This window comes from Toxorhynchites rutilus, chromosome 2 (assembly GCF_029784135.1).
Source record: "Toxorhynchites rutilus septentrionalis strain SRP chromosome 2, ASM2978413v1, whole genome shotgun sequence".
In the NCBI taxonomy this organism is placed as follows: Eukaryota; Metazoa; Arthropoda; class Insecta; order Diptera; family Culicidae; genus Toxorhynchites; species Toxorhynchites rutilus.
The window spans coordinates 91,566,164-91,809,956 of NC_073745.1; the positions used below are offsets into that span (position 1 = coordinate 91,566,164).

At 39.2% G+C, this 243,793-nt stretch overlaps 9 protein-coding genes, 2 long non-coding RNA genes, 1 other non-coding gene and 1 pseudogene across 16 annotated transcripts; 9 read left to right on the plus strand and 4 right to left on the minus strand.

The window, feature by feature from the left end:
- Positions 1-49,434: 49,434 nt before the first annotated feature.
- LOC129768574 (angio-associated migratory cell protein) lies at positions 49,435-51,064 on the minus strand. The gene is made up of 3 exons (XM_055770310.1): positions 50,807-51,064; positions 49,843-50,743; positions 49,435-49,780 (listed from the first exon to the last, which is right to left on the minus strand). The coding sequence occupies exons 1-3, from the start codon at positions 50,919-50,921 to the stop codon at positions 49,579-49,581; spliced, it is 1,218 nt and encodes a 405-aa protein (XP_055626285.1). The 5' UTR covers positions 50,922-51,064; the 3' UTR covers positions 49,435-49,578.
- Positions 51,065-61,006: 9,942 nt separating this feature from the next.
- LOC129769686 (Y+L amino acid transporter 2) lies at positions 61,007-84,621 on the plus strand. Of its 3 annotated transcripts, none has more exons than XM_055772099.1 (8): positions 61,007-61,225; positions 67,068-67,704; positions 82,565-82,783; positions 82,863-83,133; positions 83,192-83,312; positions 83,371-83,574; positions 83,643-83,792; positions 83,854-84,621. In XM_055772099.1, exons 2-8 carry the CDS (start codon positions 67,398-67,400, stop codon positions 84,088-84,090), a joined length of 1,509 nt encoding a protein of 502 aa, XP_055628074.1. In that variant the 5' UTR covers positions 61,007-61,225; positions 67,068-67,397; the 3' UTR covers positions 84,091-84,621. The 3 variants fall into 3 exon arrangements, with proteins under 3 accessions (XP_055628074.1, XP_055628075.1, XP_055628073.1); XM_055772100.1 differs by lacking the exon at positions 61,007-61,225 and adding an exon at positions 61,304-61,521; XM_055772098.1 differs by lacking the exon at positions 61,007-61,225 and adding an exon at positions 66,711-66,981.
- Positions 84,622-92,097: 7,476 nt separating this feature from the next.
- Trnam-cau (transfer RNA methionine (anticodon CAU)) lies at positions 92,098-92,169 on the minus strand. Its single transcript has one exon. It is a non-coding gene; the product is annotated as a tRNA-Met (tRNA).
- A 1,275-nt stretch (positions 92,170-93,444) lies between these two features.
- On the plus strand, positions 93,445-125,359 carry LOC129770116 (zinc transporter ZIP10). Its single transcript, XM_055772752.1, has 6 exons — positions 93,445-94,163; positions 117,807-118,323; positions 123,825-124,148; positions 124,205-124,359; positions 124,418-125,015; positions 125,080-125,359. Exons 1-6 carry the CDS (start codon positions 93,990-93,992, stop codon positions 125,343-125,345), a joined length of 2,034 nt encoding a protein of 677 aa, XP_055628727.1. The 5' UTR covers positions 93,445-93,989; the 3' UTR covers positions 125,346-125,359.
- A 6,199-nt stretch (positions 125,360-131,558) lies between these two features.
- On the plus strand, positions 131,559-132,556 carry LOC129769081 (cytosolic Fe-S cluster assembly factor NUBP2 homolog). The gene is made up of 2 exons (XM_055771097.1): positions 131,559-131,802; positions 131,869-132,556. The coding sequence occupies exons 1-2, from the start codon at positions 131,692-131,694 to the stop codon at positions 132,529-132,531; spliced, it is 774 nt and encodes a 257-aa protein (XP_055627072.1). The 5' UTR covers positions 131,559-131,691; the 3' UTR covers positions 132,532-132,556.
- Positions 132,557-134,445: 1,889 nt separating this feature from the next.
- LOC129769482 (probable ATP-dependent RNA helicase DHX35) lies at positions 134,446-172,239 on the minus strand. Of its 2 annotated transcripts, none has more exons than XM_055771780.1 (6): positions 172,094-172,239; positions 171,350-172,023; positions 170,135-170,352; positions 135,898-136,378; positions 135,536-135,838; positions 134,446-135,478 (listed from the first exon to the last, which is right to left on the minus strand). In XM_055771780.1, exons 2-6 carry the CDS (start codon positions 171,384-171,386, stop codon positions 134,457-134,459), a joined length of 2,061 nt encoding a protein of 686 aa, XP_055627755.1. In that variant the 5' UTR covers positions 171,387-172,023; positions 172,094-172,239; the 3' UTR covers positions 134,446-134,456. The 2 variants fall into 2 exon arrangements, with proteins under 2 accessions (XP_055627755.1, XP_055627756.1); XM_055771781.1 differs by having other exon boundaries at positions 171,350-171,655; positions 172,094-172,220.
- On the minus strand, positions 141,658-170,276 carry LOC129769483 (ceramide phosphoethanolamine synthase). The gene is made up of 2 exons (XM_055771782.1): positions 170,135-170,276; positions 141,658-143,684 (listed from the first exon to the last, which is right to left on the minus strand). Exon 2 carries the CDS (start codon positions 143,524-143,526, stop codon positions 142,381-142,383), a length of 1,146 nt encoding a protein of 381 aa, XP_055627757.1. The 5' UTR covers positions 143,527-143,684; positions 170,135-170,276; the 3' UTR covers positions 141,658-142,380.
- A 1,287-nt stretch (positions 172,240-173,526) lies between the features above and the next one.
- Positions 173,527-175,163, plus strand: LOC129770086 (uncharacterized). The gene is made up of 3 exons (XR_008742031.1): positions 173,527-173,933; positions 174,000-174,112; positions 174,183-175,163. It is a non-coding gene; the product is annotated as an uncharacterized LOC129770086 (long non-coding RNA).
- Positions 175,164-175,832: 669 nt separating this feature from the next.
- Positions 175,833-176,787, plus strand: LOC129771699 (uncharacterized). The gene is made up of 3 exons (XR_008742456.1): positions 175,833-176,015; positions 176,083-176,180; positions 176,253-176,787. It is a non-coding gene; the product is annotated as an uncharacterized LOC129771699 (long non-coding RNA).
- Positions 176,788-179,709: 2,922 nt separating this feature from the next.
- On the plus strand, positions 179,710-180,049 carry LOC129769769 (cytochrome c oxidase assembly factor 4 homolog, mitochondrial). Its single transcript, XM_055772238.1, has 2 exons — positions 179,710-179,864; positions 179,918-180,049. The coding sequence occupies exons 1-2, from the start codon at positions 179,790-179,792 to the stop codon at positions 180,023-180,025; spliced, it is 183 nt and encodes a 60-aa protein (XP_055628213.1). The 5' UTR covers positions 179,710-179,789; the 3' UTR covers positions 180,026-180,049.
- LOC129769768 (peptidyl-tRNA hydrolase 2, mitochondrial) lies at positions 180,042-180,473 on the plus strand. Its single transcript, XM_055772237.1, has one exon. It carries the CDS (start codon positions 180,042-180,044, stop codon positions 180,432-180,434), a length of 393 nt encoding a protein of 130 aa, XP_055628212.1. The 3' UTR covers positions 180,435-180,473.
- An 11,544-nt stretch (positions 180,474-192,017) lies between these two features.
- Positions 192,018-243,127, plus strand: LOC129767457 (long-chain fatty acid transport protein 4). 2 transcript variants are annotated; one of them, XM_055768384.1, is made up of 11 exons: positions 192,018-192,352; positions 207,117-207,399; positions 227,407-227,795; positions 228,165-228,266; positions 228,801-228,951; positions 229,300-229,501; positions 229,576-229,768; positions 229,884-229,962; positions 242,107-242,376; positions 242,445-242,535; positions 242,591-243,127. In XM_055768384.1, the coding sequence occupies exons 2-11, from the start codon at positions 207,203-207,205 to the stop codon at positions 242,897-242,899; spliced, it is 1,983 nt and encodes a 660-aa protein (XP_055624359.1). In that variant the 5' UTR covers positions 192,018-192,352; positions 207,117-207,202; the 3' UTR covers positions 242,900-243,127. The 2 variants fall into 2 exon arrangements, with proteins under 2 accessions (XP_055624359.1, XP_055624358.1); XM_055768383.1 differs by having other exon boundaries at positions 192,018-192,322.
- On the plus strand, positions 211,823-211,891 carry LOC129772414 (U4 spliceosomal RNA; annotated as a pseudogene).
- Positions 243,128-243,793: the final 666 nt, after the last annotated feature.

A 243,793-nucleotide genomic window follows, 5' to 3' on the forward strand; every position in this document is an offset into this window, starting at 1 on the left:
TTTTCACGTTTTAAAAAAAAACTCATCCACTTCGTTACGAGGCGGCTAGTTTTATGTATTTCTGGCTCGTAAAATAATCACTGATGAGTGAGGCTTGCGAGGCAATATTTGTTTCTCTCCAAGAACTGTGCTGCAACACGGCATCACTGTGTGTGATACGAAAATACTCAAGCGCTCTCCTTCAGACGGTATTAAAACCGACGTGTTGTATCACTTCATCGAGTTCCTCTTTGGGTTTGAATTTGCGAACAGAATCGAACTGTCATTTGATACTCGTGGAAAGGAGAAAGACTGTGCAATAGAATATGAATGTACTCTTCTTGTACGCTCTGGTTTGTCATCGGGCAGGGATTAAATTGCGATAATTCCTCTCTCCATAGTAACCGCTCACATGTGGGAGTTTTTGTTTTTTGCGTATACATTTCGAGCGACTGACTGTTCCTTATTGATGATATAGGTAGGTTAGAACACAAATGATCGAAACAAATGTATGGGTAAATGGAAATGCTTCTCATTTTCAGAGACTAGGGAACTCTAATGTAAAGCATATCCAATTTTACACAATTACTTCAATTGTAATATGCAAATCATCAAAACCCGTTCGCAACAAAAAAAAAAGTTATTAACGTTTATTAACCCTTTCGCGACGGGTGTGGTGTATATACGGCAGTTATTTTCACAGATGCTGTTGTCGCTTATCCACAGCCGTCATTTATTAGTCTAGATACGGCAGTCACCTAACTAACAGCGGCGTTAGCAGAGTTTATTGTTAAGGCGCGTCCACATTATGCCGAATGATGCCGATCGGCCTGTACCAGGCGGCATATTCGGTTCGTTATGTAATGTGAACGCCCCCATCGGGTGCACGAAGCTGAAGTCCCATCGGATGCACGAAGCCGTCACGAACACACGAAGCACTATGTCGTCAACGCTAATTTGCTTCGTTTTGCTTTGGTTCGACTTTCTCGAACCGGGCCCACTTGTTTCGGTTTGGGTTCAGTTTGATTCGAGTCGGTTTTCGGCACGTCGGCAAGCCCGGGCGGTACGTCCACATTTAATCGGCTTTACCGGGCGGCCAAGGCCGATTGGCGTAATATGGACGCGTCTATAGAGATGGCACAATATGAGCAATCGCACCGCCACAAAATGAAAAACCCTCAAACGTCAAAAACGATCCAAACTGTCGACATATAAGAAGGTAATGATTCCAAATAGCAACGATAAATACAACAAGACGGGCCAAAACACGATTCTGGAAGCTGTACACGACGATGCAGACGAAGTTCGATTGTGTGGTAATGGAGGACGAAAACTACATCAAGACAAACTTCAAACAGTTTCCTAAGCAAGAGCTTTATGCGGCGACCAGTCATTTTCAAGCATAGAAAACTGTCGAAGATCGCTAATAAATATCTGGTTTGGCAGGCTATCCTTATCTGTAACTTGAACAGTGATATTTTCATTGCGATTGAGACTATCAACCTGGAAAAAATACATTAACCAGTGTCTAGAAAAAACGGCTGCCACCTCGTCTGAAGAAAAACGGTTGTACCGTGTTGTCTTGGTATCCTCCCATTAAGGAACAATGGTCATAAAGTGGCCCTCTCAACACTCCAGAGTTCCGCACAATCGGGCAATATAGGGTCATCATCAGCGAAACCAGGAGATGTGGCTGTACAGATTCGTATGGCAAAAGTAAAATAGATTGGATCTTATTCACAATAGTGTTTCGCTAACAAACCCGGCCCATAGCTGTAGTTCTCCAACTCCGGTTCGCACCGGTTCTTGCCAATTGATGCTCCACTTGGTGCAACCATCCCGCTCGCTGAGCTCCTCATCTTCTTGTTTTCGCCGGTTTCGATGCGAACATCATCTCTGTGGGGATGCCCATCGAACCCATCGCAGTCATCCAGCCTTAGCGGCTTTCTGGATGTTGGGTTCGCCGTAGAGTTGCATCAGTTCTTGATTCAAACTCCTTCTCCATACTTCGTTTCCCTGTACACCGCCGTATCTTGTTCGTTGCATTCGGCCTTCGAAAACACCAAGTGCTTGCGAGTCCTCTTCAAGGAACGTCCATCCTTCGTGCCCATAGAGAACAACCGCTCGAAACGGCGGCTCTTGTTATCGGTTGTTATCAACGAGCCCAGATAGACAAATTTCTCGAATACCTCGAGCCCATCGCCGAATACCACAACCGAGAAGAATTCTGTTACGATCAGCCCCTCCTGCTGGCATGTGATTAGTCTTAAACGCACTGATCCCAATTCCAATCAGCCCTGCTTTGTGTTTTTAGTCAGCTACGTTATGAGCGAAGAAGAGAAGCTGACTAAACAAGATGAAAAGCTCGCTCTCTGTATAACACCTTCCAGTGTCACGTTGAAGAGCAGAAGGAAGAATCAATCGCCTCACAGGGACAGTTTTAAACGATACCGACATATCGCCTGAGATCCGCACACTGCATCGCACAACGTTCATCGTTGGCTGAATCAGTCCTATCAACTTTCGAGGAAAGCTGTGTTCGTCCACGGTTCTTCATAGATGCGTCGTCGGTTGAATGTATCATATACGGCCTTGAAGTCGACAAAGATGTTTTGCGTAGGGACTAGGATATTCGGGGTCATTTTGGGAGATCTATCACAGTGTGAAAATATTGTCTGACGTCCAGCAACCGGGCATGAATTCCATCTAATAACTTCCTGCAAATTGGATTACTATCGGCGATAGAGGATCTAAGATCGAATTTATAGGCACCATTGAGGATCGTGATCGCACGGTAGTATCACAATTCAACTTCTCAGCTGTTCTGTGTCCCAGATGCTGACCATTAACCGTTGCATACACTTTATAAGTTTCGTTGGGCCTCCATTGAAGAGCTACGCTGCAAGGCCATCCTCACCAACTGCTTTGTGGTTCTTTAGCTGATTAACTTGACCCATCGTAGGAGATGGTACATCGTCTTTATTCACTGCTTCGATGTAGTCCTCTGTACCGTATGCATAATAATTTTTGCACCATTGAGCAATGCATAAATTTAAAAAATTATTTGAAATTTCGGTTTCGATTTTTCTTATTTGTTCAAATGTTTCTGAGAGGTCGAGTGGTTAGCATCACATTCAAGGTGTGTTGGCATAAATAATCTCAACTATGTATTAATAATGACGCAATTAATACCTACGTTAAGAAGGCGAAAGTTCCACTGGGAATGTTAGTACCATTCAAGAAGAAGAAGAAAAAGAAAAATATGTAGGTGTTTCTGAGAGTCATAAGCTATGTTAATCATCGACCGAGTTTACACTTGCTATAATTAGTCCAATTAGTCGGTCTAAGACCCTTTTCACGATTACCGGGACACTCCCACAGCCATTGAAATGTCTTTTTGCGACATTTGCGCGTGGTACAAATCACGAATACGCTGCAGCTTCGTCATGGTGCAACTGTCAAACTAAACAAATCGGCTTATTTTACTTGCAGACTATTATGGTATGAATTATAGCTTACGTTCATGCAAAGAAAACCAAAGTATTGTATGGGCAGGTGAATGAAAACCTTTTTGGAACGGTGGTTACCATTATCAAGTATACGGTATTCCGGAACCCTAAAAAATGTCGTTGATGCAGCTTACATACTTATTATAGAGCTCCTAATGAACGGGTTTTGGAGTACGATTGCCAAACTCAATAACAACTCGCAGAGCAGTTAAGTGTTGACCTTTTCCTAATGTTTGAAAGCTTTGAAAATGTCCTGAAGCGCAAATACGCGTCAAATGAGCATCGAGAGGTAAATATACGTCATTTCAAAGATACACTTTTCTAGTTTTGGAATCTGTTTTTGTTTTTTAGGCTTGGCGAAAAATAGAACAAAAATATAACGTTTTTGAAAGCAAACGAAAGCTGAATGTTTTGAGCTGAATGGATTCGTTACGAGTTTAGGCTTAGTGCACAGAAGCTTCGGAAAAAACATAAAGTAACGATTTTTCATTTTTCTTCCTCATTTTTGTATCTAACATATACGCACTTAGACGGCGCCAGTAGTTGTATGGTTAGCGTAACAGCCTCACAATCCGATCGGCCTGGGTTCAATCCCAGCTGGCGTCGTTGGGATTTTCTGAGGCGAAAAATCTCTGGTTACGTCTTCCTTCGGAGCGGAAGTAAAAGAAGTTGGCCCGGCTCATGAGTTGTTGAGTCTGATAGGTAGGAACAGGTGGAGTCGCCTCCCTGATGTCGGTGATTGGCAATAAAAGTGGCGGAAATAGGCCGACGAAAAATAAGCGAAGATAAAAAAAAAATATACGCACTTCAAAGCAAAAATAAGTAATAATAAGATTCTGAAACTAGAAACTTGTATTTTCAAAACGATGTGCATTTCATCTCCAGGTACTCATTTGACACGCAATTACAGGCTTTCTTGAATCACTTAAAATTACGATGTTGCAAGGTGTTCCTCTAATTTTCATGTCGAATGTATATAAAAGCAGTTTGGGAAAATCTTCTTTGTTTTATTGTTTACGGAGACTTTATATCGTTCGGTTCATTTGTCTCCGTTGGGAACTGATTCTATCCATCACTATCATTCCATCATCACATTTTTTATAACCATTCTTGTGTCACTCTGACTCTTGCAAAAATAATTTGACCACATGTTTCATTTTCCGTTGAAGTTGGAATCATCCACCAACAGCAAACAGATAACCCATATTTATTTCCCGTGAATTAAGATCGAGATCAGAGAACTTGAGCTGGGTCATGTTTTGGGTCATTCCCACCACCATCCAGCACAGCCATTATCATATCACAGCCAGCAAAACAAGGTTTTCGGCCATCAAGCGACCTTTCGGAAACGAAAGTTCTCCCCCTTTCTGCAGGACCACTGAGATAATGGAAAAAAAAAGAAGTTGGGACGCAAATGACGAAAATGGAGAGAATAACGTCAAAACGAGAAATAACTGTTCTTTTCGCGTCTCCCCCTTTACGCGGCTTCGACTGCTGAGTGATTGGAGCGGATCCAGTTGGGCACATCTCATGTTTTGCGTGCCTTTTGTAATCTCGGTTGATTTGTACGCGCGCACTTGATGGTTTCTCCGCTTCGTCAGGCCGATATTGTGTTTATGAAATTTGATCACAGTACAAATAAATACAGTTTTTCCTCTGTGAGTGGAAACCAATTAAAGTGTTCGCATAAAATTCACTTATGTATGGTCATCACACATGTTTTATGCTTGCTTATTGACCAAGCGTGGCTGCTTGTGTTGGTCAAACAGACCAAAGCTGGCGAAGAATGGATGAAAACTTCTCGCTCAAATATGGGTCAGTTGATCAATCGAATGGAAGGAATGGAGTATAAACATGCATTCGCTTCGGTCTGCTCACTGGTCAAGTTGGAGCTGGAGCGCAAAATAAGGGATACACATCGAATGATATGCTCTGGCGGTGACTATGCAAGAAAGTGAGTTAGTGGGTATTACACTGAGCACCGCCTGGGCGCGCAACATGGGTGGGGTATTGGACGGGGTATGAAGTTACGTGGAACAGACAGACCAACCGATCGACGGACAGGGCAAAGAATGCTGCCAAGGGTCTGCGGTGTAGGTATGTGCTCGAGGGAAATGGTGCCAACCCGCTCCGCTTACGAACAGATCGATTGACTGCTACATAGGTTCGTCGCTTGATGAGTTGTGGTGCGTTTTTCGAGGAGTGCTAATTTGCCAACGTGCGCCTTCGCGCTGGCCATCAACTGGGATTTGATTGGGGTCTTTTTCGTTGTGATCATCCATTCGCTCCGTTCATTTCCTATTGTGGCGGCTCGAGTTGAACAACAACAGCTCACGTCCAGGAATGGTGGGATTCGAGAACTGATGAGGTATTGAGAATGCTCATAGCGAGTAACAACTTATCAGAGGTCATCACAGGAAACATTCCCGACGCAGTTAGCGAGTATTTCATAATTGGCCGGTATGTTGGTATGTTTCGTTTTTTTTTTCTGGGTCAATGGGGTAGTAGTAGAGAAGCGAAGATGAAACACATGAGATTCGTTGACTGTGAATTGATGCATCGTTGTTTGCCATGCTTACCAAGTAATTTATATTTTTTTTATTGCCACCGTCTTCGATTACTCGCACAGACTGAGCTATTTACTTACAATCTATGTTTAATTAATTATCCTATTTCTAAAAACGTTTTTGCTTAAATTGAAATCAAATTCATTACATACACAATTAAACAGGCGAAGACATGAATCAAATGGATTTTTGTAGCCGTAGTCTGTTCTATGATATGGAACAGCTAGTGGTGATGAATTCCGAAAACGACGGGGAGGAATGTTCAAATGAACCTGTGCAAGAAGTTCAGGGCAGTCAATGGAGCCTTGCAGTATGTCGAAGATAAATATCCTTTGCAATGTAACGTGCCTGGTTGATAATGTTTCCAATCCTATCAGCTTGCATCGGTCGGAATAAGGAGGAAGATTAGATGGGTCATTCCACGGGAGCCATCTCAGGGCAAAACGTAAAAAAAATTTCTGCACCCGTTCTATCGTCAAAGGGGACCAAATAGGAACAGCGTATTCCAGAATGCCGCGGACCAATGAGCAGTATAACATCTTTAGGGCACGAGTGTCTGTGAACTCATATGCGTGACGGTGGATGACGGCGGATACGGGGTTATTGGTGCGACAAAAAGAAATTATATTACATTTTTTGTCATTGACCCTCATTCCGTTGTCGCAACACCATTCCAGCATCCTATCCAATTCCTCTTGTAAAACCAAACAATCCAAGTGAGACGAGCCGTTTACATCCTCATCCAACTGCCAGCGTAAATTAGGGAGGTTAAAGTCACCTACAGATACGATAATATCTTCAGTAAAAGCACGGTTCGCAACATCCTGCACTGCGTTTGCATGTGCACAATAAAAATCAGTACACGAGTTAGGTGGAAGGTAGATAGCAATAATGTAAAGGCATCTGTGTTGCAAACGTACGCAAACATCCACTTGCTCCAGATGGTCGCAGTTTGACAGTGTAACTACCTCGCAATTGAGATGATCCTTAACAGCGATAAGTACACCTCCTCCACGAGAGTGTTGACTTGATAACACACTACGGTCACAACGATAAAATTTATAATCCGATGAGATTTCAGCACTGTCGATATCTGCCCGAAGCCAAGTTTCTGTGAACACAATCACATCGTAGTCGCAGCTGGAAAGCAGCAAACGTAGCTGCACAATCTTGGTACGTATTTCTCTTACATTCTGATAATACACAGAAAAGATGCGGCAGGGCAAACATACTTTCGGTTCGAATACGGGTATAGTCGCACTGGGTACATCAGAGTCTCCTGTCGTCGATCGGCTGGAAGCAATGTGCGTTACCGGTAGGGAGACGTTCAAGTTAAATGTATATTTGCCTGGGGTAGGGACTTGGAAGACCCCTTCACCAACATCGTGCACAGGACCGGGATGACTGTTGAACGCTGACTGGAGTGACTCGACTGTGACGAGAGGACTCGGGACTTCCATTAGATTTGCAGGCTTGCATCCCGCAAAATCATAAAATTTCGGTGTTGATTAAGAAATTCCTCTGACGTAGAAGCACTGAAAGCGACTGGTATTGATTGATGTCATGACGCGTACAGCTTCCTCTGTGACGTCTGGTCTAATTCTAGACAAATATAGACAGAATTTTTTATCTTCGTCGCTTTTGAAAATTGGAACTGAAAGCACATTATCCTGGGTAGGTTTGCTTCCAATTTGACATGTTTCGGGTCGTGCTGTGGATTCCAACATGCGGGGACGTTTTGCACCTCTTTGCTGATTAATAAATTGGGAATTTTGATGAACAAGATAGGGGTAGTTTTCGGATTGGTGTCTCCGTCATGAAAAGTCTTCATGTCTAATTTTTCTCAAAACTTCGTCGATATATGGTCGTTGTTCAGTCAAACCAGACTAAGTAACAAAATAAAAAAAAGTTAATAGTAGCAAACAATCAAGAATTTCTTGACCTAAATTCCACTTTTATCTGATCACACATACGTTGCAAACAACCAGGTTTGTGGCATAAATTTATTTTGAGTGATCAGCAAAAACTGATAATAGTATGCAGTCAGAGTGAAGCAATTGCATACGGACAAAGCGACTAGAAGGAAGCCACGTTTTTCTGAAAATTGAAGAACTTTGAAATGAAATGCTGGATTTTTCCGTATCATAGGATTCTTTCCTTTATTTTTCAATGAACACGGAAAAGTAACTCGTATTGAAAAACAATGTATATGCTGTTCAAACAATTCATGGTTATTGAAAAGTTGATTGAAGAGTTGCCAGAGAGTAAAAAATTGTAATCACTTAACTTTTCATAATCGATTTCAAATCCAACCATTTATTGAGTACAAGTATTTTTTTCAAAATCATGCCAATCTGTTTCAAAATCAAAAATTGTACTTGAAAATACATACTACAGGTCGGACTCGATTATATACAGACTCGATTCTATGTGATTTGATTATATACAATTTTGGACTCGATTATATAGTTTGAAAAAAAATATTTTTTTTATATTTCAAATATGATTTATTTCAAGAAGAAATGTAACCTTTCAACGTTAAGGTGGAATTTAAGTGGCTATTACATGTACAGTGGGGTAAAAATCGTGATTTTTGAAGATTTTGCTTGAATTTCCCCTAGGAATTGTTAATATCGATATTGCAGCCAAATTAAGAAAGATAGAAGTTGGGTGTCATAGAACAAATTGTACATCAGTTAATGATCTCCAATTTAATTGATAGAAACAATCTAGTTCAATATAGTTTTTATGATAAAATTAATAACAACACATTAAAAATTATTAACTTTTAAATTTTTCACTTCCAAAATGTTATTAAAATCCACTAATTTAGGTGTTCCACTACTATATACGTGCTAAATTTTCTCAACTTTCAAATGAAAGCAACAGGATTGTTCTTCTGTGCTTTTTAATGCAGAGCCAGTTTGAGGCAACAGAGTCCGAAACAACAAAAAAAGTTCAATAAATCTGTCATTGTTGAAATTCGAACATATGCGTAGGAGGTTTTTTTCATCAAATATGATCCTTCTGAGAGAATCTGGATAACATTATTTTTTTCATATGAGAAAGGTATTTTCTGACTTTAAAAAAAACGATTAAACAAATTTTTTTTTTGGCTCGATTATATACATGATTCGATTATATGCAGTGAAAACAAATCAGAAACTGTATATAATCGAGTCTGCCCTGTAATCGATTTGTTGGGAAAACCCGATTAGCCTGACCACCCGGTCAACCATTTAGTTATCGATAAGAAAACTTCCGAAGGGCAGTTGGCAATTGCCACATTCACACATCCAACGACACAGCGACAAATAGAAAAGTAAACAAACACAAAACAATAGAAGGATCGATAGGAAATACAAACGTACGAACTAAATAGAGAATTTACGTCAATTTAAACTGAAACATCATTTATTTTAACATATTAAATTGACTGTAAGTACACACAACATTGAATTACACATATATATATGGAAAATAACATGTAAAAATTGAAGCAGATAAAATTAGTAAAAGTTGCACAACAGTCCGAAACAGAAAGCGAAATACATAAAGAAGACTATAAATGTAAGTTAACAAACGATAAAACATAACGTTATAACTATAATCAAATAAAATTTCTAGATTAAAGCATTATCCAACATAACAACGAGATTGCTAAGTAGAGTTCCGAAACGCTAATGGTCACGATTGGGTTACAATACGATTATTTTTGGTAAGTGAAATACTTATGCATAAAACAAAAGTTTTGTTACTTAGTCCGGTCTGACTGAACATCGACCATATAATAAGTATTCATTTTCAAGAAAAAAACAGTTCATTTTTTCAAAGTGGATCTATGATTTCGTCAAGTAAAGTACGCGGAGCACTTGCGAAAGATACAGTAAGTTACATCTAATCCAACATCTAGCTAATTGGATAGACCTGTAATACGACACCAATAGTTGGACATTTTCGCCTCTAATTTGACATTTTTGTAAACATCGAGTTTGGGAAATTATGGCCCCAGATTGAAAGTCGACACCAGACATCGACACTGTACCACTGTGTTCGAGAACGTCCAACTACGTGTCACAATCGTCTCCAATGCGACACTGAGTGGTGCCTCGGTACGTCGAATTAGATGTTACTTACTGTATTTGTAGTGAATCTGCTAATTCATATGTCGTGCACTCAGGATCAAGAATTGAATCTTGATTTGATTATCATCAGTGGCGGAACGAATTTTCCAGAAGACCCAAAAGAAGCGTTTTCCAGAAAATATTACATTTCAACGAAGATGATCTTCGCTGTTAGGAACACTCCTCCAGACATACGGTCCGTGCACCCATGAAAGAATTTGGTGTTCGAGTTTCATCTTCACAAAACCTTGGGAGTTCTCAGCAAAAATAGAAACGAAGCGGTTTTACATCAAAAGCGGAAGCTGAGACCTGCACCGGAGAAAAAAATGTCGTGCATTTTTAATACCATAACATTCTAACATGGTTCGATGGCGTGTTCATCCTGCCGGGATGGATAATTCTCCAAAACCAATGAAAACAAATCGATCGATCTCATCAACAATATGAAAAAATATGGATGTTTGACCGGGAAGCACCATTAGACAGCTCAACCCTTTTTTTTATGAATACGGATATATTTCTGGGAAACGCAGAATAGATTTAATAACGGGTGTTCAATAAAAAAATAAGAATGATTTCAATACCTTTCTGCAAAAAAAGCAAAGAGCGTACATTTTTTTCACGCCGAGAGTATTGCTCTCCGAACTCCCTAGAAACGGGTTGCTCGTTTTTTTTCGCTCCGGAATTGCATCCGGAAGATAGATGTCAGTGCCGTCCAGCGTTCTTGTGAGAGAATCTCCACCAAGTTGCGCCGTACGGCTGAAGAACAACCGTTATGTTTTTAATAAAAAATACTGAATTGCTTGAAATTTTTCCATACCATTCCACTGAAGAAATGTTCATGTTTCATTGAACACCGGTTATATTGTTGAATACATATGTGTTTTAAAACCAATTACGTGTGCGAGACGAAGTTCGACTAGTTTGCTGATTTATTATAAATAAAAAGTGAACTTAATGCAAACAAATATTGCCTTCGTTGCGGCCAATCGTCAGTTTCTGTTTTGTCATTTTCCAGATAGATAGACATGCTTTTTTTTTAATTTCAGAATGCACAAAGCAAGCACAGCACAGAGTTTGCCCTGACGCACAGGGTCAAAACTGAATACTTACTAGGCTCCGCGAGTACAACGAAAAATAATTTGCAGTTTCAATTATTTCGAGTCTCGTTTCAGCCAGCGAGCAGTTCACTACTGAGCTAACAGTCAGAAGTTCGAAGGTTCTTCTACAAAACCACGCAAACTATCTCTCAAGTTATCGGGCACAAAAATTTTCTACAAAAGAATTATTTTTAAAATTTTGATACATTGTAAAATAATATCCGCAGTGATAAACAAGCAAAATAATAAAATAAAATAAATCAAATAATTTCGTAGTCCTACGTCAACATTTCCAACTGACAGATTATAAGAGGAAACATAATACGCCACTGTTTCGCTCACGATATTTATTTCCCAATTTGTAATGTTGTGTCTGTATTCATAATATCTGATATCTAAAGACTGCATAACAAAACTTATACGTACAACAAGTCCGTTTGTCTCCAAACTTTCTTGAAATGAAGTACTACTGAAAATTGAACACGAAAAAATTTTGATACTTGATTCTGTGTGCTGACATGTATTCATTTTTCAAAATCTCACTGAATTACTTTGTGTATACAATAACCATTTCGACGCGAGATTTTTTTTTTGTTTCCTCTGTTCAGTTGAACCGGACAGCGGGGTCAGTACTACATGGGCTGAAAAATCCTGGGATTTTTGAACAGATGACACCACTAAAAAATGAACAATTTTCATTTCGAGAGGTTCTTCTGTCACTAACATATATGTGAAGTTTCCTGACATTTCGTTTATTTGTTCACAAACTACAGTGTCACTACCTGAACATTCGCATAGAAAACTAGCTGACTCTGCAAACTTCGTCCCGCCCAATATTTGTTTTTTTGTTATCAATACCTTCAAACATTCACGTTTTCTTACTATGAGCAAGTTCATGGGTCCAATCGCACCCTAAAACCACCACATGCAAAATTTGGTTCCATTTGCTTGATTAATTCCCGAGTAATGCAGAAATTTGAGTTTCATTTGTATGGCAGCCCCCTCTTAGAGAGGGGGATGGAGAGTCTAACCACCATAGAAATATTTATTGCACCCTAAAACCTTCACAGGCCAAATTTGGTTTCATTTGCTTCATTAATTCTCGAGTAATGCAGAAGTTCGAGTTTCATTTGTATGGCAGCCCCAGAGAGGGGGCAGGAGTGTCTTACCACCTTAGAAACATTTATTGCACCCTAAAACGTCCACACGCGAAATATGCGTTCGTTTGCTTGATTATTAATTCTCGAGTAAGGCAGTTTGTATTTCATTTGTATGGCAGCCCCCCCTAAGAGAAAGGGGAAGAGAATCTATCCACCGTAAAAACATTTATTGCACCCAAAAACTTTCATCCGAATTTGGTTTCATTTGCTTAATTAATTCTCGAGTAATGCAGAAATTTGTGTTCCATTTGTATGGCCCCCCTTAGAGAGGGGAGTGGAGTGTCTATCCACCATAGAAACATTTATTGCACTCTAAAACCTCCATATGCCAAATTTCGTTTCATTTGCTTGATTAATTCTCGCGTAATGTAAAAATTGTGTTTAATTTGTATGGCTGCCACCCCCCCCCCCCCCTTTGAGAGGGGGGAGGGGTCTCAAAATGTCACGAAAACTTTCCCCGGCCCCAAAAACCCTTACATACCAATTTTCATGTTGTTCGGTTCAGTAGTTTCCGAGTCCATAAGAATCAGACAGACAGACAGACAGAAATCTATATATATATATATATATATATATATATATATATATATATATATATATATATATATATATGGAAAAGGAGGATTATCGTATTTTGATTAACCCTTTCCCGTACAACATCGAGTCACACTCGGTCACACATAGGGCGCTAGAACGCTCAGCAGAGTAGTGCAATCAATTGATGTGTGGCGTATTAAATAATACGGGAAGGGGTTAAACATTGTTTTTTGATGGGACAAACTCCCGCAGTGGTTGGCGAAATGTTATTCCACTTCCGCTCCTTCGAGAACAACAGTTCATCGGTGGTTTAGTGAATTTAAAATACGTCGTACAAGCACCGCAGATGCATCTCTGGAGGGCCAAAAGAGGCTACGAATCTAGAAATCTTAGAACAAGTGCATCAACTCGTTTAGAAGGATCGTAACGTGAAGTTACGCGAGTTAGCTGAGGCAAAAGAACGAGTGGGATACATTTTGCACGACATTTTGGGCATGATAAAGCTATCCGTGCGATGGGTGCCGCGTTTGCCGACCAAAAACAGCGGCGCGTTGATGAATCAACAGCCGGCTTGGCGTTGTTCGTATTCGAGTGAATTTCTTTCGACGTTTTGTGACAATGGATGAAACGTGAATCCATTACCACACTTCTGAGTCCAATAGGCAGTTTGCAGAGTGGCACTGAGGCTTTTTGACAATTTTCACTTTTCTTCATAAAACGATGTTTTTATGCCTTATCTTCCGGAAAAAACACAAAAAAAGTTATAGTTTGTTCACAGTTCACAGTTTGTTCACAACATCAAGCTAAATTGTCCCATGTTGGTATCCTAGGCATAACTGTACCACCATGTATTTTTTGTAGATCCATAAGAAATAAATCGGTTCAAGTACAAGCATTTTATGTCACCCTTTCAGCAGGGCTAATGCACTCATTTCAGGTTTGGAAGAACGAACTTATTCTCAAACAAAAAAAAAGTTTAACAGAACACGTGTACACCTTGTTAGCGAATGCTTATAACAATGAGATCATAAAACGATGTTTTATGCATAATATTTCGGAAAAACACAAAAAACTTATTGTTTGTTCCCAGTATTTCAAAAAACAATATCAAGTTCAATTGTCTCGTATTGATATTCTAGGCATAACTGTTCCCCAATAAATTTTTAGGCTCGTAACCATGATTGAATGATTCAAATAAGGGAATCTGTTCACATTTCATTAAACAATCGTTTTCTGTTTATGAAAAACCCAGTGTATTGCTAAACTAGAATGCTTAAAGCTTCTGGTAGACAAATGTGTTAGGAAACTTTGATTGTGTTTTTCTCAGTTGCTGATTTTTTAACATTGGACAACTATGCGTAGAACGGCAGCACACTAAGTATAAATTTTTGGCCGACTCTTGAACTGACTCAATACATCTTAGTCACATACAGCAATTCCAAATGAAATCGACAAATGACAAAACATGGTTCGGATGAAAGTTTGTATTCCGTTTGGGTTGGAGGAAATATGAGTTTTCCACAGAATTTGGAAATTTTTTGACTCAAGTGTAACTTTTGAAAAGGGCGTATCGATTTTTGTAAGAGAAATCTTTGATGATTCATATCTCGAAAACCATGAGTCCTACCGAAATAGTGTCTTAGAAATATTTATAGAGTGTTTATGTCCAAACTTGGGAAAAATTAGCGCTTTTTTTTTATTTACAAAAAAACGTTAATTTGCAATATCTAAAATACATATATTTTATTATACATAATTTTTTTCAAATAAAATAGAAGTCATGTAGAAAATTTAAAAAATTAGTCCAAGATAATAAAACTATTTTTGACGAACTTTATGGAACATCGAATTTTTATGAAAAATTTGGAATTTTTGTATGTTAAAAATCAGTTTTAGGTACAAATTATGAATCCTGATGTGATTTAAAACAAAAAAAGCTCTTTATCAATCTCCTTCTTAATGCAGCCATTCTCGAGATATTCATAAAACTATTTCTAAATTATTGTCTTTTTATAGTAAACTAGCTGACTCGGCAAACTTCGTCCCGCCCAAAATTTGTTTGTTGCTATCAATACCTTCAAACATTCACGTTTTCTTACTATGAGCAAATTCATGGGTCCAATCGCAGAACTGTTCATTGATTGATCTTCTATTCGACCCCGTTGAATTTATCTTTTACTATAAAATTCCTAGTATGTAACATGTTTCTCCGTTACATGGAATAAATGTTTTATTCAGAAAATATGATAGAATAAAGACAGCCCTAAATCGGACAATTCCAAAACCTTCACATGTAAAATTTGGTTTCATTTGCTTGATTAATTCTCGAGTAATGCAGAAATTTGTGTTCCATTTGAATGGCAGCCCCCCCTTAGAGAGGGTAGTGGAGAGTCTAACAACCATAGAAACATTTATTGCACCATAGAACCTCAATATGCCTAAATTGGTTTCATTTGCTTAATTAATTTCCGAGTAATGTAGAAATTTGTGTTTAATTTGTATGGCAGCCCCCACTTAGAGAGGGGGTGGGAAGTCAAACCACCATAGAAACATTTATTGCGCCCTAAAACCTCAATATGCCTCATTTGGTTTCATTTGCTTGTTTAATTCTCGAGTAATGCAGAAATTTGTGTTTCATTTGTATGCTCCGCTAATTCCGCTCGGAAATACACTAAGTTGTAATTGCAATTAGGAATGTTTCCCTAACACAGATTTCAAAACCATGGAACCTGGGGAAATCGGCATTGCAAAATAGATGCAAGCTGCAGGTACTTTTGCACTCGCTTGCGTTTCTGCAAATCGGAATGTTTCCCTATCACAGATTTCAAAACCATGGAGCCTGGGGAAATCGGCAATGCCAAAAGGATGCAAGTTATGGGTACTTTTGTACTCGCTTGCATTTTGCAAACCGGAATGTGTTTTTCCAATACAGATTCCGAAACCAAGAAGTTGAGAGAATCGGCACTGCAGATACATGCAAGTCGGCAGTACTTTTATACCCCCATGCATTTTACACTCCGGAATTTATTTTGCTAACACGGTCTACAAAAGCGGGTGCAAATGCAACGCTTTGGCTCGGTTATTTAAGACTGCATTGGAGGATACCCCTTCATGTCGCTAGCTCACTGAATTTCTACGCATTCCGTTCGATGATTAGGCAAAATGTTGATAACTATTGGCTCCGATAACTACTACCATAATGCATGAATTGACCTAAATTGGGATTTGTTTGCAAATTAATTCGTAGATTGTTTCATTCATGCCCTAGTTTAATCAATAATTTTATCAATACACACAAAAGCTAGCTCTGCGCAGCGGCGATATCGTACCCAATGAGGAACTATCGAGGTGAGATTATTGCTAATTGAAGAAATACAATTGATTACTAGGCCATCGGCAGTCCTACGTGAACCTTACGGTTATATCATAGGTATATCCCATCCATAGTATTTTGTTTTGGATTACATCAGAATTCATAATTTGTGACTAAGAATGATTGTTAACATACAAAAAATCGAAGTTTCGAACATTCATAATAATACGATGATCCTCAAAGTTCATCAAAAATAGTTTTACCATCTTGGACTCAGTTTTTACATTTTCTACATGACTTCTATTTTATATGAAAAAAATTAAAATATGTATTTTAGATATTGCAAATTAAAGGTTTATTTTCTCAGTGTATATTTTTTACGTTTTAACATCAGTACTCTATAAACTTTGAAATTTTGAATGACCATGCCATAGACAAAGCCACATCATCCTTGAACAATGTACTGCTTTACGCGATCGAACAGTTTGTTCCCAAAAAGGTAAATAGTAAACCACCCCACCCACCGTGGCTGAATCACAATCTAAAACGCCTGAGAACAATAAAAAATTCAAACCTACGGAAATTTGCTAAATATCGCTGTGACCTGTTGAGAAACCGGTATTCAGTTGCGAACAAAAATTATAAGAATTTGAACAAAATCCTGTGTAACGCCTATAAAAATCTCATTCAATCAACCCTGCGTGTCAATCCAAGAGGTTTCTGGAGATATATTGACAGTCAGAGAAAAGAGATTGGTTTGCCTACAATAATGATGCGCGTCAACGATGTTGCTGATACCAAAGAAGGTATCTGTGGGCTGTTTCGGAAGCAGTTTAGCGGTGTTTTTGTTAACGAAAAACTCAATAGCCATAAAATTTCTTCAACTATTGGCAATGTTCCCAGCCTGTCGTCTGTTGGTAATTATCCGTTAATAAATGCCGTTATTGTACACGATGCCTGCAAAAAATTAAGGATTTCTTCAAATGCTGGACCTGACGGTATCTCGTCTATTATTTTGAAGATGTGCTCAAGCAACCTCTCGACACCGTTGAGCATCTTGTTCCGCCGACCCATCCTCTGTGGTACTATTCCAAATGAGTGGAAGAAGTCATTCGTGTTCCCGATATTAATGAAGGGTTGCAGGAAGGACGTCAGGAATTACAGAGGAATTGCCTGCCTATGCGCTATCTCTAAACTATTTGAGATAATAATTTTGGATTACATTTCCCATGCTTGCAACAGCTACATTACCGATGAACAACATGGATTCATGTCTAAGAGATCAACAACCACAAATCTCGTTCTGTATACTCCGTACATCGCCCGCTCCCTAGAATCTCGAAATCAAATTGTTGCGGTGTACACATATTTCTCTGCAGCGTTTGATTTAATCAACCACCACATTGCAATAGCTAAGCTCCATCGTCTTGGATTTAACGGTCCCTTTTTTAAGTGGCTTCATTCATACCTCACTGATCGCGAAATGTCAGTGAAATTAGGTGACACGTCTTTTCGCGTAACATCAGGTGTTCCTCAAGGCAGTCACCTGGGTCCATACGTATTTCTGTTGTACCTTAACGATGTAAATTTTAGCCTCAAGTGTCTGAAACCTTTATATGCGGATGTCTTTAAATTGTTCCTCCCAGTGAACTGCATCGCTGAAGCTGAGTTTTTACAACAGCACCTAGACATATTAGCCGAATGGTGTGTAACCAACAGGATGTTTTAAACTCATCAAAATGTTCAGTCATTTCATTCAAACGCAAGCGTTCGTCAATGAGCTTCGAATATAAGCTACATGGTGTTTTACTTGACCGTGTCAACACCATTAAATACCTCGGGATTATGGTGGATTGTAAATTAACCTTTCGAGACCATATATCCTACATCGTATCTAAAGCGTCTAAAATTCTTGGTTTTGTCTTCCGCGTCACAAAGGATTTCAAGGACGTACACTGCATCAAGGCTCTCTATTGCTCATTGGTACGCTCGATCCTTGAATGTGCATGCGTGGTTTGGCCACCGTATTACCAGAATAATGTTCAGCGAATTGAGTCGGTACAGCGGAAATTCGTTCGTTTCGCCTTGCGCAATTGGCCGTTGGAATTATCCAATAAACCTCCCTAGATACGAGGATCGCTGCAAATTGGTTGGACTGGACTCATTAGCTTCACGCAGAAACGTTGCCAAGGTTCTATTTACCTCCGACTTGATTATGTCGAACATCAATCGTCCTAAGCTACTTCGGTTGATTAATTTCAACATAAATCACCGTAATTTACGATCTCAGAACTATTTATACATCCCATCAACCCGAACAAATTACGGGTAGAATAAACCTATAACTAACATGTGCCGCGTATTTAACCGTTGTAGTGTCTGTTTCGATTTCCATCTGTCTCGTTCGTCCCTCAAAAAAATGTATTCTATACCTGTTAATTGACTTGATTAGTTACAGTAGTAAAGGGTTTTCCAACTTTAAATTCCGAAAGTAAATTGAAATAAAACACACTTAGAATTCGAATTTCGATGAAACTTTTATTTCAAATTAAAGTTTGGTTTATGATGCCATTATGTGTGAAATACAACATCATTCAAATGTCCACCTATTTAGGGCTTCCTCGCACACCTTGATCCGGAACAGGTAATTTTCGATGACTTTTCGGCACATATGGGGCGGTATCTCGGTCATAACTTCACGAATGTTGTCTTTCAAATGTTCAAGAGTTTGCGGAGAGTTGGCATAAACACGGTCTTTCGCATAACCCCACAAAAAAACGTCTAGCGGGTTCAAATCGCATGATCTGGACGGTCAATTGGCATCACCAAAACGTATCCCTCAAATTTCGTTCGCAATATGGCCATGTTCGGTCGTGTTGTGTGGCACGTGGCGCCGTCCTGCTGAAACCACATGTCATCCGTATCCATATCTTCAATTTGTGGCAAAAAAATATCGGTTAACACGCGGCCATAACGCTCACCATTCACAGTTACCGTCTCGCCGTCCTCATTTTCAAATTTTCAAAGAAATATGGCCCAATGACTCCACCAGACCATAATGCGCACCAAACAGTAACTTTTGGCGGATGCAATGGCCTCTCAACAATCATGCGTGGATTTTCTGAGCCCCATATACGGAAATTTTGGGTGTTCACTTAGCCACCGAGCTCGAAATGTGCCTCATCGCTGAAGAAAATTTGATGCGAAAATTCTGCATTTTGCTGCTGTTGTTCGTTCACGCAATCGACGTATGCCCGACGCATTCCATGGTCACCACGCTTTAATTTTTGTACTAGTTGGACTTTATATGGATGTAGGTGCAAGTCCAAATGCAAAATTGGCCACAATGATGTGTTTGACAAGCCCAATTGCTGAGCACGCCGTGGAATCGAAACATTCGGGTCATCCTCCACACTGGCAGCAACAGCAGCAATATTTTCGGCCGAACGCACATTACGATGATGCACAGGTTTCACAATATCCGCTACGGATCCAGTTTGTTCGAATTTACGCACTACATTAGCGATTGTGTGCTCTGTAGGCCGTCCATGACGACCAAAATCCGTCCGTAATGCTCGAAAAACATTTGCCGGTTTTTCATTATTTTTATAGTATAATTTAACAAAATTAACACGTTGTGTGATGCTAAAACAATCCATATTGTAAAATGGCAGACATTCAACTAACGATATGACGCTTCGGTTGACAGCTATGTCAAACAGTTGTCAGCGCAGGGCTGTATACTTTCGGAAGCCCGAAATGGAAAACCCTGTATATATTTATATAGTTGTTGTTTGTAATGGTAGTATTTCAAGTAGTAGCAGTAGTTATGAAGCATTAGGGCATCTATGTATAGCCTGTTGTCTTTGTGAATAAAGAATAAGAAGATAAATCTTTCTAAGACACTATTTCGGTACGACTCATAGTTTTTGAGATATAAATTATCAAAGATTTCTCTTACTAAAATCGATACGCCCTATTCAAAAGTTACACTTAAGTCAAAACATTCCCAAATGTTGTGGAAAACTCATATTTCTTCCAACCCAAACGGAATACAAACTCTCGTTCGAATAAAAAATAAATAAAAAAATAAGTTATTAAAATTTGCATGTTTAATACGATTTCATTTGGAATTGCACCATAGAATACGAAGGAATGTGCGATTGCGAGCTGTTTACCGATTAATGTTTGTCAGGCACATGATATTTGATGAAAACACAATATAAAAAATGTAAAATTCTCATCCTCATTTCACTATAACAACACAATCATGAGCACCACCATTTTTCTATTCAATCATTCCTACTATTGATGTATTTTTTTCTACCTCTGGCTACCTGAGAAATGCGCTTTAGATGTTATGTGTCGACTCAATAATACAACATATTGGGTTAGTGAAAAAGAAATGTCGTATATTGTCAATATATGGCAAAACTTAAATATATCTTATGTTGTACTTATCGCATCGGATCGTACTATACGGCTATTTAAAGACGACAATCTGTGCTACAAGTGTCGTTTTGACAGTGTTGTGATTGTCTTTTGACGTAGGACTACGTCTAACCGGAAGATATAGGGGGTGAAATGAAAATCTAGGCACTGAACAAGTAGGTAAAAATGCAAGATTTGGAACGCTTATAACTCGAGCATTTCTCAATAGATCGCAAAGGTTTTTGCATCAATTGATAGGAAATATATCTACGCATCTATCATAACGAACAACATTTCATTTTTCTTGAGATAAATAATTGAATAATTGTGAAATATCAAGCATTGTCCAAATGCACTATGTGCCCATTTTTGATTGGTGCATTTTGTGCTCCTCATATCGTACCGACCAAAACGGGCAACCAGAGCAGCAGCGAAATACAATGAACCCGATTGGAAAGGAAAAAGAAAAAATATGAACGAAACATTGGTCGCAGTCTCACACATGCGTAATTCTCGAGCCAGCCAGTCAGCTTAAAAATCCCCGCTCCGCTGCCGTAACGATCATTCTCATCCAAATCATACACCACATCGTTTCGCATCACAACATATCAACAAACCAACACAAGCAGCCATGTCTGGACATGACAAAGGAGGAAAAGTGAAGGGAAAGGCAAAATCCCTATGCCGAGCGCGTTAGTACCAGTGCTCCAGTCCACCTAGTCGGCGTTATATAGTTTCGGCCGCCGAAGTGATCGAGTTGGCTGGCAAAGCTGTTCGCGACGATAAGAAAATCCGCATTCAGAACAGACCACATTCGGTTCGGTGGACATCTAGACAAGAATAGGCAGTTTCAGCGAGTGACGAGCAGAAGATAAAAGTTTGTTCTTCATACAAACTGCTTTGATGGCAAATCCAGAACAAGGCAGCATCGATGGCGTTCGAAATGGTTTTTTTTTCAAAACCACGAGAACAAAGTTTTCTAAATTGGAACCATTCCATAAAACACGGCGCTTATCAGGGCCATTAAACCTTTCAAAAAAGAGTTTACGAAATACAGTTCAAGGCATTCTAAAATATTATCCAAAATAATAATAAAACACAAATTGATTTTTCATAATTTGTTTGCCAGGATATGAAGAGTATGAGAATTTTGCAGTTGTGCTGAGCTTATTGATGGTTGGGGACTTTCTCAATTATTCAATTTTCACCAATTCTTAAATTGCTTCCAGATTGAAAGTACAGTAATTTTAGTTCGATAATTAGCTAATTGGATTTTTGTAAACTCTATGGGGGTCCAAATTATGACCCAACATGTCCCAAGCTGGATGGGAAGAAATTTTCCAACTGTGAAAGCTGTACCACTGTCATCGCAAATGTTCAATTACAGGTTAAAATCATCTCCAATGCGACACTGAGTGGTGCTTCGGCAAGTCGCATTAAATGTAATTTACAGTACAACATGTCCCAAGCTGGATGAGAAGAAATTTTCCAACTGTGGCGAGTGGCAAACGCACTCGCTAAACAGGAAGGTTTAACCGAACAAGATGGAGATATCGAGTGATAACAAAACAATAAACTCTTTAGATTAAAGATGATTTTGTGGTCCTGAAAAGGACCCTTTTTAGCGTTTGCTTCCTTCTCCTTCTTCTTGTCGGTTTCCGAGATATTCTTCTGCGCCGTGCCGAACTTTTTGGCGGCTTTTCCACTATTCCACTAGTCTTCGGTGCCTTCGTGTTTGTTAGAAACACCTGCATGTGAATCCAACGAGCGAACAAATCGTAATGAATATATTTTTCTTCTTTCTTTCTTTGTTTTTAAGAGGCTTTAAACTTTCAGTTCATTCGCCTCTAGCCCAGTGAAGAGCCACAATAAAACCAGCCCAGAGGACTGGCGAAAGGGAAACCAACAAAATCACTCATCAGACCTGTCCGCTCGACTCTCGGTTAAAGAAGAAGGTAGGAAGGGATCCTATGCTTCATAAGATATTTAATAGATGCTGTAAAGAAAAGTAAAATTTACTGATCCGAGGACCAAAGCACTAACGAAGCACAAGTGACCCAGCGATAGGCGTGTTCCAAAGCCAAAAAACAAAAAGGCCCTTCTCAGGAGGATAGGAAGGAAAGGAGTGGAAAGGATTTGGGTGGGATTAGTGGAGTGGGAGGGGGTGGGAGTGGTATGGGAAGGAAAGAGGGGAGGAGTAGGTGTGGGGTGGGGTGAAATGAAATGAAATACAGTTTGAATAGATAATAAAATATAGTGGTTTTGAATTTAATGGTATATAGTATAGCTGAAAAATGGAGAGGTTTATTTAATGAATTTATCCTCCTTGGTGAGTGTGGCTGTAGGAATAGGAAGTTGATTAAAGTATAATGTAATGGATAGAAGATAGATGTGGGTATGAAAGTATATATTATATTATTTGTTATTTATTATTATTGAATGCGTGTATATACATGTATGAGTACCTTCCTTCCGACCCGTACATACATGTGTATACACACATAAACACGCATACATGACTGTGAAGTGGCGAACTTTAATAAGCAATTTCCAAGGTATTTAGTATTTCGGTTTAGATTTTACCAAAGAAGTCGGTTTCTTTCAGAAACGCAATTAAATTGGTTTCTTGGGTCTCGTCTCTACTGAGGATATCTCGGAGACTCTGACCTATGTTGTGTCGGATTCGAGCATCTTTGGTATGTTGACATTCAAGTAAAAGATGGCTAATGGAAACCGGAGCTTCGTTGCAAGCACATTGGGGTTTTTCGGCTCTGCAGAACAAGTGTGAGTGGGTGAAGTTAGTGTGCCCAATTCGAAGACGGGTAAGGACTTGCCTTTCCCTACTATTGAGACGGTCCTCCCAAGGGAGAGTGGAATTTTTGATTTTATGAAGATGAGTGGGACGGCTGTTTATCCAACCTATGTCCCAACTTTCACGGACTTGCTGTTTTACCCAGCGGACAATGTCAGATGGAGGACAGGGCATGTCTGGGGGTTCTATTTTGCTGCCCTTGCCGGCCAGTATGTCGGCGGCTGTGTTTCCGCGGATTCCTGAGTGACCAGGAACCCAGCAGAAGGAGATGTTTTTATTTGAAGCAGCCTCTTCTGTTTGCTTAATCCATGGGTGTTTGCTGTTTCCACTTAGAAGATCGTGGAGACAGCTAGCTGAGTCTGAGAATATTGTGGTAGGAAGAAACTCATGGGTGCATTCTTGGGTAGCTATTAAAAGGGCGAAAGCTTCCGCACTGAAGATGGAGCATTGCGGTGGAAGAGAAAAGCTACCAGTGTATCTACTCTCAAAGATTCCACATCCAACTCCATCGGCACTGACTGAACCATCTGTGTATACCTGGTGATTAATTTGAAAATTGGATGCAACGAGGTTATTGAAGCAGGCTTTGACTTTTGGAGGAGGGTCTCCCGCCCGAACTGCCTTGAGAGTATAATTTGCGTAGGGCCTTACGTCGACCTTTGATCGCTGCCTTCAGCTCAGGCGACCACCATGGGACACATTTCCTGCCAGGGATGCCACTGGTTCTGGGGATGTGCACCATTGCAACTTCTAGGACAACTTTGGAGAATTCCTCGGCTGTCCAATCTCGTTTAGCGGAGAGGCGGTTTTCAATGTCAAACTGATAGCCAGCCCAGTCAGCGTATTCAAATTTCCATCTTGGCCTTGTTGAAAACTCTGGAGAAGTTTGGCCGAAGGAGGTGAAGATTGGAAAATGATCGCTTCCGCAAAGTATCATCGTGGATGTTCCAAGAAAGCTTTGAAGAGAGTTTGCCTGATACTATAGTGAGATCGATGGCTGACGTAATACCAGAATAATGGATTCTGGTGTGTTGGCCGTTCAAGGTTAATGTTCGGCGGTTTGACGTTCCAATTTCTTCCCGTCGCAGATGAACGTTCACATATATCGGGAAGATCTTTGTTCGTGAGATTTTTGAACCATGTTTCAGCTCTATGTATTAATGGGACATTGTGGTCGCTTTCGGGGAGTGACAAGTGACGGATGGCTTTATTAGTGATGGCTTTTGTTACCAGGTGGGTGAAGGGAAGTTGCCCACTTTCTGCCATTACAGCAAGAGTAGGACTGGAGGGAAAAGCGCCAATTGCGAGCCTTATTGCTTTATTGTAAATTGGTTGAATGGTGTTTAACACATTGTCCCCTCCACGGCTGAAGGTGCCTATTCCGTAAAGGATTTGTGGGACCAACCAAACATTTACAACATTTAGCAGCGTCTTTCTATGGCCAGAGGCTAGGTTGCCTGCGATAGCCTTGATGATGTTCAGTTTCTTTCTGGTGGCTATTTTGGTCTTTTGGGAATGTGATAGGAAGTTGAGTTTCTTGTCGAAAGTAACCCCTAGTATTTTCAATGTCCTCATTGTAGGGATCGATATATTTTTTTGCCATCGCTCCCTTTTAACGCTCATTCGTTCGTCTCGTTGGACTGTCCCCTTTGGCTGAGTCTGCTGATTTGTCTCTATCCTGTGAGCGTGTACCGCTAAAGTACAAAACGCGCGGATCCGCTGAAAAATATATCATTCTCTTTCAAACCGTAAATCAGTGTGGTTGTATGGCATCGTTTCACATCACATCGCATCAACGGATTGGTGCCGGAGCACCAGCATATCTAATAGCGGTTATAGAATTTCGGCCGCCGGAGTGCTCGAGTTGGCTTGCAAAGCTGCTCACGACAATAAGAAAACCCGCCTACAGAACAGAGCACATTCGGTTCGGTGGCAACAATCAGTTTCAGCGAGGGGCAAACGCAATCTCAAAACGGCAGCAGGTAGAAGAAGGAAAATGTTTGTTTATACAGACTGCTTTGGTGGCAAAACCAGCCACCGTAAAACACGGCGCCTTTCATGGCCATTAAGCCATTCAAAGAAAAGTTATTAAAAGGTATTCACAATACCAATGCATTCTAAAGTGACATAATATGACATATAATATGAACTGAATTATTTTGTTTATGCTTGTTTTTGAACTTATTGGTGGTTGAGGTCTTTTAAATTGATCATTCAGTTTTCACAAACCCATACATGGTCTCCGAATTAAAAGTGGCTCCAAATTACAACACATTGTATGTAGGATGGCATTAACGAATTTTCTCGGTAGCAAGAACTGCTTTCTTTAGTTGATAACTGATGTTGAAAATTGACTGACGTTACATCTGCATTGTATAGAAACATAACTAAGGAGCAATATGATGAGCTATGCATTTCCTGCTACTCTGTTCTTATTTTAAAGGATTTTAATTCGAAGGTAATCCGTCCCTGTATTCACATTGATTTTTCAGAACGTTTATAGCTCGTCTATTCCTCGACAGATTGTAGAGTTCGTCTCCAAAACCTCAGTTCTTTTCATTTTTATTTATTTTGTTTGCGGAGACTACAAATATTACAATTCATTCGTCTCCGAAACCACAGTTTAAGGTACGGTAATGTGCTCAATGAACTGACGACCACCTATGCATTCCTTATCACAGCCATCATTTTGATTGTACGATATGTGCATACGCCGAAAAATGCCCGGCGTTGAACATTTAATGAGTACAAAGCCTTCGGAAAAAAAATCAAGAATCAAATATAAGACAGTGAGAAAAAAATGAGAAATTTTTTACAAAAAAAACGCAAAAACACAACCAAAATGTTCATTTCAGAACTCCCAACATGTTCATAAAGAGTAAACAGTAAGCTAATCCATATTTCAGGTAGAGAGGTAGGTATTCACGTAGGAGAAGACAATAAAACAACATATTTAAAATATATATTTAGAATAAGCTGTCCCCGTTGTATAGTCCTACGTCACTCCGGTTATGTCCCCGACATTACCCACCCGTCTTTTTTCAGTCTCAAGTTATAGCGCGTCAAAGATGGAGTCCACCAAGCAAGAAATTCGTCATATTTTACGTTTTTACTACCTGCGAGGTAAAACTGCAACGAAGGCGGCCGAAAAAAATTCGTAGGCCAATGGTAGGCCAATCGTCGTGGAAACCGATAAGATCGTTGAAATCATCCAAGTAGACCGGCATGTGAACACTCGCTTGATTGGCCAGGAACTGGGTATAGACCATAAAACCGTTTGGAACCATTTGCAGAAGATTGGATTCCAAAAAAGCTGGATGTATGGGTGCCGCACGAGTTGACGCAAAAACAAATTTTAGACCGAATCAACACCTGCGATGCACTGCTGAAACGGAACGAACTCGACCCATTTTTGAAGAAGATGGTGACTGGTGATGAAAAGTGGATCACGTACGACTATGGTCGACTCAACTATGGCCAGACCCTCAACTCGTTTCTCTACTGTGAGCAGCTTGACCGTTTGAAGCAGGCGATTGATCAGAAGCGGTCAGAAATGATCAATAGGAATGGTGTTGTTTTCCACCAGGACAACGCTCGGCCTCACACATCTGCGGGAGCTCGGATGGGATGTCCTATTGAACCCACCGTATAGTCCGTACCTGGCTCCAAGTGATTATCATCTCTTCCGGTCCATGCAAAACGCTCTTGGTGATACTAAGTTGGCCTCAAAAGAGGCTTGCGAAAACTGGCTGTCTGAGTTTTTTTTTGCAAATAAGGAGGGGGAGGGAGGGTTTATAAGGGGGGATAATGAAGTTGCCTTCTAAATGGCAACACGTTCGCAAACAAAACGGCGCATATTTGACTTAAGTTGGATAATTTTAAGTATGTTAAATAAAGCGTCAAATTTCGATGAGAAATACGACATTTCTTTTTCCCCTACCCAATATTTATGGTCTACCAAGATTTACAATGCACTGAACTTCTCCTTTTTCGTTTCCAACAAAAAAGTTGTTAAGCCCAACACAAAAAAAGACGGGTGGGTAATGTCAGGGACATAACCGGAGTGACGTAGGACTATACAAAGGGGACAACTTTTGTTAAATATATATTTTAAATATATTGTTTTATTTTCTTCTCCTACGTGAATACCTACCTATCTACCTGAAAAATGGATTAGTTTACTGTTTACTCTTTATGAATATGTTGAGGGTTGAAAAGAACCTTTGGTGTTGTGTTTTTGTTATCACTCGATATTCCCATCTTGTTCGGTTAAACCTTCCTGTTTAGCTATTACGTTTGCCACTCGCCACAGCTTTCACAGTTGGAAAATTTCTTCCTATCCAGCTTGTGACATATTGTTCAGTAAATTACATTTAATGCGACGTGCCGGAGAAGCAGTTTGCCACTCACTGAAACTAATTATTGCCTTGATGAGCGCCGAACCGAAGCTGCTCTGTTCTTGATGCGGGTTTTCTGATTGTCGTGAGCAGCTTTGCAAGCCAACTCGAGCACTCCGACGGCCGAAACTCTATAATCGCTGTTAGGTATACTGGTGCTCCGGCACCAATCCGTTCGGCCTAGCTACCCTTGCGGAGCAATCAGTGAATGCGACCAACAGGGAACTGGAGACCTGCACGGTTCGAGTGAGACTTTGCCTTTCCCTTAACTTGTCCTCCTTTGTTACGTCCACGATGCCGATGCCGTACAACCACACGGGTTTACGGTTTGAAAGAAAATAAGATATTGTTTTGGGGTCCGCGTGTTTTATACTCTAGCGGTACACACTCACAGGATAGAGACAAATCGGCAGACTCAGCCAGAGGGGCGAGTCCAACGAGCCGAACGAATGAGCGTTAAAAGAGAGCGATGGCAAAAAAAATACATTCATTACGATTTGTTCGCTCGTTGGATTCACATGCAGGCTAAAAAGGGTTCTTTTCAGGATCACAAAATTATCTTCAATCTAAAGAGTTTATTGTTTTGTTGTCACTCGATATCCCCATCTTGTTCGGCTAAACCTTTCTGTTTAGCGATTGCATTTGCCACTCGCCTCATCTTTCACAGTTGGAAAATTTCTTCCCATCCAGCTTGTGACATATTTTACCGTAAATTACATTCAATGCAACGTACCGAAGCGCCACTCAGTGTCGCATTGGAGGCGATTTGAACCTGTAATTGAACATTTGCGATGACAGTGGTACAGTGTCGACTTTCAATGTGCGGTCATAATTTGGATCTCTATGTTTACAAAAATGTCCAACTAAATAAGTCGCATTACATGTCCGTCCAATTAGCTAAATGTCGAACTAATTGTAAATTACTGTACTTTCAATCTGGAAACAATTTAAGAGTTGGTGAAAATTGAATAATCTTGAAAGTCCCCAACTATCAATAAGCTCAGAACAACTGCTAAATTCACAAACAAATGGCAAACAAATTATGAAAACATCAATTTGTGTTTTATTATTATTTTGGATAATGTTTTAGAACGCATTGAACTTTATTTCCTAAACTCTTTTTTGGAAGGTTTAATGGCCCTGAAAAGCGCCTTGTTTTATGGAATGGTTCCAATTTAGAAAACTTAGTACTCGTGGTTTTGAAAAAAAAACCATTTCGAACGCCCTCGATGCCGCCTTGTTCTGGATTTGCCACCAAAGCAGATTGTAAAAAGAACAAACTTTTTTCTTCTGCTACCTGCTGCCGTTTTGCGATTGCGTTTGCCACTCGCCACTCGCTGCAACTGCCTGTTGTTGTCTTGATGTGTTCTGTTCTGAATGCGGTTTTTCTTATCGTCGTGAGCAGCTTTACCAGCCAACTCGATCACTTCGGCGGCCGAAACTATATAACGCCGGCTAGGTGGACTGGTGCACTGGTACTAACGCGCTCGGCCTAGCTACCCTTGCGGGGAACTCCATATCAACACGGTTCGAGCGGGATTTTGCCTTTCCCTTCACTTTTCCTCCTTTACCATGTCCAGACATGGGTGCTTGGGTTGGTTTGTTGATGTGTTGTGATGCGAACCGATGTGGTGTACGGTTTGAATGAGAATGATCGTTACGGCAGCGGAGCGGGGATTTTTAAGCTGACTGGCTGCCTCGAGAATTACGCATGTGTGAGACTGCGACCAATGTTTCGTTCATTTTTTTCTTTTTCCTTTCCAATCGTGCTTCATTCTATTTCGCTGCTGCTCTGGTTGCCCGTTTTGGTAGGTACGATTTGAGGAGCACAAAATGGACCAATCAAAAATGGGTACATAGTGCATTTGGACAATGCTTGATATTTCACAATTATTCAATTATTTATCTCAAGAAAAATGAAATGTTATTCGTTATGATAGATGCGTAGATATATTTCCTATCAATTGATGCAAAAACCTTTGCGATCTATTGAGAAATGCTCGAGTTATAAGCGTTCCAAATCTTGCATTTTTTCCTACTTGTTCAGTGCCTAGATTTCCATTTCACCCCCTATATCTTCCGGTTAGACGTAGTCCTACGTCAAAAAAACAATTTCCAATGGCAGTCAACGACCGGAACTACGACGACGCCGCCATCCCTATCAAGCTAAAATTGAGGTCAATTCCGTGAAGCTGGTTGAAAGTGAATTTCAAGATTTTATTTTTATTTTCGCCATCAGCCATCGCCTAATTCCGAAACATTTGAGCCATTGTTGTCACGGTATCTTAACCATAAACCGCTAAAAGCACTTCGTAGCCATCATCATCATCAATATAAACTCATACCGAACCGAGGTCGATGAATCAAGTATCCCGCCGACAAAACGGACGGTTCGTTTCATTTGAATGATTTTGCCTCACACCTTCACAGCCGCTAATCAATAGCGCCTGAGTGAGCCAAGCGCTGATCCTAATCTTTCAATTAGGAAATATTTTCGCCGTTCAGCAGTCATCACGTACTTGACAGCGGGGAAACTTAGCTCGTGACGCCGATCGAAAGACCACACATAAACGCTGACCCAAGTGCCAAAGTCACTACCATCTGACCGGTTCAACGTGCGTCATAAAATCTCCACACGACTCGCAGAAGTCAGCACGCGTTTCTGTCCCAACTTGGCAGAAAGAAAGGAGGCCAAAACTCTTGACAAACGAATTACTTTTGCAATTATGGCCGCACTCGTATGAACCTGTTTCGCGGAGGAAGGCTCATGAAAAGATCGACAGGAACAAAACAAGAACTTGTAGCCCGCTGATCATTTTGATGATCAGTGTTAATGATGATGACCATCATCATCAGGATGATTATGATGATGGTGGACAATCGCATAACCGCGAGAACAGAAAATTAAGGCACGAAACGTTGTCTGCACACGGGAATGCGGCGTTCATGATTGAATTAAATTTTGTCATATCATTTTACGAAATTTCATCTCTTTCACAAGTTAAGCCGCTTGGGCACGTGTTGGCGCATTCGAAGAATGTTGCGTACCTAAACATGATCGAGTGAGCGACTTTCATGAAGGCGGCTGTCAGTGTTTTTCTATCGATCTTTTTTAAAGCGAATAATTAACTGGCGTTCGAAAATAGATAGTAATATTAACTATGTCTTGAAAATAGTTGATTTTTTTGTATTTGTATCCCTTGTTAAATTTGAAACTCATAGATTTACATGATTACATGATCACTGTGAAACATCTCGAGTCTGTTAAAATACTGCTCGTCATGTTCAGTTGTGGTGTTTATGAAAGCGCAAACTTTTTCTTCGTAGCCCTGCGTTGTATCCTGGACTTTCTAATGGCCAGTGAAAATTGTAGGAGGTTATGTCTAGGACACGACAGAACCGTAGAGTTTCGAATCATTTCATTATATCCGATTGTTTTTCACTTCGGATATTATTTTAGAATACACAAGCTGGGGATCTACTGAGCTGAACACTAAAACCTCTTAATAGTAACCATTTCAATCTACATTTTGCAACGCATAGAAACAACGATGTATGCGTGTGATTCATAAATACACAAGCGCTCTCCACGGCATGAAAAACAATGTTTTATATAATATCGTTAAGTTCCACCTTGGATTTGCATTTGCGAACAAAATCGCACTACTATTTCATTCACAATACGACGCACTAACGACCCTACAACGTGATGTTGAGCTCTCACTGACAAGAGCAAGGACTCTCAGCCTTGAGAAAGACAATTCTGGACGCTCTGGCCATCACGTTTTTTCCAGAGACTCCAGATTATAAATATTCGAGTCCATAGTTGTGCCTATGAACTGAGTTTTTCGTACGCAACTGTAAATCCTTTGCCGTATCAGAAGTTTTGTAGCAAATTCAATGATACGTTCAAAAACGAACTGGTAAGTTGCTAGGGACTTAAAATAGTAATACACAACGCAGCGTCTCCATTGAAAGTGTATAGCCAAGCTGTTTTCTTAAAGTATAACAATAAATTTTCATAAAATTGTAATTGATGAATCGAGGAGTCATTTTTTTCTAATCACCGTACGCTCGAATTCGGAGTTATTTTTTATGATAATGATGCATCAAGATCAGAATTTATGAGGGCAAGCAGGTCCAAGGAAAAGAACGTTGCCATCCTACCGAAGCTCATCGTAGACGGCTACGGACTTGAGGTGGACGTTGAGTTCGCAACTATTGAGTATAAACAAGCTTTTCGCGATTTCACAACACTCACGATTTATCAGTCATCCATAATCATCATTATTCAAATTCATGTTTTGCTCGGTATAAGGTAAGATCGGAAGGTAAATATTGCACACAGTGGTGTATTTTCGATCGGTGGAGGTACCTCGACGCCGTCTGGTGGAGAGTGCTTCTGTATTTTTGCACCAAATAATTTCTCCATCTGTACTGGGGTGTAAGTTTAAAATTTTGAAAGCAAGAGCGTTACGTTTGGAGTGCAAGGATTTGAGCGTTAATACATCTTTACAATCAGAACGAAATGGATGGTATGACAAACACATTCAAACGATGAAAGGTGTATGAGTGAGGTTTGGTATTTATTCATATAAAATCTTTTATCCATACTTTCCATAGCACGAAAATCTATAAATAATGCTAAAATCACAAAATTTTATAAATATGCTTTAAAGTTCATCGAACTCACGATTGTTCAGCGATTGGTACATGTCGGCGAATGACCGTGAAAGCACTATAAATATTGTGCTCGCCCTGGCCCTGGTTAATATTTTGCTACGTCCGTTCACGTCCAATATTTATCGCCTCAGAATGCAATCTCAGAATATGCATAGTGTACGTATAGTGCAAAACATGTACTAATGGGCAAAGCAGAAGATAAATATTAAATACGACGTACCGCGTCGATTTTAATATCGTTAAATGGAAATTGTTTGTATATGATTGAATCACACGTACGAATTATTGACCTTCGGCGTTTTCAGACAGATAACGATGTTTGGGGAACAAATATGTAATCAGTTCGGACCGCACTGTGTCTAGCATGAGAAGAGGATTCACGACGCATACTGAGTGCGCTACGTCCATTGAAAAGAAGGACACAAGTCTCGTGTATTGTTCTCGCGAGAACAAAAATGAATCACCCATCTTCAACTGATTCTACAAAATCACGGAAACTCATTGGATCCTTTTATGGCTGTTAAACTTTAGACTCAAGTGTAAACTAAGGAGCGTGTCCGGATTTATTGGTGTAATGATGATTTTTTTATTTATTTTTTTCATAATAGGGACTCTCAGACTTTCTCAGTTCATTCACCTCTAGCCCTAATAAAGATCATTTGTAAAACTAAACAAATAAAAACACTATTTGGAAAGCCTCGATGCCTGCCATCTGGTCGCTAGTAGTATGACCAATAAATCGTGAATGTCTTGTTGGTGACTTTTTCGGAACGATCAATTAATTTCGTGAATTTGAGCATTGTTCCTGGGTTTAAAGTGGCAAGTATTTGCAATGCCGATCCCTAGGTGCCTTGATTTTGAGTCTGTGTTGGGGAAAGTCGATGTTTTAACACCCATATATTCCTGTTCGACGTAGTCCTACGTCAAACTTTTTCTCGCAGCGCCTTCACCCCACCATACACCCCATTCGGTACGAAATTCCTTGTGCAGCTCTGAGTGTTTTTTGGAACGTTGTACGAGTATTTGGGAATTATGTTACATTTACTCGAAAGCCAGTTACCCGAACGACAGCTACCCGAGATACATTCACCCAATGCGACAGATACCCGAATGAAACATCTACTCGGATGAACATTTATCCGAATGTACTATTTACAGCTATATTTCATTAGAAAGTATTTTATACCTAATTCTGATAAGAGTTATTTAAATTATCTCATTTATACACCAACTGGTATCCAAAAATTCGTATATTGCATGGGTAGAGCATAAATGAAATAAAACGGCGTTGCGTACTATGTTTTTCAAAGTTATGAAAAAGATATATACAGGGTTTTCCAACTTTAAATCCCGAAAGTAAATTGAAATAAACACACTTAGAATTCGAATTTCGATGGAACTTTTATTTCAAATTAAAGTTTGGTTTATGCCATTATGTGTGAAATACAACATCATTCAAATGTCCATCTAGGGCTTCCTCGCACACCTTGATCCGATACAGGTAATTTTCGATGACTTTTCGGCACATATGGGGCTGTATCTCGGTCATAACTTCACGAATGTTGTCTTTCAAATGTTCAAGAGTTTGCGGAGAGTTGGCATAGATACGGTCTTTCGCATAACCCCACAAAAAAAGACGAGCGGGTAATGTCGGGGACATAACCGGAGTGACGTAGGACTATACAAAGGGGACAGCTTTTGCTAAATATATATTTTAAATATATTGTTTTATTTTCTTCTCCTACGTGAATACCTACCTATCTAACTGAAAAATGGATTAGTTTACTGTTTACTCTTTATGAACATGTTGAAGGTTCTGAAAAGAACCTTTGATGTTGTGTTTTTGCGTTTTTTACAAACATTCTCAATTTTTTCTCACTATCTTATAGTTGCTTCTTGATATTTTTCTGAAGGATTTGTACTTATTCAATGTTCAACGCCGGGCATCTTTTGGCGTATGCACATATCGTACAATCAAAATGATGGCTTTGATAGGGAATGCATAGTGGTCCTCAGCTCATTCACTATCATATATTTCACTATTGAGCACATTACCGTACCTTAAACTGTGGTTTCGGAAACGAATGAATTGTAAGATTTGTAGTCTCCGCAAACAATGTAAATAAAAATGAAATGGAGACGAACTTTACGATCTGTCGAGAAATAGATGAGCTATAAGCGTTCTGAAAAACCAACAGTGAATACAGGGACGGATGACCTTCGGATTAAAGTCCTTTGAAATAAGAACAGAGCAGCAGGAAATACATCACTCATCATGTTGCTCCTTAGTTATGTTTCTATACAATGCAGATGTAACCTCAGTCAATTTTCAACATCAGTTATAAACAAAAGAAAGCAGTTCTTGCTACCGAGAAAATCGTGAATGCCATCCTGCATACAAGGGGCTGTCCACATACCACGTGGACAACTTTAGGGGGGGTAGGGGGTAAGAAAATGTCCACTCTTGTCCACGGAGAGGGGGTTAGGGGGTATAGATTGAGTCCACGTGGACAGGAAGAATTTTCTCTCCGTATTTATCAATAAACGGATTGAGAAGCCTGAGAGTGCTGCCCAATCAAACGTTCATACAGTGACTCAAATCCGTAATCGTACCCCACCATGCAGATTTATTTTCCCTTCTTTTGAAAATCGCAAACAAGCTTTCGGAACATTCTATTTAGATAAAATCATAGTGTCATATGGGAATTAAAAGGTTTGCTATCTGTTTTCAGAATAATAGTTTTTATTTTTCTAAAAATGGCGAATGTGTGTGCTAATGCATGAAAATTGACTCAAACTCATAATCGTACGCTGGTTGAAATCTCAACTCGATTTCGAAGGCGTTGGCCAATTTCCTAATTCCATCATTAGTATGCTATCCCTTATTCATTGCAACTATCTTGAGCTGTTTTTAGCCTTATCTACGAGTTTTCTGGTGTATTCGGAAGGAATATTTATAATTTTTTTCATTAAGTGGTTTTAAAAACAATAATTTCCAGAAATTTAATGGTTTCTGAATTTCCTACACAGATAACTTCTTTAGTTTTTTACTGGGATTGATTTCGGAAGATTGTGAAGGAATATCAATAACTTTTGAGCAATTGTAATGTAACCATGTGCGAACTTCATATGTCTTGAGCTCTGGGCCATTGTCTTGGCAAAACTTGAATCCTCGATTCCATCACATTTTTGTTGACAATTTGATTCATATTTTCCTTCAGGATGTTCACGTAAACATTCTAATCCAATACACCATTGATGATAATCAAATTGCTCATACATACACCCTCATACCATCCCTCCACCACTACCATGTTTAAATGTTGCTTTCAGATTTATTCACGTTTAATTCATCGTTGGCCTCCTTCATACGAAACGAAAACCATCGGAGCCAAAAATATCAAATTAGGACCCATATATGGAAATAACATATTACCAGTAAGACATTGATGTGTTCCATGCTGTTTGGAATAATCAAATTGGAGTTACTGATTTTTTTTGCTGAGAAACGGTTTGTCCCTCTGTGCTCGGGCATTCAAGCTGCCCTTCCTAGGTACATTACAAACTTTTTGTTTGCTCAATTTGGTTTTTATCGATGGTGTAATGGATCAAAATGTTTACTTAACCATCCTGAAGGAAAATATGAAGCCAAGTGTCAACAAAATGTGATGGAATAGTGGATTCAAGTTATGCCAAGAGCTCAAGACATATAAAGTTCGTACATGGTTACATTACAATTGCTCAAAAGTTATTGATATTCCTCCACAATCTTCCGACATCAATCTCAGTGAAAAACTGAGGAAGTTATCTGTGTAGAAAATTTTGAAACCATTAAATTTCTAAAAGTAACGTTTTTAAAAACCGCTCGATGTAAAATTGATGAATATTCCTTCCAATTCACAAAAAAACTCGTAGATTCAGCTAAAGACAGCTAAAAATAGTTGCAATGAACAAGGAATACCACACTAATGATGGAATTCGGAAATTGGCCAACCCTTTCGAAATCGATTTGAGATTTCAACCAGCGTACGATTATGAGTTTGAGTCAATTTTCATACATTAGCACAGACATTCGCCATTTTTAGAGAAATAAAAACCATTATTATGAACACAGATAGCAAACCTTTTAACTCCCATATGACACTATGTTTTTATCTAAACAGAATGTTCCGAAAGTTTGTTTTCGATTTTCAAAAGAAGGGAAAAGAGATCTGCATGGTGGGGTACGATTACGGATTTAAGTCACTGTATATTTTCTCTCATATCATGGATCTTCTTCAGTGAAATCTGTATTATTAAAATATCTCGCGTAAATTGTGAATGACCAACTATTTCCTATGATTGAACTTTTATAGTTACGGGGTATGCATAGCCCTTATAGCCAAAACTATAAAAATTAAACGATTCCATAATAGTGAGATTCCATGATATGCGTAAATGATTTTTATCAAATATAATTTTCTATACGTTTTGTTATTTCTCGAGAACAATATATGATAATAACGTCTGTATAGTTTTTCATACAGAATTGCGTGTAAAATCATTTTTCCAAAGTATTTTCATTAATTTCTAGGAATAAATATTTACATTTGCAGGAGATTGTCTATGCATCACTAGTCGTCAACTTAAAACAATTGAGCCAGTGTTCTGATAAATTATAGAATATTTCAGGAGGTGATAGAGGATCATATTTAATGAAAAAATCCTACGCATGTAGTCAATTCTCAACTAGGACATTGTTGAATTTTTGTGAAGTCTATTTTTATTTCTTGAACTTGCTCTAATTTAGAAAGTACGCTCCTTGGAATAATTATACTGTTCATTTGAAAGATAAGAAAATTTTGCATAGAATGCAATTGTAAAACTTTCAAATTAATAGAACCCAGGATCAACTTTTAAATGTAAGGAACCAACTTCAAATTTTGTGTATTTAATTAATTTTCCAAAAATGCATGATAAACTGGATTGTTTCTATCAGCCAAATTGAAGCTCTCCAACCACTCTACAGTTCCTTCCTTGACACCACACTATAATCCTTCTTGTTATCTTCCACTAATTTTAATGTGTTCACAACATAATTTTATGCAAATTTTTCTCAAATGAAAGCATCGTGCGCACTTTTTGAATTTTCAGTTCAATCATTTTAAGGCAAAAAACCGGTCTCAAGGAAAAGTTCAATAATTCTTTCGTAGTTAAGATTTGATCATCAGCGTGGAAGATTTTTTATGATCCCCTATCTCTTCAAATTTTTCGGATCAGCTACCTAATAACCTATATATAATAATATTATTTTAAACAGATATAATAGTTTTCGATATTTTATTCAATTTATGAGGAAGTTTTCTCAATAGTTTGAACATTTATAAATAAAATAATAGAAGGTTAATGAATTTCTCAAAAAAAATGTTTCAATCGGGCAACAGGCTTCAGGGCCATTTTTGGAAAAAATGAACAAAATTTCAATAAAATGGGGAGGATCGGGGCAGCGGAGGATTAATTTGGCGTTGAATTGCTCTCCGGTAAACTGTGACGTTTTAATAAGGATTTAAGTGGAGGAAAACTAAAGAGCAATACTAATAACTTATCGTGCAAGATTAGTAAAAAATTATTGAGTCGTGAGTTTTCTGATGTTTTTTTCCACGAGCATTTTGGAAGCTATCTAGACACTCAATGCAGGATGGTCAATAAGCAGTTGAAAAAAAAAAATTACAGGAGGTTGTGTCCAAGATACGACCGCATTGTTGACGTAGAACTACGCTGTTATTTTATATAAGTCGCTTGTTTATATCTTCGGATATCATTCTATAACGCTTTGGCGCACAATCTTAACGTCTTCGCCATAACGTCAGTTTAATGCATTGATGCATCCTCAAAGGCACCAACGAAGCCCTTATGATGACGGAAAACAAACAATGTTAACTGCTTGAAAGAAGACTGAATTATGCCACACAGCTTGTACCCTGCTGTAACACCCTTCGATGCGAATTCGCTGATGAGTTTGTCAAGAGCGACCGCCTTCACCACCAGCGGGAAGAGCTTGATTTGGTTGCTGCCTGGGTAACGGCGTTTACATGTTCGACCGACGCGTCGAAATTGCCTACTTCGCTGTTGTTCGATGCGGTGTCACACTCGCGAAGGCTCGTTCAGTGCGAGCGCTTTTCACTGCACCAACATAGCGTGCATCATTAGATGACGCTTACCTCGAAATTTTATTGCCCCTGGCAATACGTTCGTTTTTTGCGCTCGAGCCTGCCTTCCTCTTCTTTTTGTGTCCAATTTATGACGCGGAAAGAAAAACACACGATACGAATAACGCCAAAAACGAACTGAAAAAACCACACGATCCAAGTTGGATTACTACTGGTGGGGTCCAATCTTAGATTGAAGCGCAGCGAAAGTAAAGTGAACTGTATTGCTCAACAGTCCGATGCCGAATGAAAGTTAGCCTCAGCTAGATCCACTGTTTATACTCTAAGCAAAAATTCCCCTTCATTCTTCTACTTTTTCTTTGTTCACGAAGACTTGAAATCCTACGACTTCCCCTCCGTTGGTCGTCGATAAGTTGCTCGTTACTGACTGCTCTGTTCGGGAAAGCACACAAATGTACAGAACAAATGTATGGGAAAATGAAAACGCTAAAAGTTTTCATGATTTTTAACCATTTACAAACCAGGGAATTCTAATGTATAGCATATTAAACAAATCTTACGGAATTTCCGATTCGTTTAGTATGCAAATCGCCAAAATCCTTTCGCGGCAAAATTAGTTATTCACGTTAACTTTATTTCATAAAAACGTGACCTGTTTTCTGATTTGGCACCCTTAATGAAAGACGTAGTTCTACGTCAAAAAATATATATAGATATTGAAAATATTTTTAATAAGGTATTAGTACCCTTTGAAATCATTGCGGAAAAGGTTTCTATTGCGCTGATGACTAAAAGTGAATTGATTGTGTGAATGAACCGACATTTCCTGTGGCGAAATGTCGAAAATGTTTTGAGTGATCTTTGAAACGCTGTAACTCTGTTATAAAATAATGCATTCGTCAAATTTTAAATCTATTTAATTTTATTCGATTGGCTTTGCTCAAGTTCAATCCTTGGAATTTTGTAATTTATTTTCGGATGCGGATTGTTCAACTGGATATTGTGCGTTTCCGTGTTGACAAACCAGATAGCAGATAGCCTTTAAGATAATAGAAAAACAAAGTATTATAAGTATTTTAATTAGAGGCGAATGAACTGCAAAGTTTAAAGTCTTTTAAAAACAAAGAACAAAGAACATACAAGTATTTCAAAATTAAACTCATATGGAATATTTGCTTTGTTTTACTACTCATTTTTCTGTCATAAAACACTAATGAGCCACGGCAAACGTGGCAGGGTTCAGCAAGTAAAATTTGAAACAAAATAAACTTAAATGGAATTAAAATTTAATTCATGCGCAATTCAGTTATTTCCCGAATTATTCTAATAAAATCAACAAAAATGTCCACGTGGACAACAGGGGAAGGGATATTAAAATGTCCACGCTTGTCCACGGAGGGGGAGGGGGGAGTTTAAAATCGTGCTTTTTCTGTCCACGTGGTATGTGGACAGCCCCCAATGTGTTGTAATTCACTTTCAATTCGGGAACCATGTATGGGTTTGTGAAAACTGAATGATCAACTTAAAAGACCCCAACCACCAATAAGTTCAAAAACAAGCATAAACAAAATAAATCAGTTCATATTATATATCATATTATGTCACTTTAGAATGCATTGGTATTGTGAATAACTTTTAATAACTCTTCTTTAAAAGGTTTAATGGCCCTGAAAAGCGCCGTGTTTTACGTTGGCTGGTTTTGCCACCAAAGCAGTCTGTATAAACAAACTTTTTCCTTTTTCTACCTGCTGCCGTTTTGCGATTGCGTTTGCCACTCGCTGAAACTAGTTGTTGCCACCGAACCAAATGTGCTCTATTCTGTAGGCGGGTTTTCTTATTGTCGTGAGCAGCATTGCAAGCCAACTCGAGCACTCCGCCGGCCGAAATTCTATAACCGCTATTAGGTATACTGGTGCTCCGGAACCAATCCGTTGATGCGATGTAATGTGAAACGATGCCATACAACCACACTGATTTACGGTTTGAAAGAGAATGATATATTTTTCAGCGGATCCGCGCGTTTTGTACTTTAGCGGTACACGCTCACAGAATAGAGACAAATCGGCAGACTCAGCCAAAGGGGCGAGTCCAACGAGACGAACGAATGAGCGTTAAAAGGCAGCGATGGCAAAAAAATACATCTTTAGAGGCGAATGAACTGCAAAGTTTAAAGCCTCTTAAAAACAAAGAAAGAAGAAGAAAAATACATCATACTGATTTTAACCTCCGACCGAGACGGTCGATTTTTCTTTCAGTAGCTCGTAGTTTTGGCGTTTCTGGACAGCGGACTGGGACGTTCCCCCTGGCGATTGTGGAAGGAGATTTGTTGCGATAGTTTAGAGGTGACAACAGAAGGAGAGCGGGAAAAGGCAATAGCTCGCTTCGACCGTGGAGAGCGGGCGCTCACCGGCTTATTAAATAAAATTCAAAAAGAAAAACACGCATACAAACAGTGAAGTGACTGAAGCAATTATTACATTAAGTGTGATTTGCAATTTTTCCGCACCTATTGGTGGCTTTTCAAAGTGCTTTATTAGAACAAAGTGTAATTTTCTGGGAAAATACCCCTTAGTGAAAATCCCCCAATAAGGAATTTTAGTGGTTTTATATCCGTACCTGCTGACTATAACCTAGGTATAGTCAAGCAGAAGCATGGCTTCAAGTAGCTCTGGGCCTCCGGGAGGCCGGGCTACAAATTTCTATGAGGGCAGGCCCACCGAAACCACCGCTCCACTATGGGCGGACCCCTCGAACGGTAATCTCCAGATACTGCTTCTGAGAGCTACAGGAGACAAGGTGCTTCCAACAAACCCATTCACAGTCAGCAATACCATCAAGGCAGTTGTAAAAAAATTCAACAGCGCCAAACCACAGCGAGATGATAAAAAGAAACTCCAGTACATCTTGACAACCAGGGATGAGGATACAGTCGGTAAGTTACTTTCGATTACCAAACTTATTGATAATACCCCTGTAGAAGTGATCTTCCACCCAACTTTAAACCAACGCAAATGCGTTGTGACTTGCCGCGAAGTTATCGACCTTCCTGAATCCGAACTGGTGAAAGAACTCACCGCTCAAGGTGTGATCGGCGTCAAACGCATCACCAGAAAGGACAACAACATTGTTGTGCCAACGGCCACTTTAATATTGACCATTCGCAGAACTGTCGTTCCCAATTTCATTTACTTTGGGTTCATTCGAGCCGGGACTAGAAATTTTTATCCCAATCCCATGCAATGCTACAAGTGCTACAAATTTGGGCATACGAACAAGCGATGCAAACGCGAAAATCCGCTTTGCAGAAACTGCGGCCAAGAACATCCGGAACAACAAACAGACGCAAACAAAGTATGCGATGCTTCAGCTTTTTGTGTCAACTGCCAAGGGAACCACTCCTCTTCTAGTAGGAATTGTCCCGTATGGCAAACCGAAAATAAAATCACCAGAATAAGAATCGACAATGGAATCTCATACAAAGAGGCAAAGGAACAGCTGCAACTTCAAAACAATGCTCCAACATTCGCAAGTGTTCTGCAAGACAGACTATCCAACTTGCAAAAGCCAGCACCCAGCTGCAACTGCAAATGTAACTGCGCCTCGGCCGCTTCGGCCACTTCTAGCCGCGAAAGCACCCCCCCAATTGACACTACATTCGATACAACCATGACAGATTCAACAACTGGTAGTTCATCAACTGAATCCGAAAGCGAATCAGTCATTTCTATGGATACGTCTGATGTTCCAAACAAAAACAAAAACAAAAGAAAAATAACTAAAGAATCATCCTCAGAGTCAGATCAAAAATCTGAAGATGAGACCCAAACAAACAAGGACAAGAAAAGAACTAAGAATGAACAAAGACAGACACCAACAACAAATAACAATACAACCCCAACAGAAAACAACAACAACAACAACACACATCAAACAAAAAACAACAATAACAACAACAGCAACGCACATTCAACAAAAAACAACACAAACACAACAAACACTCCAAAGACTTCTACACCCAACAAAAACAACACCAATACCTCAAAGAAAGCTTCTCTTTCCAAGGGTAAAGGACCATCGAACTAATTCTCTTTGAATAGTTCAAACATACACACAATTAAGACTTAGGAATTAGAGTTAAAAACACCAACACATTCACTCCAACACAGAAATTCGGGATACAATGGAACATCAGAAGTATCCGACAAAATATTCTAGAATTGAAAATGCTTGTTTCGAACTCTAATCCCACAGTCATAGCCCTTCAAGAAACTATGACACCAAACAACTTCAATAAACACTTCATCTCAAAATATATCACATATTTCAAAGAGGGTCCCAACCCCTCAAAAAACGGAGTTGCAATCGCAATCAAAGATGGCACTCCACATGATCTTCTTCCCATTACCACTGATCTTCAGGCAGTGGTAGTGCGCATTAAACACCCCTTTCCAATCACCGTCGTTAGCATCTACATCACTAATGATTCCGATCCGAACACTCTACGCGGACAACTGGACCATCTGTTCGCCCAACTTACCGCCACAATCATGCTTATGGGTGATTTCAACGCCCACTCATACGCCTGGGGAGGTGCATACCTCGATCGAAAAGGATCCATCATTGAGGATTTCATATCCGACCATTCTCTTCTCCTTCTTAACAACGGCCAACACATCAGAATCCATTATTCTGGTATTACGTCAGCCATCGATCTCACTATAGTATCAGGCAAACTCTCTTCAAAGCTTTCTTGGAACATCCACGATGATACTTGCGGAAGCGATCATTTTCCAATCTTCACCTCCTTCGGCCAAACTTCTCCAGAGTTTTCAACAAGGCCAAGATGGAAATTTGAATACGCTGACTGGGCTGGCTATCAGTTTGACATTGAAAACCGCCTCTCCGCTAAACGAGATTGGACAGCCGAGGAATTCTCCAAAGTTGTCCTAGAAGTTGCAATGGTGCACATCCCCAGAACCAGTGGCATCCCTGGCAGGAAATGTGTCCCATGGTGGTCGCCTGAGCTGAAGGCAGCGATCAAAGGTCGACGTAAGGCCCTACGCAAATTAAGAAAGGCCCACCCGGACAGCCCACTGAGACCCACTCTGCTTACAGAGTTCCAAAGGGCTCGCAAAGAAGCTAAGACTGCTATCAACACAGCCAAGCACAACAGTTGGGTTAAATTCGTCAGCGAAATTAATCCCAATGCGTCAACAAAGGAGTTATGGAGTAAGATTGGCAGGCTTCATGGAAAGAAAAGAAGCAAAGAATATAATCTTCTAATTAACGGTCAATACACCAATGACCGGAAAATCATCGCCGAGGCGTTTGGAGATTTCTTTGCTTCCGCCTCCTCCAATCAAAACTACGACCAAACCTTTCTAACCCACAGAACGGAATGCGAAAGAATTCCCATCGATTTTCATACCGATGTAGAATTTGACTTCAACAAAAACCTCTCCCTCAAAGAGCTCGATTGGGTACTGAACAAAGTCAAACAAGGATCCACAGGACCTGATGACATCAGCTACCCTATGCTTAAGAATCTACCCCATCTCGGGAAAAAAGCACTTCTGAAGCTCCTCAACAAAGTCTGGGACAGTGGAACCCTCCCCAGTTGCTGGAAAGAGGGTTTAATGATCTGTATCCCGAAACCAGACATGAACAATCATCTTCTTGACAATTTCCGCCCCATCACTCTCTTCTTGGGAAAGTCATGGAAAAAATGATCAATCGACGCTTAACGACTTTTCTAGAGTCAAATAAGCTGATTGATCCCAGACAATTCGCATTCCGTGCGGGAAAAGGTACAGAAGATTGCTTTGTAGCAATCGAAAAAATCCTAGACGACTCAACTGAAAAACTACAGCACATTGATATTGTTTCCCTGGATTTATCCAAGGCCTTCGATCGGGCATGGAGGTACCCAGTGCTGAAAAGCCTTTTCGACTGGGGGATTCGTGGGAGATTAGGTCTCTTCATTAAATGTTTTCTAGAAAACCGGTCTTTCAAAACCGTTATTAACAACCACCAATCTTCTCTAAAAATCCCAGAAAACGGCTTCCCACAAGGCTCAGCACTTTCACCAACCCTCTTCAACATTGCCATGCAATCTCTATTCGAGATTATCCCGGACCATATAAAGATCATAGTCTATGCAGATGACATCACTCTTATCTCTACGAGCTGCTTCGGCTTAATTCAGAGAAAGAGGCTTCAAAAAACCTTAGACTCCATCCAAAACTGGGCTCTAAAAACAGGTTTCAAACTTTCCCCGGAGAAATCCAAACACATACATATCGGAAAAGCTCTCAGAAGGAGAACCTATCTTCAGCTCAACAAAATCCCGATCCCTACAATGAGGACATTGAAAATACTAGGGGTTACTTTCGACAAGAAACTCAACTTCCTATCACATTCCCAAAAGACCAAAATAGCCACCAGAAAGAAACTGAACATCATCAAGGCTATCGCAGGCAACCTAGCCTCTGGCCATAGAAAGACGCTGCTAAATGTTGTAAATGTTTGGTTGGTCCCACAAATCCTTTACGGAATAGGCACCTTCAGCCGTGGAGGGGACAATGTGTTAAACACCATTCAACCAATTTACAATAAAGCAATAAGGCTCGCAATTGGCGCTTTTCCCTCCAGTCCTACTCTTGCTGTAATGGCAGAAAGTGGGCAACTTCCCTTCACCCACCTGGTAACAAAAGCCATCACTAATAAAGCCATCCGTCACTTGTCACTCCCCGAAAGCGACCACAATGTCCCATTAATACATAGAGCTGAAACATGGTTCAAAAATCTCACGAACAAAGATCTTCCCGATATATGTGAACGTTCATCTGCGACGGGAAGAAATTGGAACGTCAAACCGCCGAACATTAACCTTGAACGGCCAACACACCAGAATCCATTATTCTGGTATTACGTCAGCCATCGATCTCACTATAGTATCAGGCAAACTCTCTTCAAAGCTTTCTTGGAACATCCACGATGATACTTTGCGGAAGCGATCATTTTCCAATCTTCACCTCCTTCGGCCAAACTTCTCCAGAGTTTTCAACAAGGCCAAGATGGAAATTTGAATACGCTGACTGGGCTGGCTATCAGTTTGACATTGAAAACCGCCTCTCCGCTAAACGAGATTGGACAGCCGAGGAATTCTCCAAAGTTGTCCTAGAAGTTGCAATGGTGCACATCCCCAGAACCAGTGGCATCCCTGGCAGGAAATGTGTCCCATGGTGGTCGCCTGAGCTGAAGGCAGCGATCAAAGGTCGACGTAAGGCCCTACGCAAATTATACTCTCAAGGCAGTTCGGGCGGGAGACCCTTCTCCAAAAGTCAAAGCCTGCTTCAATAACCTCGTTGCATCCAATTTTCAAATTAATCACCAGGTATACACAGATGGTTCAGTCAGTGCCGATGGAGTTGGATGTGGAATCTTTGAGAGTAGATACACTGGTAGCTTTTCTCTTCCACCGCAATGCTCCATCTTCAGTGCGGAAGCTTTCGCCCTTTTAATAGCTACCCAAGAATGCACCCATGAGTTTCTTCCTACCACAATATTCTCAGACTCAGCTAGCTGTCTCCACGATCTTCTAAGTGGAAACAGCAAACACCCATGGATTAAGCAAACAGAAGAGGCTGCTTCAAATAAAAACATCTCCTTCTGCTGGGTTCCTGGTCACTCAGGAATCCGCGGAAACACAGCCGCCGACATACTGGCCGGCAAGGGCAGCAAAATAGAACCCCCAGACATGCCCTGTCCTCCATCTGACATTGTCCGCTGGGTAAAACAGCAAGTCCGTGAAAGTTGGGACATAGGTTGGATAAACAGCCGTCCCACTCATCTTCATAAAATCAAAAATTCCACTCTCCCTTGGGAGGACCGTCTCAATAGTAGGGAAAGGCAAGTCCTTACCCGTCTTCGAATTGGGCACACTAACTTCACCCACTCACACTTGTTATGCAGAGCCGAAAAACCCCAATGTGCTTGCAACGAAGCTCCGGTTTCCGTTAGCCATCTTTTACTTGAATGTCAACATACCGAAGATGCTCGAGTCCGACACAACATAGGTCAGAGTCTCCGAGATATCTTCAGTAGAGACGAGACCCAAGAAACCAATTTAATTGCGTTTCTGAAAGAAACCGACTTCTTTGGTAAAATCTAAACCGAAATACTAAATACCTTGGAAATTGCTTATTAAAGTTCGCCACTTCACAGTCATGTATGCGTGTTTATGTGTGTATACACATGTATGTACGGGTCGGAAGGAAGGTATTCATACATGTATATACACGCATTCAATAATAATAAATAACAAATAATATAATATATACTTTCATACCCACATCTATCTTCTATCCATTACATTATACTTTAATCAACTTCCTATTCCTACAGCCACACTCACCAAGGAGGATAAATTCATTAAATAAACCTCTCCATTTTTCAGCTCTACTATATACCATTAAATTCAAAACCACTATATTTTATTATCTATTCAAACTGTATTTCATTTCATTTCACCCCACCCCACACCCACTCCTCCCCTCTTTCCTTCCCATACCACTCCCACCCCCTTCCACTCCACTAATCCCACCCAAATCCTTTCCACTCCTTTCTTTCCTATCCTCCTGAGAAGGGCCTTTTTGTTTTTTGGCTTTGGAGCACGCCTTTCGCTGGGTCACTTGTGCTTCGTTACTGCTTTGGTCCTCGGATCAGTAAATTTTTACTTTTCTTTACAGCATATATTAAATATCTTATGAAGCATAGGATCCCTTCCTACCTTCTTCTTTAACCGAGAGTCGAGCGGACAGATCTGATGAGTGGTTTTTTTTTTGGTTTCCCTTTCGGCAGTCCCCTCTGGACTGGTTTTATTGTGGCTCTTCACTGGGCTAGAGGCGAATGAACTGCAAAGTTTAAAGCCTCTTAAAAACAAAGAAAGAAGAAGAAAAATACATTCATTGCGACTTGTTCGCTCGTTGGATTCACATGCAAGCTAAAAAGGGTCCTTTTCAGGATCACAAAATTATCTTTAATCTAAAGAGTTTATTGTTTTGTTATCTCTCGAAATCCCCATCTTGTTCAGCTAAACCTTTCTGTTTAGCGATTGCGTTTGCCACTCGCCACAGCTTTCACAGTTGGAAAATTTTTTCCCATCCAGCTTGTGACATATTGTACAGTAAATTACATTTAACGCGACATGCCGAAGCACCGCTCAGTGTCGCATTGGAGGTGATTTTAACCTGTAATTGAACATTTGCGATGACAGTGGTACAGTGTCGACTTTCAATGTGGGGTCATAATTTGGACCCCGAACTCTATGTTTACAAAAATGTACAACTAAATATGTCGCATTACAGGTCCGTCCAATTAGCAAAATGTCGAGCTAAATGTAAATTACTGTACTTTCAATCTAGAAACAATTTAAGAATTGGTGAAAATTTAATAATCAGGAAAGTCCACAACCATCAATAAGCTCAGCACAACTGCCAAATTCTCATACTCATCATATCCTGGCAAACAAATTATATTATTAAAAATCAATGTGTTGTGTTTTATTATTATTTTGGATATTGTTTTAGAAAGCATTGAACTGTATTTCGTAAACTCTTTTTTGAAAGGTTTAATGGCCCTGATAAGCGCCGTGTTTTATGGAATGGTTCCAATTTAGAAAACTTAGTACTCGTGGTTTTGAAAAAAAAAAAAACCATTTCGAAAGCCCTCGACGCCACCTTGTTCTGGATTTGCCACCAAAGCAGTTTGTATAAAGAACAAACGTTTTTCTTCTGCTACCTGCTGCCGTTTTGCGATTGCGTTTGCCACTCGCTGCAACTGCCTGTTGTCTTTATGTCCACCGAACCGAATGTGTTCTGTTCCGAATGCGAGTTTTCTTATCGTCGCGAGCAGCTTTGCCAGCTAACTCGATCACTTCGGCGGCCGAAACTATATAACGCCGGCTAGGTGGACTGGCGCACTGGTACTAACGCGCTCGGCCTAGCTACCCTTGCGGAGCAATTGGCGGATACACATACGGGGAACTGGAGACCAACACGATTCGAGCGGGATTTTGCCTTTCCTTTCACTTTTCCTCCTTTGCCATGTCCAACCATGGCTGCTTGTGTTGGTTTGTTGATCTGATGTGATGCGAAACGATGTGGTGTACGGTTTCGATGAGAATGATCGTTACGGCAGCGGAGCGGGGATTTTTAAGCTGACTGGCTGCCTCGAGAATTACGCATGTGTGAGACTGCGACCAATGTTTCGATCATATTTTTTCTTTTTCTTTTACAATCGTGCTTCATCCTATTTCGCTGCTGCTCTGGTTGCCCGTTTTGGTCGGTACGATTTGAGGAGCACAAAATGGACCAATCAAAAATGGGCACATAGTGCATTTGGACAATGCTTGATATTTCACAATTATTCAATTATTTATCTCAAGAAAAATGAAATGTTATTCGTTATGATAGATGCGTAGATATATTTCCTATCAATTGATGCAAAAACCTTTGCGATCTATTGAGAAATGCTCGAGTTATAAGCGTTCCAAATCTTGCATTTTTCCTACTTGTTCAGTGCCTAGATTTTCATTTCACCCCCTATATCTTCCGGTTAGACGTAGTCCTACGTCAAAACAACGTATAACAGTAAAAAAAAAGTTTATTCCCTTATTCATGATTTAAAAAAATGCGTTTATTTCCTTATTGTTAAGAAACATACAACGTAAATTTTCAAATGAATGAGGTTTGTAAATAATGTACATATATTTACGCGTTTAACAATCGGCGTTTACGCTTTCGCCTGTTTTCAAACTAAGATAATTGGAAAATTTTAGCTGTGCCATCCTCTGACGAGGAAAGCAGAATATTTTTTTTGCTGTCATAGAAAAGATCATGAATATCATTCCGATGCCCAAGTAGATCGCATTTCAAGGCACCACTTCGAACGTCCCAAACTTTAATCACACCTCCAAGCGTGCCGGCTATCAAAGTGCAGTCTTTACCCCACAGCATTCTGAAATGTGAACACAAATTAAAACAAAACTCTCGAATAATCGTAACAAGATGAGTTCATACTTTGTAATCCCTGTTCGGTGGTTGTCTTCGCACTCGACGCGGGCCACTTGTCTGGCAATGTCCCAAATGGTTACCTTCCCGCTTAGCGTACCGGTCGCTGCTACTTTCACCTCAAACTGTGGACAGTCAATTAAGACGGATTCGATGGGGCCTTTATCAGACGACAGCTGTCCAACTGGTCCAGAAGGGCCAATTATTAGAACACTACCCCCTTCACTGCCAGTGATTATCAGTTGACTTTCTCTATCAATCGACATACAAGTAATATTGGAATTGTGACCAGTGGCTTCATTCGGGGCCACTTCCAGTGTAGCAGCGTTACTTTTGATATCCCAAATTTTGAAGGCACCATTTCCATAACCAGCCGCTATCCTTTTCCCATCATGTGATAGCCTTGCCACTTCACATTTCTCTCCAAAACCCTGCAACACTTTGCAATCACCCGATGGAATTCGCCACACGTATATCTCGCCGGTATCTCCCCCCGCCAGCATCACATGCGCTCCAAAGTGCCACCTCATCCAGCACATATCACCCATTGTGAAATCCCACACCTTCTTGTACTCCTGGGTGGTTTTAAATATTTGAATCATTCCCGCCATATCTCCGGTGGCTACATAAACACCATCATAACTAAACTCGCATGCAATCACCGAATCTGTGTGTCCCGTGACCTCAAATATCGTTTCGCCGGTTTCGGTATTCCACACGTACGCCTTATCATCTTCTCCGCCGGTGATCGCAATATTTTCCGTGGGATGTAATGCGACACAAAATACTGGCCCGGTGTGCTTGCTGAATGTAAGCTTTGCATCGTCTCGCTCGGGGATATACACATCTTCCGGTTCGTCCTCGTCATCCGCGATACCAGCCTCTTCTTCCCCCATGTCAGCTTCCTCTTCTGTAAAAATTTGATATATTTATCCAGTATCGTGTGAAAAAACATCACATGTAGCATCCATACCTGCCATCCACTGGTCCAGCACTTCATCGGCATCTCCAACGTAAATCAGTTCGTCGTCATCGCCATCATCGTCATTCAGAGAATACGGTGATCTCGGTGGAGTATTTTCCCGCATAACTAGGCTTTTTCCTGTTATATACAGCTAATAATTCACTAAAAGGAAATCAATCCTTCCTTCAGATCTAAAACTCAATCGAGCACCAGAGGTGCCAACATGTGCTGTTGACAGCTGATACGCAATGTTTTGGTTTACATTTGCCATGCTCGAGTCACTGGTATGTTATAAGTAAGGTAGAAATATTCATGGATTTTGATAGTATTCGTAAGCATCATTAAGCAATACACTCCATTTAACTCCTTAGCGAATTATTTCAAAAGTCACGCATTAAGTGATTTCACTACTCTGCTGAGCACTCTAGCGCGCTATGTTATTCAAGTACACCACGAGTGAGACTCCATGTTGTGCGCAAAGGGGTTAAACACCACGATTTATTGAAATGAAGAATCTATGTCGTCATAAGCTTAATTCTAAAAAAAATCATCCACCTTCTTGTTTACTTGCACGGCATGTATGAGAAGTATGAGAAGCGAGCGAAGCGAGTGATGAAAATGCGAGATGGAAAATGAAAGGTGGGAAGATTTTTTCAATCTGTGACGTCACAGATTTTGTTTATGTATGTTACTTTTCTTATAATAGTTCACTACATAGGAAAAGTGTTGTTACTAAAAGTAAAAATAAGCAAATGAAATGAACGAACTAGTTTTTCGTTCCTAAATCAATGCTAGCCTTCAAAATCATAAGGGCCCGACATTTCAACAGAAACTGAAATTTCAGTATCTTTGAAGTGTTCTAAATTTAATTTCAATTCAATTTTACTTCTCGTTACGTCGACCAAAAACGTAAACGAACAAAGTCAGAGTCACACAATCTTTTGTTCCTTTGACGGATAAACATTTGACAGTGCATGGGAAAAAAGGTTGCAAATTCTTTTCATGTAAAATGAACTTGAAAAATAAATTCAATTGACTTCGTATGACTTAGATTGAGACGAAAAGTTTTCCGCTTGAGTCTTAGTTTTAGACGACTGAAGTTTTTAGCACCCTAATTGTGAAAAAAATAATTACAATTGCTGACAAAAGTCAAACTTCCATGAAGTTGCTCTAGAATCCAAACATAGCAGACATTAGAATACTATTTCTGAAATCAAAGAAAAAAATAAACATTTTAGTTCGTGATATGTTCTGTTTTTTACATACTGCGAAAAATATGATTTGGAAATCTGTAATAAGCTTCTGTATATCCTCTTTCAACGTTATTCGTTGACACTTTCAATTTTGTACCATTTGAGTAACTGACTGGTATGCCTGGTATGTGAACCTCCTATCTTCCTGGCTACTAACACAATCAAAGTTCAACACAACCAAAACCCGTGAATCTTCCCACCTTCTATTGTTCATCTCGATGAAAATGGGGGGTTCCACCACAGTTGAGAGCAATATGATGAAACGATAGGTGTTTCGTTCTTGACACTTTCAGGACAAGACGTGAGACGAGTAGCGAGACGTAGCTTCAGAATTATTTACTTTTTGTTTGGTTGTGTGGTTATGGTTTCATATCAACTCGCTGAGGAAAATAACTGAAGGAAAAAATAAGCAAATATATATTCGTGAAAAATAGTGCACTCTCTCGATCTAATTTATATCTCAAATATCAGCAGTATTGCCACGGTGTTTACAAAACAAAAAACACAAAATTCAAGGCTCAGGATTTCCCTTGATTAGAACATTCAACGCAACTGATTACTTCCCTGTAATATATGGCAAATTAGTAACACAAAAGACAACACATGGAACGGAATCAGGATTCAATGCACCATGGTCCAGGAGATGCATTTAAGTGGAAATTAGCATTTAAAGCTCGACAGTTATTCTCTAGACAAAAACTGTCTTAGACAAAGTTGTTACTCATGATAGAGCGCTCGTTTTAATGTTATCAAAAATAGGGTGACCATAATTGTCGATGAAATAAAAAATCTAACTTTCTTATCTTTACAGATAGAGGTAAATATAGTTCGACAATGTTGTACCTCCAATTATTTAAGACATCTTTGTAGAACAAAGTTTTTTTCTATCTCTTGAAACAACCGATATAGCGCCTTATTTATAAGTTACGTTAGGGTCACCATGAAAAAAAACTGTTTTTTTGCTCAAACTTTTATATTTCAAATTTTACATGCAAACTGTCTTCGAAAGACTTTTTGAGCTCACTAATACAACCTTGCCAATATCTCAACTTTACTCAAAGTTATTGATATTTCATCCCAAAAAACAGGCTCTTTTCATTTGTTTGTCATTCTTCCTGGGGCAAACGTAAACAAAGTTTATTGGCGGCATTTGAAAGAGCATATTTCACTCTACATGCATTGTGATTTTCAAAACTATGTTATTTTTTGTGTTCGAGTAAATTAAAATTGAAATCATGAGTTTTTGGGTAAAAAACCATCAATAAATTTGAGTAGGATTAAGATATAGACAAGTTCTGCACCGCAAAATGTTGGTATCGATAAGCTCTAAAAGTCGTACGAAGACAGTTTTGATGTAGAATTTGAAATATAAAAGTTGAAGCAAAAAAAACACGTTTTTCATGGTCACCCTAATGCTTTTAGAAAAAAGCGCTAAATCGATTATTTTAAATGATAGAAAAAGCTTTACTCTAAAAAGTTGTTTAAAATAACTGAGGCTATAACATTGTTGAACTATGTATCTATAAAGATAAGAAAGTTAGATTTTTCATTTCATCGACAATTTTGGTCACCTTATTTTTGATAACATAAAAATGAGCGCTCGAAACTTTTTAGAGTAAAGCGAAAAAGCTTTACTCTAAAAAGTTGTTTGAAATAACTGAGGCTATAACATTGTTGAACTATGTAACTATGTATCTATAAAGATAAGAAAGTTAGATTTTTCATTTCATCGACAATTTTGGTCACCTTATTTTTGATAACATAAAAATGAGCGCTCTATCACATGTAACAACTTTGTATAAGACAGTTTTTGTCTAAACAATAAATATCTCCCACAAAGTTGTTTTTAGCGCCTTCTATCTGAGTTGCATTAGGGTTTTTTTACTCTAACTTTTATATTTAAAATTCTACATCAAAATGGTCTTCGTACGACTTTTAGAGCTTATCAATACCAACATTTTGTGATGCAGAACATGTCAATATCTTAATCCTGCTCAAAGTTATTGATGGGTTTTCATCCAAAAACTCATGATTTCAATTTTAATTGAGTCAAACACAAAAAATAACATAGTTTTGAAAATCACATATTATATAGAGTGAAATCTGTTCTTTCGAATTCCGTCATCAATTTTTTTTTATGTTTGCCCCAGAAAGAATGAAAAACAAATGAAAAGAGCGTGTTTTTTAGGAAGAAATATCAATAACTTTGAGTAAAGTTGAGATATTGACAAGTTCTGCATCGAAAAATGTTTGTATTAGTAAGCTCTAAAAGTCTTTCGAAGACAGTTTGCGTTTAAAATTTGAAATATAAAAGTTTGAGCAAAAAAACAGTTTTTTTTTCATGGTGACCCTAACGTACCTTAGAAAAAATGCGCTATATCGGTTGTTTCAAGAGATAGAGAGAAACTTTGTTCTACAAAGATGAAATTGAAGAAATCATTGGAACTACAATACTGTCGAACTATATTTACCTCTATCTATAAAAATAAGAAAGTAAGATTTTTTATTTCATCGACAATTTTGGTCACCCTATTTTTGACAACATAAAAACGAGCGCTCTATCATGAGTAACAACTTTGTCTAATGGGCACCTTACACGATCAAACTGATTGACAATAAGTGTTTTCAATATCGTGACAGCTAGGCTTTCGACATCCGATCTAACCTCAATCAATATTTTGCCACCTTACACGGTCAATATCGCCCTCAACCCGAGACAACGAAAATATCCGCGATGGCTAGTGGCGACATTCGAGTTTGGGATTCAAACTATTCTCCATCAGATTAGAAGGCTAAAAGGCAATTTTCAATTGGTAAAATTTGAATGAAAATATCTACTTGGTATTATTTAATTAGTTGAAGCGCGTAGTCCTAACTCTAACTTAACCTATTTTCTATGAATTTTCAGATATTCCTACTAAAATTTATTATTATTATATAACGTCAGTTTCAGATACAATTTTTGTATGAGATTTTCTCACCACTTGCAGAAAAAAAGTGATTTGCATTCACATAGAATACTAATTTGATTTGGAAAAGTTAATTTTCATTCATAATTTACACTTTAATACTCGTTTTTCCTTCTCAAAAACACATCATAATACTCGCTTCACAAATACAGACTGATCCTTTCAGTTTCAGTGATGCCAGATTATTTTAGATTGCGAAAATATATGTAAATTATATTATCGGCAAGCAATTGTTTTTATTCGATAAATAGGACTATGACAACCACGCAGGACCGTTCCAGAAAAATGAATGTTGTTTAAAGTCGATCGGGTTGACGTCACGGGGGAGAGAATCAGAATCAGTTTGATTGGAAATTCAGGACCATGGTTTCAGTGACAGAATTCAGTAGCTTCTAGAATCATGGCCACTCGAAGAGCTCCGAAGGGTTTCCAACCAGCCTGCTGCTGGAAACATGGTAAACAGTTCATGGCGGATGTGGATATCAGATTCAACAGTGTCGGTATCAGGATGAGCTGGTGTAGAAGAAACGGCTGATGCAGATATATCTGCCGATACATTTTTACGACGTCGGCAACGGAAACAATTCGGTGGATTTGAAACGACCGTAAATCTTTTTGAATGACGGATTCAACGAGTTGTAGGTCGTTGACGATGAATCCAGGCGACGTCTCGCACAACACGTCGAACCCGACTCAAAATCATAGGATCACACTCGAATCTTGCTCCTGGTTTCAGTCGACAGTGGTGAGGTGACAAACACGCGGAGCATCGCCTTTCCGAAAACAGATCATTCGAACAATTTCCTCGTCGAATACTGCCCTATACCATAGGAAATCTTGGTGCCAGTGTGCAGAACATGGGATACTTCTCCGTCGACAATCATGTCAAGTTCGGTTGGAACGTAGAAATGTGAATCGACTAGCGGAATATTAACAAACTTCCATGAGAAAATATTGATCGGCATAGTTTGCAGGCAGACTGTGTATTTCTTTAAAAAGAGAAAATCGAGAGTGCAACTGTATGGAAGCAACTTGGTTTTAATCGTTGCAGTCAAATTGCGCTATATCAGCTCTGATGTTCCATCGATTCCAACCACGGCGACTTTCGTACGACGGATGTTGAATAAACTTTCCAAAATCCTTGTAATGAAGCAACACATTGATCCCGAATCTAACAGTGCACTAGCGACATTTTTTTGTCATCGATTGTAAAATAAAAATTTCCTTTTCTCATCGAGCCTTTACCTCAGTTACTGCAGTGCAGCTGCTCACACCGTATGAACACATCAAGCCAGTTAGTGTCATGTGTAATCCGGCGTGCGAGCTACTTCAAAGCCTTGAATTTACTCGCATTCGCATCCCTCAAAACGTCAAAAACTGAATTTAGCGTTCGAATCAGGGATGGCAAATGTAAAGAAATGTCTCTATTTTCAAGATATTTTCATATTTTCAAATACGAAGATATTTATAGACTTGAAAATTATTAGAAAAACTAACAAAACCCTCATAGTTTCTAAACTAAATCGTTGTTATTTTGTTTTGCACGCTGGCGGGACACGCTTACTTTTTGAGATAGTTTTCTCGAGAATCTCCAATATAGAATCATTATTAGGCACAATTTTCATTCAAAATTCACTCACAACTTGCAAAAAAAAGTATTGTTCTAAGAAACAGAATACATATTCGATTTGAAAAAGTTCATTTCCATTCATTTTTTAATTTTTGACGCGTATTTATTCCACCTGCTAATCTACTATCATTTTCATTTCACAAATTGGTACACGAAGCGGCTGGCAAGGTGAAATAAATAAAATTTAAAAAATCTTCTAGACTGCCATTTATAGCATCACATACTTCCGCAATTATCTTAGCTATGGATGCTTTCGAGATTCTAAAAAATATCGACAACAATCTGAACGATATTCCAGAAGAAAGGCACATCAATGTCGTTTTTTAATTTCACTCTTGCAGATATAGTATCCCCATGAGTGTATCTTGGCATTGTATTTTTGGACCAATGAAATCCAGCAGTGTTCCCACTTAGGTGCGATTCACATAGAACGTTACGGAAAAGAACGTCCACGTTTCGTCAACGTCTCGACCAATTCACACATGCAGTCTATACTTGCAGCAGCACCGTCACGTCAAGTGTCAAACGAATAATTTATTTAATGTAATTCATGGTGTCACCACCTACAACAGTTTTAAATTGCAATGCCCTCTTTCGAAGCAACATGCCTAGAACCAGTACCAAATAAATAAAAATGCAATGAAAATCATTGAATTCTATTATTTAAATGGTTCAACCCCGTAGTCCCGACCCTTATTCAACAGTAATTATATATAGACTATTTTTCTCAGCTAGTCGCGAATGATTTTGACTCCGAAATTTGGAACTAAGAGATATGTTGGCATAAAGAATACAACCAAAATCAAAACAAAAGCGGAGACACAAAGCCCAGACAAAACCCAAACGAACCATCCGTCTCCGTGAAATATTCTTTTCTACAAATCCTGCCGGTCGTATTCGATATTGTATTTGTTGCTCCTTTTCCTTGCATCCAATTCCTGGCCCAAATACTTTTGCCCTTTTGCTTTTTCGGATAGTACCTTCAGTTCGAAAAAATTCAGCACAAAGTATTTTTGTACACGGTCAGCGTGTATTTTGCGGTAAAATTGTGTAATGACAAATGCAACGGAAAACCTGAGACGAAAACTGTCAATAGAGAAGTCGATTTCGGATCAATCATCTGTCAAATTAGAACCTGATTGCTGTTTCTGACTATTTGATGGACATCATCTGGCATCCCTAGTAAGCCAATGCTGTAGTATCTAGTTTCTCGTCAGCAGCTCACACTGTGTGAACGGACAAGGCTATCCAAACGATTGTCAAGCGAGTTCACCGGCTACTAGCAACGTATAAATGGGCCTTTATTCGCGGTGACGGCATTGAGCTTCGTATTACGAATTCGGGGAGTGAGCATGACAATATGGGTTTGCAGAAAGAATGAGCCCACTCTTAAAATAAAAATTATGAATGAAAATTAAAATAAAAATAAAAATAAAATAAAAATTATGAATGAAATGCAATCAAATTAGTACTCTATGTAAATTAAAATCTCTTTTACGTGCAAGTGGTGAAAAAATGTCGTACAAAAATTGTGTCTAAAGATAATTTTATATTATAATGGTAAGTTCTGGTGAGAATATCTGAAAATTGATAGAAAATAGTTTAATTTAGGATCAGGACAACGTACCTCAAGTAATTAAATAACGCATAAAAAATTATAGGAGGTTGTGTTCAAGACACGACCGCATTGTTGACGTAGAATTACGCTGTAGTTTAATTCAAGTCGCTTGTTTATAACTGCGGATATTATTTTATAATGCTACGAACATTTTGAAATAACCATTCTACCAGTTTGGTGGCCCTGAAATGTTTTATTTATTGTAGAATCATTTAACGATAATTGTTTGATGATTCATTCTTGTGCTCGCAGAACAATACATGCTCGAGATAAGCGCAGCTGTCATCCTTAGAGGAGAAAGTTTTGCTACCGACAAGCGAAACCAAATACCATACAAAATTCCAGAACGACATTCACTTTCTTAGTGACTAAATAAGCGAAATAAACTTTATCTGCATGCCAACCCAAATAAATTAATGACGTATTATAACTTATTGAATAACTAGGAATCCCCCAAATAATTTTTTGATGCACAACCTTAACACCTGGTTCACTATAGCGTCAGTTCAATGCATTGATGCAATGTCAAAGGCACCAACGAAGCCTTTATGATGACAGAAAACAAACAATGTTAATTGCTTGGCAAAATGCTGAATATTTGCCTCAGCAGAGATTCATCACTATTACTGTAGCGTAAATCATTCCCTCTCGCTGTCTCCCCTTCTTGTTTATATCTATCATTACAAATGGGGTTTCAGCGTAGCGAAGATGCACTATTTTTGGCTTGAAGCAACTAAATATAGCACACTTATCTCTGTTTTGCACTCTTCTCAACAGAAGCCCTTTCTGTAAATATTGCCAGTCTAGATTAGCTTAGCTGTCATCCTTTGTGGAGAGAGTTTTATCGCCGTCATGCGAAACCGAATCAGTGACAAAATTCCAGAACATCTATTTTCTTGGTGAGCTGACGAGGCTTGATGATTCTCCACACAATTGTGTAGCTTAAAACATTAATGCAATGGCGTCATTCTGATGCAACGATTACAATGCCAGAAACATCAGCGAGTGAGTAATTTGGTCGCGTCCGCAGTTTAGTCCGAAACGAAGACATGTGATGGCGCAAAACAAGGAATAACATGCAATATTCATTGTTTCGTATCTAGAACGATACTGAAAGTTTGCCTTTCCTTCCTTTCCTTGTTGAATTGAAGAGACTTTAAACTTCTTCAATTCAATCTTCTCTAGCCTTCAAAAAGGCCCTTGTAAAACTCTGCTCTTTCCCCATATTACTCCTCCACCCCCATTGCCTTGAGAAAACCATTCCGGTGTTTTCCAGTCGGTGTCCTCACGAAGAATGAACGTTTGCCCCAGCGAGATCCACTGTTTATACTCTAGGCAAATATTCCCCTTCGTTCTTCTTCTTTTCCAAAGTTCACGGAGACTTTAAATCTTACGATTTCCCCTTCGTTGCTCGTGGATAGGTTGATCGTTACTGACAGCTCTGTTCGGAAAAGCACACAAATGGACAAAAATGTATGAGATAATGGAAATGCTTCCAATTTTTATGAATTTAAACCATATACAGACTATGGGATTGTAATGTAAAGCATATCAAACAAATCTTAGGGAATTTACGATTCGTTAGGTATGTAAATCGCCAGAATTCATTCGCGGCAAAAATAGTTATTAACGTTAACTTTATTTCATAAAAACGTGACCTGTTTTCTGATTTGGCACACTTAATGAAAGACGTAGTTCTACGTCAAAAATTCAAACAAATTTTAGAAATTTAGAAAAGACTAATCTGATAGAGAATAATTTACCTCGTAGGAACTAATATCGTATCCAGTTCAGTAGGGAAAATAATGAATCGGATGGTTTTTCAATGCAAATTACTGGCAGAAAATTCGACTGGACGAAAAAGGAGACGTAATCCTGATCAATGGGACCGAAATGCCCAAAAGCATAACATAATGAATGGTGTAAGACACAGAAAAAGAAGTGGACGTTTAATATCTGATAAAACATTTTGAAATTCGTTATAAAAAAATTGTTCAAAGACTGAATTTTAATTAATAATTGGCTTTCACTTGCAAATCGATTAACTCCCCTAATCACGAAAAAATTGTAGTAATAATAACAAATACTCCAATTTTATTCCATCTTATACTTTCTATATGTCGTCAAATCAAATATGCGTTCGTAACAATACATTCTACATCGTATTTTCGAATTTGTAATTTGAAAAGAATTTTAAGAAACAACCTATAATATTTTATGACTTTTCTCGGCTTCTTGTTTGATGGAGTTCATCGATTTGGCAATTGAAACATTCAATTAACAATACAGAACATGTTTAGTTAGCGCATCATAAACAAACTGATTCATGTAATCACTTCTCTCGCACTTTAAAAAGTTCTCTTGCTCTCACCTCTGATTGAAACGTAAACAATCTTCTCATAATTTTGTGGCGGCAAAAGATTTGCTTTTGTATGAGAAGAGCACACATGCTTTCTATGCTACGATCGAATCATAAACGCTACATAATTTCTCATCCGGAGGGTGATGTGTGTGTGGGTTACTCCAAATACAATTCCTTCCACGATTTTGTTGTATAGGTGTCGCATCGAGCGTTCATTGACGGCAAAAGCAGCATGTTTCCCATTCCATCGCACTGTGTGAGTCGATCGGCGTGTAGATAATGCGAAACAACAGCTGAGTGAGAGAGCGCAAAAGCGAAAGAGAAGAGATTGTGGAAATAAGCATATCGTGCCGTTGTAGAGTGCTGGGTCCGTATCGCAATCGACCAGCGGAAGGAACGTCCGCCAATCAGTATACGTGTGCATTTTCACCGGCGAAGTTCGGTAGTAAAAATTTTCGTTTTCGAAGAATCGTATCGTACTTATGCGGTTCATGTGTAATTTTATTTTTGCCTTTTTGTGAGTGGAGAAAAACTAGCTGTGCAGTTAATTCACTACATATGAATGATATAACGATTATCCGAGAACACTGTAAATGGTGAGTGCAGTGCTCATTTGAAAGTGAAGGTTCTAATCGATTTTAGGACGAAACATGATGATTTGCCATGAGCCTGTTTCATCATCCGAAATACTCGAAGCATAATCAGTTGGCAAAACTAATTGCACGTGTAGTGGGGTTACATCGTGGGCAGCTTCTAAAACACGTGGAGTAAAAATACAGCAAAAATGTGAATTAAGCAGTTTAACGCGAAATTATATAAAGTATCAATTTTCGCCGATCACAAATTCAACATAAAAAAATCAATTCCTCGTGGAATTAATTGGGTACACGAAGTAAGCAAGACTGATTTCATCACCATGTTCACAACATCATACCGTTATTATTTGATAAAACATCGCTCATACTTTGTACGGTGCGCACAAAACAGCACATGTCAACCTATGTAAAAATAAATCCACGGTCTGTGTATAGCTCACGGAATATGCAATCACAAACGCGCACTCTGGTTGAGTCTGAGTGCTTCATATTAGAATGTTACCCCTTTTCCAGTACGAAAGCAGCCGTCGTACGAAACCATACCTAGTGACAATTATGCTCTTTTCTTTTCGGTGCTTTTTAAAACTTGTTTGAATGTGTAGTGCATCGAGCAAAACAAGAAAATATCTACCAATTCCACGATTATGCAAAACCTTGAAATCAGGCCGTGACACTTGGTTGTAGGAGCTAAAAATGGTTGAATGAGAGGGGGAGTTTTGGAAGTGAAAGTATTCTCGCTGTCGGTTTAGGTTTATTTGAATGGAGCGATGTTTTGTGGAACTCATTATTTGCTAGCACAACAGAGCATTTGTCATACAGAGCATATGATAAGATTTCACGATACAACTAGCTATTTGTAGTTTATTCCATTTTTCAATATTTGTACACAGCTGTGAATTTCAACCAAACTAGTGCGACCGAAATAAAAGAAGAAATTATGAATCAATCGACCGTAGTTTTTTTTTGTTTGCAATAAATTGGATGTTCTTTCAAATACAGGATATTAGTCATATAAATAGACACATTTTCCTTAAAATGGATATCATGCAAGCTTGAATCGCGATGAAACCAAGTTCAAAATATTACCAAATGAAGGCACTAGTAACCGCTAGTTGAGTAACGTTTTGTTCCCACGCTTCGTTTTTTTTTTGTTTTTGGAGATATGATGATGTTGAATTAAAGAGGCTTTAAACTTTTCAGTTCATTCGCCTCTAAAGGTTTTTGGAGAACAACTCACAGTAGTTTCTATTTGTTTTCGGTGCACTAAATTTCCTAGATGATCTTCGCTGTCTTAACGTAATATTACTGTTGATATTTGTATTAGAACTCAGTTGAGGTTTCTGGACTAAATAACACTCCTTCTATATATCCTGAGTGGTGTATCACAGAAGATCTGGGCATAAGTTCCTCAAAAACAACAATTATTCCTTCCACCAAAAAAAGAACACAACATCCGCAGTCTTTACATATTGGGGAAAAAGAAACAAAATGCAGCGCTTCAGCGAAATATATAGGTGTAATCCTAGATGCTAAACTATACTGGAATGCTCACTTAGATTCAATAATCAGTAAGGCAAATACAGCCCTATGGATATGTTCTTAAATGATAGGCAGAACATGGAATCTTTAACCTGGTATGGTTATGTGTGTCTACACTGCCTAGGATATCCTATACCTCATTAGTATTGTGGCAAACGATTAAGAAGACTGTAGCTACCAAAGAGAGCGGTCCCAGTATTCGTAATGGTTGAACCATGTTCTGTGCTGATGGGTCGAAATCAGTATCAGAAAAGGTGCCGGAGTGTATGGTTCCAGAACAAAAATCTCTGTAGCTATGGGAAACTGGCCTCCAGTTTTTCAGGCAGAAATAGCCATCTTTTTTTGACAAAATGGTGGCCGTTTGAAAAACAAAATGCGTTTTAAAACGTTTTTTCTTACGTTTCCCGATTTTTTTTTAAATAGTAAAATTCAAAAAACATAATTTTTTAGAGGTTCATGCGATAGAGAGATGCATACAGATTGTATTCATATACCTGCTCTCAGAATTCGACATGAATCGGTTCGGAAGAACATGAGATGTCGTGTACGTTTGAAACTAGTTTCGAGAAAAACGCGTTTGATGTTTATTGTTATGGCCGAACCAGGTTAGATACCGCATCACTAAAATGGTTCTAATTCGATAAATAATGGGATTCTCGATCAGTCCTTTCTAGGGTATATTCTTGAATGCCTAAACTACAGAAATATGAAGGAAAAAAAATATTTTTTATCAAATTATTAGACTAGAGTATTGCTTTAAGTAATTTTTGCAATACAGATTCACTACAGATGTCTAACACAACCGTTCATTGGTGCCTGGTGAAGAATGGTTTCGTAAAACGCTGCAGTGGATGGGTTAGGCTGATGTCACATTAGGCGGATTCGCCGCCGCGGATATCGCGACGGTTTTTTTCTTGATTTGAAATCGCTTCCAAAACCGCCCCACTCTGTGTGACATAGCTCATTCACGATACACTGTAGATTCTCCACTGCGGCTTTAATCCGCCTAATGTGACATCAGCCTTACATTGAACGCATCTCCATTTGCGAATCACTACATCAACGCATCTAAAACACGTGTCATATTTTGCTCCGAAGAAATCATACACTGTGTCTTATTGGACTGAAAAAAAAAAATCTGTATTACGAGCTCCTACTCTCCCAGATGGAATCCCCTATCTTACGGGCCCTGCATCTCAATTGCTAGTTGGCTTAAGAAACTGTTGAAGTGCCCAAATCTCAGCTTTCAGTGGAGTTCGAGAGCTGTCCAAGGGCCTACATGGTATCTGAACACTAGGTTGCCAATGAAAGTTACCCCATAAAAATTGTTCACTACCTCAACAAACCACCCAATGCAAAATAAGGGAAATTGGATCTTTCGAAAAAAAAATTGTTGATGTCAATGTCTTAAAATTGCATGAAACGTCCAGAACTAGTGTCATCTCGAAAAAAATTTTTTGTCAAAAATCGACACTCCGGGACTTGTTTTTTCCGAATACGAGACGAAAAGTATGGTTTACGGTGCCAAAAAAAAAATAGTTATCTCGATTTTTCAAAAAGATGTTGATGCGAAATGTTGATTTGCACGATAATATACTCTATGCACAATATGAGCTCATTCGGATTCGGACTTTTTCGAGGTGGTGAACATTTTGTATAGGGTAACTTTTTGAAATTTTTGAGTCGATTTTTCCCATACATTCATTGGCACCCTACTGATCACTTCTAAGGCGAGATTGAGGCCAGAACTATCCAATATGATGGGGGTCGAATTCCTCCAGGAAAATGTCACATCTAATGTCGGCTTCACAATCCGGCGAACATTTTTTGTAGTTTGGCTGGGACTCTACCTGCCGTCTTCACCAGATATTTCTTTCTCATATTATCATTTGTTCAGGTTCTTGTATGAACTATGGATCACCAGACAGCATGAAAATACAAAACGGTGCATATATAGTCGAATAAATGCATGTCTATAAAAATGATGCATTAGATTTTTTCATAAAATCGGTATAAGTTTTCAGAGCAACCTAATATTTCCATTGATTAACGAAGCTGTACAGAAAAATATTGGTTAATGAAATCATCAATCACGACTTTAATGCAGGTGTTTAGTATTGATTAGGTTCATTTTAGCCGCCATGCACCACCCAACCAAGTTTTGTGTAATGTAAATGATGCTTTGAAGAGAAAATGTCCTACATTCATTAACTAATCTTGATAGCTACGATAAATCTGCTGATCTGCTAAGCGGATCAGACACTGAATAATATCTATGAGTATGAGCGGGCTATTCGCCCGCAAAGCGAATTGAAAACTCACAGAAATCAGCAAACTTGTGTCGGCTTTTAATAAAAATGTGTGAGATTAGATCCATGAGTAATATTTTCATTTGAACTTCAGCGGACAAAAAAAAAACTAAAAGCAAATGGAAGAATGTCCACGTGGACAAGATAGGGAGAGGTATCAGGAATGTCCACGCTTGTCCACGGAGGGGGAAGGGGATGTCTAAAATCGTACTGTTTCGGTCCACGTGGACGAATAGGCACCAAAAATGTTCCAAGAACCAAATCAAACGCTGGTGTGAGTGGGTAACAATAGCCAGGACTTCAAAACGGAAAAATATAAATTTTAATGAATAAAAATGTATTTTGAATATTCCTTATAATTTCCCGGAAATGTTTGATCAAAGGTTTTTTTTATCCATGCATACAATGAATATGCATATTTGCTAAACAGTAAACTGCTTGACTTGTGTCGAATATTTGTACAGGTATATCATCGATTGTTACGAGTCATACCAGAATGCTGACTACATCAGTATATCGTCTATTGGTAAATATAGCGCCGCGAAGCATGTTATTTCTTGGTCTCTTTTAAATCAATGTGTTTGTACCCGATACCGATGTGGAAAGGCTGTGATTCACTCTTTTCTCGAATCAAAATTCTGTACTCGATGGAAGTTTCCTGACATTTGTCCGTAAAAAGTACACGCTTCAGCATATTCTGTCCCAAAACAATATACCTTAATTCGGTTACATATGTGTCGTACACAAAGAGAGCTGTTCATCCGAGCGACACTATACATGCGATTGTAAACAGCGACGGTATAATCAACGTTTCCTCCTCAAATAATGCCGGAACGCATCCCCGATTATGTGAGGCAAGACAGAGAGACAAGTCAGGTACTACGAGTGGAAGTCCATCCTACCCTTTCATAACTTGATGAACCGCGAACGTGGCCGCGCAGTGGTATGGAAGATTTGCTCGAGATAATGGCGCGTTTGCCGCTCCGTCCACCGGAGGCAAAAATGCCAGAACTGTGAGTGTGTATGATTTGCATCACTCTTTTCACCGAAAGTGGACACTATTCTAATTTGATCACGGGTAATTCGCTACATAGGCACAAAACGACGGAGACATAATCCACCCGCTAGCGGCTTATCGTTCGCGCCATTTAGGTCGGTGAGGCCTATTCGATGGCAGACTCTCGTTAAGTAGATCCCTCCCCTCGCATCCGTGTGTTTAGGCGTAGACAAAGAATCTGGTTGAGATGATTTATAGGAGGAGTGTTGGCGAAACGAATGAGGTTTTGATTGAATTATCTGGCACTTTTATGTGATACTTGTGGCGCGAGATTGGCCTCCAGAATAAACATGGTACAGTGAGTATAACGTTGAGCTTCACGATTTTCCCGATTCGATCGGTTCGGTGACCTCCTAAGGGTATCAGACATAATTCTGTGAAAACAGCTGGAGTTTTCGAAAAATCTGCTCGGTAGGATTATTTCTCATTATCTTCTTATATTCCGAAATTGATTATACTTCGACGAGATTGGATTGATCTCACTACCAGTGTCATCTAAAGCCTTGAAGGTTATATTTGAAAATAAATATTTTCTGCTAGAGTGATCGATACGGAGAACTCGAAAACCTCTTAACAAAAACTTTCGATGACAATACTTGTCTCAGTTCTGCGATGGAAGACGCGTCCACCGTAACGACCCATCCTCGCTCGCAGCCAGTAATCAGTAACTCTTCGTACGCCGCTCGCAAAGCAAGTTGAACGGAAGATCGCTTAGTTTCGGTGTGTTTACAAAAAAAATCTTCGCCCACTTTTTCGCTGTACGCATAATGCAGATGGAAACATATGTAATAAATAATTGACCACAGCCGAACAACCCAGCATCAATACCAACGACGTCGTGTCCAAAAATGGTACTCGCTTATTTTCGATTCCTCCGATTCGAGTTGCTTTTTTGAGAGTTTTTACATCCGCCACTTTTTGCTTGTCCCCGTTTCAGACCCCTGGCCGATGAGTTCAACAACGGACAAAGAAGGTTTTCGATGCAGCTAGCTGAGAAAGTTACTCCACGGAATGAGCCAGCCAGTGCGAGTGCACATGCCGAGGCAACGAATCCGGCACTTTGGGAACCAACAACATTGCACATAGCAATAGCTCCCATTCGAATGTGATAGTTTATGGTAATAAGTAGCAAACAAACCAATGTTGTGATTGTTAAACTAGAAGTGATAAACGCGTTTATGCCTTACTGAGAAGCAAAAAGTTGCAGTGACGCAATAGTGAACCAATTAGATTACGTAGAACGCAAACCGCGAGTGTTTACAAAACAATGGCAAAAGTGGCTGTCGGAGATAATTTGGCCCCAGTGCAGGGGTTTACTCAGAGTCGTCGATCGAGCGGGGCGAGTTCCCAGCTACGACCCGACCAGAACAACGATGGCGGCGGAATCGAGCTGAAGAAAGAACTTGGCCTCATGGACGGTGTGGCCATCATTGTGGGAGTTATCGTCGGAGCCGGGATTTTCGTGTCCCCCAAAGGAGTGCTACTGTATTCTGGCTCAATCGGTCAAGCGATTATCGTGTGGATTTTGTCCGGAGTCCTCAGCATGGTGGGCGCCTTGTGCTACGCTGAACTGGGTAAGTTTTGTTTGGGTTATTTACAAATTATTTCGTTTGCGCTGTGCTCCCTATTCACTTAGAAGAAGGTGCCGCTTCAGATATATTGCCGAAATTGAACGGAGCGTGGACGAAGGTCATAGGAACATATAAAGTGATAAGAATTATTTGAGATGATTATAGCATTCGGTATACGCATGAACTAAGTTATCAACCCCCTGGCAGCCTGTTATCTGTGGCCTCTTTTGAAAACATAAAGAAGAAACATTTAATTGCTATCTACTAACGATGACATATTCCGATGTGGTGATAGTAAATTGTTGATGTTTACATTTCTTTTGTAATGGTTTTATATTGCTTGCAAACTGAATTACGGAGCATCATAGTCCATAATAACAGATAATATAATAGGAGAGGTTGCAGTCAATGAACGGACGCTCAATTAAAATGATCAGCTAAGCTCAGCTAAGACTATGTATTAGACTGGAGAAAAAGTAATCCATTGGCAACCCATTTTGTGAAATTCAAAACTTCTTTTAAATATGCTCCAGATCGCCCGATTTGGGTTAAATATGCACCGTTTTGTTGTAAAATTTGTTGCCATTCCAAATGTAGCTTCATATTGCCTCTCTCATAGAAGTCTTGGTCCTTATTGGCGAAAACACTCTAGCAATAGATTTTAACAATCGTCTCTTGATTCCATTTTTTATCAAAATTTTTGCAATGCGAGAAAAAGTTGGTAATCGTTCGGTGCCAGTATCGGACTATATGATGAATGCATTAAAGCATCCCAATCAAGCTCCCGGAGTTGTGTGGCCTTGCGTTGTCCTGATGGAAAACAACACCTCTTCTTTTGGCCAATTCTGGACGTTTCAGGTTGATCGCTAGCTTCAAATGGTCCATTTGTTGACAGTAAAGGGTGTGTCACATCAAATTGCATCACGGAAAAAACGCTGTAGAAATTCGCCCAGTAGACCGATCCTTTTGAAAATTTTAGACAGTAAAATAAAAACTATTAAACAACTATTGGCATTTTCTTTTTATTCATACTTCGAGCCGAAGCCTGTATGCTCGCACCTTCCTCTTTACCCCGTCCATAAGGTTCTGTACAACGTCAGGTTGTAGTTTTTTTTTTTTTTGAACAGAAATCCATTTTCTCTTGAAGTCCGCCTCCGATTTGACAACTTTTGGGTTCTTCCGGAGGGCCTGCTTCATAATCGCCCAATATTTCTCTATTGGGCGAAGCTCCGGCGCGTTGGGCGGGTTCATTTCCTTTGGCACGAAGGTGACCCCGTTGGCTTCGTACCACTCCAACACGTCCTTTGAATAGTGGCACGAAGCGAGATCCGGCCAGAAGATGGTCGGACCCTCGTGCTGCTTCAATAGTGGTAGTAAGCGCTTCTGTAGGCACTCCTTAAGGTAAACCTGCCCGTTTACCGTGCCGGTCATCACGAAGGGGGCGCTCCGCTTTCCGCAAGAGCAGATCGCTTGCCACACCATGTACTTTTTGGCAAACTTGGATAGTTTCTGCTTGCGAATCTCCTCCGGAACGCTGAATTTGTCCTCTGCGGAGAAGAACAACAGGCCCGGCAGCTGACGAAAGTCCGCTTTGACGTAGGTTTCGTCGTCCATTACCAGGCAATGCGGCTTCGTCAGCATTTCGGTGTACAGCTTCCGGGCTCGCGTCTTCCCCACCATGTTTTGCCTTTCGTCGCGGAGCCTACTGAACCTTGTATGTACGCAGGCCCTCCCGCTGCTTGGTCCGCTGGACGAATGAACTTGACAAATTCAGCTTATTGGCGACATCCCGGACCGAACTTCTCGGATCACGTCTAAACTGCTTAACTACGCGCTTGTGATCTTTTTCACTGACGGAGCATCCATTTTTGCCGTTCTTCACCTTCCGGTCGATGGTTAGGTTCTCGAAGTATCGTTTTAGTACTCTGCTGACCGTGGATTGGACGATTCCCAGCATCTTACCGATGTCCCGATGTGACAACTCCGGATTCTCGAAATGAGTGCGCAGGATTAATTCACGACGCTCTTTTTCGTTCGACGACATTTTTCCAAATTTACGAAAAACTGACAGTGAAGCATGGCCAACGTGATCTATACATTCTTATCTGATTATAAGCGAAAGCTGAAGATATAATTCCTAAAAATTAAATTACTACAGCGTTTTTTTCCGTGATGCAATTTGATGTGACACACCCTTTAGACATTTGAATTTTTCGGTCTTAACTCCAATCATCTGATTGTTTGTTATGTTCATTTCTATTCGCAATGCCATGCTCTCACAGTTTGAATAAGTCTTGCTTGACTTCTTCATCTGCACCGGATCTGGCTGCTTCGTTAACTATAATGGATATTTTTAGGTGGACATATCTCTATAGTCAGACATTTTTCCAGCTTGGAAGATTCTGATGGCTCACAGTAAATCGATGCCATGAGATGAGCAAACAGGTATGGTTATGGTTTTCTGAACAGATAGAGTGCGTTCTGATTTCGACTCTTTTTTGGCATCTTTGTAACAGTTGCCACAACTGTTTTCATCATGTAATATTTTCGGATTATTCATTAACTTATTTATTATTGGTGTGTATATTTATTGAGTGTTGTTTATTTATTTCCAAACATATTTATTTATTTATCTATTTATTCAATTATTATTTTATGGCTGTATACATTCCATGCCAAACCGATATAGTGGTTCTCAGATTTTCATGAAAAGTGCTAGTTTTGTTCTTTATCACAAAGCATTAGACCCGATTTTCTTTTTCAGTAGGGTGACCATTTCCATTCTAGGCTTGTCCAAAAAATCAATTTTTTCCTCTTTTTTTCCCCAAAATGACTTTTTTCAAAAATTCATAACTTTTGAAGTTTGAGACCGATTCAGATGATCGGCATATCAAATTAAAGCCAACCACCTCTTTTTTGAAAAAAATACTACACCTGCAGAAAATTTGAATTTTGTTCTCGTTATTATTGATTGTGTTCGTTTTTTATTGTTTTCATAGTTTCGGAACCAAGGGCGCTATATTTATTATATATTTTCAGAAAAGCTGAGAATTTTTCACATAACGTGTGTTGAAACCAGAGAGGCGTTTTTCTTCGTTTTTGAGTCATGATTTTTCAAAGTTAACTGATGGTCCAGAAAACCATTTTTCATTTTTTTCCAAAAATTTATTACTTTTGAACTATGAACTTTTTGAATTTTGGCTCAATCGCCAAATTTTTTCGACCAATGAGTGTCTATTCGCGCAACGCTTACTTTCGTAGCCTTGAGTTCGGGAAGGGAAATGAGAAGGCTGTATTTAAGGATAGTCGATCGAGGCAAGATGTACGCAAGGGGATGCTTTGGTGAAATTGTCTTCAGCTGAGCTTGAGCTCTGAATCGCGAGATGCCCTGCGGTTTATCTGAGGACTACAATGTTCATCGATCTTTTTACTAAGTACAGCAAAACCTGTTTTATGCGGTTTTTTGTGCGATTTTTTTTTGTTCGGTATATGAAAAGCATATTTGACGAAGTTATCGTCCATTTAGTTTTGCCGTAGAACTACGTCTTTCAGGAAGGGTGCCCAATCAGAAAACAGGTCATGTTTTTATGAATTAAAGTTAACGTTAATAACTATTTTCACTGTGAACGAATCCTCATGATTTGCATACCAATCGAATCGGAAATTTTCTAAGATTTGGTTGATATGCCATACATTACAATTCGCTAATCTCTAAACACTTTAAATTCATGAAAACTGAAAAAAACTTCCTTTTTTCCCATACATTTGTTCTGCCGATTTGTGTGCTAACCCTACCCGTATTTCAAATGCATGAACTTTCGCGGTTCGAGAACTACGTAAACATGAAATGCGCAATAATTTCAGAGGGAAATGTAAAATACAATGATCATTTGACAATTCTTCCGTTCACATATTTTGATAGTCCTAGGCATCATATTAAACGTAAAAGGACGTTCATCAAATTTAATTGTAACGAAAAGCATAATCTATTACAAAAATTTCTATGCATTCTAAAATAATATTCGAAGTGGTAAACAAGTGGATTTCATAATATAATCGCGTAGTTCTACGTCGAATATATGCGGTCGTGTCCAAGATACAACCCTTACAATTTTTTTCGATGGTTCATATGCATTTCAGTGTGAAAAAGGCATATTTGCGTCTAAATTATCCACTTCTCAAATCATTTCCATCGTTCCATCAAATGCTCTATGTTGCGCATGACATGATTTCTAACAGCAACACATTTCGACATGAAACTAAAAGCACAAGCAGCCACGCGCAACCGAAAAGGCAGACTGTCCCATCGCAAAGCAGGGGAACAAAAGGAAATCGGACGGTGAACGGCGTGGATTTGAGTTTTCTTGGGGAAAACTTTTTTTATGTGGTCCTTATCTACCGCAAAACAAAGTTTTTTTCAAATTTTGTACCGAACACGATTTTAGCTTTAACTGGTGAAGTTTTGCACGATTTTTTTGTATGGTCACTATCCCCCGCATAAACAAGGTTTGCCTGTACTGTCCGACGGCGCAGAAGCATTATGTGTTTTGTTCGCGCGTTCCAAATGTAAGATCTATTGTATAACGTGAGGTTTTGTGATTGTAATTTGAATCGATTTTCAGTATAAACATTGTTTCTACGTATCAAATAAACGCTCAATTGTTTAAACGAGCAAAACGCGACTACAGGTACTAAAAACATTCAATTTAAGGACTATTGCTAAATGTAAAATAATTAGAACTGGGAATTAGTTTATTGGAATTCAACATTGATATCTGGCGAAGCAATCCGTCGGAGAAAGGCAATGTCGTCATCATAGCGCCTATGACGACGATGTTTCTCATCAGATCCTTCTGCTGTTTCTAGGCGATTGTCTGCTGCCCTGACACGATCAGCCATTTTCCGCATAAATATATTCATTTTAGCAAGATACTTTTTCGTCGTTTATCCAGTTGCTCTGACCTCCGGCCCAAAGTACATGGAACAATGAGGCCTCTTTGCTCTCGGTTTTGCTTTTCAACTTCTGTTGCAGCACCATCGGTCAGCCGGAACCAGTCTTCCGTTCGACGCTCTCGCCATGGCTGCTGCAAATCTATGCTTGCTACGATTGGCGATGAATATGTGGATTCAGGTGGTACGGTTCATTTCCTAAATCAGTCCATTTTTTCAAAGCATACGTCAAGTGAAAACCTTGCATATAGCTACGCTGCCTCTCCAACAACTTTAAAACAAAAAAAAACAAAGAATGCGAGAAGTAAATCAATAATAGATCGCTGGTGATAAAGAAAGGGATCATTGTTCCCGGCGATAGGAAAGTGCCTCATTAACGCGGTAGCAAAAATTTGGTGGAGAAAAAAGGGAGTGATCACCCCAAAACGAGTTGTTCACGCCGTTGGAAAAATGACTATCCTAAATATGTAGACTGCCCCTGAGATTCCTTCACACGTTAAGCCCCAAATTGATATTGCTGCGCATTCCATTCAGCCCGCATTAAGAGCGTTTTCGCCAGTGCCGGTTCCAGCTCGCAAAGAAACTTTTTGCATAAATAGAAAATAGTCAGAAATTCGTCTAGAAAGAACTGTCAGTCCCAGTCAGTCAGCTCTTTTCTACCAAAAAGCTCAACGTCGGTTCATAGGGACCGATGTGTTAGGGAAAGACTGCATGCTCGCGCACCTACTTACAACTTCCTTGGCTTGCACTGATATGAAATCCTTTTTAATTCTTGAGTTTCGGTCGTTCACTTCTTGATCCGATAATTCCCCCTATGATACAGTTCTCAAAGTCCGTATATTGATTTTTCGGAACTTTTGACATAGGACTACGTCTAACCGGAAGATATAGGGGGTGAAATGGAAATCTAGGCACTGAACAAGTAGGAAAAAATGCAAGATTTGGAACGCTTATAACTCGAGCATTTCTCAATAGATCGCAAAGGTTTTTGCATCAATTGATAGGAAATATATCTACGCATCTATCATAACGAATAACATTTCATTTTTCTTGAGATAAATAATTGAATAATTGTGAAATATCAAGCATTGTCAAAATGCACTATGTGCCCATTTTTGATTGGTTCATTTTGTGCTCCTCAAATCGTACCGACCAAAACGGGCAACCACAGCAGCAGCGAAATAGAATGAAACACGATTGGATAGGAAAAAGAAAAAATGAACGAAACATTGGTCGCAGTCTCACACATGCGTAATTCTCGAGCCAGCCAGTCAGCTTAAAAATCCCTGCTCCGCTGCCGTAACGATCGCTTTCTTTGTGTGGACACCGACTGGACAACATCGTTGCTGGACGAGCTGGACGGCGAGGGATCGAGTGCCTTTCTCAAGGCAAGAGGGCGGAGGTGGTAGCGCTGAAGTAGAGTAGAGTAGAGTTTTCAAAGGGCCTTTCTCAAGGCTAGAGACGAATGAACTGCAAAAGTTTAAAGTCTCTATAATACAATACCTTCCTTCCTTCCGTAACGATCATTCTCATCTAAACCGTACACCACATCGGTTCGCATCACAACACATCAACAAACCAACCCAAGCAACCATGTCTGGACATGGTAAAGGAGGAAAAGTGAAGGGAAAGGCAAAATCCCGCTCGAACCGTGTTGATCTGGAGTTCCCCGCAAGGGTAGCTAGGCCGAGCGCGTTAGTACCAGTGCACCAGTCCACCTAGCCGGCGTTATATAGTTTCGGCCGCCGAAGTGATCGAGTTAGCTGGCAAACCTGCTCGCGACGATAAGAAAACCCGCATTTGGAACAGAACACATTCGGTTCGGTGGACATCAAGACAACAGGCAGTTGCAGCGAGTAGCGAGTGGCAGACGCAATCGCAAAACGGCATCAGGTAGCAGAAAAAAAATTGTTCTTTATACAAACTGCTTTGGTGGCAAATCCAGAATAAGGCGGCATCGAGGGCGTTCGAAATGGATTTTTTCAAAACCACGTGTACTAAGTTTTCTAAATTGGAACCATTCCATAAAACAAGGCGCTTTTCAGGGCCATTAAACCTTCCAAAAAAGAGTTTAGGAAATAAAGTTCAATGCTCTCTAAAACATTATCCAAAATAATAATAAAACACAAATTGATTTTTTCATAATTTGTTTGCCAGGATTTGATGAGTATGTAAATTTGGCAGTTGTTCTGAGCTTATTGATAGTTGGGGACTTTCCTGATTATTCAATTTTCACCAATTCTTAAATTGTTTCCAGATTGAAAGTACAGTAATTTACAATTAGTTCGACATTTATCTAATTGAACGGACATGTAATGCGACTTATTTAGTTGGACATTTTTGTAAACATAGAGATCCAAATTATGACCCCACATTGAAAGTCGACACTGTACCACTGTCATCACAAATGTTCAATTACAGGTTAAAATCGCCTCCAATGCGACACTGAGTGGCGCTTCGGCACGTCGCATTGAATGTAATTTACTGTACAACATGTCACATAGCTGGATGGGATGAAATTTTCCAACTGTGAAAGCTGTGGCGAGTGGCAAACGCAATCGCTAAACAGAAAGGTTTAGCCGAACAAGATGGGGATATCGAGTGATAACAATACAATAAACTCTTTAGATTGAAGATAATTTTGTGATCCTGAAAAGGACCCTTTTTAGCCTGCATGTGAATCCAACGAGCGAACAAATCGTAATGAATGTATTTTTTTGCCATCGCTCCCTTTTAACGCTCATTCGTTCGTCTCGTTGGACTCGCCCCTCTGGCTGAGTCTGCCGTTTTGGTTCTATCCTGTGAGTGTGTACCGCTAGAGTATAAAACACGCGGACCCCAAAAAAATATCTTATTTCCTTTCAAACATCGGCATCGTGGACGTAACAAAGGAGGACAAGTTAAGGGAAAGGCAAAGTCTCACTCGAACCGTGCAGGTCTCCAGTTCCCTGTTGGTCGCATTCACTGATTGCTCCGCAAGGGTAACTAGGCCGAACGGATTGGTGTCGGAGCACCAGTATACTTAACAGCGATTATAGAGTTTCGGCCGTCGGAGTGCTCGAGTTGGCTTGCAAAGCTGCTCACGACAATCAGAAAACCCGCATCAAGAACAGAACAGCTTCGGTTCGGCGCTCATCAAGGCAACAATTAGTTTCAGTGAGTGGCAAAGTGTTTCTCTGGCACGTCGCATTAAATGTAATTTACTGAACAACATGTCACAAGCTGGATGGGAAGAAGTTTTCCAACTGTGAAAGCTGTGGCGAGTGGCAAACGCAATAGCTAAACAGGAAGGTTTAACCGAACAAGATGGGAATATCGAGTGATAACAAAAACACAACACCAAAGGTTCTTTTCAGAACCATCAACATGTTCATAAAGAGTAAACAGTAAACTAATCCATTTTTCAGGTGGATAGATAGGTATTCACGTAGGAGAAGAAAATAAAACAATATATTTAAAATATATATTTAACAAAAACTGTCCCTTTTGTATAGTCCTACGTCACTCTGGTTATGTCCCCGACATTACCTATCCGTCTTTTTTCTTGCTTCCCATGTTTGCCCATAACAAGTGGCATCTAGCGGTGGGTGTTCGCATAAAACTCTATCTTGAGAGTTTGAGAAATGCCATTTTGAAAACTTTGAGAACAGCTATTGACTGGTCGCTGACCTGGCGATTTCTGGATGACGTTTAAACAACTGATCTCCGCTGTGTATCGGAAGTGTCGGTCTCCATGAAAAAATAATTCGCACAATAATCGCGCACAAATGGTATACTATCTTCAAAATTTCAAGGAATTAGTTGGAAAAAATGGAAGATCTGAGCATTAGAGTAGTTCGGAACGCGATTTGGAAACATGGAGAGGAATGCAGCTTCAGAACAAAAAGAAATTCGGGAGAAAACCGTGTCCGGTAGACAAAACTTCGGGATATGGCCAGAAAGGAGGGACCGTCGGTACCGTCCGTTGTGCCAAGGTAAGATTGACTCTAAAGACATATAAGAAACAGTATAAATATAAAAAAAAGTCACAGGAGGGTTGTGTCCGAGACACGACCGCATAGTTGACGTAGGCTTCCGTTAGACTATCTGTTGATTTTGGACATGTTTGAAGAATTACATCGTTATACTCTTTGATAACGATTCGGTGGCCCTGAAAAGGGCCGTTTTGTTTGGTTGTTGGGTATTGTTTGTTCACTCCACCAGTGTTTACCGAGTGATGATGACAGAAGGATAGTAAACAGTCGTTGGATGGTGCGTATCAGATAAAAGATACCGAAGTGGAACGAGATATGACGAAAACCTCTGTGATCCTAGACGAGATGCCTTCTGTGTTATGTAGGGATGAAATAAAGAGAATATGTAGTATAAAATAATTACCAATACCGAACACAATTGTCACTTTTCCTCATCAGTAACATGTTTTACTTTATTATAGAGAAAACATATTTAAAATGGAAAGGTAATTTTCTTTTATAATTTTTACTTTCTGAGTGTCTATTCAACCCAATGCGAATTTTAATTGGACTAACAACACCTTATACTATATGTAGAGCATATGGGGAATCACTAATATTTCTTCACTTTTCCAATCTTTCTCGCCGTATAAACTTTCCTTGGGTGACAATGAACACAACAAAACAGATAGCTTAAACCAAACGATCCGTTCTCGAGCGAGAACACACCTAGGTTTTTATATATGAAAATTGAAATAAATCGTTTCACATTTGAAGTCACTTTTAACACAAATGCTACCATATACAATTTTACACTTACACTTGTACTAAATTTTTCACAATACACGATCGGTCATTGATATGATATTTCACGAAGCAACCAACTTCAAGTTCCAAATTTAAATTTCATTGGCTAGAATTAATCATATCACTCACCTTATTTACAATATAAAAATGCCCCCGACTTGCATTTATTTGCAATGCCGATTTTCCCCAAGCAGCTTGGTTTTGATGTCTCTGTTAGGGAACACATTTCGGTAGGAACAAAATTTCCCCCACTTTCATGTGTTTTTAATGTCGATTTCCCCCAGGCAGCTTGGTTTTGATGTCTCTGTTAGGGAACACATTTCGGTGGGAGCAAAATCTCTCTCTACTTTTATGTATTTGCAATGCCGATTTCCCCTAGGCAGCTTGGTTCTGATGTCTCTGTTAGTGACCCGCCGCATGTGCATGTCTAAACGAATTTTAATGTCGTGTGAACTTATTCGAGAACTATTTTTTTTATCCCATTTTATTTATTTAAGGCTCATTAGCATTTTAGCTGTAACAGAGCCGAAGATTCAAGAACTATGAATAAAAGATCAGTATAAACAGTAAAGGGTGTGTCACATCAAATTGCATCACGGAAAAAACGCTGTAGAAATTCGCCCAGTAGACCGATCCTTTTGAAAATTTTAGACAGTAAAATAAAAACTATTAAACAACTTTTGGCATTTTGTTTTTATTCATACTTCGAGCCCAAGCCCACCTTCCTCTTTACCCCGTCCATAAGGTTCTGTACAACGTCAGGTTGTAGTTTTTTTTGAACAGAAATCCATTTTCTCTTGAAGTCCGCCTCCGATTTGACAACTTTTGGGTTCTTCCGGAGGGCCTGCTTCATAATCGCCCAATATTTCTCTATTGGGCGAAGCTCCGGCGCGTTGGGCGGGTTCATTTCCTTTGGCACGAAGGTGACCCCGTTGGCTCCGTACCACTTCAACACGTCCTTTGAATAGTGGCACGAAGCGAGATCCGGCCAGAAGATGGTCGGGCCCTCGTGCTGCTTCAATAGTGGTAGTAAGCGCACTGTAGGCACTCCTTAAGGTAAACCTGCCCGTTTACCGTGCCGGTCATCACGAAGGGGGCGCTCCGCTTTCCGCAAGAGCAGATCGCTTGCCACACCATGTACTTTTTGGCAAACTTGGATAGTTTCTGCTTGCGAATCTCCTCCGGAACGCTGAATTTGTCCTCTGCGGAGAAGAACAACAGGCCCGGCAGCTGACGAAAGTCCGCTTTGACGTAGGTTTCGTCGTCCATTACCAGGCAATGCGGCTTCGTCAGCATTTCGGTGTACAGCTTCCGGGCTCGCGTCTTCCCCACCATGTTTTGCCTTTCGTCGCGGTTAGGAGCCTTCTGATCCTTGTATGTACGCAGGCCCTCCCGCTACTTGGTCCGCTGGACGAATGAACTTGACAAATTCAGCTTATTGGCAACATCCCGGACCGAACTTCTCGGATCATGTCTAAACTGCTTAACTACGCGCTTGTGATGTTTTTCACTGACGGAGCATCCATTTTTGCCTTTCTTCACCTTCCGGTCGATGGTTAGGTTCTCGAAGTATCGTTTTAGTACTCTGCTGACCGTGGATTGGACGATTCCCAGCATCTTACCGATGTCCCGATGTGACAACTCCGGATTCTCGAAATGAGTGTGCAGGATTAATTCACGACGCTCTTTTTCGTTTGACGACATTTTTCCAAATTTAAGAAAAATTGACAGTGAAGCATGGCCAACGTGATCTATACATTCTTATCTGATTATAAGCGAAAGCTGAAGATATAATTCCTAAAAATTAAATTACTACAGCGTTTTTTCCGTGATGCAATTTGATGTGACACACCCTTTATAAACAAAAATTGTCATCCGTGCTTGAGGAAAGGATTCGTGGAAAACTCCATGTATTGAGGCACTGTGTAGATGTAAAGAGCATTGTTCTGTATGTTCAAACAGAAAAATAGAAGACGCCAAACTAATTATTTTTGTGATACATGCTAAAAATATCACACAAAGAAGAATTATAGCAAACATTTTTTTAAACATAAACATGAAAACATTATTTAGTAAATACTTATCAGGTGTTTACAATAAAATAAAGGAATCTTACTTTCTTACTTACTTTTAATTACTCAAACACAAAAAATAACATATTTTTGAAAATCACACATCATGTAGAGTGAAATATGCTCTTTCAAATGCCGCCAATAAACTTTGTTTACGTTTGCCCCAGAAAGAATGACAAACAAATGAAAAGAGCATGTTTTTGGGAAGAAATATCAATAACTTTGAGTAAAGTTGAGATATTGACAAGTTCTGCATCGAAAAATGTTTGTATTAGTAAGCTCTAATAGTCTTTCGAAGACAGTTTGCATGTAAAATTTGAAACATAAAAGTTAGAGCAAAAAAACAGTTTTTTTCATGATGACCCTAACATAATTTAGAAAAAAGTGCTATATCGGTTATTTCCAGAGATAGAGAAAAACTTTGTTCTACAAATATGTCTCAAATAATTGTAGCTACAACATTGCTGAACTATGTTTACCTTTATATATAAAGATAAGAAAGTTAGATTTTTTATTTCATCGACAATTTTGCTCACCCTATTTTTGACAACATAAAAGCGAGCGCTCTATCATGAGTAACAACTTTGTCTGAGACAGTTTTTGTCTAGAGAATAACTGTCGAGCTCTAAATGGTAATTTCTACCTCAATGCATCTCCTGGGCCATTGTGCAGTGTTGTTTATTTATTGTAAAGCTAGCCGATGACGCAGACTTTTGCATATTTTCGCCTTGGATTGAACATAAGAAAGCAGCAATACACGCTGCATATGAATGCCAAAATGACTCTCATTCAGACTGATTCGAATGTTATATGAATAAAATTGGTGAGTTGGGAAGAAATATTATTGAGATCAAGCCATAACTAATTTTGGATAGTTTTTAGAAAAATCTGCAAATCTGTATGAAAACCAAAAAAAAATCTGTAATCTGTATCTAAAGATTCTTGGTTTCAAAAAGTCTGAAAAATCTGTATAAATGCACATTATTCTGTAGATATGGTAACGCTGGTGATAAGTAGCGGGGCTAAATTCATGTCACGTTTTCCGCCACATGCACTGTTGAAAGATAAACAGCTGTGTGTGTGTTTTTGTTCTCCTATTTTTGGACGTTGTTCGTGCTAAGTGTGTTTTCGTTTGTTTACAATAATGGTCGAGGATCAAAGTTTTCTCCGAGAACGCGTCTTTCGGATGCTTGGACAGCCCGAACCCCCGGCATGTTAGGTTTGACGCTACTCACTCGGCCGCGGGAGCACCCGAAACCCGTATCATCAATTGTGCTGAATAAATGGACCTCAAGGTATTCCAGACCATGATGGCGAGGGTTCCGGAAATTTTGATGAAGATTGAAGGTGAAGGGCCACTATTTGTCTAATTGTTTCACACCTCAAACGCACATTGTCTGGAAAATTGAATTTAAAAAAAACATAAAAAACGTGTTCTCATTTAGTCCCGCTACTCATGACTCACCCATCAATCATGGACGGAACTTATGTCTAGTGTTATTACAAAACGCTTCCGGGTGACTCGTGTTACACTATTCGGATTAGTTAAAGTGTTGAAGAGACGGATACATTAATCTTTACCGGAAAAAAAAAGAAATGGTTTGGCAAGCCATTTGTAAGTGTGGCATGCTTTCCGAGCCGTTCGAGATCACTGACACAATGAATACAGCTATTTACGTTCGAGAGTGCCTGGATCGACATTTGTGGCCGGCGATCCGGAAGCAGTACTCAGCACTCAGTACTGTTTTGGCCAAATTAGGCATCAGTGCACTACTTAAATGATACGCTGGTACACATCCAAGCCCATTTCGTACCGAAGGAGATGATTCTAGACAATGGTACTAACGTTTCTAGAGGAACATCGCTGTTTTTTAGTACTTAGTCGAGATATCTACGCCAAAAAATAACACGTCTTGAATGTATTCTGAGTGATGAAAGCTCTGAAATACGCGTGACCACAGTGCAAGTCGATGAAAATTTCTTTGACGAATAGTCTCCCGACCGAAACGGGAATCGAAGCCGAACCCCCGGCATGATACTGTGTGACCCTAACCACTCGATTACCGAAGTACCTTAGCAAATCATATTTGACAAAACAGACCAGCAGATTTCATCGCTAACTTTGCAAAAAAACAGGAAAAAGTGGCCAAAATTATCACAGATCAGTCTGTGCAAAAGCTGATGGGTGGTCCGGGATTGAAAATTCCATCATTGGCCTACGATTAACTGGAATCTGATTTTGTAATAATTTGAAATTAGTTTGAGATAAAAATTGAGATTGCTCATTAATTGTGTTTATATCGTTCATTTTAAATCGTGCTTATATATAATGAAACTCTATACCATCCAATGCATCCATCCAAAACTCTTTTTATCCAATGCGATTCGTAATGTCGAGTGTTATCTCTAGACAGAAAGCTGTCCTGCAATAAATTAGATTATTTACGAGGGGCACTCGATAAGTTCTGAGATAATAGAGTAGAAACAATTATGTGTTGTCGCAATTTTGCCTTCAATCAACCAACTTTTTGTCGCTTTTGTAGCACAGAGGAGAGCCAGTCTGTGCCAATCCACACGAACTTGTATTCGACGGTTCGTCAAATTATGCGATTTCCATTGCGAACAAATCGCTCAAGAATGCGTCAATCCCACTGTATTCCTCAAATTTTGAAGGAATATTGAACTTTATATCGTGAAAATTTCAAATTCGGAAAAACTTAATGAAATTTTAAACTTATACTCGTTCTTGACTCTCCTGTATTATCCAGCAGAATATAAATTTTCACAATTCACTTAAATAAACAACAAAGAATTCAACCTTATCTATTTGCGTACTAAAAATTGTCACATGACGTTTAATGAAATCAACGATGAATCATGCACACACTTGATCAAAATGTTAAGTAAAAATAAAGAAAGTTTGGCAAATGTTTTAAGAGAGATTTCGACACCTTCAATTTTATGGGAGTGCCACCATAGCCGATTCAAATCCGATTTCACGTTCCAGCCCAAAATGCGTCTATTTCCATAAAAGCAAAACGAATAATCATCAATTTTTTTGCTCCCCCCTTTTCTCCCAAGGCACCATGATCCCAAAGTCCGGCGGTGACTACGCATACATCGGGGAGGCTTTCGGCCCTCTACCAGCTTTTCTGTATCTTTGGGTAGCGCTACTGATCTTGGTGCCCGCTGGTAATGCCATAACGGCCATCACGTTCGCCCAGTATCTGCTGCAGCCGCTGTGGCCCACGTGTGAACCTCCGTACGAATCGGTGCGGCTGCTTGCCGCTCTCATCACGTGTGAGTATAAGACTGAATTTTTGTCATGTCACGTTTAGGAATTTATAATCGGAACTTTTGCTTTTCGAACTGGAATTAGGCCTTCTGACGGCGATCAATTGCTACAACGTGAAATGGGTGACCCGCGTGACGGAAACTTTCACTGGAATGAAGGTGCTAGCGCTGCTGGTGATTGTAGCTGCCGGTGCATGGTATCTGTGTAGCGGCAATACGGAACTGCTGGAGAACCCGTTCGAAAACTCCAAGGTCCAGCCAGGGTTCATCGCGTTGGCGTTCTATAACGGGCTGTTTTCGTACTCTGGGTGGAATTATCTGAATTTTGTGACGGAGGAGCTGAAGGATCCATATCGGTAAATTTAATCTCACATAGTTTGGTAGTTTTAATCCTTTGACATGCACTTTTTTCAGGAACCTTCCACGAGCAATTTGCATCAGCATGCCTATGGTGACCATAATCTACGTAATCACCAATATCGCCTATTTTGCTGTTCTTCCACCGGATGTCATGTTGTCTTCGCAGGCTGTCGCTGTAGGAATTAAATAATTCATTGAGTATCTTTTAGGCACTACAATACCACTACTTTTAGGTGACATTCGCTGAGAAAATGCTCGGATTTATGGCATGGGTCATGCCGCTGTTTGTTGCTTGCTCAACATTTGGATCTTTGAATGGTGCAATTTTCGCTTCCTCTCGGCTGTTTTTCGTGGGAGCCCGTAATGGTCACCTTCCAGCGGCGATTTCGCTGATCAACGTAAGCTGTCTTACACCGATTCCATCGTTGATATTCCTGGTAAAGACTGTTGCTTCACATCGATACGAGTTTAAAGGCGCCTTAACTATAGTTTTTCTCAATTACAGTGCCTTCTGACATTGGTTCTTCTGTTCATCCGAGATGTTTTCTCAATCATCAACTATGTAAGTTACGTGGAGATATTATTCATCTTTATTTCCGTCGCCGGATTGCTGCAGCTACGCAAAAAGAATCCTGACGCCAAGCGGCCCATCAAAGTAGGTTATCCACATCGAAAGCCCGAAAACTGACTGATCGTTTCATGCTCTTTCTTTTCAGGTGTCCTTAGTCGCTCCGATCGTATTCCTCCTGACCGCGGGATTTCTGGTGATATTCTCCGTCTTCGAATCACCCACTGAAGTCGCAATCGGCACCCTCATCATAGTGCTGGGCATTCCAGTGTACTACGTTACGATCCACAAGCCCTGGGCGTGGCTGACAGCCAAATCTCAAGCGATCAATGTGCTCTGTGCGAAACTGTTCCTGTGTATGCCCAACAGCGAGAAGCTAGACTAACGAAACATGTCCGCCTGGAAGCTAGCGTGTTTTGTAAATAGATCGCTCGACAGTCGAGTCGAGGCTCGGATCGTCACGTCCGATACGAACTGGCAGTTCGCTAGCAGCCTTAATAGTTTCACTACATATCGCATGTGAATGTATATAAAGAGCAAATTTTCAACGAGCGGTTTTTTGACAGATCCCCGTATGTTAAGATTCAAACGTGAGATAAATCTCTCTATTTTTGTTTTTTTGCTCAAACTTTTTATGCACAACGAATAATCTATCAGAGATCTTGTTTTTCATAAGTTCACAAGAAGACAATCAAGCATTGCGTACTATTGTATCGCGTTGGAGCTGCAGAACATTATGAACCTACAGTGTTATTAGATAGGATGGCATTTATTGAAATGGATACAACATAACAAAAGTTAAGACTGTTTTGAAGCAATTTTCCATGGTTTTGTTATATAAGATTTACATCTCTAAGAAGTTTTTCTACGTATAGCTTAAGTAAGGTTAAATAAATAACGCATTCTTTTGAAATAATCATCGATAGTTTTGATATCTAATCACCTACTCATTTTAAACATAACATGCCCAGGTAATTTTTTAAAATATTTTTGACGTAGGATTACGTCTTTCGGGAACATATTGGGGTACAAATTGAAAATCGAAAATTGAGCACATCGTGAAAATTGTCCAATTTCAAACGCTTATTGCTCAGTCATTCCATGACGGATTGATGAAATTTTTGCGTCAATCGATTTCGAAACTTCATAACAATTTTTTTATATTGAAGAAAATAATATATGTCATGTAACTAACTATCGAACAATTGAAAAATCTCAACCCCTACCCTAACGGAGATACCCACTTCTGATTGATCGAACTTGACGACACATGCGGCGGGTTCCCAACAGAGACATCAAAACCAAGCTGCCTGGGGGAAATCGGCACTGCAAATACATGAAAGTAGGGGGAGTTTTTAGTCCTACCGAAATGTATTCACTAACAGACCCATCAAAACCAAGCTCTGCATATAGTATTAGGTGCTGTTAGTCCAATTGAAATTTTGCATTGTGTTGAATAAACATTCAAAAAGTAAAAATTATAAAAGAAAATTACCTTTCGCATTTCAAAAATGTTTTCTTTATATTGAAGTAACATGTTTTTACTGATGAGAAAAATTGATAATTGTTTTCGGTATTGGTAATTATCTTATATTACATTGGTTAGTTTTTTTTCTTTATTTCATTCATACATAACATAGGAGTCATCTCGTCTAAGATCACAGGGGGCGGGTTTCATCATATCTCGTTCCACTTCGGACGCACCATCCAACGACTGTTTACTATCCTTATGTCATCATCACTCGGTAAACACTGGTGGAGTGAACAAACAATATCCAACAACCAAACAAAACGACCCTTTTCAGGGACACCAAATCATTATCAAAGTGTTTAACGATGTAATTCTTCAAACATATACAAAATCAACAGATAGCCTAACGGAATCCTACGTCAACTATGCAGTCGTGTCTCGGACACAACCTCCCGTGACTTTTTATTTGTATCGGCTCAGTTACATTACAGATACACCTTTTTGCTCAAGTCTAGAACTGGGAACTGATTAACGCTTACAGAAAAGAAATGGACAAACTTTACCAATTTTTCAATCATAGTAACCCATGAGTTTTCAAGCAAAATTTGACAGCGCCATTAGTTGAACTGTTATGGCAAAAACAGTAAAACAACTACGCTCCATAGTTTGTGCGTCCTGAAAACTCCATCTCGTTGCGAAGAAAGGGGACAATTGTCGCGGTCGTCATGGACGACGAGACGTATTCAACGCTGAATGGCAACGACTGGCAGGGAACCAGCTATTCTACGTCCTCCACCAAGGAGGTAAGTTCCGACGCGAAGTATTTCTCCCACACCAAGTTCCCAAAGAAGATGCTACTGTGGCTAACCATCAGCGAAAAGGGGTTATCTAAGCCGCACTTCTTCTTCCGCTCGGGACTTGCGGTGAACGGGAAGATTTACAGCACAAAGTGCCTGCCGGAAGTTGCTTCCTTCATTCAAAAATATCATCCGGACAAGAATGTAGTGTTTCCACCCATTACGCGAAGAAGTCACTGGAGAAGATGACCCGCTGGAAGATAGATGTTGTTCCAAAGTCCGCCAAAACTCCGAACGTCTCCCGGCTGCGTACCCGACAGGGCGTCGAAATATTTTTGTAACATGGTCAATAGAATTATGTTTCTTAGGAAAGTTTATTGCAAGCATTAATCGCGGGCGGCTCGAGGTTAGTATAGTGACACAATTGTTTAAAGATTGGAAGGAGATGGAAGCCATATACTACACAGACACAAACAATAAGATTCAATTTTTTTCAGCTTGTTTTGATCTAAGACAAGACATGATAACTGGCTTCTAACTCTTCTTTCTGCATTTTCGCTGACCAAGTGCTAGATAACAGGGATGTCGTGAAGCCACGCGAGATGTGAAGGTTGCCAAATGTTATAACATTTCGGAAGGTGATTTTCCTATTTGTTTTGTATTAATTTTTCAACTGAATGTCACATATTTTGAACAATTAGTATTTTCCTGTTATTTTGGTATGCAAAAAATGAAATGTGGAGAGAGCAAAGAAAACTAGAAAACGTAGATTTAATGCCCGGAGTATGATATGTTGTATGATATTTATCAAGAGACTATTGGCCTTATTCCCGTATACGCTTCACGATGAAAACGAAATGAACGGCACGTCAATGAATTTCGTTTTACGAGTTAGTGATTCGTCAAAGATAAAAATGGGTTTTCAGGCAGAATTTAACATTTTTACAATACAAATTATGAATGAAAATTAACCTCTCTGTATCAAATTAGTGTTCAATGTGAATGGAGAACTTTGTTTTCTTCATGTGGTAAAATAATTTCTCACAAAAATTGTATCTGTAGACTAATTTATTTTATAATGATAAGCTTCAGTGGGATAATATTGGAAAGTGCATAGAAAACAGGTTAAGTTAGGGCGCCAAGTAAAAATTTTCCGGCTAATCCGACAGAGAGTAGTAAGCCTTGTTAAAAACTAATTTCGTATCCAGATGTCGACACTGTACCATTGATATCGCGGATACACTTCATTTCGTTTTCACCGTGAAATGTATACGGGAATAAGGGCATAAATTCAACCCAGACATCGTTCAAATACTAACAGTACTGAAACATTGATAAAATTATACATTCCCAAATTATAACATAGCATTTATGTAGTTTTTTTGTATTTATGTATGATTATATGTTCATTCAGGTGAAGATATACATGATTATGAATACTTTTTCTGCTGCCGTGGCTGTTTTTCGTTATTTGGTTCTAATTTTATTGCTAACAAGTTCACCAGCAATTGACCGATTGCTGTTGCCGATTGCAGCTACCTTTTCCGGATCTGGCCAAATGCCATCTCCATCGAGAATTTGACTCAAATATTTCACGTGGCGCATGTTAAAACAACATTTTTATGCGTACAGTGAACCCGAATTCCTGCAGACGGGTGAGGACCCGGTACAAGTTTCGACGATTTTCCTCTAGCGTTCGGCCTTCTACCACGATGTCATCCAGATAACCAGAGGTGCATTCCAGATAAGTGAGCAGTGTATCTATTATTCGTTGAAACGTCCCCGGACCCGATTTGACGCCGGGCGACAGTCTGGTATACTGGTAGAGACCTTTATGCGTATTGATTGTGAGGAGTGCTTGACTCGTTGTATCGACTTGGACCGTAAGGAGTCGGAGAAACGGATAGCAGTTTGGCTCTAGCACTGCGTTTAACCCCGTCGAATAATCCGCACATATGCGGACCGCCCCGACGACTATCAAACTTTCAAACGGGGAAGTTCCTCCTATACGACGCACTCCATGCTGTACATAGGTCATCGGCCGTTTTGGTCACAACACCGTCTTGGGAATGGGAACTTCGAGGACCAGCTTTACCGGCGTTTAGTTGTAAAACCTCATTTTCGATATGAACTCGTTGGGAAAACGGGCTTGGAGATCGGCAACGCATTTCCCGCTAATTTAGCTCAACTCCACCACTATCTTGTCGCCAATGTTGCGAAACGTCGATTAATGATAGGCAACTCGCGATTGCTGATACATGCATCAATTGAAATAAATATTTGATAGCCCTCCTAATCCACATCGCTCTATGTGGCATCTTCCTCTGTTGGTCACAATTGCCTTGTTTACTGCATTCTTTTCACATGTCTGACCCGCAATATAGGAGAAAACAAAAATACCTGGGACAAGAAATAACTTCCCCGGTCACGAAGCCAACAACGACATTATTGATAACTGTATCGGAAACACGGGCATCATACGTCCGGCTTCTTCAAGCTAGCGACGAGAAATGTGAAATCATCTTATCTACTTTGTAAGTGATGGTTAGCTTAGAGGCAGACTTAACCTCAAGGTCGGTTCCTTACTAAAAAACAAAGCGACTAACAATGCGATACGGAATCAAGGTAGAACCACTATTAAAATATTCGTGTCACCCAATGCGGATGGTTTCTAGAAGTTGCGATCTCTCTAGCTCCTATTCACTCTCGCGCTATCACTGTAGATTCCAAAGTATTTTTGACTTCAACTTTTATCGAATCATCAAACGATACGATTCCTTCGACGGTCTGTGAGCTAAGAAAGAGTCTCGTCATCCTTTCTCCCTCTCCCTCTTTCTCTCCCTATCCCTCTACTTCACTATTGGACAGAACTGGGGACAGTTTGGTGGATTCTTCTCTGTTGGGATGAACTGGAATCCATTGCCGTTATACCATTGTAGCATGTTCTTGCGGTAATCGTAGCTGGACAGATCTTGGCAAAACGAACTGAACTATCATTTGATGAAGCAAAATGTAACTGTTTAGGAACACACTTTTTTATATAAATTCGTTTATTTTTACAGGCTCAGTTACATAAGTTTAAAGGAGCCGAAATCTTAAATATATTTTTAAAACTATATATATGAACAATTTTCTTAAATCTATGGTTAGTAATGTGGGAAACCGATTACTCGCGGGGGACTCGAGATTAAAAGGGTGACATATTTTTCTCAGGAAAAGGATGGGGTATAAGGAAATTATTACAATGTTGATAATCACACACACTCAATTGGGAACACACTTAGGTATACTTCAGAATTCATGCACTTATCCGTCACAAAAACACTATTTTTTATTCCACAAGAGCTGATCCCTTGATTTTCAAATCATTCTTTCCGTAAACTTATCCAATCTTGAATCTACAAGGAATTTTGCCTGAGGAGGAGCTTTGTTAAATTTGACCCCCGAGATTTGGTTGGAATCGGCTTTCATCGCGTTTCGCCAGCACCCGGTACGACCTTACGACCTTACGAGCCTGGATTCTGGTTACTGTTTGTTATTTGAATCTTCATTTGGGTTGTCTACTTGCTTGGTAATACTTGAAGCCTTCCCGGGGATGTAGTCACTGCACAGTACAACGGTCAGCATTTAGTTTGTTTTCCAAATCATATTCCGAGATGTTGTACATCCTCGATTTTCCGAATGACCTTCAACCCCAGTTCACAATCGATGGTTCCACTCTGATGTTTACTCTTTGCGGGCAGTCCTGAAAGTTTCCTTGCACTTTTAATCTACTCGCGCCACTCGCGGATAATCCAGAAGTTTTTCCAGCTTCCGAGTTAGCGCTGATGGATTTTGCAAGTGACTGTACACAATTGGTCGGGGTTCTGCCAAAACGAACCAAGCTCAATTTTTTCAAAATTGAGTTACTTACATCACTGGATGCACTGGATCTATCGACAATAAATTAACCGTGTCATTCGGACTATTGACAACGGCTCCAAAATAAAAATTCTGTATTGTGAAAAAAACTGAATTGCATTCAACCATAGCGAACCATAAATCAACAACATGACATCGGAGGATATTGATCGTTTTCTCCTAAAACATAGTTTTTTTCCTATTTATCCGAATCTTTATCATATTTTTCTGCTTAAGCCTTTAGAAACAGATGTCGCCGGGATCTGGTAAGTTAGACGGCCAAAGGGCTGCCCTGAAATGTAAAACCATGTTAAGAGGGCTGATCTGCATTTTCAAAAAATGCTTTCAGGCATAACGAACCAAGTGTAATGCATTTTTAAGTCAATTTATTTTCATTTATTAGGACAGTATATTGTCAACAACAGCAACATAATCTTGGTTTGCTCTGGCTGCAATTTTTGCGTGTCTAGCAGCTACATAATGTTGTTTTTCATTTTATTGAAGATTCTGAATCCGAAATTGTCGAAGATGTGAGCTCACACCATGAAAGGAAGTGTTATGTTATTGAGAAAGACTTTACTACGTAGGTCATAAATTTAAGAGGCAATGTTGCTCTAGGTGTCATTTTTGAACTTGGTTCACTATGGCTGAACCTTTTTTTATATTTTCTTCTACCATAACATTTTAGAACTAAAAAGAAATATCACTTTTGAATCTATCATAGACGGATCGATGAAAGACGGGATCGGATTCTCACCAGGAGAACGTGGATTCGCCGGCGTGTCTCAAAAAACACGCTGAGCCTCAATTTCGGAAGAAAACCGTAAGAGTAATAGAGATGCAGACAAAATATACATCAACACACGAGGGACGGTTATAGCGGCCAAGAGTATTCATGCCGCTTACGTTTGTGGTGGCCCAAAAAACTGTTATAACAAAATGTCTCTTGAGCAACGTCAGTCAAATTTCAAGCAATTTTAAGAAAAAGTCTCATGGGATACACTACAATCCAGATGATCCCTTCTTTGAGTTAGACTTGAGAACGATATTGGGAGACCCTTCACCTTTTATGGCTAAACCAAAATGTAACTTTTACACCCAAATGGGCGCAGCATTCCTCGTGCGAAGTACAACAACATTCAAAATCTGATATGTACCTCCTGTAAACAATGAATTCTTCATGAAGATGGTTTCCGACTCTACCAAAGTGAACTGAGTGCATGCATACCAAAACTAAAAGTCATTGCTTTCTATATTTATGTGTTATTTTAGAGATATTCAGAATCTCAGTGCTTTGTAGACATCCTGTTTGTAACACGTGAGCGAAAAAAAATAGTTTTTTTAAGTCATGGTCAATTAGTAGGAGCCCAAACTTCAGATTGAAAAATCTCAAAATAATGTTTTTAGCGTTTGGTTCGTTTTGGCAGAACCCCGACCAATGCTGTTTCTTTTCTCCTTCTGCGTGATGGATATCTCGGAGCCACGTTAGTTTTGAACTGCGAAACAAAACGAACAGAACTGTTTACAAGCAATAAAACGCTGTCAAAATGAAGTGCCAATGAATCACTGAACGATATATGTGTTAAATCAATACTGACTCAAGCTGTCTATTATTAATCCAAAGCTAACTTATCATAGTGAAAACTTATCCCATGTTTCACCGCTCATTTTAAAGATCGTTAACACTTTCAGAGCTCCAGAAATAGGTTGATCGAAACGTGCTGTCTGCCAAGCTAACATAAACCTGTTTGCAGCACGTGAAATACACGTCTTGATATGCAAATAAACCTGAAACATCGCAAAAGGCAGGTGGTTAAAGAAAGAAAGGCGAAAAGGAAGAATAACGCAGGAAAAAATGTATCCAAAATCTTTAAAACGTTATAGTTAAGGTCAATCTACTAAACAGATTTCCCGGTTTTTTTTTTTTGTATGGAGATAAATAACCTGACAACGCAACCACAAAAATCGAGCATATGACAACCAGAGTCACAAAAAAATATCCTAAAACCTAATCATATTGTCGTATCTGATTGAGTTTTATTAAAACGATTCCGCAGCGAGATGATATCGCAATCTGTCACAAGTGGGTGTGGAGTGAATCAATCTAAAACTTAACACTCATTGAATAATTCACACGGGAAAGCACCGTCTCCTGTTACTCCTTTATGTTGCCGAAGTTTTCAATGCAAGTATAAGAAGCGGACTGAATCAAAAAATTATGTCCTAGCAGAGCGTAGTTTCGATCTACGGACCTCTGGGTTATGGGCCCAGCACGCTTCCACTGCGCCACTCTGCTGTACGTCTAGTTGAGCGTGAACGGGGTGAATACTGTGACAGCGGTGAACCACGGCATGATGACTGGATTCAAAGAAACAAATTGAGCCATGTGAGACCAATCGCCTTTCACTTGAATTCATTTAATTACAATCACCTGTAATGTAGGGGTCTAAAACGAAAATTGTGATAAGTCGTCCAGGCAAATCCTTGTAGCGATATGAGAATTTTTTCGCCTCCTAATCATTAAATAGTCAAAGAATGCCCTCTTGTTATCGCTGCATATTGATAGTGTTGCTAATAATAGTAGATCGCATTTTTCACTTTCTTGAACATGCCATTTTTGGCGATATGTATTGTGATTAATTAGCATAAAGCCGAAAGAGACATATTCGCCTGTAATAAAGCGAATTTTGCTGTGATGAACGGCGTTTGTCTGGGCTGAAATTTATTCCCATTTTGTCTGCGAAGGAATATGTTATATTATTTGAATGATGTATATATTATGGTAGAGAACGTTGATTGAATGTCAATGGGCAAGACATCGAAAAAGTTGAAAAATTCAACTCAGAAAGAAATCAATATTTTCATTGAGGAATGCAATGAATGAATGTTCGCATGCGTGATAGATTTGAATGAACTAGAATCTCAATATTCTTGAGAATATAATCTATTTTTCTAGATTTCAGATGGATTGTCGAAAATGAAGTATCAATAACTACATTAATTTGTTACTGAGGCTCATAATCAGGTTGATTAAATTTCAGATGAATCGAAAGAATATCAACCACATTACTCACGCCATCTCCGCTTCGGAACTTATTATTCAATGCTGTTCATTAGTTATGGAAATACCGAACCAATATATACAAGTCGTTGGGGAGGTAGCATCAATTAAAACAAAAACAACGATCATAGTGCAATATTTGAGTTCCACACGGCGCAGCATTCGCAAAGCTGCCATTTGTGTTTGCTCTCATCCAGAAGAGCCATATGACCGGCCCACCATATCTCTTGCTGACGGACAGTCTAATCCTCTCTCTCTGTCTCTGCCCTGCCCCTTCCTACTCCCTTCGGGGACCTGAGCTGATGTACACAAACAAATCTCTCCACTATCTCTCACGGTCCTGTCCATGGGTACAGGTTCCGCATTTCAAACCGTATAATTTGAATAGCCCCGCTCGGCTGTCATTATCTCTTTGTCCACAATGGGCCGACCGACGTTCCGCACCAACAGCGCACGAAAACATCGCATGAATTGACGCAAGAGGTTCCCTGTGTCGTTTTGGATATCAACGGCACACTTGGCCACAGCGACAGTTAGTAGCGATCGGAACGGCTCGGAGACAGCACTCACACACGGTAGACACGGTTATTCCCAAGTCGGATACATTTGGACGACACCTGCGGTAATCAGCGCGCGCAATCTCCCGCTCTCGACTCGCGTTCATCTCATCGCGCTGGTCAGAGAATAGGGCGGTTATTTTAGGTCAATTTCATTCCACGAATACTGTGTGTGTTTTGGAGAAGTTCTGTTTCTGTTTTGATTCATTTTTGTCGCACTTTTCGTGAATGTTATGCTCCGATTGAGCGTGAGAGTGATGTTACTTGGTTGGTAATACCAGCTGCAACGATTTGAAAACAAATACCATAAATGGTCGACAGGCGTATAGTGCAGCGCACAGTAATTGCAGTGAAAATGTCATAAAAGTGTAAGTTGCTAGCGCAAACAACCGATGGTCAGCGATTATGGACCGCACGAGAAAACGACAGTGTTTCTAAACAAAACTTGTTATTTGTGTTGAATATTACCAGACATCGTAGTGAATTCCACCACAGGGCATGACCATGCGGCGACACTTTCTGGAAGCACTACTACTTGTGGCGTGTGTGCATGCTGCAATTGCCGGAGATGACCCTTTGCAGACACCTGCGAGTGGTGGTTCCTCGGGGGAAAATAAGTTTCTCAAATACCTGTTCAACAAGTATGGCAGCAGAGGCGTGATATCGTTCGAGGTTAGTTCCGTACAAGTGACGCACCCGTTTCTGAGTTTGAACTCATCAATTACCTCTTTCAATATGCTCCAAATGTCATGCAATAAGATGCGGATTAAGTCAGGAGCGTTCAAAGCAATCATTATCCTCATTTGGAATGTTAACAGGTGTTTACTGTGTGTACAGCTTGGACAAACAAGTTCAAGCCCTGAACGCAGTTCAAAGCAGCGTCGTGCGTTCAGCATGCACGAATCTCAAAATCCGGCAAAGTTTAAGCAGGTTTTTTCACTTGATCACTACTTCTGTTTTCGTGAAGACCTTTCTTCTCTCTGGTAAAAACCCTGTTTAATTGTTTCTCACGCACGTGACGAATAGTCGATCAACTTTCCCTTTCACACTTCGTATGCAAGTCACCCCGTAGCCGTAAAACAATTGAAACAAAATCGTGCATATTGGGCCTCAGTATACGTGTGCTCAGCTTGACCATCGGTGCAGTTATTTGAATGGCTAGGAAGGGGTATGAACAACAACATTTCCTACTTACGACGTTTCGAAATAACTACTTAAGCTGGAGGAGGAGCAATGACTCAGGCGCTTGATCTTCAGTATTTTGTGGTGCTATTCAGCGTTACTAAAACAATATTAAAATATATGTAGAAATAAGATTCGATACTTGATAGGCCGTCATTCAGACCTCGTAACTGTAAGGAAGTGATTTTTTTTTTGCAATAAATTTGTCTTATTTACAGTACCGTCGCGCGGAGCTACTTTGGTATCTTTTGAAGGTTTTCATTTTATAGGGGTGAATTTCAAATAGACAGAATGTCAGAGAGGTGACCCGAAATCGTTCAAGAAGTGCGAGAGAATCATTTTCGATAAAAAAAAAAATCTATGTGTATAGTCAGATCTCTACTATGACAAATTTATTGAACTTTTTTTTGTTTTGGGTTCTGTTTGCCTTGCGGTAAGCTACTTGGAACAATTCTGTTGAAAAATTTGAAAGCTGAGAAAATTTGATGCTGAATACAGTTGTGAAATATTTAAATTTGTGGAGTTAAAAAAACATTTTTGAAGTGAAAGCTTAGAAGTTAGTGTTTTCTTAGACATTTTTATTAATTTCCACCCAAAATCTAATAATTTGCACCCAGAACTCCATAACAAAGATAATTGTTTCTAAGGGCAACTTAGTACTTTTTCAAGATTTCCAAATTATAGATTGTTATTAGAACAAATATCCTATGTAAAAGAAAATCAAGTCTTCTGCATATGGTGATGAATTTTTTCTGATAAAGATTATATATTATGATCAGTGGCGTTGCGTGACCGGATGACAATCGGGGCGGATGTCTTCGGTGGCACTCCTCCAATAGAAGCATGTCATCAAGGCTTTTTTTCGTTTTCTACTGAAATTCGTCCAACTTAAATTCAGCGGTCTTCAAATGTCTACGAAATCTTGGTATCTCTAGCAAAAGCTCGTTTCCCGAAACTTCGCTGTAAAAATTCGACAGTTTGTCAATTCGACGTTTTCAGTTTACTTTCAGATGGTGCTGAAATTCGTTGAGCTTTAATCGATTCAAGCACTTCGGCCACTTTGCGTAGTTCATCGCATCAGAAGTACAAATAGCACAGAAATATTAAATCATTAGCGGCTGATAGGTGAGATCGTGCACTTGATCTAGTATTTAAGTCGCACAAAACGTAGTTCGCATAAATTGGTTTCGCAGTTTTGGTTCAATTCTTTTTTTTCGATATAATGTACTTATCGTGGTCATGGGATGGATCGCTCCCTCCGACCCTTCGCCACGGCACTCTACGTCACTGATTATGATGAAGAAGTTTTGTAAATATATCAAGAAAAAAATATCAAAATAATGATTGAAATGATGTAAAGACTACGTGTTTAGTCATACATTCCGTCAAATATATACCGCAAATTTGTAATTTTGAAACTTGAAAAAAAAACATTTTTTTTTGGGTTTGTTGAAAAGCCCCAAGCTCTAGTTGCGCTCCATAAGGCGTTTAACAACGGTTCCCAGCCCAACTGCAACTCAAGCTTTTGGGCAGAAGCATTACCCAATCATTGACCTTCAAGTACCTTGGTGTCTGGTTTGATTCAAAATGCACTTGGAATACCCACATTACGTATTTGAAGCAAAAATGTCAAAAGAGGGTCAACTTTCTCCGTTCGATTTGCGGCACGTGGTGGGGAGCTCATCCGGGAGATCTCATAACGCTTTATAAAACAACTATTCTATCTATTCTGGAGTATGGCTCTTTCTGCTTTCTCTCAGCAGCTAAAAGTCACCTTCTAAAATTGGAACGAATTCAATATCATTGTCTGCGTATAGCTCTCGGCTGTATGCACTCAACGCATAACATGAGTCTCGAGGTTCTGGCAGGAGTAACTCCTCTACAGAACCGATTCTGGGAACTTTCTCTCAGAATACTGGTGAAATGCGGTGTCACGAACACACTTGTGATTGAAAACTTTGAAAAAATTCTTCATCTAAATATACAATCTCGGTTTATGAGAATTTATTACCAGTATATTTCGTCAGATATTTGTCTTCCATCGTTTACTCCAGATCGTGCTCACTTCACCATCAGTAGTTCCTCAATTGAATACGATCTGTCGATGGAACAAGCAATACTTGCGATTTCAGCTTCGACCAACTTCCATTCCCCATATTTTTAACCGAAAGCACCACAAAGTCAATTGCATGAAAAGACACTTCACTGATGAGTCTCGCCTCAATGGATCTACTGGCTTCGGTGTTTTCAATGAAAATTCGAGCGCCTTCCGGAAACTGCAGGAACCTTGTTCCGTTTATGTTGCTGAGCTGGCAGCAATCGACTTCGCATTGGAGATGATCTCCAACAAGCCTGCAGACCATTACTTCATTTTCTCGGATAGTCTCAGTTCGCTTGAGGCTCTCCAGTCGATGAAAACTAGTAGGCACCCATCTTATTTCCTCGCAAAAGTGAGGCAGCAGATGAGTGCACTGATCGAAAGATCTTATAAGTTACCCTTTGTATGGGTCCCCTCTCATTGCTCAATTCCTGGCAATGAGAAAGCGGACACTCTCGCAAAGGTGGGTGCCCAGGAAGGCGAATTGTTTGATAGACAGATTTCATACGATGAATTTTTCCAATTACTGCGTCAGAGTTCCCTCTTGAGTTGGCAAACCGATTGGGACACTGGAAGTCTTGGGCGGTGGTTATATTCAATTATTCCAAAGGTTTCTTCGAGAGCGTGGTTCAAAGGTTTGGACGTAAGTCGTGACTTCATTCGTGTAATGAGTAGACTTATGTCCAACCACTACTCGCTAGATGTGCATCTCCACAGAATAAATCTTGTTCAAAGCAACGTCTGTCGGTGTGGAAACGGTTACGATGACATCGATCACGCAGTTTGGCAATGTACGGATAATTACGCAGCCAGAGAGTACCTTTTGAATGCCCTTAGGGCCCAAAGAAGACAACCCTATGTTCCTGTTAGAGACGTGTTGGGAACTCGCGACATCTGCTATATGCAGTTGATCTATATGTTTGTGAAACGGACTAGCATAAGAATTTAATGCTTTTGTGTGTTTTTTTTTTTCTTTTTCGTTATTAGTTTGTTTGACTTGTCCCCTCATCTCACCGTCGCCCCCCCCTCGACAGATAGTCGAACACCAGATGCTATCCCTGGTCTTTATGCACAATGCTACAGTGCGTGCGGCAACTCTCGGTTGAGACAACGATACCTCATATCCATATCCCTAACCTGATCCATCCCACAAAAATTGTTGCCCCTCTAACCTCGAGTAAACCGCGAGTAATCGGTCGAAACCTACTAAACATAGATTTAAGTTGAAATTCTGTAAAAACAAATCATGAATTAGTGGCTCCGCAAAGCTCATGCGATTGAGCCTTACAAATAAATGAATTGGAAAAAAAGGCGTTTAACAGCTTGTTTAACAGATCAAACCCCTATCAAGAATTTATGAGGAGTGATCATATGAATAGTAGATGCAGATTACAAGTGATTTGAAGAACTCAAACGAGTAGTGTCTTCTGCGTAGAACGAGATACACACTGTAATATGACGCAGCTTGGTCAAAACCACCTCGAATGGGTTATTTAAACTAATTGAGAAATAAAGATGAACTATGAAATAGAAACTTATTGTAATTCATGCGAAATCGACGTTAATTTTGTAAAGGAGTGAGAGTTCTTCCATCTGGTTTTATAGTCATGATACACTGGAATTTTAGTTTTTTGAATGTTTCGCGCTTGAACACAACAAAGTTCGAATGACCAGTCTTTTAAATGAAGATAGTTGTCCATACCTCTCACGCAGAGATCACGAGTTCAATTCTCACTCCTGATATTCTTCCAAAAATGGAGGTAAAAGTGAGATGCATTAATTACATGATTTAGATATATTTACTTATTATAAATGATGTGCAAACATGATGTTTACAATATTTGTAAATGTTATAATCCAGAAAATGTTTGAATAATCATCTAGTGGTTGATAAAAATTAGCTCAAATAGAGGGCGCATTGACACCAATGGTGGATTTTCTAAACCTATAAAACATGTTATTCCGTAAAAATATCCTATGAAACAACTGTAAATCATGAGAAAGATAATTGTTTCAGCGGATTACCCGGATTGTCCGACGCGAAGGCTTTCTTAACGGCACTAATGGCCTCTGGGCCTAAAAACGTGAATGTCACTTGATTACACGAACACTTTTTCCTTTCGCTGGTGCAATTGAACCGGATTGTTCAATTGCATACACGTGATTATGGGAACTGCCGCCCAAAACGAACTGTGATCCGTCTCGCTCTCCTTTTAACTAAGGACGGGCTGAGAAACCTGGGCACAAGTTTCACTAAGTTCGGAACTATAAAACAATCGGCGGACTTCGACCTCAATGGACTAGAGGAATTTATCGGATTGGAAAACGGAAGTTGGATTTTATTTACCGTCTGTATTCTTCGGAATTCTGACTTAGACTATCTATACTATAGAACTCTCGGCCATATGCATTCTACATGGCTGAGTTTTAGATCGTTTCCATTTTGGTAACGTAACGTAGGTAACAGATAGCATTAGCTATTCAAGAAATTCATTTTAGACAAATTTCATTTCAAGAGAAATTCATTTTCATTTTAAAACAATATACTAATCAATAATTTTATTTGTTTTGGAACATTTTAATATGCATTGTCTAATCTAGGTAGAGCCTCGACACAAAACTTCAAACGCGTTTTTGTCGAAACTAGTTTTTTTCCAAACTGGCGTACACCATATCTCAAATTCTACCAAACGGAAAAACGTCCGACTTTTCGCTGAACTTTTTGACGTAGGACTACGTCTTTCATTTCTGTACCGGGGTGTAAGTTCAAAGTTTCGAAAATGAGAGAGACGCTGGAGTGCAAGGTTTCGCACGTTAATACCTCTTTACCGGCTGAATGGAGCGGTATAATAATCACTTCATCCGAAAGATAAAATGTCAACGAGTTTTATGATTGTCACTTATCAGTCCAAAAAATCATTTCAATAGCTTAAAAATTGCTTTGAAAGCAAGCTATTGAAATCATCATTGCTCATTGATGATATTTGATGATCGCAATGAGTTCCCGAACACGGACGCAAAATCTAGGCACCTGGAAAAACCGTCATAGCGAATACATGCAAGCTGCGACTTTTTTTGCTCGCTTGCATTAGTGTTTGGAAAACCATAGCGGACACATGCAAGGCGTGAGTACTTTTACTCGCAATCAGTTTCTGTTCTGCTTTCGCATGGAACAGTCATGAAAAATTGTTTGCGTGTGAACGCGTCCAAGAGAAGGAATATTCGCATTTACGCATTCGACTTGGTGTTCCCGTGATGCTATCCAATTGACGAATTTACGTTGGATTTACAACCAGATGGCGCAGCGAGTAAAATGAGGATGTTTTGTTTTTTTGGTATGAAATTCGTTCAAATTTTCTAGAAAAATCTGAATTTATCATCAAATTTCCCGGTTTCATATATTCTTTCCACGCTGAAAAGGTTAGAAAATCATAATTTTACAATGTGCTATGTATATTACGAGGAATGGCTTGTTATAAGTATTGTAACTTTATTTTTTTTCAACTAAGTAAACGATGAATAGGGTGTTTTGTGCTAAAAATACTGCAAATCCTTCTCGTATCGGCCCTACATAATCAATGATATCAGCCAATTTGATATGATATCGATTTCATCGCAATTAACCATAGTATCAATAACCGGTATGCATCATCAAACTTAAAATTTTCGAAGATTATCTATGACTTTGGTCAAATGGCGTGTTGAAACCATCGTAAATATACAAAACTCCAACTTTCTTACCATATACTGACGACATTCAATGGCTGAAATGAATCTAAATTGAAATAAAATGAATAATCACCACCGAAACTTGCTTTTCAGTGCGTAAAATAAACATACACCCTCACTTTTGTGGTTCTGAGTTCTAATGTAGATGTCGCATGAGCTGATTCAGCTTTGCGTAAATTCGTCAATTGGCGATCTAACGTACAAATCTACACCTAGGCGGCGCTGCGGTGAAAGTGATGATGGTTTTAAATTTTGCCATGTGAGCTTATGGAAGGCAGTTCTTTCCATAAATTCCAATGTTATAATCATAAAAGATTATTTGATTGCGATGAGTTTTTAAGAAATTTAATTCTGCGCAATTTTTTATATAACATGTTATTTATTTATCTCTTTCAGTAGTGAAAATTATAAAAATGTTGACAATGGTTGAATTAAAGAAGGAAATTCGAGAGCACAATCAAACACAAGTAGGAAAATGCACGATTCTTGCATGTGAGAACTACCTTGGAAAGCCCGGAAGTAAAATATACGTGTTTTGTTTTTGAGTTTTAGGTTACATTAGCATCACTTTCTTAGTTCAAAAACAAAATCCAGATGTCTCACCGATCGTTTACGTTTTGCGTTAGATCGCCAATTGACGAATTTACGCAAAGCTGAATCAGTTCATGCTTTTACACCTACATTAGAGTTTAGAACCACAAAAGTGATGATATTTGTTTATTCTACGCACTGAAAAGCAAGATTCGGTGATTATTCATATTATTTCTATTTAGAATCATTTCAACCATTAAATGTCTTCAGTATATGATAAAAAAGTTTGTATATTTACGATGATTTCAACAAACGATTGGACCAAAATCATTGATAATCTTTTTTTTTTATTTTGAGTTTGATAATGCATACAGGTTACGAATACTAGTTGAAAAAATATAAGTTACAACATTTTTCAAAATATAAATACCACATTGTAAAACGGCGATTTTCTAACCTTTTTAGCGTAGAAAGAATACGTGAAACCGGGAAATTTGAAGATAAGTTCTGATTTTTCTAAAAAATTTGAACGACCAAAAAAAACAAAACTTTATTTCGTTTTCACCGCGAAGTGGCGCCCTCAGTTTCTATTCTGCGCATGGAGTGATCATGAAAAATCTCGTGTTATTCTCACGAAAACAAAAATGAATCATGTATCAAACATCTTCAGTCGCTTTTACAAGGCCACTCAAATTCCATCGGTTCGTTTCGGGACCACCAACGAGTTCGAAAGAGTTGAATTTTATGTTAATAACAATTCCATGCTTATACTCATAAAACCACACACTAACAAGAAAAACTTTCAGCAATCTTTCAAAATATTCATTCATTCATTCATTTAGAATTGATTCAGATGCAATTTCAAATAAATGATTACCGAGCCAACGGTAGTCCTACGTTTACCTTGCGGTTATATCACAGATATAACCCACTTCTTGTTTTTAAATTTTTTAAAAGTTAGTACTACTGTCAGTGGTTTTAAGGTCAATTTTGAGTGCAATCTGTGATTTAGTTTGTTTACAGCGTCATTACGAACAAGTAAACTTTTTTTGCTCGACGATTGTTGATATGGATAATTCTATTGTTCAAAGATATTGTGTGAGGTTCTGTTTTAAATGAATTTTGAATGAAGTTTATTTTCACACCAAATTCCCCAAGAAGGTGCTGCTGTAGATGACAATCAGCGAGAAAGGGATGTCAAAGCCACTCTTGTTTAGCTCCGGACTGGCCGTGAACGGGGAAATTTAATGTGCGAAGTGCCTGCCAGAAGTTGCGTTGTACAATAAGGGCGAAGACCCAGCTGCGTCCCATCGAGAATCTCTGGGCAAACCTGAAGCGTAAGATCTACTCCAACAATTTTGTCGCGAAAACTGAGAAGGAATTGATAAATGAAACGAAGAAAAAACTCAAAACTATTCATACACGCATGTTTTCGTCCGCCATGGCGAATGTTCCGGTTAACTGCCGAAAGACCGCTCGCAAGGGCGTGGAATTTTTCTGCAAGTAAACTAATATAATAAGGGAAGTTTATCAAACTCAATTATCTGTCTTAGTTTTTTTTACCACCATCCGAAAAAAGTTCATTTTTTATGCAAACGTTAAATATCTCTCACGAGATCGTCCGTCATATTTTGGTTGATTATTTGGGAATGAGAAAAATCGCAGCATGATTAGTGTCAAAAGAGCTCAGTTTCCTTCAAAAATTTCACCGCAATCAACTGGCAGAAGACATGCCCGAACGATTAAATTCTGAGTTCTGAAAAAGTGTATTGCTTCTGAAGGAGCGATAATAAAAATTTAGATCATAAATAAAGCATTTTATACAAAAACACAAATTCCCGGTTTACATTTGACAGTATGTATGTAGACAGCAGGTTTGTAAATCTGATGTAGAGAAGATCTTCCAGATGTATGGCACGATTATCGCTATCTCACTCTACCTACCGTCACCGCCTATCTCACTATCCCTCTGCTGTAAAAGTTCATCATCTTCATCACGATATGTCAGATGGCGGTAAATTGGTAATTCGCGATGACTTCAAATTAGGGCCATAATTTGGGTCCCAAACACGTTAGTGTAATCTCTATCAGATTAAAAGACACGAAGCTGGTTTTTAAATTTGAAAATTTGAATGAAATTTCCTAATTTCCTAATTTCCATTCTTCATTTTAATTTTGAAAACTTTCATCCCGACTGAAAATCAGTTATTCTTTGACGCTCCCAAAACTAGTAAACGAAGCTCGATTCCGTAAACGCGCATCGCTGTTTTGAAGAAAAAAAATACTTTTGACGTTTGAGATGTTGGTACCAAAAACATGGCGGATGCCGTGCAGCTGAGATCTTCTATTTATAGCGACCAACGTGAAGGAAAGCCCAAACCAGAGGTTTTCAAATGGTGCTCCGCAAAGTTATAACAAATGCTCCCACTTGAAAACCCACCTTGAAAAAAAATATTTAATTTAATTTCACTGGGCATATAGTGATTTATCGTGTTTACTCCGGGTTAGATGTTGTGTAACTGCGACGCGCAACCGAAATAGAGTTGTTCCCAGTCGGATAATGCCAATGCAAGTAGAATTTGATTAATTGATTGAAAAATGCGGATGCTCCGTCAGATGTTTTTGCTATAAAAAGTGCTCTGTCATAAAAAAAATATGAAAACCCCTGGCCTAAACTATTTGTTTTCGAATTACAGTGGAATCCGTTTATAATGACATCGAAGGGAATTGACAAAGACGTCATAACAAGCGGTGTTATAATAAACGGATTCTACTATATCAATTATTGGGTTCATTCCCTAGATTGTAACTGGATTGCATTGAAGCGGACACAACAAGCAGGAGAAAGAAGGCCTACAGCGCGGGCGCTGTGTGTTGTGTGCTGGTGAATTTATCGCCTCTCTTAATCGACACTATTATCGTACTGTGGTGCGATACGCCGGTTCAGCTGCACCGAAGGATTGATACACGTTGAAGATTATCCGCACTGGTGTGGTGTGCATAATTTTTTTTATTAATCCGATTATTTTTACAGGCTCAGTTACATAAGTTTAATGGAGCCAAACTCTTAACTATATTTCAACTAGCATATATCAACATGTTGTTTCCTTAATTCTATGGTTAATGAAATAGGAAACCGATTACTCGCGGTCGACTCGAGTTTAGAAGGGTGACACATTTTCATTAGGAAAAGGATGGGATGTAAGGAGATGTGTGTTTACACTCGCACTCACATTCACATTCACATTCACATTCACATTCACATTCTCATTCACACTGACACTTCACACTCAATTCTTAAAACTATCCTTACATTTAATATGTGTTTACAATTTAACTTATTCTAATGTTAGTAGGAAGGGAACCGATAGCTCGCGAAGGACGAAAAGGAGGGGAAAAGGATGTATGAACAATCACACTCGAAGATCGATAGCTTTAAGGAAAACATATATTTAGGACATGTAATCAAGGTCTAACCGAGCCAACACATCTCTCACCGGCACATTGGACTGCTTTCCTCCAGCCCGAAGGGAGTTTTCTAAATTCGATCTGGCGACAAGATACAACTCGCACGACCAAACAACGTGTTCGATGTCGTGGTAACCATGGCCACAACCGCAGAGATTGCTGTCGGCAAGATTAAAACGAAAAAGCAGCGCGTCTAACGAACAGTGATTGGACATGAGTCGGGAGAAGGTGCGAATAAAGTCCCGACTCAAGTCCAGACTTTTGAACCACGGATTGAGGCTAACCTTAGGGATAATTGAGTGGAGCCACCGGCCCAATTCATCTTCGTTCCATTTGCGTTGCCAGTTAACGATGGTATTTTTACGAACTAAAGAATAAAATTCATTGAAGGCGATTTGACGCTGATAAATTTCGCCTTCAATTGCACCTACCTTTGCTAATGAGTCAGCCCTCTCATTACCCGGAATTGAGCAATGTGAAGGGACCCAGACAAAGGTAATGACATAACAGCGTCTGGATAAAGCACTCAAAATTTCTCGTATTCTCTCGAGGAAGTACGGCGAGTGCTTTTCCGGCCTCACTGAACGGATAGCTTCGACAGAGCTCAGACTATCCGTTACAATGTAATAGTGTTCAACAGGTCGTGAGGCGACGCTGTCCAGCGCCCAGTGTATTGCTGCCAATTCAGCAATATACACTGAGCAAGGATACTGAAGACTGTGTGAGGTGCTAAAAAAATTGTTGAACACTCCAAATCCTGTGGACTCATTCATAGAGGACCCATCAGTAAAGTACATATTATCACAATTGACACGCCCATACTTTGCTTCGAAAATCGTAGGAACGATCCCCGATCGATGATAATCTGGAATTCCATGGATATCCTGCTTCATGGACAGATCAAAATGCACAGAGGAATTGATGTAGTCAGGAAAACAAACACGGTTGGGAATATACGAAGAAGGATCAACCTGCATGGAGACGAATTCATGATATGAGCTCATGAATCCAGAATGAAAATTTAGCTCGATCAGCTGCTCAAAATTTCCGATCACCAATGGGTTCATAACCTTACACCGGATGAGGAACCGAAGAGATAATAAATTGAAGCGATCTTTTAGTGGGAGTACGCCTGCCAAAACCTCGAGGCTCATGGTATGCGTTGAGGGCATACATCCCAACGCAATACGGAGACAAAGATACTGAATTCGCTCGAGTTTAATGAGGTGTGTTTTGGCAGCTGATTGAAAACAGAAACTGCCATACTCCATCACTGAGAGAATAGTTGTTCGATACAACATTATAAGATCTTCTGGGTGGGCTCCCCACCAGGTGCCGGTAATTGTACGGAGAAAGTTTATTCTTTGTTGGCATTTTTTACTCAGATACCTAATATGGGCCCCCCAAGTACATTTGGAGTCGAACCAGACCCCAAGATACTTGAATGACATAGCATGAGTGATCGGTTTACCCAAAAATTGAAGCTTTGGTTTTGCTGGTCTATGCTTCCTAGAAAAAACCACCATCTCTGTTTTCTCCGTGGAGAATTCGATCCCTAGCCCAATGGCCCAGGTTGAAAAATTGTTCAAAGTATCTTGTAAGGGTCCTTGCAGGTCGGATTCGTTTGATCCTACGACAGACACCACTCCATCATCTGCAAGTTGTCTTAGGCTTCAATTTTGTGTAAGGCAATTGTCGATGTCGCTTACATAGATGTTGTACAAAAGGGGGCTTAAACATGAGCCCTGGGGGAGTCCCATGTAGGAGACCCGACTTACTGTCGAATCCCCGTGAGAAAAATTCAAATGTTTCTCACAAAGCAAGTTATATAACATATTATTCAATAGAGGCGGCAGTCCCCGAGAGTGTAATTTGTCTGACAAAACCTCTATTGAAACAGAATCAAAGGCCCCCTTTATGTCCAAGAATACTGAAGCCATTTGTTTTTTTTCGGCGTAAGCCATTTGAATTTCTGAAGAAAGCAACGCAAGACAATCATTCGTCCCCTTGCCCCTGCGGAACCCATATTGTGTATCTGAGAGTAGGCCATTCGTTTCAACCCATCGATCAAGGCGAAACAAGATCATTTTCTCCAACAATTTCCGTATACAAGACAGCATTGCTATTGGGCGGTACGAATTGAAGTCGGACGCGGGTTTTCCGGGCTTTTGAATAGCTATAACTCGTACTTGTCTCCAATCATCTGGAACAATATTATGTTCCAGAAACCGATTGAATAAATTCAACAAGCGATGTTTCGCCACATCAGGGAGGTTTTTCAACAAGTTGAACTTAATTCGATCCGATCCCGGAGCAGAATTGTTACATGAAAGGAGAGCAAGAGAGAATTCTACCATCGAAAACTCATAATCAAGATCGCACCTATCTTGTGGTATATTTCGAACAATTTTTTGCACGGGAGCGGAATCGGGACAAACCTTTCGTGCAAAATTAAAAATCCATCGATGTGAATATTCTTCGCTTTCATTCGTTGAAGAGCGATTTCTCATGTTTCGAGCCACTTTCCATAATTTTTTCATTGACGTTTCTCGTGACAAACCTCTCACGAAATTTCGCCAATAAGCACGTTTTTTCCCTTTGATCAAATTTTTGAACTGATTCTCAAGGGCTAAATACGTTTGAAAATTTTCAGGAGTTCCACGTTTCCGAAAAGCTTTAAATGCATTCGATTTTTCTATATAAAGCTTGGAACATTGGCTATCCCACCATAGATTGGGAGGCCTTCGGGAAATGGTGGAACCTGGGATGGGTTTCGTTTGAGCGCGAACTGCGCTGTCATAGATCAAACGAGAAAGGAAGTTATACTCCTCCAATGGAGGTAAACCATCTCTGGAATTGATGGCTAGAGCAATCGCGTCCGCATATTTTTTCCAGTCAATGTGTCTTGTGAGGTCATATGCCATGTTTATAGATTCAGAAGAATTCGACCCAATGGTGATGGAAATTTTGATTGGCAAGTGATCACTACCGTTGGGGTCCTGGATTACATTCCACTTGCAATCTAACGATAGTGAATTCGAGCAAAGCGAGAGGTCAAGAGCACTTGGGTTAGCAGGAGGTTTAGGAACACGTGTTGTTTCCCCAGTATTCAAAACGGTCATATTGAAGCTGTTACAAAGGTCATATATCAACGATGAACGATAGTCGTCGTACTGTTCCCCCCAGGCAGTTCCGTGAGAGTTGAAGTCTCCCAAGATCAATCGTGGCTCAGGAAGAAGTGAGCACATGTCAACAAGTTGCTTGCGGCTAACCGCAGCTCTCGGAGGCCAATACAAGCTGACAATACAGAGGTCTTTTCCTCTGATGTTTGCATGACAAGCAACAGCTTCAATCCCTCCAATAGGTGGAAGGTCAATTCGAAAAAATGAGTGGCACTTATTGATCCCCAATAGCACCCCTCCGTATCTGTCATCACGGTTCAAGCGTATAATATTGAAATCATGGAAAGAGAGATCATCTCGCGAAGAAAGCCAAGTTTCGGACAGAGCAAAAACATCACAATTGAATTTATGAATTAAAAATTTGAATGTATCCAATTTAGGGATGAGACTACGACAATTCCACTGTAAAACAGTGATATCTCCGACCTCTCTATTTAAATTAGACATCAAGAGAGATAATCATTGCAAGGAGGGGCCATGTTTGCATCAATTGTTGCAAAATTGTCTTTAATACTGGAAGCATTGAGATGACAATGGTTCTGATGGAGTCGGAAACATTAAAACACTTGAAGATTTGATCCAGAAGGTCAGACAACTTTATAAATCCCGATTGGGAAGTTGAACTGGACGAAAAAATAGGGACAGTTGGGGTTTTTGATGTTCCCTCGAGTGCTGGGTCGTTCGAAGGTGAACTATTCCCACGGAAGCCAGGAGGAACCTGATTTTGCTTGTCCGCGGCACTCGATTTTTTAGGCAAGCTAACAGGGGGTATCACCGGGGGGACTTGTTCTTGAACTTTGGGAGTGGTCACATTCTTGCGCCGGGGATTCCCTTTGGAAATAAACGGTGTGTCCCCGCTAGCTGTGTCCGCTTCCATTTCATCAACTGGCAACGAGGAAAAAGTATTTTGTGTTGAGATTGGTTGTTGTTGTTGTTGAGTCAGTGGAGAAGCGCCCTTTAAAATTTCCGCAAATGTGCGCTTCGAGCGTTCCTTTAAAGAGCGCTTCTGTTTCTCCCAGCGACTCTTATAAGTTTCACAAGCTGAGAGCGCGTGTGGAGTTCCCCCGCAATATGGACATTTATGCTCAGTCGCACTGCAGGATTCCCCCACATGTTGCTCTCCGCAAGTTGCACAGCGCTCCTTGTTGGCACAATAATCTGAAGTGTGACCAACTGACTTGCATTTGTTGCAAGTCATGGGCTTTGGCACAAAGAGTCGCACCGGCAGTCTCAATTTGTCCACCATAACGTAGTCAGGGAGAGCGGAACCAGCAAAAGTTACTCGAAACGAGTCGGACGGCGTGAATTTAGTTTCTCCCCCTTCCTGGGAGACTTTGCCTAATTGGCGACAGTCCAAGATCTCGACTTCCATCGAGGGGAGCTTCTTGAACTTTCCATTTCCTTTTTTAATAAATTCACACGTCAGACCCGTTTCTGTAATCACTCCCGCAATTTCTACGTTATGGCAGGGCACGTATGCGCGATATTCTAAAATGAACCGCTTGTCGACAACAATCTCGTTAGCTTGCTTCCGATCAGCCACGACAACACGCAGTTTGTTCGGGCGAACCTTGGAAATTTCGACCACGGAGGAATAATTTTTTGTCAAATCTTTCATGATCTGAATGACATTCAGAGATTTTCCTTTAGGTTTAGGTCGGAAGAAAACAACCCATGGGCCAGTTCCAGTTGCATTTTCTGGATAAACCTTGACACGGTGTGGAGACACAACAGGAGAGGAAAGTGGGGTCGATTGTTGAGCGGAAGCGGAAACAGCAGGGTTGGGTGGCGTGATCGGGAGTTCAGTGGGAGCGGGAGCGTAAGGGGGAGCGAGAACGGGAGTGGGAGCGAGAAGGAGAGCGAGAACGGGAGCGAGAGGAGGAACGGTAGCAGGAGACTGAGGGGGTGAAGAGGAGAGGTTTGCAAATTTTCTTGAGGGGGGCTTGTTTAGGTGGGTTAATTCCTCCCCCGAAAAGACTTCTTCTGAAGGGGGAACGCGTTTAAGCGACTTCCCACCTCCCGTAGATGTGGAGGGATAGACAGTGGATTCAATCTCCATGTCAACGGGTTCTCCGCATTCTGCCATATAAAGTGGCAGATGTACAGTTTTTCAGTGATTTCTCAATCTTTTTTTCTGATTATTTCTTAAACTAAAAACCTTAATCTAATAAAAAATATACTTATATCGCACACCCGTGCGGTTGAATTAGAACGGTTCCCAGCGAACCGCGTGTCGATCGTACAGCACAGCTGCAACGGTGTATGGCTCCACAGTGCGATGATGATTTCGATGACGATGATATGGCGATAAACACGCCAGCACACAGCGCCCGCGATGCAGGTCTTCTTCCTTCCGCTTTGTTTGCTTCACACTATTGCTGTCCAAAAATCCCGTTTGGGTGAAACAATTATTTCACCAGCAGCGAAAGTAACGGTATCACAACAGTATCACAAGATAACGGTATCACCAGACGGGAGAAAATACACCCGGCGGCCTCGACTCCACGAAGACGAATGGTGTGCATAATAAGTATAAATAATTTTATTAGGTTAAGTTTATTAGGTTAAGAAAGAAAAAACAAAAAAAAATGAAAAATTAACTAAAAAGTGTACATCTGCCACTTAAAATGGCAGATAAAGAAGGAACCGTTGACATGGAGATTGAATCCACTGTCTACCCCTCCATATCTACGGGAGCTGGAAAGTCGCTTAAACGCGTTCCCCCCTCGGATGTCTCTTTAGAGGGAGAGTTAAGCCACCTAAACAAGCCCCCCTCAAGAAAATTTGCAAACCTTTCCTCTTCACCCCCTCAATCTCCTGCTCCCGCTTCCGATCAACTCCCGAACTTGCCTCCCAGCCCTACTGTTCCTGATCCCGCTCAACAATCGACCTCGTCCTCCCCCTCAGTTGTTTCCACTCCTCGTGTCAAGGTCTATCCAGAAGATTCACCTGGATTTGGCCCATGGGTTGTTTTCTTCCGGCCCAAACCAAAAGGAAAATCTCTAAATGTCATTCAAATTTCTAAAGATCTGGCAAGATATTATTCCTCCGTGGTCGAAATTAGAAAGGTTAGACCGAACAAACTGCGTGTTGTCGTGGTTAATCGGAAGTACGCTAACGATATTGTTGTCGACAATCGTTTTGTAATAGAATATCGCGTATATGTGCCCTGCCATAACGTAGAAATTGCGGGGGTGATTACAGAAACGGGTCTGACGAGCGAAATAATAAAAGAGGGAGATGGCAGATTTAAACAGCTCCCTTTGAAGCAAATTAAAATTTTGGACTGCCAGCAACATGGAAAAGTTTCCCAGAATGGGGAAGAAAAAAAATTCACGCCGTCCGACTCGTTTCGAGTAACTTTTGCTGGTTCCGCCCTCCCTGACTACGTAATGGTGGATAAATTAAGGCTTCCAGTGCGACTCTTCGTGCCAAAGCCCATGACTTGCAACAAATGCAAGTCAGTTGGCCATACAGCAGACTATTGCGCCAACAAGGAGCGCTGTGCCACTTGCGGAGAGCAACATGAGGGGAAATCCTGCAGTGCGACTGAGCATAAATGTCCATATTGCGGGGGATCCCCACACGAGCTCTCAGCTTGTGAAACTTATAAGAGTCGCTGGGATAAACAGAAGCGCTCTTTGAAGGAACGCTCGAAGCGCACTTTTGCGGAAATTTTGAAGGGCGCTTCTCCACCGGCTCAAGAACAACAACCAATCAACACACAAAATGCCTTCGCCACGTTACCCGTTGACGAAATGGAAGCGGACACAGCTAACGGGGGCACACCGTTCATTTTCCAAGGGAATCCCCGGCGCAAAAATGTGACCACTCCCAAAGTTCAAGGACAAGTCCATCCGGTGATAACCCCTGTTAGCTTGCCTAAAAAATCGAGTGCAGCGGACAAGCAAAATCAGGTTCCTCCTGGCTTCCGTGGCAATAGTTCACCTTCGAACGACCCAGCACTCGAGGGGACATCAAAAACCCCAACTGTCCCTATTTTTCCGTCCAGCTCAACTTCCAAATCGGGATTTATAAAGTTATCTGACCTTTTGGATCAAATCTTCAAGTGTTTTAATGTTTCCGACTCCATCAGAACCATTGTCATCTCAATGCTTCCAGTATTAAAGACAATTTTACAGCAACTGATGCAAACATGGCCCCTCCTTGCAATGATTATCTCTCTTGATGTCTAATTCAAATAGAGAGGTTGGAGATTTCACTGTTTTACAGTGGAGTTGTCGTAGTCTAATCCCTAAATTGGATACATTCAAATTTTTAATTCATGAACTTATTAATTGTGATGTTTTTGCTCTGTCCGAAACATGGCTTTCTTCGCGAGATGATCTCTTTTTCCATGATTTCAATATTATACGCTTGGACCGTGATGACAGATACGGAGGGGTGCTATTGGGGATCAATAAGTGCCACTCATTTTTTCGAATTGACCTTCCACCTATTGGAGGGATTGAAGTTGTTGCTTGTCATGCAAACATCAGAGGAAAAGACCTCTGTATTGTCAGCTGGTATTGGCCTCCGAGAGCTGCGGTTAGCCGCAAGCAACTTGTTGACATGTGCTCACTCCTTCCTGAGCCACGATTGATCTTGGGAGACTTCAACTCTCACGGAACTGCCTGGGGAGAACAGTACGACGACAGTCGTTCATCGTTGATATATGACCTTTGTAACAGCTTCAATATGACCGTTTTGAATACTGGGGAAACAACACGTGTTCCTAAACCTCCTGCTAACCCAAGTGCTCTTGACCTTTCGCTTTGCTCGAATTAACTATCGTTAGATTGCAAGTGGAATGTAATCCAGGACCCCAACGGTAGTGATCACTTGCCAATCAAAATTTACATCACCATTGGGTCTAATTCTTCTGAATCTATAAACATGGCATATGACCTCACAAGACACATTGACTGGAAAAAATATGCGGACGCGATTACTCTAGCCATCAATTCCAGAGATGGTTTACCTCCATTGGAGGAGTATAACTTCATTTCTCGTTTGATCTATGACAGCGCGGTTCGCGCTCAAACGAAAACCATCCCAGGCTCCACTATTCGTCGAAGGTCTCCCAATCCATGGTGGGATAGCCAATGTTCCAAGCTTTATCGGGATAAATCGAACGCATTCAAAGCTTCTCGGAAACGTGGAACCATTGAAAATTTTCAATCGTATTTGGACCTTGAAAATCAATTTAAAAACTTGATCAAAGGGAAAAAACGTGCTTATTGGCGAAATTTCGTGGGAGGTTTGTCACGAGAAACGTCAATGAAAAAATTATGGAAAGTGGCTCGAAACATGAGAAATCGCTCTTCAACGAATGAAAGCGACGAATATTCACATCGATGGATTTTCAATTTTGCACGGAAGGTTTGTCCTGATTCCGCTCCTGTGCAAAAAATTGTTCGAGATATACCTCAAGATAGGTGCGATCTTGATTCCGAGTTTTCGATGATAGAATTCTCCCTTGCTCTCCTTTCTTGTAACAATTCGGCTCCAGGAACGGATAGAATTAAGTTCAACTTGTTGAAAAACCTCCCTGATGTGGCGAAACATCGCTTGTTGAATTTATTCAATCGGTTCATGGAGCATAATATTGTTCCAGATAATTGGAGGCAAGTAAGAGTTATAGCTATTCAAAAACCCGGAAGGCCCGCAAAACAAAATTGCAGCCTACACAAAATTGCAGCCTAAGACAACTTGCAGATGATGGAGTGGTGTCGGTCGTAGGATCAAACGAATCCGACCTGCAAGGACCCTTACAAGATACTTTGAACAATTTTTCAACCTGGGCCATTGGGCTAGGGATCGAATTCTCCACGGAGAAAACAGAGATGGTGGTTTTTTCTAGGAAGCATAGACAAGCAAAACCAAAGCTTCAAATTTTGGGTAAACCGATCACTCATGCTATGTCATTCAAGTATCTTGGGGTCTGGTTCGACTCCAAATGTACTTGGGGGCCCATATTAGGTATCTGAGTAAAAAATGTCAACAAAGAATAAACTTTCTCCGTACAATTACCGGCACCTGGTGGGGAGCCCATCCCGAAGATCTTATAATGTTGTATCGAACAACAAATCTCTCAGTGATGGAGTATGGCAGTTTCTGTTTTCAATCAGCTGCCAAAACACACCTCATTAAACTCGAGCGAATTCAGTATCTTTGTCTCCGTATTGCGTTGGGATGTATGCCCTCAACGCATACCATGAGCCTCGAAGTTTTGGCAGGCGTACTCCCACTAAAAGATCGCTTCAATTTATTATCTCTTCGGTTCCTCATCCGGTGTAAGGTTATGAACCCATTGGTGATCGGAAATTTTGAGCAACTGAGCGAGCTAAATTTTGACGTGGGACTACGTCTAACCGGAATATATGGAGGGTAAAATGAAAACCTAAACACAGAACATGCAGGAAAAAATGAAAGATTTCGAATGCTTATAGCTCGAACATTTCGTACTGGATAGGAGAGATGTTTGCATCACTTGATAGGGAATATTTCTACGCATCTATCGCAACTAACAAAATGTTGTTTTTCATTAGATAAACAATTGAATAACTGTAAAATATTAGGCGTTATCTAAACGCCCTAGCTGCATCGTTTTGATTGGCCCGATTTACGGTTTCCCTAACACAGCCATCAAAACCAAGCAGCCATGGGGAAATCGGCATTGCAAATACATGAAAGTAGGGGGACTTTTGTTCTCATCGAAAAATGTTCCCTAACACAGACTTTAAAACCAAGCAGCGAAATCGGCATTGCAAACACACGAAAGAGCCTAGAGGCGAGTGAACTGAAAAGTTTAAACCCTCTTAAAGCCAAGAAGAAGAAAAAGAACACACGAAAGTAGGGGGACCTTTTGTTCGCACCGAAATGTGTTCCCTAATATAGATTTCTAAACCAAGGTTCCTGGAGAAATCGGTATTTCAAATTCATGCAAGTCGGGGGTATTTTTGTTCCGACTGGAATGTGTTTCCCTAACACAGACTTCAAATCCATGAAGCGTGGGGTAATCGGCATTGCGAATTCATACAAATCGGGAGTATTTTTGTTCCGATTGAATTGTGTTTCCCTAACACAGACTTCAAAACCGAGGTTTCTGGGGAAATCGGCTCTGCAAATAAATGCAAACTGCGAGTACTTTTGTCCTCGCTTGCCTTTGTGCAGAGTGGAATATGTCTGTCCTAACATGATCTTCTAAACTTAGGAACCTGGGAAAATCGTGCAGCCACTAGAAGCGAATGAACTTCCCAGTTCCAAGCAAATTCGAGATTCGAGAAGTATGTACACTTTTGGGATGTAAACTTCAGAGGGAAATGTAAAATAAAATAATCGTTTGATAATTTTTTTTTGCCTTTATTGGAAAGATTTTCAGCCTTAGGCTGGTTCATCAAACGTTTGATAATTCTTCCGTACATATATTTTGTTCTAGTCATCATACCAAACGTAAAAGGTCCGTCATTAAATTTACTTGTAACGAAGAACAATCAATCACAATAAATGAATTGACTTTACACGGCATTTGTTCATTTTTTTCACTCACAGAGCAAATATATTGAACTCAATTGAATTTGGAAACTGTTTCATTCAATCAAGAATTTAATCAATACAAACAAATGATTGCTAAGCTAAGGTAGTTCCACGTGAACCTTGCGGTTATATCATAGATATAACCCACTCATTTTTTCATTCTGGATTTATGAGCTCATATCATGAATTCATCTCCATGCAGGTTGATCCTTCTTCGTATATTCCCAATCGTGTTTGTTTCCCTGACTACATCAATTCCTCTGTACATTTTGATCTGTTCATGAAGGAGAAAATCCATGATATTCCAGATTACCTTCTATCGGGGATCGTTCCTACGATCTTCAATGCAAAGTATTGGCGTATCAATTGTGATAATATGTACTTTACTGATGGGTCCTCTATGAATGAGTCCATAGGATTTGGAGTGTTCAACGTATTTTTTAGCACCTCACACAGTCTTCAGTATCCTTGCTCAGTATATATTGCTGAATAGGCAGCAATACACTGGGCGCTGGACAGCGTCGCCTCACGACCTGTTGAACACTATTACATTGTAACGGATAGTCTTAGCTCTGTCGAAGCTATCCGTTCAGTGAGGCCGGAAAAGCACTCACCGTACTTCCTTGAGAGAAGACGAGAAATGTTTAGTGCTTTAACCAGGCGCTGTTATGTCATTACCTTTATCTGGGTCCCTTCACATTGCTCAATTCCGGGTAATGAGAGGGCTGACTCATTAGCAAAGGTAGGTGCAATTGAAGGCGAAATTTATCAGCGTCAAATCGCCTTCAATGAATTTTATTCTTTAGTTCGTAAAAATACCATCGTTAACTGGCAACGCAAATGGAACGAAGATGAATTGGGCCGGTGGCTCCACTCAATTATCCCTAAGGTTTGCCTTAAACCATGGTTCAAAAGTCTGGACTTGAGTCGGGACTTTATTCGCACCTTCTCCCGACTCATGTCCAATCACTGTTCGTTAAACGCGCTACTCTTTCGTTTTGATCTTGCCGACAGCAATATCTGTGTCTGTGGCCAAGGTTACCACGACATCGAACACGTTGTTTGGTCGTGCGAGGAGTATCTTGTTGCCAGATCGAATTTAGAAAACTCTCTTCGGGCTAGAGGGCTGCCTTCCTTCCAATGTGCCGGTGAGAGATGTGTTGGCTGGTTTAGACCTTGATTACATGTCCCAAATATATGTCTTCCTAAAAGTTATCGATCTTCGTGTCTGATTGTCCTTATATCCTTATATCCTCCTTTTCCTTTTCCTTCGCGAGAAATCATATCCCTTCTTATTAACAATAGAATAAGGTGAAATGTAAATACATATTAGATATAAGATAGGCTTAAGAATTGAGTGTAATGAATGTGAGTGTGAATGTGAGAGTGAACATTGTCAACATATCCTTTATTCCTTCCTTTTCCTGAAGAAAATATGTCACCCTTCTAAACTCGAGTAGACCGCGAGTAATCGGTTTTCTACACCATTAACATTAGAATTAAGGAAAAATGTTTATATGTACTTGTAACAATACAGTCAGGAGTTTGGCTCCTTTAAACTTATGTAACTGAGCCTGTAAAAATAAACGATTTAATAAAAAAAAATATTAGGTTGCGGAATAAGTTCATAGCGTTTTTATATTTTTTTTTACAACGATTTGTTTGCTCTTTGGCAAAGGGTAAGTATTCAATCGAAAGAACTCTTTCTACTCTAAAAACCTGTGTTAATTGAATTTTGAGTGTTTTTTAGTTTTTTAGTAATTTTGAAGCCTAGAAATGGAATATGAAAGAGCCAAAATTAAACATTTTTCGACACCTACTCTTCTTTGCTTTTCATTGAGGTCAAAAAGCTGCCGAAGTTGATCGGAACATTTGCGACGTGTGTGGAGAAGGTCTACAGCACGAAAATGGATTGCAAAGTTGAAAAATGGCGACTTTGACACCCTTTCTGAATTCGATGAAGAATGGCTCAAATCACTTTTGAAGTAGAACAATCGCCAAATCAGTCGTGAATTGATGTAAAAAATTAACTGCGGCGAATATATAATTGATAAACTTATTGATATAATAATTGTTTTTTGTTTAGAAAAAAGGTACACTACAAATTTATTCCCCGTCCCTATATTAGGAATCGATTTTACAAAACATTCCACAAAGATGCAAAGCGTTAATAGAGAAAAGAGAGTTTATATTATAAAAATTAAAAACAATTTTGTGAAAAATATGCGAAGTTACATTAGTTTATACACGATTGGTTACATATGTTTTGATATGTATGATCTTACACAATCTTATTTTGTTTGCCCTGAGCTACCTCAATCCTCGTATTTCCTATTATTTAACTCATTGATAAGAATTTTCAAATAGGTTGAGACTAGTAACCGAACTGAACAGATATCCTTCTCTCCCCTAGGCCATCGCCATTCCGTTCAAACGCTAGAATCTCAGCATCTGATAATCTTGGTAAATCATTTTATTTACCCACGACATCATTCCCTCTGATAATATAGGCCACGCACTAGAAGCACACGTGATAATTTATCATCAACCTTCTAAATGCTCTGTTTTCTTTCCGTATCTCACCAGGGCTTGGAGCATCTGATGCACAGTCTTGGCCTCGGTGGGTTAGACTTTGTGCCATCTCACACGCTGGATGAGCATCGGCCGGAAGGTTTCAAAACTCAAGATATTGTGATTCCCTTCACCGCTTCCGATGCGGACGGAGAAGACAAGGTCACCGTTTCTTTCACTACCATCGATGAGAATCCTGATGACTCACCAGAACCACCGAAGTACACAACGTTGACCAGCACGGATCTCCCGGCAAGCACAGTGGGATCCACACAACAGCCTAGTAGATCGACGGAATCCCATCGCAATCATGGCCCTCACCAAGATGCAATCGTAACCAGTTCGGATCAAATCCGTAATTTAAACGAGGTGTTGGGATCAGACAAGAATGATAACAACACTATATCCAGCCACTCGACCGATGACGAGACAGAAGATGATAACACGGGCAACAAGTGGCACAACGAGATATGGCAGGAAATTATATTCAAAGAGATTCACGATCCACATCATCGTCATCTACGACGGGACGGTAAGGAATTGCACAGCCCTTCTTAGTTTAGTCCATAAATTAAGAGTGTTTTCGTTGGAAGTATATGAGTGTGTATGTTTGTGATCTTGACTAAGTCACTGGAAAAGAGTCCGATCTATTAGTGTAAACACTAAACTGGGCATTCCCCCACGCACGGTGCATTCACTCCTAAACAAGTGAACGTATCTTGCAGAATAAAGCACAATATGCGTTGTCCACGTTTGTGGAGACGTGCACTGCATACCTGAAATGGGCGAATCCGTTTGTGCCGATGCCAGATGTAATGACATTATATTCTAGCAAAAAGCCATTTTTTCGCTATCTTAAATCTGACAAAGCTCTCGCTATTATGTGCTTCAGTGCACCTCATTAACATTGCAAAAATGCATCTCATCAAAGCGCAAATCAGGTGGCACTATCCCTCCAGGGGTCGCCGTCACACGCACCGAGCTGAACTCTGCGACGGGTAAATTGCCCATCGAGCGCACTGTTCGGAAGCTGGGGATGACTAACAAAACAAACGAAACAGGTTATGTGATTTGCTTGACGGAATTATCTCGTTTGTGCAGAGATCATCGGCGTGATAAAGTGTAATGAACGCTTCCAGTGGCAGCGGCGTTATTTTGTTTGATAATTCTATTCTTGGAACCGTAGGACGATGTTTGTGCAACGCGTGTCTCTGAGCTTGTTGGAAGAAGATAACTTTCAGGAGTAGGAGAGATTCTTTCCTGTTAGTTTCAAATTATTTTGTAAGAAACTATTATAATATATGGATTGAATAAGGTTGGACTTCAAGACTTTATTTAACATAGTTCCGGTTCAGGTCTAATATGCAACGTTTTGTTCTACCAACTTGTTGCCATTTCGAACGTAAAAGAGGGAAAATTTACCACATGAAAGAGGTGACAATCTTCGAAGAACATTCCAGTCGTCATGTTGATTGGGGAGTGAAGAGATCTTTTCAACACCTTTTACTACACCCGTGGCACCGCATGCCTCCCTAAACCGGAATTTCATCGACTCATCACCAAAGTCGCGTTGTGTTTGCCGCGCACTTGTCGTTTAGTACACCGTATTGATCTCATCTCGATCCTGGAATGAAGCTGTCACTATCGCCTCGTCTAACGTTTTATCTATAAGTTTTTTGAACGCAGAACTCTTAATCGCTGAATCTTTCTCAAGTTCAAATAGGCTGAATGCTCAGTTTTAAAATTTATTTTTTACCTTCTGATTTTCGATGGTAAGACAGATTCACTTCATATTTCTCATGGCTGAATGTATGGGAAAAATCGATCCTAAAATTTCAAAAAGTTATCTCATACAAAATGTTCACCACCTCGAAGAAATATCCTATGCAAAAATTCAGCTCAATCGGACTTACGGGAGAGTGGCGCAAAATAATCAAAGTTGGGTTTTTTTAAAAATCGAAAAATCATGTTTTTCGAAAAAAAATATGCCAAATGTCTTAAAATTGCATGGAACTTCGAGATCTACTATCATCACGAAAAAAAAATGTTTTGTCAAAAATCAACACTCTGGGACTTCAGCGACTTGGGTACCACATTGAAATTTGATGAATGATGAAATTTTTGCGTCAAACGATTTCGGTACTTCATAACAATTTTTTATATTGAAGAAAATAATATAAATATAAATATGCGCCGTTTTGTTCGCAAACTTGTTGCCATTTAGAAGGCGACTTCATTATACACCCCCCCCCCCCCTCCTAATAAACCCCCCTCCCTCCTTATTTGCAAAAAACTCAGACAGCCAGTTTTCGCAAGCCTCTTTTGAGGCCAACTTAGTATCACCAAGAGCGTTTTGCATGGACCGGAAGAGATGATAATCACTTGGAGCCAGGTCCGGACTATACGGTGGGTGCAATAGGACATCCCATCTGCTCACAGTAGAGAACCGAGTTGAGGGTCTGGCCATAGTTGAGCAGCTCATAGTGGATGATTCCCTTCCAATCCCACCAAACACACAGTAAAACCTTCCTGGCCGTCAATCCGGGCTTGGCGATGGTTTGGGCCGGCTCACCGCGCTTCGACCACGACTTTTTTCGCTCTAGGTTGTCGTACGTGATCCACTTTTCATCACCAGTCACCATCTTCTTCAAAAATGGGTCGAGTTCGTTTCGTTTCAGCAGTGCATCGCTGGCGTTGATTCGGTCTAAACGATTTTTTGCGTCAACTCGTGTGGCACCCATACATCCAGCTTTTTTTGGAATCCAATCTTCTGCAAATGGTTCCAAAGGGTTTTATGGTCTATACCCAGTTCTTGGCCAATCGAGCGAGTGCTCAAATACCGGTCTACTTGGATGATTTCAACGATTTTATCGGTTTTCACGACGATACCAGTACGGGGTGTATCTTCGACAGCCACTACACCAGAGCGAAATCGATCAAACCAACGTTGTGCTGTGCGAATCGTTACAGTATCGGGTCCATAAACTACACGAATTTTTTCGGCCGCCTTCGTTGCAGTACTACCTGCGAGAGTAAAAACGTAAAATATGGCGAATTTCTTGTTTGGTGGACGCGCTATAACTTGTTTGGATCTTTGACGCGCTATAACTTGAGACTGAAAAGGACAATCACAACACTGTCAAAACGACACTTGTAGCACAGATTGTCGTCTTTAAATAGCCGTATAATAAGACCCGATGCAATAAGTACAACACAAGTAGTGTTGCCACATATTGACAATATACGAAATTTCTTTTTACCCAACCCAATATGTGCAAGCTGCGAGTACTTTTGTACTCGCTTATCATAGTTGTGCAGGATGGAAACCAAGAGAAGAAATTTGATTTTGGACACCCACATTCAAAATCCGGCGTGGTCAGCTGCTACAATCGCGAAATCGCGACCGTGTATGATATGCCATGAACGTTCATCTGTTTTTTTTTATGGACGCGTCGTAGTTGAGCTTACGATCGGAAGCTGAGGTTGAAGATATCAATACAATTAAGGCAAATCCGGGACTTTCGGACTACGAGATCGTCAAATAAACACAACTGTAACCAAAGTACCATCCAGGGAATCCGTATGTCAGAATCTTAACGTAATATCCGTGCCTGCAAGTAACCAAACAGGACACTGAAGTAAAATCTGGTGGCGAAACGCGCATGAAAGTTGTACAATAAGGCTTTGACAAAGTACGATGGAGGCGTGCTGATGGATGATGAAACGTACATAAAGATGTATTTTGGACAGCTCCAAGACCTGAACTTATATGAGGCCACTGTCAGAGGAGATATCCCCAGCAAATTGAAGTTCGTTTTCGCTGATAGATTTCCCAGGAGGTTCTTGATTTGGCAAGGGATTTGCATTGTCAAGCGGAAATTAACACGTTCGACGCCCAATGCGCCGTTTTTGAGATTTCTCGCGAGGCTCAACTTGCCGATGAATTATTAAATGAACAAACTTAGTTTGTAGACAACTTTTACATGATCTTGTGAAATTTTATTCTATTTGAAGACGAATTGAATATAATAGCACATGTCAAAGTCATATTATGCGGGTTTCGCAAAAAAACTCTAGCGCAAACCATCCGTACTATAAATTGATAAAAAGTATAGTATAAACATTATATTAATATGGTTATGATTTAATTATTTTTCTGCATATCCTATAGTTACATTTAAGTGCCTATTCTGTCAAATTCCTTTTGAAAATCCTATTCAATTTGAACGAGGAAAGTGTCACCCATATCTGGGTGACGGGGCGTCGAAAGTGTTAAAGGAGGGTGCCGAAGTAACTCAGGATGCTGCAGACACCAAGAGATCGTGGAATAAAATGGCTGCTGAGGTTGACCAAGATGAGAGGGTCTAAATATTGATGGATGGGATCCGAAGAAAAGAATGAAAATTTATCAAATCTGTGACAGAATAATTTTTCTTTTTTTTTTTCAACCAATCCCGAGATATATATGGTTTTGTAACTACGGTTTATAAATGACCTTTAGACTAGCCATTCATTTTTCAATGTACCCCAGTATCGTAAAACAATTCTACAGTTTTAAGAAATTTACCTTTCCTGTATTCACTTGAATCATATAAACTTTTAAAACTATTTTGCATCTCATCAGTTTATGTTGAAAAATTATAATAATTTCAAATCATTACCTGCAACTTCAGTAGCAGATCTATTGACAACAAGACGAATAAATGTTTGAATGGTCTGGTGAAAAGCTGTCATGACATGGGTATCCAAATAAATTGTATAGCACAACGGAACATTTGTGGTGGGAAATAGGAAAAATCCACTTCATAGAAGGTACAAGGGAAAAGAAACGTGTGTTATCGTGTTTAAGCAATTCAGCATAACGTTAACCGACTAAATCGCAAATAATCGTTCTACATGAACTATGTTAATTTGAAAATATGTATAAACACACATACACAAAGCGAGGCTTTAAATATTGATTGTAGATATCCATTCAAAAACCATTTATTGGGAATAATACCTAAGGAATAAATGTTTCTTTCTCTTTCATCAAAATACGGTACAATTTGATGAAAAGAAGAGACAATCAAAAATGGTGGAAAAACGTTCAATACGGTACCTAATTTATGAATGAACATGCAGATTCCATCGAGTAATCCAAGGTGGAGGTTTCGACGGCGTTGGAGAGTTTTTCCTTATTCCAATTCACGCTCAAACAGCGTTTTGGAGGATGGCATCGGATTGTTTAGGGTAAATTGCGGCTGTAATCCCCGGGTATAACCGTAAGCAAGTGTTTGTTGAAAGAGATTGGATTGGAATGGGCAAAAAAACAAAACTCCCGTGGTTGAAGTCCTTTCCAGCGAACATATTTCAGAAACGATGCATAACGTCTAAAATACTGATAATTAACAATATTACCAAAACGGCACTGCTAAAAATTACTATTTTCTTAACTGGAATAATGCTCCTTGGCTTTCATAAATCATGTTGATGTAAAAACAAGAAAAAATGAACACAACACGGTTCCAAAATATATATTTTGTTAAGGCACATGTGGCGTTAGCCTGACGGGGCCAGGAGTCCAATATTTTGACAATTTTTGTCTTACAACTATGTTAGTAATATGTAACCGATTACTCGCGGTTGGCTCGAGGTTAGTATTACAAGTGTTCTCATAATTGGTATGTTGCAGTCTTCGATGCTCTGTACGTGTGCCCGACACGGGATACTTCCTATTGGGATGCAGCTGACCATTAATCAGCAACGCCCCCCTAGTTGCACAACACGGTTGTTATCTACAAACAAATTCTAAAATTGAATGCACTCTTAGTCAGAGTGATACGAGATACCATAAATTTAGTTGCATTTCGCTTATATAGGGGGAAAAGATATCATTCCAAGGTACCATGGGCTACCGGATAAGACATCATGAAACAGAGCTTCATATCACATTTTGAATGTTATCTCCCATCTGCGCAATAATTGTATCTCGAATATATACAAATAATTACTACAAATCCGTTCACTCTAAACTGCTTTCCATCACTCCAGAACGCCGCAAGTCCTGCCTCTCGCCCATGTCCATCGTTCATCTGATTTTGGAAGAGCCAACGAATCCAGATCAAGTGCTGCGTCAAAATTTCAACTATAATCTAGACCCGTTGAATCGGTATCGTCGCGCGCTATCGGACCAACATGGTTATGATGAGTTGGAGCAGGAAGTGGAAGAAATCATGGCGGCAAGAATAAAAATTACACCGAACACGTTTAAAGACTTGTGTCCCGCGCTGTTGGCACAGATCGATCAGAGGGCTTGCAATCAAAAGTTTCAGCTGGGAGATCAACCCCACGTGGAGAAGAAATTGTTCTCCTATGGTAGGATTGTCGTCATCTGAACCCACGTCCTGCGAACTAATGAGTCTTCATTTCAGCTTGGGTGTATGCTACTTTCTGCGTCCTGATAATTTCCATCTGTGGTCTCGCTGGAGTTGCTGTCGTTCCTTTGGTGAAATCGGTTGCGTACGATGAGATTCTACGGTTTCTGGTAGCTCTTGCCGTGGGAACTTTATGTGGGGACGCCCTAATGGTAAGCTCATGATTGTATCAAAAACTTCAGTATGATACATAATTAGTCATATTTTCAGCACTTATTACCTCATGCCTTAATATCCCACGTCGATCACGACGCTGCGATCGACTCATCAAATGATGGCAAACACTCCCACGAGGATGAACCCGTTTGGTTATGTTTCTGTGCTTTCCTCAGCGCCTTGTCCATGTATACCTTGGAAACCGTTCTTCCAATGCTCAGATCCGACGAGGATGGCGCTCATCATCATGGTCACTCCCACGGGCGAGCAAAGGTAGCCCCTGCACCTGAGCCAGAATTTGATCAAAAGCGAAGGAATACAAATATAATCGATGACATCGAGATGGACCTACAGGAAAACAAACGGAAAGAACTGAACACTATGTTGGAGAAGAAGAAACTACAGAGCAAACCGATGAGTCCATTGGCGTTCATGGTTGTGGTTGGAGATGGTCTGCACAACGTAACCGATGGTTTGGCCATCGGAGCAGCGTTCGCTGCGGATCCTGTAACAGGAATGGCAACCTCACTGGCCATTCTGTGTCACGAGCTGCCACACGAACTGGGAGATTTCGCGTTGCTTTTGCAAACTGGCGTCAGCATAAAACGAGCAATGATGCTCAATGTCGTTTCTTCCATTTTAAGCTTCATTGGTAATTATGACATTCTTTAAGCCGGAACCATATTGAGCGAATGGCAAATTGTGATGTTTTGCAGGAATGTTTGCCGGGCTACTGGTAACCGGTCTGCACGAATCAGTAGTACGATGGATCTACGCAGGGACGGCTGGTACGTTTCTGTATATTGCCCTGGCGGATCTCGTGCCGGAAATGAACCGCGATCTTGGCGATTCCGGCCCGGATATGAAGCCAAGTAGAAAGTTAAGAATTATTTTTACTCAAATCAGCGGAATGTTTATAGGAGGAATGATTATGGTGGCCATTGCGCTCAACGAGGACCACTTGAGATTGTTATTCGAATAAATTGTTTAATTGTTGTTTGTATGCGTACCTAATGTTGAGAAAAAATCCTTGGAACAAGATTTTATTGTTAAAACACATGTTATTGTTTTTATCAAACGAAACCCATAGTCGTCATCAAAAGACTCGACGAAAATGCGACGAATCTGTTGAACTGTAATGGACAGAAATCGAAGACGAATCAAAACATGCGCAAGCAAAGCAGCTATAGAAAATTAACTGAACCGTCTAAATGGCCGAACGTGTCAACATAAGTGGGAGACATGAGTACCAGCATAACACAACAAAAAAACCAGAAATCGAATATGAGTAATCCACGGAAATTCAAAATTCGCTATGTTTTTTTGAAAGGACTCCGCATGATGCGTTCTAGAGTCTTTTAACATATATTCACTTTCTATACCCGGTCATGATATGATACATAAATAACTACCTAGCAAGCAAAAATCCGCATGTGCGTCTGCTTGTTATCTGTCGAATCATGAGAAACCCATTTTCCAACCTTCAGAATCTTTTCCCTAGCTTGTAAACGACGGTGAACGGTTGATTGATCAACAATTAATTGTTCTGCGAGATTTTATTGAGTTTGGCCATAGTTTTCGACCAATACAGTTTGTAATTTGGTGTCTTCAAACACTTTCAGTGATTTTCCACGTTTTCGTTAGCGTTTTTCGATAGCAAAAATTAATTAGGTAACCGCTACGCTATGCCTTACATAGCTGGTCCATCTAATGTTACTTTATTTTAAACTATTTTGTATGTGTAGCAATAACGAAAGCCACAGAAATAATTGCCTTTTTTGACATAGAACCACTTCTTTCAGCAATGATGTCAAATCAGAGAACGGGACTCTTTTTTTCAAATAGAAGTTACAAATGCAGCGATCGTTCTATGGGCAGTGTGGATTACGAACCCTGATTGCAAGCTCCACCCGTTTTCAATTCATTGAATATAAACAAACTAGTGGTAAATCCATTTTTTGATAAATATTTCACGATTTATCAGTCATCCAGCTAGATAACACGCGGCAACAAGGTTTTCCAAATGGTCTTTCACAAGGTCGAAAGTTCAGGTTCTTTTAAAAATTGACCTTTTCAAGACTAGAGGAGAAAGAACTGAGGAATTTGGAAGCCTCTATAATTAAAACCATGATCATCATTATTCAAGTCACAGTCTCGCTCCAGCTAGTAGATAGCATTATTTCTCAATGCTGATGTCAGACACAAATGTTTTTCCGATACAAAGGAAGAGAGATTCTGGTAAGTAGTGTTTCTTTGTTTTCGCAGCACATCATTTCTGCATCTGTATTGCGATGTGAGTTTAAAATTTCGAAACTTTAATACCTCTAAAGGCGCGTCCACATTATGCCGAATGATGCCGATCGGCCTGTACCAGGCGGCATATTCGGTTCGTTATGTAATGTGGACGCCCCATCGGGTACACGAAGCCGAAGCCCCATCGGATGCACGAACACACGAAGCACAATGTCGTCAACGCTAATTTACTTCGTTTTGTTTTGGTCGACTTTCCGAACCGGACTCACTTGTTTCGGGTTGGGTTCGGGTTGATTCGGCACGTCGGCAAGCCCGGGCGGTACGTCCACATTTAGTCGGCTTTACCGGGCGGCCAAGGCCGATTGGCGTAATGTGGACGCGTCTTAATACCTCTTTGCCAGCTGAACGAAGTGGTATGATAATCACTCCCGAAAAATAAAAGTTGTATGAGTGATGTTGGTTACTTATGGACTCAAAAACTTTTTCCATAGCTAAAAAACTGCTTTTAAGTATAAAAATTGGTGAAAATACAAAAATCTATAAATGTGCTTGAAAGTCCATCGAAGGAAAGATTGATCAGCGGTTGATACATCCCATCAAACATTAAATCGTATAATTTTGCACGTGCCAAGTCTTACAAGAAATCCGATTAAATCAGAATCGCATTTAATATCAATCAAAGTATGTATCGTGTATATTTGAAATCGCATAAAATGTAAAAACTCTATTTTAAATACCATTATCAAATTAAGTCGCAATTCGGTATAAGAAACATCAATTTTATGATGTATATTGTCGTAAAAGATATTTAATCCCCATCATATGCGTATCCCAGCAAACATTAAATCGTATAATTTTGCACGTACTAAGTCTTACAAGAAATCAGAATAAATCATAATCGCATATAATATCAATCAAAGTATGTATCGTGTATATTTGAAATCGCATAAAATGTAAAAACACGATTTTATATATCATTATCAAATTAAGTCGCAATTCGGTATAATAAACATCAATTTTATGATGTACATTGTCGTAGAATATATTTAATCCGCATCATATGCGTATATTACGCTGATGCAGTTTGTGTGTCGTATAAGCGTATAATTTAAATCGATTCAGTACTGTAGTAAATCGTGTTGCATGCTGAAGAAAATCATGAAACAGTAAATCAAATTAGATCCTAATAAAGAACATATTACATCCTATTGAAATGTCAATGAAATGCTGATGCACGCGAAAGTTTTAACCGCTGTTGAATTAAATTTCAGATAGCCGCGCGAGATAGCTGGTGGATGATAATCCAGACGACCGGAGTTCGAACCCACATCGGAGCAGTTTTCACCAATTATCAATCTGTGTCATTTTAAACATTTATATTCCACTCCCAACATAAGTCAATCAATCAATTATTATTTCTACGAACATAAATACTCATATATAAAAATGGCGATTCGTGAGGTTATAAAAAAACATTTAACGAAAATATTTTGCGCCATTTGTTTTTTTTTCTATGTCTGTAATAAATCGTATATGAGTAAAAGTCGTATTTGGTGCTTTGACAATTCATGAATATATTCATATTAGATCGCAATTCAATTCCAACATAATCGCTATTATAGCCGGTCAAAGTTGCATATTCATCCAAACAAATTCGGTAAGCATTTGCCATGTATGTATATGGCCTCCACTTTTGCATGCATATGCCAGTTAGGTGCATTATATGCCAACCAAATTTTAGGGCATATGATGTTATATATACGCTTGTTATGCGATTTAATGTTTGCTGGGATATTACGCTGATGCAGTTTATGTGTCGTATAAGCGTATACTTTAAATCGATTCAGTACTGTAGTAAATCGTGTTGCATGCTGAAGAAAATCATGAAACAGTAATCATATTAGATCCTAATAAAGAACATATTACATCATATTGACATTTCAATGAAATGCTGATGCACTCGAAAGTTTTTACCGCTGTTGAATTAAATTTCAGATAGTCGCGCGAGATAGCTGGTGGATGATAATCCAGACGACCAGAGTTCGAACCCACATCGGAGCAGTTTTCACCAAACATCAATCTGTGTCATTTGAAACATTCATATTCCACTCCCAACATAAGTCAATCAATCAATTATCATTTCTACGAACATAAATACTCATATATAAAAATGGCGATTCGTGAGGTTATAATAAACATTTCACGAAAATATTTTGCGCCATTTGTTTTTTTTCTATGTCTGTAATAAATCGTATATGAGTATGGCAAAAGTCGTATTTGGTGCTTTGACAATTCATGAATATATTCATATTAGATCGCAATTCAATTCCTACATAATCGCTATTATAGCCGGTCAAAGTTGCATATTCATCTAAACAAATTCGGTAAGCATTTGCCATGTATGTATATGGCCTCCACTTTTGCATGCATATGCCAGTTAGGCGCATTATATGCCAACCAAATTTTTGGACATATGATGTTATATATACGCTTGTTATGCGATTTAATGTTTGCTGGGATGTCACTGTTATTTGTTATGGCGGGTTTACACTAGGGAGATCTATAGCTATAGATGGATTTATTCACGTGAAAATAGGTGTAAACGGGTGAGAATAAATATGATACACTTATTCGAGGTATATATAACTTGAATAAGTTCAGCATATGTAAACGCTTGTGAATTTATCACTGGTGAGAAATCACTAAAGTTGGATGCAGTTCTACTTCAGGTGAATAATTTCACCGAAAATATGAATATATTCATTGCAGAAGTTCACGCTAGTGTAAACGGTTGATGCGATTTCTATAAATCTCATCATATTTCTTCACATGAATATATCACTAGTCTAAACCCACCCTTAGATATATTGCTTAACTCGACCGGCATACTATGGTCATTGAAAGTTCCGAGCTGTCCCACGCTGTTCAATAAAATGTTTAGATCTCAAGACTGCATTATTGTTTCCGCGAGAACAAGAACGAGTCATGAATCAGCCATCTTCAACTGCCTCTACATAACCACGCAGACCTTTTGGTCTTTTCCAGGGTTACCAAAACATTCGACTGAAGAAGTATTTTTAAAATATCGATGCATTTGTAAAACCTCGCTGCCACTGCCATTTAGTTGCTGGCAGGGTGACTGATCAAGCAGCGTATTTCAAGCCGGATGTGAAGAAGGTTTTTTGACGTAGGACTACGTCTTACATTAAGGGTGCCAAATCAGAAAACACAGGTCACATGTCACGTTTTCATGAAATAAAGTTAACGTTAATAACTATTTTTGCTGCGAACGGATTTTCACGGAAATTTTCACGGACCAATCGAATCGGAAATTTTCTAAGATTTGTTTGATATGCTATACATCACAATCCCATAATCTGTATATGGTTTAAATTTATGAAAATTGGAAGCATTCCCATTTCACCATATATTTGTTCTGTCCATTTGTGTGCTTTCCCGAACAGAGCTTTCAATAACGGCATCTTATGCAGCCGCTAGAATAGAAAAAATGAAGGGGGATAGTGAAAAGCGAATGGGACTAAACTGTATGCAATTTGCATGCATTTAATTTCGTTTTCACCGTGAAGTGACGTTCGTGATCAGGCCCAATATTTGCAAAGTAAACTCCACCCTTGCATTTTCAGCGGTAAAAGCTGAAAGCGTTGGCTGTCGACACCGCCACCCAACCACATACTCAATTTAGTTCGGATTTTATGTTGTCGTTCTGAGTGTTCCCTGGAGCGTTGCGGTACTGGAAAACTATATGGTAATTCAGTAAGTTCAGTGTTTTAGTTTCGCTCTAGATAGCGAGCAAACAACAGAACATGCTAATTCTGAGAGTAAGTTTGAAAATTTGATCAAATTAGCATTTTATTGCTTTGCCAATCGTTCGTGGCTCTCACTCAGTGCAAGAATTTACTCATCGTCCCTTGTCAGTGCTACCAAATGTTTGTACTAAAGAGTTTCTTTCTCGCATTTCTATAACGTTTGTTTCCCGCCGGTTGTAATTTCGTATTCCTACGTCTTGGACAAGATCCTTATTTTTTGCGGCCCACGATACCATGATACTAAAACGTGTTTCTAACCCCTCTAGAAAAAAAGGTTAAGTACCGCTTTTTACGTATTCTAATCAAGTTTCTACAAAATCGGACGTTTTTGGTTTTTTTAATCTGTTGGGGGGGGCTCTGCCATACAAATGAAACACAAATGTCTACATCACTCGAGTATTAATCAAGCAAATGCAACCAAATTGGGCACCTGGAGGTTTTAGGGTGCAATAAATGTTTCTATGGTGGTTGGACACTCCACCCTCTCTTAGGGCGGGCTGTCATACAAATGAAAAACAAATTTCTGCATAACTCGAAAACTAATCAAGCAAATGGAGCCAAACTTGGCATGTTAAGATTTTAGGGGGCACGAAACGTTTCTATGGTTAAAGGGGAGAAAAGGGAGGGGTCTGTGTCTGAAAATAATCTGATATTATAATGATGAGTTTTGGTAGAAGTACTAGGAATTTTTGAGTAAAAGATAAATTCAACGGGGTCGATTAGAAGATCAATTAATGAACAGTTCTGCGATTGGACTCATGAACTTGCGCTTAGTAAGAAAACGTGAATGTTTGAAGGTATTGATAACAAAAAACAAATTTTGGGCGGGACAAAGTTTGCCGGGTCAGCTAGTTTGCAATATAAAAAAATATGTTTTCCAATCTGTTTATAATCGAGAATGGCCTGTATTTAAATACTCGACGGCGAATGTATTTTTTGACCCGAATTCTCGATTATACATTATACTCGTATTCAATGAGCATCTTAAAACTGTATTATTTGATAAAAAAATCCAACGGGACCAAAACAATATGATATCTCAGCGGCCGCATCCACACTAATTTCATCATCAGTTCCTCCCTTGTAGGTATATCTCACTGCATTCATGGGTTTCTTGTTTAGGTCTCCGTGTTGTCTCACATCAGCTGTGTTATGATAACATGCAATCAGTCACGATTATCACGCACAAATCTTATTCAATCCATTCAAATAAAATTATCGATTTACCTATTCCAACAGTAGGCTAGGATGTTGGACAAAGTGAAGCACGTAATTCTTGTGCTGTCGGGAAAAGGCGGCGTTGGAAAGTCCACCGTTAGCACCCAGCTTGCGTTAACACTGTCGGAATCCAACTACAAGGTGAGTCATTCTCTGCGATCGAAATTTCACAACGCTCTGATCGTTGTCCTATCCGTTCTTGCGCAGGTCGGCCTGCTGGACATCGATCTCTGCGGTCCCAGCGTACCGTTCTTGCTGGGGTTAGAAGATCACGACGTCCACCAGTGTGATGAAGGATGGGTTCCTGTGTACACCAATGCCGAGAAAAAACTAGCCGTGATGTCTATTGGATTTCTGCTGAAATCACGCACGGATGCTGTCATCTGGCGAGGACCCAAGAAAACCGCGATGATCAAACAATTTCTACAGGATGTCGCATGGGATGATTTGGATTATTTGATAATCGATACCCCTCCGGGAACATCCGATGAGCATATCACAGTGATGGAAAGCTTGAAAGGAATAAACGCAGATGGTGCCATCATTGTGACGACACCGCAGGAGATGGCTCTTGAGGATGTTCGGAAGGAGGTCACATTTTGCAAGAAAACCGGAATCAACATAATTGGAATTGTCGAAAACATGAGTGGATTTGTGTGCCCAAATTGTGCCGAATGTACTAATATTTTTTCTTCGGGAGGGGGAGTTGCGTTGGCGGAGCTAGCCAAAGTGCCTCATCTCGGTACGCTACCTATTGATCCTCGTGTTGGTGGACTCGCTGGCTCAGGAAAAGCGTGCGTAACGGAATTGCCTGAGTGTACAACTTCGCAGGTGCTGCGGAGTATTGTTCAAACAATTACCGTAAGATAAAATAAAGAGTAAAATTCGTTTCCTATTCTTGTTTTGATCACTAGCGAGCCAGTCCCTTGTTTTCATAAGCTACCCGCATACTGAGGTTGTTTGGTTTGTCCAAATTGATCATTCAATCTTTCCGCTAAAAATGCGCAGGAAGCGGAAGTGTGTATGTGCATGTGCGCACCACTGAGTAGCTCGATAATTGTTATTGCTGAGAACTCAGTAAAATTTCTGTTTCTTAGCCGAGATCTTAGTAAAACTGTAGTTTGATGGCTGAATTTCCGTTTTGTTTTCACTGAGTTCCAGCGAAATGCATTACTGAGCTATACCAATCTTGGTAATCAAATTTGACCGTTTCTTCTTTGAGAACCAGCTTTGTGAGAGGAAAACCGTTAGGTGATCGATGAGCCACTTGTTCTGGCTGTAGCACAGAAATATCTGGATTCTGATTATCCTTTACATCGATTGTGTTGCTATCCATGAGCTTCTGCTCGTGACCATGTAGCTTACAGCTCCGTTGCACGTTTGTTCTGTACCGTCAACAGAACAACATCAGCCAGCGGGGACGGATTGTGGAGTGTATCACCGCCAAACACCCAGTCGTTCACTTGATTTTCATCATTCATCATCATTTGGTGCGCTTTAGAATGATGCTGCTCATAACTATTCCAAACAGTTCTGAGGCAGATGAAAGGTTAGTTAACCCTCTATAGTTTTAACGTCCCGTTTATCACCTTTTTTGTGAACCCGTACCGTAAAGACTTCTTCCAGATTGTTGGAAATCTCGATTCCACGAATGATTTGTTAAATATTTTACACAGCGGCTCAACAGGAGCTCCTTTCGTACAGCAACACACAGCAGAAGGAATACCGTCTGGTCCAGGCGTACATTTGGTACATTTGGTACATTTGATTCTCTTATCTGCATTAGTTACCATATTGGGCGTGGTTTCTAATGCATCCAAAACACGAAAATGTTGGAGTAGACCCTTGCCCATTAATTCTCGATGAGACGCAGCTGGGGGATGTCCGAAGGGTTGGCGGACATCGAAACAACATCCATCTTCGAGCAGTTCATCTTCTTCGCGTAATGAACTGAGGCCAGGTCCGACCAAAACACAACATCCTCGTTCAGATGATTTTTGGGTGAAGGAGGCAACTTCCGGCAGGCACTTTGTACTGTAAATCTTCCCGTTCAACGCAAGTACTGTACGGAAGAAGAGCAGCTTCAATATCCCCTTTTCACTGATGGTTAGCCACAGAAGCATCTTGTTTGGGAACTTGGGAGATGTACTTCAAGTCGTAACCTACCTCCTTGGTGGGGGTCGTAAAATAGCTGGTTCCCTGCCAGTCGTTGCCACCCAGCGTTAAATACAGCTCGTCGTCCATGACGGCCGCGACGGTCCGCTTCGCCGAAAAAAATCATTCTCCATCACTATCAGTCTTTGTTTTTGGGGTCACAGCTTGCCGTTCCGGCTGGTCTTGACTTACGTTTCCGCATGATTATGTCCATCTCCGCTAGGTATTTTTCCACCGTCTGGCTCCCTTGCTCCAACCTTCCGGCCCAAAGACCAAAGATCTCCATCTTCTGTTTTAGCTTCAGCTGAAGTTTATGATCGTGTAGCACCGTCGGACGCCCGGAACCAGACTTTCGTGCAATGCTCTCATCCAGGTAAACATTTGTCATTTTTTTTTCAATGCAAACGTTATTTGACAGACTTGATACATATATATATATATAACAAAAACATTGGTTGTCAACGGCAACCAATGAATACTTGCTCTATTGAGCTGGCGGAATTAATACAGATTTTTATTCTACTCTTTATTGAAGAGAAGCTAGAATTCTGATTTAAGTCCGAAAGAATGACGAATGATGAATTTTTATAAGGACTTTCGGACAGGATAAGAACGTGAATGAGGGTAATGTTTTATTCGCGTTAGAAATCCTTCACTGTTACTTTGTGATAATAATGTGGTGCCAATTCGGTGAGCCACTCTTGCTTGATGACCGTTATGTCTTTCATGAACAGTTTTGTGGTGTGCATCAGTTCACAAAAAACTACCCACTGGGGTTGTACTTCCGTATAAAGAGCTGAGATAGGATGTATCGCTAGCTCTGTATTGCCTCGCACAGTCTTATAAACTCCCGAATGATGCAGATAGGCGGCATAGGAGAAGAATCCGGTAACGATGCAGCGGCAAATTGTTTCAACGTTACCGTTGCAGGAAAGCAGTGGAATATTCAGTTCTCGTTCCAACATCCCGCAGAGTTGATTTTTGATTTCGTGAGCTCTTTTCAAATTTCGATAAATAAGAAAATTGCGCCCACAAAACTCTTTCGTGCGATCATTTTCCACAAACGACGCGTAAACATTTAAAAGGGTAATCAAATCGCCCTCTTCCACCTCAAAGTTACGCTTAGCTATTCGTGCTCGTATCGATGCTTGACCGCTAGCTGGCTTGGAGAATACGGACTGGACTTGCAGCATAGCAATAATGGTGACGATCTCTTCCGAGCAACCCATTTCCCCAGCCTTGTACAACATTTTAGCCATCATCGGATTGATCGGCATCTCCGCAAGGAAATACCCAACCGGGCTCGTTAGATTTCCCTTCGCGTCTAGGGCCTCTAGCGCGTATAATGTTTCTAAAGAAGCTAGAAGGTTCTTCGCCGGTGGTGGAGAAGGGAATGTAAATCTTAAAATATTGTCGATTCCAAGCGCTTTTAGGTAGAGAACCGTGCTGCAGAGATCCGATCGACGCATTTCGGGTGGAGTATGATCGGGTAATTTCTCCCATTCCTGTTCTGTATACAGACGGTAAACCTTGCCACTGCGAACCCGTCCAGCTCGACCAGCGCGCTGTTCTGCGGCCGCCTTACTCGTGGGAACAACTACCAGACTGTTGGTGGTGCTTTCTGCTGAATACCAGTTGAGCTTGACGAAACCACAATCGATAACTGAAAAATAATTGATACGTTAAAAGTGGCATTTTAGAATCAATTTATTACACCTACCATAAACAATACCCGGGATGGTCACAGATGTCTCAGCAATGTTGGTTGCCAGAATAATTTTCCGCACCCCTTTTGGAGCACTAAAAAATACCTTCAACTGATCCGTGTTAGATAATGTTCCATACATGGGAAGAATCATCATGTCATCCTTCCCGCTGGAATCGTTGTGCTCACGGAGCAAATCAAACGCCTTGAGTACCTCTTCCTGACCAGTCAAAAACGCCAGCACATCACCTCTCTGTTCGTTACGATGGATCTTCATAACCGTTTCTACAGTGGCCTTCACATAATCTGGACAGGGCTCTGAAAGTAATCGAGTGGGTTTGAGAAATATTACGAATTCAAGTCATTAGCTTATTCACCGTTCAAATAAAAAACTTCGTACGGAAACATTCGCCCCTCGACTGTTAGTATAACTGAAGTGTCCTTCTTCTCGCCCTTCTTCTTCAAGTTGTAAAACTCCTGGAACAACTCCGCATCAACCGTGGCCGACGAAATAATAATCTTCAGCGATGGTCTCTTTCGAGCAATCTTTTTCAAAAGTCCCAGGGCGGTGTCGGTGAGTATGCTCCGCTCGTGAGCCTCATCGACTATTATCACACCGTACTGGGTCAGCAGAGGATCGGCCATCATCTCCCTCAGCAGAATTCCTTCGGTCATGTATTTGATCTTGGTCCGGGATGGATCGAATTTCGAGACGAAGCGAATCGATACCCCCACCGTGTCGCCACTCAGCTCCCCGCGCTCTGTCGCCACGCGGTCTGCCAGTGTGATGGCCGAGATGCGGCGCGGCTCGGTGATACCGATCAGTCCCTTTACCTGCCATCCGAACTCGTACAGGTACTAGGGGGAAAACATTATACAAATGGTTCAATAACTTTCATTTAGATGCGTATTCAGTAACATTTTTAAATTCAGATACGATGTGGATTAAAACGTCAAAATATGTGTTATCAAGACTTCTTCACCAGAGATGCTGTTCGGCTCGACGATGAAGTCAAGGTGAGATGACTTCGGAGGCAATTGGGTTCATCTGAGCACGAGTGGTGTAACAGTTACATCCTGCTGAAGCGCCATCTCGAGGTGCATACCACAGAGAACAGTGCTCAAAACGTAAATCACCAAATTAGCGAAGTTCCGGTTCAGCAAGGCTTTGTTAGAGTTGTGGTGCCATGCTAATGACTGAGCCTTCCTCAAGAATCTGTGCAGTGATTGTGGTCAAGAGAGTCATTCAAACTGCCCAAGGCCAAAAGGATGAAATTCCCAGGCAAGTGACTTTCATACAAGCCAATAGTGATCAGAAACGTGCTGGTGTAGAACATTCAGAAGCGAAGGAGTCATTCGGAGGCGGAAGTAAAGAACAGGCAGATGAGTCGCCAGTTCGAAGATGTATCAGATATTAGCGTCATTTTCGAACAGACATGGAAGCAAATCGGACATTTCACAACAAGCCTGCACAACAATACAAACTGCCATAGACTCGGGCAAACCTTTGAAGCTGTAATATCAATGTTCTTGTGTAATTGATCAAGGTGGGGAAGCACCATGAACTCCACCTGCGAATGACGGATCTCTATACTCGAATGTCGGAAAAAGAATCTGAGAACCAGAGCAGAAAGTTTAAAGTCCCTAAGGGCATCTCATCCCAGATCTTGGAAATGAGCTTTTTGAATTGTTCCATAGTGCTCGCTTTGTGTTTGCTCTGCTGGGTCAGCATGTACGACTATACATAAAAGTTCAGGGGATTAAGGTCCAGAACGGTCGGGCATTTTTCGTCAAAGATATTTCTTCTAACTTGCATTGTGGTCACATACATTCTAGAGCTTACCACTCAGAATACATTCAAGGCGTGTTGTTTGGTATAGAAATCTCAACTAAGTACTACTAAAAATGGTGCAAGTAATACTACGATGAGAAGGCGAACGTTGGGAACTTTAGTGCTATTGAAGAAGAACATGGAGAGAGTCGTATGAACGATGTGCGTTAACGATGAATTCTAGATTATTGTTTTTTCTTCGAATCACAATTTCTCGCGTCATTGTGCAGGCGCCTTCTATGATTTTAGTAACGCTTGCGCGCTGAATCTAGACACGTGCTCTCCAGCAGATGTTTTATCAGAATTGATGACAAGAAAAAGATTGTTACTTTGTAAACCGAGCAAGTGCCATTTGAAGTATTTCAATAATTCATTGTGCTCATTCGAAAATACTTCCAGCTCTCCGGCGATATGCCTGGCTTTAGATGAAGTGGGGTTACTTGCGAATGTGTGGATGAAAGTTCGATCTAACGCCATCTGTCATTTAACAACATAAATAAATTCGTTCTGTTTGAAAAAGGACCGACGTTTAAATTATTTGAATATTCTTTGTACAAAATCACTAAAATCGCGATTAAAAATAGGGTATGGGGGTTCAAATTTGTATATAACCACAAATTGACCCTTTACAATTTACTTTTAATATAAATTTCCTAGGACTTCTACCAAAACTCGTCATTATAATATCAGATTATTTTCAGATACAATTCTCGTTCAACATTTTTCACTCATTTGCAAATAACATGTTTCTCCGTTACATCGAATAAATGTTTGATACAGAAAATATGATAGAATGAAGATAACCCTAAATTGGATAATTCCTTCTTCGAGTTTTGCTCTTATCAACACATTCGGCGATACATTTTTATTTATATAGATAGAAGACGATATAGGAGTGCCTTTAATCATATTAAAATCCATTTACACCTTCGAACAAAAATCAATTTCGTTGGCGCAAACATCAAATGGACTAACAACGCTTGTCACTATGTAATTGTAGAACATTTTCGAATTCAATTTCCCGACTTTTCTCATTTCCCTTCAGAGTTTTCCGAAAATTTTCAATTGTCATGTTTGGTTGAAATATGTGTAATATTTTGCTCAGACCTCCTCTCCATTCCATAGGAGGGAGAAGTGTCATACCATCATAGAAACATTTCTCGTACCCAAAAACTCACACATCCCAAATTTGGCTCCATTTTCTTGATTAGTTCTCGAGTTATGCAAAAGTTATTAGAAGTTATATGTGTTTCATTTGTATGGCAGCCCCCTTCCCCTTAGAGAGGGGAGTGGAGTGTCGAACTACCATAGAAACATTTCGTGCCCTCTAAAACCTCCATATGCCAAATTTGGTTTCGTTTGCTTGATTGATTGTCGAGTTATGCGAATGACAAACCACTATAGAAACATTTACTGCCCCTTATGTTATTATTATTCATTGATTCTCGACTTCTGCAAATTCCCCCCCTTGAGGGAGGGGAGAGGAGTGTCAAACCACCATAGAAACATTTATCGATCCCTAAAAACTTTTTATGCCAAGTTTGATTCCATTTGCTTGATTAGTTCTCGAGTTATTCAGCCCCCCCTTAGAGAGGCCGAGTGGTTAGCGTCGTAAGTAACATGCCGGGTGTTCGGGTTCGATCCCCGTTCTGGTCGGGGGAATTTTTCGTCAAAGAAATTTCCTCCGACTTGCACTGTGATCACGCGTATTCTAGAGCTTGCCACTCAGAATGCATTCAAGGCGTGTTATTTGGCATAGAAATCTCAACTAAGTACTAATAAAAATGACGCAAGTAATACTACGTTGAGACGGCGAAGTTCCTCTAGGAACGTTAGTGCCATTGAAGAAGAAGAAGAGGGGGGGGAGGGGTGTCGAACTATCGTAAAAACCTTCTATGGCTCCAATAGCCCCTACATACCAATTTTTACGTCGATCGGTTCAGTAGTTTCCGAGTCATTTGGTAATAGTTTTTTTGGTTTTATTCAAAATATATTTATTTTTACTGTACCCCATTGTTTGTCAGGGCATTGGTTTATGGGATCAGTTACCTAACGAAATTAAGAGCATTAATAGTGTGGGTGGATTTCATCGAGAATGGAATGGTTCAACAGGAGGAATCAACAAAGTTATGAATTAAAACTAAATGTAGTAAATGAAAAGGAGTGATTCGAATTGCAATAAAAACGCACTTTTCAAAAATCAGTCGTAATTTCAATTGGTTATAGGATAATGAAAATGTTAAATTAATATAGTTTCTATCATAAGTACCAAATTTTTTTTCCTCATATTCCGAACAGTCTCAAATTCCGAACACTTCATTTTTAAATGTAAATTTACTATACTTCAATGTTATAAATAATTGAATAATAAAGGCCCAGACATTCTTTGGGGTATAGGCTAGATTTTAACATCATTCACAGGTATAGATACAGCCTATAATTTATAATATTAAACATTTGTCAAAAAATAACAGTCAAAACCAAAGATAAAATGTTAGCGTTATCAAATTCCGTAAAAAACAAGCATCGTTAATTTTTCAATTTTTGTACTTGTTTCAACTATTTTGTTTGTCTTTTTTCATGTTAAGTACTAGAAAAGGTATGAATCTACAGTAAATGGATGAAAACAATGATATTTTATGCAGAAATACTCATTAAAATTAATATTGATGTAGTGTTCGGAATTTCAATCAACTTTCGACGCATGATTCAAATTCCGAACACTCAATTTTAAATGTAAATTTACTGCACTTTAATGTTATATATAATTGAATAATGAAAGCCTTAACATTCTTTGGGTTATAGGCTTCATTTGTAACATCATTTACAGGCAGCCTATAATTTATAATATTTTTTCAACTATTTTATTTGTTGTTTTCATGTTAAGTGCTAGAAACGGTAAGAATCTACAATAAATGGATGAAACAAAATGATACTCTATACAGAAATCTTCATTAAAATTAGTGTTCGGAATATGAATCAAGTTTCTACGCATGATTCAAATTGCGAATACTTCATTTTTCAATGTGAATTTACTGAACTTTAATGTTATAAATAATTTAATATTCGAAACCCTGACATTCTTTAGGTTATAGACTTCATTTTAACGTCATTTACAGGTATCGATACCGATATAGCGCCCTTGGTCCCGAAACCATGTAAACTATAAGAAACAAATACAATCAATTATTACCAAAGCAAAATCCAATTTTCTTTACGAGCATGACATTTTTCCAAAAACAGACTAGCTAGTTGACTTTAATTTGATATATCGATCATATAAATCGGTTCAGTAGTTTAAAAGTTATGAATTTTTTTTATTGCTTTTTTGCTTTTCGGAATTTGAGACAAATGTGATTAGTGTAATTTTCAGTTTTTTACCATGAAAACATATTTGTAAATCGATTTTTTTTGTAATCAAATGAAAAAGAAGGCTCTATTGTATCCAAAAATCAAATTAATTTTGCGAAAAAGTACCATTTTGACTAATGAGACACTGTTTAAATGCCATCAAAGCTCAAGTGTTCGGAATTTGAGACAAAACGGTATTGTAGCACAGACGTAGGAGACGAATGAATTTCAAACTTCAAAGCCTCCTAAAAACAATGAAGTAGAAGAAGGCGCAGATACATAAATCACGAGTTGTATCAAGTTTATAAATATGCTGATATAGTGGAGGTAATACAGCGTGACAGGCTACAGTGGGCTGGACATGTGGTTAGATTATCGGAAAACTATGTTCAGCAGAGAGCCAGGAAGAGGACGTAGACCACGGGATAGATCCCGTACCCGATGGTTATGTGCACGGGCTGTCGGTGTTTGAGGTGACTGCAGAACGATTGCCGAAGACTGACGCCACTGGACGAGTTTAATTTATTCGGCGTTGGTCCGGTGAACGGTGCCACAAAAATAAAGTGAGAAAGAGCAAAATTCGGTTCGACTCAAATTACATAATATTCATAGTTCCAATAGATGATACACGACATAGCGCTCCCATTCCTCCGAAGATGCCGACAAGTCGATTCATTCTTAGACAATCACTCCGATTCTATATTCCGACGGATTTATATTTCGTTCGAAAGTGATCGATCATTTTGCTCGTAAGATTCTCGGAGACAAAGCAGCTCGAACGAGAGATAATAGAATTCAAAAACAAATCGAACGGCATAAAAAATGGGATTTGCCAAGCCAAAATATTTCGATTTTATCGTTATAAAGAATCGGAGAGAATAGCTGTTGACGACAATACTTCCGGTGACCTGTCCAACATGTTTAAACAATTGTAAATCAAACAACAACAACACACTTCAAACTTCACATATACACATTTATTTGCAGCTTATGATACTTTTCTGTTGCTCATCCCGACAATTTGCTCCTGTCAAAATCTCTAAACTCGGTTCATTCCGATTATAAATCTCTTCAATTAGGCCAAAATCCAGTTCACTTCACTAAAAAGCAACTCAGCTGTGCTAGTTATACTAACCTATTTATCTCCCTTCCAAACGATAGCATCCCTCTTTTATTGACCGTTTTTCCACTAGAGTAAAATTGAGTTCTTAAATATAGAGCTATTCCACAATTTTATCTCTGGCTTAAAACTACAAATAGAAAAAAGGGGCCTTATTTCCAACACTAGATATATAGCTTCATCTTTTTATTGTTCGTATTATTCTATTCTGAGATTTGTTTTCTCGGTTGATTTTAAATATATTTCCGCTTCTGTGTATTTTATCTTTCAGTAAAAAAAAGATCAACAATTAACGCTTAGACTCGTGTGGACTGTACATACAGATGTAATGGGAACTAATGAATACAGACGTGTGTGATTCTTTGTTTTTTTTCTTTTGTTAAAGGATAAATCAGATTTCTCTCTGGGCTTCTCTTCACTCACCATCTCGTTAACTTCTAAGGCTCACGTTCGGTCTTTTTCTACATGTATATAATTAGTGTGTAAAAATAGCTAACGAATAACTACTAGTAGGACGTGGGGTGTGTGTGTGTTAGTTGAATATGTTTCTTAATTTAATCACAACGATGTATTGTTACCAGTCAGTGATTTGTAGATAAAGTTTTGCACCCCGAGCAAATGCATCTCAGCCACACTGATGATCACCAACAGCGTGACGAAGCCGGCGTATTGGATCATCCGCAGGTACTCCCACAGTTTATCACAGAAGATGCTCAGCAGCAAAAAGTGGAGCAACGCGTGCACATTGAACATTCGCCACAACCAGCACACGAAAAAGAACCCTGTCGACCGGAACACCGATTCCTGATGGAGGAACTGAACAGGCGTGACATCCTCCCGCTCGAGCAAGTCCTGGTAGATGGCGATATATCGGTTCCAACCGGTGGAACTCAGCAGCAGTATTCCACTGTAACAGAGAACCTTACGAACAACTTTCTTCGTCGTCACCTTCACCTTATAGATTACTCCGGATTCGGAACTTTTCGATTCCGAAACAGGAATAATCGACTGCAGCTGAGTGTACCCTCGCCGTGGTGGATTATTTTTCAGGAAGATGAACACTCCGATCATCAGTGCAATGCATCCTAATCCATCGCAGATACCATCGATATAATAGCCAGCGGAGCCAATGTCCGATCGTTCCCCTCGGATGTGTTTCTTGGCTCTTGCCACATGGCCATCCAAATCGTCCAAGAACGTGCGAAACTGGAACAACACCACTCCAATCCTGCGATATCCCAGCGAGTCGGAGGCAATCATTTTACCCGAAGCAATGGCCACGAACACATGGAAGAATGAGATCATGTTCGGGGTGATCAGATCTCCTTTCGAAAATCCTGCCAGATTGTCCGCAATGGTTGCCATCGGCGCAAACAGATAGTGATTGGTCTGATCCAACATCATCGCTTTGACGGTCACATCACACAGTGGGTTCAAATCACACGACACCCAGGCCACATCCTCATACCTCGCCGCAAACAACTCCTGCTGCCTGCGTGGAACTGCTGATGTTGCGTAAGACTGCGTCGCTGGAAGAGTAGGCTTCAGCATGGTGCTTCCGTTCAGCAAACGAATTTCATTGTCCCGAATCGGATAGTCCTGGATGCGAATGTACAGATTCACATCCATCCATATGAAGAAGATGATCAGTAAGAACAGCAGCGTCAGCAGGAACTTGCTGATCTGCGAGCTAGGACCAACCATGGCTTCGGAATGTGGGTTCCAGAGAACTAATGTTTGCGATTTTACACGTTACTCCGCCGTGCGAATGGCGAATGTGCGCGGTAATTTCAATCGGGTTTTGTGTTCTGTTTTTTTTTTTTGTTCGAAGGATAGGACTTCTACACCACTATGACCACAGTCTGAAATGGAATAAAGAGAGAAAAAGAACCACCTTCAGTAAATGGGTCGCAAGCTTGTCCCGAAGGCCGGGAAAGTGAGGGAACGCGTGTAGGTTGGATGAAATGTAAGTAGTTCGTGAAAACTGAGATTATATTATTGTTTCTACAAATGCAATGCGTACATTAGGGACATAAGTGTATGGGAAAAAATCGACCCTAAAATTTCATGAAGTTATCCTATATAAAATGTTCAACACCTCGAAAAAACACCCTATGCAAAATATCATCTCAATCGGACTTAGGGAGAGTGGCGCAAAGCGGTCAAAGTTAGAGTTTTTTGAAAATCGAAAAATCACCCAAAATGCCAAATGTCTTAAAATTGCATGAAATTGAAAAATGAAAATTGTTTTTTGTCAAAAATCGACACTCTGGTACTTAGTTTTTTTTTGGAATACGAGACGAAACGTATGGTTTTAAGTACCAATAAAAATAGTTATCTCTATTTTTCATTCAGAACTTGTTGCCAAATGTTGATTTGCACGATAATATACCCTATGCAAAATATTAGCTCATTCGAACTTCATTTATTAGTGTTGCAGACGTTAAAGTTTGAGTTTTTTTGAAAACCGAAAAGTCACCGGAAATCGAGGTTTTCATGAATTTTTTTTTTTGATATTTGGCATAGGGTGTTTTTCGAGGTGGTGAATATTTTTTATGAGGTATCTTTTTGAAATTGGAGATGACCATTTTCATTGGCACCCTAGCGGGCATGAACTACTTTTCGTTACAATTTTTTGAATTCAGATTGAAATATGCTTCAAATTGGATTGAAAATGTTATAATGCTTTTACTTTATAGGGAACGTTTCGATTTGAAATCACGGGGTATTTTTTCTCTCCTTATCCCATACAAAGAATCTCATGTCTCATTATTCATTACAACTGTTATTTTTTTATTTTTTCACGTGTTGTTGTCAAATGCGATATCGATTTTTTTTAGTAAGCCTAGCATTTGGCTCTGTCCGTCACTGCATTAGCTGCTGAAAACGAGCCAAACTCAAACAAATTGTCACGGATGATCCTTTTTAAAACAGTAATTGATTTAAGTTTCGCGTGTAAGGTAAATGTGTAGTGAAGTAAATGTACACTCTCTCAGATTATTACCCTGAAAACAGTACTTTTTTAATCTTGAATTCAGATAATTAATTGATGTTCTCTGCATATTCAAATTTGTAGTCTTTACACTTCCCCGTCTAGTATTGAAATTATTTCATTATATCCACAAAAATTTCTTCATTGTAGTATCAGAAAATTAGAAAAAAAATCTAAATCTAGGATTCTTTGCCGAAAACCTTTATAATTTATTGAAGAATATACGTTCTAAAAGAAAAATTCTTGCATTTATTTAATGTTTTTATTCTTCTTCTCTTTTTTAATGTGTTTATTCTTTCCTAAAATTTAATCCTTTATTTGCTTCATGAGCACATGCAGTTTATCCCAATTACGTATTCGCAAATAAAGAGCTCGAAGTTTACCGGATATCCGGTATCCGGCCAAATAACTATCCGTTTCATCACTAGACAAATCTAAATAAGATAAAGATAGAGCGGGAGTTAAGGAGAGTGAAACAAAACAAAGAGAGAAAGAAAAGAGAAAAATAGAAAAAGAGAGAGAAATTCAAAAAGAAAGAAAAATTCAGAAAAGAGAAAGAAATCCAAGAGAGAGAGAGAAAGATCAATCAGAAAGAGAAAAAGAACCAGAGAGAGAGAGAGAGTGAAAGAACCAAAAATGGAAGAGAGAGAATCAGAGATAGACAGAGAAAACCAGAACGAGACAACTTTTTACGTTGCCACCTTCACCTTATTCGTAGGCTTGTCGTGTGTTTGGCAGTGTGTGATATATATGATAGCCATCTTTAAAAAAAATAAGTTGGGTACAAAACATCTCGATGTTCATATTTCTGAGATCATTTGCTTGCCTTGTATGCAGTTAGTGTATATCTCTTCCATAAGTTACAATATTCTTGAAACTATTCGGTGACAGGGTGACTTTTGTCATGAAGGTTGGAAAAAAAACCTCTACGCATATGATAAAGGGTGTGTCACATCAAATTGCATCACGGAAAAAACGCTGTAGAAATTTAATTTTTAGGAATTATATCTTCAGCTTTCGCTTATAATCAGATAAGAGTGTATAGATCACGTTGGCCATGCTTCACTGTCAATTTTTCGTAAATTTGGGAAAATGTCGTCGAACGAAAAAGAGCGTCGTGAATTAATCCTGTGCACTCATTTCGAGTATCCGGAGTTGTCACATCGGGACATCGGTAAGATGCTGGGAATCGTCCAATCCACGGTCAGCAGAGTACTAAAACGATACTTCGAGAACCTAACCATCGACCGGAAGGTGAAGAACGGCAAAAATGGATGCTTCGTCAGTGAAAAAGATCACAAGCGCGTAGTTAAGCAGTTTAGACGTGATCAGAGAAGTTCGGTCCGGGATGTCGCCAATAAGCTGAATTTGTCAAGTTCATTCGTCCAGCGGACCAAGCAGCGGGAGGGCCTGCGTACATACAAGGTTCAGAAGGCTCCTAACCGCGACGAAAGGTAAAACATGGTGGGGAAGACGCGAGCCCGGAAGCTGTACACCGAAATGCTGACGAAGCCGCATTGCCTGGTAATGGAAGACGAAACCTACGTCAAAGCGGACTTTCGTCAGCTGCCGGGCCTGTTGTTCTTCTCCGCAGAGGACAAATTCAGCGTTCCGGAGAAGATTCGCAAGCAGAAACTATCCAAGTTTGCCAAAAAGTACATGGTGTGGCAAGCGATCTGCTCTTGCGGAAAGCGGAGCGCCCTCTTCGTGATGACCGGCACGGTAAACGGGCAGGTTTACCTTAAGGTGTTTCTACAGAAGCGCTTACTACCACTATTGAAGCAGCACGAGGGCCCGACCATCTTCTGGCCGGATCTCGCTTCGTGCCACCTTCGTGCCAAAGGAAATGAATCCGCCCAACGCGCCGGAGCTTCGCTCAATAGAGAAATATTGGGCGATTATGAAGCAGGCCCTCCGGAAGAACCCAAAAGTTGTCAAATCGGAGGCGGACTTCAAGAGAAAATGGATTTCTGTTCAAAAAAAACTACAACCAGACGTTGTACAGAACCGTATGGACGGGGTAAAGAGGAAGGTGCGAGTATACGGGCTTGGGCTCGAAGTATGAATAAAAAGAAAATGCCAAAAGTTGTTTAATAGTTTTTATTTACTGTCTAAAATTTTCAAAAGGATCGGTCTACTGGGCGATTTTCTACAGCGTTTTTCCCGTGATGCAATTTGATGTGACACACCCTTTAGAATCTCATCTATGATATAGTTATTTACCTTTCCTTTTATAAGTTCTGTTAGTCTTAAGCTAGCCATAATTCAAAAAATACGTTACCTCGAACCATTCTGTTGATTCAATTTTAAGATAAGAAAATTTGGTACTGAATACGGTCTTAAAACATTTAAATTAATTGAATTAGATTACATTTTAGAAGTAAAAAAATTAAAAGCTAGTTTATCGCAAACGAGCCCCATGCAAGAAGAAATCGCTAACATTGCCATTGTTGAGATTATATTAGAATTAGTTATTAGCTTACACCGATTAACTGATAAGAACTCTTTTTGAACCGGTAAATAGGACAAGAGAATAGTTTTTTTTCTCTACAGCCTTTGGATTTCGAATCAACGAGAACCGATTTGATCTAGTAGGGTAGGGCGGGGCTAGTTGGTCATTTTTGAATAAATACGTAGTACGAAGTTTTGCATTAGAATGTTATGTACCACAATGAAGCTAACCTTTTTCCCTTTTAATGAAAAATAACCAGAGACATTTGACATTTTTCTTTTATTTTTAACATTAAGTCTTTATATCTCAGAATAAATTGACCAACTAACCTCACACGCGGGTTAAGTTGGTCAATATATAGGGCATATCTATCATAAAATAGACATGTTCTTTTTGATCCTAACGTTTTTTTCCATCAGAGGTTTCCTTCATTATTAATTGATTAATTAAATCAAAACAAAAACAGTTAACAAATATCATGTTGTCAAGTAAAAAAAAATTAATTTAAATTTCAAATTTACTTTTTTTTTCTATCTGAAAACTACATAAAAGTTTTCAAAATTCTGGCTCGGCTTAGAGCAATAGCTTCCGGCTTTTTAATCGATAGCGTGGAATTCCGTTGTTGAAAATTAGTCAGGCAATTTTTTCCAGCCATTTCGTCTCTTTTCCATGTAGCTGGCATCAAAATCCGGAATTTCAAGCGCACATCCGGTTTCTTGCTCGCATTTGTTTTGACATTTGTACCGTTCGCCCCAAAGTATATTGAAGTAACCTCCAAGTATGCTACATTACTCGATGCATTATTGTGAGTTTTATATTCAATGTTAGCGTTAATTATGAAAGTTACAGCAAAAAATACAAATATGGCATTTATATTGCAAGTTGTTTGTGCGGTAGTTGGTATCAGGTTGTCTCGTTTCAAATACCCTGAGCAGTAAAACATATGCTTTCCAAATTTGTTTATAGCTTGCGTAATGAAACGCGGCATACCTGAATATATTATATTATATGCGTTTATATGCATTGCTCTCAAACGAGTAATTTCTACAACGGTGATGTTCGTATGCCCGTATGAATAACTAGCCCCTCTATATATAAAAAAACGTTCATGAAAATTCAATAAAAATAATTTTAAACGCAATTTCCATTAACATTTAAAACTAATACATACAATAAACCTTTTTTTACGTTGAAACCGATTTTTTCATGATTATTACCCATTTTAGAACAAATTTTATAATGCTCAAACATTTGGAAAAATTGGCACTATGTTCGTACTGTTTTAATCTACTTAATAAAACAGTTTTACCCAATTTGCTTATTTTATTGCATCAGCAATACGCTATTAATTTCACTTTTCATCCATAGATCGCTAATTTTTTGGACGCTCAGATAACAAGATATCGTCAATGACCAACTTACCTCTATGACCAACTAACCCCTCCTCACCCTACTACATCACTTTCGTATCATGTAAGGCGGCTCGCACACCGGAGCAATAAGCAATAGGCAACATATTTTATTGTTTTTCACATACCAGAGCAATAAAAACGCCTGACATTATGCAAATAATCTGCTTAATGTACAAAATTTGTCAAATTATGGGCGATAAGTTGCTCTTCAACCGACAAGTCGTGTTGCTAGCGATATGTGTTGCTCTGTAAAGACTATAACGATATCGTATTGCGTTGGTGTGCGAGATCAACAAAAATTAAATGGAAAAGTCAATAGGCAAAATCAAATATTACTTAGGCGTCGTGCACAAATTACGTAACGTGATAAGGGGGGGGAGGTGAGGGGGGTTGAGGTTGCGTTACTTTCTGTGTATTAGAGATAGGAAATTGCGTTACATAGGGGGGAGGGGGTCTAAAATCGGATATTTAGCGTTACGTAATTTGTGCACGACGCCTAAGTAATATTTGATAGTTGCTCCGGTGTGCGAGCCGCCTAAGGGCCGTTTATTTTACCCATATAGCACATTCCAGGCAACAATAGAAGACAATCATAACGCAACTCCATCGTATAGGCAACATTGACCTAACCGAAGAACAATCATCAACAATCATCTTTGCTGTTCGTTACAGATCACCAAGTTTTCCAATAACGGATGCTCATTTACACATGACGCCATGCTAGGAAATCGCAATGCTCACTCCGATTCGCTTCGTTTGTTGATATACTGATAGGATAACCAAATGATTTTAATTAGAAGTATACTAAAAATCGCCTTATTTTCAATCCCACTAATAACGTTGAGTACAGTTGATCATACACCCAAACTAGCGTTGGCAGAAAACATGTCATCTTTGGCAGAAAAGATGCCATTTCCTGTTCATGAGAGTCAAATGCGCAAATAATGAGCTATTTTGAAAGCTTAAAAATGGTTTGTATGTATGCGTGCAGACACCTCTTTCTGTTTCTTTTCTCTTTTCATTTTGGATTGTGCAAAAAAGTCCATACGACGTCAATGGGAATCGAACCAAGGCCGGCTGGAATGCAAAGTTACTTTGCAAGACCACGCTATCCATATAGCTGCCAGCGCTATTATAAAGAAGCGTGATAATATTACACCTCATCATAAAATGAAGTTGGAAGGTGTTTTCTAAGGTGATAAAGAAGAACACGAACGAGAATATATCTTTCTCTGTCTGGGCCGTGTATTTGGCGAACTATACGAAAAGCTTTCATATGCTTTCATTCAAATGTGTCTCCTGTTTCGCTCCCTGATATTGGCTCTAGCAGATATATTATACAAATGATATACATGTATTGGGGAGTAGAACATTTTATTTTATCTTTCAGCTCATTTAATGTAATAAATCGGGATGCCAGAACATGTGCTAAAAATTAACTTTGGGTGTAGATACTTCCAATGCTGTTTGAATTTTTTAGACACCGGCTTCTTACAATTATGAACAAAGTTATTTTGATGTAAAACTGCAAGTCCCAATTCTAAATCCAAAAATTATTGCTTTATGATTGTCCGCCTCTTCTTTCACCAAAATTTCAATTTGAATGCCGATGTCCTTCCGTTTTCCGGTAATTCATCAAATCAATCACATCAACGGTTGCGTCACACCAATTAACAGGAAAATTGCGTCAGTATGAAATTAACAGGAAAAGTAGATCACTTTAGATGAACTGGCAAACTCGTTCCACTGTTTGTGAAGATTCTCTTGACTTATATTTCAATATGCTTCAAATGTAAAGTTTGCTTGAATTTGAAATCCTCACGCTTAAATTAATTCATCACCAGGCACATTTTCTAGCGTTCGAAGCGTTTGAGGTATTGTTTTAGTTCATGCCAACTCGGCGTATCGTGAAAATTTCTCGAACTGCTTTCCAGCTAGCCCACGGAGGCAATCAATTCCTAACAATTGCGGGACTAGTCGAGTAACGAATCGAATACGGCGCACAGAAAACAAATCACCGTCAGGAAAAGCTATTAGACGAAAAGAAAGAGAACCAAACGGAGAAACTAAAACGGAAAAATCAACAATTCATGTCGGAAAGCCCGCCACCGCGAATATCAAATCAGAGACACACACAGTGGGGCAAGGCTTCTTCTCCCTGGCGCTGCCACAATGTGTTGACGTTTGGGACTTGGGCGACGTAACTCTTCACCCCGGGGCTATCCATTCCTCAATTCAGTCAGTCAGGCGTGCCGCGAAAAACATTTTCCGTTGAAAGCTATAAATGGAAATGTGGGCCCTTCCAATTCGCTCCACGCGTTTAACATTTAATCTAGCGCTCATACACACAGGCACAAACACAAACGCTGTTATTTTTGCTGCCCGGCTGATGGCGATGAAAGGTGTGGATTGGTGCGACTGTGTATTGTGTCCCGTCGTGCATATAATTTCCAATGTCCTTGCACAGTCCCTTGGCGACGACGGGATCCTGGAACGTGACCGTTCATGTAAAGTGATTTATACCGAGCGTCATCGTCGTCCCTTGTTGACAATGGGTATGGTATATGGACTGTTGGCCAACCATTTCCGGCAGCACAAACGTTACTTACGCAAATGAGAAACATTCGCTGAAAAGCTCGCCGTTGCGAATAAGCAGCGGCAGTAATTTTTACTGTCAGGTTCTCGAGGAAAAATGTAACATTCGGTCGACGTAATCGTCACCCGAACAATAGCCATACTTAATTCTATAGACTGCGAAATGGAACATTGTGAAACACAGAATGGAGTTAGTATAGCAAGGCATGCAGGTTGCGCTGTTCATGAATCTATTTTTATCTCTTTGTTTACACTATCAGCGGGAATAAAAAAATCGTCTATTGCATGTGGCAATCCGGTAATGACTCGCTTTTTGTTTTCAAACGCCTCCTTCCCTCCGAATTCTTCCCTACAGTAAATTCCATGAATCCATGTACTCCGAAGGTACAAAAGACTTCGAGACATGCAATTTTCGCTACATCACGTGACACTGTGGTTCATGCTAAAATATGATTCGTGCTGAAAATAAACAGGTAGTCGAAGTAAGCAAGCTATGAAGAATTGGATAGGTGTCTGTTCAGTCAGGAGTGTATCGGCAAACTTGAAGTAACTTAAAGCTGTGGATATCCTTTATTATGAGTATTGTGTTAGCTAGATTCCCTAAAGGCAAGGACGAAGGCGTCTTGAACGAGCGAGGAGATTGTAAGATGAATGCATCAATACGATATTATTTGCAAGAACTCAGTACGAACTGATTATTTGCAGCCACGACTACAAATATTTGTCATACAAGCATTTTGCGTTCACATCCGTTCGATTTGATTCGCTTTATGATTTCACTCATATCCGCCAGCGAATTTAGAAGTTAAATCGTTCTACAAATCTCAGTTTCGTGATATCATTCCATTACCATCAACTATGTTTTACACCTTTCAGTGAGTGAAAGTATGTGGGTCATCAGTCAGCTCGTTAGCACAAAACAATTACCGTAGACGGTCTCGTAGCAGAGCTCTTCAAAACAGGAATGCGCTGGCCAACCGCTCGTACGGGTTTATGAGTTCAAACGACGCGACGTTCACTAACTTATTTCACTTATACTCCGAAATAATATGTCAACAGCCAATAAAAGCACAACAAGGGGGTCTTCGTACCCAGGTTGGTTGCGCGATCGCTTACTAAGCGATCGATCGTGGGCCCTCAATTGACCATATTTGTGTTGTTATAGAATAACTACGTCCATGCAACTCGCAACTGCTATTGGGGAAGCTCTGCTTGCAACAAGAAAAACATCGGACTGTTGTGCTATCAATAACACAACAATGATCATACCAACTGTCTCCGCTGTCCGGTCTGCTGAACAATGGAACAAATAAAATACTCTTACGCCTAAATGGCAACTACTGAGTAATTTATCGCATGTAATGGAACAGAAGGAATACTGTTATGCCTAAATGGTTACTGTGTAATTCACAATTTATAGAAACCATAAACATGTAACATGTGCACTTGAGTGCCAAAAAAAATGGGCATCTCGAATTTTCAAACGAAACTTCCTTAAAAATGTTGAGTCCCTCGAAAAACTACCCTGTGCAAAATATCAGCTCAACCGGGCTTCATTTACTAGTGTTGCAATCGTAAAAATTTGAATTTTTTTAAAGCCGAAAAGTCACGCAAGGTACATGAAATAGGGGTTTTAATTAATTTTTTTGGGCCCATTTTTTTTAATTGCATGAAACGTCGTGATATTTTACTGTTATCTCAACGTCGGCTTCATGTAATCAATACATCTCCTCCCCGCTCCCCTCTTGGGCGATTTTTCGGTTTTCAAAAAACACAAACTTTAACGGATGTGCGACACTAGTAAATGAAGTCCGCTTGAGCTGATATGTTGCACAGGGTAGTTTGCGAAATGTTGGATAAAATACCCAATGCTAAATATTTGCACAATCAGACTTCACTCTCACTTCACTTCAGTGTTGCAAACGTTAAAATTTGAGTTTTTTAAAAACCGAAAAATCACCCACGGGAGTACAGGAAATCGTGGTTTTCTATAAAAAAATTGTATGCCACATGTATTAAAATTGCATAAAACGACAAGATTTACAGAGTATCTTGCCGAAAAACGACTTTTCAGACGGAAAAACTATGGAGTGCCAAGAAGTCAATTTTTGACAAAGAAAAATTTCGAGATAAAAGTAAATCTCGACGTTTTACCAGTAATTAAAAAAAACCAAGATTAGAAAATGTCCTATCTAATCTATCCATAGCATTACCAGAAAATGAATAGCTGTGAAGCTGACATTCCAGTATTGATACCGCTTTACGAAAGAGTAAAAGAACATACCAAAACAACTGGTTCAATTGGGGCAACGTTTAGCGTCTGAGCCGTTCATCGATGGTCTGGTTTCCTTATTCGTTCTTACACATTGTTCGTTATAGACAAGGTGAGTCGATGAATATTAAGAATTGTTCTACATTTGCCCATAGCAAGCACTCATCAAAATCAAAAGAGAGAAGATAACGACACTCTATTATCCCCCCAAAGTCCCGACAAGAACCTGGCTAAACAATGATAGAGATTTTATTAGAAAGGTTGTTGTCTAATCATGTCGTGCTTAATGCACGTCTCTATCAGATATGATATGTTATTGAGTGCGTTTGTAATGTCTAAAATTTTGCAATCAAATAACTAAACTGGCTGCCGATTGAGAGGTTCGTAAGGATACACCCAGGCATACTTATCAAGAAACACTAATGGTCTATTATACACTTCCCCAAATCCACTATTCTCTTTTACCTTTTCTATTATCTCCATCTATTCCCCTTTCCCTTCTCTATGAATAAATGTACATTTATGAACATCAATAGAAGAAAACCAGAACATATATTTTTCTTGTTAATGTTGAAATATCTGTTTTCCTAAAGAATTCAATGTTGAAAATAGAACGTATTAATAATTAACGGTTCCGGATTCTTCCAACCAGTACTAAAGTCTGCTTCATTTAATATTGGAACACAAACAATTGCGTGTAGTTCAGTCATTTATTAACGAATTCATAATTTGTTTTTCATACAAATGTAGTAAAAAATTATTCATTGCTGTTTCGAAGAAATTCTCGTACTTTTCCCGTAATACGGCACATTAGGCGGCGCACACCCTTTTCGTCCACCGTTTTGGCGATTTGATTCCACCAGTTCTTCATTTGAGTCATGTTCCTAACAAGTTTCCCCTTTGCCTTAAGCCTCCACTTCGTGATTGCCCAGTATTTCACTATCGGCCGGAACTGGGGGCAGTTTGGGGGGTTGAGGTCCTTCGGTATTACGCTGACCCCGTTCGTTGCGTACCATTCCATAACCGTTGTGCTGTAATGGCAGCATGCGAGGTCCGGCCAAAACATTACTGGACGGCGTGGGCACGAATAAACGGCAGAATCCGTTTCTGTAGGCACTCTTTTTTGTAGACTTCTGATGTCATAGTCTTGTCAGTGAGAAAGACTTTGGTTTTCTGTCCACAACTGCATATCCCCTGCCAAATCATGTACTTGCGGGCGAATTTATCCGCAAACACGAACTTAAATTTTGCAGGTACATCCCCCGGGGCCGTCGCCAAATAAAATTTTTGACCTGGGATTTGCCCAAAGTCCGCCTTCACGTAGGTCTCATCGTCCATCAGAATACATCCGTCGAACTTGGTCAGCACTAGGTCGTACAGCTTTCGAGCACGGATTCTGGCCACATTGTTCTGCTTCAGCGTCCGATTTGGCTGTTTGCTGGCTCGGAATGACCTTATTCCTTCCCGGAGACGAATTCGTCGCACCGTACTGTGAGCGGCCTGGAACTTATTGGCCAAATCGCGGTCTGAAAGATTGGGATTCCTCTTGAAGTCCTTGATGACTTTCCCACGCAGTTTCCGGTCGACAGTTCCACTCCGACGCTTCGAATGCGGCTTCCGAGCCGTCGTCAATGTTTCCTTGTACTGCTTGATAACACGCCATACGGTATTTCTAGGCATTTTAAGCTGTTTAGCTAGCTTAGATGCCGACAACAATGGATTTTCAAGAAAACTGTGCACAATTTTATCTCTCCGTTCGGCTTCCATGGCGGTTGTTTACAAAATGCTATCGTTTGGTGTTATGACATAAATACATGGTGAAAGGTAATGAATTTCCCGACACGTGGGTTAAAAAAGTTACTATTCCGTCCACTAGGAGCGCCACAATGAGCAAAAGAATTTGTTCCAATATTAAATGAAGCAGACTTTATTTTTACAACCCGTTCGAAATTCAGTTCAGTTTATATAACAAACGGTTTTTCAAGGGACACCATTTGGAGTTTTGAGCGAGTTAAATTTGCGAACTTCTGAACAGTTACAGAAACTCAATTCAAAAGCGGTTGTCTCCAAAGTTCTACGTCAAGTTTCCGCCCATGTCTCTAGCCACAGGCCCTTGTACTTTTTTTGTCATTTGGTTCTAGTTTGGCTTTTTGTCGACACAGATAGAATATTTGCCTGCTTTGTATTCTAGTGTAGAGGTACAAATTTTAGACGTTTTTTTCATGCTCCGAAAAAATAAAACAAAGTATAATTTTATTATCCATTATATCATTATTTGTTTATCTATGTTTTAACAATAAAACAAAAATTGAAAGGAAAAAAAACATCATAATTAGAATAGTTACAAGCTGATGAAGCGAGGGGGTTGAAAAAAAGTTGTGCCATGGCGTACACGATTCCAGCTCTTCTGGTTATCTGAAACATAAATATCGAACAGATTCTGAATCAGTATAAATGCTGCTATCGCATGCACCTCGGACAAGTCAAAAACATGTTTTTGGACAAAATGGCGGTCGTTTGAAAACAAAAATTGCTTTTTAGCACGTTTTTTATAATGATTTAAATTTTTTAAAGATAGTAACATTGAAAAATAAAGTTGTATTGGTTCATGCGACAGAGAGATGTATAACGATTAATTCAAACAAATTCGAAAAGAATCGGTTCAGTAGAACTTGAGATATCATGTACGCCAGTTTGAAAAAAACTAGTTACGAGAAAAACGCGTTTGAAGTTCTGAGTCATGGCCCTACTAGATTAGATACAGGATCATTAAAATGGCAATAACTCAGTAAATAATGGAATTCTCGAAAAGTCCTTACCAGAGTATATTTTTGAGTGTCTAAACTTCAGAAATATGAAGAAAAAAAATTTCAAATTTGTAGACTAAAATACCCCCTTAACACAAAATCAAAATTCAAAAGTCAACAATCATTCAAGTTACTTTCTTCAGAAATTTAAATGGCTCACGCTAAAAATAACAGATGGCTTCAGTATAAAGGGGGCCCTTGATTCAGCTGCAATAGAGATCCTGTCAGCCAACTGAAACTATCGGGGTCTGCCACCTCTCTCAAATAACATGTTGTATAACTGGCTTTGCGAGAAACATTTGAATTTTTCTCACTGAGATTCGACAGTAAGTCGATCAGTCAGATTCCAAAACACACCTCAGTAAACTTGAGCGCATTCAATATCTTTGTCTCCGTACTGCGTTGGAATGTATGCCCTCAGCGCACCCCATTAGTTTTGAGGTTTTGGCAGGAGTACTCCCACCAGAAGATCACATTCCGTCGGTTCCTCAAAAATCAAAAAACAATAATTTCTATTTAACAGAAGATAAGTAACAGCAATTTAGCTCATCAACATCATTCATACCTAAATTAAATTAATATTGACTCATAACATAAATTTATAAACAGTATTACTTTTATTATTAATTTATTAATAGTACTCACAATTAACCATTGGAAATTATGATGAATAAATAATCAATTTTCAGCAGTTAATTAAGCTTTGCTTCTAAAACAAAACCAGCTTCAGTGAACAATATTTCGCTGTAAACACTACTACAAGGAACTGAAAGATAAACTCTACCAACCTTGTCAGTTAGGGTACTGCTTAGAGAGGATCGTGGTTGCGATCGATTCGAAATGTTTTGACATAACAGTCAATTCCATTAGCAATGGGATTTTATTGCTGAACGCGACGCTAACTATTATTCTCATTTGCCACTTCGTTGAAACTGTTCCAAAAGGAATCGTGAGTTTCGAGTATAAAGTTTGATTCAATTTCGTCTGTTTTGATGTTCTGTAGATCTAAATTCGTTCTAAATTCGTGGTCTCACTCTCACTCGTCCAGGATTAATATTATTTCAATATATCCACAAACATTCCATCATAGTAGCAAAAATTCTGTGATTCTTTGCAGAAAATCTTTATTCTATATTAAATGATATTGATCTAAACGAAAAAATTCACCACCGTTTATTATTTTTCATGTAAAATTTGTTCATTTCTCCTTAAAATGTAATCCTTTTTTGGCTCCATACACATATGCAGTTTCTCTCAGTTTCTTATTCGCAAATAAAGAGTCGAATATCTTTGCAGATTTCAAAAACATGTATTTTTGATTCGAATGAAAGTTTGTATTCCGTTTGGGTTAAAGGAAATATGAGTTTTCCACAGCAATTGGGATTTTTTTTGACTCAAGTGTAACTTTTAAAACTGGTATCGATTTTAGTAAGAGAAATCTTTGATAATTTATATCTCAAAAGCTATGAGTCGTACCGAAATAGTGTCTTAAAAAGAGTTATAGAGTAATGATGTCAAAATGTGAAAAAAATATACACTGAGAAAAAAGCTTTAATATGCAATATCTAAAATATATATTTTTATTTATTTTTTTTCATATAAAATAGAAGTCATGTGGAAAATTTAAATAAAAGAGTCCAAGATGGTAAAACTATTTTTCACGAACTTTGTGGAACATCGAATTTTTCATGAATTTTAGAAACTTGTTTTTTTTTGTATGTTAACAATCATTTATCGCCACAAACTATGAATCCTGATGTGATATAAAATAAAAAAGGTCGTATTAAATTCGAACATGAGTATCATACTGGTCGTAATTATTTTTACTTGAAAAAGAAGTGATAACATAACTTTGTCAGATTATATGCAGTATATTCACAACTTGTATAATCTCACAACATGAACATGTTGATAAGATTAACCATGGAATCCCAGATCATCTACGCTCCGATTATATTCCGCCGATATTTTCGGCAGAATATGGGAAAGTTAGATCTGATAAAATGTTCTTTACTGACGGTTCATACATAAACGGGTCCACTGGCTTCGGCAGCTTCAATGAAAATTCCAGTGCCTCTTTCAAACTCAAAGATCCTTGTTCCGTGTATGTCGCTGAACTGGGTGCGATATACTACGCACTGGGGATCATTGAAACATTACCCATCGACCACTATTTTATTTTTTCAGACAGTCTCAGCCCAATAGAGGCAATCCGCTCAATGAAGGTTGATAAACGCTCATCTTATTTCCTAACTAGAATAAGACAACTATTGAGTGTTTTGGTCGAAAAATTATTCAAGATTACCTTAGCATGGGTTCCCTCTCATTGTTCGATTCCGGGGAATGAGAAAGCGGACTCGCTAGCTAAGGTGGGCGCTTTAGAATTCACACTTTTTGAAAGGTAAATTGCTTATAATGAATTTTTCCACATTCCTCGTCAGTATACGCTCGTAAGTTGGCAGCGCATGTGGAGTGGTGATGAGTTCGGTCGTTGGTTACACACGATTATCCCTAAGGTCTCGACGAGTGCATGGTTCAAGGGATTGAATGTAGGTCGTGATTTCATTCGCGTGATATCTCGGCTTATGTCCAATCACTACAACCTAAACGCGCATCTCTATCGCATTGGGCTCGCAGCAAACAATCTTTGTGATTGTGGCGATGGCTACCACGACATCGAGCATGTTGTCTGGTCGTGTATCCGGTTCCATACTGCTCGCTTTCAGCTCTCTAGAGCACTAGAGCAGAGCAGACAATCGGAGATCCCCGTCCGGGATATCTTAGGTAGCCGTGATCCTGATCTTCTGCTTCATCTATACCTGTTCCTCAGGAACGCCGATGTCAACGTTTAATGATGTTTCCTTCGTTGTGTCCCCGTTTTATATCCCTCCTATCCGATCGATAAACTTTTACTTAGTCGCGGCAATACATACACACACTCTTTACAGATACACGGGCCAAAGGTTGTGCAGTCCACTGATCATTCAACAAAAGCAAAAGGTTGTACCGCTCATGACAACTCTACATGAACTGATGATTGTGCCGGTTAGTGACCATTCTATCCTGGATTCCTCGAGTCGAGAAAGACACACCACGCTAGATATGGGGTACAGACTAGGGGGGCGTTGCTGATTAAGGGTCAGCTGCATCCCAATAGGAAGTATCCCGTGTCGGGCACACGTACAGAGCATTGGAGACAGCAACATCCGAATTACGAAAACACTTGTAATACTAACCTCGAGCCAACCGCGAGTAATCGGTTACATATTACTAACATAGATAATAAGAAAAATTGTCAAAGTATTGAACTCCCGGCCCCGTGAGGCTAACGCTATATGAGCCTTGATAAAAATATATATTTTGGAAAAAAAAAATGAACATGATCATTTTTTTTGTAAACTTCTGATAAGTATTTACTAAACATGTGTTTCAATGTGTTACTTTCATGTAAAGAACATGTGCAAAAAATTTTCTTCGTGTGACATCTTTCAAAACAGTCCATAAAATACATCCCTGGTTTTCGCATATATCACAAAAATAATTAGTTTGATATTTTCAAACAGGAAGCCTCAAGCTTTCTGTTTGAACATTCAGAACAATTCTTTTTACATCTAGACATTGCCGCAATGCATGAAATTTTGCATTGAGCCTTTCCTCAAGCATAGGTTACAACTTTTGTTTATACTGAGTACCGTTATTTATTATTCATAGTAGCACAGTTTTGATTCGTGACGATTTCACTAGATATTGAAATTCGTTTATAAAAAATGTAAAATGATGAACTATTGTGTAAAGTATAAGATTAGTATAGTTCCTTGCTGTGGTGGCTGAAAGCAGACAAACGACCCCAAAGAATTAAAAGAGCCTATTTACTATCAAAAAGGCAATAATTTAGATTTTTTTTTAAATATCTCGAGAATGGCTGCATTTGGAAGGAGACTGATGGAGAGATTTTTTGTTTTAAATCACATCAGGATTCATAATTCGTGGCTAAAAATGATTGTTAACATACAAAAATTCAAATTTCGAAAATTCATAAAAATTCGATGTTCCACAAAGTTCGCTAAAAATAATTTTACCATTTTGGACTCATTTTTTAAATTTTCTACATGACTTCTATTTTATATGAAAAAATAAAAAATATATATATTATAGATATTGCAAATTAAAGTTTTTTTTGTAAATAAAAAAAGAGTACTAATTTTTTCTCAGTGTATGTTTTTTCACGTTTTAACATCAAAACTCTATAACTCTTTCTAAGACACTATTCCGGTACGACTCATAGTTTTTGAGATATAAATTATAAAAAATTTCTCTTACTAAAATCGATACGCCCTTTTCAAACGTCACACTTGAATCGAAAAAATCCCAAATTGCTGTGGAAAACTCATATTTCCTCCAACCCAAACGAAATACAAAATTTAATTCTAATCAAAAATACTCATGTTTTGTCATTTGTCGATTTCATTTGGAATTACTCATGTCAGCCTCCTAAACTCGAGTCGATCGCGAATATTCGGTTTCCTGCCTTATTAACTATAGGAAAATTAAAGTAAAAAGGCTTACATATATTATTATAAACATTTAGTTAAAAGTATGACTCTTTGAATCCAATGAAAAAGATTTTGTAATTCTTTCGGTTACCTTCTCAGGTAACTCGTAGCAATTGGAATTCGAATCCAGACCTCTCCCCACTAACAACTGTCCCTTTCATGATAATTGCAATCCAAAGGAACCACGCTCGAGGGACCACCCTTCTGGCCGCGAATATCATATTAACATTCCTTTCCTTTCCCTGGTGACTTGAAGACTTGGCCAACATAATTATTGACTATTTAAAGCATTCGTGCTTTTGACACCGATACTTGCACAAAGAGAATGGTTAGCTACTCCCAAACACCATTCAGTGTGTTCATTGTGCGAATTTGCTGGTTCAGGTCAATCACAGAGACTAACTACGAAGTATACAGGGTCTTTCAGATTAAACGCTAACGCGTTTTTTCTGAAACCGATATTTATTTTTAGAAAACGAGAATAAAGCTTATTTTAGAACATTTTCGATGTGACCACCCCTTTTTTCGATAACGCGTTCTAAACGGTGAACAAAATTCTTCATGCACAACTCTAACATTACGACTTCGATGCTGTTGAAAATCCGAGTTATTTCTTCTTTAAGTTCCTTTAAGTAAGATTTTGTGGCTTATTAACATAGCAACGGTACTTCACGTACCTCCAGAGGAAGTAATCGATGACGAGAAATGTTGAAATTCTTACCATAAGAGGACAAAGTTTCATTAAGGCTTAAGATGCTCGAGTAGTTCTTGTAAATTGTACATCTTGATACTAAAAACCATCCCATCAGACTGAACGAGTAGCCGAATATTATCGTCCCGAAGTGGGGAATGCAGTGTTACCATCGACGGAGCAAAAAAAAGTTTTTATAAGGAGCTATTCGATTTTTTTTGCGTGTTCGTTATATCTGAAAGACCCTGTAAAATCCACCCAATCTCCAGCTCAAGCAAGATAGACAGAAATAATTTTCAATCAATTGATGGAAACATCTTTGCGATCAATTAAAAATGATCAAGTTCTTCCATTATTTCCTATATGTTCTGTGTTTAGATTTTTAAAGGGTGTGTCACATCAAATTGCATCACGGAAAAAACGCTGTAGAAATTTAATTTTTAGGAATTATATCTTCAGCTTTCGCTTATAATCAATTAAGAGTGTATAGATCACGTTGGCCATGCTTCACTGTCAATTTTTCTTAAATTTGGAAAAATGTCGAACGAAAAAGAGCGTCGTGAATTAATCCTGCGCACTCATTTCGAGAATCCGGAGTTGTCACATTGGAACATCGGTAAGATGCTGGGAATCTTCCAATCCACGGTCAGCAGAGTACTGAATTTGTCAAGTTCATTCGTCCAGCGGACCAAGCAGCGGGAGGGCCTGCGTACATACAAGGTTCAGAAGGCTCCTAATCGCGATGAAAGGTAAAACATGGTGGGGAAGACGCGAGCCCGGAAGCTGTACACCGAAATGCTGACGAAGCCGCATTGCCTGGTAATGGACGACGAAACCTACGTCAAAGCGGACTTTCGTCAGCTGCCGGGCCTGTTGTTCTTCTCCGCAGAGGACAAATTCAGCGTTCCGGAGGAGATTCGCAAGCAGAAAGTATCCAAGTTTGCCAAAAAGTACATGGTGTGGCAAGCGATCTGCTCTTGCGGAAAGCGGAGCGCCCTCTTCGTGATGACCGGCACGGTAAACGGGCAGGTTTACCTTAAGGAGTGCCTACAGAAGCGCTTACTACCACTATTGAAGCAGCACGAGGGTCCGACCATCTTCTGGCCGGATCTCGCTTCGTGCCACTATTCAAAGGACGTGTTGGAGTGGTACGAAGCCAACGGGGTCACCTTCGTGCCAAAGGAAATGAACCCGCTCAACGCGCCGAAGCTTCGCCCAATAGAGAAATATTGGGCGATTATGAAGCAGGCCCTCCGGAAGAACCCAAAAGTTGTCAAATCGGAGGCGGACTTCAAGAGAAAATGGATTTCTGTTCAAAAAAAAACTACAACCTGACGTTGTACAGAACCTTATGGACGGGGTAAAGAGGAAGGCATACGGGCTTGGGCTCGAAGTATGAATAAAAAGAAAATGCCAATAGTTGTTTAATAGTTTTTATTTTTAGGAAATGAACCCGCCCAACGCGCCGGAGCTTCGCCCAATAGAGAAATATTGGGCGATTATGAAGCAGGCCCTCCGGAAGAACCCAAAAGTTGTCAAATCGGAGGCGGACTTCAAGAGAAAATGGATTTCTGTTCAAAAAAACTACAACCTGACGTTGTACAGAACCTTATGGACGGGGTAAAGAGGAAGGTGCGAGCATACGGGCTTGGGCTCGAAGTATGAATAAAAAGAAAATGCCAATGTTGTTTAATAGTTTTTATTTTACTGTCTAAAATTTTCAAAAGGATCGGTCTACTGGGCGAATTTCTACAGCGTTTTTTCTGTGATGCAATTTGATGTGACACCCTTTATTTTACTCACCGTATTTTCCTGTTAGACGTAGCCTTACGTTAAAATGTTCGTTGTTGTTGAGATAATGCTTGACTTTTCCATTATTCATGGAACAGTTTTGATTCCAAAAGGTATTCCGAATCGATTACTGCCAGCACCTATGCGTTCTATCAAAAAATGGTCTAGTAAGAAGCGTTTGAAATCTCTTATTATTTTTTTTTTTGAATTTTATATCACACCTTCCTCTTAGACGTGGTCCTACGTTTAAATAAATCATCCGGCGGTGAATAAGCTTTCAAGTCATTGCCAGTCGAACGAGTGAACAAGTTTGAAGTAGATAGACGATAACAAAAGAATCCCCCAGTTTCAAGTGCAGTGGCGAAAGTCTGGGTACGGTAGTTCTGGCGGAAATGAAAGTGGAGGGGCAGCAAGAGTACTACAGGCATTGATAAAGACAACAGATGCTTCATTCTGCATTGTCACACATTCTGCCATTTATTGGCAGGGGTAGAAGACCTTATGCGTTGTTTTGAAGGATGAATGTGAAAAACTTTAACTTCCAAAGCGCAGTTTTTGGAATCTATATAAGTAAAAATGATTTGGTGTGCATTCCTCACGATTTATCTCGAGAACGGAGCAGCGGATTCGAACATTCAGTATCAAGTTTTGTGCATCTTAGTCTGCATCAAAAAAGTGATGAAAACCGTTCGGAAAGTTGGAAGGCGATTGTGTCCGCCCAGAGAGGTATCTGAGCGATCTGAGCAGAGCTCTAGTAGTAGAGATGAGAGTAGATTGGCTACCCGATGATGACGAGGAAATAATGAGATCGAATATAGTCGAACTAGCTTGATCTATTGGCGATCTAACGCAAAACGTAATCGTAAACGATCGGTTAGACATCTGGATTTTGTTTTTAAACTAAGAAAATGATAATAATGTAACCTAAAACTCAAAATCAAATCACGTATATATTACTTCCAGGCTTTCCAAGGTAGTTCTCACATGCAGGAACCATGCATTTTCAACTTGTTTCGAATTTTCCTGTTTTGATTCAACTATTGTCAATATTTATACAGTTTTCACTACTGAAAGAGGTAAGAAAATAATAAGTTATATATAAAATTGTTATATATGTATATATAAATTTCTTCCAAACTCATCGCAATCAAATAATCTTTTATAATTGTTGTTGGACGCGAAACCGCAGGGTAGTGATAATGCCCCTCGTTAGAATCCTATCCTGGTCCTCGTCCTAATTTCGATTGCTCGATTGATGGTCGATAAATCAGGAGATTTAAACCAATGAATAGAAGAAAGAACAAAGGTTAAATTATAAGATATTAGAAGTTCAAAAGCGAAAGTTATACATTGAAAGTGAGTATAAAACATTGTAATTTATGGAAGAACAAACCTTCCATAAACTCATATTGCAAAATTTAAAACCATCATCACTTTCACCGCAGCGCCGCCTAGGTGTAAATTTGTACGTTAGATCGCCAATACTGATCGGAGGTTTATTAGCGACTGACTGCTCTGAACATTTCGTGCCCTATTTATACGATTGGCCCATAGTCATTTGAATCGTGTTTGTTTGGACTGCGTCTGGAATATTCGCTATATACCCATACCTCGCTTTACGGCCTAGATCCGTTCCACGAAACTTGGCCGCAAAGCGAAAAGCCGTATAAGGAATCAATTATTATAATACAAATTCATACAAATTCAATCGGATCGGTGCCATAGTTATAAAATATGTAACATGGTTTAATATCCAATATGCATTTTATCTTTTTATTGAATTCAAAATCGAAATTACATACATAGCAAGTACATACATTTGTACATTATATAATGATAGACCCCGAAAATCAACAATAATCCATAAACAAAAATAAAACAACTTCATGTTACATAAAATATGTGTATTTATACTGCAATTCCATACCAAACCACCACTATATCGATACTTCGATCATCTGAATTGGTTCAGTAGTCCAAAAGGTATGAATTTTTGAAAAAAATCATTTTTGAAAAAAAATTATAGGTGGTTGTGTCCAAGATACGACCGCATTGTTGACGTAGAACTACACTGTTATTTTATATAAGTCGCTTGTTCATACCTTCGGATATTATTCTATAATGTTGTGAAAATTTAGAAACAACTGCTTAGTAGAATAATCTCTGAAATGGATTTTTCATTGTAGAATCAGTTGACGATAATTGATTGATGATTCATTCATGCCCTCGCAAAACAATATACTAGCTGATCGGATGTCGCAATTTATTTCATACCTCGAACGCTATTCCGGTGGCCTTTTTCGCAATTGAAATAGACTCGATTATATACATGTTGCACCAGCACCATTATTCCACATCTCATAATTACATCAATATATCTTTGGCACCGCATGGAAACAACAACAATGACAACACTTGCAAGTATCAAATATCATGCTACATGTTATTTAGTATTGCCTCAAAGGAATCGCACCTCTAGGCATCGTTCGTATAACGTAAACCAAGCGCCAAACAAGCGTTCGCCATAGCATGCATACAGAGCCATACATTGGTGGCTTGAAACTACTAGGAATATAAAAACTTCTCATCATTTTTCGCTATTCTCAAAAGAAACGCTTCTGTTAATATTACCGGCATCGAAAAAAGTTGCATTACTTCCTCATGCTCGAGAGAAGCGCAGCTGTCACTCTTAGTGGAGGAAGTTTTGCTACTGGCAAGCGAATTTTAATCACATACAAAATTCCAGAACGTCATTCACTTTCTTGGTGACTAAACAAGTGAAATAAACTCTTTTTGTTAATAGCAACCTTTTCGAGTAGTAGCAATAGCAATGCTTCATTATGACCAATATTAGCGCAAATACAATCCTAGTTGAAGGCAGCTCTGCGACTGGCACGCGAACCCAAATAACTTATAACATTCCAGTAAGACATTCAAGATGCTTGGTATTCCCCAAATGATTTTTTGGCGCACAACCTTAACGCTTGCTTCGCCATAACGTCAGTTTGATGCATTGATGCATTCTCAAAGGCACCAACGAGGCCCTTATGATGACAGAAAACAAACTATGTTAACTGCTTGGAAAAAAGACTGAATTATGCCACACAGCTTGTATTCTGCTGTAACACACATCAATGCGAATTCGCTGATGAGTTTGTCAGGAGCGACCGCCTTCACCACCAGCGGGGGGAGCTTGATTTTGGTTGCTGCCTAGGTAACGGAGTTTACATTTTCGACCGACGCGCCGAAATCGCCTACTCCGCTGTTATTCGATGCGGTGCCCACTCGCGAGGGCTCGGTTCAGTGCGAGCGCTTTTCACTGCACCAACATCGCGTGCATCATAAGATGACGCTTGCCTCGAAATGTTATTGCCCCTGGCAATGCGTTCGTTTTTTTTGCAGGGCTCGAGCCTGCATTCCTCTTCTTCCTACTCATCACACACTACGCGAAGCGTCCATTTTATGACGCGGAAAAAACACACGATACGAATAACGCGAAAAACAGAAACAGAAAAACCAAACGACGATATCCAAGTTGGATTACCACTGGTGGGGTCCAATCTTAGATCGAAGCGCAGCGAAAGCAAAGTGAACTGGATTGCTCAACAGTCCGATGCCGAAGGAAAATTTGTCTTAGCGAGATCCACTGTTTATACTCTAGGCAAGTATTCCCCTTCATTCTTCTACTTTTCCTTTGCTCACGGAGACTTTGAATCCTACGATTTCCCCTCCGTCGTCGATAAGTTGCTCGTTATTGACAGCTCTGTTCGGGAAAGCACACAAATGGATAGAACAAATGTATGGGAAAATGGAGACGCTTAGTTTTCATTAGTTTCAACTCTCTCGAACTTGTTGGTGGTCCCGAAACGAACCGATGGAATTTGAGTGGCCTTGTAAAAGCAACTGAAGATGATTAATTTTTGTTTTCGTGAGAATAACACGAGATTTTTCATGATCGCTCCATGCGCAGAATAGAAACTGAGTGCGCCATTTCACGGTGAAAACGAAATAAAGTCTATATAACCTTGCATAAAATTCATTTCGTTTTCATCGTGATGTGGCAATTTTTCATGACTGTTCCATGCGAAAGCAGAAGAGAAACTGATGCGAGTAAAAGTACTCACGCCTTGCATGTGTCCGCTATGGTTTTCCAAACACTAATGCAAGCGAGCAAAGGAAATCACAGCTTGCACGTGTTCGCTATGACGGTTTCTCCAGGTGCCTAAATTTTGCGTCCGTGTTCGGGAATACATTGCGATAACCAATGCAATGAGCTAGATTGTTATGATTTCAATTGTCGAATTTACGTTGGGTTTACAACCAGATGGCGCAGCGAGTAAAATGAGGATGTTTTGTTTTTGACGTGGGACTACGTCTAACCGGAATATATGGAGGGTAAAATGAAAACCTAAACACAGAACATGCAGGAAAAAATGAAAGATTTCGAATGCTTATAGCTCGAACATTTCGTACTGGATAGGAGAGATGTTTGCATCACTTGATAGGGAATATTTCTACGCATCTATCGCAACTAACAAAATGTTGTTTTTCATTAGATAAACAATTGAATAACTGTAAAATATTAGGCGATATCTAAACGCCCTAACTTCATCGTTTTGATTGGCCCGATTTACGGTTTCCCTAACCAAGCAGCCTTGGGGAAATCGGCATTGCAAATACATGAAAGTAGGGGGACTTTTGTTCTCATCGAAAAATGTTCCCTAACACAGACTTTAAAACCAAGCAGCGAAATCGGCATTGCAAACACACGAAAGAGCCTAGATGCGAGTGAACTGAAAAGTTTAAACCCTCTTAAAGCCAAAAAGAAGAAAAAGAACACACGAAAGTAGGGGGAGCTTTTGTTCCCACCGAAATGTGTTCCCTAATAGAGATTTCTAAACCAAGGTGCCTGGAGAAATCGGTATTTCAAATTCATGCAAGTCGGGGGTATTTTTGTTCCGACTGGAATGTGTTTCCCTAACACAGACTTCAAATCCATGAAGCGTGGGGAAATCGGCATTGCGAATTCATACAAATCGGGGGTATTTTTGTTCCGATTGAAATGTGTTTCCCTAACACAGACTTCAAAACCGAGGTTTCTGGGGCTCTGCAAATAAATGCAAACTGCGAGTACTTTTGTCCTCGCTTGCCTTTGTGCAGAGTGGAATATGTCTGTCCTAACATGATCTTCTAAACTTAGGAACCTGGGAAAATCGTGAAGCCACCAGAAGCGAATGAACTTCCCAGTTTCAAGCAAATTCGAGATTCGAGAAGTATGTACACTTTTGGGATGTAAACTTCAGAGCAAAATGTAAAATAAAATAATCGTTTGATGATTTTTTTTTGTCTTTATTGGAAAGATTTTCAGCCTTAGGCTGGTTCATCAAACGTTTGATAATTCTTCCGTACATATATTTTGTTCTAGTCATCGTACCAAACGTAAAAGGTCCGTCATTAAATTTACTTGTAACGAAGAACAATCAATCACAATAAATGAATTGACTTTACACGGCATTTGTTCATTTTTTTCACTCACAGAGCAAATATATTGAACTCAATTGAATTTGGAAACTGTTTCATTCAATCAAGAATTTAATCAATACAAACGAATGATTGCTAAGCTAAGGTAGTTCCACGTGAACCTTGCGGTTATATCATAGATATAACCCACTCATTTTTTTTTTGGTATGAAATTCCTTCAAATTTTCTAGAAAAATTAGAATTTATCTTCAAATTTCCCGGTTTCATGTATTCTTTCCACGCTGAAAAGGTTAGAAAATCATCATTCTACAATGTGATATGTATATTACGAGGAATGGCTTGTTATAAGTATTGTAACTGTAATTTTTTTCAACTAAGTAAACGAACAATAGGGTGTTTTGCGCTAAAAATACTGCAAACCCTCTTCGTATCGGCCCCTACATAATTAATGATATCAGCCAAATTGGTATGATATCGATTTCATCGCAATTATCCATAGTATCAAAAACCGGTATGCATTACATAAAATTTTCGAAGATTATCTATGACTTTGGTCAAATCGCGAGTTGAAACCATCATAAATATACAAAACTCTAACTTTCTTACCATATACTGACGACATTCAATGGCTGAAATGAATCTAAATTGAAATGAAATAAATAATCACCACCGAATCTTGCTTTTCAGTGCGTAAAATAAACAAACACCCTCACTTTTGTGGTTCTGAGCTCTAATGTAGATGTCGCAAGAGCTGATTCAGCTTTGCGTAAATTCGTCAAATAGCTTGCATTCAAAGCAATTTTTAAGCTATTGAAACAATTTTTTGGACCAATAAGTGACAATCATATAACTCGTTGAGGTATTAAAGAAGTATTAACGTTCAAAACCTTGCAGTCCAGAGTCACTCTTGCTTTCGAAACTTTGAACTTACACTCCGGTACAGAAATTGAAGACGTAGTCCTACGTCAAAAATCCCACGGTACTCCACAATGTTCAACGAAACATTTTGGCACTATCAGCAATCAATTAATCAATCAACAGCAAACGACTGTATGCGTCACCCAGAAAGCCTTCCTTCGGTAGATAATGTACATGGACAGACAGAGCGCGCGACAAACGACAACGAGCACCCCCAAAACACGAGTTTAACATGGGGATTGACGCGAGTTTAACATCTCCCTATCCTGACTGATGAGGCTTATGTGTCGAGTTCGATTTCCAACCCGAACAAATCACGAATATATGGAAGATGGAAATTAAACTCACCTGCGGTACTTGTGTGCTCTTGCCGGACCCCGTTTCGCCGACCAGTACCAGCGTTTGGTAGTTCTCGAGACAGTAGAGGATCTTGTCGCGATACTGTCGGATCGGAAGACGTTCGCGCTGCGCGGAAAGGTTGAGCGAGTGATGGGCGTTGAACACGAACGAGGTTACGTGATCATCGGTAGGGGCTGCGTCACGTTCTGATGAGAATGACTCGTCATCTGGAAGAAGAATTCGATAGACATATACCTATAATGTAGATAATTGCTGCGATAATGGCATATAGGCCACAAAAAGCACAACAAGTCGGAAGGGAAAGAACCGAAACAGCTGCCAGGTATTTTTCGGGGAATTCGACTATGCGAATACGCTTCGACAGAACGAGTCCACTAATTGAACTAGTGCCCTGAAATGTGTGAATTAACATTGCTGAATCGGTTCAATTACCGCTATCGAACTTCTTAGCAAAACTTTTTCCTAAAAGTAGTGACCCGTTTAATGAACTCAATTGGGAATGGCGTCAGCGCTAGTCTATCGATGAAAAATGATTAAATGTATTTCCTATCGAGGAACACTTTATGAAACTAATCAATTCGATAAACGTACATCTGAGGGTAGAGTATAGCAAATAATATTGAAGTTTGTTGACATTCTTCTTTCGATTTATTCCTATTTCTCCACTGCCACACTTCCGTGGAGCGCTGCAATGGTTCGATACGATGTGGTGTGATTAAAACTGGAACAGTTCCCTAGCGCCAATAAAACATGCAGCCGATGATAACACTAATCTTAACAGTGAAGATACATCGTGTATAGCTATAATATAGGATGAGTCATTCTTCTTCATTGATTATTTAGCTTACTGTTAGTTAAGTTGAAGTCAAATACGTTCTGCAATAATGAGAATGTGAAATAATTTTCCTCAATACGAAATTTTATCAATTCAACTTCTTTCTGATTGTTTTTTTAGCTTGCCAAACTGGCCAATAAGGAAGGCTAATTCCAACTATCAGCTGTTACAACCTAATCTTCAAAAAACCGGTTCTCGTTCTTGGTTCAAAAGCAAACCGAGTTCAAACGATAATCGCTTTCTGATTGGTTAATCCCCTTCACTGTATCATCAGACTGGATGGACTGAATGAGGCCAGCCGTTGCAAAATAAATATCTCCACATTTAGACAGATGGAAGGAATCAAAAACACAAGGAATAATACTCACCCGGTTTTAAAAACTTGGGGATCCGACTAGCGCTCATAATACGCAGTGCTGTGCACTATTTTTGCTGCACTATTCTCTCGGAAATTTGCCGTTCCACTGGAGTATTTTGCGAGAAAGTTTTCCAACGGCCCGCAAACTAGCAGCGGCAATAACCAGCGAACATCTTCGATGACCTCAATAGACAGCAATGCCGCTTCACGGTGGTGACGGTATTCGTTCAATGTTTTACACTTAACAACACTTCAACTATATTTATTTTTTGCTAGTTTCCGCACCGGAGTAGCGCCGAATGGGGCGGTCAAATCACTGTGAACGACGATGATATCATTCCTCAATTATTTGCCTTGTATATGGGAGACGTAGCCAACGCCAATAGCGAGTTCCCCTGGTTCGTTCTTCTCTGTTTTTTAGTTCCTCTCTGTTTCACTTCCGCATTCATCTGTTTCCGTTTCACAACCCAATTCTAACGAAGGTCTTCCTGCACGAGTTAATTCATCGAAACACTTCTCGGTCAACGCTAAATTTAGACTTCTCCCAAAACACAAAACAAACGAAATCTCGTATCCCCGTCGTTCCGTGGTCTCCGTTGTATTCGTCTCACGGATGGAGGAAAATATAGCCCGTGTCGCTGACCCTCACAAACAAAAACATCCGTTCCGTATGATTTAGAAAAACTACGAAAAGAGTTTTGTTCCGTATCAATGTAAAATGGTTATCTTTCCTGTTGATGCAATATATTCTTACACAGCATCGAAGCGTTAATTCAGACCAAACAAAATGTGTAGCGTAGAATGACGCCGAAACAAATTACGAGTGAAATCGTAGCACACCGACTGCATCAATGTTCGACGTGAACTGAGTGGCTGGAAAGCTGAAGCGAAAACTGACGGTTGAAAAGGTTCTTGATATTCAGGTCGCGGCATACAACGGAACATATAGCGAATTCGTTTTTAACTGAGTTAGTGCCACACTGACTGTAATAAAAAAAAACGTTTTCAGTTTCACGAATGCGGTGGTTTGTTGGTGTGCGTTATATAGTCTGATTTGTTTATATTTGCGATGACAAATGTACAGTGTCGACGTCTGGTGGCGATATTAGTGCTTGGGAGGTAAATTATTCTCTATCAGATCAGAAGGGCCAAGTGCAGTGTAAACATATAAAAGTTTGAATGGAAAGTTTTACTTCATATTGTTTGGTTACCTAACACAAGTAATCCTTACACTAACTTAACCATTTGTCGATGCATTTCCTGTTTGTTCCACAAATAATTACTATTATAATATAACATCATCATTAGACAGTTTTCGTTCAATGTGTTTCTGCGATATCGATAAAAAAAATCCTTATTTCATCACATAAAATAAATATTCGATACGTCAAAGTAAATTTTCATTCATAATTTTGATTTTGAAAGCATGTTTATTCCACCTGAATTTCCATCATTATTTTAGCCTCCCAATGAAAGCACACGAAGCTTAATGCCGTCTACGCCAATAAACTCTTCAAAATCAGAATCCGAATTGGATTACGATTCCAAAAATACAAAAGCAAAAGTAGCAGGTTTTCCATTTTCATATTCTTTATTTTTAGATTTTTCAAAACAATACTCGGAACTTGACATTTCAGTATAGTTGTATTGGTGAACCCGAGTACCAACCCGTGAAACATCCCAGTGCGAAACTAACAGCTTTCGGGACGAACCTAGTGCGACACTAGGCTGGAACTGAGTGAATAAAAAAACGTTATGACAGCAGTTAGGCCGATTACACATTATCCGGTTTCTGCCGGACCGGTCTGAAACCCAAATGGCAAATTTCAACCGTACCAACCTATTTACGGCGCCGTGATGCAGCCGTCTACTGCGACTACATGTCCGGCGATCGGACAAGTATTATACGCGATGAAAGTAGTATTGTGTCGACGTCTGGTGGAGACATCAGTTTGGGAAAGCAAATCATTCTCTATAAGATTATTAAACCTTAAGACAGTTTTGAGTTGTTTAAATTTTTAATGAAAATTTATTTCATTACTTATTTCATTTCTTAAAACCTGCGGTACTGATTCTTGTTTAATCATTTCTATATAATTTTCTTGATATTTTCACTAAAACTCAATATTGTAATATAAAATCACTATCAAACATAATTATTGTTCCGGGGTATTTCCTCTCTTGCAAAAAACGTGCTACTCTATTACATAAAAACATATAACATATAAGAAAAAGTTAATTTTCATTCATAATTTTTTATTTTATATATGTGTTTACTGCACCTGAAAGTCCATTATCACTATCATTTCCCAAAAGCGGAGCATGAAGCTCAACGCGAATTGACAGTTGTTTGTGATGTCTGTTAGTGTTAGTACAATTCAGGCAATTTTTCCTCTCATGCATTAGTATGTGTGGTATTGACGTTTGTTTGTTTTGGAGTCAATTCAGAAGTCGCAAGTGATATGGATGCCGAAATTTTTATTTCGCTGCTATGGAACAAGTTAAGTGATGAACCTTTCTGATCAAAGCGAAGCAATGGTCACAGGCGCACGAGGGCATCATGGAGTATATTGCCATGGATTGTGTTATTAACGGTGGGTAGTGTCTTTCGACAAATTGATCGAGTTCTTAATTAACCTCTGTTTTTGTTTTGTTCACAGACAACTTCCCTTATTCGAAATCAGTATTGATCGAGATCAAGGATGTGAAATAAATTTCCAACTGGTTCATCAAGGGCAAAATTTTGAGCGACTTCATCGAGCTGAATGTGAAGGTCAGTTTTTGTTCAATTAAACACACCAAAATAGTTCTCTCTTCTAATTCTTATACGGTATTCCACACAGTTCGTCCTGACCCGGAACACGATCGACGATGATGTGTCCGCAACTCGACTCGAGGAACTCCGACACAAAAGTATCGGTTCAGAAAGAGCGAAATCACCCAGTTGTTGGCATTTCTGATTCGTCATTCATCGCCCAGGATCCGCTTATTAACAGCTGTACGTTGAAGCGAAATGCGTTCGAGAAGCTGTCCTTGCTCCAGGAGTACGTGCACCAGGAATTGCGACATATGTATGCTGAGCGCCTTTCTGGACGAAGAGATAGTGAGATAGTGTTTGAAGGAAAATTACTATGTAATTTTAATCGTAAGAATAATTACTGCAATGGTGGAATAAAATAGACAGTCTAGAATGGATGAATAAGCATATACTCTCTCGTAGGTAAATTCTAAGGATAATCACAGGAACTGAACACATATCACATATAATTAAGTACCCCCCCCCCTTGTTACGAAATGATATAATTATTGGTTCATCAAATTTTACACTTTTTTCTAACCGTGTTTCTGAGACTGTTGAAAAAATATGTGGCAACAGAGCGTGTGAAATAAATCATGCTAGTTGTGTATGTTTGGAAATAAAAGAACTTAGCGTGTGGATAAGTACACCGCAACTGGACTAAAGTTAGTTTTTTTGAAATACTGTTTATTACAGCCATGTTTTTTGTCCAGTAGGTTTTTCATGTTTATTTAACATAAGAACACCGCTCTGATGTGCAAGTAGTGTACGCGAGGCCTGGCGTACTACACCCCGGCCGAATGTACTCTCCAATGGACACAAATTTGGGAAGGCTCGTGGTTGCCGCAGCAGTTGTGGTTTCAGGATTTCCCATATGCAATCAGCTGCATGTAGCTGAAATATTTGCAATGTTTACCTGTCATTCCACTATATTAATAAATGCATGTATGTGTATGTGAATGATGTACGGTTTTGTGTAGTGCGATGACTCTTTCACATTGTTATCCGGTTATCCGTCCAAACCCAGCGGCGCTTTTTGAAACCGGTCCGGCGGAAACCGGATAATGTGTAATCGCCCTAAGGCAAATTTCGACCGTACCAACCTCTTTACGGCGCCGTGATGCAGCCGTCCACTGCGACTGCGATGTCTGGTGACCGGACAAGCATTATAAGCGATGACAGTAGTATTGTGTCGGCGTCTGGTGGAGACATCGGTTTAGGAAGGCAAATCATTCTCTATAAGATTATTACACCTCAAGACAGTTTTAAGTTGTTTAAATTTTCAATGAAATTTTTTACTGCGTATTATGTGATTACTTAAAACACGTAGAACTGACTGTTACTTAATTATTTTTGTATAACTTTCCTGATATTTTCACCAAAACTCATCATTATAATATGAAATCGCTATCAAACACAATTCTTGTTCAGGGTTTTTTTCACTACTTGCGGAAGAACGTATTGCTCTATTACATAAAAACATATTTGTTGAAGAAAATGTTTATTTTCATTCATAATTTTTATTTTGTATACGAGTTTACTGCACCTGAAAATCCATTATCATTTCCCAAAAACGGAGCACGAAGCTCCATACCATCAACTCGAATTGACAGTTGTTTGTCATGTGTGTTAGTATGAGTACAATTCAGGAAATTTATCGTCTCATGGATTAATATGTGTGAGCTATTGACGTTTGTTTGTTGTTTTTGAAATCAATTCAGAAGTCGGATGTGAAATGGATGCCGAAATTTTGCTTTTTTATTTCGCTGCTGTGGAACAAATTCAGCGATGCAAGTTTCTGCTCAAAGTGAATCAATGGTCACAATGGTCACGTACGAGGTCATCATGGAGCATATTGCCACGGACTGTGTAATCAACGGTGGATGGTGTCTTTCGACATATTGATCGAGTAATTTAATTGACATCTGTTTTTGCTTTGTTCACAGTCAACTTCCCTTATTTGGAATCGCTACTGAACGAGTTCAAATCTCCAAAAAGTTCATCAAAGGGCAGATTTTGAGCGACTATCGAGCTGAATGTGAAGGTTAGTTTTTGTTGATTTGACACACCAAAAATAGCTCTCTCTACTAATATTTTTATTCGGATCTCCACACAGTTTGATCTGATCCGGGATGCTATCGACGACGATGTGGCCGAGGAACTCAAGCCCAAACTATCCGATCTGTGCTCCGTCATCAAGAAGTTTCCCTGTCCGACGCCGAAACATCGGCTCTGTCAGAGCGAAACCATCCAGCGGTTGGCATATCTCATTCGACATTCTCCGCTCAGGATCTGCATATTAACAGCTGTGCGTTCATGCGAAATGCACTCGACAAAGCGACCTTTGCCCCGGGAGTACGTGCTCGAGAAATTGCGGCTTATGCTAAGCGCGTTTCTGGACGAGGATTTGCGGAAGTATGAGATAGTGTTTGAAGGAAAATTTAGATGTTAATTTTAGTTTAGTTTAGATTATTACTGCAATAGTGAAATAAAAATACACTCAAGAATAAATGAATGGACACACATTCTATCGTAGGCAAAAAATCTATTGTAAAAATATATGGCATCAGCGCGTTTGAAATGAATCATGATATTTGTGTATGTTTGGGAATAAAATAATTTGGCATATGGATAAGTACAGTGCAACTGGACTTGAGTTAGTTTTTATAATACTGTTTACGACAACCAAGTTTTTCTGTTAAGTAAGTTTTTTTATATTTGGTTATCATTGCAAATTTACATCCCAAGGAAAGATTAGATCACAAAAAAAGATATTGTTTCGTCAACACGCCCGGTATATGGCTGGATTTCTCCAAGAGTGCCACAAAAAATGTTTGGCGAGAAGTCTGCGCGGAATTATTATGGTGTTAAAACGGTTTACTTCTTTCCCGTTAGCTCCGCCAGAGACCTTGTCGTGTGAGCAGTTCCCATGTACCCCTAGTACATACTCTCCCATTTACTCCCATTTTGATCCCTGCGCTTCCAAATCTTATTCTTGGATAAATCTTTTTCCTAGAACGATTGTATATTCAGAACAAACAAAAATCAAAATCGAAAACAGCTTGCATGTAGCAGGAATATTACAGAGACAAGGCTAGTTCTTTAGCGAGTAAACATTTTTTTTATGACGTCATCCGAATTGTCAGTGTAAACAGTCGCCAGTTGTATTTTGTTTTCCGACTTACGCGTAAATGTTCCTGAAATGAAAAATCGAAAATGGTTCAATGCGCTGTGAGCGGGTGTATAAATTATGAAAATGACATTATCGGACCAAAAAAGAGATTCTTTCGCTTTCCAAAAAACCGAGAATTATGTTCTTTGTGGATAAATGTTTTATCAAATTATTCATGGTGTTAAATATAATCAACTATATTATCAACGCACAAACTTACAAAGCACGAAAAATAAAAAATAAGAACACACTGTTTGCTTCAACGACTCAGATGACGTTACTAAAAAATGACTGATCCGGAGTAGCTAGCCTTGTCTCTGTAGGCCGTGGCAATGTTTACCTGTCAATTCACTGTATAAATAAATGCACCTATGTGTATGTGAGAGATGCACGTTTTTGTGTAGCATGAGGTGTCTTTCACATTGTTATCCGGTTATCCGTCCAAACCCAGCGGCGCTTATTGAAACCGGTCCGGCAGAAACCGGATAATGTGTAATCGGCCTTAGTGTGGCACTGGGGTTGAAACTGATCAAAAACGAATTCGCTAATAGATACTCCCGATAGCAGAGAAATGTAGTGCGTAAACATACGACGTCATTGTTATCAGCGCTGCATTTATTTGGGCAGCTAGATACGTAAAAATGATTTAGTGTTCTTATGTCCCGATTTAACTCTTGAATAGATAAACTGATTTAAATGATTATTTCTATGTTAATGTATCTTGGTCTGCGTGAAGTTTATATGCCAAAAAAGTTTGGAAAACCATCACCCATATTTCGAAACCCGTACGAGTTTATAAATTTCCCAATCCGATTAAGATTTTCTACTACAACAGGGACTCGGGGGACTCAAAGGAATCATTCACAAATGCAGCTGTCTGATGAACGTTTTAAACGTTCGACAAATATTTGTTCTATTTCGTTTTAGTCAGTTTAACAAGCAGTCGACCATGAGCTTAGACAAAGCTGGCAGCAAATTCTTCTTTCAGTAATCTGTCATGCGTGATACAAAGCTGCTTTGCAGTTGAAGGATCTGTGTGTTCTTGAGCGTTCGGGGAATAATCGGAGACCGCCCAAAGCCGAACGGTGACTGCCTGCTGATAAGATGGCAGAAGATGTGCCGAGTGTCTTTCCTCTTGATCGCAAAACTGACGATGCTCGTGTTACCAGCACATGCCACACAGAATGGTTTCCAAAATATTTTTTTCTGGTGTATCATCCAGATTAATACCAGTGTTTGATCAAAAGAATCAATTTGGTCTTTATCAACTTTTATACAAGATATAAATCATCATATCGTCTTATTAAGCACTCAATGCTATTGTTCGACCATTTTTTAATTGACTAGTTTTATTACAGCTAATGATCGGATTGTGTCGGTTGGTCAATGTATCATAGTCTAATAAAAGCTATATTTCAAACTTAAATAGTGTCTGTTCAGTTTTTTATGAGTTGCTGTACAAACAAAAATAAAAGCATCATCAAAACGATTCACGATATTTATTTGGTTAGTATAACAACCAGGTAAATGTTAATGGTTGAACAAAAGCTTTATTTTGACCTGAATAATCTTTTAAACAACGTATAGTTCAGCATATCGTTTTATCAAGCTCTTAATGCTATTGTTCGACAATTATTCAGCTGACTGGTATAATAATAGCTGATGACTGTTTGTTGGGATGCCCAAAGTATGCTTTAAAAGAATGGACTAATTTCGGATGACGATGAAAAATAACTACAAACGATAATTCAATGGAACAAATTCCTACGTTTATTAAGCATCAGAATTTGGCCTTAGTCATGGCCAATGAAAAGATGGTTGTCGGCATGATCTTCATCTCCGTTGGGGCCTTGGTACATAATGAACTGCTTTTCCGTTTGGCCACGTAATTATTGGAATAGATCATTCGTTTAAGTTTAGTCCTTCTATAGGTCATAGCTGGAGGCCTTGGTTGGATTGGCAGCCTTCGGTACAACATTTACCTTCAGCTGGTCCATCTCTCCCGATGATGACTTGACATAATGGGCATAATCTGACCAAAGGCAACATCCCTATTCGCGTAATACTTGTTGATGAACAGGCACTTCGTACTGATTATCTTCTCATTCGCCGCAAACCCCGAAAGAAAGAACATCGGCTTAGACATTCGCTCCTCTCTGGTCGTCACCCATAGACGGGCCTTCTTTGAGAATATGATAACATGATTCGATAATAATTGTTCATGCATTATTTTCATTCTAGACGTGTGTATATCCACTTGGAAAACCAGTATCATTCACTATTCACAAATAGGAACTCAACGCTGTCAACGCGAATTTTCCCCTTCAGAAAATTAGGGGAGAAATTGCAGCACCTACTATAACAGAATTATCTTGATTCTTACATGCACATTTGTTTATGTTACACAATCCATTCATTCATTGAATTTCTACTGGAATGTTATTGGACATGAATGTTCTGAACAGAAAATAGAAATAAAACATGGGTGACACAGAGGATCCGGTGGAACAGATGTTGAAACAAACTGGTTGCATAGACCTTCATTATAAAGTGCAGGTAAAGTGTGTTTGTTAGTTAAATAACATGAACACTAAAGTTCTTCATTTCAGGAGTGCATCGCCGAAACCGGTGACTGGCGCAAGTGTCAAAACGTGGTGAAGGAGTTCAAAACTTGTATGCAAGTCTACACTGAAAAGCAGCGACAGAAATACGAATAATAGCTAATCAGTTGCAATGGGTTTCCTTAAAACGTTGATATCGACGTCGATTGGAGGACCAACCAAGATGGTTCTAGTGGTTAGATCGGATCTAGGATTAGGGAAAGGAAAAATAGCCTCTCAGTGTGCTCATGCAGCTGTGATGAGTTACATGAAATCAGCTTCGGTCAGCAAAGATAAACTTGAATTATGGCTCGCTCAAGGACAACCGAAGATTGTGGCAAAAATAGATAATCTTCAGGAAATGAAGCAAATTGCCGCTCACGCCCGTGAGAAGAGCGTGGTGGCTGAGATCGTCAAGGATGCTGGCAAAACCCAGGTCGGATGTGGCACCGAAACTGTGCTTGCTCTCGGACCGGATTCGAGTGAAGTAATTGATGCATTGACAGGGCACCTGAAATTGTTATAGCCTAGTCATAAGTTGCGTTTCCTAAAATAAATTGATTGTGTCTACAAAAGAAAACTACAGCTTTTTTAATCACCGAATTAAATATCATTCGCCATACAAATGAAACACAAATTTCTGCATTACTCAAAAATTAATCAAGCAAATGAAACAAAATTAGGGGTATGGATGTTTTAGGGTGCAATAAATGTTTCTATGGTGGTAAGATACTCCTCTCTCTCTCTTGGAGGGGCTGCCTTACAAATGAAACATAAATGTCTGCATATTCGAGAATTAATCAAGCAAATGAAACCAAATTTAGCCTGTGGAAGTTTCAGGGTGCAATAATTTTTTTTACGGTGGTTAGACACTCCACCCCCTCTATAAGAGAGGGGGAGGGGGCTGAACAACTCGAGAACTAATCAAACAAATGGAATCAAACTTAGCAAATAGAGGCTTTCAGGATCGATAAACGTTTCTATGGTAGTTCGACACTCCTCCCCCCTCTCTAAGTTCCTGCATAACGCGAGAACAAATCAAGCAAATTAAGCCATATTTGGCATGTCGAGGTTTTAGGGGGCCCGAAACGTTTCTACGGTGGTTCGAGACTCCTGCCCCCTCTCTAAGAGCATGGGGGCTGCCATACAAATGAAACACAAACTTCTGCATAACTCGAAAACTAATCAAGCAAATGGAGCAAATTTGGGATGTGTGCGTTTTTGGGTACGAGAAATTTTTCTATGATGGTATGACACACCTTCCTCCTCTGAAAGGAGACGGGGTCCCATAAAAATAATGCACATATTTCAACCAAACATGACAATTGAAAATTTTCGGAAAACTCTGAAAATGAGACAATTTGAAAAATTCAATTCGTATGTGTTTTACAATTACATATTGACAAGCGTTGTTAGTCCATTTGATGTTTGCGTTAACGAAATTGATCTTCATTCGATTTATCTATATCGTCTTCTATCTATATAAATAAAAATGGATCGCCGAATGTGTTGATAAGAGCAAATCTCGAGAAAGGAATTGTCCGATTGAGGACTGTCTTCATTATATCATATTTTCTGTATCAAACATTTATTCATCTAACGGAGAAATATGTTATTTGCAAGTGGATGAAAAATCTTGTACGAAAATTGTGTCTGAAAATAATCTGATATTATAACGTCGAGCTTTGGTAGAAGTACTGAAATTTTATGATAAAAAATAATTTTAAAGGGTAGATTAGAAGATCAATTAATGCACAGTTCTGCGATTAGACCTATGAAGGTACGCTTAGTAAGAAAACGTGGATGAGATAACGAAAAATAAATTTTGGTCGCGACGAAGTTTGCCGGGTCAGCTAGTTTACTATAAATTTCCTAGTACTTCTACAAAACTCGTTATTATAGTATAGAATTCTTTTCAGACACATTTCTGGTTTAAATAACATGTTTCTTCGTTACATAGAATACTTGTTTGATATAGAAAATATAGTATAATAAAATAAATAAAATATAGGAGTATGTTTTTTCACCGGAAAATCTAATTCCACTTTCAAACAAAGATCAATTTCTTTAGCGCAAACATTAAATGGACTAATGATATTAGGCTGTCAAAAAAGTCCTGCGGTATTTTTTTTGAATTTTCATTTGTTCATAAAATTAGTTACAATCATCTGTTTTAAGTCAAATATGCGCCGTTTTGTTCGATGACTTGTTCCCAACGAGATGGCAACTTCATAATACCCCTGTTATAGAAGCTCGCTTCCTTATTGGCAAAAAACAGGAAGTGGGTTATATCTATGGTATAACCGCAAGGGTGACGTAGGACTATCGTTGATTTAGAGATCATTTGTATGAAGTTGAATCTGAATTCATTCTGAATGAATGAATATTTGGAGAACTTCGAAAACGAGAGCGTTACGTTGGAGGCACAAGGTTTTATGCATCCAATATTGGATACGGAAATATCCTACTGATGGGGAAGAATAATCTTCAGAAGCTATCCTGTTGATTGCGATTGATTGAAAAATCACTAAACCTAATGTATTTGGTCACAGTGTTACATGGATAGAAAACATTCAAATAAACTCTTTCATATGAATGTAATTTTAAATTCCCAGAGGAACTGGCAGATTATTTTCAGTAACGATTAGATATTTCCACATTTTCCTCGATACTGGAAGCCCACCAGTGGTTAATGCTAACTCGATAACCATCTGTTAATAGCACTTGATTGAAACATATTTGGTCACAGTGTTACATGGATAGAAAACATTCAAATAAACTCTTTCACATGAATGTATTTTTAAATTCCTAGAGGAACTGGCAGATTATTTTCCGGATCTTTCTCGATCCAAACGGAAATAATTCCGTGCGTGTATGTGTATGTGTGTGTGTGTAGCGGCTGCTTCGAGATCTTCCCGGGGAACCGTTTGTAGCATCACTCTCCTCCTGATGGATTCCCTTCTGGCCTAAGGTGCACAAACAGGCTCTTGGTGACAGCGTTATTCTGCATTTTCATGATAAACGAAGAGCTTCACCACAACAGCGACAACATGCTCCAATCGCTATTCAATTGGAACTGAGTGGATTTCCGAGCGGCGCTCGCTTATATACCGATTGGTGATTTCAATAGCCTATTTTGAAAGCAAATTTAAGACTATTGAAACAAGTTTTTGGATCAGAAAGTAACAAGTATAGAACGCGTAGACATTTTATCTTTCGAATGAAGGGTTTATCATACCATTTCGTTCAGTTGTTTAGGAGCTATTAACACTCAAAATCTCGGTCTCCGGCGTAACGCTTTCGTTTTCGAAACTTTGATTTTACACCCCGGTATAGAAATGAAAGACGTAGTCCTACGTCAAAACTCGGATAGCCAATTATCACAGGCCTCTTTTGTGGCTAACTTCTGACTACCTAGCTCGTTCGCCATGGACAAAAACAGGTGGTAGTCACTTGGTGCAAGGTCCGGACTATACGGCGGATGCAAAAGAACCTCCCATCCGAGCTCCCGGAGCTTCTGGCGCGTCACCAAAGAAGTGTGTGGCCTGGCATTGTCCTGATGGAAGACAATGCGGCCTCTGTTTATCAAAGATGGCCTCTTCTTCATGAGTGCTACCTTCAAGCGGTCCAGTTGTTGGCAGTACAGGTCCGAATTGAGCGTTTGGCCATAGGGAAGCAGCTCATAATAGATTATTCCTTGACAATCCCACCAAACACACAGCAGAACCTTCCTGGCCGTTAATGAGGGCTTGGCCACCGTCTGAACCGCTTCAGCGGGCTTCGACCACGACCGTTTGTGCTTCACGTTGTCGTAAGTGACCCACTTTTCATCGTCAGTCACCATCCGCTTCAGAAACGGGTCGATTTTGTTGCGATTCAGCAGCGATTCACATGCGTCGATACGGTCAAAGATGTTTTTTTGCGTTAACGTGTGTGGCACGGTCTTTCTCGGCTAATTCAGCGATTTTGTCGCAATTTTCGACGACAGGCCTTCCGGAGCGTGGCGCATCTTCGACGACCTCTACACCAGAACGAAAACGTTGAAACCATCGTTGTGCGGTGGAAATGGAAACTGTATCGGGTCCATAAACTGCACAAATTTTATTGGCAGCTTGAGATGCATTTTTGCCTTTGTCATAGTAGTACTGTAAAATATGTCGGATTTTCTCTTTATTTTGCTCCATATTTGCGACACTATAACTCACGAACGACTTAAACAAACAAAACACTGTCATGGTCTATATTATACCTTTCCAATAAGCTATAGTATGACTCGATACAATGAATACAACTAGAACTACGCGCTTACAACTACACCTCGCGGAAATACCGCAGGACTTTTTTGACAGCCTAATACTTATCACGATGTAATTGTAGAACATGTGGGATTACAATTTTCCAAATTTTCTCATTTTCCACGAGAGTTTTCCGAAAAATTTTCAATTGTCATGTTTGTTTGTAATATGGTTGGTTGAAATATGTGTAGTATTTTAACATTTTACCTACCCAAAAACCCTCACATGAGAAATTTGACTCCATTTGCTTGATTAGTTTTCGAGTTATGCAGAAATTTGTGTTTCATTTGTGTGTCTGCCCTACCTTAGAGAGGAAGGAGAAATATCGAACCCACATAGAAACATTTATTGCTCCCTAAAACCTCCACATGCCAAACATGGTTCCATTTGCTTGATTACTTCTCGATTTATGTTGATGTGTTTAGTCTTAAGAATTTAAATCCACGATTCTTTTTTTTTTAATTTAAATAGTTTTTTTTACAGGCTTAGATACATAAGTTTAAAGGTGCCGAACTCCTTACTGTATTGTTACTAGTATATATACATTTTTCCTTAATTCTAATGTTAATAATATAGGAAACCGATTACTCGCGGTCGACTCGAGTTTAGAAGGGTGACATATTTTCTTCAAGAAAAGGAGGGGATATGAGGAAATCCACGATTCTGTTAATAATCGATTTCATAAAAAAATGTAGACGATGAAAATTAGGATAAAAACAGTACGTTAAATCCTCAATACATAAATAAACATAAATAAAAAGACGGGTGGGTAATGTCGGGGACATAACCGGAGTGACGTAGGACAATACAAAGGGGACAGCTTTTGTTAAATATATATTTTAAATATATTGTTTTATTTTGAATACGTGAATACCTACCTATCTACTTGAAAAATGGATTAGTTTACTGTTTACTCTTTATGAATATGTTGATGGTTCTGAAAAGAACCTTTGGTGTTGTGTTTTTGTTATCACTCGATTTCCCATCTTGTTTGGTTATACCTTCCTGCTTAGCTATTGCGTTTGCCACTCGCCACAGCTTTCACAGTTGGAAAATTTCTTCCCATCCAGCTTGGGACAAGTGGTTCAGTAAATTACATTTAATGCGACGTGCCGGAGAAACACTTTGCCACTCACTGAAACTAATTGTTGCCTTGATGAGCGCCGAACCGAAGTTGCTCTGTTCTTGATGCGGGTTTTCTGATTGTCGTGAGCAGCTTTGCAAGCCAACTCGAGCACTCCGACGGCCGAAACTCTATAATCGCTGTTAGGTATACTGGTGCTCCGGCACCAATCCGTTCGGCCTAGTTACCCTTGCGGAGCAATCAGTGAATGCGACCAACAGGGAACTGGAGACCTGCACGGTTCGAGTGAGACTTTGCCTTTCCCTTAACTTGTCCTCCTTTGTTACGTCCACGATGCCGATGCCGTACAACCACACGGGTTTACGGTTTGAAAGAAAATGAGATATTTTTTTGGGGTCCGCGTGTTTTATACTCTAGCGGTACATACTCACAGGATAGAGACAAATCGGCAGACTCAGCCAGAGGGGCGAGTCCAACGAGACGAACGAATGAGCGTTAAAAGGGAGCGATGGCAAAAAAATACATTCATTACGATTTGTTCGCTCGTTGGATTCACATGCAGGCTAAAAAGGGTCCTTTTCAGGATCATATAATTATCTTCAATCCAAAGAGTTTATTGTTTTGTTATCACTCGATATCCCCATCTTGTTCGGCTAAACCTTTCTGTTTAGCGATTGCATTTGCCACTCGCCACAGCTTTCACAGTTGGAAAATTTCTTCCCATCCAGCTTGTGACATATTTTACAGTAAATTACATTCAATGCGACGTGCCGAAGCGCCACTCAGTGTCGCATTGGAGGCGATTTCAACCTGTAATTGAATATTTACGATGACAGTGGTACAGTGTCGACTTTCAATTTGGGGTCATAATTTGGATCTCTATGTTTACAAAAATGTCCAACTAAATAAGTCGCATTACATGTCCGTCCAATTAGCTAAATGTCGAACTAATTGTAAATTACTGTACTTTCAATCTGGAAACAATTTAAGAATTGGTGAAAATTGAATAATCAGGAAAGTCCCCAACTATCAATAAGCTCAGAACAACTGCCAAATTCACATACTCATCAGATCCTGGCAAACAAATTATGAAAAAATCAATTTGTGTTTTATTATTATTTTGGATAATGTTTTAGAAAGCATTGAACTGTATCTCCTAAACTCTTTTTTGGAAGGTTTAATGGCCCTGAAAAGCGCCTTGTTTTATGGAATGGTTCCAATTTAGAAAACTTAGTACTCGTGGTTTTGAAAAAAACCATTTCGAGCGCCCTCGATGCCGCCTTGTTCTGGATTTGCCACCAAAGCAGTTTGTATAAAGAACAAACTTTTTTCTTCTGCTACCTGATGCCATTTTGCGATTGCGTTTGCCACTCGCCACTCGCTGCAACTGCCTGTTGTTGTCTTGATGTGTTCTGTTCTGAATGCGGTTTTTCTTATCGTCGCGAGCAGCTCTACCAGCCAACTCGATCACTTCGGCGGCCGAAACTATATAACGCCGGCTAGATGGACTGGTGCACTGGTACTAACGCGCTCGGCCTAGCTACCCTTGCGGGGAACTCCAGATCAACACGGTTCGAGCGGGATTTTGCCTTTCCCTTCACTTTTCCTCCTTTACCATGTCCAGACATGGCTGCTTGGGTTGGTTTGTTGATGTGTTGTGATGCGAACCGATGTGGTGTACGGTTTGAATGAGAATGATCGTTACGGCAGCGGAGCGGGGATTTTTAAGCTGACTGGCTGGCTCGAGAATTACGCATGTGTGAGACTGCGACCAATGTTTCGTTCTTTTTTTTCTTTTTCCTTTCCAATCGTGCTTCATTCTATTTCGCTGCTGTTCTGGTTGCCCGTTTTGGTCGGTACGATTTGAGGAGCACAAAATGGACCAATCAAAAATGGGCACATAGTGCATTTTGACAATGCTTGATATTTCACAATTATTCAATTATTTATCTCAAGAAAAATGAAATGTTATTCGTTATGATAGATGCGTAGATATATTTCCTATCAATTGATGCAAAAACCTTTGCGATCTATTGAGAAATGCTCGAGTTATAAGCGTTCCAAATCTTGCATTTTTTCCTACTTGTTCAGTGCCTGGATTTCCATTTCACCCCCTATATCTTCCGGTTAGACGTAGTCCTACGTCAAAAAAAACACGTACGAAACATTTCCAAACAATACTTTGTCTTAAAACCAGTCTTCAGAAAACATACGCTGCGCTGCGCTGGAGTTCAAATTTCATCAGCGCGGCTTCAATACAAACACGTATTCTCTTTTGGTACGAACTGCACCGAACTCACACACAAGTGACCCCAAAATTGGAACGGCGCAGAATTCAGATACTAAATATCGCTTCTTACTTCTGTGATGTCCGCCTTATTCTATACATACACAAACATCTAATTTTAGCGCAGGTGTGCGCAAGGAGCGAGAGTTCAACTGGATGCAAAAAAAAAATCAAATTACCAAAAAATTGTGCCGCAGAACGCTCAAAAATTCTTTAAAAAATCATATATCAAAAACAGGTACATTCAAATGAAAAATATGTTTTAATAGATCCTAAAAAATCTAATATTTCTAAATACCAAAAAATTACTTTAATTTTAAAAATTCTATTTTCTATAAATATTTTTTATAATTTGTCCCGGTACACCATAATAGAAGCACTTTGCTCTTGAATTTCCATTTCCAAGCCTATTGTGAAAAAAATACAACTACGTTTTGACGTAGGACTACGTCTTTCATTCCTATACTGGGGTGTAAGTTCAAAATTTCGAAAATGAAAGCGTTACGCCGAAGCAACGAGATTTTGAGCGTTAATACCTCTTAAACAACTGAACGAAATGGTATGATAAACACTTCATTCGAAAGATAAAATGTCTACGCGTTATATGCTTGTCACCTTTCGATCCAAGAACTTGTTTCAATATTCTTAAAATTGCTTTCAAAACAGGCTATTGAAATCACACCAATCGGTATATAAGCGAGTGCCGCTCGGGAATCCACTCAGTTATTTACAAGTTAACGGTTGAGGTAGGATCGCTGGAATGAATGGATGTTTCCCTTACACAGACTTCTAAACCATGGTGCCTGGGGAAATCGGCATTGCAAAATAGATGCAAGCTGCGGGTACTTTCGTACTCGTTTGTGTTTTTGCAAATTGGGATGTTTCCCTAACACAGATTTCAAAACCATGGAGCCAAGGGAAATCGGCATTGCAAAATAAATGCAGGCAGCGGGTGCTTTTGTACTCGCTTGTATTTCTGCAAACCGGAATGTTTCCCTAACACAGACTTCAAAACCATGGAGCCTGGGGAAATGGGCATTGCAAAATAGATGCAAGCTGCGGGTACTTTCGTACTCGTTTGAGTTTCTGCAAATCGGAATGTGTTTTCCCAACACAGATTCCGAAACCAAGAAGTTAGGAAAATTGGAATTGTAGATACATGTTATTCGGCAGTACTTTTATACCCCCATGCATTTTTACATTCCAGAAGTCGTTTTGCTAACACGGTCTACAAAAGCGGGTACAAATGCAACGCTTTGGCTTGGTTATTCAATACTGCATTGGAAGATATCCCTTCATGACGTCAGCTCAGCTCAAATTATGTGACATACCGTTTGATGATTAGGCAAAATGTTGATAACTATTTGTTGCGATAACCACTACCATAATGCGTTAATTTACCTAAATAAGGATTTGTTTGCAATTAAATTCGTAAATTGTTTCATTCATTCACTAGTTTAATCAATAATTCAATACACACAAAAGATAGCTCTGCGCAGCGGCAATATCCGTGCCTAACGAGGAACCTCCGAGGTGCGATTATTGCTAATTGAAAAAAAAACACAAATGATTACTAAGCCAACGGCAGTCCTACGCCAAGCTTGTGGTTATATCATAGGTATAACCCACCCATAGTTTTCACTATAGCTCTTATAGTGAACCATATAGGGATTTATAAAATTACCTTATTTTCTAATTTGATACCTCACACAACATTTTACATAACGCTGGTGATAAGGTTTGGGGACACTTACACATCCATACGAACACATAAATACTATACAATCATGGATGTTAGGAAATAAAAAAATATTAGAAAATAAACAAAAGAGAAATAAAAAAAAATATAAAAAAATATATAATTGGATATTTTTGTACCGCACAGTTCTCTGAATTTTCTGAAAAAGATCACAAATATGAAAAACCACGTGCGTGTGTGCTTTCAGGTATTAGACAATTTTACGTACATATTTCTATCTTGCTTCCTGATTTGCTGGACTAACACAACTCTTTGCTAACCATCTCAAAAGCAAACCCAATTAACCTTATCAACCAGCTTTCATTTGGTTCCTAGAACGTTCCTGTAGGACTTTCCCATACAGATATATTTCTGATTGAATTGAAAATTACCGCTTCGTCTTTGGTGTTGAATAATTCAAGAGTCTCCAATAAACTCTGTATAAAGTAAATTTATTGCTTTGACGAAAAAATGTTTGCTTCGTCAAATTGCCAGAAACAGGTTTTTTGCATTGTTTTAGAAAATCATCTGTAATTTTGCAAATACTGCAGTAAATTCTAATGTTTTCAGGTAAGTTTTTAGTCCAGTGTATCCCCTATATTCCTGTAATGAGGTAAATTAGAGGAACACTTCATCGCAAATCGTACCAGAACTACAAAATGTTACGTGGCTTTCGTGCTTCTGGTACGATTTGCGATTAAGTGCTCCTCCAATTTACTTCAAATTTTGAAAAATCGGCTAGAAAAAACGACTGAACGTATCAATATGAGATGTACACAGGAATAAAGGGGATACACTAGACTAAAAATGTACCTGCGAACATTAGAATTTACTGCAATATTTGCAAAATTACAGATGATTTTCTAAAACAATACAAACAATCTGTTTTTGGATGGAGCCAAATTCGGCAAGTGAAGGCTAGCATACAAAAAAAAAACACAAATTTCTGCATAACTAGAAAAGTATTAAAGCAAATGGAACCAGCACTGGAATATGAGGATTTAAGAGTACAAGAAATGTAATGTTAATCCACTGGAAGAAGAAAGAGGGTCCCATAAAAATATTAGAAATATTTCAACCAACCATATTGAGAACTAAACATGACAATTGAACATTTTCGGAAAACTCTGAAGAAAAATAGGAAAATTCGGAAAATTTAATTTCCAAATGTTCTACAATTACACTTTGATGAACGTTTTTTGTCCATTTGATGTTTGCGCTAACGAAATTGATCTTTTTCCGAAAGTAGAAATGGATTTCCAGGTGAAAAAACGCACTTCTATATCAGTAACTATATAAATAAAAATGAATCGCCAAATGTGTTGGTAAGCGCAAAACTCGAGAAAGGAATAATCCTATTTGAGCTGTCTTCATTTTATTATAGTTTCTGTATCAAACGTGTATTCTATGTAACGTAGAAACATTTTATTTGCAAGTAACTGAAGAATCTTGAACGAGCATTTTGTCTGAAAATAATTTTATATTATAATGAGTTTTGGTAGAAGTACTAGGAAATTTAGAGTAAAAAGAAATTGTAAAGGGTCAATTCGAAGATCAATCAATGAATAGTTATGCGATTGTATCCATGAACGTTCGCTTAGTAAGAAAACGTGAATGTTTAAAAGTATTGATAACAAAAAATTAATTTTGGACGGGATGAAGTTTGCCGGTCAACTGATATGAAATAAAAATAACAACCTTTTGAAGATAGAGATGAGAAATAATTCAAGTTTATATGATTTTAAAGTTGAAACATATGAAAGTTTATCTTGTCTGTGTGAAGAATATTGGAAATATTGTCATGCTGTTTTTTTTCCATTGGATAGGTTTTTTTTGTTCTGGCTTCCTAGAATTTATCCCATCTTTGCATGATTTTTTCTTTATTGGTGAAATACATCAAGGTTCAGACACGATCAACTTGAAGTGAACTTGTACTTTTATATAATTTCTTGGCATTCAATGTTATGATGAAAATTTCCACCATTATGCAAAGAAGGGCTATATGAACATTGTTGGTCTTTCTTTCAAGAAGATTTTCTGTCAGGAACATCAATGTTCTGTTTGATCTTGTCAATATTTCATTGGAGCGTCGGTACAGCTTCTTCTAACGAGAATACGTAAATGAAAGTTTATGGAAGGTACACCCTGCGTGGTAAATTTACTAACGATGCATGGGGGCAATACCGAAAAAAAAATCAATGAAGATTGAGTGGATGCAGCGGTGGTCAGGATCCTAATGACTGCATCCTCTGTTTACGATTCGAGTGCGTCGAGGAAGGAAAATGAAAACATAATGTAGAACCCATACCCACATAATTATGCTGCGTTTGGCCTAAACGTGCGTGGCACATCTATGTTGATATGCGTAGTGTAAATCACACAATGACAAAGAGCGCACCCCAACACCCTGTCGTTTATTAACACACACGTGAAAACAATTGATTCGAAAATTTGATAATATGTATCAGTGGTTGCAGTGCATCACTTATGTAATGATGACCAATTAAAATTTATGGAACAGTCACTACCACAGAACGCATCACTTGCAGTAATCAACTGCTGAACAAACCATCATGATATTGGCCCTATTTGTATTCTAGAACTATGCGTCGCTGTGCCGATGGTATCACACCAAGTGACACTCGTTTCTCTCTGTATTGGCTGATCATACACATGGCAATACTGCGCATCGGACTCAGCGGCGGATGGCCTTTGTGCCTTCAGTCTTCAAACGGAATCAGTTCGGAACGGAGTGACTCGTCTGCAGTAGCGGCAACAACGACAACAACGGAAGTGCTGTTTGGTGGCAGGGCGCGAAAATCGTAGTTCATTAGTTTGATTGAAATTTAAAACCGTGTTTGTTCAGGGGTGAACGAGGGGAGGTGATTGCGCAGTGATAATTATAGAGAGAAAGATATAGTATTATTAACAGAGGAAATTATGACGGTTTAAGAGTTGTGTTTAAAATGTGATAAAGTGCGTTGATTCGGGTGAGCAGATAACAGGAACAGTAAGTTCTCCACTGAATTGGTTTTAAAAAGTACGAACTCTCTCATATACGACCGCCATTATTTCATTGCACGTTTCCATCAGCCAATGATAGTCACTTGTCGGAATTGGAGAGCTGAAAAAATCACCGTAGCTAACATTGCCACAAATAGGAAGATAAACAGTTTCGTAGGAGTGTTATAATGCTATCCGATTAGAATTTGGGCACGTGGGTGTTACATGTTACATGTGCTCTGTATGAGACTTTGTTTCAATGGCTATGTGATCATCATAAATAATACAAATTTCGACTCCGTGAGTTCGAATAAATTTCGTGTCGAATTTTAGAGAAAATGAAAAGCATATGTTTTATAGCTTTGCACCGTTATGTTCCAAAATATTTCGTTAATATCTCATGTTAAAAAAAATTTGAAAATTTTCCCTAAATATGTCTTGTTATGTACATTTTTATGCTGTCCAAAAAGTCGAAGCTCTATCCGTCAGGAGAATTGTTTAGCAATTCGAACAAGTGATAATCTGAAAGTGCCATATCTGAATAGTTTAGCGTGTGGAATAGTACATCCTAGTCGAAGTCCAACAGATTTGTCGGGTTGTCAAAAAGACATGACGTTTGGTGTTGCTTTCGGAGAACATGGTATCTATCATATCGGATAATTCTGAACATTTGACCTGGATAGCTGTTTTCAATTTGTTTCATTGCGAGCAGAATTTATTGAGATTCATCGACGGGTTGCGTGATAGAAGCTCATAATACAGTATTTCTTTTCAGTTACACCAGAAAAGAGCATGATTTTCATCGAATTTTAGCCGGCTTTGGGAATAACTAATGGTGGTTCACTTCGCTTAACTTACGATTTTTTCATTCAACATTATTGTGAACGATACATTACCATCACCTTAAAAAACGGCGTTTTTTCGTCGCATTTACAAAGTGAGTAGCAGTAGGATTTTGATTTTTGTTCCAAACCTTTGTCGTAGATTCATTGTGAAACAAAAAAAAAAGAAATGTTTTCGTTTGTTGCTCGAGAAAGTTTGCTGGCAGTCAGTATATCTTTATTCACTTGACAATACTAGTTCAGCGAAACAATACAGTAAGATTGAAAAAACTGCAATTCTAGTAATAAACAAAAATATTATATTTATTGCTTAAATATTAGTGTACAAAATAAAAAGAACAGTATGACTAAATTTCACGGAGCAGATTGCGCAAAATAAACAGATTATAATCAGTATTTCATCAAAAATCCTTTATTCTGGACAATTTTACGAATTCTGTTCGGCATGGAATTGACCAGAGCGTGGCATGTAGCTACGAGAATTATATTCCAGCTAACAACTCGCTATCAGTGTGACATTTCAATGATAGTTTTATTCAACTCTATGTCGAATAATGCCTGTCATCAAATTATAAGGAATTATTAAACTATAGTCAAGGAGTGTTGGGAACGTTTATTCGACTTTATTTTGATTTGTTTAGCTCTATTCAGACTGTGCTATCAATGAATATGATTTAGTTTGTTCAATCTGATATGTTGGACAAATCATCAGTTTGGACGACTGTTCATAATTCTAGGAGAGGTGAACAGATATTTTGTTTAATCTCACCGATTAATTAGCATACAAATTATTCTCATGTTTGGGGGCAAAGTGGTCACAGGTGAATAACAACTTACAATGTTCTGTTTACTGAAGCTGATATACCTCATCACATTCTGCTCTTGAAGAAGATCCTTTTTTGGTTTTGACACTGGATAAATATGCCACTCCAACTAAACCAAGCCGCATTATGCGGAACGTTATGTGTTTCTTACTACGTTTTTGTATGCAAGAGAAAATTAAAATTGAGACTCTACGTGATCAGACCAAGCTTATTTCATACATGTACTTACTGTAACAAATACGAAAAACGAAAAAAAACGCATAAATCTCTCCCATTTAGCTTGATATGTGTGGGTGACCACTTTGCCCCCACTAGGTGACCACTTTACCTCCAAGCAAAAAAAAAGTTCGATGTTTCACCTTTTTTTTCTAATGATGAAAAGTGTACTATTTTAAATTTTCATAGTGAAAGCCGTTTGCTATCTTAAAAATAATGAGAACTACTATAAATGTCGAAAAACGGGATTTAAATCGGTATGTGGGCGCTGGAAATGGGCATATTCCTTAGGGTGACCACTTTGCCCCCACTTCCCCTATCTAAACCTTCTTTTCAGGTATTTGACAGTTGTTACTTTTAGTTCAATATTGCACAATAAATTTGTAGAATCAGTTATTTACAATCATGTGGGCACACGTCGAAAATCGTATTGTGATAGTTGGGCTCGAAAAATGTGGCATGAATAATGGTGATATCTATCGCACTTTGTAACCACTTGGAATCTCGTGTATCGTGGTAATTAGAGGCTACGGCTTGTTCTACTCGTCCCCCGTATATTGAGTCGCTCAAGTACGCCCTCACCTGTGCAATGAACAGCTTTTTTTACGTAGAACTACGTCTTTCATTAAGGGTGCCAAATCAGAAAACATGTCACGTTTTTATGAAACAAAGTTAACGTTGATAACTATTTTTGCCACGAACGTATTTGGGCGATTTAGATACCAAACGAATCGGAAATTCCCTAAGATTTGTTTGATATGCTATACATTACAATCCTTTGCTGTGTAAATGGTGAAAATTCATGAAAACTATAAGCGTTTTCATTTTCCCATACATTTCTTCTGCTGATTTGTGAGCTTTCCTATCCGTGCCATCAATAACGAGCAACTGATCGACGAGCAACGAAGGGGAAATCGTAAGATTTAGAGTCTCCGTGAACAAAAGAAAAGAAGAAGAACGAAGCGGAATATTTGCCTAGAGTATAAACAGTGGATCTCGCTGAGGCGAACTTTTAGTATCGTTCGAGATACGAAGTAATGAACATCGTTTGTTCTTCCTTATTTTGCGCCAGCACATGTCTTTGTTTCGGACGTTAACGTTGTTTGTTTTCCGTCATCATAAAGGCTTCGTTGGTGCCTTTGAGATTGCATCAATGGATTGAACTGATGCTATGGTGAAGCAGGCGTTAAGGTTGTGCGCCAAAAAAATATTTGGGGAATACCAAGCATCCTGAATGTTGTGCTGGATTGTTATAAGTTCGCTTGCCATTCGCTAAACTGCCTTCAACTAGGATTGCATTTGCGCTAATTTCGATCATAATGAAGCAATGCTACTCTTTTCGAGGTTGGTGTGATTAAAAGAAAGACATTGTTTCGTCTATTTAGTCACCATGAAAGTAAATGTCGTTCTGGAATTTGTATGTGATTTGGTTTCGCTCGCCAATAGCAAAACTTTCTCCATTAAGGAATGACAGCTGCGCTTATCTTGAGCATGAGAAAGTAATGCAACTTTTTTCGAGGCCAGTAATATTAACAGAAGCGTTTCTTTTGAGAATAGCGCAAAATGATGAGAAGTGTTTATATTTATAGTAGCTTTAAACCACCAATGTATGAATCTGTATGCATGCTACGCCGAACGCTTGTTTAGCGCTTGGTTTACGTTATACGAACAATGCCCAGAGGTGCGATTCCACTGAGGCAATACTAAATAACATGTAGCATGATATTGGATACTTGGCAGTATTTTCATTGTTGTTGTTTCCGTGCGGTGCCAAAGATATATTGATGTAGTTATGAGATGTGGAATAATGGTGCTGGTGCAACAAGTATATAATCGACTGTAGCCGACCAATGCATTGACATGGAACAATTTGCGACATACGATCAGCTAGTGTTTGGTTCTACGAGGGCGAGAATGAATCATCAATCAGTTATCTACAATTGATTCTACCATAAAAAACATTTTAGGGTGATCAAACCATTCTACTGAACAGTAATTTCTAAAATTTCACAGCATTTTAAAATAATATCCGAAGTTATAAACAAGCGACTTATATAAAATAACAGCGTAGTTCTACGTCAACAATGCGGTCGTATCTTGGAGATAACCTCCTATAATCCCAGTGTATATTTTTTCACGTTTGGACATCAATACTCTATAACTCTTTCTAAGACACTATTTCGGTACCAAAGATTTCTCTTACTAAAATCGATACACTCTTTACAAAAGTTACACTTGAGTAGAAAAATTCCCAAATGCTGCGAAAACTCATATTACTTCCAATTCAAATGGAATACAAACTTTCATTCGAATCAAAAATACTCATGTTTTGTCATTTGCCGATTTCATTTGGAATTGCTCCTATGCTGGAAGGCAAATGTAGGTCATTTCGAATAACTTGTTTGTGTAATTTGCAGCTGTTGAGTAGCTGAATAAAACTTTGAAAGAAATTTTATAAAATGCTGATTTGATGGCCAATATTTCGTGTACCAGAATTTATTATTATACTAGGTAGATAGAACTTGTTTAGATTTTGATGAGCTTTCGAAAAAAAATCAAAAAAAGACATATTTGCAACGATGACCCTCCATCGAACTATTTGCTCTGTTTAAACACTTAAAACTGTATCGAACATGAGCTTAAAAAACGCTTGAAAATGCTCAATTCAGTAGTCTGGCATGTGTAGTACAAAAGCTGCTGTGCAGTTGAAAAAACGTTTTCAAATCATCAGCATATCGTCTCATTAAGCGCTCAATACTATTGTTACCATTATTCAACTGACTAGAATAGATAATGATTGGTTCGTGTCGGTAGGGCAGAGTGTTAATAAACGAATAAAAGCTATATTTCAGACTCAAAATGCGTTTGTTCAGCGTTTTTCATGAGTTTCACTCGCGTATAATGCAGATAAATATCAATGGTTGAGCACCGAGCAATATGTTTTGGGTAGTTGTCCTGTAAGAAAGTACATTTTGGTGGTATTTCCCACTTCAAATGAGGAACGATAAAGCTTTCTAATATTCTCGTGTACAGATATTGGTCCATTGTTTGTTTAATCCAAAATAGGGCACAACTCCATACTACCAGAAACAACCCCAAACCATGTATGTATGTTCTAATTATGTATTGCGACTAAAGCATAGAATTCGCTGGTCCATTTTCTTCCATCATATCCAATCAAATTGATCTTCGTGGTCCGGCTCCGGTCCGTTTCGTTACTTTTTACATTTGTTTGGACCTTTTTGTCCATGTTCTTCACTACATATAGAACGAATGTCGATTGTCATAATACATGCATGATTGTTTGATTAAAGGGTGGTATCCAAGACACGCTCTGATTTTTAACGTAGGACTTCAAAATTATTGCGGACGAGAATAAACATTATGGAAACTTAAAAACTAACTCGTATTGAGGGACGCAAACAATTCTCAAAGCAATAAAAAGCCAAACGTCACATTAACTTTCAACAATAACATGTATTATGGATTGTAGGCTGTCTAGCGCGACATTGGATAAATGAACTCATTGAACATTCAAGGAGATTTTCAGTAACTCTAACCAAAATTATATCGTTTTTAGAAACACCATTTTTCCAAAAATGGCAATAGAAATTACGAATACAATTGGTTGTTTGGTGGCGACAGCAACCACTGCGGAACTCATTTTCACCTTCAGTTTTCCACCGAAGAATGTAGCATTCACCGCTGGAAACAAAACCTTCTTCACAACCGGACAGCACTTTTAGCCCCGAAACTATGCTCGGAAATTAAATAATCGATCTTGATCTGGCGAGAACAATACACAAGCTGACCATAAGTCGAGAGTTATGTCCTTATGTCATTGTACACATTGCATTAACCCTTTCATTAAGGCAGTGTGCTCCGCCGAAGTGCTACCCCTGTACGGAGCACTGCGCCGAAAAGTATGCACATTGCGCTGGTGTAATTGAAGAGCAGTATGAATTTCATGTCGTCTAAAGACGACGCTCGTACACACAGCTCGTCGTGCGGATGTCGTCTATAGACCACGCTCGTAACGAAAGGGTTAAGTATTCATCCTGAAAGCTATCGCGGCGATCATTTTCGCAGTTGACACACATTCGGTCGCAGGGAAATATATTTTGACCCACCAGCACCGTAATAACACATTTCGCAACCATTTCAATCTAGTCTCGGAAACACATAGAAGTGTATATGTGATGCAAGAATGTTTGTGTGTGATGTAAATATACAACAACACAGCATAACAAAAAAACGGCATGAAAATCGACGTGGAACTTTCTCCGAACAAAATTTCACCGCTGTTGTTAGCGAAGATATCTTCTGTATCGAGCAAAACCTCTGTGTGTATTTTTAATGAGAAAAAACCTGTTTTATATTTATAAACCTGGTAAACATGTCAATTACAAAGTTCTATTTTATAGCAGTGTCCCTAGGGATCATTGCTCTGAACATTTTGACATCGGTTTGTTTTGGAAGTGTTTCACTTTTTGTGCTTAACATTTCTGAAATCCGATATGATCGAAATGCAATGATCGTGAAATAGTTGAAACTACACTATTGTACCATGTGCGAGTTAGCAGAGCGGAAAACTATCGTTTAGAAATATTAGAGTACGCGTCGTGGTGAAAATTACTATTGGCAACTGTGTTGAAAAGAATTCAAAACAATCAGGACAAACCTAGAAGTGAAATCGTGACGAGCGAAGAAAAATTGATAATTCACAACAATGTGAAAATAAAATTGCGGTAGTCGGAATGAACCATCTTTTTCTATCCTATCTAGCCTGAAGAAAGTCATGCTGTGTCTGAAGGGATAGGAACGAAATTTTACCAAGCAGCTGATAATTTTTACTTGTGATTTGTTGGTTATTCACTAACGCAGCATTGGTTGTTTAGTGAGGGATCTCAGGGGAAATTTCAAACAGTAACTCACGACATACAACAAAATGGTTGTAAAGCACGTTACCAAACGGGTTCTGGGAGTATGACATTTTCAAGCTACATGAAAGATGACGAATATTGTGGATCAAACGATGCATATATAAGCCAACGCCCAAAATAAATACTTAGCGCATTTTTTTACATTGAATGAGCTTAAAAGTTTCACTAAATGTACTATCCACCCATATTTGTACAGCATTTACTGAGTTTGTGTATAATATATATATATATATATTTTTTTTTTGTTATTAATACCTTCAAACATTCACGTTCGTTCATTGGTCAAATCGCACAACTTTCGATTAATTGATCTTCTAATTAAGCCTTTACAATTTACTTTGACTAAAAATTTTCATAGTACTTCTACCAAAACTTGTCATTGTAATACCAAATTATTTTCAGACAAAATTCTCGTTCAAGATTTTTCTAACACTTGCAAATAACATGTTTATCCCTTACATGGAATACATATTTGATACAGGAAATATAATAAAATAAAGAAATAATCTCAGATAAGACGATTCCTTCCTCGAGTTTTGTGCTTACCCCTTTGCTTGATTAGTTCTCGGGATATGCAGAAATTTGGTTGAAAAAATTTTTTGGAAAGCCTCGTACCAGAATAAAAAAATCTTGCCCCTTAAAACCTCCATATGCCAAATTTGGCTCCGTTTGCTTGCTTACTTCTCGTGTTATGTGAACTCCCCCCCTTAGAGAGGGGGGGGGGGAGGAGTGTTGAATTACCATAAAAACATTTCGTACCTCCTAAATCCTCCACATGCCAAATTTGGTTTCCTTTTCTTGCTTAGTTCTCGAGTTATGCAGAAATTTGTGTTTCATTTGTATGGCATCCCTTCCTTAAAGAGAGGGGAAGGGTGTAGAATTACCATAAAAACATTTTTTGCTTCCTAAAATATCACAAATTTGGCTCCGTTTGCATGCTTAGTTCTCGTGTTATGCAGAAATTTGTGTTTCATTTGTTTGACAGGCCCCCTTAGAGAGGGGGAGAAGTCTCATACCACAACAAAAACATTTCTTGCCCCTTGCAACCTCTACAAGCCGAATTTGGTTCCGTTTGCATGCTTAGTTCTTGAGTTATGCAGAAATTTTTTGTTTCTTTCTTATGGCACTCGTTTGTCAGGATATCAGGGAACGTGACAAAAAGTTTGGGAAATCCTGAAAAAAAACAGGAAGGTTGGCATCCCTGCGATCAAATATTGTACATAAGCTGCTTTGCAGTTGAAGAAACGTTCTCAAATCGTCAGCATATTGTCTTATCAAGTTTGTGTATAATTATGAGGGGCTCAAAATGAAAAGGGTGTAAGTGATATCATCGATTTCTCTACATCGACTCTCTTTTGATCATAGCTTAGCTGCAAATTAATTCCCAGCTGTATTTGATAATGTGGAAGATAGGTCAGAAGCTCATCTGTTGGATTCTATAGCAAACTAAAATTGGAACGTTTCTGCAGTTGAGTTATTAACTAAAGAGAAAGTTGATGAAGAGAAATCGATCAAGTCACTTACACCCCTTTGCTTCTGGAACCCCTCATATGTCATAGCAATATAAGAGAGCAAAATAAGAGACACTTTGCAGTTAAAGTTTCTTGTTGAAATACTCTCTTTCACTCTCAGGAAATGCTTTCCGTGTTTTCTGAGGGTAAAAGCACCATTGGTTGTGCAGAGAGCGTGGTTGTCAGGAATAGTCTTACAACCTAATCTGCCGGTGCAACGGTGCAATCCCTTCAACGTTTGGGATTCCAAGCAATTCTAAACTGACATTAAATCTGAGAAAAAGAGAAGTCTACTCCATACAGGTGCTTTTATTTGTGCATTTGACGCTTTAATACAATAAAAGGCAAATTTTCTGCCAAGGATAGTATCTTTTCTGCCAACGCTAGTTTGGGTGTACCTAGATAAATTATTTTTCCCCAATGCTCGGTACGAACTTTTTGGACAACCCAGTATTGAAGTAAAAAATGAGAATGCGATACTGAGTAGCTTTGCTGTTATGAAAATGATATATCAACATTATTGGAAATTATTGAACCTTTCTACAATATTCAGCCAGACACGCAGAACCGGGACGGATGATTGAGTCATAATAACGAAAACGTCTGCGGTGAAAAATTGTAGCTGTTTCAAAAGATATTCAAACAATCAGATTTCTGATAGTGAAGTAAAAGTAAAGTGCGAGTGAGTAAGAGCACTGTAACTCTCCCCAATTGAGGCTCCCGGGCCCCTAAATTGAAATTGTTTCGAAAAAAATTCTTAAGATACGCCTATGATGATCAACCAGGATATAAAGAAGGGCCCTATACATGATCCCCTGCAAAATTGATTATACAAATTTAATAAACAAATATTAGTATTTCATTTTTTGCATAGAAATGTCTGAGGCAACATTCTAAAATCCAGTCCAGTAAGAGAAGAGGTAATCATCACTAGAAATTGTTTTTTAAATTGAATGGAATACACTTTGGTGTACCTTGAATTGAATGCGCGATTTAATTAATTTTTTGTACGATAAACATTTGATTTTATATACAGTATTCCTTTGCCCATTAACCTTCTTTTATTGTATCGCAATACGCTGCATTTAAATAATTACATCGTGGGGTCTCAGAATCCAAGCTCGTGACATCAACACCCGCCCCCAACGCTCGATCACATCACCGATCCAGCGCGAACAATGAAGTAAAACACTCTGGTGACATCTTGCATATATATGCTGGTGGAATTTAATTGACTTTCGCGTGCCGCCAAAGGTTAAATGATTTATAATTATCTCCCCCGTCTTGCAGGTCTATTTTTTACCGCGAGATGAAGATTCAAGTTCATCGCTTTACGAACTCCTCACGTTTTATAGGCGATCAGCTGTTTTGCCTCATCTGTACGAATATCCACCATTTATGGTACACAAAGAGACCACGACCACGACCTAATCATATATGAAGGGGATCGGCATGCTCGAGTACAAAGTCCAAAGTACCATCAATTCACTCACATCTACGTCGTCTTATCTCCATTCCTCCGGCTAGTAACTGCGTTTATATTATGTGGCGGCTTGTTTTGTCTAGCATTTCCTCGTTCATCAAATAAGAATAGAATCTCAACATCTTTAAACTTTCTAATAATCGACTTCCAGCGTGTAATTATCTTCAATTTGAACACATATAATACGATGTTATACGTTCACATGGAACACACATAGACCTAAAACAGATCTTATCGAGTATGAGACAAGGGGAAACAGACGTTCGATGAACTTAGTTCGCTTTATTTCGGAAGTACCAATAGACGCAACGTATTCGTGCTTATCGCGTTGACAGTGGTTCAACTAGATTAGACGTTGATGAGGTACACAGTGATGCTTTATGTGATATTTACGGTGAATTGTGACGAGGAGCTGGCTTTTTGTGCTGAAGGTATCGAATGCAACAATGCGATGTTCCATGTTCGCCACCGATAATTAAAAATGGAATTGTGATTCACATGCGAGAACATGTGTGAAACGAACATTGTTCGGAGAGCGAAATTTGATGCAGGTCTCAATGTTCGCTGGCTATGTGTTTTGATTGAGGAATGCAGCAACGATTTATATGTGGAGCAATTTCTCACTGATTAATGACGCGATTTGTTTCCAATGAAATTTTTTTCATGCAACTGACTCAAGGAAATTCTGACAAGAATTTAATTGCTTTTAACCTTGATGTTTTTGTTATTATGAATATTTAGTGTTATTCAGTATTCACCATTGTTTTAATTTTTCAAAATTAACTTCACCGAAACATGCTCTATTTGTTCTTCTTCAATGACACTAACGTACCTATAGGAACTTCGACTTCTCAACGCAGTATTACTCGCGTCATTTTGATTATTATTTAGTCTAGATTTCTGTGCCAAATAACACGCCTCGAACGTATTCTGTGTTGCAAGCTCTGGATTATGCGTAATCACGGTGCTGGTCGGAAGAAACCGACTACGAAACTCAATACGAATACGAATCCTGTCACAACGGATCGTGTTTCCTAGCGAGAATGGATCGTCCGATTTGAGCTGTCTATTTTTTGTGTTCGTCTCCGCCCAAGAAAAGTTTTTATGCAGCGAGAAAGAATGGAATCCACGTGGGACTTTCTTGGCCGCGTCCCGAATCGAATGGTTCGGATTTCGTTTGAAGTAATCTCTCACCTTCCTTACCTTCCCGGGGTCGACCTTCTTCGCTTTTCTTGCTCACCGCTGGGTCGTTTGAGTCTCCTTGAACGATTTTACCACACGGAACACAGTCGAATGGTCGATTCCCAACTGTCACGCTTTCCACCTGTGAGACTGGGCTGGATTTTCCACGACCGCACCCATATTTTTTTTTCTCGAAGCACTCCTTGCGAGAAAGCCATCTCGATAACCACTTGACAGGTTGTGCCGAAATTTTGCACATGTAAACATTAACCGAGCCTTGGCGTTGTGTTCATACTGCTTTTGAAGTCCGTACACATTTTAGAGGCCAATGAACTACAAAGTTTAAAGCCTCTTAAACAAAAAAGAAGAAGTACACATTCAGGAGTGCAAAAATGCATACCGGTACAAAAGTACCCCCACCTTGCATTTATTTGCAATGTCGATTTTTCCAGACTTCTTGATTTTGAGGCCTGTATTGGAGAAACTCATTTATGTCTGCAGAAATGCATGCGAGTACAAGAGTAACCGCACTTTGCATCTATTCTACAATGCCTATTTCCCCAACCAATGATGAAAACTAACCAAGAATAAAAAACTGCAGTTACGAAACCGCATAAAAAATCCTGGGTGTACATAAGGGTGGCCACGAAAATGGTCATATCAAATTTCAAAAATCGACCATGTACATTTTGTTTGTTGGCCAAAAAAATGTGTAAAATTTCAGCTCAATCGGGCATAATTTATGGGGGCTTCAAATCTTCCGCAAGATTTTTTTTTGTCAAAAATTCGGTCCTTTTTTTCGTCTGAAAAATAAATTTTTGACAATTTTTTTTAAGATAACAGTAAATCTCGACGTTCCATGCAATTTAAAAACATTTTGCATAATTTTTTTTTTGAAAATCCCGATTTCTTGTACTCTCGCCTTGGGTGATTCCTCGGTTTCCAAAAAACTCAAATTTAAGCTAAAGAGTGTACCGCTTAAAATCCGCACACACTCGAATTGCTCTAACTTTTTATCCATAGGGTGAAATTAATTGAAATTTTTTATAGACATAGTTTAATGTGTATTGTTATGGCGACGAAACAACAGTGCGTGCGTGAAAAAGTTTTGCACGAGTACTTCGAGAATAACGATCTGTCACATCGTGCCATCGGTGCCACCTTCAAACGGAAACCAAACGCCCCAGCTTAAGATATGGCTAAAAAGATGCATGTAAGCAAGACTTTCGTGCAGAATACCAAAACACGAGCTTGAACGTTTAAAGTTCAGATGTCCCCAAACCGTGACGAGAAACAGAATTCGGTCACAAAAAGCCGTGTTCGGAAGTTGTGTGACCAGATGTTAACAAAACCACACTGCTGCATGAGGAGGCATATGTGAAGACGGACTTCAACCAGTTTCCAGGAAACCTGTATGTGACTGCCAAGAATAAGTTTGATGATCCCGAGAACCTCCGGACATAGAAGGTGTCGAAATTCGCCAAGAAGCTCCTAATTTGGCAAGCGATTTGTACTTGCGGAAAGCGGAGTACATCTTTCGTCACTGCAAGCATCATGAATGGACAGGTGTATTTGGAAGAGTGTTTCCAAAAGCGGTTTCTCCCATTCCTGAAGGCTTACGACGGTCCGACGATCTACTGGTCAAATTTGGCATCATGCCACTACATGAAAGATGTGGTAGAAATAAATTAAATGAATATTGCCTAAACTAACTTTTATTGTTTCTTCCTACTCACTGAAAATTTGGTGTTAATCGGATAAAACCTGGAATTTTGAGAATGAATTTTGTGTGTGCGGATTTTAACCGTTTGAGTGCGGAGCAAATTTTGTTAGCATATGCCAAAAATACGGATGAGTTTGGGTATATTTAAAAAAAATACTTAAAAGCTTAGATAACTGATTAGGTATCGAAAGTTGTATTAATAGGAAAAAACACATAAAAAGTGAGGTTTATAAAATTTAGTAAGATATACTTCCTTATCTATACATAATTTTTTTTTAAATAATGAAAAATAATATTCAAACAATTTCATTCAAAATGGCTTGCTGCACGGAGCGCGTGAAGTCCTCTTCGAAAAATGTCTCCGAAAGACGAAATCCTACGTTAAGAGGTGCTAAGTCAAAAATAATAACATAGAACAAGAAGAGCGCTATCGTGCTCCCCGCACTTTTCGCATACAACAAGAGGAACGCTATCGCACTCCCCTTTATTCAAACGGTTAAACGGCACACCCTTTAATGTTTTGCATAGGGTATTCAATTGCGCAGATCAACATTTCGTAGGAGGTCCCGTATGAAAAATCGAGATTGGCAACAAATTTGCGAACAAAACGGCGCATATTAGACTTAAATTGGATAATTTTAAGTATGTTAAATAAAGCGTCAAATTTCGATAAAAAATACGACATTCCTTTTTCCCCAACCCAATATTGACGTTCAAAACCTTGCACTCCAGCGCCACGCTCTCGTTTTCGAAACTTCAACTTCGACAATGAAAGACGTAGTCCTACGACAAAAAAAATTCTAGATGACGGTAGATTTCGTCGTTTTTCGAGGATCAAAAAAATAAAACTTTGAGCTCTTCGAAGCACCCGCCATTGCGCTGAAATTTTGCACATTTTTGGGCCAATAAACAAAATGATGACATTTTCTCCAAACCGTCATTGCCACCCTAGTGTACGTATGTAATATTTGGCTTCGGTCGAACAGTGTATGAACGCCCTTATTCTTTTCGTAGTTCTAACCAAGGCGCGTAGAAGTATATCCTAAGGTGGGCCAACTTGCTAAAACCACTCTTCAGCCATCTTGGAAGTCTACTGTGTTTTGTTTATAAACAAAACACAATACGCTAGTGCCGAAGCTCGTTCCTGATCAGTCTGTCTCTTTCACGCTTCAAGCAAATAATTCCCCTTCTGATTTCTTCCGTACTGTTTTCATACCGCTCCCCTAACCAACTTAATGACGAAACGGCCTCACCTAGTACCATAGACCCGTCTTGGTTCTAACAATACAATTCGGTATTTTGACAGATGTCAAACTTGGATGTCATCCAGCTTGTGATTAATTTTTTGAATTTAGATCACAGAGCACATCATTCTTGTGTGTGATATTCGAGTCGGATTCGGCGGACTCTGGGCATTAAATGTTTCAAATCTCTGAATATCTCATGTTCTTCAATAACCATTTGGTCAGGTATAACGAACTCCACATGGATAATATTTCTATGTAGTTTAATGGCCGGGTTCCAATTGACAAAAAATTACGAAATAGATAAACCTGTATTATCTTTACAAAACCAGTTTTGTGTATGTTATACTTTCAAATCAAGAAATCTCAAGATATCCCTTCTAGTTGATATGATATGATTATGAATGATATGGCGCCCATGCCGAGCTAACGTAAAGCCAAATATGCACAATTTAAACCCAGTTAATGTGTTTTGCTAATTGATGCTAATGGGGTGCGCGGTGTTCGCCATAATGACAACACTTCGTTGTTACGTTCTTTGGCGAAGGTGAAGTAAATAACGATGGGTCGTCAAAACTTGAACTTGAACGTCGATGCAAATTATTTCATTATGCCATCGGCTCTGTTCAAGGAAGTGTGTGAAATGAAGTAAGTGATAAGTATCAATTCATTGCATTCAAATAGTCCCACTTTTTTTTCTCTGAACCCAGCAATCGTTTAATGATTAGTCGTTCGATTTTAGCAAATGCTAATGCCGACATCGTTTCTAATTTTTCGTAGATGCTAGGAAGCATGTTATTAATTACCGATTTCTTTTCCTCTTCACTTTTCAGGATACAGCGGACGGCACATTTCCGATTTGCCGGCAATCGGAACGATTTTTCAGGATAAGAAAGAAGAGAACCAGCCATCGCACACGATGATTGTGGAACTCACTTTGAAACAAAAAACGGCGACGTTAGCATGCATCACAGCTGTTGCTTGCGGGCTGTCGTTAGTTTTTGGGCAGCGAGTAATCCCACAAGCGCTGCTGTCCGCAATAGTTATGTATCTGATCAGCGGCGATAGGCCTTCGCTGGTGTACGCTATGGTTCGATCGTTTCCGAGAGATATCAAGTAAGCATCACTTCAAGGATAAGATTGGATAGCGAGGCAGCATCACAGAAAAAGTGCTGTTGCTTACGTATTCGTAACTAGAATTTATTTGATTGATAAATTGCTTATAACAAGATCGGAGTATTCTTTCCAAGCGCTCCAGTTTGATCGCAATTTGCATAACGACATCATTCTCGATTGTTTTTAAAGCTCCAGAGTTAAATTGAGCGTTATCGCTGAAACACAGTCGTCACACATATTTGTGATTACTCGTTCCATTCATCGGCTAGTGCCACTACATGATGATGACAATTGCCTATCATCAAAACCATATCGCACACAATATGCGACACCCGATATTATCTCGTGTTACTGATGCAGACTTTGGAACGGCTCTGCGATCCCGTTCCCACTCACCGGGCCAGGGAGGACCGACAAACTGTCTGCCCGATAAAAAAAAATGTTGATATTTACTCCAGCCGAGTGGCAGATCGCAAACAGTATGCTATAGTGAACATATTTATGGTATCGAAGTGAGTAGTGAATTCATTTAACAAAAACTAACACAATTGGCATACCGTACTTACGTCTTTTTCACGAAGCTTGTGTGAGTTTTTACGACCAGAATTCTAATGACCGCGAATGAAGGCAACTGTATGTAAAATTACAATTCGAGTTGTTCAGCATAATTTTTGATTCGCAGTTTGTCACATTGTAGGTCGCGGAAATCATATGTAAATATTTCGAGCGTCGCGATATAGTAAGCAGCGGAAGGCGGGCGCTAGATTCGGGTCTTCAGTTTGAACTTGGACTATCACGCATCCCGTTTTGGAGGTCAATCGTACGCGCGCTGCTTGTTGGGACGATAGATAGTCGTATAAAAGCCTACTGAATTGAGTTAAACGGGTGTACGAATCAATTTGGGACTAATGTTTGGGACTAACTTAGATGTTTGTTATGAGTTTTTGTTGATTTTTGACGTAGGATTACGTCTTTCATGAGCATATTGGGTGAACAAAACTTGAACTTGATCGTCGATGCAAATTACTTCATTATGCCATCGGCGCTGTTCAAGGAAGTATGTGAAGTGTAGTAAGTGATAAGTATCAATTCAATGCATTTAAATTGTCCCACTTTTTTTTCTGTGAACCCATCAATCGTTTAATGACTAGTTGTCCGATTTTAGCAAATGCTAGTGCCGAAACGAAAATCGAGCGCATCGTGAAAATTATCAAATTTCAAACGTTTCTTGCTATCTCATTTTATGATTGAATCACGAAATTTTTGCGTCAGCAGATTTGGGCACTCCATAACAATTCATCATAATGAATAAAATAATATATTTTATGAAACTAACTATCCAACAGTAGGGGATTCTCAAGCAAACGGAAATCCTTCTTTCTTATTTATCTAAAAAATCTACTCCACTTTTATCTCGAATTTCCGACTTTCAACATAAAATACTCCTAGCAGAAAGCTGCCAGCATAAAAACAATGTGTATATGTGATAGATGAAAATATTCTAAAGACGTTCTATTGGGGGTGAACATTGAAAATAATGTCTGAAAAATTTGAAAAGAGAATCCGCGAAGCCCGTCTAAAGGCGGGCTTGGGCTGTAGAGGGTTAACTTGTTAACATATTACGGACCGCTCACGAGTTTTCTCGTGTTTCGCGTTTCGTCTGTTACGGATGGATCACGAATTAACCCGTGTTTTCGGCACTTGATGGTAAAATCCTTGGTTTGCCAAGAATCTAACAAGGCCTACCGATGGCTCGCCTTCGTCTCATCCACACCGAAGGAAACGATCTCATTCGTAGAATTCGAGCAAATGATCGTGCGGTCCTTAATATGTTGAAATGCTTTATTGCTTTGTTCACAGTTCTATATATACATTGTCATAGATTCACAATTTTTGTCATAATCTACAACTTCTAAATTATACATTATATATCGAATAAATATTTTCAAAATTCTCCTTTCTATGCTTCTATTGCAAATAATTTTAGCGTAGTACAAATCATCAAAGTTTATATTGTTTTGTTGAGCTATTATATTTATATTCGTTATGGTTATCTGCCGAAGGTTATGAACTATGCGGCATTCTGAAAATTTATGTTTAATTGTTTCTAATTGCCCACAATGTAGACAATCCGGATTATCTCTTCTCTCTTGTCGATAAAGTAGCTCATTATGGTGAAAATATATCGACTTCTCATCAGATGTTATTTTCTGTTATTAATATTTTTCCACACCGTTTTCCAATTCTCTGTAAATCTCGTGGTAATACTAACAGGAGGCAGCTGCTTTAACAGGCGATTATAGATAAAGTTTGATGTCGGGTTTTCTATTATGCTTCGGGGTATATTTTCCATCGTTTGTTTGATAGTCTTAATGTGTAGAAGATCAGTACGAATTTCTGGCATTTGGAAATATCGGGCTAATGAAGGCGTCACGTCCAGACATTTTAAGTACCGGTTAACTAACAGACTCTTAGTCTTGAGATTCGGAGGATGTAAACTAGGGTGCCATTGAATGTATGGGATAAAATCGACCGAATTTTAAAAAGTTACCCTATACAAAATGTTCATCACCTCGAAAAAACACCTTATGCCGAATTTCAGCTCAATCGGACTTAAGGGAGAGTGACGCAAACCAGCCAAAGTTTGAGTTTTTTGAAAATCGAAAAATCACCCAAGGGGGGGTGACATTTGGCATCAAATTGTTAAAAATCCATTGTAAACCGTCCACGTTACGGTAGACAGTTTCCCAGTTCCGGAAGACAGTATCCTTTGTGTTATTTTGAATGTTACGTCTAGTACTTTTATATCTTTCTTCTTGACGAGACCCGTCCAATTTGGAATCGGAGGGCCAATATCCATTGCTGTAGATTTTGTCATATTTAACTTAGCTTCTGCTGCTATCGCAAAACGTTCAAAACACTCCAGTATTCGAGGATTTTTTGTTGAAGCACGAAAAACGATTGTTATCTCGTCTGCGTATGCTGTAACAATTTCTTCTGGGCCGCAACATATTTCCGTCAAAGGGTCCAGAAGTGGTTGAAGATATAAGACAAATAGAATAGCAGCCATTTATCACTATTTGCGATTTCGCTAAACCCGGTAAAATGGTCAATAAATTTACAAAAAGAGTGTTGAACCCCATCCTACGAATAGTTTCCAGCATTGTTTATTGTTTATTGTTTTACAATTCATCCATTGGACTTCAGGGTCTACATAAATACTACACTTAAACTACATTTAAAATTCGATCACGGAAAACTTTACAGCTCACATTGAAATCAAACAAATGATAAAAAGAATTAAAAAGAACACACATAGATGAAACTGGTTCGTGCTGAGCATAACCTGTTCGGTGTGGTGGTGCGAAGGAAACTGCGCTGTGGTAAGTGGTCGTGGTACGACGTTAATATTGATTCGAGCGAGAATCCATGGGGCATCGATCTCGCCATGAAGAAGTTTTCCGACGAATGTGGTTTTAATTATGTTCCGTCTTTTGACGTAGGACTACGTTTTTCATTTTTATACCGGGGTGTAAAATCAGAGTTTTGGAAACGAAAGCGTTACGCCGGAGACCGAGATTTTGAGCGTGAATAGCTCTTAAACAACTGAACGAAATGGTATGATTGACACTTCATTTAAAAGATAAAATGTCTACGCGTTATATACTTCTTACTTTTTGATCCAAAAACTTGTTTCAATAGCCTTAAAATTGCTTTCAAAACAGGCTATTGAAATTATTAATCATTATATAAGCGAGCGCCACTCGGAAATCCACTCAGTTGTGATTGCGCAACGATTGAGGTACGATCGCTGAAATGAATGGATGTTTCCCTAACACAGACTTCAAAACCATGGAGTATGGGGAAATCGGCATTGCAAAATAGATGCAAACTGCGGATACTTTTGCACTCGCTTGCATCTCTGCAAATCGGAATGTTTCTCTAGCACAGATTTCAAAACCATGTAGCCTAGGGAAATCGGCATTGCAAAATGGATGCAAGTTGCGCGTACTTTTGTACTCGCATGCATGTTTGCAAACCGGAATGTTTTTTTCCCAATACAGATTCCGAAACCAAGAAGTTGGGAAAATCGGCATTGCAGATACATGGAGGTCGGCAGTACTTTTACACCCCCATGCATTTTTACACTCCGGAATTCATTTGCTAACACGGTCTACAAAAGCGGGTACAAATGCATCGCTTTGGCTCGGTTATTCAAGACTGCATTGAAAGATATACTTTCATGTCGCCAGCTCACTGAATTTCTACGCATACCGTTCGATGATTAGGCAAAGTGTTGATAATTATTTGCTGCGATAACTACTACCATAATTCATGAATTGACCTAAATTGGGATTTGTTTGCAATTGAATCCGTAAATTGTTTCATTCATTCACTAGTTTAATTAATACACACAAAAGATAGCTATGCACAGCGGCGATATCGTATCCAATGAGGAACATCCGAGGTGCGATTATTACTAATTGAAGAACCACAAATGATTAGTAAGCCAACGGCAGTTCTACGTTAACCTTGCGGTTATATCATAGGTATAACCCATCTATAGTTTTTTCCAGTGTATCCATCCCCAGCAGACGGTATCGGCTTTCATACGATGGGAGTTCATTTGGGTTTTGCCAAGGCAGAAATCTCAATGCGTACCTCAGAAACTTCGATTCTATTCTCCCAATCCTTTCGATCCATATCCTGCGAAATGGGCTCCATACTACAACCGCTGTTTCCAATGTGGACCGAACTAAACTAAAATACAGAGATCTTAAGCAATATGAGTCACGGAATTCGGCGGATATCCGGAAGATGAACCCTAAGTTTCGGTTGGCTTTGTTGATGACATAGTCATAATGTTCACGGAAGTTCAGCTCTGAGTCCAGCATTACACCGAGGTTCTTCACAACGCGTGTCCTTTTCAATGGTTCATTCCCTATGCGGTAGGTCCAGGTAGAGGTTTTCTTCCTAGTGGATGAGATGACTGTGCACTTCTTCACGCTGACGCTGACTCTATCAAAAGCGCTGCTAAGATCACACGCGATTACAATTCTTCCCTCTTGTTTAGATAATGCAATGTGATCCCTGAGTGTACATGTAGCTTGAAAAATATTGCGATCTCCATTGCTGCATTTTTGGTGCGAAGAAAGAACATCTGAGGTGATTTGTTCAAGACGATGTCTCATCACTCTGCTAAATATTTTATAGTCTACGTTCAGCAGAGTCATGGGTCTTAGCGCATCCAGTCTATCACTTCCTCCTTTTTTACGTACTAGCACGATTATTCCATCCTGCAGATCATGTCTTATATTTCCATTTTTAATCTCGTTCATCACCAACAGTAATTTTCTTTTTACTATACTCCAAGCCTTTATGTAAAACTCTCTAGTGATACCATCTTTTCCGGGCGATTTGTTAGATGCAGAACTTTTTATAATGGTGAAAATTCCATTTTCCGACAGATCTTCTAAAGGGTGTGTCACATCAAATTGCATCACGGAAAAAACGCTGTAGAAATTTAATTTTTAGGAATTATATCTCCAGCTTTCGCTTATAATCAGATAAGAGTGTATAGATCACGTTGGTCATGCTTCACTGTCAATTTTTCGTAAATTTGGAAAAATGTCGTCGAACGAAATAGAGCGTCGTGAATTAATCCTGTGCACTCATTTCGAGAATCCGGAGTTGTCACATCGGGACATCGGTAAGATGCTGGGAATCGTCCAATCCACGGTCAGCAGAGTACTAAAACGATACTTCGAGAACCTAACCATCGACCGGAAGGTGAAGAACGGCAAAAATGGATGCTCCGTCAGTGAAAAAGATCACAAGCGCGTAGTTAAGCAGTTTAGACGTGATCCGAGAAGTTCGGTCCGGGATGTCGCCAATAAGCTGAATTTGTCAAGTTCATTCGTCCAGCGGACCAAGCAACGGGAGGGCCTGCGTACATACAAGGTTCAGAAGGCTCCTAACCGCGACGAAAGGCAAAACATGGTGGGGAAGACGCGAGTCCGGAAGCTGTACACCGAAATGCTGACGAAGCCGCATTGCCTGGTAATGGACGACGAAACCTACGTCAAAGCGGACTTTCGTCAGCTGCCGGGCCTGTTGTTCTTCTCCGCAGAGGACAAATTCAGCGTTCCGGAGGAGATTCGCAAGCAGAAACTATCCAAGTTTGCCAAAAAGTACATGGTGTGGCAAGCGATCTGCTCTTGCGAAAGGGGAGCGCCCCCTTCGTGATGACCGGCACGGTAAACGGGCAGGTTTGCCTTAAGGAGTGCCTACAGAAGCGCTTACTACCACTATTGAAGCAGCACGAGGGCCCGACCATCTTCTGGCCGGATCTCGCTTCGTGCCACTATTCAAAGGACGTGTTGGAGTGGTACGAAGCCAACGGGGTCACCTTCGTGCCAAAGGAAATGAACCCGCCCAAAGCGCCGGAGCTTCGCCCAATAGAGAAATATTGGGCGATTATGAAGCAGGCCCTCCGGAAGAACCCAAAAGTTGTCAAATCGGAGGCGGACTTCAAGAGAAAATGGATTTCTGTTCAAAAAAAACTACAACCTGACGTTGTACAGAAGCTTATGGACGGGGTAAAGAGGAAGGTGCAAGCATACGGGCTTGGGCTCGAAGTATGAATAAAAAGAAAATGCCAAAAGTTATTTAATAGTTTGTATTTTACTGTCTAAAATTTTGAAAAGGATCGGAAAGGATCGGATTAAGTTATCGGCTGAGTATGATGGGAGAAATACCACATCCCAGCCAATATATTCGCCTGGTCATTAAAGAGACATGAGGTCTGGCATCGTCCTGGTGGAACACGATGTTTCATTAAAGCTGTTTCAGTGTTTCCTTGATGGTTTTTTCAGTGTGTGTGAGTTGATACACATTTCAGCAATCGGTTCTGTCCCATTCCACCAACTACGAACACCAACGTTCATCCCGAAAAGACTAATCTTCATAAAAGCCGGACCCTAGAAATTCCCTGCCATAAAACCCATAAGCAGAATTGCCCCGCCATAAAATCATAAACAGGTATAAACATCATGAACGGATAAGAATAATACAGAGTAAGATAATGCTGGAGCCAGGTAAACTTTGTATGATTCTAGCATGAACATAAATAGCGCAGTAAGCTAAAATATAAAATCAGTCCTTTTTTAGTGTTCAATAAACGAAGAGCCTCGCTCTCATCAGAATAAAGTTAGTTTTATTTTTTAACTTGTGACCGAAAGTTTATAGATATGATAAGCATGTGACATGTACACGATTAAAATTCGGCTCTGTTACAGCTAAATGATAATGAGTTCAAAATAAACAAATGGGATTGAAAAAAACGGTTTTGTGTCACATTTTTTTGCCATTTTTCCACGTAACTTAAAAATTTCACCCCTTCAAAACTTGTTTGGTTTCTCATCAAGAACTGATTAAGTTATCGGCTGAGTATGGTGGGAGAAATACCACATCCCAGCCAATATATTCGCCTGGTCATTAAAGAGACATGAGGTCTGGCATCGTCCTGGTGGAACACGATGTCCCATTACAGCTGTTTCAGTGTTTCCTTGATGGTTTTTTCAGTGTGTGTGAGTTAATACACATTTCAGCAATCGGTTCTGTCCCATTCGACCAACTACGAACACCAACATTCATCCCGAAAAGACTAATCTTCATAAAAGCCGGACCCTAGAAATTCCCTGCCATAAAACCCATAAGCAGAATTGCCCCGCCATAAAATCATAAACAGGTATAAACATCATGAACGAATGGGGGTCTCCGTAGCCACATTGGTTGCGCGTTCGCTTAGTAAGCGATCGATCGTGAGTTCAAAACTCAGGGCCCTCATTGACCATCTTTGTGTTGTTACAGAATAGCTACGTCCACGCAACAATCATCAGCGATGGAGATCGATCCACGGTCGAAATAAGATCGATTCATCCATACAACTGCTCTGCTCTGCCAGACGCATCGGGCTACTGTTCTATAAATAACTCAACAATGATCAAACAACTGTCTCCGCTGTCCGGTGGTCCAACTGGATAATGGAAGAACAGAAAGAATACCCTTACGCCTAAATGGCTACTGTGTGAATGTACCATATGTAATGGAATAGAAGGAATACTGGCGAATGGCAACTGTGTAATCGTGGAGGCGATCTGGCGTAGTGGTAACATCCATGCCTCTCACGCTAAAGGTCACGAGTTCAATTCTCACTCCCGACATTCTTCCAAAAATGGAAGTAGAAGTGACGAACCAGCCAAATGAGTTGAAAGTCACTATAATACAGATATATATATAAAAAAAAAAAAACTGTGTAATGTGCTAATTATAGATATGATAACCATGTGACATGTACACGATTAAAATTCGGCTCTGTTACAGCTAAAATGCTAATGAGCCTTAAATAAATAAATGGGTTAAAAAAATAAAAATCATGAACGAATAAGAATAATACAGAGTAAGATAATGCTGGAGCCAGGTAAACTTTGTATGATTCTAGCATGAACATAAATAGCGCAGTAAGCTAAAATATAAAATCAGTCCCTTTTTAGTGTTCAATAAACGAAGAGCCTCGCTCTCATCAGAATAAAGTTAGTTTTATTCTTTAACTTGTGACCGAAAGTTATGGTAAAAGAGACTAACATATCAACTCGGTCATCGCCAGTCATTAGAATATAAATGCCAATGATATAGGCAGAGGAAACGGTTTGATATTTTTCGTTCTCGCTTAAATCCGGGAAACATAGAAAAGCGATTTTTAAAATTTTTTTCAAACCTTGTATGTGTAGGGATACCATCTGTCTTGATTCAGCAGAACATGTTCTGAGTTTAAGATACTTTTGGGGCGTCCAGATTTATTTTTCATACTCTAGACATTGTCTTGATTTTTATAAGAAATTACATTTTTTGACGAATACTAATTCGTCTAAAATACAACTAAATTGTATTTTGTTTTCGAGTAAAATCTTTCTGATACAGGATTACGTCTTTCGGGAACATATTGGGGTACAATGTAAAAAACAAAAAATCTACCGCATCGCGAAAATTATCCAATTTCAATATCAATATTTGCATCAATCGATTCAGGCACTCCCCAATAATTTAATACAATAACGAAATATATATATATATATATATATATATATATATATATATATATATTATGAAACTAACCGTCGAACAATCGCAAAATGTCAAGCTATATCTAACGAATATTGCGAGTTCTGATTGGTCAATTGGCACAAGCAATCTGTGCCTCTCAGTTGCTTATTCTCATTTGTCCGTTAGCCGACAAACCGACCGATTATTTCAGCAAAGGGATCCAGAAAGATGAAATGAAATAGAAAATGAAATTTGTAACCATTTTTGCAGAATAAAGTATTAATTTTTGAAAAAAACGAAGAAACTTACCGGTACTCCTATTAATTTAAAAAAAAATCCTCCAAAGTGCGAATCGAATTGTTGTGGGATTCAAAATAATTGACTAAAAAAAAATTTGTCTATCCTATTTTAAAAGAAAATACAATGCCATACAGATGAAACACAAATTTCTGCATATTTCGGGAACTAATCAAGCAAATGGATTCAAATTTGAAATGTGAGGGTTTTTGGGTACGAGAAATGTTTCTATAATGGTAGAACACCCCTCCCTTCTCTGAAATGGAATTGATCTTCGTTCGAAAGTGTAAATGGATTTTATTATGATAAAACGCACTCCTATATCCTCTTCTATCCATATAAAAAAATAAAACGTTGTTGATGATAGCAAAACTCGAGAAAGGAATTGTCCGATTTAGGGCTGTCCTTATCCTATCATATATTCCGTATCAAACATTTATTCCATGTAACGGAGAAACATGTTATTTGCAAGTGGTTGAAAAATCTTCAACGAGAATTGTGTCTGAAATAATCTGATAGTACTAGGAATTTTATAGTAAAAGGTCATTTTGAAGGGTAGATTAGAATATCTATCAATGAACAGCTCAGCGATTGGACCCATGAACGTGCGCTTAGTAAGAAAACGTGGATGTGATAACGAAAAATAAATGTTGGGCAGGACGAAGTTTGCCGGGTCAGCTAGTTAGCTATAAACTGATGTATACATGTGTTTACTGAAGCAACGTAAATTTTACAATATCATTTATTCTGAAGAAATACATTTTCAAGCTAAAAATTTTGCAACTAATTTTGGATTAACTGCGTCGTTAAAGTTCAGCGGTGACCTAATTTCAAAAAGAGCTCCGAAATTTTTAAAAATTAAAATATTGTATGTTGCGATTTCTGGCGGATTTTTTGGTAATGGATACCTTCATGAACTGAAAGTTATTATTCGAAAGTTGACCAGGTATATAATTGTGACGAATCTGGCTTATTTTTCAAAACGTTGAAACGTTACATGAAATCATTCGCAGGAAAAAATTGCAGAAACCAAAACTGTCAAAACCGCACAACTATCATTGAAAATATAAGAAAATTCTACCGAGAAAACAAGATATGATCATCATGCTCAGAAAAACTGAACAAGGCACTGAAGGAAAAAAAAAACATTGAAAGGTATAGTATTTGCTATTTGAGTCCTGGCAACACAATTTGTTTACCATAATCCACAAATCTTGTAGGCAAATTGGTGTGGTGCAGAATAATTATTTAGTTCAAGAATACAAAATTTTTACATGTCCCATATATATGTTTTCCTTAAAGCTATAGATCTTCGTGTGTGATTGCCCCTACATCCTTATACCCTCCTTTCCTTCCTTTGCGGGTAATTCGTCCCCTTGCTATAAATAGTAGAATAAGTTGAAATGTAAATACACTATAGATATACGAATAGATTTATGAAATGAGTGTTCATCAACATTGTTACAATTTCCTTATATCCCATCCTTCTCCTAAAAATATGTCACCCTCCTAAACTCGAGTACACCGCGAGTAATCGGTTTTCCACCTTACTAACCATAGATGTAAGAAAATTGTTTATATATATATAGTTTTAAAATTATATTTAAGAATTCGGCTCCTTTAAACTTAAGTAACTGAGCCTGTAAAAATAAACGAATTAAAAAAAAAAAAAGAATACAAAATTTCTCTGTCAATCTAGTTTATGGCACTTCTCTCGAAACTCAAATAGTGGTGTTGGAGTTCGTTTTCACGTTTTCATTATATCACGTGATTTTTTTTGAGCGTGATATAATCGAGAAGTTACTGTATATGGATAGACGCTTAGTACTTTGAAGTTATTGTAATAAGTTTTTATTCGTTTTTCTCAAGCTGTCGGTTTTGCCCTGGAAGGATGTGGTTTTTACTCGCACTCCCATGTATTTCATCAAAACCACACATTTTTTGTATTCTTTCAAAACACGAGTTCTACCTAATAAATGATCAACACATTCTGTAGAATGGTTCACGTAGAGTTTGAGAGAAGCTCTGTAACGATTGGAAGTCCCAGAAACTTAGGGGGCCTTGAAAATATGTGGAAATCCTCAGGGGGATCGGTTTTACTCTGATTTCCCCTACAGAGTGGGTAAAAATATGGTGGCAGATTGGTGATGAAATACATGCACATAAGTCGGGAGTGCAACGACTGTTTCATGAGGTTTGAATAAAGACTTCATGAGGTTTGAATGAATGGTTAATAAATTATTTCAATAATAGTTGAGTAAGACTCAGGACTCTGTGTTTTCAACTTTCAATAATGACAAGTAACGGGTGTTAAATAAAAAATGAGAATTTTTTCAATCACATATAAAAAAATGTTTTTTTCATCGATTTCAGTATTTTTTATTAATAACATAATGTATTTTCTTCAAAAAAATGTCAGTGAATGTTTGAGTAAGAGCCGTGGTCTGCTGTTCGACGCAACTTTGTCGCGATGCTCTCACAAGAACGTTGTACGGCACTTACGTCCATTTTCCGGATACAATTCCGGATTCTTGTAGTCAGTTGCTTCGTGTCCTTGGCCCTCCAATTGTTTTTATACACTAGGGCACTGAGTGAGCCAAAGAAATCCTCTATTGGACGGCACTGGGGCAAGTTTGTTGGGTTACGATCTTTCGGCACGAACGGTATCTTTTTTTCCTCAAGATACGCCAGCGTCATCTTGGCGTAATGGGAAGACCTTGTCCGCCTTGTCCGGCCAGAAGACGTACTTCCCATCCGCGTGATGCTCGTTCAGGAACGGCAGCAGGATTTTATCGAGGCACTCTTCTCGATAGATTTGTTGGTTGATTGCCAGACCGCTCGGCTTAAACCAAGGCTTTGAAATTCCCCGGTCGGAAATGGCGATGTACAACACAACCTTTTTTTCAAACTTGTGCTTGAACTTGTATTTCACTTCAGGCGGTGTGGATGACTTGTCGCTGGAGTAGTAATTATCATTTCCTGGAATATGCGTTTTGGACAGCGGAAAATAGCTTTCGTCGTCTAGAACGAAAGACGTCCCGCGGTATTTTTTGGTCATCCACCGACACTGTGATTTAACCGTCTCAATCTGCTCCTCCGTGTACTCCGGCGACCTCGTCTTCTTCCTGCAGACGATTCCTTCCGTCTTGAGGGTCCGATGGATCAATACGTGGGAGCAGCCATATTTCCGACCGGCGTCACGCAGGCTGGTTGCGTCCTTGTTGTCAAACAGCTTCTTTAACGATGTCTTCCTCTGCTTCGTCATTATCGTCACCGGACGACCACTTCCGACCTTCCGCTCTACGTTCAGGGAACCCAGGATACGATATACCGTACTGACAGGTACATTTTCTTCCTTAAAATGTGCCACCGTGAACTTTTTTCCTTGCTGGGAATGCGTTTCGTAGAACCGTACAATGCGTTCGCGGAGCACGTGCTGTTTCGACGCCATCTTTGCTTTGACTAAATTCAAACTAGCAAAACCAAACACGCCTTCTGTTTCTAAAGAGGCCAAAGAGCAAAAGGAGAAAGTTACTCTTTATTTGAGTTACTGAAAGGTATTGAAAAAAATCTAATTTTTTATTTAACACCCGTTAAAGTGACTATTTTTCAAGAAAAAAATTGGATCCCTCAAGTCAAGAGAGAGAAAGAGAGAGGTAGAGATAGAGAGAGGGACGCACCGCACTGATATGGGTTAAGACTAGATTAATGGTCAGCTGCATCCCAATAAGAAGTATCCCGCTCTGACTATGCATAGGGATACCAACAAACGTATTGTAATTTTAACCTCGAGTCAACCGCGAAAAACCGAAAATGTAGTATTAACATGGTTATAAGTTCAATTGTTACAATATAAACACTGATAGGAAAAATATAGTGCCCATCTTATCATTTTGTTAGTTTCTCTTATTTATTTCGTTCAAATCAATGCAAAAAAACAGAGACAAAAAAGTGCCCATTTCATTTTGACTTCAGGAAAAGTAAATAAAAGAAAAAACAGGAAAGGGGTTATATCTGTGGCATAACCGCAAGGGTAACGTAGGACTATCGTTGATTTAGTGATCATTTGTTTGAAGTTGCATCTGAATTAATTCTAAATAAATGGATGAATGAACAAATTGCAAGATTGGTGAAAGGTCTTCTTGTAAATCTGTGAGCGGATGAGTATTTGTATGAAATTATATATATTTAGAAAACTCCAAAACATTTAGAAATGTGCGGATATGAAAAGAAACATCTATGTAATATGTATGTGCGTGTGTGTGGCGGCTGCTCCGATGCATCAAACGGAATCAATTTTCGATACTGGTACTCTCTTGGTCGCCTTCTTTTCTCCTCCTGATGGATCGGCTCTTCTGCGCTCCCTCACAGTTCGAAAAATACTGAATGCGTTTCAGGTCAGGTCAGGTAATGAATCACTCGATCCCTCGCCATCCAGCTCGTCCAGCAACGATGTTGTCCAGTCGATGTCCTCGCGAAAAATGAGTGCGTTTCACCACTAGAATATCACTTAAGTATGATTTTTGTCCGTGATTGAATCGACAGAAGGTGTGGTTTACGATGGCAATTTGGAAGGCAAACTAGATACGAATGAACTCTTTGAGTTTGGAAATTTCGGCGACTGAGCAATAATCGATTGAAAATTATATGATTTTCGCGATGCGAAACATTTTCCGTTACGCGCGCATCCAATATTGGATACAAGAATATCCTACCGATGGGGAAGAATAATCTTCAGAAGCTTTCCTGCTAACTGCACTTGATTGACAAATTAGAAAACCAAATGTATTCGATCGCAGCAGTATTTCGGATTGTATAGAAAACATTAAAATAAACTCTTTCGCTTGAATGCATTTTTCGGTTCCAAGGGGAACCGGTAGATTATTTTTCAGCATCGATTACATCTTTCCGGAATTTTCTCGATGCTGGACAGCAACCAAATGAAAAGAATTCCGCGCGTGTATGTGTTTGTGGCGGCGGCTCCGATGCCTCAAGCGGAACCGTTTTTCGATGCTGGTGCTCTCTTGGTCACCTTTTCAGTGGCATCAATCTCCTCCTGATAGATTCCCTTCTGGCCTAAGATGCACAAACAGGCTCTTGGTGACACCGTTCATCAACGCTCGGTCCCCGGCGTAACGCTTTCGTTTTCGAAACTTTGATTTTACACCCCGGTATTGAAATGAAAGACGTAGTCAAAAGCATTTCAATAATGGTTATATTGACCTGCTGCAGGCACTTCGGCATCTTCTCCACCAGGTTCTTTAGGTGCAATGAATCCTACTCTTCCCAGACGCGCTCCAGGATTTAAAAATAGTTATTTTTTATTGGTAACTCTAGTTTCATTAACCTGGCATCGATGATCACCCACAAATTCTCGATGGCGTTGTGGCCCGGCCTTTTGGAGGCCTATCCAGAGGTTTGATCCGACAAGATCGTGAGAAAGATTCGGTCTTCTTGGTCGTTGTCCTGCTGAAATACTTTTTTTCAAAAAACTTACCTTCTGAATCAGTGAGACCTCTATATTTCTCCTGTACAAATCTGCCGGCATTAGCCCATTGACTTCCCACTTCACCCTACAAGGAACACTCCGAGACCATCACATTTCCACCTCTATGCTTTGTAACGGTTGTAACGCTCCGGAAGCTCCACACTTGATCTGCGCCACACGCGAACCGGGATAAACAGCTCGAATTTTGATTCGCTCGTCCAGAGAACCATTTTTCAGAAATCTAGGGACTCAACAGCATGCTATTCGGCAAACTTAAGCTTTTGGCTTTGTTTGCCTTTATGATAAATGGGCGCTTCTGGAAATCCGTGTGCTACGAGACGGCAACGAACAGTTCGATCGATAACTGATAGCTAAAGGCTTTCCTGGATTTCGCGGATAGTATCCTTCGGGTTGTTCTTGTGTTCGTTCTCGCATCCTTTTTCCGCTTCCTGCCTCTGCGGCGATCCATCACAGAAGAATTTCCCCAACTATTATCTTGCTGATACTGTACTTTCTTGCGACATACCGGTGTGAATCATCGTTTTACCCAATTTTCGGATACATAAGGGAATTGCCTTCTAAATCACTGTTATCACCATTTTTTTCTCAACTTAATCAAATGAGACCACGTGTACAAATACACCTGACCGAGCCGTTTGCTTCAAAATATGTTCAAATGTGAAAACATGAACAATCGTGGGGTTTTCCGATGGAAACTTATCGAAAACACATCGATTTTCGAAGAGGGAACATTGCTTCACAGCTTTTTTCCAATACAAATTGATTTTTTTTTTTTGTTTTTTTTAGGTGAATTCTTTTTTAATATTCCATAGGTGAATGGAATACATAAGGTATCAAAAAAGATCACAGTGTGTTTACTTTAATTTGAACCAAATAAATGAAAGAAACTCAGAAAACTATAAAGTGGGCACTTTTGGAAGCGGTTGCGAGAATTTGAGTGATTTTTAACACTCGCTAAAAGTTAGGCTTAAGGTTAGCCTGAGTGCTCGTGTATCAGTTGGCAAAATACAACTTCCATGTTGGACGACGAAATGTAGGGGAAAGGGGGGCATTTTCGGACAGCGCTTTTAAAAATTAAGTGATACAATTTTCAACCAAATTAAAAATATAAGTAAGTTAACAGTCCTTCCGCCAACAGCTGTCATGTGGTTTGACATCTCCTGGTCGTTTATTACTTACAAAGACAACACAGTGCCCTTTTTCATACACGTTTCGAAACTTTTGAGCTTGAAGTTTTAAGTATTTCCCTAATTCCTTTGTGAACGATTTAGAAATTTAAGTACACCACCTCAGCTAGTAACTAATATGAAATGAAAAAAAGTGCGTACCACGGTAAAATAAAAGTCTATTTATTAGATAAAATTATGATTTGTTTTCGAATGGTGGTGGGGCACATTCCACAACGGTCCAGGAGATGCACTTAAGTGGGAAATAGCATTTAGAGCTCAACAGTTATTTTCTAGACAAAAACTGTCTTAGACAAAGTTGTTACATATGATAGAGCGCTCATTTTTATGTTATCAAAAATAGAGTGACCAAAATTGTCGATGAAATAAAAAAAATAACTTTCGTATCTTTATAGATAGAGGTAAATATAGTTCGACAATGTTGTAGCCCCAGTTATTTGAGACATCTTTGTAGAGAGAAGTTTTTTTTTATCTCTTGAAATAACCGATATAGTGCCTTTTTTCTAAGTTGCGTTAGGATCACGATAAAAAAAATGTTCTCTTGCTCTAACTTTTATCATTCAAATTCTACATACAAACTGTCTTCGAAACACTTTTAGAACATTTTTCGATGCAGAACTTGTCAATATCTCAACTTCACTCAAAGTTATTGATATTTCTTCCCATAAAACACGCTCTTTTTATGTGTTTGTCATACTGTTTGGGGCAAACATAAAAAATGTTTGTTGACGGAATTTGAAAGAACAAATTTCACTCTATATCACATGTGATTTTCAAAACTATGTTATTTTTCGTGTTTGAGTAAATTAAAATTGAAATCATGAGTTTTTGGATTAAAACCCTACAAAGATGTCTCAAATAACTGGGACTACAACATTGTCGAACTATGTTTACATCTATGTATAAAAATAACAAAGTTATATTTTTTATTTTATCAATTTTGTCTAAGACAGTTTTTGTCTAGAGAATAACTGTCGAGCTTTAAATGCTAATTTCCACTTAAATGCATCTCCTGGACCATTGTGCATTCGGACATTGTTCACGGGGCACATTCGGACTCTGTTTAATACCTCATAAAATTTGTGTCTAATTGTTGTTTACTAATAAACATCAATTTAGTCTGATTCTCAGACCTAATGATGGTTCGAAGCTACAAAAAGAAAACCGATAGAACCAGCATCAACGAAGATGAAATGGAAAGAGCTATCGAACTAGTTTCGAATAGAACGTTTCCATGACTCTAGCTCACAGGTGGCCAACTGGGTCCATTGCCTTTGCTAATTTCCCAACTAAAGGTTGCATAACGGGAAAACTGTTTCTCAATGTTCTGGAACATTTGAAAAAGGTAGCAAAAAGTAACATAAACGAATCAATTTCAAAAATCAAAAATCAATCAAAAAGTTATTGAACTTTGGAAACAATTAAATATTGCCGAGAAAATTGCACAATTCATGTGTCTATCCTTATGTCACAAATCGCTTACAACCGCTGGATGTTTCAGTTATGGGCCTTTTCAAGGAAAAGCTCCCAGTTTCCTAGAACGATTGGCTACTCAACCATCCTGGAGAAATTATTTCTAAACACGCCCTTCCAGGTATAGTTGCATCGGCTTATAATGCTTCTTTCAATCTGAGTAATATCCTAGCTGGATTCAAAATGACAGGTTGCTATCTATTCTCAAGAAAGGTTTTTTCGAACAAGGATTTTGAATGCTCAAATGACTTCATCAACTGGAGCGGAGGTAGCAACTGACTCATCGGGTTATACAACAATGCTGCAAACATTGCGTCTACAGCACAGATAAATTTTACTTTGGCAACTTTGTCCTTGGAAAATGTTGAACCTTTTCCAAAAACTTCACCCTGGAAAACCACTACTCGAAAATGAAAGAAAGCAAAATCACGAATTTTTACTGACTCTCATAGCAAGCAGTTTCCTTTTAGACGAATACTGATAAACAAAAAAGGCAGAATATGCTGGAAATAAGTGGAAACGGAAGTAATTGTTGATACACATAAAATTTTAATATTTTTTTTCGTTGTCCGAAAGTTCCCTAGGACTGTCCGAAACTGTCCCACACGTGGAGCACTTTCGGACAAAAAGGCAATTTTCAAAAATTCGAATAAACCATTCGTAATCTAACACGCTCATATGATACATTGATGTCCAAATAACAACCTGGGTGAATTTAGGACTTCTTTTAAGTTCACAAAAATATTTAAAATGAAGGAAAAAAAGTGTCCGAATGTGCCCCCCTCTCCCCTACGTGAATATTTTGGGCAGCTTTCCGGGCAAAAGTTTTCTATGCTCAGTTTTCTATGCAGGTTGAGGAGATGCCCCAGCAAGTTCATTTTTTATATGGATCTTCTTCTATACCTATAAAAATGGATTTCTGACTGTCTGTCTTTCTGATTCTTATGGACTCGGAAACTACTGAACCGATCAACATGGGTACAATAAATGGTGGATAAACACACCTCCCCACTCTCTAAGGGAGGGCTGTCATACAAATGAAACACAAATTTCTTTATAACTCGAGAATTAATCAAGCAAATGAACCCAAATTCGGCATGTGGACGTTTTAGAGTGCAGTAAATGTTTCTGTGCTTGATAGACACTCCTCCCCCTTTCTAAGAGGGGGCCGCCATGCAAATGAAACACAAATTTCTTTATAACTCGAGAATTAATCAAGCAAACGAATCCAAAATTGGCATGTGGAGGTTTTAGAGGGCACGAAATGTTTCTATGGTTTATAGACACTCTTCCTCCCTCCCTAAGGAGTGAAGAAACCGCCATACAAATGAAGCATGAATTTCTGCATAATTCAAGATCTAATCTAGCAACGGAACCAAATTTGACTTGTGGAGAATTTAGGAGACAGTAATTGTTTCTATGGTAGTTTGACAATCATCTCTTCTCTCTGAAGGGGAGTGGGACTGAATGACTCGAAAACTAATCAATCAAATGGAATCTAACTTGGCATAAAAAGATTTTAGGGGTCGATAAATGTTTCTATGGTGGTATGTGGAGGTTTTAGGGGGGCACGAAATGTTTCTTTGATCGTTCAACACAACACTCCTCTCCCCTCTCGAAGGGGAAGGGGGCTGCCATACAAATGAAACACAAACTTCTGCATAACTCGAGAACTAATCAAGCAAATGGAGCCAAATTTGGGATGTGAGGGTTTTTGGGTACGAGATATGTTTCTATGACGGTATGACACCCCTCCTTCCTCTGGAATGAAGAGGGGGTTCCATAAAAGTATTACACATATTTCAACCAAACAAGACAATTTTTTTTTCTTTCTTTATTAAAGAGATTTTCAGCCAAAGGCTGGTTCATCTCTAAAACAAACAAGACAATTGAAAATTGATCGTAAGTAAGAAAACGTGAATGTTTGGAGGTATTGTTAACAAATCATAAATTTTGGCCGGGACGAAGTTTGTCGGGTCATGTAGTTTACTAAAAAAACTGATTTGGCAGGAGACATGCAGCTCTTTTATGTTAGATTTGGCTTGCTACACCTAGGGCAGAGATACAATTCAGTGGCCAATTTCATCGAAAAAGAACTCAATCCATTCAAGTGTCCTCAATTCTTCCCAATCGAGAAAAATTGGGCACTTGTTAAACGGAAGCCGAAAACAAAAACGTCAAATTATAATTGAAACGAAATTTGGCTCACGCGAGGATTTTTGGGACGCATTCTTTGGATTTCGAATTGGTGTCATCCATTAATGTTCAGTTTCCAAGATTCAACTGTTGCTTGTAGTGCTAGGAATCAAATGTCCGCGGTTGAATGTTACATGAAACGGACGGCCAATCTATTTACAATAACATTCGCAAATGTATCGATTGTCAACCGCACCGCACCAGCTCTCATTAGGAATCATTCTTATCTCGTCATTTCAGTGCGGCCGTGTGTTTCGTTCGACTGAATCTCGCAATCCGCCGACTCGAGAGCCGCAAGATGGCGGTTGTGAAGATTTTCGAGGAGGTTGCAGCAAGACAGCCCACGAAAGTGGCACTTCTGATGGACGACAGCCGGCTGACTTTCGGCGAGGTGAAGCATCTCTCGGATCGGATTGCCAGCTATTTCCACTCGAAGGGATTCACCAAGGGTGATACCGTGGCGCTGATGATGGAAACTCGGCCGGAGTATCCCTGCGTTTGGCTGGGGCTAGCCAAGCTGGGCATCGTGACGGCCCTGATCAACACCAATCTGCGGCGGGAAACGCTGAGGCACTCGATAGCGGTGGCTAATTCGAAAGCAATCATCGTTAGCTCCGAACTGGCCGGAGGTAAGCACATTTGAACTTATCGAACGAGCGTAGCGCAGGGCGCGAGCAGAGGAAGAAGGTGTGGGTGTTTTGAGTAGAAAATGGAATCTGTCAATCACTCAGTGTGGAGTGTCTTGTCTTTCGGGAGGGTTTTCCCAGCTGCCCGTTGGAATCTTGAACGGAGAAAACGTTGGCGTATGTCTGCAAATGATGGCTACTCATTGTCGCTGTGTCGTGACTGCGTTGGGATAAGGAAAGGCTCACGTTCTTGGACGTATCGTTTTGTAAGGATTAGCATGATCCGAGCTTTGGGATATTTTGACGGATGGGAGATCCAAATAATAACAAAAGCCTTTTCTAATAGATCTGTAATTCGTTTTCTATTTTCAGCAATTGCCGAGATTTCGGATCAGGAAGGAGTCAAAGATCTTCCAACGTTTGTGTACTCCACGGAAGACACCAATGAGTTAACAGAATGTGATCAGTTACCAGGTAAATAAGAAATGTTTGCCATCCTCAACATAAAATCATATTTACGATTTTATAAACATCATGTTCTACACCACGAGTAGCATTCTTGTGGTTTTGACATGACTGGTTTTGCTTTATTTCTCCTAGTCACAGGGCGACAGTGGTTTTCCGGAACTGTTCTCCATTATCAGCACTGCCCGTAACGACTGCCATTTTCCCATAAATTGCACACATATTCGAATATCGATGATGTATTTTCTTTTCGGTTCGTTTTCCACTCATTCGCTCCCGCTCAGGAGCAGAGCAGTCCCGAAAACCCACTTTCCACAGCTCACTCGCTGGTCAAGCAAAATATTTTCCCACACCGGTTTTGACCGTCGAATGGTGTTTTCTCGTCCCTTCCCAGCACTGCCCGCCAAAAGTAGCGCACGATGTGTCTTTCGGCGAAACCCAACACATAATAGATAATCATAAATCATTTTCTCGTGGGGCGAAATTTTCCGTTTGTGGTTATGAGTGATAGTGTTTTCTTTTTGTGTTCGTTCTTTCTTTCAGATGCTGAAGATCTGAGACATGCATTGGATGGCGTACAAAGTGTAGATTTAAGCGCTATCTGGGATGATATATCACCGAGAGATAAATTAGTTTACATTTACACGTCCGGAACGACCGGGATGCCCAAAGCGGCTGTGATCACGAACTCCAGGTGAGTTGATCCCCGTCCACAGCACTTGTCGGTTTTCCCGAGCGCTCTCAGCCTTGTCTCGGCCGGCACTCGGACGGACAGGATGCCCCAATTTGTTTCGTTCCATGTTCTTTTGGCCGTGCGCGTGTATTCAAGCATATGTTTAGGGATTAATCAACGTTCGTCTGATATCAATCGTTAATTTACCGATTCATTCGAGGATAGAGTGTATCAGTAGACTTATATGGGATTAGACTGTTATTAATATTTGAACGTTCACATATTTATCATTACCGTGCCCATGGGCAGATATATTTCTTCGTGGAAAGCATTTTCTGGATTTCCATTGAATCCCGCACTTCGTTTCAGATTCATCATGATGGGCACTGGATGCTACTACATGCTGGGTTTACGCGATGATGACATTATTTACAACTCGTTGCCACTCTATCACTCCGCTGGCGGAATGGTTGGCATGGGAAGCGTACTGCTGTGCGGTCTTACCGCGGCCCTTCGGAAGAAGTTTTCCGCTTCCAACTTTTTTCCGGATTGTATCAAGTACAATTGCACGGTAAAGTATTGCACGGGCCCCACATCTCCCAGTGATAGGTTTGTAGATGTAGTTCCACTTTCGCATTCCCACAGGTTGCCCAATATATCGGCGAAATATGTCGGTTCGTGCTGACCACCCCACCGAAACCGACGGACACGCAGCACAAGATTCGGATGATGTTTGGGAATGGGCTGAGGCCCCAAATTTGGACCCAGTTTGTGTCACGCTTCAACATCAAACAAATCGCTGAGTTTTATGGATCGACCGAAGGAAATTCCAATTTGAGTGAGTTTCTGCCGGCCTTCGTTCTTGCGTTCTGTGCGGGATTGCAATTCGTATTGTGATGAAGTTGATTGATGAATGACTGTGTTTTTTCTCGTTCCTCTGTTTTCAATTGCAGTGAATTTGGACAACACGGTCGGTGCGGTTGGATTCGTGCCGGCGTTCGCCAGGACCTTCTATCCGGTTACTTTGGTGAGGTAAGAGGATTTTTTTCTGTTTACAAGTGGAACAAATTACCGCGTGAGTGTTTGTTTATGTCGATTGCGAACCCAGGAATTTGATGTGTCGTTTTATGTTGAAGCGATAGTTTCTCATTATTCCTCAACATTTTCGCATGTTCGCAATAATTTTGACAAATTTAATTAATCACAATGTTGTACATTTGAGAACAAAATTATGGTGATGGGTCAATCTGTGAAGATTTGCGATTTCCCTTGTTTGAAAATGGACCATGATACATCAAATACAAGTTAGCAAGTTCTAGAGATAAACTAGGCTGCTATTAATATATATTTTTTGAAAAAATTCAGACACTTTTTCAACATCATGCTGCGCCATTGGGCCGGTGGTTTCACTCGATTATCCCTAAGGTTAGCCTCAAACCGTGGTTCAAAAGTCTGGACTTGAGTCGGGACTTTATTCGCACCTTCTCCCGACTCATGTCCAATCACTGTTCGTTAGATGCACTACTCTTCCGTTTCAATCTTGCCAGCAGCAATCTCTGCGTTTGTGGCCAAGGTTATCACGACATCGAGCACATTGTTTGGTCGTGCGAGGTGTATCTGGTCGCCAGATCGAATTTAAAAAACTCCCTTCGGGCCCGAGGAAGACAGCCCAATGTGCCGGTGAGAGATGTGTTGGCTCGGTTAGACCTTGATTACATGTCCCATATATATGTTTTCCTTAAAGCTATAGATCTTCGTGTGTGATTGCCCCTACATCCTTATACCCTCCTTTCCTTCCTTTGCGGGTAATTCGTCCCCTTGCTATAAATAGTAGAATAAGTTGAAATGTAAATACACTATAGATATACGAATAGATTTATAAATTGAGTGTTCATCAACATTGTTACAATTTCCTTATATCCCATCCTTCTCCTAAAAATATGTCACCCTCCTAAACTCGAGTACACCGCGAGTAATCGGTTTTCCACCTTACTAACCATAGAAGTAAGAAAATTGTTTATATATATAGTTTTAAAATTATATTTAAGAATTCGGCTCCTTTAAACTTAAGTAACTGAGCCTGTAAAAATAAACGAATTGAAAAAAAAAAAAAAATCATGCTGCGCCAACCTGAATCAGGGTGGTCTGAAAATTCTGATATTTTCCGAATGCTGACGAAACATCATTACTTTTGAACAGCTGAACCGATTCCCGATCACTGTTAGAAATTTTTCAATTAATTTCAAATTATTTAATTTTTAAGTATTAAATCGCAGTTGATTTAATACTTAATTTTTTTGGGCGATTGGGCGGAACATTCAAAAAAAGTTTTTTATTGTTTTCGAGGTTTTGAGACCAAAGCGACTATTATCGCGACTTTTGAATTTCCGCGAATTACGTATGTCTTTTGGATTTTTTTTGTGATGTTATGGACGGATTTCGCGCCAACTCGTTTATGGGATTGGCATGACCCTCTCAGAACCTAATGAAACTTTCTGTGCGTGAAGATCTTACCTAGTTAAGCAACTTGGCATACTTAGTTTTCCGATAATTTATCTAGACTAACATATGGAAAAAGCTAAATATTTTTGACAATTTTTTTCAAAAATTTTGTTTACTCGAAAATTCCTACAAAAAAGTGATCTATGGAAGAGTTTTAGGAAAATAATTTAACCTTCAGAAAAAATACTGAAAAAATATTTTTTGAAATCCTGCACTAAAAAAAATGGTTTCAAAAACTAAAAGTCGATTTTCTTAAAATTGTTATCTCGTATTTCGATGAAATGGTGGACAAGTTGTAGATAAATATGTGCCCTACAACTCTTCCATGCATCGCAACTTGTGCATATTTAAGGCAAAAAAGTTTTTCTAACAAAAACTTTGAACAAGACAGTTGTGTGTGTGTTCGTGTGTATGTTCCGGGGATGGAAATGGAGTGGCGAACCAGCCAGGGGTGTTTAAGTAAGAAAAGAAGGGCAAGAGTCTCGTGCTCCGTTTGGTGGATGCCGTAGCTCGCCGGCGCCTGGCCAGGGTACAGGAAGTTTTGAGTAGTTTTCGTGCTCAACAGAACGGAGACTCTTTAGATCTTTAATTCTTTGATACTTTGGTTCCTTTATTCTTGGTTCCGTTAATGCTCCAGTTCTTTAATTGTTGACTTTTTTAATGTTTAATGGGTTAGTTATTCAACTATGCCATTCTTTAATTTTTCATTCCGTAATTTTTCCATTCCTGCCTGCCGTCGTGATTGGAGGTCGATAAAGGGTACGCTCGATGATCAACGAGGTGTATTGCCGGTCCGATTAGTTTTAGAGGAGTTCTCTCGATGACCTTCTTAGGTTTCCCAAATATAGCTCTCCAACGTCGCATTTGGAGTTTGATAAGGTGTGTGTGCGATGAATGGCCATATATGTTTCTTAAAATTACCAAGCTTATTGGTTCTACAGGAGTTTTCTCGGTTACCTTATCAGGACTGTAAGGACGTGGCCGGTGTCGTTATTGACCATTTAAAGTTCGAATCACCGAAAATTGCACAAAGAGAATGATTTGCAAGTCCCAAGCGTCATTCTGTGTGTTCTTTGGGCAATTTGATTGGTTCAGGTCAATCAAGGAGAGCAACTACGAATTGTGCAGTCTACCCAAGCTCAAGCTCAAATACAATATGTTTTAATTCAGAGAGCAACAACAGCTCTCAAACAATAGCTATCTGCCAAAAATCTCTTGATCGGTCGGTCAGGTATCGAATAGTTGTTGTAGATTTAGGTATCTATGAGGAGTCACTGTAGATATGATAATAAGAAATGGATTGTAAAGGATAAATAAAATGGCTCTGCAGTTGTTTGAAAAGTACCAGTCGTGACCGGCAGCGAACGTAAAGTGGCGGAAAGGAAATAGCACTTTTTTGTTTCTGCGTAATCATCAGAATTCAACACAGAAAAGTGTGACATTAATTAACAACATGAGTCAAGCCGTGATCTCCAGGATTTGCAAGGATTACAGATGCAGTGCTGGTATTAACAACCCCAAGTGCAATCATAAGTTAGACCAGTTGAATCCAAAGCACTGTATATTACTTGATAGTACAGGAACCCACAATGTTTGTGTATGTACTATTCATGAAAATGTGAAATTAATGGATAACAGTTTGAGAACGATTTCGCATACAGTAGAAAATGCTATGTAGTGTTCCAAAACGCCACATATTACCTTCTTCGTGTTTGTAAGGTTTGTGTTTCCAAAACATCAATTCATGAACAAACAACTCTTGTATTAGAGGAAAGCGGAAAAGAAGAAATCGTTTTCAACAATGGCTGACCACAGACCGTTGTAAATTGGAAACGATTTTAAAACCAATCGAAGAATTTGTGTCGTATTTCGTTGATAAAGTAGACAAACTCATAGAGCATGACTTTATTTGCAAACAGCAATCTGTTTTTTTGCGAAATAAAAAAAGAATAATTCAAAATGCGGCACAGGGTTGTCACTGGAATAACTCGCAAGCAACTATTCGCCCATTTGAAATAAACTACAAAAAAAAGGTAAACTAGAAAACGTAAGCTTTATAGTTATTTCAGAAGTTTTAACACACTACATTGTGGCAGTGCAGTTGTTTAGAGAAAAATCGATAGAATTTGTCAGAAAAATAATGACTTTACTAAAATATCCGATGAAGCAGCAGCGCACTACAAAATCAAAAAGAATTTCGCCATTCTGTGTAATTTCAAAAAAGTTTACAGACTTCAAGCAGAATGGCATTTATTTGCCACCTCCCACGGTAAAGGACCCTGTGATGCAATAGGAGAGTCTCTACAACGAATGGCAAAGAGAGCATGTCTTGCCCAAGATTACGGAAACACAATCCAAACAGCACTAGAGGTTTATGATTAGGCAATTAAACAAAATGACAAAATGACAAATGTATCACGAAATTGAATCTCTGTTACTTATCTAAAAAACAGCCACAAAAAAATTATTGGAGGTTGTGTTCAAGACGCGACCGCATTGTTGACGTAGAACTATGCTGTAGTTTAATTCAAGTCGCTCGTATATAACTGCAGATATTATTTTATAATGCTAGGAAAAATTTGAAATAATCAATCTATCAGTTTGGTCGCCCAGACTTGTTTTTTATTGTAGAATCATTTGACGATAATTGTTTGATGATTCATTCTTGTGCTCGCAGAACAATACTCGAGATAAGCGCAGCTTCCATCCTTAGTGGAGAAAGTTTTGCTACTGGCAAGCGGAACCAAATAACATACAAAATTCCAGAACGACATTTACTTTCTTGGTGACTAAATAAACGAAATAAACTATATTTGTTAAACTCCATAACCTTGAGAAGAGTAGCACTGCTTCATTATGATCAAGATTAGCGTAAATACGATCCTAGTTGAAAGCAGTTTTGCGACTGGCACGCGAGCCCAAATAAATTAATAACTCAATATAACTTATTGAATAACTTGGTATCCCCCAAAAAAAATTTTGGTGCACAACCTTAACACCTGCTTCACCATAGCGTCAGTTGAATGCATTGATGACAGAAAACAAACAATGTTAATTGCTTGGAAAAAGGCTGAATATAAATAAAATCAAAAAATTAGGCGATTGTTGCATCGTCACAGGGTCAGTGCCTCACCGTCCAGCTCGCTCAGCAACGATGTTGTTCAGTCGATTTCCTCACGAAAAATGAAAGTTTGCCTCAGCGAGATCCACTGTTTATACTCTAGGCAAATATTCCCCTTCGTTATCTTTTTTTCCTTTGTTCGCGGAGACATTACATCTTACGACTTCCCCGTCGTTGCTCGTCGATAATTTGCTCGTTATAGACAGCTCTGTTCGGGAAAGCACACAAATGGGCAGAACAAATGTATGAGAAATGGGAATGCTTCAAATTTTCATCAATTTAAACCATATACAGACTATGAGTTTGTAATGTATAGCATATCAAACAAATCTTAAGGAATTCCGGATTCGTTTGGTATGTAAATCGTCAAAATCCGTTCATTGCTTTATTCCCGTAGATCAAGGTTTCTCAAAGTGGTCGATATCGACCCCCTGGAGTCGATTTCGGTTTTACAGGGGTCGACAGAAACGAAAAATGATTTTGAGGGTCGACGGGGTCTGAATATCGACCCCTATAAAATAACACAAGTTCTTATTTGAAATATTTAAGCCGCTCCATAAGTTATGTTACGTGAACCACACTGTTATAAGAATGACCATGGTTGCCACATTTGATCCTGTAAAATTTTCTGAAATAATCTGTATATCTGGTTTTTTAGCAAAAAAAAAACTGTCTCAAAAAACTAACGGGAAGAATGGAAAGAAAGATTTATTTTCATTTTGAATTGATTTTTCTTATTTATGGTTTGCTTGAGTCGTATCAATACAACAAAATAAATCATAAAATAAGGTTTCTCATAATAAATTGTATGATGTTTACACATGGTTTTGTCGAACTTTTCTTTTCTTAAATCTTCCGTCAATTGACGCCAGTGTTGCCACATATACAGATTTTTCTGTAATGATACAGATTTTCAGCATGTTTTTTGACCAAGAATCTGTATGTACAGATTACAGATTATTGAATATCCATGCAGATTTTATACTGATTTTGTAACAAACTAAACTAATTTTAATATATTTGATCAGTTTACACAACAATTAACAATTAACCATCAGACTATTCGAACAGTACTGAAATAAACTATTTTTGCCACTGTCAAATGTGTCAAATATAGTGGTGATAGAAATCGTATTTTTTCGCAAATAATGCGAACAAAACAAAAGTTTGGAACCGTCTCGCTACAGAAGCTATGAAGGCAATTATCAAATCGTAATTATTTGTTAAAATCCGAGGGGGAAGTGTCTCAGTACAGTTGTCAAACGACATCGTGGCCAAATCCTGCAAGATGTCGAAACACCACGAGCAAAGTAAGGATTGAATAAAATAAACTGTTTCAGTCGGTTTTCCCTAAAAATACATTTTAAAATGTTTTAACTGTTTAAATGGCATAATTTTCTATGTATCTAAAACTCTCAATCTAAGATATTTCATTTTTTTTTAAATTGGACCTCTGTGCGAGAAAGAATTGCATAGTAAACTTTTTGCATAGACCTGAAAATTTAAAAATAGTCTCATTAAAAAAAATTGGCAAGCTATACCACGAGCTTCTAAATATGGATAAGCAGAATATATACACTCTACTACAAGTATGCTATTATTACTTTGTACTTAAATCTAATGTAAAAGTCTTATCAGGTGCAAAATCCGTTATACAGATTCCAATACAGATTTTCTATTTTCACTACAGATAAAAAAGATTTTTTTTGCTCGGAAATACAGATTTCAATGTGGTAACATTGCTTGACGCTCCTCCTTGAGCCGATACATAATTCTTCATTTTCAAAATAGAGTCCATCATTGTGGAAGCCAACAGTTTCCCAAAAACTTTGAACACTCGATTATTTACTCAACTATATGAGGAAAACGACGAAGTCTACTCGGTTACTTCTACACGCTGGAGTTCGCTGACCACCAAGAGACTCTTGCATAGCAAGATTTCCACCTTTTTTGAATTTGTGTTTCAGCTGCAGAGTGACGATTTGAACTTGATTGAAGCAATATCAATAATATCGGCTCTTCTGACAAAACTCTCAAAACGAAATTTAAGCAGAAGAGAATATTCACAGTTTCCGCATTTGTCCAAATTATCACAAAAGCTTCAAGACCATGTCATATGTTGAAAACAGTATCCTGCAATGTGAGACATTGCTGAAAAATATCTTCTCGTTTACTTTGTCGAAAAAGGCTTTATTATGGCTACAAACAACGCGAAACCGAAGGAATCATTTGAAAATCAACGAATGCGGAGGTTTAAGGCTTTAACCAACCAATATTGAACCGTATTTTGATATTTCGGTGGTTGTGGATATATTGGTTTGCGATTTGAATTTTTTTATAGTTTGTGAGTGTGTAATTTGTATTAATATTTATTTATTACACTTGATTTTTTCTAAATTTTATCTCTTTTTATTTTGTTGAATATGATGAGAAAATGATTTTTTTTCCTGTACTACAGTGACTTTCAACGCTTTTGGCTGGTTTGTCACATTACTTCCTCCTTCCTCGGGAGTGTGAATTGAACTCGTGACATTTTGCGTGAGAGGTGCGGATGTTACCACAACGCCAGATCGCCTCCGTGAAAAAATAATGTCAAGTTTATTCAAGGAGGTCTCCGTAGTCACATTGGTTGCGCGTTCGCTTAGTAAGCGATCGATCGTGAGTTCAAAACTCAGGGCCCTCATTGACCATCTTTGTGTTGTTACAGAATAGCTACGTCCACGCTACAATCATCAGCGATGGAGATCGATCCACGGTCGAAATAAGATCGATTCATCCATACAACTGCTCTGCTCTGCCAGACACATCGGGCTACTGTTCTATAAATAACTCAATAATGATCAAACAACTGTCTCCGCTGTCCGTTGGTCCAAATGGATAATGGAAGAACAGAAAGAATACCCTTACGCCTAAATGGCTACTGTGTGAATGTGCCATATGTAATGGTATAGAAGGAATACTGGCGAATGGCAACTGTGTAATGTGCTAATTATAGATATGATAACCATGTGACATGTACACGATTAAAATTCGGCTCTGTTACAGCTAAAATGCTAATGAGCCTTAAATAAATAAATGGGATAAAAAAAAAAGTTTATTCAACTGCAAAGTTTTCAAATTTATAATTATTTAGTAAGAAAAAAAAGGATAGGATTTTCAAAGAAATTTGGCTATGGGGGTCTAAGGTATGACATAATTCTGGAAAAGGGGTCAATTGCCCAAAATAGTTTGAGAACCCCTGCTGTAGATGAAAATAAAATCGCAGCTAAAAGCTTTTCAAATTCAGTAGATGATTCCAAAATCTTCAAAATGAAAAAATAGGAAAGATATGATGACTGGATCTCTTAGAATATAAGTTAACATATTCATGAGGGTGCCAATGAATGTATGGGAAAAAATCGACCCTAGAATTTCTAAAAGTTACCACATAAAAAATGTTCACCACCCCGAAAAAAAAACACCCTATGCCGAATTTCAGCTCAGTCCGACTTAAGGGAGAGTGGCGCAAAGCGGTCAAAGTTTGAGTTTTTTGAAAACCGAAAAATCACCCAATGGGGGAGTAAAGGAAATCGGGGTTTTCTAACAAAAATGTTTTGATGCCAAATGTCTTAAAATTGCGTGAAACGTCGAGATCTGTCATCTCGAATTTTTTTTTCGTCAAAAACGGGCACTCTGGGAGTTTTTTGGGCAGAACAAATTTATGAAAAAATGGGAGTGGCTCATTTTCATCAATTTAAATCATTTACAGTAATCAGACAGACCACAGACATGATAACGATTCGATCGGTATGCAAATCACCGAAAGCCGTTCAAAGCAAAAGTAGTTGTCAACTGCTCCATTATTCCGCAAAAACGTGACCTTTTATCTGATTTGGCACCTTTTCTGTAAAACGAAACCCTATGCTAAAAATGGACCAAGGCATTACACTGTCGTAGATATGCGAAGTTGCTCACAGATGATGGCGCAAGAATGACGGTAATCATGAGATATCGTTTAAAAACATATCTAGATGATTATGGTGTCGCTATAGGGTTCTCCATTTGTTTGACATCAATCTAACAGCTTCATAGTAGTGAAGTGCGGCGTAGTTGCACAAATAAAAACAAAATTAAAAAGGTGATTCAAATGGAGGATATAGTGCTAGAGAAAAATCCGATCATTAATTTGAGCGTTCAATTACTCACATAGATAAGAGAATCTTAACAGGATTGTTGAACTTCGACTATGAGGTTGAATAACTTGAATGAACAGAAACAATATGAATACTTTACTGCCGAGAACAATATTTAACAAACCGACATTAAATTTGGATGCTGCTTGGGTCGCTTCCCATCTAATAGGTTAATATCTAGGGCAAAGGGAAAGAATATGCCTATTTTCTGCGTCCACATACTGTTTCAATAGCCGTTTTTCGATGAATATTGTAGTTCAACTTATTGTTGTGCAATATAGAAACGCTTTTTACTATAAAAATTTAAAATAGTGCATTTTTCATCATTACCAAAAATGTTGGAAAATCGAACTTTTTTAGCGTGGAGGAAAAATGGTCACGTAGTGGAGGCAAAGTGGTCACTCGCACATATCATGCTAAATCCGACAGATTTATGCGTTTTTTGTCCAATTTTGTTCAAATCATCATTGAAATAGTAAGTACATATACAGTGCGAGAAATTCCTATAAGCGCACATGTATATTTTGGCTGTAAGATTAACTAGATATATATTTCCAAAATATTTTCATGGGATTTAAATGACCTTCGAACATCAAGTTTATCTTGCCAAGAAAAGTCCCAATCCTATTCTCAACAGTTATTCAGAATGAGAAAAACGTGTTTTCAAGGTAGAAATTCTTATTAGCGCACATCAGACTTTATTCTCATAGAACGATTTATACATGAAAATGACAGCATTCAATATTTGGTTGGTTTACCATTTTTCAGTATAGTTTCATAGACACGGTTTGGCATTGACTCAATCAGATTATCCAACATTTCATGTGGAATTTTATTCCACTCGTCCCTTACACATCTCTCCAACTCACGAACTGTTGCAAATTGCCGTCCACCACTGTAGACTCGCCTTGCCAGGATTCCCCAGAGATTCTCGATGGGATTGAGATCCGGGATACGAGCTGGCCAGTCCATAACCTGAATGTTTCTTTCGGAAAACCATGATAATGATTTCTTGCTTACGTGAATGGCAGCATTATCCTGCTGGAAGATGCAGTTGTCGTCCATAATGTCTTCTGTAAATGGCACGAAAACACTGTCCAGTAGCTCTACATAGTTGTCGGAGTTCATCCTTGTCGAAATAGTGGCGATAGGAGTCTTCCCTTTTCTTGAAAACGCAGCCCACACCATGAGACTTCCACCACCAAAATTCCTGCTCAACTTCACTCCGGGATTTTTTCGTAGATCACGCCAATAATACCCGCAGCAGTCGGGACCATCAAGATTGAACTTTTTCTCGTCGGAAAAGATCACTTCATCCCACTCTGCCTTCCAATCCATGTGCTGTTTAGCGAAATCCAATCTTGCTTTAATGTGTCTTGGGGTGAGGTTTGGTTTCTTTGCCTTCTTCGTGTAAACCAGATGTCCAATTCCTCGCAAAATTTGGGAAACACGTCGTTTGGATATGGGAAGGTCCAGTTCTTGCTTTATTTCCGAAGCATTAAATTTTCCAGTCTCCCCAAGCTGAATGATGCGTGCTTCAAATTCAATTGCGCTTCTTCACTGCTTAGCTGATTGTGGTTAACTCGTTCTCACGTTACAACCTTAACAGGATGTGTTGAAAAATGGCCAAGATGTTTATATATTGGTGGGAAAATATTTAAAATGCCAGTTGCGCTTATGAGAATTTCGCACCATAATTTTAAAAATGTTTTAGTAAAAAAATATGTTTGCACCAATGATGACTTAATCAACAAAGTTAGTACACATTCAGTCATTAGGAAATCACTACGTAAAAAAGGAATGGTTTTATCTACTATATATCTAGAATTTTCAGAAAACCCAGGTGCGCTTATAGGATTTTCCCCCACTGTATGAAATAAGCTTGGCCTATTCACCTAGAGTCGTAATAAAAATGTTGTCTTACATACAAAACGTAGCAAGAAACACATAACGTTCCACATAATTGGGCTTGGTTTAGTTGGTGTGGCATATTATTGCAGGATCAAAACCACAAAAGGGACCCCTCACAGCAGAATGTGATAAGATATATCAGCTTTGGTAAACAGTACACGCTTTTGTTATATTAGGCTGTCAAAAAAGTCCTGCGGTATTTTTTTTGAATTTTCATTTGTTCATAAAATTAGTTACAATCATCTGTTTTATGTCAAATATGCGCCGTTTTGTTCGATGACTTGTTCCCAACGAGATGCCAACTTCATAATACCCCTGTTATAGAAGCTCGCTTCCTTATTGGCAAAAAACTCGGATAGCCAATTTTCACAGGCCTCTTTTGTGGCTAACTTCTGACTACCTAGCTCGTTTTCCATGGAAAAAGCAGGTGTTAGTCACTTGGTGCAAGGTCCGAACTATACGGCGGATGCAAAAGAACCTCCCATCCGAGCTCCCGGAGCTTCTGGCGCGTCACCAAAGAAGTGTGTGGCCTGGCGTTGTCCTGATGGAAGACAATGCGGCCTCTGTTTATCAAAGATGGCCTCTTCTTCATGAGTGCTACCTTCAAGCGGTCCAGTTGTTGGCAGTACAGGTCCGAATTGAGCGTTTGGTCATAGGGAAGCAGCTCATAATAGATTATTCCTTGACAATCCCACCAAACACACAGCAGAACCTTCCTGGCCGTTAATGAGGGCTTGGCCACCGTCTGAGCCGCTTCAGCGGGCTTCGACCACGACCGTTTGCACTTCATGTTGTCGTAAGTGAACCACTTTTCATCGCCAGTCACCATCCGCTTCAGAAACGGGTCGATTTTGTTGCGATTCAGCAGCGATTCACATGCGTCGATACGGTCAAAGATGTTTTTTGCGTCAACGTGTGTGGCACCCATACATCGAGCTTCTTTGTGAATCCAAGCTTCTTCAAATGGTTAATAACGGTTTGATTGCTTATCCCCAGCTCTTGGCCGATGCTACGGCTGCTACTATGCCGGTCTTTCTCGGCTAATTCAGCGATTTTGTCGCAATTTTCGACGACAGGCCTTCCGGAGCGTGGCGCATCTTCGACGACCTCTACACCAGAACGAAAACGTTGAAACCATCGTTGTGCGGTGGAAATGGAAACTGTATCGGGTCCATAAACTGCACAAATTTTATTGGCAGCTTGAGATGCATTTTTGCCTTTGTCATAGTAGTACTGTAAAATATGTCGGATTTTCTCTTTATTTTGCTCCATATTTGCGACACTATAACTTACGAACGACTTAACCAAACAAAACACTGTCAAGTACTATATTGTAAAATACCAAAAATACCTTTCTAACAAGCTATAGTATGACTCGATACAATGAATACAACTAGAACTACGCGCTTACAACGACACCTCGCGGAAATACCGCAGGACTTTTTTAACAGCCTAATATATATTTGATAGGTGCGAAGAGGAAACGGGTGAAATCATCCGTGATCGAGATGGATTCTGTATCCGCTGCAAACCTGGCGAGCCGGGGGTTTTCATCGGAAAGATCAACCTGAAGAACGCTCTGAATTCGTTCGTTGGATACGCCGACAAGAAAGCATCGGAGAGGAAAGTGTTGCGCGATGTCTTCAGCAAGGGCGATATGTATTTCAACTCCGGTGATATTTTGGTCGCAGATCTGTTTGGATATTATTACTTCAAGGATCGCACCGGGGATACATTTAGGTAGTGTTGTTGATTGGATTTTATTACGCAATCGATGATTACTAACGTTTTCACCACAAAACCCACAGATGGCGTGGCGAGAACGTGGCAACATCAGAAATTGAAGGTGTAATTACCAACATCGTTGGACTGAAAGACAGTGCTGTCTACGGGGTAGAGGTAAGGTTAAACTTCACAACAGTCGGGGCTCATCTACATCATGTTTACCCCACAGATTCCTGGCACCGAGGGTAAAGCAGGTATGGCAGCTATTGTGGATACCGAAGGGAAGCTGGATATGGAACAGCTGGCAGCAGGAATCCGAGCGAGTTTACCGCCCTATGCGCGACCTTTGTTTATTCGGGTTCTTTCCGAGGTTCCAATGACGACAACGTTCAAACTGAAGAAACGAGACCTGCAAATCGACGGATACAACATCACGAAAATTAAAGACCCCATTTACTTCCTGCAAGCAAATGGCAGCTATCAATTGTTCAAACAGACCGATTATGATGTTGTGAGGAGTGGAAAAGGGAAATTTTAGCATAGATTCTAGATTTTTTTTAGAGTAGTCAATTTGATGGTCCAGAGAGACAGTAACATACAAACAACAATCGACTGATAGTAATGTTATTCAGAAATGTTTTTAGTTCTTTGAAGGGAGTTGTTCCAATTGAAATCAAATCTCATTCCTCAATGACCAAAGGTAGTTGAATTTCGAGCTATATTTAGTAGTAGACCGATATTCGAATAAATAAGTGTTTCCAATTCACCATTCTTGTGAATCACTCATCCGAAATTCAACATCCTCAACGAATTTAGTTTTCATTTGTTTTTCATTCTTTCAACTAATTTCTGTTGTTCGTGTTAATTCAACACACACAGATGATCAGTCCGAATGTGAGTTTAATCCGAAAATAAATTCACATTTTGAAATCGTCGATAAATACTGCGCGCGTGTTGCGCTGTCCAACGCCATTATAGAGCTTGGGGAAAAGGAACAAAAAATCAACTGCATAATTTCCTCTTCTGGCTTTATTTTAGGCTGCATCCAAATGATCATCGTGTGTTCGTTATGCAAGCAAATTGTCGCGCATATAATGCAAATAGTGGTGTGATGATTGATTGCTTCGTTTCATTAAATGGATTGGTAAGCATTTGACGTTTTGGAAAAACAAGGAAAAAATTGTCATGGAATATAGCTGTATCCGAACGAGTGGCAAATGCAAATGACAAATTGGCATTCGGTTGAGGTGTTGAAAAAAAAAACTATTTGAGTCCATCCTCTGCCGTGAGAATAACACAACGTGTCTGTAAAGCATAATCAATATAAAATGCTAGAGAACTACAAAATTATGAGCAAATACGAGAATACGAAAGCTGTTCTTTTCTTCAAAATGTTGATGCGATTGTAAAATATCAATAAATGTACAGCTTC

Coding starts and splice junctions, on each gene's coding strand:
- LOC129768574 (XM_055770310.1), bottom strand. CDS start 50,921: ATGCGGGAAAATACTCCACCGAGATCACCGTATTCTCTGAATGACGAT. Junction 50,744..50,806: donor GCTGGACCAGTGGATGGCAG/GTATGGATGCTA, acceptor AAATTTTTACAG/AAGAGGAAGCTGACATGGGG. Junction 49,781..49,842: donor CACCGAACAGGGATTACAAA/GTATGAACTCAT, acceptor TTCACATTTCAG/AATGCTGTGGGGTAAAGACT.
- LOC129769081 (XM_055771097.1), top strand. CDS start 131,692: ATGTTGGACAAAGTGAAGCACGTAATTCTTGTGCTGTCGGGAAAAGGC. Junction 131,803..131,868: donor TGTCGGAATCCAACTACAAG/GTGAGTCATTCT, acceptor GTTCTTGCGCAG/GTCGGCCTGCTGGACATCGA.
- LOC129769686 (XM_055772099.1), top strand. CDS start 67,398: ATGGCAAAAGTGGCTGTCGGAGATAATTTGGCCCCAGTGCAGGGGTTT. Junction 67,705..82,564: donor CTTGTGCTACGCTGAACTGG/GTAAGTTTTGTT, acceptor TTTTCTCCCAAG/GCACCATGATCCCAAAGTCC. Junction 83,134..83,191: donor GAGCTGAAGGATCCATATCG/GTAAATTTAATC, acceptor CACTTTTTTCAG/GAACCTTCCACGAGCAATTT.
- LOC129769483 (XM_055771782.1), bottom strand. CDS start 143,526: ATGGTTGGTCCTAGCTCGCAGATCAGCAAGTTCCTGCTGACGCTGCTG.
- LOC129769768 (XM_055772237.1), top strand. CDS start 180,042: ATGGGTTTCCTTAAAACGTTGATATCGACGTCGATTGGAGGACCAACC.
- LOC129770116 (XM_055772752.1), top strand. CDS start 93,990: ATGACCATGCGGCGACACTTTCTGGAAGCACTACTACTTGTGGCGTGT. Junction 124,149..124,204: donor GAAGAAATTGTTCTCCTATG/GTAGGATTGTCG, acceptor TCTTCATTTCAG/CTTGGGTGTATGCTACTTTC. Junction 124,360..124,417: donor TATGTGGGGACGCCCTAATG/GTAAGCTCATGA, acceptor TCATATTTTCAG/CACTTATTACCTCATGCCTT.
- LOC129769482 (XM_055771780.1), bottom strand. CDS start 171,386: ATGAGCGCTAGTCGGATCCCCAAGTTTTTAAAACCGG. Junction 170,353..171,349: donor CCCCAAGTTTTTAAAACCGG/GTGAGTATTATT, acceptor TTCTTCTTCCAG/ATGACGAGTCATTCTCATCA. Junction 136,379..170,134: donor AGAGCACACAAGTACCGCAG/GTGAGTTTAATT, acceptor TTTTCCCCCTAG/TACCTGTACGAGTTCGGATG.
- LOC129769769 (XM_055772238.1), top strand. CDS start 179,790: ATGGGTGACACAGAGGATCCGGTGGAACAGATGTTGAAACAAACTGGT. Junction 179,865..179,917: donor ACCTTCATTATAAAGTGCAG/GTAAAGTGTGTT, acceptor TCTTCATTTCAG/GAGTGCATCGCCGAAACCGG.
- LOC129767457 (XM_055768384.1), top strand. CDS start 207,203: ATGATTGTGGAACTCACTTTGAAACAAAAAACGGCGACGTTAGCATGC. Junction 229,502..229,575: donor GTATCAAGTACAATTGCACG/GTAAAGTATTGC, acceptor GCATTCCCACAG/GTTGCCCAATATATCGGCGA. Junction 229,963..242,106: donor TATCCGGTTACTTTGGTGAG/GTAAGAGGATTT, acceptor TATATTTGATAG/GTGCGAAGAGGAAACGGGTG.